We start from the raw sequence: 236,533 nt of genomic DNA on the forward strand, positions 1-236,533 counted from the left end.
ATGACCTCAATTATTATAAAAAGTACATACTGAATACTGTCTTGTAAACTACCTTCTAATATAAATAAAATAAAGAGTTTGTTTGTTTGTGTGTTTGTCTGTCTGTCTGTCTGTGTGCGGCCTGGGGACCAGACGAGTGCACCGAGAGTTAACAAATTTTGGTCAAGTGTACCTTGGCCCAGGCCCAGATCAAGACGAAGCGTTTTTTTTTTAAATTTCGAAACAGTGAGGTCTCAGGGGGGCGTTTACCGGAACCGGCTTGGGAACCAGACAAATTGACCGAGAGTTACCAAATTTTAGTCATGAATACCTTGGTCCAGGCTCCAGACCAGAGTTAAACGTTTTTGTCGAAATCCAAACCAGGGGGATCTCACGGGGGCGTTTACCTGGACGTGTAAAAGTAGTAGAAAATGACCGATGTTTATTTATTTATTTATTTAACACTCACCAGATACAGCTCAGAGTCCATTTTACATTGAATATCCAACAACATTAACAATGGAAAGGATTTGGGAAGGTATCGCCCACGGCCTGTTTAGTAGGTGCTATCCCGGCATTTGCCTGGTAGGACTGAGGAAAACCCTGGAAAACCCCAGTCAGGATGATAGGCAGCGGGATTCGAAGCCACGACCTCCCGAATGCGAAGCCAACGCTCTACCACTTTAGCTATTAGTGTCGAATTCATATTTTCGCGGTCGCTGAAATCAATGGTGAAACTCATGTCGCATTAACTTCCAAATTCACGCTATTCGACTCCGGGCCGGGGGTCACCGGAAGGGGTGAGATACTAGGTCATATAAAAGTAATCCAAAATGACCTATATTAGTGTCAAATCCATAGTTTTTTCGCGATTGCTGAGATCAGTGGTGATACTCCCACAGGCGTTGACTTCCAAATACAGCCCCTGTGCGAAGCATGTGTATATTCAACTAGTTTTACAATATATGCGTTCCTTTCTCTGTTGAATCAAATGCTAAAAGAACTTTCTTTCAACATGATTTCTGTTTTTATTATTCCGTCAACTACTGTCGGTTCCAAATGACAGGTTAAAGGAGCAAAAGAAAATTGTCCTTGAAATAACATGTTTGATACTACGAGGATGCGATGACGAAAAGTTATGATTAAAAATGTCCACGCTGTTATACAACGGCACTTATGCTTTCGAAAGCTTGAAATCTTCCTGACTAGTAGCAGGAATTCTGAGAATTTCATAACCTTCTTTGAAATTTCAAATTCCCTGACTCTTCCAGAATACCTCGCATACCTCGCCACCATATTGCAAGTAATACAAATCTCCTCATAAGAAAGAGTAAACAAAAGCTTCCTGTAAACAAAAGTTTTCTTTTTAATTTTTAACGCTGATCCTTCTTTTTGTCATTTCATTTTGTTTTATCCTTCCTTAATTTTTTCATTTCTGGTCTCGAAGGGGGGAGGGGGTCCGGACACTCGCGGACCCCCCTTGGCTACGTGCCTCAGTGTTGATTACAGAATTTTCTCGTGGAAGAATTTCATTACACCAGAGGGGAAAAGCAGTACTGCAAAAATACATGTAATTCATATTGAGCACGATAGGAGACAATGTTCATTTCAGATTTTCCAGTGCGGGGGGATTGAATAAACGATGGGTGAATATAGTATTGTGAAAATTCTGGTAACTCAGATTGAGCACGCTCGGGAAATGCTCTAGAGGGAATTTCGAAGCTCTAGGCCCAAGAACCACCTCTATAATCATCACTGACTGACATTTCAATAATGTATTTTATAGTCTTATGTCCGTGTTCCTATCCTTTCCTCCCCCTCCAACTGTATATTTGATACTTTTCCTATTCCAAATTTTTGTGCTAGTTTTCTGCCGAAATCTTGAATTTTGTACTCTCATCGGTTTCGAGTTAATTAATTATTTAAGTTTAGGATTCCCTTTCTGCATCCAGGTTATATGAGACGTAGACTCAAAGATTATAATGACATTCAAACACAGTAATCGTCCAAATTTTGTAAGAGACTCCCACTGGGAATCGAACGTGTGACTACGTGCACAAAAGGCGCGCGTGCTAGCTACTAGAACAACGGAAATGGCGTCACCATTTTCGAGTCTATTCAAAATTAAGTTGTATTTACATCTTACAAGTTGTGTGTACTTGCAATATAAGAAACAAACATAAATTAAAAATATAAGAAAATCTTAACAAAATCTTTATAAACGTTTAAGAATATGTTGAAAAGGCCAGAAATCTCTCACTCTCTCTCCCTCCCATGTCGTGGTGCTATCTAAAAAGTATACTTTAAAAATAACAATAATAATAAAATCTCCACAGTCGCACCTACAACTTTGGATGGCAAATAGTCTAGTTTTTCTTAATGCATAATTTTACATTAATTAAATTCAAAAGTTGCATTCTAACTTCTTTTTAAATTGTATCAAAAGTGCCACTATTCGTCTTAGCACTAATGAGAACTATGGATTCGCCTTTAATATCCGTCATTTTCGGTTACTTTTAAAATATCACTCTTCCCCATTCTTCATAGATGAACTTGAACGGTCATTATCCATATCAGCGGCTGACCCGAAAACAATGGATTCAACACGAATATCGAACATTACAATTATTTTTAAAATGTCAGCTCTCCCACCCCACTCCTTGGGATGCTAGGGGTTCCTTAAGCCTGTCTCAGACGGGACTGAAGTAAGGCTGCGATTCACGATCTAAAATTCACGACCTTGCTTAACGATCGTGTGAGAGGTAACTTGCCCTTAGATCAGGTTGAAATTTTTTGCTGTCTTTATTTGGATCCTGACTTGGAAGAAATAGAAGCAGTTTCTATTTTCTTCTGGACTTCCATACAAAAACCAATCAGAAAAGAGTAGCGCCTGACGACATTCAACTTTCTCGCTGTAATTTCAAAACAATGCTGCCTGGACAAGAGAAATATTAATATTAATAGAATCATATGAAAAATATGAAATTTTAGATAATGTGAAGCACGATTTATATTATTTTTAAAAAGCTGCAAGAATAAAGACCTTAGACAAGGTATGCAGTGAAATAAGTAGTGTCCGCCCGAGCACAGCAGGTGTGAACAAATGTAATTACATCTTTTAAAAGAATAAAAATATGTTATTTAAGTATGTTGTGAGTAGTGGTTGACGTACTTCTACACAGCAGAGGACTTGCCGCCGCTGTGTATATTTTTATTACGTGTCTCTGTGATCTTTTGCGCTGGCGCCATTACTGTCTGACCGTAGTGCGAGTTCTCTTTATACTTTTACCGCCTGCTTTATATATTTTATTACGTATGTGATTTTTTGCTGTAGCCATTATTGTTGGAATTAATTGCGACTTCCTTTTATACTTTTACAGCTTGTTTTGTATAGCTTATTACGTATGTGTGATTTTTCCGCTGGCGCCATTACTGTCTGACCGTAGTGCGAGTTTCCTTTATACTTTTACCGCTCGCTTTGTATATTTTATTACGTATGTGTGATTTTTCCGCTGGCGCCCTTACTGTTTGGTTTTGCTTTGACTTCCCTTTATACTTTTACCGCTTGCTTTTTATATTTTATTACGTATGTGTAACCTTTGCGCTGGCGCCATTACTGTTGCGAGTTTTGCACACCCGATTTGTATATTTGCTGCTTGGTAGCCGTGGACGCTAATGGTGTTTTCATTTATAGATACCGGCACACTTTGTATATATATTTATTATTGTGACTTAAGTAAGAAGAGAAAGTTTACGCACCTTTGATGACACGGCCGCTATTTTGTTGGCTATTTCCTGGTTGTTTGTTGTTGCAGTTGTATATAATTTATGTCCATATGGCAGTGTTGTCTGTAATGAGAATAATTACACTGATTTTTCCATAAATAGGTAAATTTTTCTTTTAGGGATGTTTTGTAGTGTTGCAGCGAAAACTAATTAGATTGTTGTTGACTTTAGTTTAGCGTTTCTTTTAGCAGTGAGGTTATATGAGACGTGGACATACTGATTAACGTGGAATCCGAACCACATGAGCTTCCGCCGGGAATAGAACCCGGGTTGACCACGCCAAAGTTGCGTACGTTAACCGATTAGCCAGGGAGGAGCTCTACAGTGATTAGACTACGTATAGTTACCTATAATATAATTTTTACGTAATGAGACCAAGCCCTAATTATGAATTATACTTTAATTTTTACTAGATTAATTATGAATTTACCTTGAACATTCTTTTATTTATATAATTGGAAATGATCAATATTAATTAACCTATAATACTTATTATATGTATATACTTACGTATGAAGAATTGAGCGTTGCCGATTGTGGTTTTGATGGACGGATTTGTTTTTCCAATATGGCGGCGTTGCGTGATTGTTGAACAGAGGTTCCTCCATAGTAGGACTCTGAAATGCGAATGCGCGCGTTTTGCTTGCATTGTCGTATAGATTGATGGTAATTAAAATTGTGAAGAATTTGGCTGGGCGAAGTTGCATAGTTTAACATATTATTGCATTATGTGATTAATTTATATTATTTTTTGTTTTAGCATGTACTTAATTATTATAAAATTGAAATAATAATAATAGATAACGAGGTGCAACTGTGCTACCATCTATTGGCAATAATTACAACTTTATTTAACAGCCACGTTATATGGGAGACTGATACAGAATGAAGGGGGAGACTTAAGGTGAATTACATGAGATTTAGATGTACAAGAAAGAGAAGAGAATAAAATAAATAGAGAAAGCTATTATTGTTTATTGAATTGAAGCACCATTTAAGCGTAATATATTAGTTTGTAATGAGGTTATTAAATTGGGTTTAACTGGATACGTATGCACTTTGTAGGGTTGTTTATTATTTATTTAGGATTTTTATTTAATAATATGGTTTGTAGAAGTATATTGAATTGCTATAAAATAGAACAAACTTATATTTTATTTGTATAGATGTATTTAAGATTATATTCGGGTGCAGTTTTAGTATTGGTTTGCGTTAACGTAGTGAATGTGCGGAACGGCACACGATGGATTTGGAATGGGTGGAGTATTACAATTTACACGTTGCTTGGGAATTGTTTAGTATTGGTTTGCATTGATGAATGTTGCACATATTGAGGAAATGCTGAAGATTGTATTTATGCTAATTGGCACTACGATTTCCATTTGAAAGAATTAAATAAATAATAGCTTGAAAATATTTTAAATTGGATTACGGTATGGAGCATAATATTTAAGTATATTGTATTTACTGCGAACTAGAGTATTTATGTAACTGCTATTATAGAATTAACAAGTACCAGAGATAATTATATTGTTTTTATTTACCATGTATTGAATTATAAGAATATATATTCCTTATAATATTTGATAACAGTTGGGAAGCTTTATATGGTGATTGATTTTTTACGTGTGGAACTGATTTAATTTGAAGCAACAGCAAATACATTTGACAGATAATTGACGTATTTGCAACTATTGAAATGGGTATAAAATGCTTTATGTATGTAAAAATATTTAATATTTTTGTTTGTAAAGTATGAGGCAATTTTAACTGCTAATGTATAACATTACAGATAGGGTTTTAAGCTATTTTAGAATGAGCTTAGGAGATAACAAAATTATTATGGAATGAGACTAGCATGATGCATAGGGAAGATGACATGTGGAATGTTTGGGAAAGTTTTATTATTTTAGGAAATAATATATTAATGAATACAACGGGTAATATTTTTAAGAGAAACCCATATTTTAGTATTGGTGTACTATTGAAAGCATGAATCAACAATTTTGAAGGCATAAGACATAGGCAAAGACTTGTATTTACTGGTGTTATTGTTTTACGTTTACCGGAGAGGATGTTGCTCCCATTATGTTAAAACAGTTTTGAATAGATTTGAATTATTGGAATATAGTATTTTTTATACTTAGGACTTATTTATAAATACAACTTACGAAATTAGAATATTATCGATTGAATTATTTACAATGTATATAATTATTTATATTTTAATGTTATTGACTAGTTATTTAAAATTTAGACGAATTGTACTTTTAGTGCTGGAATGGTATATTTATATTGGTATAGATCATGTACTAATACGGAACACATTGATTAGCATACAACTCTGCAGATTATATATTTGCGTAGACGAAATTATGAAAACTGTTGATTTTTAGTATTCAACGCACTTACACGAAAATAATTGTACAATTAGAAATTGTTGAAAGTTTTGAATGGGCAATTATGTATATGCGTGGTGTAGTACAAGTATTTGGAATATACGTATTGTATTGTGTTATCAACTATTGATACAAATAGGCTGAAGGATTTACGTAGTATTTGCGTTTGCGACAATATAAAATGTTATGAGAATGACATGATACCACGTGATTGTCAGACTTGCATTATATAGTAATTAGATTTATGTTTTATTAAGATATAGAGGTACATATTACGCATTAATATAGACACAGATTGATTTATTTTATTTTAGGCATGAAAGAGAAACTCCATATATTGGCGTTGACTGTGGAAAAACAGAGACGTGTGTACATTACAATTTTCCATTAGTATCTGAAAAGTTACACAGAATATAAACCTTCATCCAGCCTATGAGGTGGGTGCTCTTTGACTTGGCTATGGAGGCGATGCAATTTATGCTTAGAGCAGTTAAAATATGGGATTATATATGGGAACTTATATGCGAAAATTTGGTAGACAGAACATTTTTTGTCATTTATTTAAAAAACTATTGTATAGTTACAAGAGAATTTTGAATCGATTTTAATTTATTTAGGAACTACCATATACAATATTATAATTATTTACGGTGAATGCGGTAGCAACACATGATTGCATGAAAATATGTGGAGCCATCTATTGTATAAATTGGAAAACACAATTATGACTGTACTCGATAGAGGCACACGATGATGAATTACACACTTGTAACATTTCTGATAACTACATAAAATGTTATGAGAACGAGATGATACCACACGAATGTCAGACCTGCATTATATACTAACTAGATTTGTTTTATTAAGATATAGGTGTACATATTATGCGTTAATACAGACACACAATGAATTATTTTATTTGTGCATGAAAGAGAGATACCACGTATATGCGTTGACTGTGGAAATGCAGAAGCATGTGAACATTGCAACCTAGCATTGTTATGTGAACTAATACACAAAATATAAACTTTAATGTAGTTTATTGTAATATTTATCAAGAGTTTCATTCCCATCCAATGGATGGTAGGACCGTAGAAGGCAATACCTTTTTTTTTTTTTGTGGCCAGAATTCTAGTTTATATTTATGACACTTAAAATATGAGAGTATATATATGAGAACGTATATGCGAAAAAATTTGTAGACAGAACTTTTTTACTTATTTAAGAATGCTGTGTAGTTACAATAGAGAATTTTGAACCCGATTTTTAATTTATTTAGGAACTACCATATACAATATTATAATTATTTACGGTGAATGCGGTAGCAATAACAGATTGCGTGAAAATATGTGGAGCCATCTATTGCATAATATGGAAAACACGATTATGGGTGTATTTGATAGAACTACCCGGTGATGAATTACACACTTGTAATATGTGTGATAACTACATAAAATGTTATGAGAACGAGATGATACCACACGAATGTCAGATTTGCATTATATACTAACTAGATTTGTTTATTAAGATATAGGTGTACATATTATGCGTTAATACAGACACACAACGAATTATTTATTTTGGCATGAAAGAGAGATACCACATATATGCGGTGGTTGTGGAAATGCAGAAGGATGTGAACATTGCAACCTAGCATTGTTATGTGAACAAATACACAAAATATAAACTTTTATTGGAACTTATACGTTTGTTGTTCGTTTGTTTGTTTATAGCTAGTTATATTGACTTGTACCATTTTAGAGGGTTATGCAGTTTTTAGGGAAGAGTGATGTATAATTGGAGGATTTAAGGATTGTGTGATGTTTCATAGAAGTTTTTATTACATTATAATAATTGCTAAGGTTTTAAGGATCTTTCCAATCCTTAACATTTGCTAGGAAATTAACGAGGAAATTGCAGTTAGTGTAGTATTGTATAGAACTGGAAGAGTAGAAATATGGAAAGAATAATGAATATGTACTGATAAAGTATATTATACCTGTATATTGTGAATGATGAGCATGAGGGATGAGGCGAGGTGTGCTAGTATATCACAGCACAGAAGTGTTAGGCAGATGAAGTTTTTTTTTTTTTTTTTTTTTTTTGGCCTAGGGGCTGCTTAAGCTTTAATGTAAATAATGGGAACCCTGGTAGTGGTAGATGGATTTAGTGTACAAATAATGGAAATATGAGTGGCAGATGATCATGAACTTGATAATTTGGGAGACCCTACTGGTCAAAGGGCTCAGGAGGTAGATTGTAGCAATAGAGAGAATAGACCAATGATAGCGTTGGAGGATAATATTAACATGGAGAAGGATGGAGAGCTAAAAGGCACATAGTATTTTAAAGTAAGGGGTCGTGGGTTATAACGAGAGCATATGTATGCGAGACGCAAAGTTTTAAGATGAAAATGGAGTGTAGGAAACTGAATTTGGTTGCACAACTTTGCTGTAGGACTAATTAGTTTGACTCGATATGCAATGTGGAAAGCACATTGTTCCATCATTAATAAGTTTTTGTAAACTGTGTGGATGGTTTTAACTCATGCAGCATTTTCGTAAGTTAGCACAGGCCGTAAAAGACGCCTTGTATGTATTTAGAATTGTGTTTGCTTTCAGTATTCAGGACGTTTGCCGACACTTTTTTTTTTTTTTTTAATAAGTTAACTTTATTGTATGCTTTTTTTTTTTGCGATTGTTTGAAGATGTTTTTAACTGAGATGTTTAGTGAATGTGACCATTAACTAAGTTACACTTGAATGTGCTTGGATGAGAGCTTGATTTAGTTTTAGGGAAAGGTAGTTAGGATTTTTTTTTTATGGATTTTTGATGTTTTACGGAGGAATGATGATGATAATTTGTGTTTTTTGTGGTGTTGATTGCTAGTTTTTTATTTGCTGCACCACTGAAGAAAACTGTTAATTATTATCTGTAGAGCAATGTTGATGGATTGGATACTAGATTTTAACGCAAGAAAAGATAGTGTTGGTGGCATATTGAAAGACCTGAAGTTATCAGGAAGTGGATACATATTGGGAACATAGAGATCTGGTGACAGAGCAGATTTTTTGAGGTACTCAACAGTGAAGGAAAATAGGATGGGAGAAGCAGTTATATATTGAAATATATGACAGGCGGTTGATTTAAAAACTTGTATATCAGTTTTATATACAAGATAGGAAATTGAAGATGAATTATTGTGTATGCAATTGTGTGGTGTTTACTTTGTTAAATATTTTTGAGTTAAATAATACAAGACATGTTGGTTTGATCTAATTATAATGTTGTGTAACCATGGTAGTTAAGACCGGTAGTTGATTGTTGATCGAATATCATGGGTGAAATTTTGCTTGATGTATGGGATGTATTTTGTGTTGTTATGTATGCATACAGACGTCTTACTATAATACGTTATAGGGTTTTACTAAAAGCAAACGTTAATTGAATTGTACGGTAGGATGATAAGATGGTATGAGTTTTTCTTGGTCTGGAAACATTAACGTCTTAGAGGGTTTCCAGGTGACAGGAAAATATCCAGTGTGCAGAATGATAGTAAAAATTGTGGGTAACAAAGTAAGTAATATAAGAGGGCATAGTTTAATATGACGATAGTTTATTGAATTAAAGACAGGGGCACTATTCCTTTGTTACGAATAACTGTACGGATATTTGAACTATGAATGGTTTTGTTTGAGATTTATTTTTGCGGAAGAGTATGAAGGATATGAGGTTGTAATGAAACAGAAGATGAAATGAATGTGTTGGATGGATGTCTATATGAATATGTGGGACGGAGTGGTGTGAAGAAGTCTTGAAGGAAATTAGCAAAAGCAGCAGCTTTAAAAGAGTCTGTCTATATAGATAACGCATTATTTAATAATGGATATGGTGTTTTACTGCTTTTGCAAAGAGCATTGAAATGTTTTCAATACTTGTTAGGATGAGTGACCTCAGAGAGAGTATTACAGATTTTATACCAATACCATAGCTTGTAAGCACAGATATAATTTGATTAACCTTTGAACTTTTGGTGATGATGAAGTGTTTTTTTTTTTTTATTATTTTTTATACGCTGATATTTATGATAAAACTGTTGAGAGCGAGTGATAAATGTGAGATATTTTGCTGACAATGCTGGTCGATAAGTGGATAATGTAGTTACCGGTATGTAAAGTGAACTAGTTTTTGATTGAAGTTGTGATGATATGATTGTTATGATACAGTTTTTTTTTTTTTTTTTTGATGTAGGAGCTTGCAAAGGGTTTATTGCTCCCGATAGATATGTTTTGTATTGTTTTCAGGTGAATTTATTAAAATGGTCTTTAGTTCTTTGAAATTTGTAGACTGAGACATATCTTGAGTACTATAATGTAATTTGATTGGAACATGATCACATCAATTTTTAATGGATTGAGAACATTAATATAGATTTGTGAAATGTGATTAGCAGAAGTAATGACAATATTTGGTATGTTTTGTGATATAAACCTATTGGGTTTTTGGAAGATTATGAATGATATCAGTTATGTGACTTGTGACAAAGGTTTGAAAACTAGACCCCCACCCCTATTAGTTTTAAATACTATTCTTTTATTCAAATTAGCTTGAATATTTCATCTTTACATCAGTTTACAACCGACAAAGTCACCCAGACCGTTTACTGCCCGTGCTTGAATTTCTATATATTCACATTGAAAGCAATAATTAGAAATCACTATACCTGAACCCCAATAGCTCCTTTTGTATTTACTTGTCTTTTAATTAGCCTGTTGGATTTCAACGTATCAATAAATAATGCTTTTAAATCCATTTTTTAAAAAGTATACTTTTGGTTATTGTACATTTAAGACATGGTGGATTACTTCCTTTTGTGACAACTTTTAGTAATGAGTGGTGCTATCTTATCTACAGAATACTCCACACTTGAAAAATTTATTACAGTTGTTATCATAAGACAATAGTTATTGAACTTTCGCTAAATATGTTTACAGATAAAGTATTGCGTACAATAAGGAGCAACAAATGCTATCGAAAACTCGTCAAATGTTAAGGATTCTTGTAGACAATCCATGTAGTAAGTTGTGAATATATGTTAAAACTGAAGCCTACATTATGTATTTGATCAGTGCTAAAAAAAATACCTGTGAATTTTCATTAGGTAGGCTATATGTTAAAAGCATAGGAAAGAAAAAACTAACACCAACTTTGCAATGGGAAAGGAGAATAAACTCTTTCACAAACTTCTTCTTCTTATGTCTGAAGTTTCATGAAAGTAAAATTTATTTATTTGTACAAGTAATCACCGATTTATTTCCTATTTATTTGTATTCTTTTTTCATGTCTATATGACATATATTCAAAGATCATTTACTTATTTAAACAGGTTTTTATGTCGATGCGCTAGGTTATATATTTCTATTGTATTGAATTAGATTCAATCTCCCAACATGACCCTCCTCCTCTTTGCTAACCGGATAGCGTCCCTGCTTTCGGGGTTGGCAGACTACAATCATAATTCGTTATGGTTCCTTATCGATTTTGACCGTGCAATTTGACCTTGTATGTCCATATCAGATAACTCGCGGCCGAATGTGATTGTCGACATAGGTTGTGAGAGGTGCTGTTTCAGTTTTTTCCGTCACTTGCACCACAGATGCACGTTGGTTCTGATTGATAATCCTCTTTAATGCTAGGCGGAACCTGGGAAGATTCGAAAATCCAATCTTTGAAAGAAATAACGATAAGGCAATGTCCCATTTTGCATTTTTTACTTTTTCCCTCCCCAATGATGAGATTTATGTCAACCAAATTGGACAGTTAATTAATAAACTATCCTTCACAAATGAATATCGCCATGTACACATATACAGCATTACAAGAATGGAAGTTCACGCACAGTGTCAAAGGTATGGCTAGAACACATCTACAGGTACAAACATCTCACTTATAATTGGTATGCTTTTTCCATCCTTCCCCCTTAGTCTTCGTCGAGGCAAGATAGAAACAAATATGAAATGATCCAAAGCCATTTTGCCAATACTATCACTCACTGTTGTCACACGCCAAGCACCTAAACATTCTTCTAATTATCTAATACGTTAACAAATACAAAACATCATATTACTTTCCTCCAAAGCACAAACGTAAACCCATCATCTAACCCATATGACAAACTTTCTGTAGAGCGAAGTGATCAATAACAAATGATCTCAATACCACGGACGTGTCATTATTCGTTTCTCTACCAGGAAATGTATACTACCAGATTTCTGCCATATGGGTACAATCGCTTGTAACGATCAGTCATTTTAAATGTATACATGTATGACAGTTACACACGACCGTCCATTCTTCTTACTTTATTTTTTCTCTCATTCGTACACTCTATCAAACAGGACTTCCGAAACTTAGAAATTATATGCATCTACACATGGAATCCGAATCACAATAATGGGTTTAAAAATATTTTATGGCTTTCCCACCAGAAATCGAACCCGGAACCCTGTACGCCAAAGGTGCACGCTACTTCGTATATGGTAAATCACACTTTTTTCCGTAATATGTTAGGATCAGTAGAACGCCAGTGTGCAGCAAACTGAGCAAACTGATACTGTAAAATGTGCGTACGATTTTTTCTGATTTCCCAAAATGGTTAAGTTGATGCTTATTTATGTGGTGTGAGCGTGACGAAGTGGTGTGTTATTGGATATGTAGTTGATGACAGTCTACAAAATTCACAACAAAACCACATGGATGAAGAAGAACAACTGGTCTGAAGGAAATCCTCAGTGACAGGTTCCGCCTAGCATTAAAGAGGATTATCAATCAGAACCAACGTGCATCTGTGGTGCAAGTGACGGAAAAAACTGAAACAGCACCTCTCACAACCTATGTCGACAATCACATTCGGCCGCGAGTTATCTGATATGGACATACAAGGTCAAATTGCACGGTCAAAATCGATAAGGAACCATAACGAATTATGATTGTAGTCTGCCAACCCCGAAAGCAGGGACGCTATCCGGTTAGCAAAGAGGAGGAGGGTCATGTTGGGAGATTGAATCTAATTCAATACAATAGAAATATATAACCTAGCGCATCGACATAAAAACCTGTTTAAATAAGTAAATGATCTTTGAATATATGTCATATAGACATGAAAAAAGAATACAAATAAATAGGAAATAAATCGGTGATTACTTGTACAAATAAATAAATTTTACTTTCATGAAACTTCAGACATAAGAAGAAGAAGTTTGTGAAAGAGTTTATTCTCCTTTCCCATTGCAAAGTTGGTGTTAGTTTTTTCTTTCCTATGCTTTTAACATATAGCCTACCTAATGAAAATTCACAGGTATTTTTTTTAGCACTGATCAAATACATAATGTAGGCTTCAGTTTTAACATATATTCACAACTTACTACATGGATTGTCTACAAGAATCCTTAACATTTGACGAGTTTTCGATAGCATTTGTTGCTCCTTATTGTACGCAATACTTTATCTGTAAACATATTTAGCGAAAGTTCAATAACTATTGTCTTATGATAACAACTGTAATAAATTTTTCAAGTGTGGAGTATTCTGTAGATAAGATAGCACCACTCATTACTAAAAGTTGTCACAAAAGGAAGTAATCCACCATGTCTTAAATGTACAATAACCAAAAGTATACTTTTTAAAAAATGGATTTAAAAGCATTATTTATTGATACGTTGAAATCCAACAGGCTAATTAAAAGACAAGTAAATACAAAAGGAGCTATTGGGGTTCAGGTATAGTGATTTCTAATTATTGCTTTCAATGTGAATATATAGAAATTCAAGCACGGGCAGTAAACGGTCTGGGTGACTTTGTCGGTTGTAAACTGATGTAAAGATGAAATATTCAAGCTAATTTGAATAAAAGAATAGTATTTAAAACTAATAGGGGTGGGGGTCTAGTTTTCAAACCTTTGTCACAAGTCACATAACTGATATCATTCATAATCTTCCAAAAACCCAATAGGTTTATATCACAAAACATACCAAATATTGTCATTACTTCTGCTAATCACATTTCACAAATCTATATTAATGTTCTCAATCCATTAAAAATTGATGTGATCATGTTCCAATCAAATTACATTATAGTACTCAAGATATGTCTCAGTCTACAAATTTCAAAGAACTAAAGACCATTTTAATAAATTCACCTGAAAACAATACAAAACATATCTATCGGGAGCAATAAACCCTTTGCAAGCTCCTACATCAAAAAAAAAAAAAAAAAAAAAAACTGTATCATAACAATCATATCATCACAACTTCAATCAAAAACTAGTTCACTTTACATACCGGTAACTACATTATCCACTTATCGACCAGCATTGTCAGCAAAATATCTCACATTTATCACTCGCTCTCAACAGTTTTATCATAAATATCAGCGTATAAAAAATAAAAAAAAAAAAAAACACTTCATCATCACCAAAAGTTCAAAGGTTAATCAAATTATATCTGTGCTTACAAGCTATGGTATTGGTATAAAATCTGTAATACTCTCTCTGAGGTCACTCATCCTAACAAGTATTGAAAACATTTCAATGCTCTTTGCAAAAGCAGTAAAACACCATATCCATTATTAAATAATGCGTTATCTATATAGACAGACTCTTTTAAAGCTGCTGCTTTTGCTAATTTCCTTCAAGACTTCTTCACACCACTCCGTCCCACATATTCATATAGACATCCATCCAACACATTCATTTCATCTTCTGTTTCATTACAACCTCATATCCTTCATACTCTTCCGCAAAAATAAATCTCAAACAAAACCATTCATAGTTCAAATATCCGTACAGTTATTCGTAACAAAGGAATAGTGCCCCTGTCTTTAATTCAATAAACTATCGTCATATTAAACTATGCCCTCTTATATTACTTACTTTGTTACCCACAATTTTTACTATCATTCTGCACACTGGATATTTTCCTGTCACCTGGAAACCCTCTAAGACGTTAATGTTTCCAGACCAAGAAAAACTCATACCATCTTATCATCCTACCGTACAATTCAATTAACGTTTGCTTTTAGTAAAACCCTATAACGTATTATAGTAAGACGTCTGTATGCATACATAACAACACAAAATACATCCCATACATCAAGCAAAATTTCACCCATGATATTCGATCAACAATCAACTACCGGTCTTAACTACCATGGTTACACAACATTATAATTAGATCAAACCAACATGTCTTGTATTATTTAACTCAAAAATATTTAACAAAGTAAACACCACACAATTGCATACACAATAATTCATCTTCAATTTCCTATCTTGTATATAAAACTGATATACAAGTTTTTAAATCAACCGCCTGTCATATATTTCAATATATAACTGCTTCTCCCATCCTATTTTCCTTCACTGTTGAGTACCTCAAAAAATCTGCTCTGTCACCAGATCTCTATGTTCCCAATATGTATCCACTTCCTGATAACTTCAGGTCTTTCAATATGCCACCAACACTATCTTTTCTTGCGTTAAAATCTAGTATCCAATCCATCAACATTGCTCTACAGATAATAATTAACAGTTTTCTTCAGTGGTGCAGCAAATAAAAAACTAGCAATCAACACCACAAAAAACACAAATTATCATCATCATTCCTCCGTAAAACATCAAAAATCCATAAAAAAAAAAATCCTAACTACCTTTCCCTAAAACTAAATCAAGCTCTCATCCAAGCACATTCAAGTGTAACTTAGTTAATGGTCACATTCACTAAACATCTCAGTTAAAAACATCTTCAAACAATCGCAAAAAAAAAAGCATACAATAAAGTTAACTTATTAAAAAAAAAAAAAAAGTGTCGGCAAACGTCCTGAATACTGAAAGCAAACACAATTCTAAATACATACAAGGCGTCTTTTACGGCCTGTGCTAACTTACGAAAATGCTGCATGAGTTAAAACCATCCACACAGTTTACAAAAACTTATTAATGATGGAACAATGTGCTTTCCACATTGCATATCGAGTCAAACTAATTAGTCCTACAGCAAAGTTGTGCAACCAAATTCAGTTTCCTACACTCCATTTTCATCTTAAAACTTTGCGTCTCGCATACATATGCTCTCGTTATAACCCACGACCCCTTACTTTAAAATACTATGTGCCTTTTAGCTCTCCATCCTTCTCCATGTTAATATTATCCTCCAACGCTATCATTGGTCTATACTCTCTATTGCTACAATCTACCTCCTGAGCCCTTTGACCAGTAGGGTCTCCCAAATTATCAAGTTCATGATCATCTGCCACTCATATTTCCATTATTTGTACACTAAATCCATCTACCACTACCAGGGTTCCCATTATTTACATTAAAGCTTAAGCAGCCCCTAGGCCAAAAAAAAAAAAAAAAAAAAACTTCATCTGCCTAACACTTCTGTGCTGTGATATACTAGCACACCTCGCCTCATCCCTCATGCTCATCATTCACAATATACAGGTATAATATACTTTATCAGTACATATTCATTATTCTTTCCATATTTCTACTCTTCCAGTTCTATACAATACTACACTAACTGCAATTTCCTCGTTAATTTCCTAGCAAATGTTAAGGATTGGAAAGATCCTTAAAACCTTAGCAATTATTATAATGTAATAAAAACTTCTATGAAACATCACACAATCCTTAAATCCTCCAATTATACATCACTCTTCCCTAAAAACTGCATAACCCTCTAAAATGGTACAAGTCAATATAACTAGCTATAAACAAACAAACGAACAACAAACGTATAAGTTCCAATAAAAGTTTATATTTTGTGTATTTGTTCACATAACAATGCTAGGTTGCAATGTTCACATCCTTCTGCATTTCCACAACCACCGCATATATGTGGTATCTCTCTTTCATGCCAAAATAAATAATTCGTTGTGTGTCTGTATTAACGCATAATATGTACACCTATATCTTAATAAACAAATCTAGTTAGTATATAATGCAAATCTGACATTCGTGTGGTATCATCTCGTTCTCATAACATTTTATGTAGTTATCACACATATTACAAGTGTGTAATTCATCACCGGGTAGTTCTATCAAATACACCCATAATCGTGTTTTCCATATTATGCAATAGATGGCTCCACATATTTTCACGCAATCTGTTATTGCTACCGCATTCACCGTAAATAATTATAATATTGTATATGGTAGTTCCTAAATAAATTAAAAATCGGGTTCAAAATTCTCTATTGTAACTACACAGCATTCTTAAATAAGTAAAAAAGTTCTGTCTACAAATTTTTTCGCATATACGTTCTCATATATATACTCTCATATTTTAAGTGTCATAAATATAAACTAGAATTCTGGCCACAAAAAAAAAAAAAAAGGTATTGCCTTCTACGGTCCTACCATCCATTGGATGGGAATGAAACTCTTGATAAATATTACAATAAACTACATTAAAGTTTATATTTTGTGTATTAGTTCACATAACAATGCTAGGTTGCAATGTTCACATGCTTCTGCATTTCCACAGTCAACGCATATATGTGGTATCTCTCTTTCATGCACAAATAAAATAATTCATTGTGTGTCTGTATTAACGCATAATATGTACACCTATATCTTAATAAAACAAATCTAGTTAGTATATAATGCAGGTCTGACATTCGTGTGGTATCATCTCGTTCTCATAACATTTTATGTAGTTATCAGAAATGTTACAAGTGTGTAATTCATCATCGTGTGCCTCTATCGAGTACAGTCATAATTGTGTTTTCCAATTTATACAATAGATGGCTCCACATATTTTCATGCAATCATGTGTTGCTACCGCATTCACCGTAAATAATTATAATATTGTATATGGTAGTTCCTAAATAAATTAAAATCGATTCAAAATTCTCTTGTAACTATACAATAGTTTTTTAAATAAATGACAAAAAATGTTCTGTCTACCAAATTTTCGCATATAAGTTCCCATATATAATCCCATATTTTAACTGCTCTAAGCATAAATTGCATCGCCTCCATAGCCAAGTCAAAGAGCACCCACCTCATAGGCTGGATGAAGGTTTATATTCTGTGTAACTTTTCAGATACTAATGGAAAATTGTAATGTACACACGTCTCTGTTTTTCCACAGTCAACGCCAATATATGGAGTTTCTCTTTCATGCCTAAAATAAAATAAATCAATCTGTGTCTATATTAATGCGTAATATGTACCTCTATATCTTAATAAAACATAAATCTAATTACTATATAATGCAAGTCTGACAATCACGTGGTATCATGTCATTCTCATAACATTTTATATTGTCGCAAACGCAAATACTACGTAAATCCTTCAGCCTATTTGTATCAATAGTTGATAACACAATACAATACGTATATTCCAAATACTTGTACTACACCACGCATATACATAATTGCCCATTCAAAACTTTCAACAATTTCTAATTGTACAATTATTTTCGTGTAAGTGCGTTGAATACTAAAAATCAACAGTTTTCATAATTTCGTCTACGCAAATATATAATCTGCAGAGTTGTATGCTAATCAATGTGTTCCGTATTAGTACATGATCTATACCAATATAAATATACCATTCCAGCACTAAAAGTACAATTCGTCTAAATTTTAAATAACTAGTCAATAACATTAAAATATAAATAATTATATACATTGTAAATAATTCAATCGATAATATTCTAATTTCGTAAGTTGTATTTATAAATAAGTCCTAAGTATAAAAAATACTATATTCCAATAATTCAAATCTATTCAAAACTGTTTTAACATAATGGGAGCAACATCCTCTCCGGTAAACGTAAAACAATAACACCAGTAAATACAAGTCTTTGCCTATGTCTTATGCCTTCAAAATTGTTGATTCATGCTTTCAATAGTACACCAATACTAAAATATGGGTTTCTCTTAAAAATATTACCCGTTGTATTCATTAATATATTATTTCCTAAAATAATAAAACTTTCCCAAACATTCCACATGTCATCTTCCCTATGCATCATGCTAGTCTCATTCCATAATAATTTTGTTATCTCCTAAGCTCATTCTAAAATAGCTTAAAACCCTATCTGTAATGTTATACATTAGCAGTTAAAATTGCCTCATACTTTACAAACAAAAATATTAAATATTTTTACATACATAAAGCATTTTATACCCATTTCAATAGTTGCAAATACGTCAATTATCTGTCAAATGTATTTGCTGTTGCTTCAAATTAAATCAGTTCCACACGTAAAAAATCAATCACCATATAAAGCTTCCCAACTGTTATCAAATATTATAAGGAATATATATTCTTATAATTCAATACATGGTAAATAAAAACAATATAATTATCTCTGGTACTTGTTAATTCTATAATAGCAGTTACATAAATACTCTAGTTCGCAGTAAATACAATATACTTAAATATTATGCTCCATACCGTAATCCAATTTAAAATATTTTCAAGCTATTATTTATTTAATTCTTTCAAATGGAAATCGTAGTGCCAATTAGCATAAATACAATCTTCAGCATTTCCTCAATATGTGCAACATTCATCAATGCAAACCAATACTAAACAATTCCCAAGCAACGTGTAAATTGTAATACTCCACCCATTCCAAATCCATCGTGTGCCGTTCCGCACATTCACTACGTTAACGCAAACCAATACTAAAACTGCACCCGAATATAATCTTAAATACATCTATACAAATAAAATATAAGTTTGTTCTATTTTATAGCAATTCAATATACTTCTACAAACCATATTATTAAATAAAAATCCTAAATAAATAATAAACAACCCTACAAAGTGCATACGTATCCAGTTAAACCCAATTTAATAACCTCATTACAAACTAATATATTACGCTTAAATGGTGCTTCAATTCAATAAACAATAATAGCTTTCTCTATTTATTTTATTCTCTTCTCTTTCTTGTACATCTAAATCTCATGTAATTCACCTTAAGTCTCCCCCTTCATTCTGTATCAGTCTCCCATATAACGTGGCTGTTAAATAAAGTTGTAATTATTGCCAATAGATGGTAGCACAGTTGCACCTCGTTATCTATTATTATTATTTCAATTTTATAATAATTAAGTACATGCTAAAACAAAAAATAATATAAATTAATCACATAATGCAATAATATGTTAAACTATGCAACTTCGCCCAGCCAAATTCTTCACAATTTTAATTACCATCAATCTATACGACAATGCAAGCAAAACGCGCGCATTCGCATTTCAGAGTCCTACTATGGAGGAACCTCTGTTCAACAATCACGCAACGCCGCCATATTGGAAAAACAAATCCGTCCATCAAAACCACAATCGGCAACGCTCAATTCTTCATACGTAAGTATATACATATAATAAGTATTATAGGTTAATTAATATTGATCATTTCCAATTATATAAATAAAAGAATGTTCAAGGTAAATTCATAATTAATCTAGTAAAAATTAAAGTATAATTCATAATTAGGGCTTGGTCTCATTACGTAAAAATTATATTATAGGTAACTATACGTAGTCTAATCACTGTAGAGCTCCTCCCTGGCTAATCGGTTAACGTACGCAACTTTGGCGTGGTCAACCCGGGTTCTATTCCCGGCGGAAGCTCATGTGGTTCGGATTCCACGTTAATCAGTATGTCCACGTCTCATATAACCTCACTGCTAAAAGAAACGCTAAACTAAAGTCAACAACAATCTAATTAGTTTTCGCTGCAACACTACAAAACATCCCTAAAAGAAAAATTTACCTATTTATGGAAAAATCAGTGTAATTATTCTCATTACAGACAACACTGCCATATGGACATAAATTATATACAACTGCAACAACAAACAACCAGGAAATAGCCAACAAAATAGCGGCCGTGTCATCAAAGGTGCGTAAACTTTCTCTTCTTACTTAAGTCACAATAATAAATATATATACAAAGTGTGCCGGTATCTATAAATGAAAACACCATTAGCGTCCACGGCTACCAAGCAGCAAATATACAAATCGGGTGTGCAAAACTCGCAACAGTAATGGCGCCAGCGCAAAGGTTACACATACGTAATAAAATATAAAAAGCAAGCGGTAAAAGTATAAAGGGAAGTCAAAGCAAAACCAAACAGTAAGGGCGCCAGCGGAAAAATCACACATACGTAATAAAATATACAAAGCGAGCGGTAAAAGTATAAAGGAAACTCGCACTACGGTCAGACAGTAATGGCGCCAGCGGAAAAATCACACATACGTAATAAGCTATACAAAACAAGCTGTAAAAGTATAAAAGGAAGTCGCAATTAATTCCAACAATAATGGCTACAGCAAAAAATCACATACGTAATAAAATATATAAAGCAGGCGGTAAAAGTATAAAGAGAACTCGCACTACGGTCAGACAGTAATGGCGCCAGCGCAAAAGATCACAGAGACACGTAATAAAAATATACACAGCGGCGGCAAGTCCTCTGCTGTGTAGAAGTACGTCAACCACTACTGTTGTGCAACTTGTCTCCCAAAAACTGTAACATGTTTTTAAAAAGCGTGAAGGTTTACTTTTGGCGCACCACTCGAAATAGTTATTCAAAAATTAGAATTAATTTACTAATTTCCTTCTTATTGTTTTCTAAATGATTTGTGCTGGGTGACATAAAATATCCACAATGTATAGTTAAATTCAAGGGGGTATCATAAGCAATTGTTGAAAAATTATAATTCTTTTACTATTTGCCTATAAATACAGCATCCGTATGCATGCATAAAAACTACAGCCCAAAAAACACAAAACAACCTGCGCTAGGTCGCCACTAAAAAGCACGAATGCTATCTAACCGAAGCTGGAGAGCCCGAGTGTTAGCGAAGGGTCCGTCAGTGAATGTGGGTATCCGCAAAGCGAGGGTAGTGAAAAAGAATGGGTTTTGGCAATGATACGAGTTTCAATAGCATTTGTGATGGTTTCATACTAGTAGAGTTTCACTTGTAAACAAAATACAACTTCTGTACACTTGTGCAGAAATTCACCGCCGATGGAAAATAGTTTCTATACAGACATCTTTCATATGAACTCACTTATTTTATCCGTCGTAAAGCATTTGTAATAATTTTACACTAGTAGTTCTACACATATAAACATAAAATTCAGGTGTGGTACGCGAAAAGTAAACCAGTACTAGAAACAGAAACAACGAAAGTTAATTGTCATCAATGTTGTGTGGCCTTCGTGCAATTTTAGGGAACAGTTCTACAATGCTGAAACAATACAGAAAGTCCGGGTGTAGTGCATGAGAGGAGCTCCCGGCGCGGTATAAGTTTACTTTATGGGTCATGTGGACATTTTTGTGGGTAGTGAGCTGAGCGGATACACTCAGTACCTATGGAATTCTGAATAGTCCACTCTGCCGATTTTTTTTTTTTTTTTTTTTTTTTTTTTTGTAGGAGCGAGGATCATCTGTATGTAGTTCATTATTCACCATTGAAAATAAGGTGCTTTACTGTGCATTATTAGGGCGAATAATTTACTCCCTGACCAGCAGCTCCTCTTTACTCTTTCTCTCTCGTTTTTTGGAGGGAGGGAAGGGCGGATTTTGTGTCAACAACGGAGCAGTATCACTGCTACGGCTATTTCATCTTCGGATGAACACATATTCTGAAATAGATAAACAATAATATTTACAATTACGACAGTTGATTGCCCTGTGCGTAACACATTCTTCAAGTGTTTTTGTCTGTTTAATTCACCAACCACGAGAGGCTCTACTGGTAAAACCTACCTAGTTTTAAGGATCGTCTGAGACCCCTACATCACCTCACGATAAAAGAAATTGTATGGAAGTTTGAGTTTAGCTACACTTTTAAGTTGTAGCCTGGATTGAGGCCTTAGTTCAGATCCGTGTGAAATGGGCTTTACCCTCCCGAGTATTTCTTTCCAGATTCTAAGACATATATGTGTCGAGTTTAGTTGGAATTAAACCAAGTGTTACATAATTATGTACGAAAAAATGTTTTAAAATTAATGGATGTGACTCTTGAACTGGAAGTGGCAGAAATCAACGACTTCCGGTTTAATATTGAAGATCACTGTAGAGTTAAAGACGTTAGTAGAAAGCTAGAAGCTGTTTCCGAAAATTGGTTAAGCGTCCTAAGAATGCATATTATTTCTGTTCTTAACCTACAACTAAAACAGGAAGTGGTAGCGATTAACTACTTCCTGTTTTTAACTTTGATTGCTATGGAAGAAAAACTGTAATAGATAACAAAACGCTGTCTTCCATAATCGATTAACCTCCCGTTCTCAACTCCATCCTTAACCCTATACTAAAACTGGAAGGGGTAGACATCAACCCTTTTAGGTTTTAACGTTAATCACTGCAGAGTAGAAACCGTAACCCGGTTTTCTACAATCGACTAAGAATACACTTCATCTTCATCCTTTACCCACTACTAAAACTGGAACTAGTAGATATCAACCTCTATACGGAAGTAGATAGCAAGACGCAGTTTTCTGCAATCAATTAAGCATCCCAAGAATATAATTATGTCACCAATTCAATCTTTCTACTAACACCGGAAGTGGTATAAATCTACTATCACTTCCTATTTCATTATTAATAAAGAAAATATTGTGTGAGCCTCCTTAGTGTCTTCACCAGAGTTTATTCAATACAAGCCTTCGTCTCGCTGAAGGCCTTGCCCTCAGACCCGCAAATTTGTTCGGTATAACGCTTTGCATCTCAAACTTGCAATCCTCAGTGTTTGCTCGTTTTACACCCTCGCATCTCACATACCTGCAAGTATACTGAATTTCAGTTGAAATACCTGGGGGCTTTGCTCCCAGACCTCAGTGTTTGTTCGGACTATGGCCTTGCACTTTATATATCTGGAAGCATACCAATTTCAGTTCAAATACAACGTTTCATGTCTTCAACTTTACGGGATCCCGAGATATAAACATCTTAGTATAATAATAATTGTAGTATACACCTTTATTCTCTTCCAAACCCTTTTCTTTTCTTCTAGATCACAATCAAAAACGCTGAAATATGTATCTAATTATTGGGATTACAGAGTAAGATTTATAATAATATTGTACAGTTAGAACTTTGGTTATAGGCGTGTGCACCTAGTGATGGGTAAATTCCCGGGAAGATATTTTTCGGGAATATTCCCGGGAAGATTCCCAAAATGGGAATTTATCCGGGAATTTACGTATAATCAGAAAGAAAATTGCATTCTATTACTATATTATGATTTCAAAGTGGAATTATTTTTTATATCGCAGCATATTATTACTGTTGTCCACAGAGGATTCTTTAAAATGTATATTCTAAACCGTACTATGTTACTTTATTAACACTTGATTATATTTAGAGAGTACGCATACATTTATTTACAATATGTTCTATCAATTAAATATGTGTGAAAAACTTATATAGTAAGTCCTAATACTTTTAAACCGCTAAACAGTTTAAATTTATATGTAAGTGGATTTGCTAAACTTGACTCTGCTACTGATATTATAAACACATTAAATTTATAAATGTTATAAGCCAATTAGATTGGTTAAATACTAGAAGATACATGTCTCACCAATTTAGCAACATTTGCGCATACATATTTATACTCACAGAATTTGCAAGATACTTACTTATCTTTATATTTTAGCACGTAATACTTACATACACGACCTTTCATTTCACCTATTTCTCGAAATTCACGTGTAGTACGTTAATTCACATGTAAGAGAAGTCCAAGCACCTCTTCAGAAATTAGAGTCAGAGATAGGCCTAGTGATTGGTATATTCCCGGGAAGATATTTTTCGGGAATTTATGTACAATCACAAAGAAAATTGCATTCTATTACTATATTAGGATTTCAAAGATAAATTCGTTTTTATATCACAGTATGTTATTAATGTTGTCCCCAGAGGAGTTTTTAAAATGTATATTTTCAACGATGTTATGCTCTTTTATTAATATTCTATTATATTTAGAGTGTACGCATAAATGGATATTTATTTACAATAGGGTCCTATGAAAGTTCATGTCTTCAACTTCACGGGATCCCGAGATTTAAACATCTTAGTATAATAGTAATTGTAGTATACACCTTTATTCTCTTCCAAACCCTTTTCTTTTCTTCTAGATCACAATCAAAAACGCTGAAATATGTATCTAATTATTGGATTTACAGAGTAAGATTTATAATAATATTGTACAGTGAACTTTGGTTATAGGCGTGCTCACCTAAAATTTTCTGGAGGGGACAGTACCCTTCACTCAGCATTGTGGACCAAATTTAAATAAAGGCGGATGTCATTGCACCCCCCCTTAATTTTCAAAATGTCACATAACATGAATTAAAGTGCCAAAATTTAGGGTAGATAAATCATATCAATGGTGCTAACAGATTCTATTACAGCGACACAAAAAATCCTATTTAGAGTATGGTACTGATTACAATATTTATTATATCAAATAATTAATGATATTTCCAGGGCGATGATATTAATTTGTAGGTTTCATGGCAGTAAATTGAACTTATGATTAGTGACTAAGCATATTATTCAAGTTGATGTTTTCATTTATGATTTGTATTGTTTCCCATTTTGACACTGAAATTGGGTCTTTAAGTGTCCTGTTAAAAATCTCCAACCTCTGATAATATTTCTAGCCATATGAGCCCAAGAAACGTAGATCCTTCTTCAAAAAGCCGCAAAACCCCAGCTGCAGATCCTGAAGATGTGTTGACAATTCCGTCAATCTTCATCTTTTGCAACGTACAGAGAATTTCTTCATAATGTTAAACAACTCCCGTTATTAGACTAAGTCTACAAATTCACCTAGTGGGACATAAGGATTTAATGTTTACAATGTTTAAGACGAGACCACAAGCATGAGCCTCGATTAGAGCAGAAAGTCGTGACCTCACTAAAAGTTACTGCGAAAACAGTCTTATAGTTCGTGCACCCACTGCAAAGAGTTTCTCACTACTTCTGATGCACTACAGACACCCTTAATCACAAGATTCGTGCTATGAGCTCCACAATGTACGTACAAAGCAAGAAGTTGCTGTTTACATGTAATAGATGGGATACTAATTCCAGAGCCGTCACTCGTATTTTTAGACCCATCATAAAATTGTCCACTGAGTTGAGCTATTGAAAGCTGGAGTCTCAGCATCTCATCCAGAATAACTGAAGCTATAAACTCACCAGTAGTTTTTTGATATACTGCAGAACACAAGAAAACTTTCATGAGAACAGAAATCTTCATCAACTTACCTGGCACAAATACTTAATTGTTCTTCACCATTTACATCACGGTAACCATCAGACACGATAGAGAACAGAGGAGGGTTTTGAGATTTGATTTTGTTACATATATGAAAAGCAATTTCTTGGCTTATGGTTTCGAGATTTCGTTCTGGCTTTTAACATCCATGAAATTACATCTCTTCATGTTTCCCTTTATCCGGCTCTTCAATTGTGGAAAATCTTCAGAGCAAATGCTCATCAACTGAAATAAATTCCTGAACCGGGAGTCATGTTCTCTAAATGCGAGTCCTTGTATTGCAAGATAACGTATACTTGAAATTACATTTTTTCCCCAGGAATTTCCTGGCTTTCAGTTGTTCATCTAAAATTTGTCTGTTTAATTGGTTTTCTATTGGATTTTTTTCTCTGCGTGTAGCTCAGTACAGCCAGTGTATGGCATTCTAAAGTTTCGTGTATACAAAATTTCTCTTTAGCCTTCTTCCAGTTACAAAATCCTACAGTACAGAAATCGTCTTCCATGGTTTTAGTAAGAACATTAAAAAAAAAAAAAAAAATTTCAAGATGTCCATACAGTAAAAACAGAAAATTACGTTAATTTTGTTTGGATAGACGTGCAGCCACGGAAGGAACCAAGTTGGCATAAATTTTAATGTTCGACCTTTCAGGGACTGTTGTGGAAAATTTGTAGGTAACATTAAAGTCTAATTGGGCTTTGAAAGGTTCGAAGGGTGGGGAAATCTGAACCACTTGCTAGTCGTGGAGATTGAGAGGTCTTTTTCTATAGACACTAATGGCGATGGTGACCAATACAAGATTTGAATTTCCATTATCAGTTTCAGGTTGTTATCCATTAGCTGGACTGTCATTTGAATTAATTTTTCTCTTCTTTTCTTCAACAATGGCACTGCTTTGGCCCACGTGCTGTCTTCTTTGCTTTTTCTTATGCCAAATTGATCCATTTCAAACAATAAAACAACACTAAACAGGAACAAGAAATGGAAAACTTCATATCAACATTCTGACACTCGCTCGGCAATGCTGTGTAAATTTAATGTTCGTAAAATAATTTATCGTATGAGACCATAAAACAACCGGAAATCGGAATAATATATCGCAAAAAAGTAGGTGCAAAAACAGGACCCCCGAAGCTAAACAATAGCCAAAAGTAGCAAAGTACTAATTTACATATAATGAAAAGGAACTATTTTGTAAAGTAATGTAGAATTATGTAGAAATAGAGGTGGAGTAGCATCAATACACCCTGAAATACCGTTAGCAATAGACGAGGGTCTATCTCCTCTCTCAGAATTGAATTTCTGAAGAGTTACTCGGATTTCTCTTACATATGAATTAACGCATGAAATTTAGAGAAATGGGCAGTAATAAAGGCACTGTTACATGCAAAATTATAAAGATTATAAAGTATCTTGCAAATATTGTGAACATACATATTTTTGCGCAAATGTTTACAAAATGGTGGCACATGCGTCTTCTTACCTAACCTAATTTGTTTAAACCTTTTAAAAAAATTTAATACGTTTATATCAGTAGTAGGGTCAAGATTAGAAAATCCACTTACTTGAAAATTTAAACTGTTTTTATCGGTTTAAAAGTATGTCGATTTAGTACATCATTTTTGAAACATATTTACTCTCATAGGGCATACTGTAAATTAATATCCATTTTTGCATACTCCCTAAAAATAATAAAAAAATAATAAAATAACACAACATCGTACAGAATATACATTTTAAAGACAGCTCTGGGGACAGCAGTAATTATATACAGTGAGATAAAATAGAATTTGACTTTGAAATCATAATATGGTAACAGATTGCTATTTTCTTTGTGATTGTACACTTCTCCAAAATATAATTGCTTGTCGGAATTCTTCTAAGTCTCTTAAAATTGTAGGTTTGGCAACATCGCAGCCGGTGTAGTGACAGGGAATCTGAAAAGAAAAAATAACGAGACTTCCCAACACAACTCGTAAAACACTCAGTTTTCTTTTTATAACTTAATGTAATGATTCATTTAGAACACCAGAGTACTTGATAAATGCAGAAAGTTTGGTTGTAAGTAAAGTACAAACGCCTTTCGACCACAATATTCGTTAAAAAAAAGGAGGGCGAGTTGTTAAAAAATTTTTTCTCTATTTATGAAATAGGAATGGAACTTCATTGTTGTTTCGATAGCAATGTTCTTGCTTTCTGTGTGCATTTAGTATTTTTATACCTGGTTCGAGTCCCACTCAATGCTCTTAGTTTTTTTCATTTTGTAAATTTTCATTTATTTTTGAAGTATACTTTTATGGTATATATATATAACAAGGAGGTGATGGACAACTTTCTTATTTATCCAAAAATAATTAGGTGCACAGGTGCAAAACCTTTTCTATATATCTCATTGTGATTTCTTCTTAGTGCAAATTACTTCTTACATCGACCCGTAGGATTTTTGTAAACCTGAAAATAAATTCGGAGTTCTAGTGGCCAGAAGATCACTATCAGGCTTAGTACCTCCTTCATCACTACCAGAACGCAGTTCATATTATTATTATTATACGCTTCCTTAGCGTGGGAGACCCCGTATCGACTCCCGGTGAGAGCTCTTGTGATTCCGGGCTTAAGTTAAGCTTTAGGTTCAGGTCTCATATAGCGTCGCTGCTGAAAGATGCGTTAAACTCCAAATCAAATATATTATTATTATACGTATCATTATTGTGGGAGACCCGGGTTCGATTCCCTGGGGGAGTTCATGCGGTTTGGGGCCTCCGTTGAGCAGTAGCTTTTCGTTCTCGTACGTTCTCATTGTCTCGCTGCTGAAAGGGACCCTAAACTCATAATCAAATATATTATTATTAGGCCTATTATTATTGTAAGTAGGAAATAGAGAAAAAAATTAGGTTACTAAATTTAGTGAGATATTTTATTTCCTCCCAGTTTGTTATTACACCCAGAATCCTTCTTGTGGCTGCATCGGGCAACTGCCCCTTGCAGAAAATCTTCCCGCCGTTCGATGGGGTCTTATGTTAGGACAATTTTTTTTTACTCCATATACGATATGAAGATAAAATTATAAATGAAGCGTCAAACAGATTCACTGCATTATATAATCAAAACAGTACACAAAAGGTTGTCCAAACAAATACGAGTCTGGGACCAATTTCAATAAAAAAAAATGTCTACTAGTAGGTGCTTTAGAAATAATATGTATTTGTATGGCTTTGAGATTCGCCAATATTGTCCCCTTAATTAATTTGTCATGTATGAAACGGGCTCAGGGGTGCAACTAATGAAACCGAGAACCTCGCTCTGCGGGAGGGCCCACACTCTCCGGGGGTCTACAAAGAGTAAGAAAAATATGGAAAGAGTTGACCAAAGAATTAGAAAAACAAGTTTTCTATGGGATCCTAATACACGTCTTAATGCTTGCCCCTCCCCGAAAAAATCTAATTTACATCGCTGGTTACACCTATGGATGGCATGTTATCTTCGTGTATCAGAACGATTTTAAATAGGTTATCACGACGATCTCACATTTTTTACTTAAACGTCTTAATAACTCTCAATAGTATCACATTTAATACATTCTATCTCACAGGAATGCCCTTAGTGTCATGAAGCATTTGTCATTATCTTACCTCGAACAATCTCTCATGAGTATTTTGCGAGTGGAGATGAAGGGCTTTCTTTACGGCTTTCAAATCGGTACTTTTCAGGTTCACAGTAGTAGTCTTGTCAACGGCTAGAGCAACGGCTCCCGGCTGTGCCACCACCTAACTGAACTGAGAAGTGAGCCGAACGAACAGCTCATCGAACCGTGCCGGCTCGAACCGATGGTTCATTCCGACAGAGCCGACTCGAGCCAATAGCTTACCTGAGCTGAGCCGAGCCGAGCTGATGGCTCACCACAGCCGAGCAGGCTTGAGCCGATGGGTCACTTTAGCCGAGCTTAACCATGCAGGTACCTCGTCTTAACCGACACGGTTCTAGCCAATAGCTCATCTTAGCCAAGCCAATGGCTCATTCCAATCATTCCAACACGACGTAGTTGTACAGAGTCGGAGTTCAAGCTGAGTCGATGGCTTAGGGCTCGAAGCAAGCCGATTGACATCAATATTTCCATATCGATAAACTTTTGCATAGCTATCGTAAAGAATTGATCGATTTAAGCAGTGATCAGGAGTTTTCATCGGTTCAGGTGAGTGGGGCCACGGTTTTCATGCCCCTTCTTTGGTTGTGACCCGAGTACTCCAACTCATATCCTTAACTTAACAGTTTTCTGGGCATACAGAAAACCAACTGAAAAAGGTGCCAAATTTCCTTCTATCGTTTGTTGAGATCGAAAAAAGCAAGCTCGCCTAGAGTAGACCCGAGAGCCACACGTAGAAAGAAAGTATATAGTATATTCACCATTTCTCAACATTATTTTAGTATGAGCAAGAATCGGAAAGGTACCTTTTGAAAGTAGCTGTACTACGACTACATGGTAAAAATTGTACCTTGCTACAACTATTAACTAGTTTTTTTTTTTTTTTTTTAGAAACGTATTCTCTACTTAAAATCTTGTCACAGATACAGCTTACTTGGCATCATATATTAAAAAATATGTCATGTCATCTACATGCGTAACTGAATTTAAGTTTGGTTAAAATATCACATAAAACCTTTGTCTGTCAATTTGCATTTCAAAGTAAAGTGTGCATTTTGTCTGCTCTTTTTTAAGTATATATTTTATATATATATATATATATATATATATATATATATATATATATATATATATTACCCCTCCGTCCAAAAGGTATATGATTTCTCTGCTAGAATGGCATGTAGGTCTATTTTAAGTCATTACTATCCTTTTGACCGAGCGTCAGTACTGAATTTATTTCAAACAATTTTCTTGTAACATTTTTGCAAAATTATTGGGGATGGAAATCAGAAAACAATCATATTTTCTCCCTATCATCATATAAAAGTTTATTAAAAATATTGAGGAAATGGAGTTACAAAGTATTTTTGCGCCCTCGAAAAGTTTTATTTTAAGCTTTAGTACAAAATTCGCTAAAAGTATAGTTATGTAATTCAGCTACAGCTACAAAATACAGGGTTTGACTTGTAGCGCCGCTACATCTAGAGCTACGGAACTTGTAGCTAGCTATCGTAACTTCGCTAGAAATTGCGCGCTAGTTCCGAACCGACTATGAGTTCCATAAGTAACAACTATCACCTAGTATAACTTTTATCATATACTGTATATAAGAAAAGTTGATGACAAAGTAACTCAATACATTTTAAAAATAACTTAACCATCATATTAAACTCTAGACAAGATGCTTCACGTTTCTGTCAAATTATATTTATATACCATGATTTTGCTTTTAATGTGCCTATATTAGGCCCATTGAAAACTACCCTATATATATTCAAAAATTTGGATTACCTTTTTGAAAAATCATGAAACATCACGCTTACGCTGTGACGCATGAGAGAACATCAGCGTGTCGTTGTTGCCCAAATTGATATTCATTAAACTCTTTTACTGATATTTTTGACAGAACAGAAAAGTGCATAAACAGTAAAGAAAATTGTGAGGTAATTCTCACTTGAATATCTTTTGTCCAATGAAAATCCTACGGTGCAGTATGGATGCGAAACATGGTGTTATAAAGAAAACGTGTAAAGTTTTATTTTCAATACTAAAAACATCGTTTTTATAGTGTTTGTTTTTCAAATGTCTAATAAAAAACATGTCCCTACTCACGTGGATTGATAAAAGCTACTGAACACTTCGTAAATCCATTAAGTCTTAAAGATAGCTATTCAAAAAATTTATCGAGTAAGAAATTTACACCTGACTTTACAAGTGCTTCGTTTTGTAGCAATCCTCTTCACAGCCGAACCAAGTATATCTTTAAGGAGAGACCAGATACAGGAAGACTCACTAAGCCGGACAAGTCATTTCCATAAAGGCAACAACCGATCTAACCTCTAGCGACAAATCTCGTTCCATTTGAATGCGCTGAATGAAGCGTGCCGACTTTAATTGTGCAATTGTTTTGAATTGCTAATCGTCTACCGAGATGTGGCGGACCTTAACTGAGCGGTATCGAGAGGATGGTTCATCTGAGTCGAGTTGAATAGAGCGGATAGCTCATCACAACCTAACCGGCTTTGTGGTGCGCATTACCGTGCTTTTACCGTGTACCTCTACCAGAAGGACACCACCCCAAAAATCCACTAGATATTTGTCAATTGTTGATGAATCGTGCAACTTCTAATGCTACTGTGAGAATTTGAGTTGCACATTTCTAAACGGTGAAAGATATTTTTTAATTAACTTCGCTGCTCTGCACCTTCAATATTGCTGACCAAGAAAACATTGATGTTTCCCATGACAGTATTGCAAAATCAAAACTTTTGTTGTACTATAGAAATTATAAGCTCTTTGTATCAGAAGTTACAACATCCTCCCATGAAGTCTTGAAGATTCAAAAGTGGCAGAGCACGAGGGAGATATTGACGAGGCAGGTTCCAAAATCTGAATGCTGAACACAGTTGGCAGCGAGTTCAGTGTTTTTTCTAGGTGTACGTTTCCCTCTGGAAGTTGAAACATCGCCCTGCGCAGGATCTAAGATATACTAAATAGTGTCCACCTATGGCCTCAACTCTCTTTCGTTTCTCTTCAGACCAGCTTTTCTATACGAAAATGTAAAAGAGATCTCATTTCTGAGCACATCATTTATGTTTAAAAAGAGGATACAACCAGGTTTTTAAATAATATAATTCAATGTATGGCTTACATCCACTTTTTTGAACCTGAAACAAAACAGACTTGAAAATAGAGAACACACCTCATCTCCTTTCGTAAAATACTAGGTGAGAATGTTCGGAGTGAAGTGATGGCCAAGCTGTTATGTAACTAAGTGCATTCTTGTGCGATGCAATTGACTCAAGCAAGCGGTGATACTATTTAGAACTATTAAGACTTTTAAGTGAAAAAAAAAGTGGCATATTCGTGAATACCTATCTAAAATGGTTCTGATACACCAAGACAACAATAAAGTCCATACTGGGAAGAAATAAAAGATCTAATCTAATTTAGTACCCTAAAACGTTTTTTTTCTATTTCTTACTTATAATAATAATAATATAAGATTTTGAGTTTAACGCAATTTCCAGCAGTGAGGCTATATGAGAAGCAAAGCTACAACCTAACGTAGGCCCCGGACGATATCAACTCCCGCCGGGAATGGAACCCTGGTCTCCCACAACAAAGATACATATAATAATAATAATAGAATTTGAGTTTAGCACACTTTGCATCCGTGAGTCTATATAAGAAGTAAAGCTAGAGCTTAATGTAGGCCACGAGCTACATGAGCTCCGCCGGGAATCGAACCCGGGTTTTTCAGACGAAAGGCGCGTATAATATATATATATATATATATATATATATATATATATATATATATATATATATATATATATATATATATATATATATATATATATATATATCGGGTGTTGCAAAATAAGTGTTACAACTCTTGGGAGGTGACTCCTGCCAATGAGACAAGAAAAAAAGTTCTCTTCAACTTTTTGCTATCGGACATAGTTTCAGATCTACAAGGTGCCGAAAGCGTGGGAAAATGACTTTCGGACGCCAATAGTTCGGAAACTATCCAAAATAAAGAGGGCGGGTAAAAAATTCACTGAAGAAGTCATACTTGCTCTATTGAATTTTGCATGTTTCACAATCCTACCTTGCACGCGCAAGGGATTCCCCAAAGGAACGTAGGGAGTCCCGGATAATCTGCCAAATGAAACTTGGTCTAAATTGATATGAATTTAGAGGCTTTCTACCAGGTAACAATAATTCGTTTGTATTAAGTCGATATCTGGAACAAATACAAAATGGCGGACACCTTCATGCCCGTTGTGTGTGGTTGCATAATCGCCAGGTACGGATGCTGGCCAACAGTGACGTTCTGAGTATTAATTGTAGCGAATTTGTACTCAAATGCTCTAGAAAGACATCTGGAGTGTCGGTAGAGCATAACAGATGAAGCAGGGTGATTCACATGTGTGGAAACACTTAACGAAAAATGCCCAGAAATGCACTCATACTCAGTAAACGTGAGTTCAAAGCGTCGGAAATGTAAGGATTAGCGTCAAGAACATGAAAGCCATTGCCAATTCACCAATAATATTCCTTCAAACCGATGCAATATAATGTGCACTGTTGCATACCAATAAGGATGCAACAACTGAGGCCAAGTTCAAATTGTGCAATTGGACTCACAAAGAAACTTAGTAAACTAAAGGAATGTAACTAGTGGGATCGCATGATCGATATTGAAATGTGGCCAATGTGTGTGTTGATATCAACATGTAGCTGATGGACAAATGTCAACATGTCCCACTACTGCTGGGACACCGTCTCACGTGCGAAAACTAGGAAAATAACGTACTTTCTGCTATTATATCTGGTGCACCTTTTGGTAGAACGTAACTAGAACACGATTGTGTCAATGTCCCCCTTTGTTTGGGACATTGTCCCACAGTCGACACATATGAAAAGAAATCTCTTAATGCATGGTTCAAATTCTGATTGAGCGTGAAAATAACAAACTTATATCATGTCTCACGTCTTCTGAGACATATGACGTACTCGAAATATAGGAAAATACCTCCAGAAATTCGTATCTTACACACAGTGCACATGCCAAGACAAAGACGAAAATGAACCGATTTGGCACATTTAACATTACAGCTGAAACACCATACATATGGAAAATAAAAGGACATGAGAAATAGTAAGAAACGTCTTAAAGCTCTGATTGTTTACAACTGTGCAGTAGGAGTAAGAAAAGAAAACACACAAGTATGCCGGGAGGCTGTACAAGAGGGCTTGCCAAACAAAGTGGGTACTCCTCAAAGTAATGAATACAGAGAAAGTGAGGCTCCTTAGAATCTCAGGGCTAGAGCGTTCGCTTTTGCTCGCGTAGTCGCAGTTTCCAATCCTACTGGGAGCCCAAGGCCTCAGATTCAAGACCCGAGTAGTTATTTTCCTATTTTTCGCACGTAGGACGATGTCCCGGCAGTAGTGGGACATGTTGACATTTGGTCATTAGCTACATGTTGATAACAACACACACATTGGCCACATTTCAATATCGATCATGCGATCCCACTAGTTACATTCTCTTAGTTTACCCAGTTTCTTTCTGAGTCCAATTGCACAATTTGAACTTGACCTCAGTTGTTGCATTCTTATTGGTATGCAACCGTGCACATCATATTGCATCGGTTTGAAGGAATATTATTGGTGAATTGGCAATGGCTTTCATGTTCTTGACGCTAATCCTTACATTTCCGACGCTTTGAACTCACGTTTACTGAGTATGAGTGCATTTCTGGGCATTTTTCGTTAAGTGTTTCTACGTTCCTTTGGGGAATCCCTTGCGCGTGCAAGGTAGGATTGTGAAACATGCAAAATTCAATAGAGCAGGTATGACTTCTTCAGTGAATTTTTACCCGCCCTCTTTATTTTGGATAGTTTCCGAACTATTGGCGTCCGAAAGTCATTTTCCCACGCTTTCGGCACCTTGTAGATCTGAAACTATGTCCGATAGCAAAAAGTTGAAGAGAACTTTTTTTCTTGTCTCATTGGCAGGAGTCACCTCCCAAGAGTTGTAACACTTATTTTGCAACACCCGATATATATATATATATATATATATATATATATATATATATATATATATATATATATATAATGTTGAGTTTAGTGTCCCTTTGAGACTTTATTAGGAGTGATCCTACAACTTAACATAGGCCCCATACTACATTGTCTCCCGTCGCGAACAGTAGAGGGATCTCCCACGCATAAGAAGCGTATAGTAATAATAATAATAAAAGCTCAGTTCTGGTAGTGATGAAGGAGGTATTAGATCTGATTGTGATATTCTGGACACTAGAACTACATATTTATTTAAAGGTTTACGAAAATCTTATGCATCGATGCAAAAAGTGATTTGTACTAAGGAGAAATCGTATTTGAGGTATACAGAAAAGATTTTACGGCTGTACGCCTTCTTATTTTTGGATAGGATAGAAAGCTGTACCTAATGTAATATATATACTATAAAAGTGTGCGGGTGGAATAACTGAAAATTAAAAAAAAATATTAAAGGCATCGAGTGGGATTCGATCCAAGTTCCACATTTTGCACCAACACAAAAAATAGACTACTTGACACGCATGGCTATCGAGACTACTACAGAATGCTCCTTCAGTTGCATTGATAGTAAATTAACACCTTATTTCCCCTTGTTTTTATGAAGATCTTTGGTTTTCTTCGACAAATATGTGTTTTCTTTTTAAGAAAGATATAATTTTGTTGCATTAATGCAAGGTACTGTTCAAACTAGAAGTTTCGTTATTTGAAGTAACAAAGGAGAAACTGAGAATTTCAAACAGCAAATTCTTTTCAGAAGTCGTTTCTTTTTTTCGTTCCTTTCTTTCATCTAGCACACAACGCGTTGTTCCCAAACTTACAATTTTATTGGAGTTCAAAAAAATCCGGTGTGCTATTATATTTTGGAGAAGTGTATAAAAGTTCCAGGAAAATTCCAATTTTTAAGAATCTTCCCGAAAAAATCTTCCTTTGAATTTACCCATCAATGTTAACATGTGTTTTGTAAGGTGTGAACATTTAATAAATCCTATTGCGCATTCTTGGTACCTGTGAGACTTTTCTCTTGTATGGATTGACATATGTTTAACGAAACATGAAAGTAAACTAATTCCATTTCTACACTCATCGTATGCGTGAGCTTTTGCTCAGCGTGGACTAACTTGTCTGCAACCAAACTTGACAATACACTAGACCTCACACTGTTGACATGGGTGAGAATTTTATCCAGTGTAGATTAACAATTGTGTGTAAAGTTAGAGAGTACACAAAACTGCTTAAAACATTCTTAGAATTTGTGAGCAATTTTCGCTGTGTGGAATAGCATGTGTGTGTTCAAGTTTGAATTTACACTACACAGTTTTACACACTCACCACAGACGTTGAATTTCTCAGCTTTGTTAGTCAACATTTCCGTTTTTCTGGCTGAACGTTTAATAAATAGCTTTTCACACTCTTGTCATACATACGATTTCTCGCCTTTGTGGACTAACATCTGCGTAGCTAATTTTCAAGGTTTACAAATCCCTTTTCAACACTCTCTGCAGATGTGTGGTTTTCAACTTTATGTGTTAACGTGCTTTTTGAAACGTCATGACAATGACTAAATCCTCTTCCACATTCTTGGCACGTATATTATTATCTTGCATGTTTTGCCATATCTGTAACGAAAGTTGAACTTTGATAAAATGCTTTACCACTCTTAACATGTATGAGATATATCTTCTGTGTGGATCAGGACGTGTTTAACTAAGTTTGAACGTTGACTAAATGCCTTTCCACACTCCTGGCATAAGTTTGGTTTTGCTCCTGTGGGGATTGAATTATATGCAGCCAAAATTGAGCGCACACTAACTCCTCCTCCGCATATGTGAGCCTTTTCTCCTGTGTGGATTGACATATGTTTAGTCAAATATGAACATACCATAAACACTTTTCCACACTCTCGGCAAGTGTGTTTTTAAATGCATGTATTAACTTGCATTTTCGAAGGACAGAACGATGACTAATCTTCATTCTACTTTCTTGATAGACACAAGGCATTTTTCTTGTATAGATTAACATTGTGCAGCCAAATTTACCGTTGACTAAATCTCTTTCAACACTCTTCGCGTGTCTGAAGTTCTTCTTTTGTATGGTTTAACATGTGTATAAGCAAAGTTGAACGTCTACTAAATCTTTTCCCACAGTCATCGCACGTGTGAGGTTTATCTCCTGTATGGACTAACATGTGTCTAGCCAAATGAGTACGTTGATTAAATCCTTTTCCACACTCTTGACATGTGTGAGGTTTTTCTCCTGTATGGAGTAACTTGTGTCTAGCCAAATGAGAACCTTGATTAAATCCCTTTCCACACTCTTGACAAGTGTGAGGTTTATCTCCTGTATGAACTAACGTGTGTGTAACCAAATTTGAACGTCGATTAAATCCTTTTCCACAGTTTTCGCATGTGTAAGGTTTTTTTCCTGTGTGACGGTTTACTACTGTGTGAATTAACATGTGTGCACTCAATTTTGAACGTTGACTAAATCCCCTTCCACACTCGTTGCATGTATGAAATTTTTCTCCTGTATGGATTAACATGTGTACACGCAAAGTTGAACGTCGACTAAATCCTTTCCGACAGTGTCCGCATGTGTGAGGTTTAGCACCTGTATGGACTAACATATGATTAGCTAAATGTGAACGTTGAATAAATCCCTTCCCACACTCTTCGCATGCGTGTGCTTTTTCACCTGTATGGATAAATATGTGTCTAGCCAAATGAGAACGTCGACTAAATCTCTTTCCACACTCTTGGCATGTGTGAGGTTTTTCTCCTGTATGGATTAACATATGTCTAGCCAAATTTGAACGTTGATGAAATGCCCGACCACACTCTTCACATGTAAGAGTTTTTGCTTTTGTGTGGGTTAACATGTGCCTAACCAAACTTGAACGTACACTAAATAACTTCCCACACTCTTCGCAGATGTAGGTTTCCTCACCTGTATGTATTAACTTTTTGCTTGACAATGTTGATCTTTGACTATAGCGTATAACACTCTTTCGGTATGTGAGATGATTTTCACTTTTATGTGTTAGCATATGTCTTGACAAAGGAGATCGATTAAATCCATTGCCAGACTGTTTTGCAGATTTCTCATCGGAATAAGAAAAGGTTTCTCTTAACGCAATAAAGGTATTCGCTTCTCTGCGAAGAGCAAATTCGTTATAGCGCCTGTAACAAATCCAATGAAAATTGAAGTTTAAAAGGTAATTAATAAGTAACAAAAAAGAAAGGAAATCATTCTTTGAATTTCATATTTCTCTTCCATTAACATGAAATTTTGTAGGAATATGTAACCGACAACTCTCGAGGTAATTCCATATATGTCAATTCCAAGTATAAGAGCATATAGTTTGCTTTTAATATGTCAATTTGTACAATTATTTATGTATACGATTTCAGAGTTAACTCAGGTAACTAGAAACGTACCTATTTTGTGCTATGTTGAATAAACATTTTATTATTATAAGTAAAAATAGAGATCCGTTGTTACTAAAAATATTTACAAGTCCTAAATTTTTGTGTCAGAAAATTTAACAATCGCAAGAACTTGTCGCAATTGCAGCTACAAAAAACTATTGCTATGACGCCAAAGAAACAAACGAAGAATAAAACAACTTTTAAATTTTTCGAAAAAAAAAGTAATCTCAATCAGTTTAAAATCTCTAGCTGTGTTTCTATTATAGTGTGATATTTGACAAAGAAAATTTTAATAGGTATTAAAATCTTTCCGTCTATTAATATATAGCTAAGCTATATAGTTACATCTGGTACATATTTAAGCCCAATTGTGAAATGAATATATTTGAGGAGCAGAGAGTTTTCAACTTCTTGTATTCTTTATCTATTTTTTTTTTTTTTAAATACATATCATGACTCCTGAATTTGACGTTAAGGGTTTTTGGACAAGCATTTGCACCTTCGTCACCCTTAGATTATTACTAATGCCTGTGCGTTTGTGCTCAAAAAATAGAATTTAAATTTCTTATAACCTGGTGTAATGCCATTCGGAGAAATCAAAATTCTCTATTGGGTTTGTAAGCTAGCTGTTACAGGACTTTTTCTAAACAATGTTCCTGGAATATTATTAGGAATGTGAAACACTTTCGTCATTTTCGTTAAAAGTAAAAAGGGGCGTGTGAAGATAAATGCTAAAATTTGAATACCAAAAAATGGAAGAATAATGTTATCCATCACACTATAAGAGACAGGAAGCTGAAGTGTTTGAAATACTTTTTTTTTTTTTTTTTAATATGTTGAGTGTCTACAATTAAGCGGCATTTTAACATGTTAAGTTCATTGAAATGGGTATCATAAGAGCGGAAAAAGGATTAAATTTGTACGTCAAAAATTATAATCTGGCGAGTCTTTCTCGTTAGAGAGAGGGCAGTTGCACACTAGCGTTTTACTTTGGAAAAGGTGTTGCGTGCATCAGTGCTTTGGGAAATACAATATTCAAGAGGAAAAATATGAACTATATTATATCTGAGTACACAAACTTGACATCCAGCTAATCTGGTATTAGCTAATGAAGTGGGTGAACTGTGTGAAATTAAATTTTACAGTGAAGCTAGCACCTGTATCTCAGCGAGAAAACTTCTTTCCTTCCTTTTTACGTTACTGTCATTACAATGAGGATCCTACGAGTAAGAGAAGAGATTTAAATTTTACGGGAAAATCAGAGTATATGACGAGTGGATTATGTTAGGGAGGTAAAATTTGTCCTATAAAATTTTTACTCAATACCAGCGAGCAAGTGACCTACGCCCTATGAGATCAAAACGGGCCATTTCCGCACATTTCTTAATATATAAATTTACCATGATATAATGTTAATATATAATATATAGATCTCCATCACGCATTGCCTGATGCAGTTAAGTGATCATATTTGTGCTAGCATACTTTAAGAAAACTACGTCTCAAGCGGATGTTGTGAAATAAGCTGTAAACCCGTATAACTTCAAATCCACTTATAGACTTTTTTTTAGATGTTTTAACACGTGCAACGTGAAAAACAGTAAATAATCTTGTAGTGTACGACGTGAGAATTATTTACTGGGATACAAAGTAAATTCATTATTTCTCTTTCAAATAACGCCTGTATTCCTTCCGAACGTGCTTCCTTACTGTTGGCAGGAAGAGTCACGAAAGAATATACATGTCGATGTAGTCTTAAGTTAATAGTAGTCTGTGGTTGCTAAGAAAAACAAGATGTACAAAATATTATGGATATATGTGGAGAGGACAAAGATTAGGATGTATGTCATAAGGACAAAGAGAAGAAAGATTATATAAGTATATGAATTGAGAAAGATTCAAAGGAGCTTATTGCTAAAAGATTAAAGAACAAAGTTACGAATTAAAGTAAGAATAAAGATTCCATATTTACATAACAGTGAACATAAGTGTTTTGATTACTGGATTAAAAATTCTATGCTCTCAAGTTGGTGGGAACAGATACAGAATATGGTTGACACAACGTTCTATTTTCAGTAGTCACAGCGCACTCTAAACAAAAATCTACTAATGTGTGTGGCGTGTTGTCATCAGCAAATTTGAGAAGTGATCAAATCGAAGAAGCGGAAAAGAAGATGCAGGAAAAGTACAGGAAGTGAAGCAGAAGTGCGATAAGGTTAAAGCGAAGATTCCTAGGAGGAAGTTTAAATCAAACGAGACAATTTGGGATAATAACTCTAACTGCAAAGGCGGGCAGGAGAAAGATGATGATGAATGCATAGTTTCAAGTATTTCCAGGGATACACCTATCAGGGTTGCCAGTGGTATACCTTCAAAGAACAAAACCGTATTAATGTCTACATTTATGAAGTGTTTTGGAAAGTGGCACTCAGAAGATAGAGCTAAAAGAAAGTATTAGAAATAGACAAAAGTTTCATTTATGAATTGTTGTTGAAGGTTTGGAAAAGAAGACAAAAAATATAAAGGGGGGAGAGTGTTGGCAGGAAGAGTCACGAAAAATATACATGCCGATGTAGTCTTAAGTTAATAGTAGTCTGTGGTTGCTAAGAAAAACAAGATGTATGAAATATTATGGATATATGTCGAGAGGACAAAGATTAGGATATATGTCGTAAGGACGAAGAGAAGAAAGATTAGCTATATAAGTATATGAATTGAGAAAGCTTCAAAGGAGATTATTGCTAAAAGATTAAAGAACAAAGTTACGAATTAAAGTAAGAATAAAGATTCCATATTTACATAACAGTGAACATATGTGTTTTGATTCCTGGTGCATTACGATTTAGGTTAGTTTAAGGTAAAATATAATCAAGCCAAATATCCTCTTAGAAATAATATTTCATTTTAAAGTTAACACTTACTGATATGGAGCATTATACATCTTGGAAAAAAACATCGAAGAATCGTTATTTCTTCCTCAATAATTTATATTTATATTACCTGTTTCATTTAGGTGTTACTACAATATAATACTCACGGGACAAAACTTATGGACACTCTTCACTAAATAAGTCTACGTAGCTTGAGGGCGTTATATAATATGACTTTGTTAAACACGGAACAAATATTACGTAAGACTATATGCCTAAGAACACTGGACATTCATAAACCCTTACAACGTAAAAAATACAAAAAAGATAATTCACAATAAGTTTTCTTTTTTAAAAATTCCCGATTTCAAAAACACATTCCGAAGAAAGTATACATTTTATTTACATTGTCATTGTCAAAGTGCAATTTCATATGCAGAAATGCGTCTTGAAACCGAACCACATCTCATTAAAGTAAGAATTAAAATCACGATCCTGCACAAATTTGGAACCAGGGAGAATAAGCATAAGTTTACTCAGGGTTTTATTTACTGAGCGATCTGCGAAATTTCAAAATTGAAGTTAAGCATTGGTTTTCTGCACATTCTCTTGTAGAGGTCAGGCGTGTGTTTCGTTGGTTACGAGCCGGTACAACATACTCTGCACACGTTCGCGAAATTAGGAATGACGGCCGAATGAATTAATTATTTGGAGTCTCACACCTCATAAATTTAAAATCTCAACTGGACGTCATCCTGCATTAAACCATGTTAACTTGGATTATCATCATCTATTCTTAGAGTATCTTACTCTAAAATATTACCTTATTGTTTTTGACATAAGAACGTTTCACAAGAATTTTACAGTTTCCATGCTAATTACTAACGCAATCGACGTGACCTGCCTATCGTAGAAATATCGGTTTCATTCTCTAAAAATATATGATGTCTTACTATTGTAAATGTTAACTATACATATAACGACATAAACTATCTTTTCCTTCATCTCTCTATAAGTAAGTTATTAAGTCTTTTTTGTGTGTGTTAGTAACACTCTTTAACCCTTTCAGCCCTCACCTACACAATTGTGCAGGTAGATAGAATCACTAATATATATAATATCGGCCGAACATGCGCAAGTGTACAGGTTAATTTTTCCGAAAGCTACTATTTAAATAAGAACTTAGATCATACTTATGAGGACTAGTGGATCATCATAGATTAGAAAAACACGTTCCTTTGTTTCCTTTTGAATATTTTTAAAGAAATAGTCCGGGTGGAAAGGGATATAAATCGACACCCTGGACTTGTGACAAATAAGTTTAATTGTAGGTGAGATAGGCAAGAAAATCATCCTTTTGTCAATTTGTTCTTTTTTGAGAATTATTTACATTTTAGGTGACATTTTTAAATCTGTTCAACTGATATTTTCTCCCTCCTGATCGTTTGCAAGTAAAACTGTAGCTTCGTGATAAGTCTATTCTAACAACAAAATTTATTCTATTGATTACAGCAACAACTAATAATTACATAATTACTATACATCCAAACAAATTTAAACTACAACGTGGTATTACTAGTATTGACCTTTAGAATTTTACAAACTAGTAAACTTCGAAGACACACATATCAATTAAAGTTAAATCAACGAGACGAAACTTTATTGACATAATTATTCATACAATTAGAAATGTATCATTATATACCAAAAAATTGACACAAAAGGGAATAAAACTCATGAACTTACGCTTTTGTTGTAAGTGCTGGGCTTTACCAGAGAGCTAATATCTTCAGCTTTCCTTTGTAAGCTAGTTAGTACAGGGAAAGAAGCGGGCGAAGTATTGCACACAAATGGAAATAAGGAAATAAGGAAGTGTTCAAAAATTTCACAGAAACATTTTGCTTACACTAAGAAAACTATCATCATCAAATTCAAAATGTTACAAAATTTCTAAAATATTTGCGTTTATGAACAAGTGTTACGGTCTTAGCGGAATGTGTGAAATAAACAACGTAAATGTTTGAATGGTACAAGATTGTAGTGGTTAAAACATACATCATTGGTTGAAAGACGAACCAAATAACAGCATCCCTGTATACTAGGATAATATTTCAAATCAGGATAAAGGCATAAATTGATGGCAGTGAAGGACAAGGTCTGAAAACTAAATATTTTCTTTAACCATTCACATAACTTCTGGCAAATATCTGATTCATAGCTGCTACTCTCTTATGTATGACTAACAGTATGAACCTGATGGGGTGTATTGAACGTGTTATACAATACGAAATTTAAAAAAGTTTATATCGTTTCACAGTGTGAAACTAAGACTTCCAAAATATACGAATTCAGTGCCCAAACTTGAAATAGTACATCTGTAACAACGGGTTTCAATAGAGTAACAAAATCGAAGATAGAATGTGTTCCTTGTACACTGGACACATCTCAAAAAGCTATTACTAGCTATCCATTTCTCTTTTAAGTCTATAGAGATAAATGTTGAGAAAGTAGTTAATTTGCAGCACTTCCAATTTGAAAAGAATGTTAAGGTAGGAGATAGCACGTATTGTTGGGACGCTGATCGCGAAAAAGCTTATAGATATTTTATACAGTTTTTCTTTATGAAAATTAGATAACAGATGGACTAATCATTTCCAAAACAACATCTCCTCGATACTACGGTTTCGCGCATCTTGGACAAACCAGTTTCTTCATTCAGTAACTCCCACAGGCCCTCGCCGAGGTTAACACAGCCTTGCCCTGTATTACCTACAGGATTTGAACATACAATACCTCTCGGATTGCCACTCAATGAATCTGCCGATTGCACTCAACCGTATACCATCCAGTATCGGGGGGTAGCATCTGTTAGACGATCTAAAATGTAAAATTGAAAACAGGCGAAATTAACATCTAGTCCCGCATATTGGTCACGATGAATGTTACGCACTTATATCACATTATCGTGATTTTCTGAAAATGGAAAATGCACTAATGGTTTGCACTAACACATAGACAACTTTCGTGAACATTCCACATTCTTCAGTTTCCCTTTTCTTTCTTTTCTTCTACCAATGTTTTCATTGGTAGCAATAGGTGGTAGCATAATCGAAGGACGGCATACAGAAGGCAAACTAAATGAATTTGGAATATCGCCACTATTGAGCACCAAGCGCAAAATATGCGTTTGAGTGAAAAATGAAATTAGGCGTAAATTTGGATCAGTTACATTGGCGGTCGAAAGGAATGTACGTGCACCATTAAAGAATTGTAGAGGTTCAAGATCCCTATACCGTTATTTCTCTTCAATTGAAAGCACCATTTCAAAGCCAATTCAGCAGTTCACTGGGAATTTTGTAAGTACTTTTGTTGGGCGATCACTTCGTCAGATGAAAGTGTCTTATTTCAAGGAACAAAAATAACGAAATTACGGGATCCTTAAATAAATATAAAATGAACTCCTGGGGCATATGGATGTAAAGTCTTTCTTCTTTCGCAGTTCATCCTTTTGGCACTGTTACTAGGATAAACAATATCATTTGCATGACTTATATTTTGATACATAAATGAATATCATGATATGTTTTTAATGATATGCGCTTTTACTACCAACAATAATACATGTACATTATGGAAAGCTTTATATTAGATGCAAAACATATTAACATTACATATATTATATTATTATAATGTTTATAATTTCTTTTTTTTTCGCATTCATAGAAAATTTTTCAGTTATATTCATTGAATCATCATAAATATATGTTAACTTTACAAAAGAGCTAAAACATGCATCTATAACTTTGCATCAAAACATAGTTTACGGAAATAAAATATAGATATAATCACTTTTCCTAAAAATAAATGCAACTTCTGGAAAATACAGATATAAAATTCACATGATATTACGAATCGTTGGTTTTATCACGCAAATAGGTGAAACATAGATGAATTAAAACAATGGTACTTTAATATTCCACAAAAGAAAATAAGTGAATTTACTATATATATATATATATATATATATATATATATATATATATATATATATATATATATACTACACTTAAAATTGTATATACATAAGAAAACATTTTCAAACTACTCATACCGTTCTAACGCAATAACATACAAATAAAATAATTATAAATGAGAGCTATAGGTTACACATTATTATCATTCAATACTCATATGAAATAAATTACTTACCATTCTTTCGTATTGTTACGATAAGAATGAGGCCGGATAGAAGAAAGTCTGCCACACTTTTACCCTATTCAGCGTATATTCACTTAAATTTACAAGTGTACCTTCTCCCACCATACATTTAAATTATCTTCTCAACTCTTCGGAATGGCAACAAGAAGAGTTGGTTTAGGATGGTACTGAGTTGGTTGTACTGAGGGTGGTTTAAGATCTTATTACCAGTTAGAATAACTTGTCACATAAACATTGAGGAAATATGGCCACTCAGGTAAATGAGAGTTTTCAACTCATATCTCTTATATGTAATATAATATTGCTAGACAATTATTTGACATAGAATGTTCCTTAACGTATAATCTACGTTCGTAACTTTTTTTTTACATGTCACGTCTATTCAACTTTGTATTTAACAAATGATTTAAACTCAATATGAAAGTGAGTCTTTGACACTCGAACATCCAACTATTGTAAATACAAGTCACATTTCAATAGCTCTTTGAGCAATAGCTGGACATTAAACTTGTTACTTTCGCTTGCGTTAAATACAAACTAACGTTAGTCAGATTCGAAAAATTTATATTTACCAGAGTTTCAGGCTCACAAGAATCACTTTTTTGCTGTTTTGTTTAAGAGAATCAATTTTTTTTTCCGCGAAGGTGCTTCTTAGCTAATTTTAAAAATATGTTTTTAGAATTTTGAGTGCGTCTTTACACTTTCATGCGATCAACAGAATGTACGCTACAATATTCTCCAGTCAAAAAATCTATAAGTTAAAAAACTTTATCTGGGATCCTAATTTTCCATAGCAAAGGACCTTTATAGAGCACGAAGAATTTACTAATCTTTTTATCTACAGCTGAGCTCAAACGTCATTGCAACAAAAACACTAAATCATTTTCTTTTATTTTCTATTTTCCTTCCTCGGTTGCGCTGTATTTTTGATTTCTTTTTCTCACATTCTCATTCCTGCTGTAGTCAGCCATTATGAGTTTATTCTCCCAATATACAGGTTTCCGTCAACTTTCATTTGTTACAATGGTAAAATGTTTGAATAGAGAATAATAAGGTTTTGCGTTCAAGTGAAGACTTGCAGGGCTGACACCTTAACTGAGGCCCTCTATTATTACATACAGAATAATTCAGCAAAACTACAATTTGGGGTATGTACTTTTCCCAAGTATGGTCTTAATTACACAACAGTTTAAACAACCTTTTTGATTGTCTGTGAATTCGTTCCACACTAGAGCTCTTCGGATGGTAAGGTGTTTTGAATTGTAATACAATATTCTTCGATTTTAGACTTAAATTTAGCTGATATAAAATATCCGCCATTGTCTACCAATATAGATTTCGGATTTTTCATGGTTACAAAGTAGTAATATTCTAAGCATCTTAAAAGAGAAATGGTGGTGGCCTTTCTAATGGGAAACATCGTGCAATATCTACCAAATACATCTAAAGTTGACAATGCAAACTTATTTCCATTATGCGAAGATGGGTAAGGGCCTAATAAATCAATTTAACCATTCAATTTTATTCTATACGGCAACAGTTTGCAGATGTCTGGCTGGTGGTGAAGTTTCAAACTTTGTAGATTTACAAATAGTAGAATCACGTAAATAGTTGCTAATATCTGTGCGCATAGATTTCAATTACAGGAGTCGCGTATGAAACCCAAAATCTTTTCAAAACCAATATGCCTTTGTTCTAGATAATTTCGAATTATATCATTCACAAGTGATGGAGGGATACAAGTTTTCCAGTGGTCAGGAAAATGGTAACTACGATTTAAAAAAAATAACATTTTCAATTTTGTAAAATTCAGCAATGCTGCGATTTTTAACTTTAACATAAGGATCATTGGGGTTATCCAAATATTTCATGCCATTTCCGTACTGTGGATGTTTTTAAATTAACTTGGTATCATTCAGTTTCTGGAGACAAAATTATACGTTGCAATGCATCGCAAGCTTGATTATCATGGCCGTTAAAAATCTTCATCCCGGCAAAATTAAAATACCGCTAATTTTTCAGTAATTATGTGATATTTTCAAATAGATAAAAGATAATTGAAATATGGAACAAGAGCCCCCTAGAAAATATTATTTTGCGTGACATACCGTTATCACAAGTCACCTAGTGGCTCTGCGTTTTCAGCTGTTTAGAAACGCGAAAATAAATGCCGATTTTCAAAATGGCACGAAATCGAAAGCAGATAAGTGAGTCATGATAACGGTTTCTCATGTAAAATAATATTGTGTAGGGCGCTCTTGTTCCACATTTCGATTATCTTTTATATATTTAAAGATATCGCATAATTACTGTAAAATTAGCGATGTTTTAATTTCGGCGGGATGAAGACTCTTAATATACAGAACTTGTATGTCAAATTTCTCAATTTGTATACTCCCACGAAAAATTCTAAAAATGAACTGTCGTTTTATGCAAATATACGAAAAAGCTACGATTTGTATTAACTTTTACATGTCTTCCATACAACAATTGTGTCCAACGTTTAAGAGCAACTACAATTAAAAGACATTCACGTTCTATAACGGTGTAATTTGAGCACCAAGCGCAAACTATGTGTTTTAATGAAAAAATGAAATTAGGCGTAAATTTGAAGCATTTACAATATATATTATTATTTTCGTTTTATAGCGATAAATGTTGAAGCCGGAGACGGATAATTTTAACCACTTCCGACTTGAACACAGCTTTAACGAGAAAGATAGATCGTTTCCTAAGCAAGCTGACTCGATGGCACAAAAACAGATTTCAATATCTCTTACCATTTTCGCTTTACGGAAATCAGTACTGAAATCAGAAGTAATAGTAAGTTTGAAGCACTTGCGGTTTTGACATAGTGCTGTGAACAGTAGTGATATGTTAGAACGTTTAAGATGCTAGAACGTTTGCACAAAATGCTACTCACTATCTATGACCGTTTTGTTTTGTGGCGATAAACATTGAAATTTGTAATAGTTCATTCTAACAACCAGTAACGTTCATGGTTCATCATGAAATTGAATTTAAATGCAGAATCGATTACAAGAAACTGCATCCTTATCATTTTTCATTTTATCATTTTATCATTTTCTTCTAAGAAAATAAGTGTTGAAATTGGTTGTAGTAGAAAATTTGAACTACTTCCGTCTTTGACACTGTCACGAATAGTCATTATATATTGTATTGAGACGCTCACTCGATTGCAGAAAACTGATTCCGGTTATATGGTATCTTTCTTATTCTATGGCAACAAAAGTTGAAAAATATATTGAAACCGGATTAATAGTAAATTTAAACCATGTTCGTTTTTGGTAGAGTTCTGTGGGTAATCACGATATGAACAATTTAAACATTGAATTGGTTACAGAAATCCGCCTTTAGATATCTGTCACCTTTACCGTTCTGTATGAATAGTTGCTGAAACCGGAAGTGGCTAATTAGAAATGCTTAAGGTTTCAATTGAGGGTGACGGAGGAGATGGACGTATCCTTGAGAAGCTGAATCGATTGTACGAAACCGTAACTCGATATCTCTTACTGTCCTTACTCTACAGAAATCAGTATTGAAATTAAATGTTTAGAAAATTTCAACAACTTCCGATTTTGGTAAAGTGTTGTGGCTTGTGATATATTCACTCCGGACCCTCAGTCGGTTGTACAAACTGTTTGTTAATGTCTGTTACGATTTCCGTCCTATGATAAAAAATGTTAACACCAGAAATGTTTAATTTTAATCGCTCTGCTTTGAATACGGGTTAGCGGAAAACCTTATCTTAAATTGCTCAGTTGATTGCAAAAACATATCTCCATAACTCTTACCACGATTGCCATATAGAAATAAGTACTGAAATCTAAATTTATAATAAATTTAAGCCACTTTCAGATTCGGTAGAGCGTTGCCAAGAGTCATCTTATGTTTGACTCTCAATTGTTTGTTGAAAGAAGTCTTCTCCATGTTTTCCTTCTCTGGTGATAAAAGTTCAAACCGAAGGGGCTAGTATTAACCAGGTAAGGTTTGAACAAGATTCTGATAGAGAAGATGGAGCCTATGCTTGGGATGCTTCAACCAATGCTAAAAGTCGCTCCATGATACCTTTTACAGTGTTCATTTTTCAGAAATAAATTTTGAAACCAGAAGTACTAGTAATATGCAGCATAGTAACGGTATGTTGTTTTGAGACGCTCAATTCTTGGCAGCAAACCGCTTCTCCTTCTATGTCTCCGTTATCGTTCTATGGCAATAAACGTCGAAACTTGTATTGAAACTGGAAATAGTAGAGAATTTCAAAAACTGCCAATTTTGGCAGAGCGTTTAGACAGTGTTTATGTCTTGTGTATAGACAGAGGATCATTCTCAAATAAACACTTCTCGTTATCCGTTAACGTTTCGTTCTCTGGTTTTGTTAGTTAAATCTGAAACTAATTGCTAGTATGAAGAAATTTCCGTTTGAGTATAGGGTTAAAGGGCGAAATTGAATCTATTCGAGGAACACTGAAATATTTATAACAAGGAACAACATTAAAGCGTTTACTGTTTATTCAATATGCAAATCACTTTCAAAGATGGATGGATTAGTAAATTTGAACTATCTTCGTTGTTGGTTAAGTACATTGGATAATTGTGAAAGCTGTGTCAAGAGGCTAAGAAGTATTGGAAATATCTACTTCTCGCTATATTACAATATTCATTCTATAGCAATAAACGTTGAAGCTGGAAATGGTTAATTTAAATCAATTCAGGTGTGAATAGAGAGTTATGTAAGAAGTTGGAACTTATTCTTTGTAGGCTGAATCAATTGCAATAAAACGTTTCTCACTATTTATTAACCATTTTACTCTGATACCTGTTCACAGACGGACGGTGGAGCAAATCTCTTCTAGAGAACTGCCGTCACTTACACACAGCATAGTTCTAGTCTAAAAACCTGCCTTTGTACTTACGTACGTTATGAACAATAGCATACCATAGATATTTACATATATAGTTCAAAAAATTAGTCGTCATATTACGCAAGATTCGAAACCAGATTTGATATGCCTGTTCTAAAATGAAGTGTAAAAGTGTGTGTGTACAAATAAAACACAGATAATTTTAACACAGATAATTTCATTTATATCAGGATAAAAATCCATAGTCATTTTTAAACAGGTGCTGACACATAATGAGTGGCCAAATGAGTGATTTGACAGAGCGAGTGTTTTCAGAAAACTGATGCTTCAGCACCAACATTGAGTAAAAGGTATAGCTGCATAGCACACACTGGCAGTAACTTCCTGAGTAACGGAAAAACAAAGCATTGATGTAAAAAAAAAAATGTGCTATGGCATCGCTCTATATTTTCTGCGAACTATCCTTACCTAATTACTGCTAATCCACGACCATTAAATTTGAAATAAATAATAAATATGAACACATAGAAATCCATTTTGAAGAAAAGATACGAAAGTGTTATCATATATAACGAAATCTGATTTAACCTACGCTAATCCATGAACACATAATCTAAGATAACATACGAGAAATGCAGGAAAAGAAATAATAATATACATATAGCGACATGTTTAGAAACAAAAATGTTTCACCTGATGTGACTTGAACCCGCGACCATTTATTCCAGACATCAACACTTTAGCCATCTGACCACCGAGTCAACCTTGCAAGTATTGGTTCGCCCATTTTAGTTGCTGCGCAAAAAGGCAAAATTAAATCAAGATGCCATAAATTAGTACGTAAAAAATATCCATAGTATACACGGCATAACCTCGCAAAGACCACATTCCGGGCACAGAAATAATCCACGCAGTCAAAAGAAACAAAGCGAAGTGTGAAGATATTTGACCCCAACCTAGCATCCACTAACCACTGGTCAATAAAATTTAAGATAATCCACAAGAAATGCAAATATATAAATATATACATATAGTAAGAGAAGAATGTAGTTTGAGAGTAAAAAATAACTTGTACCAGCCGATAATTGAACGCGGGTTTTTTCATAGTATCACACGACACCGTATCTTTGTATTTATGTGAAAACTTGCAATTAGCATTTTCGAAGTTTTATTTTCACTGCTCGTATATAACCTAACAAAGCTACGGGATGTCATTAACGCACGGATTACTGGTAAGAACACCTCCTTCAAGAGCTGGGGCTGGCCTCATAGATTTATGAAATCACATTTCTAATTCTCCTGAAAGAACTAGTGCTCATATCGCAAATTTAAAAAACAAAACTTTAAATCCTCGATTTCTTTCTGCTCACCCCAACCATAGGTTGGTGGCCAACGAGGAAATTTTGAAACTTTTCACTCTCTGATTTATACCTTAATAAAATGTGTTCTTCGTAACTGTCTATATGTTGAATCCTTGGTCTTCCTCTTTATGCTATTCCTATTACTTTTCCCTATCCAAAAATGAAATGAAATGTTGAGTTTTACGTCCCACGCTTATGCCAGTTAGGCTAAAGGAGACGGTGATGATGAGTAATGAATGAAATGGTGGAATGAATAAAGTGGGAAGAAACAGGACATCCCCGAGAAAACTCATGTACAGTGTTTGTCCACCGCAAAGTTCACTTCGCGGGACTGGGATCGAACCCAGGACCCCTAGCACCAGAGTGAACGCTCGACCACTGAGCCATCGTGGCCCACCTTTCCATATCTAATCGGAGTGCCGAATAAGATAGTCAAGCACGCTGAATGTTCTTTGTCCTATTATTGTCATGATCTATCGTCCTTCATTAGCTTAATTTAGTCCCTATTCATTCCTTTTTTCGGTTCAGTATTGTGGGCCAATACCACAATTCAAATGTTTCAGCTCGGATACTTTAGCTTTTCTCGATACAAATCCTCGATTAGTTCCACATATATGTAGCTGCAACAGTAATTTGTGAAGATTTTGGATTAACTTTTACCTGATCCTGATCTACAGATCAAATGCTTTTCTCTGAAGCCAAATGTCAACCTATAGACGCCTAAAGACCGTACATAAAATTCAAATTTCAGATGGAGCCGTGGCAACTTTATGGAGTGTGGAGTTTCATGGCTTATATAAACACACACACCTTAGATCGTGCACCTACGGGGACAGCGTGTGAGACTCATTCGAAATGTTCTGCGTTCGATTCAAAGTCTGGTATTAGAGTTTGCTTTCAGGGAATTAAGCATTGTAAATTATGTTCGCTATTGCTACTAAAAGAGATTTATTCCATAAGGGTAGAGAAAACCCAAGACATAAACATGGGGCAGAAGGAAACGCAGATTGTTTATGCTTATGACTTTAAATTTCGTTGTTCTGTCCATGATTTCTCTGTCTCTGCATGATGAATATTATTATATTTATTTTGTCTGCATTTATTTTCATCTCTTACACTTCAACTGAATGCAATTTATCCTTTCTATCTAGTGGTTCTCCACTGAAACAATTCAACTGGAGGACGGAAGTACTATTTCTTAGGACAACCTGCATAAACTTTAGTGGTTGGCAGACTACAACAAGTGATAAAAAATTGGGTTAATAAGTAATTAGCGAATATTTCTGAAATATGTGAGAAAATTCCGATCAGTAATGTAGCTAAACGAAATCTTCGAAAGAAAACGCATAACATGATAAAAGTTAAGCAAAAAGCACAAATTCGAATAATACACTCGGAAAATTAAAATTAGGAAAGGGAAAAGAGAATTAAACAAATAAAGCATGGAAATTGTTAAAAACCATGCTTCCTTTAATTATTATACTAAAAGATTAAATATCGAATATGATTAACCATGTTACTGCATGGTACATCAAACGCCGGAAGAAATCATCGTTGGACCAACCTAACGGCCCACGGTTTACGATCCCTACAAGCAACAGGTTTTGGGTCAAATATAGTGAAGTGTCACATGATCGTGTTTCTAAAGTTTGAATCGACAGAGATAAATAATCTATGTATGTGTCTACTCTATTTTTGTGAAGCATGGGACGTAAAACTGAAAGATTTCATTTTACTATTTTTGTGATTGTAATATATTCAATATTTAATTTGGATATCAGGCCCAAATTTCTACATGTTTAGATATTTGGCTTTATACCGATATTCTGCACATTTGTAGTTAGTAGCACTGTTATCCCGAATGTGTAGGCTTTATAGAGAAATATTCGATTAAACAAGTATTTTCAAACGTAAAATTTACAAAATGGCCTTTTGTGAATTTTAATGAATCAGTACGGTACCTCTTTCCACAAATTTCCAAACCTGGTAGATTATTGTGGAATAGCTAATAATTTGCTGCGTTTTGTTTTGGATGAAGATAAGAAGAATACTTTAGAAGTTGTATCGTTTAAGAGCTGGAAAGAGTAGTTACCAACTTTAGCTTGCTTTAAAGCTTTCTGTGTTTATAAGATTCCTGACAGGAATGGTTTCAAGGTGAAATTCACGGTCAAATCGTAATAGTGTCTGAAGAAAGGTAAAATCATTAGGTCGTTTCATTAAGTTTGTGGTTTCAAGTTACTTAAAGTTGGACTCTGCGCTTAAATACAGTTCTATTGATGCTAATACAGTTATCATTTCTCCAGACGTTCCTGACTGGGTATATACTATTGACTTCATTTCGTTTGCTTGTTTTGAAATACTTTCGCTAGTGTCAGTTCGTTCGTTAATGATTACACTAGGGAAGTAGTATACGAATCATATGATGCCATGTCATGATAGTTGTTATTGCCACCTCGTGTACAGTTTTGATATTTCGTGACTTCTTACATCACACTGAGTTAAAATACACAGGAATTCTTTAGCCAATTCTTCATTGCAATAACGACGAAATAAGAATCCCATTTAAACTATTTGACGATTCCTACAGTACTTGGACACATGAAAAAGCTATGTTGCATCCGTTAGTGCGCTCCAGTTCCGAAACTGCGTTGTTCATCGCTGAGAAATTCCCTTTGCGTCATTTCACAACATGCGCTGACAATAAGGTAACAGTGGTTTAGCAAAAGAAATACCGTTGTAAGCCACGAGGTGCGTAAGAAATTGGGTTTCACGCGGAGCGGTAATTGTAGGGGTAGTGGGGAGTGGAAGTGCTGAAGACACCAGGAGGACGTATGCGTTTCGCTGTGATACACCATATAAACTGTGCCCACCTTACGATAGTGCAAAAATCTTCTTTCAATAGATTGTAACCGTATGATTTGAATTGCCATCTCATGAAATCATAGGGAAAAGAGAAGAGGAAAATTTTAGATTCTGTGTTCTCAATGGTGTCCTTCACAAATGCATCAGAATAAGACTAACTGGTTTTCGAAACAAGAAAATCTTTATCACGAGTTCGTGTGTTTAGATCCAAGGCTGAATTTGGATTTAAAAGACGAACTACCCACAAATGAAATGAACAAAATCTGTCAGCCCCAGTATAGATAAAGGGAAACATACCGAAAAATAGTGATCGAGCGTTTTCAAAAACTCAAGATTATTAAATCTAGATTAAGGGCGAATCTCGGTCAAGATAATCTTGAATCGTTTCTGTTAATGCAGTATGAAACGGATATACTAAATAAAGTGAATAATTGTGTCATAATTAACAAACTCTGTCATGATAGTGCACAAAAAGAAAGATTTCTGATAGGTAAGAATGTCCTTAATTCTTATCGTGCAAACAGTTCGAAGTGATAAAAGTTAAAAGCTGAATATATATAATGTGGCATTGTATCTATAGTTATTAAACTGTCTGAAACGAAATGAACTCTTATAACTGCATTTTCGACCTGTCAACAGGTACGAACAAAACTCAGATTATCAGTTACAACAAAAATTTAATTGCAACATTTTTACATAACATTTTCATGTGAGTTTATCTACCACTGTCTGCAAAAGTACAAGTTTATAACAAATCATGAAAAAACATATAGTTCATTCTCCTTATTGATAGTTCGAAAGTGCATTTAGTACACTGTTATCAGACCGTGCAATTGAGACCCCATAATAAAAGGGATCCAAGTTCTACATGACTTTTCCATTCAGGTTTATTTATATTCTGAGAAGTATTCTCCGCAGCACAATATGCAAACTTGGAGAACTACATCGCAGTCCACTCGAGGGCCTACTAGTGAATTAGTTGCGTCGTGGTTTTTAATTTTGCCTTTACTCATAAACTTCAAGCTGCCCTCAAATAAAAAATTAGGAATTTTTAGAAAAAACTGAGCATTAATATGAAAAGCCTCTCCCAAAATACTTTTCCAAATCCGCCACTGATAATGAGTAAAAAATGATCTTCAAGGTTGTATCTGGATGATTGTAGCTGAATAAAAAAACGAAACGAAATAATTGTTATGCCTGTACTCATAAATTAAAGCTCCTCTTAAATAAAAGTTAGTAATTTTTAGAAACAACAAACATTATTCAGAAGAACCTCTCCCAAATAATTTTCTAAATCCTATATAGATTATTTCTATCAAATGGTATTCAATTTGTGTCCGGGAAGATTATTGTTAAATCATTGCACAGCTACAGTATAAAGGAAATGTGGAAGTACGCTCTGAAACATTTATTGAAAAACATAAGCTTAGTTATGTGCTAGAAGCTAGAGTACTAAGCCCTAAGAAGTGAAACACGGATGACAAAAAAGAAAGCGTCTAGAGAAGAAAAAAAAAATATCGATAATTCAGAAGTTAAAATAGTTAAATAGCTTCTAAGATATCCCTCAAATACTTTATGTTTACTTTAATTCATAAACCATGTGCTCCATCCACCATGATGGTGAATTCCAGAGCAAAATATGGTATTTCGATCATGAAATCTTATTTAACTTTAGAGTATACTATACGAAAGCTATTTAAAGAGAAAAATCATGAAAATGAAAAAAAAGCCAACATTTCCAAAATTCTAGTTTTTTTCCCCAAAACCATCGATTCAAAAAAGCCGGCTTTTTTGCATCTCTAATAACATCATATGGTAAAATATAAAATTAAATCAGTTTCAGAACTTAGCTAAACATGTAAACTTAGCTTTCAGAATATGTCGCGAGAGAAAAGCACAATGAAACCAAGAGAACAGAATACTACGGTAACATTCTATGATGGAAGGGGTCACATGAGCATAAAGCGAAATCCAAACCGCTTCTCGGGTTACATCCGAGAGAAATTGTCTTTCACTAGAACTCGGAACTGGGACTAATTGGTCAAAAGGTGATACGCCTGCCGACTTCTCAGAAAGGAGGCCTGATAAAAATACTTTGTTCTGATCTTTACATACTTGTTAATATAATTGTCAAGTGTCATTTCAGAAGGACAAAAAGGTAACAACACCACACGTGAAACATTATACAGAGTTGCACATGGACCATTTCAAAGTACTGCAGAGTACAAAAGAAATAATTTAGTCCAAGTTAGTTCACTACGACTTATATTAGTCCAAGTTAAAGAAATACAACGACTTAATTTACAAACCACTGATAAAAGTGAATTGAGCCCACTTTGGCTCTGACACATTTATACCTAAGTAGAAACCAAACATACTTATGAATTCAAGAAATTCCTCTCAAGGGGTTGGTATTCCTCCTCCAAAACAAAGGTCGGCATTTCGATGTACTTTATCAATAGCAAACATTATTGCGATACAATATTTACCAAATTGTTCCTTTTCATGATATATAAATTAGTAGTTTGCTACTTTTCGCTATTGTTTAGCATCGGGGAGCCACCTTTTGCACCTACTTTTTTGCGATATTCTATTCCGATGCGGTTATTTTATGGTTTAATACGTTAAATTACGTTACCAGCAGTAAATTCAGACAGCATTGCAGAGCGAACGTTAGCGAGTGAAGGCGGGTTAGAGCCCCGCATGGAGGTTGTTTTCTATCTTCGTTACCACCATTTCACTTTCTTTTCTCACATCACTTCCACTTACCTTTACGGTTTGTACAAATCCCCTACTGCCCTAAAAAAATTGTGTTCGATTCTTTCTTGACTACTGAATACCAATATCAACTCATTTCTTCCGTACATCATCCTACTTTTTCTACTTTGGCCCCGCAATACTACACTATTACCTAAAACTTTTGTGCAAATGGAAGTTGAACCTAAAAATTCGTGTTATTAGCTATGTAATGTACACTGAAGAATTTTAAATTTTTTAATTTTCAAATTCTTGAAAACCTAGTAGTAAACCCTAATATATTCGTTTGGCCTCGGTGTATGAAAGTCCGCCTCGGTCTCGTCTTGGTATATAAAAATTCGTCTCGGTACCATCCCTAGCTGAAAAAAACTGGTTTAAATCAAAACACCAAATCATAATATAATAATAGAATGCAATATTCCTTGTGATTGTACATGTTCCCCAAAAATTCCGTTTTGGAAATCTTCCCGGGAATATTCATGAAAAATATCTTCCCGGGAATTTACTCATCACTAGTTCGTGAAATGTTCATGAAGATACATTTGGAGGTATTACGTTTCACTCTCGTATATGGTTCGTAGTATAATCAGAAGTAATGGTTCGTAGTATAATCATTAGTTAAAGAGATTGATCTACAGAAGTAACTTATTTATATATATATATATATATATATATATATATATATATATATATATATATATATATATATATATATATATAAGTTTATGAATGTCTCTTTTGTGATTTTTTAATAATTTGTTATTATTGTTATGCATAAGCGTAAAAAAATTCTAAGTATTGTATCGTTTTAGTAATGTTTACTAGTGATAAAGTACATCGAAATGCCGACCTTTCTTTTGGGGGACGAATGCAGACCCTTCGAGAGGAATTTTTTGAATCATAAGTAACTTTGGTATCTATTTATGTATAAATATGTCAGAGCCAAAGTGGACTCAATTCACTTTTATCACCGATATGCAAATTTAGTCGTTCTATTTCTTTAACTTGCACTAATATAAGTCGTAGTGAACTAATTTGGACTAAATTAGTACTTCTGTACTCTAAATACTTTGAAATTGTATATATGTAACTCTGTATAATGTTTCACGAGTGCTATTATTTATCTTTTTGTCCTTCTGAAATGACACTTGACAATTATATTAACAAGTATGTAAAGATCAGAACAAAATATTTTTAACAGGCGTCCTTTGTGAGAAGTCGGCAGGCGTACCACATTTTGACCAATTAGTCCCAGTTCCAAATTCAACTGGTAGACAATTTCTCTCGGATATAACCCGATAAGCGGTTTGGATTCCGCTTTAAGCTCATATGACCCCTTCCAGCATAAACCGGTTGTTGCATAATAACATTAATGCGAAACAAACTCATTTCCACTATTCATATGTGATGGAGCAAATTATTGAAACAAAAAACTCTGCTTTTAACAAAGAAACAAACAAACAAACAAAAAAAGGATTTAAACCAAACAAAGTAGTTTTTTTTTTTCAATAAAGCAATGCAACAATGAAAGCATTTCAGGAAGTTACCTATAAAATATTTAGGATAGTACAAATATATATTCAACACGTAAGATATGCAAGTCTACGCTACTACAGTGTTAGCGCTATCATCGTTTACCTGCAGGACTATATTTATCTTCGATGACCCGCTTTTTATCCTATCGGACGAATCCCTTTGCTTCCAGTCGGACCATCATCTTGCACCCTTCTGTAAGTTACAAAGCAATATTTTTCTTTTACCGGTCATCTAGCACATTTCGTTTGTACAATAATCCTTATATCGTGTACGTGCTCTAAGCACCTAAAGTGAACCATTATGGAGAAATGGAAGTCCATATCCTAGATATGATTGCTGAAAATACAACACGAATACTTCCTTAAAAAGAAATGATATTAAATGAATTTATGTATGGACCTCTACAATTACTGAACACCCATTGTTGGCTAGAATTCTTTTTTATCTTGTATTTTGTTAATGTCTTTCGAGTCCCTCCGTAATAAATGAGGCTACACCCACGCGAGCTACATCCTGAGTAAAACCACAAACGTCCATAGTTTTTGTTCCAGTAAAACAGATTTCACGTTTAAATTTTCAAAATTTTGAGATAAATTTCATTCTCCCGATTTTTTCTTTGCAAAAGCCTCGAATAAATAAAACAACATCGTGAAGCACCCCCATTGTAAATATATACAAAAATTGGCGACAAATGTGTAATCCAAAATAAAGTAATCACTATTTCATCAAAATACGAACTACTGAAGATTTGTATGAATGTTATCGATATTATTATTATTTGGTATACGCCACAGCTGGTTTATATGTGCTATTCCGTTTCCAAATTGAAGATTATTAATTTACATCTCCCATACCTAAATATTTATCATGAAGTATTGCTTAAACTATAAACTTTCTGAGCCATATTGTCAATCGGAGCCAATTAGTATGAAAAATTGAACATTACCTTTGTTGCCGAACTGAATTAGAACTTTTTGCTGTTAACTGTTGGGAGTCCTTAGAGTACGATGCGCAAGTCTCTTGAACCACTACTTTTCTTAGCGTTTCTATATTACTTTCAAATGTAGGATGATCTTGTACTGCAGATTCTGATTTCACCATACCAACGTTTAGTTTCGCATCCAAAGAAAACATAGCTGCATCCTTCTCCATTGTTTGCTCTCCTTCCGTTGTAGATAATATTAATTCTTTGTTGTCAGTCATCAGTTCGTATGTCCATCCTTTCCCCTCGAGTGGATCTTCCTGAGGTAAGTCATAATCAATTTCTTCTTTGCACATCAATTCCAACTTAACAGACGCCACGCCAGCCATTATGACTTTAAATTTAATAAGAATTTGACCCTGTCCTTATACTTCCCTTATATTTTATGCTGCCAGTGTTAATGAAATGATGTACAAGAACGATCTCAGAAGCAACTTTATACTTCCAATCAAACAAAATATCAGGTTTTAATAACTTACTGTATATAATTGATTTTTTTTTTTTTAAAAAAAAGGACACTATCTTTCTCACCAGTTTAATGCTTCAGGTAACAAAGACAATTGGGTAGTTATTAAAAGTATTAATCGTATAATAAATTAATAAAAACGTATTACATAACAGAGGGTTTTTACGAATAGAGTAGATAAGTGTAAGATGAGAGTTTTTATCAACTCCCACGCAGTGACACAAATCAGAATACGCTTCCACACTTGGTTGGTTGCATCTATGAGCAGGAAAGATGTGTTATATGCAGGGTTGGAAACATAGTTGGCGTTTAGAACTATTTTTCTAAATCTAGTATATATATATATATATATATATATATATATATATATATATATATATATATATATATATATATATATATATATATATATTTGCCATTTTTGGAATAGATGTTGCCAAAGATTGTAGCTAGGTAGATAGATAAATAATATTTACAGATGATATCCGAATATAGATAACGTATTGTTTATATACTAATATCCTGTATTTAACAAATTTCGGTACAGTATTTCTATACGCATCCGTAGCAGGGATGAATTCAGGTTGTTATTCCGGGGGGAATATCCCCTCGCAGAAAATTCATTTCCACCTGAGAAACAAAATTTCAATCGCAATATGTAGAAATTGCTTTACCTAATTATTTGACTTCCTATCAGCACGTGCTGACAAAATTCAATCTCTCAATAAAACGCAGACTAATCTTATATAAATATTAAATATGCAACACCTAAGATAAAATACTAACTAGACAATAAAACGTATGTTTCTTAACACTATGAGCGAGTTTGGCAGAACATGAAATTGTCAAGTGGTGATGAAATATGTGTATATTAATAGATACTATAATCTCGCCCTATATTATATTGTACAGATTGAGATAGGAAAGGAAAGATAGGGAAGATCTTTCGATGATTCCTTATGATTTATGACATCAACAGACTTCAGTTCTTGAAAATGAAGAGTTCTTGCATTATTTGAAACAGAGCGACTTAAATCCCACTTTTTGCATCGGAAGAAACAGACGATAGTATGTTTTAGAATTATTATTAAAATAAGCACAACTTTCTTTAACAAAATTGAAGTCAGTTAAAGAGTGAGATTCAGAGTGTGTCACTTAGAGGTATCAGGAGAAACAGTTGTCCCTCCTGTGTTTGAGATTTATATAGATTTTATCAATGGAATAGTAGTATATTAATGGAAGATTGCTATTAAGGTGACCAATATCTTACTGAGCATTCTTTGAACAATGTTATTGATTTGTACGCAGCGAAGAAGCCAAGGTAAATATGCTCTATTTAGAATCAGAAGTGAGGGGAAGAATCTGAATCTTTTATTAAAATTTTTCTATGCATGTTTGTTTTAGGACAATTAAAATATTTCAGTTATTTTAAACATTTTACCAAACTTCCACATTAATATCAAACAGTAGCTACTGTAAAAACGATACAATAACACTAATAAGTACAGTAAATAGTAACTAAAATTTAGTCTAAAATAATTTTGCCAGTCTTTATAATTATTAAATGTTTTAAATAAAAAATAGCAATTACTTTTTTATTGCAATTTTACTTTAGATATTTACCCGCAATTAGTCTCAGAATTAGGTAAATTATGCATGTGAATTGGATTATTAGATGTGCTGCTTTCCTGTAAAAGTACAGGAAAATGCACCCCACTCTCCCGAAGAATTCACGTTCCCCCCGTGTGAAAATGTCTGAATTCAATACTGATCCATAGCATAAGTAGTAGTAATTATAGTAGAAATAGTAGTTGAAACCAGTTAGCAGTACCCGAGGAGTTTTTTGGGTGCTGTTCTCGACACAAAATATGCAAATTAAAAGCTTTCTTAAATTTTCCGTACATTTTACAATCAATGCATCCGTATAGTAAAACTGTACAAAGATCTCTTTATATTTCGAAATGCACTATATTGAATACCTTATGCAAAAGAATGTAATACTTTTTCTTTTAAATTATCGAGTGATTCTGTACGCAAAAGTTTTGGTAGTAAACAATTTCATGCTCGTATACATTGCAAGATACCAAGAAATATTTTCTTAATCAAAAGAAAATACTTTCCTTGGTTTCCAAAAGTTTTCCTTCTCAGGAGATTTTCATGCTGGTTCTCCCAATATATTCCGAATATTTCCCGAAAATATTTTTCAAGAAATGTTTGGAAACATTTTAGAAAATAAAGATCACGGAAAGCAAATCCAGGAAAATATTCACAAAATGTTTTAAAAAATTGTATTGGATGCAATGTAATGTTTTTGCTGTTGAAGAGGGAAAATTTTCAAAGTGGTACCAAAAATGTTTTCCATATATGATACTGAAAACAATAAAACGAAATATATTCCATATCTTTAAAAAATGTTTCCCATTACGATATTTAAAATATTTTCTATTTCTACGAGAAAGCATATTGCATATATATATATATATATATATATATATATATATATATATATATATATATATATATATATATATATATATTAAACGTATAGAATATTTTAAAAATAAATTATTTTATAAGAAATAGTTTTCAGAAAAATTTTTGAAAAGGTTACTTAATTTTTACAAAATTACTTTAGTAATCTTCTCTTATACCTTAAATGAAATATTTTCGTGCAATATTGCAGTATTATTTCCATAATATTTTATCCAATTTTGAATATAGCACTTTATACAGGGAAAAGAAAACATATTAAAGTGTACAGAAAAGGTTTTCTGTTGTGTTTTGGAAAATATTTTGTATTTTTAATGAACAGCATTTTCTGTTATATTATTGAAACATTTTACATTGTTTTCAGAATATACTCTTCCGCTACTTGCGAAAACATTTTCCTTGTTATATCTGAGAATTACCCCAAATATTTACCGGAAATACATAAAAATATTTTTGGAAAATCTTTTATGAAGTACACGAAGTGCATTTTTTAGAACGATAGGAATAAAAGAATGTTAGCAAAATTTTCACAAATTGTACTAGAAATATTGTGCTGAATGTAATGTAATATGTTTTCAACGTTGAAAGAGAAAATGTTTTCGAAGTAATACCAAAAATATTTTATGTATACTTATGTACAAAATTGTTGTCGCATGTCTCAAGAAATTACATAAATAAAATAACTCTCTTTCTTGTGATAGAAAATGTCACATTTTTCTTGGAAATAAGCAGAAAAACGAAACACATATTTCCAAAAAATATTTCAATAAAAAATTAAGAAATGAGCAAGTTATAATTAAAAAAACAAATCTCCGAAATTATCATCGAAAAATTCTGTTTTATTTTCGTAAACGTAGCAAACGCACAGCGAAATTTACTATGAGGGAGGGAATTTTATGCTTTGTTAGAAATGCAACGTAAATCTGTTATAAGATTAGTTACTATACACATGGCAAAGCTCTAACAGTCATTGCTATTAAGCATTTTACATTTATACAAAGGACTAAATAGAAATAAGCTACAAGATGTGCGAAGCGATCGGGCATTTTGTGTTAGTGATTTCGTTATATGCGTCTGCCAATGTGCAGTCCTTACCGTGCCTTTGTAGAGTAGCCGATTAGAGCTTGCTCTTTACATACTTTATTTCTCCACGATCAGCACTTCGAATGGTAACTTTTTTTTTTGTTGTTAGAAAAGCTTGATTCTGTGAATTCCTTAAGAAACAATGTTTTGTTCTAATAATGATCCTTATTATTATGCTTTTCATTCTAGTTTATTTGAATATTTCCAAATAATTTAGAATTATATCTTTTAAAACATTAAAATTGTCAAAAAGCACAATCTTCATTTATAATCATATTCATAACCGAAATGAGAAACTTACAAGTAGTAGAATTTTAATTAACATATGACCAAACTTTCGTAAAACAGTTATTAAATAAAACATTTACTCTTCATAGTTTCTGCAAGTAATATGTAGGAAATAAGCAGAAATAATGAACGTAAACTATTACATGCAGATTAAAAATTAGTAGCGATAGTTCTAAAGCCAAGTAGAAAATTCTCTCTGCTTCATGAAAATAATAAACATTTTTAAAAAATAATGCTATTTTTGCTGTATCGGAAATTTGTTTAGCAAATAAATAAATAAAATCCAATTATATAATTCAATCACTCTGACTCGATACCCTGAAGAGAAACTGTGTCGGCCGCGATCCTTCGGCTTTCTTTGTAGCACACGAAGGAGCACGAAGTTGATCCGAACCAAGGGAAAGGATGTAGAAAGAAGTAATGGCACTCAGGGCCGGATAGGTATTTATTTTCACATACGGAAATGCATGTTCTCCGCAGGATTGTATCTGTTGCTTCTTGACGCAATGGAAGATACGAGAAAATCGTGTCAGTTAATGTAATTGACCATAAACACTTTTAAAAGCTCTGGATGCTGGTGAATCAACAAAATATATTACTTTTGCAGATGCAATTTACACAACAAATAACACGAATAGTGTGACAAGCAGGGGAAGCAGAGAAACTGTTATATGGTAAGACGACAGAAAGAAAAATCACAAACTGGATGTTTAAAGTGTGTAGCCAAAAAAAATCAAGCACCTGAATATGTGGCGTAGTAGATAACGTTCTAATTTACCAATCAGTTGATCCATGTTCGAGTCTTCATCAAGTGTATTTTGTTTTTTCTCGCCGAAGTAACAGCCATTACTTGTAATATTTACTTTTTTATCTTTTCGTCAAAGGAACAGCCATTACTTGTAGTATTAGAGTTTTATACAGGGTATTAATGAACTATACCGACAAACTCTAAGAGGTGATTCCTTACATCAAAATAAGAGAAAAAGTTCACATGGACCTGTGGGAAAAAGTGCATAGTTTCAGAGCTAGGGCTGTCCAAAATCGCGAAAAAGCAAAAATTCAATATCTTCTATTTCGAATTCCAGAAATTGTGGACGGTGATCCCTATCAGGTAAAGGAAGTCACGCATACGCAATCTAGAAATGCATATTTCATTAATTTTCAGTGGGTGTATACTCTGTCAAGAAAGTTTATGAATGTTTCCTGCGGGATAGTATCTTGCCCCTTGCTGCTATGAAAATAAAATACTACACAGTATCCCATATCATTTCGCTAGTAGCTTCCTGATTGCTGATCAGTTAAAACAGTATTCCTGGGCATCGTGGCGAAAAATGTATTTGCCTTTTCGTATATTCTACGAAACAAAAAGAGTAAACGGAATAAAAACAAGGGAAAAATACAATGTATATAATGTGCTTGAACTCTTTCGACAAATCACTCCATGTAGTGCTTCTCATGAGAGCAGGTCTTGATGGTGTAATCGGTAACACCGGGGGCTCAAGGTAACGGGGTCGTCAGACCGATACCCCGTGAAGACATACTTCTTATTTTCTTTACAACAATAGATTTCTTTAAACTACCCAATCATCCAAGAAAAGGAAAGTGTATAGAAACACAACATTTCACTTTTATTTTCACATTATCGCGAAGAAGTATGATCATTTCTTGCAGTTCAAACCGTAGACAATAAGTTAGTGAATATTTTTTTTCGGTCCTTTTACAAACAATGTACAATGTGTTTTCATCGGCAGAGCTCTACAGTCTACCTTAAAGTCGCAAGTTTCTGAAGAAACCAATGTAAGTTTATTATTATTATTATTATTATTATTATTATTATTATTATTATTATTATTATTATTATTATTATTATTAATATTATTACTGGAATGACAAAAGAAGGAAAGAAAAAGACATAGTCGAAGCTATTGATAGGAATAGAAGAGGTATATTTTATATCAGACTCTTATTAGGTTTACACATGAACGTAATAGAATTATTACATTGATGGATCGACACATACAATTACTATTTTATGAGAACAAGAAATGGAGTATAAATGCAGTATTTGTTAGCTGGTAGCAGTAATGAGTTTTGTTTTGCCCTTGTTCTAGATAGGTTTAGTTGATTTTGAGTTTAACGTCCCTTTCAGCAGAAGGCCTATTTGAGATATAACCAACTCATTAACGTGAAATCCGAAGCACATGAGCTCCTGCCGGGAATCGAACCTGGTTCGTTTTCTAGATAGGAAGGTGAGATGACACCTTGAATAGAATCGTTCTTGTGACTAGAGTTGTAAGTTCGATCACTATTTGTAATTTGTTTTATTACTTTAATGCTTTATCAACGTTGCATGTAGCGATAAAGCTAATAATCACTTGTTGGCGAAATCACGTGTAAAATTTGAAGACCGAGTTAGTTGTGTGAATTCGCACAAAGAGCGAGGTAACGAAGCCAGAATTTTAAGTTCCGTTTTCGTAAGTGTTCCAAACGCGTTGCGAAATTTACAGAGAGAGAGAGAGAGAGAGAGAGATTACGCTATGCTTTATTAGAAATACGACGTAATGTTAATTACTATATATATTGCACAGCTCTAATAATAATATATATTATACATTTTATAGGTAAACAAACAAATAAAAGGAAATAAGCCATAAAAGATGCGAAGCGATCACGCAATTTGTGGCAGTAATTTTCTAATATGCGTTTACTAAGAGAATGAACCTTAACATACCTTCGCAGAGTGGACGGTTAGCGCACGTTCCCGCAGTATTTTGTTTCTATTCACGATCGTCAGTTCGAATCCCCTACGCTCCCTTTTTACTTTTTAGAAGAGATTGATTATGTCAATTTCTTAAACAGCATTGCTTTGTTCAAATAACGTTGCTTAGTATTATCGTCTTCATTCTAGTTTATTTGAATATTTCCAAATAATCCAGAATTACGTCCTTTAAATAAAGTATTAAAATTATAAACAATTTTATAAAAAAGGAAACTTCATTTCTAATCATTATCCTAACCTTGAATAAATATTTGAAATGGTTATTAACATATGACTAAATTTAATGAAACATTACCTAAGTAAAACATTTACTCCGAATAGTTTCTGCAAGTAATTTGAAGAAAATGGACAGAAATAATGAACATAAACTATTAGTTGTCAATTAAAAGTGTAGTAAGCGATAGTTCTAAACAGAAGTAGAACATTCACTCTGCTTCATGAAAAAATAAACATTTTACAAAAATAATGATCTTTTCGCTGTATCAAAAAAAAATTTTAGTAAATAAATAAAAAATACATATTATGTATAACTTAATCACCGCAACACGATAGCTGATTGCGAGGGTGAAGATAATGATTATTACTACGAACTGTTACAAAGGTATTGGTCGCAGTAGCCAGTGGAAGCCGGTGGTTGTAGCTGAGCAGCCTAAGGTGTTAGACTGTAGTGTTGTCAACGGCTCGAGCGGCTTGGCTCACGGCTGAGTCACTACCGAGCCGAACCGAGAATTGAGTCGAGCGCACACCTGAACCTACCGAGCCGGCTCGAGATTCGTAAAAGTGATTAGATGCTAATACCATATGAAGTATATGTTCTATAAGCCTTTTCAACATTTCTACTGCTTGGGGCTGAAATCAGTAAATAACGGGGAAGTTAATTATCCCTCCCTGATTTGAAAACTGTTCCGCGACGACATCTTTAAACAAAACCCATTATTATGAAACATACTGCAATTGATCAAAAACAAATGAAAAAAAAAACTTCGCTCATTTCTACAATGCACAACATTACTGAAACTTGAAACTAGCGCAACAATTCGACTCAACTAACATTTGTGAGTATTGGCGGCCATTTGTCTGTACCACAACTATCTTTTATTGTTTTTGTTTCATTTTAATGAAAATTGGCTTATGGTTTCAACTAATAATCCTATTGCTTGGGTTTTAACTCTACCAAGAATAAGCAGTGAAAGCTAAAACACTCACCCTTTACACATATACATACATAACAATTTTGTGGTATAGGCAAAACAACGTGAAGTACATTTGACTAGACAAAACATAGCCTTTTTTACTTTAGGCCATCCGCATCATTCGAATTGGTTGTGGGTGAAATTAGCAAATTATAAGCGCGTAAAAGGGACCAAGTTCCTCTGAACTTCGAAACTTCATTATTTAAATATTATAATAAAATATTTTTAAAAATAACTTTAACCATATTGAGTCAATTTCGATTCAATATGGCGTATATTTTCTTTGCGGCTTCTCGATCATCCCTATTAAACGAAGTTAATTGGAATCAAGAGAAAATGAAATTAGGTCTTTCAGTTTTTCGTCCAACGAAAGAAATGAAATGACATTTTTAAGTTTTGCGTCCCAGGGTTATGCCGGTTAGGCTAAAGAAGACGCTGATGATGAGAAATGAGTGAAATTTTGGAATGAAGAAAGTGGGAGGAAACGCGAGAACCCCGATAATACCCACGAGCACGGCGATTGTCCACAACAAAGTCCACACGGAGCGAGCTGGGATCGAACAAACGGATCCCAAGCACCGAATGTGAACGCTCTCCCACTGAGTCACAACGCCCCTCACTACGTCCAACGATTATGCCCTGTAGACTGAGGGAGGCGATGATTAATGGAAGTGAATTATGATGGTAGACTTGGTGGAATGATAATGTGGGAGGACACGGAAGTACGTCGGCTGGAAAGAATAAATCCCGGGAATGTCTCACTAAACCAACTCTTGTTTGGCGATATTTTTTTATATAAATCGACGTATCTAAAGCCGGATATTTGAATAAGATATTTCCTCCTTTGCATAAATTTCAGGGAGAACATGTAACGTCAACATTTCATTAGCAAATGTAGCAACTGATCAAATTGAATAATGCTAAAAATAACCTAATTTGCGTGGTAGAACCTATTTTTGGTAGAAGTTAATACATCAATTTGTTTTGTTTTGTTTTGTTAGGTTTCTGAATAATTCGGAAGATTTTAACAGAATGGTTGTTATTATACGTTTATGTTTGTTCTGTTTGTTACGCCAAAAAATTTATTATGAAGAAAATGCTCTGTAGAGCTCTTTCTAGAATGTCTGTTCTCAGTTGTTGTAGTTGATTTAATTTTAGCGTCCCGTTTTGTAGGGTGGCTATCTAAGACATGGACATTGCAGATAGTAAGGCCTTGGATACGTTGCGCAATGCTGTGTAGGAAGGGACATATGGAAATTATAAAAAGAGTCATGCTTAATTGACATCCTTGCCTAACGCTGCGTTTGAGTTTAAGAGGTGTAGTCACAAACCCATTGATTTTTAATTTCGATTGAGCGTCACCATACAGGACGCGAATCCAAGGGACAAATAAGTCTCCAACACCCATATGGTGCAATACTGACCACAAATAATTGTGATCTACACGATCAAAGGTTTGGTTAAAATCTAAGGATAGCAAAGCATGACTAGTAGTATGAGTCTGAAAATTTGCAACAACATCTCGAACAGTTTGAAGTACGTGATATATTTTTTTCACTCCGACTCGTGCATATTGAAATGGTCCAGCGAGAATATCAATATAGTGAGAGAGTCTGTTGTTCAAACAACGAGCAAGCAACTTGTAATCACAATTCAGGAGAGTGATGGGTCGATAATGAGTAACACTTGTAGGGTGTGCTTGCTTAGGTATAAATACTGTGACACCAGGACTTCTATACAGTCTCTGTGGGTTATTACTGAAATAATCACTAACGAGACAGGTCAGTGTTTCACTAATTAAAGGGAAAAACTTAACATACCTTTCTGCAGATATGCCATCTAGTCCTGGAGATTTACCTCTCGGAGCTGCGGGAACAGCGTGATGTACATCTTCAATACTAAAAGCTCGAACAAGAGATTGCTGTGCTGCATCATCAAGAATACCAGAAAGTGAAGCAGATAATTCCCCAAACGCTGTAGTAGTGTCTGCAATACTATAGAAGTCTGAGTACTGCATCGAAAACACATGTTTAATGGAAGCAACATCCTTATGAAGATGTCCGTCGTCATCTATGATTTGATGGATCCATTTTCCTTGGCCTCGTTTGATCTCCTTGAGGACATGATGTAATGATGGCTCTTCATCAGTATCTATTATGGGAACCTTGCTTCCAACCTTGATGCCAGCTACACGGCGGCGATGCAAAATTGAGAAGCAAAGCTTGATAGCGCTTAACCTGAGAGAACATAGATAAGTCAGAAACAGCAGCACAGCGAGATTCCCGCAAACACCTGGTATAAAAGTAAAGCAGATGACGAAGATCTCTGGATTTTTCAGATGAGTACCACCGACAGAAACTTGCAAACCGTGGTTTGAAATAAGTATTCCACCAGTCGCCTACGGTGGGAAAGTATTGACGTTGCCTAAACCAGTAACGCCATTTGGACTGAAACTCAGCACAAAATTGATCGTCTTCCAATAACGATGTATTGAATTGCCAATAACCCCTACCTCGTTCAACTCGTAGATCAGGAAAGGTGAAAGATACGATATAGGCTGAGTGATCAGAAAAGGAGGTGGGGGCAATTTCAACGTGCTTAATGCATGGTACCAACACAGGAGATACATATATGCGATCAAGGCGAGAGGCACTCTGGTATGATAAATAAGTGTAATCCAGTGCTTGTGGCTTCAGACAGATTCATGTGTCTCGTAAATGAAGTCCATCGACTAACTCGTGGAGGGTATGGCAGTAGTTAAATCCCGGCGTTTGATCTTAAGGCCTTAAAACGCAATTATAATCTCCAGCCAAAATTAACCTGTCAACATTGGGTACAAGCGACAGAGCAACGTCCTGGGAAAAGAAAGCATTTCGCCTGGTACGAGCTTGTGAACCACTCGGAGAATAAATATTGACAAGATTGATGTCTCCTATATTACCCCGTATTATTCGAGCAGAAGGATGGAACACAGGTGAAGAAAAATTTGTTGAATATAAGTAAGCAATAGCTATACCTTTGCCACTATTGTCAAAGTTATTTTCTACAGCACAGGATGGACTAAGATTTAATTCAGAAGTACCAACCTCTTGTAAAAGGGCGACGTCAATGCCCTCTATGCGCAAAAAGTCTCAAAGAGCAAACCGCTTGGCGGAACTTTGCAAATTATTAATGTTAATCGTAGCAATTTTAAGCATCGTCACACTGGTAAGCACAGAAAACCACCCACACAAAAAAATGAGCAGTGAAAGTAAATATAACGGCATAATTTCTGACAAGAGAAACAATAAAAGAAAGCTTAAAACATCGAAATGACATCCATATCAATCTAACGTATTATAGAAGAAGAGACTAACGTATTGTAAGATACTTAACCTGAATTCATTAAAACATAGCACATATACTGTATTAAGAACCATATTACGACATAATGTCAGTATTTGGAGACAGAATAGACGCATACCATTGAGCCACCGTACCCCCTGCCACCTATAGAAATTACAATGTTACCAGAATAACATTTCACCTTAAATCTAAGTTAAGGCAGGGACTGACAAACGAACAAAACTGCATTCGATTACTTGTCATCTTGTCTTGGAATTATGCGTTCTACTTTCTAAAATAATACTTGCATTTACTTTGTAATAAACGAACTAGTTTTAACATATAGTTATTAAAATTAAATAATAATGCTTTTTAAAAATAATTAACAGGATACCATAGCAAGATGACAGATAATCAAATGCCGTTAAGTTCATTTCTTTAGTCGCTGCCTTAACTTAGATTTTGGGGGAAATGTTATTCTGGCAACACTGTAATTTCTAAAGGTAGCAACACGGAAAATTCTTCAGGTTAATATTTTTTGTTGTAGACAGTAGTCGAAGTGAGACGGTATGCGGTGGTATGCCATACCGCCTCTGTTTTTTTCCGTGGTGAAGGCATACCACCTCTGGTTTTTCAGTGATCAAGACATACCGTCACTGGAGAGTGGATGCTAAATACCTTTACCATCTCCATCTTTATACACAGTAATTGACAAATAGCTTTGCACGCAGAAAGATATTATTTCTTATCTATGAATCATTTCTAAGTTGACAACACCGACTTTTTTTATTGTCTTTTTCCTGTTTTTCTAAGTCTCTTCAAAGAAGTTCATCTAATTTATATTTGGTATGCCATATTGAATTGTTTCTTTATTATACATGCATGTGTCTTCTTGCCTCATTGCATATAAATGTCGTGTTTTGAGCATGGGCGGAGTTTTCTGTTGTAGGGGACGGAACTTCCGGGTGTTTGGAATACCCCTGAGTCAAGTGGGGGGTTCGGCAGTTTTCTCGCACGAAATTCTTAACATAAAAACTCGGTTTTTGAGCATTTTCTTCTATAATTCTCGATAATACAACATAAGGGGATTTTTTTTAAAAAAAATTGACATAGTTGTTGGCAGAGAATCAAAGTATCTCGATACCCCTTCAGCCGTAACAACATAGAAACTTTCGAATGGTTTCTACGTCGTGTGGACTTTGTGGTGAACAAACACTGTGCTCGTGGGTTTTCTCAGGGTTATCCCGTTTCCTCCCACTATTTTCTGCTGTCAAAGAAATCGAAGAGCAACTAGAAAGGCTGTACCCGAATTTTCATTGTGCAAAGCAGAAGAAAAAATATTCTTAATAATTTCGAAAGCGGAAATGCTATATACACCAATTCACTATGCCGCAGTATTGCTAGATCCATCATCACAGGGGTTTGACTTGACGCCAGAACAACATGTCGATGAATTAGAGTTTGTACACAAGGTTGCAGAGAACATGGAAGCAGATCTTGTAAATACGATGATGGATTTTGCACATTACAAGGCAAAGGAAGGTTTGTGGACTAGAAGTTCATTTGAACAAGTTCTATGTAATTAACCCAGTGATTTGAAGGCAAGGTTTGTATGGAAGTACCGACTTATCTGAAGTCGCACAGTAGATATCAACAGCACCGTTATCATCATCCACCACAGGAAGATCAATCAGTACCTTCTCAAAAATTAACACTAAGTCAAGGAATAAGTTGAATATTTCTAGAACAGGAAAAATTACAGCTTATAACTGGAAGTTGCTTCACTGAGAACAGAAGTCAAAAGTATCAACACAGCATAAAGAGACGGAGAAGATTGTTAAGTAAGAGCAGCAGAAAGACTTAGAAAATGGATGTAAGTTCATCACACTTGAAATGCACTATGTACCAAGAAAAAGTAGAACCTTGAAAAAGACAGTGACACTTCTTCCGTACCAGATAGCAAAAATGACTTGCAACAAACTTGCAGCAGATTTGCAATTCAAGTCTGGCAAACTTGCAGCAGATTTGCAATTCAAGTCTGGCAAACTTGCAGCAGACTTGTGATGCAAGTCTGCAAGTTTGATGCAAGTTTAATGCAAACTTCCTAGTTGACGCTCTTCGAACTTGCAGCACGCCTTCAGTGCAAATGTATGGTAAGTTTGCAAAGCAAGTTTCTACTTGCACTGCAAGTGCACAGCAAGTTGGCAGCAAGCTAGTCCAGGTTTGACGCAAGTCTCAGCAAGTATATCACGTGCACTGCAAGTGCACAACAAGTTGACAGCAAGTTTGTGTAGGTTGAAAGCAAGTCTCTGCAAGGATACGACTTGCACTGCAAGTCCCTAACAAGTCTACAGCAAGTTTGTAGTAAGTCTTCTGCAAGTATATACTTGCATTGCAAGGCTACAGCAGGTTTTCATCAAGTGAGTGTAGTAAGTCTTCTGCAGGTATATACTTGTATTGCAAGTCTACTGCAAGTGTATGGAACTTAGCATAGCAAGCCTGCAGCAAGCACTTTACTTCCTCTGCAAGTCTTCTGCTAGTGATAGCACATTGAAGGATGCATTAGCGAGTACAGCTTGCACTTTCATTGCAGAAGAAAAGTGCATTATTTTGCTATAATACAAATATACCACTTGGCGAGACCAAGTGATGTACTTGTAAAAGAAATAGTAAAACATGCATTTTTCTTTGACTATGGAAAGTCTAGGCCGCAAGCTCATCTCGCCACTGCCTGCTGACTTACACATGACTTACGGAAGTGAAACGCTTTGCAGAAGACACTGCATGCAAACTTCCACTCATACAAAAATCCAATTGATATCAAAGAAAATGACAATATGACCTAAAATTCTGCAACAGCAAAATGCGACAAAATAATCTAAAAATTCTTTTGCTGTAACCGTGAAAAATCAAGTTATTATTTGTATCTGCATTATGGTTCGTTAAAACAGTTTCAACATGTGTGTAAGCTTCAAGATTATAGCAGTTATAATCCAACCACATGGAATTCCTCGACAAAACTATAACTAAACGCTAGTGCATAAACCTTGATCTTGTGAGAATGGATGCATCGATAAGACTCTAGAATACCCCCCCTTTTTTTTATACCTTTGATGTTGAAAAAGCTCACATTAGACTTACGTTACAGCAAGAAATACTTTTTAACTTAACAGCGCACGTCGGAGGGTGAAAACTGGAATGCTTTCCGGTGATTTTAGCACTTTTCATGTCTATTTAAAAATATTTCGACTTTTATAGGCTCGTGTTCATATTCTAAAGGAAATTAAATAAAAACATAAAAGAAATTAATACTTCAATATTATAAGGAAAGTATTCTAAATAATATAAATGAACAACACTTAATTTAGTTTCATTAATTATATTTCGCCCTTGTTAGTTAACATTTTTTTCGTCCATGGGCTAAATACGTAATACAAAATTTGCTTTTCAAAGTACTACGTTAATTCTTCCACTTGTTTCCCACCAACTGCAGCTGCTTCCTCTTTTTGCTGCTTCTCCTTACTGAAATATAAAAGGAAATGCAAACCGTCAATTTCTTATGTTATAAATTCATTACATATTTCATTAAATTAATTTTAAAGTAGTTTTCGCTTTATTAATTCCACAATGCCTGTAATCAAGGTGTCTACTGGAGTTTACTTTTATATTTCGAGTGTTCTACTAGAAATACTGCCTACTACGATATATTGTCCACCCACGCAGCTTGTGCAATATCTTCATCACTATCTCAGCGTTTTACCTTATATCTTAAATCTTATATAAGTAGTATCTATCAACGCTATCCCGAATCTAATATATTATATACAAACTAACCTTTTTTCTTTCTCTGGCTAGATATTTTTTCTCTAAATTGTGGTGATTTGTTTGAGAAGTGAGTGATTAAAATCTGTGATTGTTTCTAATAACTGAGACTTAGAACGTGTAATTGTTTAAAGGAATGAGACATTCAGTACACCGTTTAGGTTTCTTGAGGGTTAATAAACACTGGCATCTTTTGTATCTTCTACGTCTGCTGTATCATTGCATCGGCGGTAAAGACGTTGAATCCGCTCCTTGAGGTACTCGGTTCAATAGAGTTGTTTACTGTACTGGTTATAAATGGATATGGAGAAACTGTAGTTTGGTGTAGAGACTGAGATCTTAAGAATCCGAATCCGACTGAGGGAAATAAGCGCGAATGAACATAATGAGTCAGAGTGAGCAAAATAAACCAGAATGAGCCCCTGTGTGTCCTTTTCACGGATTTTAATAATTTCTTTGTGGTGGACAACACTGTCGCGTGTTATCTTCGTCACCTATTGTTTCTTCTCCGAGTCTTGTATTCTTGAAATGTTCAGTTTAAGAAACCTAAACGTGACTTCATGAATGTCCAGTCAGCTTACTATATTCTTTGTCTTCAAACAATCACCTATTCTCAAGTGTGTTTCCGTTTCATTCTTACAAATTGATAAAAGAGGTCCTGTTTGTTACTTTTGTTTCTAAATTCAATTCTAAATAAGACACCTGTATGACCATCTTGTACTTCAGTACTACACTCTGACTTCATCATCCTTCTGAATCTAGCTGGTACACTCGAGGACAAAACTTGGGTCCTCGACAATATTTTAAACAGATTTATTATCTGGAATTATTTATTCATATTGTACAAAGCAGCTTGGACATGGAGATAATTCCATCTCTTTATTTTTCTCATTTTAAATGAAAAATACAAGGTAAGCACCACAGACATTGCTGCAGAGTTTACAAACTGTAAACTATAGCGCGAAAAAAAATTATAAAATTTATTCATACAATATGTAATTCTATTGGCTGTGAGAATTAAAATCTAAATTCTTATAAACAACTATGCAAAACAAGTTTAAAAATAAAATAAAAAAATAAAAAAAAACTTTCGAAGGGAAAAGCGTGGAGAGCACTATCATTAGTATATAAAGATTTATTATTTGATTTATATGAGAGCGCTTCCCATGAATCTATCTTTCAAAGAAAGATCAAATTTGAAATTCTAAAAGCGAGAAAAACTCGCAAGTTTTTTCTCCATTTTCGATAATCGTTTTTTTTTATATAGATTTTTCTCTCAAATTCGTATTTTCGAGTTAGAAGCGGATGTGTTTACGTCTTCGTTAGTGACAATATTGACGCGCCTCTAAAGGCAAACAAAGCCTCGAATCAAGGTAAGTTACCGGATCATTGTTGTACACGGGAGAAAGCACTTCCCAACCCTAACGTCACCGCAGGCGACAAGCGAATATTTCAACAGTAAATTAGCCCCGAAAACTTATTTAAACGGCAACAGACAACTTCTAAGAGCCAAAGGTCGTCCTACGTATAAAGCAACAAAAAAGGATAGGAAAAATTTAAACTTCCAACGACACATTTTGTTGAAAGAAACTCGGACTCGTCTTACAGGTTTGTCATATGTTAAAAATTACGACTAAAAAATCAGGCCCGATATTGATAGCTACACAAATTTGCAGAGATTTCCACATTTCTGGTAAACAGACAATAATATATAGGTAAAACTGAAAAATGTCTTCCTTCTGGTGAGTAAAGCGCAATCCTATATAAATATTTTAAAACTACATTTAATATTTTTATGGAACCTTTTTTTTTATATACGAGGGTTAAGTCATAAGTCATGACAACTATTTCAATATTTATTTAAAATAAAATCACGCTAAATAGCTGCTTAATTCAATAATTCGAATGTAGCGTCAAGAATCACCGATGTTCCAAAGTTAATTTACACCCAGCAATTATTTCAGTTTCTTTCAGCAACACCTACCTGACATCTTAATGAAGAATTGCCATGTTGGTGTCTTGGTGCAATATACGATGTGGGTGATAGCATAACAAAGTTGCAAAATCTTTCAAAAATTTTAAAATACATATTATTTATAGCTTACTGCCCTCACCTTTTAAAATCTTAGACATATTCACAAACTAACTTGAAAGAATGTATTTATACCTCTTGGGCATCTAAGGGTCAGGCCGGGATAAGGGAAGGGAAGGATGTGGACAGGCAGAGTCCCAGAATGTACCATCCCATCATTCGTCTGCTGGAACTAAAGACATAAGGGGAAACCTCATCAGGTAGTCCGATCGGAGCAGTGAGATTTTTAGGTATCAGTATAAAGAAAATTTTATATAAAGTACTTACGTAATACAATATTCCCAATTTGTGTCCCAATGAACGCTTTCTTATCCAATTTCTTCGTCGATCTCCCACTTAACGTGAACATCTGGGCCAATTCATCATGTAAGAGGCGTCGGAGCATATTATTGACGAGCGTCTTCTCATCACGACCACCAGTACTGATTAACATTTGAACCTGAAAAAATGCAGATATTTAATGATTCTATTTTTCACAATAAGCAACTACAAGCTTACATATTACATGTAAGAGACTAAAGTTGTCTTATTAAGAACTATCTTTTTCCTCTAAAACATGTTTTTCCCACTCACATTAAACAAAAGTGGCTATTACAAATTAAAACATAGAGAGTATAAGCTTGCAAAGAAGGCTGTTCCTATTCACATAAAGGATTTAATGCGTGGCGTATTGTGATTTTCTATTTTGTTCATTCCTGCAACAATTTCACTGTTGAATTATTTGCTAATCACGAATCAGTCAACTGATTTTCACAATGTAGAACATGGAAAATAAATAGAACCCTTTACATGGTTATGAGCTTCCTTTTCTGAAATTTTGAACCAAGTTAAAAAATACAGAGAGGTTTCTGCCATTTGGTATATAAGCTCTCTCTTTTTCGGTGCACAAATAAAATCATTACGAGTGAAGGCCATCAGCAGAAACTGAAAATCGGAGATAGTTCCTTGCCCTTTTCAAGCAACAGTAAAGGAACTGGAGCTCGGTAATGTAATAAAAATTTTCAATAGAGAAATTATTTCCGAATAAGCTTCTGCAGGTTTTGCAAGCATGCAACAGAAGAAGCTACATCATTAACCTGTTTAAGAAAGACTATACAGAGGTTTCAACTATTAGTTATCTTTTCACTTTTCTAGTAAACTAAAAATATCTACAGAAATAAAATATCGTATTTGCCTAAAAATAAGCATGATCCAATTCTATTCGTAAAAATCTAGTACGCAGCTTACATGACATGAGCAAACTTTCAAACAGTCATCATCATCATAATAATAATATACAATACTTATGTCAACAATATGGTGCTTGTTGCTCATGTTATCACTAGCATCTACAAAAGAAAGATAGAAGTATTCCATAATTTATTAGGCACTAATAAATTTGATTTGACAATTCCCACATGCCAATCTTTGCCCTTCTGTTTTTCAAGCTATAGTGGAAACTGTCGAAATCAAAAAAATCTTGGATTTACTAAGCCCCCGTCTCTCCTCAGTGATGCACTTCGGATATTTCTACGTGGAACTATAACAAACTTTAAAAAAAAAATCAGGATGACTATAAACGTAATTAGAACCCACAACCTAGCGAATGATTATACAATGCTCCACGCCTTTTAAAATTAACTTTCAATCGATTCCGTCGACTGTTTAAGGCTAACATTGCTTCAAAAAGAAATTAAGCGAAATGAAACTAAATATTTAGTTTAGCTCCCCATGGTTGTGCCAGCTTAGGGTGAAGGAGACGACAAAGGATGGATGAAATGGTGGAATGAGAAAGTGAAAGGAAATGGGAAAGCCCCGATAAATCCCACGTGCACGATGTTGGCAGGGCTGCGATCGAACACGGATCCTTGAAACTAGAAGTGAGCACTCTACTTCTGAGTCACCATGGGCCCCTGGTTCGAACAGGCCCACGTAAACAGTACTTTGAGGAATACGGTTTACCATACAGCATTAGATGGGAAGCACATAATGTATGTGCCAAGTAGTTTCAGACTGTATGAGAGAACGAAATATCGGGGAGGTTCCCCATGACTTCTGTCAGTGAATAGAAAAACATAGATCTAAGAAAGTAGCATTCACTACAAGCTAGAAAGGTATAACCTATAAATATAAAATAAAAAGCAACGCCTGACATATCGATGAATAGATGAATGCCTGTAGAATTAGGATCTCAGAATAAACTCCAACTACAATATAATATACACACAGCTACATTCAAAGAAAAATGTTGCTTACCAATTTCAATCTGAGTTTAGAGTTGTCCTTCAACTGTTGTTCAAACTTATGGAAGTCTTCCAATGTTTTTAACGGTAACACGCCCAAAGAAGCAAAATGGTCGTCATTCTCGTCTTCTTCTGATACAGCCTTACTGCCTAGAATATTATTCACCTTTTTATCCAGATTGTTTACACTGTTTGATAAATCTATCATCCACTGTTGTAGAATACTCCAATGTCGATTCGAAAACGATTCATGTCCTGCAACAGGTAATTTCATTTACGTCAGTGTACAGTTGAATAAATTGTAACGTTTACAAAGCGTATACATTCCGTGAAATTATATGAGCTACCACTACCCTGTTCCTTTTTAGATTTCTAAGGTATATATATAGAATAATCTTAGTTTACAATAAAAGTTACACCAGCAACAAAAAGCTTGGTGAATGTAATTACGTAGAGAAAAAAGAGAACTAATAATAAAGAGAATGTATACAACTTTTTATAGAGTGGAAGTTATGTGGTTGAGAAGTGGATCGATTGGCTGCGCAGCTGGTAGGACATTGGACGTAAGCTCGAAGGTCCCAGGTTTGATTCCCGGTTCATCACGTAACTTACACTCCTTAAAAAAATAATTTGCACCTACAGGGATTTGGCATATCAAAATCGGGTAACCATCCGAGTGACAACAGCTAATAAAGATACTGTAGCCAGGCAAACACAATAGGGCCCTTCAGAAATATGTCAGCCAAACTTGCCCGTTAGAGATTACCAAGCGTCGAATTCGACCAACTGAAGTCCAGCAGAATTCCCCAACACAATGTAACAGTTCAATTTTTACACTATACGAAAAACGCTTGGCGGAGTAAAAATTGTTGCATGTTTTAGAGTTTGAGTGGAGGAGTTATTGTATAAAATAAATAAATAAAATAAAATAAAAAAGTAGGAGTTATGTAACCCGGATTATCTAATTATCAGAGCGCCATTAGTGGCAGGTTTTTGAAACTAATCGGTCATAGAACGCTTCAATGACTTTTGCGTCGTTCGAACCGTGAAATGACAACAGGACATAACGTTCGAATGAGTGGAACTAGAATTGCATGGCCGATTACGTTCTGATGATTACTCCAGGTTGCATAACTTTTTTAAGGGGGGCCGCGGTGGCTCAGTGGTAGATCGTTCACCTCTGGTGCCTGGGGTTCCGGGTTCGATCCCAGCCCCAGTCAAGTGAACTTTGTGGTGGACAAACACCGTGTGCGTGGGTTTTCTCGGGGTACTCCCGTTTCCTCCCACTTTCTTCATTCCACCAATTCATTCATTACTCATCATCACCGTCTCCTTTACCCTAACCGACATAACCGTGGGACGTAAATCTTAAAGATTTCATTTCAACTTTTTTTAAAAGTAACATCTTTACTCCAAACTCTGAAACATGCATGAAAATGAAAGTGGCTGGTCAGGGAGACGGTGATGATAAGAATGAAATGGTGAAATGAAGAAAGTTGGAGGAAACGGAAGAACCAAGAGAAAACCCTTACACATGGTGTTTGTTCACCACAAAGCCCACTTAACGCAAGCTGGAGTAGAACCAAACCCCACGCACAAGAGGTGAACACTATCACTGAGCCACCGCGGCCCCGTACTCACAAAAGAATATGGCAGTATTATATCCCATGGGCCTGTAAAGGTCTGATGAGACAGTCCACAAAATTAACTTTAAAAAAGATGGGTTTATGCGGAGGCGGCTGCCATTCGTCCCGTAAAAAACGGGACAGTCTCGTTTTGGGGCCGAGTGTCCCGCGTCCCCGTAAATTTAGTCGTGACAGGGAAATGTCCCGTATTTTAATTCCGTTCCATTTCTGCTATCAATATCAGCTTATTCGAAAAGTGAAAAAAAAAATCTGACTGGCTGGAATTCCTGTATTTAGTGAATGAACAGTGCGCTGTTGCAGGTAACAGTTTCGAAGAAGTTATTACACCACCCTGTTCGACTTGATAGCGAGCGAAATTTGCAATGCTACTTTTTCCATTGCACTTTATGGAAACTCTGATACTTTCCGGATTAAAAAAAAAAATGGCTTAGAGTGTTTCTACATTTACAAACACAGGGAAGATGACTAACCTTTTCTCCAGCAACACATAAGATAAGTTAACAAGAATCATAATCTATTTCAGAGGCTAGGGCACAGAATTGTGCTTTGGTCCAGGTCTTAGAAAAATGTAAATCTGGTCCTGACAATTACACACGACACAAGGAGAAAAATCAGCTTTTCATCAGATTAAACTGACGAACGTAATTTTGGCAAATACAGCCATATAAATAAATATTGCTAAACGCGCGAAGAATATTGAAGGTAGATTGTACCACTGATTTAAATAATTTGCATATTGTTTTCCTGTAAAGCATTTTTATAGCACATCTTAAGTTTTTAGGCATCTTCAGTCCGTACAATTAATTGCAGGGTACGAAGAGAGAAAAGCAGCAGGTGCTTAGTGAACTTTCGCTTATTATATTCTTGAAAAAAAAATTAAATCTTTTAGTTTTAGTCTCACGGTTATGGCTGCTATGCTCAAGGTGACGGTGATGATGAGAAATGAATGAAATGAAGAAAGTGGGAAGAAACGTAAGATTCCCAGAAAACCCACGCACAAGGTGTTTGGCGTAAGCTGGGATCGAACTAGGGACCCCATGCACCAGAGGTGAACGCTCTACCACTGAACAAGGCGGCCTATTATACTTTTGTTCATAACCAGACTACTGTTCATTGCATTGTGTTGGAAAGTTGATAGGGGGACCTGAGGTGTCCGTATTCTCATGGAGAAAATATGGGAAGTTCATTTACGCTGGAAGATATTAATTTCATATAAAACATTTTCAAACATTTATTTATTTCATATAACATGAATTGTATGTTTGTTGTAAATTAATAGACCCGTTTTTGTATTCATATTTGGCAAACGTCAGTCAGGCTTCTGGATGACTTGATCTATATTTGTTCGTTTGTCTGCCGAGCTCCTTCATGACTAAGCGGTTAGTGTACGTGTCTTCGGCGTGGGAGACCCAGATATGGTTCCCGGAGGGAGCTCATGAGGTTCGGATTCCATGTTAATCAGTAGGTCCCGTCTAATATAGCCTCGCTGCTGAAAGGGACGTTAAACACAAAACCAACTCAACTCGTTTGTCTGCCTCTTCCACACACACTACAGGGTACAACTCCCGGCCTTTTAATTTAAAATTTTCAGAGTACAAGTACGAGACACACTAAATTTCCTGTATAGAGTTTGGCGGTATACCAACGTAAAATATCAAAATGGCGGCCATTTTTTCAAAACAGCGAGTATCAATGGTACGAAGCGCAATTTTCAGTCTTTTAAGTTAAAATTTCGACGGTAAAAAAAAGCACGAGTTACGCTAAATTTGCTGTACAGATTTTCTCGGCAATCGAATGTAAAATTTCAAAATGGCGGCAATTTTTTCAAAAGAGCAGTAAGTAGAAAATTGTTGCAAGTTATGACAATGACAATCTTGAAATATAAATCACATTTTAACACTTTTAGCCCAAAATACAAATAGTTCACCTTTTGCTGGACCTCGTTCAATATCTGTTAGATTTAACAACCGCGGTGTCGTTCTTAAATATTAGCACGTACCGCTCGGAAACTTCCCACAATCCAACGATGCTGTAACATTCCGCTAAGTAGTTCCATCATCACTTATGAAACAAATACAACTTCACGTATTATTAAGCATACAAACGACAAATTCTCCATTTCGCACGGTAATTTTCTTAAAACTTTGACTAAAATTAACACATGCCCCTTTTCCCGGTTTCCTATGGTGACTCGATCATCTTGTGCCTTTGTTTGCCCTCGGGTAATTTGGAAGCGGATCCATGGTTCCCAAACAAATTACGAGCTTCAGTTAGCTTAGTTCGGGGAAGGTTTTAGAACATTGGTCCTCTCACGTGAGTCAGATTGGCTGCTTTCTGTACAACAAATCAATACTTAATCCACACGCACTATTGCCCAGCGAGTGAAAGCGCGTTTGAAGCCCCGCAGAGCACGTTGCTTCTACGTTTGTTACAACTCAATGGAGAGGGAGTGTGTTCTAGAACCTTGCTCCTCGTCCCAGAGCAAGCAGGATGGGCGAGGGGGGCTTCGGCACTTTTCTGGCAATATATGTCGGTGTTCCGGGCAGGCGGTTAATACACTTATGTAGTTTGGGGGATAAGGAGTGTCATATTATAAAGTTTTTGGAGCATCATGGTGTGTTAAAACGTAAAATCAACTATGTGACGTGTGGAAAAGAAGAAAAAATTCAAAACAAACGAATTTCTCCTCTCAGCGGGCCATTTGTACCCGGGAAACCAGGGAAGCCATTTTGAAAGTAAGAGTTATTACAATTATTTAAGTGTTTTTGAAGGTGAAAATTATTGCGGATGCCTTATATATTTTTCCACTATCCTTGTTAATGCGTATGCCCCCCGTCGCTGACGCACCTGCTCCCTACGGACACACACCTCGCTCCACTCGGGCAACCTGCTGCTCTCCTGCCCTGACTCGGTTAGATAGCATTCGTGCTTTTAGTGGCCACCTAGCACAAATTAGTTCGTGGTTTATGCATTAGCTCCTCGTTTAGTGCATGCTCTGCAAGAAGAAATCGGAAAACGCAATAAATATGTGTAAATTTGGTAGAGCCGTCTGCTCGAGTAATTCCGTATTTTTGCACAGTGAAACTGGAGGGGCGTTCCTAGATTTCTCCATTATTTTGGATTAACTTTACTTACTCCCCTCCGTTTTGACAAGACATCTGCAAAATTTGTAGGAGAAATGAGGTAAGGAATGGTAATTTCGAGTTCTTACTACTGCTACTACTACTACCATGGTAATGAATTTCAAGAACACAACGAGCGTTGCGGGGCTACTAACCCACCTTTGTTCGCTCGGCAATACTCTGTGAATTAAGTAGGCTATTGAACTTTTTCGTAGGTTTGATAGAGCAGGGATACATCTAAAAGGTAATAGTACTCTGTGAATTAAGTATTTCGATTTTTTCTAGGTTTGATACTGGAGGGGAGTAATTAAAGTTAAGCCATTATTTGCAATTACCGTCGTTATCCCTCCCCCGTTCTCGATTTTAATGGAGTGGAAATCAGGATCAAAAAGCTACAATTACATAAGTATTCAATTAACTATCAATGTACACAAGGGCAAGGTTCTAGATTACTGGTCCCCCTTCTCATTGAGCAGTAATAAAGACAGAAAACAACGTGCCCTGCGGGACTCTAACCCGCCTTCACTCGCTAACGCTCGCACGGCAATAGCCTACTGTATAAGTTAAATGTATAAACTTTAGTACAGAAAGAACCTACCCAGCAACTAATCTACATGGGGGACCAGTAATCTAGAACCTTCCCGTACACAAGTAAACTTCACATCAAATCTTCACTTGCAGTAGCACATACTCTGTGAATTACGTATTTCGATTTTTTTTCAAGGTTTGATAGTGGAGGGGAATAATTAAAGTTGAGTCATTATTTGCAATTACCATCGGTATCTCTCCCCCGTTCTCGATTATAATGGAGTGGAAATCAGGATCAAAAAGCTACAATTACATAAGTATTCAATTAACTATCAATGTAAACAAGGGTATTATGCAAGTAAACTTCACAGCAAATCTTGACTGCAGTAGCACGAAATTGCAGTAGCACAGTATTTAAACATGAGTTCGAGTACATATTAAATACACAAGTCACATTGTGGCCAATGTTACAAAACATATTTTTACATTGGTTTTGTTAACCAATATAGCCTATAGTAACATCGAATGATAGAGATGGACCAGTGATAAGTTATTTTGAATTTTTATTTGTCCTGATTGTCCATTTCATAGTAACAACTGAAAATAGACAGTAGGAATTATGGTTCATATCAGATAATTAAGATATGTGTGTGTGTTTTTACGCATATAAAGACATATTCTGCTGTGGAAACTGATTAATTTTGTATGCCATTTACAAACCCAACATTCACTGTATACGAACATACACTCAGTATATTTTTCTCAACAACTTAGTCAAACAATACACGTTTAAAATATAAATTATCTCTACATCTGGATACTTACGTAATTATCTTAATTATCCACTTCTACCTTCACTTAGCACCTGTACAAATGGCGACCTGGTGGGCAGATTTCTAAGATTAGATTTTGTGCCACCTGTTGGTAGAAACTAGAACTGATACACTTGCTACAAAGTTCCAGCAAACCTCCGAGGCTAGTAAAATCTAACAAGTGAAAATCAAATTACGACATTTGCGGGTAACTCTTTCAAAAAGCGTGCAGCAGGTGTACAGTGCACGGAAAGTCTAGCAAGTTAAAATCAAATATAATGAAAGACTTGTTGCAAACCAACATGCTATTAGGGTAAATGAGATAGATGGAAACATTACCAGCGATGATTCGATATATTCATTCCATGTATCCGATGAATTTGATGAGTAATCTTGGTATAAATGCCATCTCATAATGAGATAACGTTTTGCCCTTATGTGTGTAGCCTATTTCGAGAACCTTGCTAAGTTTTAAATGTTCTGTAATTCTTCTGTACTTTTATTAGCTTGATGTTGCCAGTTGAGGTATTTGAAAACAGAGGAAACTAACTGCATTTTGGCCACTTCTAAATTAAAGCATGAAATCATTTGAATGAGGCATATGAATCTGATGACACACAATCAAAAACGAATTGAAGAAACTGACGTAACCGTCATGTGAAACCCATTTTCCAATGGCATTTTATATATTTTTTTTTCAAGAATGCTAATTTCTCGCAAAACATGAGAACGCAGTTACTTTATTCTGGGTTCAAACAACACATAGTTTTTATTACAGCTCATCTTTTGATGCCCAGCTAGCAAGTGCAGTGTACGTGCGATAGTCCCCGCATTTACACCTACCCCTACTGTGTTTTATTTGTAGTTATTAAATCATGTGTGATATAGAGAAAATATATTACAAGTCATGACAGTTGTAATAACTTGCGCCCATAGTCACTTACAGAATGTAAATAAAAAGAAAAGCACTTATCCGCGTTCCATTTACTTTTTCAGCTTCTTTACTTGTAGCAAAATAAATGTAGTCTTTTTCAGTCATCAGTCCTTAAAAATATGTTCCTGGAGAAACATGCTTCTTTTATGTTACTATTATCAAAACAGGAACGATCACAGAACTCATTTCTATTAATGAAAATAATAAATTTATTGCCTTTTGATATTTGTTGTATCTCCTACTGGATCTACTGTTACTTTTTCATTATTTTATGCACTATTAAAGAACGTCTCTATCACTATAGGGTTGAAAAGGAAAAAAAACCTTATATTTACCCAATTTGGGTAAATACCCAAAAAATATTTACCGGTAAAAATCCCATTACTGCCCTTGCACTGATGGGAGCAAGGGGGAAAGCAAAAAGTCGAAAAATAGTGTCTTCACATGGAGGTGTAATGTGATAGTTTTCCACACTGTTTTTTAAAGAAAGTTTTCTGTGTTTTGTACTTTTCATGTATTCCGGTGGGACTAAGGGAATTGTTTGGAAAAAGAAAAATTAGTTAGAATGGCCTTGCAGGACCAAATCTGGAAGCGTTTTTTTTCAAGTACTCCTTAAATTTTTATTGCCTCACTTGAACAAAAGTCTGAATTCAACACTGGTGGAGAGCCCTGTCCACCTAAAGGCCCGGGGCTATAGCCCCCCAAGCGAACCCCTTAGTCCGGCCCTGCAAATTTCCATAGGAAAACCGCAAAGAAACTATGTTAAATTTATTTATATTCTTTCAAAAACAAAATCTTCATATCTCAGTATTTGAGTCACGGGTACGTTCGTTAATTAACGAGTGCAATTTTTATATTCTATATTTGTTTTTTCTCACTGCAACACCCATCATAGCATCTCTGGCAGGCACTTTCTCCTGGTAGTTATATTCTGGTTACTAGATGGTAGCATTATTTGTATTTGTATTTTCCGTGAGATACTTCCGAGTAAAGCAAAGTTTATAAAATTCATTTAACAAAAACTGAAGGAAAATACTTTTATTTATGCCAGAGGAAATATATATTAAATATATTAAAACTTTGTAAGTAATTTTGTTCCTTACTGGAACGCTCCCAATAGTTCTAAGGATAAAATCTTATTTAATTTTCTAAAGGATATGATGAGGTTGGTCCTACATATATGGTACGCATTCTATCACAGCGGCAAGACACCATTGACCATCTTCTTAGATTTGGGGCACCCATCTATAGGAAAATTCATCGCGTCGAACCATCTAAAACGCAGGGTTCGCTTCCAATTCGTTGCGAAAACTGCCAGTTATACAACGACCACACTACGGCCAATTGTCGTAATCAACCTAAATGTGGTTACTGCTCCGGACTCCATGACACCAAAACATGCCCCAACTTGAAAGGACCACCTAAATGCAATACATGTGGTAGTGGGCTTCACCCTACATATAGCTATCGTTGTAAGGCAAAACCAGCACCCACTCCTGAGCATCCGGAACTAACTGTTCCATTAAAAACAGCAGACAAAACTACACCGCCTACACAATCGCTATTGCCTCCGTTAACAGTCGAAGATCTCATGCGCTATGTTAGTCTGGTGTTACAAAACATTATCCCTTTTCAACGACCTCACATCATTCAACATATCATTTCTGCCGCCAAATCTATTTTTAATATTAATCTTCATGCAACTTATTCTAATAATTATGTACATTTTCACATTGGAATCCTGGAAACCGCTGTTTAAAACAATCTACACAGTCTTCTTCATCATGGGGATTAACTTTCTTTTTGTCAATATTCGATCCTTTTCTCAACATAGACTGTTACTTGAATCTTTATTAATGGAAGAACATATTAGTGTTTTCGCTTTAAATGAAACCGCCTTAAAGCCGAGTATGCTTGCTCGTATTCCTGGATACCAACTGCAACGCTGCGACTTCCAAGATCAAGCTCAACGGGCCCAAGGGGGAGTAGCAATATGATATTTCCCAAAGTACCCAGTTCGAGCCTATACTCCACAAGCTTTAGGTAATCTCCCGGAATACCTATTATTCACTATATACTTTCCATCGATCATTATCAACTTCAGTACAATCTATATTAGACCACGTCAACGTATCCCATTCGAATATTTCCGATATATAGCCACCAACTTTCGAAATATTATCATGGCAGACATTAATATCCACAGTCGTACTGATCGCGAAAAAGCAGACTTTGAGGACTACTTAAGTAACAATCTTCAGCTCCATCTTCATGTTCTTCCTGCACACACCAGGCCTATCAGTCAAACTACACCGGATGTTGTCATCACCTCTATGAATTTCCTTAATGACTGTCAGCTTACAGTTCTGGACTCTATTGGCAGCGATCATCATCCAATAAAATTAACGTTCACTCGGAGACAACCCCAACGCCCTGTACTAGCACCTCGTCGAGTTCCGAGGTTTGATAAGGCAAATTGGCCTCATTACCGGGAAGACCTAGAGCACTCTCTTTCTACCACAACTCCTCCAACTACTGAAACTGAACTTGCTTCCTGTCTTACTGCTATTACTGCGGCAATTCAAACCAGTGCTCAACAGCACATTCCGATGCAGCAAGTACATCCACACAAACCGGCCCTACCACGAAACATATCTTCCGCTCATACAGAAAGCCCGACATCATCTTCGGGAATATTATCGGACCGGGAATGACGCATGTCTTCGTCAGCATCGCCAATGGCAACGAGCTGTTCATAGCTATCTTGTTGCCTATAAACGCCGCAATTGGATTAAAACTTGCAACACCTTATCCGAGGAAGCGCATCCATCTCGCTACTGGAAGCGTTTTAATCAACTTACGGGCAAGAGCACCACAATAACCTACCCGTTAGTTGCAGATGGCATTCCTCTGTTCTCCAACGAAGAAAAAGCAAACGCCTTTGCTACACAGCTCCAGACCGTTTTTACACCAACAGCGGCTTCTACACGCTCTGAACGGAAAGACCTATCTAGCATTCCTGCTTTACAACCTTCAACAAATCATGTAATTGATCCAGAGCATCCACTTACCACACCCATTACTACTAATGAAATCCATTCTACACTAAAACGGAAGAAGAATACATCACCTGGGATTGGCAACATCTCTTATCGACACATAAAAGAAGCTCCACACTCATTCCTGCTAACCCTGGCAACAATATATACTTTCATACTTCAAACTGGTTTCTATCCTCCTGATTGGAAAATCTCAAAAATTTGTATGTTTCATAAACCTAATAAACCTGTCCATTCAGTTTGTTCATACAGACCAATCCAACTCACATCTATTCTCAGCAAGATCCTGGAAAAAATCCTTGTCTGCCGCCTTCATAAATACCTTGAAAATACTGGTCTATTACCTATTTACCAAGCAGGTTTTCGACCTAGATTCTCCATCCATGACCAACTGCTTCGTCTCAGTACCATAGTTACAAATCAATTTAACAAAGGCTTGCCATCCTGTCTCATTCTAATGGATTTAGAAAAGGCATTTGATAAAGTGTAGCGCTAGGGGCTAATTCAAAAATTGCAGTCATTCAAACTTCCCGTCTGCTATTTAAGGGTAATTTACTCTTTCATTACAAATCGCATTGCGTATGTCGCAGTTGGTAACACACTCTCTTGGCGTATATTTCCGTTTACTGGAGTACCCCAGGGGTCTGCACTCAGCCCATTATTATATATTCTTTACGCTTCAGACATTCCTTCAGTGCCACGAAATGTTTTCACCTTCCAATATGCTGACGATACAGCTTTTCTTGCACTTGGCAACACTGTCCAGCAAATTAGACTTGCTCTACAAACAACTCTCGACAATTTCATCAAGTGGTGCCAAAGATGGCATCTGACTATTAACAATGACAAAACGCAAGCGCTGGTTTTCCTACCACCTAACAGGCGTTCTAGGATTCACCGAAACCCCACACTCTTACGAGTAACTGTTGATGGGTACATTGTACGCCCTACCAACACTGCTACCTACTTGGGCGTCGTCTTCGATTCCAAACTGACTTGGAATGCACATTTGCAAAAATTAAGAGCTAAGGCTACTATTCGCTTTAATCTTTTATGTCGTCTCACAGGCACCACTTGGGGCCTCAAAGCAGATGTTTTACTCCACACCTATAAGATGTTTCTCCGACCTATACTCACTTTTGAACATACTGCTTCTTCTTCCTTCTATGAAAAACTTTGCATATTGGAGCGTCATGCTATTCGACTAGCTCACCGACTTAAGCTTCCATATTCCACGTGGCTGACGTATGAGTACATCAACTTTCCTAAGCTCACAGAACATGTTGCACAACTCCGTATTCGGTACATCACTTCTCGCATTGAAACGGGCCATCCGCTCTTCCTGGACATACTTCAATCTCATGCTGTCACTGATGCCGCATACCGCTACAAGCATTCTCCATTAAATGTACTCATTTCCTTATATGTCCAACATGCAAACCTAACAGAGGACGAACGTGACATCTATGCCATTTATATCATTCATGATCATATTCCTCATGTTTTTCCATCTTAGCACCGACATCCTCACAACTAACAAGGGCTTCCCCTTGTGATCATTAGTTCCGAGTCGCCCCGGGACAGAAGATTTAACCTGCATCCATCTAACTAATTTCTATTTGTTTGTGATGTGCTGGCACTTCATCCCATCTTTCATTTACATTATCTTACATTTTCAATCAGTTAAAATAGTATCTCGCATTATACCTATATATATACTCTATATATATATATTCTTGCACATTTGCACCTTTGTATTCTTCACTTTATTTTCGCTAATTCACATACTTTTTATCACTTTCTTGCCTTATTTACGTTATGTATTTTGTTATATATTTACATTTGGCACCTTGATTGCACTGTTTTGTTTTGTGTACCATATAATAAAGATGAAAAATGAAATAAAGAATAATAAAATGATTATATAACTCCCTTCCTAAACTGATGCACAAATACCACTGTTAATAATCAAGCTTCCCTTAGACCACCGCATTCTTTTTAATAATATATATTTCTGTAGAAAATCACTTGCCAAAGAGAGGGCGTAACCCTCTGAGAGGCTGGAGAAGTATATAATTTTTCAAGAAACGCATGATTTGTATAACTAGTAAATTATCTTTTCTCCTTTCCGTAAAAAAAAATGATGAGGTGCATTTTAGGTCGCTAGCGATTTTGTTAGCGATAACCGCAATAGCCTGGCTATAGCGATTTTTTGATATCCTTCCTGTTCCTCATCCCGGCTTCTGTGTCATTCCTTTGAGCACTACTCTCCAGACTAATCAAGCCAAGGGTGTGTAGTGCTACGGGTTTGTCCGGAGAACTGTCCCAACCTTGGTGACTATCCAAACGGGTCACCTCATCTGCATCACATTTCATCTCATTACGTCAAATCTCATTGGTTTCGGCGAATTCTGTTTTGGTCGCAGGCTGTCAGATAGATGGCCATCATGAAGGTCTAACACCAGTCTTTCTTGTCCCTCCTGTTCATCCATGAAAGTGGAAAAGCGGAAGGGTGGCCATAGACACCGCCGAGCTTTGGAGCGCTCTACAGCCTTCACTATCTCTAATGCCTCCCGCAGTTCTAGATCACCACACCATCCAGAAAGCTATCCTGAGCGAGTTATGAACTCACCGCCAGCAAAGAAGCAACATTTGAGCCAAACCGATATTTCCGTTGGCATGGATGCCGCTATTTTTCATCCATCATCATCACATCAATCTTATCCGCAATCAGGCATCTCATCCATTTAAGCTCCACAGATTCATTCATTTCTGCTCCAAAACTTCGATCCTAAGTACGATAACATTAAGTACGTGGTTCTTCAACTGCGCGAGTACTTACCGAGAATCGCTCTTTCTTAAGTTGAGTTGATTTTGAGTTTAACGTCCCGTTCAGCAGCGAGGCTATATGAGACGTGGACCTACTGATTAACGTGGAATCCGAACCACATAAGCTCCCGCCGGGAATCGAACCCGGGTCTCCCACGCCAAAGGCGCGTACGCTAACCGCTTAGCCACGGAGGAGCTCCGCTCTTTCTTAAGTAGTGAAGTCCCGCAATGGAATAATCTTGAAATCGCCAGATCTCAATTTTGCTATCACCATCCGGAATAAAGCTTCCTTCGAGATCTTTGGGAAAACTGCCAAAATCGAAACAATCAGTTCATCAAGACGTAAGCAACCACCACCTTCTCGGAAACCTCCACTTCTCTCTGTTGTTGTTAGAGGAAATGAAATCTTTGAGTTTTACGTCCCACGGATATGCCGGTTAGGCTAAAGGAGACGGTGATGATGAGTAATGGATGAAATGGTGGAATGAAGAAAGTGGGAGGAAACGAGAGAACCCCGAGAAAACCCACGCTCACGGTGTTTGTCCGCCACAAAGTTCACTTGGCGGGGGCTGGGATCGAACTCGGGACCCCAAACATTTTGAAAACTTTACTACCAGCGGCAGAGACGCGATGTAACGACAACGAACCAACTCTCCCAAAATATGTTAAAATGCCTATATGTGTGATTTGTTTATATTTAGGTGAGTCAAAAAAAAAAAAACAAATACCCCGGGGTGGACACGAACTATCAATATTACGATTACTAGGCACGTGTTCTTCTGACTTCCCCACGGAAACGATCATAAAAAGCTTGCTTGTTGATGGATAAATCATTGACGTCTTAATTTAGCCACTCTGACAAACCCCTACATCTCGAGTTCTATAAGGTGATACCGTGAACCGTTTCAGATTTAGTGATGGGCAGTGGGAATATTCCCGGTGGGAAGGAATTAAAAATGGGAATATTCCCGGGTTTTTTCCCTGGCCTATACACTCCCGGCAAGGAATTTATTTCTATTTCTTTACTTTATCTTCCAAATTATAAGAACCATATGACTAATTACTTTATTTTAATATATTATGATTTACTTCTAGGTTTTAAAGAATTTGCAGGTTAAAAAATTAAAATTATTTAACGGTACTTTATGTAACTAATAATATGATTTTTTAAGTTCCATTTCCATTTGCACTAAAAGGTATGGTAATTGTTTAGAATTGGGGGGCCAAAACTAGCAAAAAGTAGGATGATTTACGGAAGCAATGAGTTGATAGTGTTCAAAAGTAGTCAAGAAAGTATCAAACACATTTTTTCAGGGCAGTAGGGGATTTATACAAAACGGAAAGGTAAGTGGAAGTGATTTATGTGAGAAAAGAAAGTGAATTGTTGTTAACGAAGAAAGAAAACAACATGCCATGCGGGGCTCTAACCCGCCTTCATTCGCTAACGCTCGCTCTGCAACGCTGTCTGAATTTAATGTTGGTAACGTAAGTTAACGTATGAAACCATAAAACAACCACATCGGAATAAAATATCGGAAAATAGTAGGTGCAAAATTGGCTCCCAGTCCTAAAGAACAGCCAAAATTACCAAAGTACTAATTTACAAATGATGAAAAGGAACAATTTTGTAAAGTAATTTAGAATTATGTAGAAATAGAGATGAACTACTATTAATAAACCCTGAACCACATTAGTAATAGACGTCGGTCTGACTCCTCTCTCTGACTCGAATTTCTGAAGAACTACTCGGACTACTTTTACATGTGAATTAACGTATTGAATTCCGTGAAATAGGTAGAATGAAAGGTCGTGTGTGGCAATGTTGCGTGCTAAAATATAAAGATAAGTATGTATCTTGCAAATTTTGTGAACATAAATACGTATGCGCAAATGTTGATAAATTGTTGAGACATGTATCTTCTAGCATTTACCCAATCTAAATGGTTTATAACATTTACAAATTTAATGTGTTTATAATATCAGTAATAGAATCAAGTTGAGCAAATGCGCTTATATCTAAATTTAAACTGTTACTATACAATTTACTATATAATTTTTTCACACATATTTAATCGATAGAACATATTGTAAATAAATATACAATTATGCGTACTCTCTAAATATAATAAAGTATTAATAAAGTAACATAGTACCCTTCAGAATATATAGATTTTAGAGAATCCTCTGTGAACAACAGTAAAAATATGATGTGATGTAAATATCAATTCAACTTTGAAATCATAATATAGTAATAGAATGCAATTTTCTTTCTGATTGAACATAAATTCCTATTTTGAAATCTTCCCGGGAATATTCCCGAAAAATATCTTCCCGGGAATTTACCCATCACTATTCAGATTTATTGCTTTCTGGTGGGGTACTATCTATGTGCAAAATTTGAGCATAATAGCCGACATGCATCTTCGTTGTCTCTTATCTTGTGAGTGTGTAGCCCCCCTCACTCCCATTCCATTTTAAATTTTCCCGTTTTTCTTGGCTGAATTGGAATAAGGCTTCATGTACCGTACGTCGACGTAAACCTTGTTCTAATTTTATCTTTTTCTATGAGTTGGCAGTCCTGTGAATGGTGACTTGTGCTTCCGGTTCACCGAACAAAAAAAGGTGCAATATGGTCATGATAATATAAAATATAGTCCCTTAAACTCGAATGCCATCGTGTAATGTTTTTGCTGTTTTTAACATTTTAATTATTTCGTCTTAATGGTAAACTTATTTAACGCCCTCTGATATGTGTATTTCTCATGAGGGATATTTATTATGAATATTTATAAAATCTTTTCTGGCGTGCTCAGCGTAAACTTACTGACGCTGAGGCAAAAAGCCGCGAAAAGTACTCTAAGTGGTGATGGCGGTTTGAATGTTTCCACTAGAGTGACGCCCGAGAAGAATATCGAAGTTTTCCCTCGCAATCGTTTAAGATCTCATAAATTTGATAACGAGAAGAATAAGTTAAATCTGCGCAGATATATAAATATAAAATTAACACAAAATCTGTGCTCGTATGCCAAGACAGCGTATAATATGTGAAATGATGTAAGCAACGAGGCGTGAGTAAGGAATTAATACAAGAAAAAGGGTGAATCGCACTTGGAATCGAAAAGTAATAACTTCGACGGAGGCTAAATAATGACTATCCGACGAACAACAAGAAGCATGGAGAAATTTTGTTCCTAAGAATAACTACATGATTCCCCCCCCCCCCAAAATCCATCAATTCATAGTGCAGTTAAGTGTAATACAGAAATGGCGTGTGTTTAATACTAGTGCATTGTGTAATATAAATCTTAGCCGGCATTCGTAGTGCGTCATCTTCTTTAAAAAAAAATAAATAAATAAATAAAAATAAAAAAATATATATAATAATTTCTTCGCACAAATTCCACATTAATAAAGTTTTGGGCTCATGGTGTGTTGGTACATGTTAAATAAATCACTAACAAAATGTTGTAATGTTGTAAACGTAAGTATTATAAACCTGTGTTAAGCGAATAAAATTTACATACTATCTATTTCTTTATATGCAATTACCTTTACAGTATTTCTGCACAATCACTACTGAAATGCTGGTATGTCTAACGACTTGCACTTATTCTACTGATACCAGCAGGCGTGGCAAGGATGGTGGGCATTCGCTGTCGCAACCTCAATGAAATAGTATTTTGGTTCGAGATCCAACTTGGAGGTTTGCGCACTCGCTTTTACAGTTTTGTCATTTGTATTGTGAATGTCCTTTACACGCCAACTACTAAAATCAACCACAGGTAAGGCGAACCGAACAGGAGTTGTATCGAGCGGAGTTATAAGAATTGGTTATCCCGAATGGGATCAGGTAAGGATCAGATTCTGCAGGTCGCAAAAATGGTTAGCTCGAACAGGAACCAGACCCTTCCGGTCATAAAAATGGCGCTCCGAAACAGGAACAGAACTCCTGCACTGTAACGTAAAAGTAGTGATTTATGCGCAGAAATATTGAAGTACAAGGTAAGTTTCTGACTCGTGTTTGAATTTTTTTGTAATAGTACAAAATGGACGAAAGTAACGTCAAGTTATTGCTAGAGGCAATTAATGCAAATAAAACTGAAATGCAAAATTAACGCGAATCTTTAGAAAATAAAATTGAAAAAGGTCAGTGAGCAAACTCATAACGTACGCGAGTCTTTAGAAAGTAAAATAATTGAGATTAATGAATCTTTGGAAAATAAAATTGTGGAAGTCAGTGAAATAACAAAAAAGCAGATTGATGATAAGCTTGAGGTGCAATTAGAAATTATTAGAAAGGAATGTGTAGGTAGATATGAACAAATATCTAAAGAAATAGACGAGAAATGTTAGAGGGTAATTGATAAATGTGAGAAAATATGGGGGAAAACAGTTCAAAATTATCAAGAACTTGAGGACATTAAGGTCGATTTGGGTAAATGTGAAGAAAAGGCGGACCGTGCCTTTGAGAAAATTGAAGTAATCGAAGAGTCAGTAAATAAAATTGAAGGTAATTTAGAAAATAAAGAAAAAATGCTAGTGGGATTAAATGATACGACTCATAAGTTAGAAAGAAATGTTGCAATATTGCACAGTAGGGTCGACACTTTGTCACAGAAAACTATTCCTCCCGGTATTGACGTCAATATGAGTCAAAATATTGCTTTGATAGGTGACAGGCTGTTAGGTTTAGAAATTAAGGTAGATGAAACCCAAACGAAGTTAACCTCATTGACTGAACATGCTAGCAGAGAGGGGAGTGAACGTAACTGGCGTAGATTAAGTACATCCGGTGATGATAGGAGTAGCCATAAGTCAAAATACAGCAGTAAGGAAGAAATTAGTAGCGACAAACAAACAGATTGTAGTTCCTCGACAGCTAGTGAGACAACAAAATTAAAGAAGCGTATTAAAGTAAGAAAATCAGAGAGGGGTGACGTAAAAAGGGCTAAACGGCGAATATTGCGTCATGGTGACATTGAAATGTTCCCAAAGTTTTCTGGTTTAGAAGATGATGAGTCACCAACTTCGTTTTTAGAGCAGTTTAAGATTGCAGCGCACGCTGTAGATGTACCTGAATCCCAATATTTAGATGTGCTAGGGTTTATTTTTACCGGTAATGCTCCTGAGTGGTACAAGTCAAAATTAGGTACTTTTCGCTCATTTAAAGATTTCACTAAATAATTCAAAGCTCAATTTGGTTCTGAACAAGTCATCGCAAGTAAACTTTCAGTGTTGCAATCGCAAGCATTCAACCCAAAAACTGACGGTACTGTTACTGATTTTGTTCACAAAAGGTTCAATAAGATACGTGGTTTGTCACCTAATATACCGGATACTTTCATTGTGAATACGATTAAACAGTTGATCCCTATTTCTTACCGACGACAATTAGCATTGTTCCCAAATTTAGATTTCAGTTCGTTTTTAACCGCTATACAAAACCTCGAAACACTGTATTATGACAGCAGAAGTGTTAACAATAGGAACAACTTTCATGGTAGAACTGTACATGTCAATCAGGTAAATGAAGTGCAAGGGAATTATGAGAATTTTAATAAAAGGGGAAATTATGGTAATGAAAACCGCAAAAATTCAGGAAAAGGTAAGTTTGACGGACCCAAAAGGAAGGGAAATCCGAATAAGAGAAAGTTCCATTGGAACAAAGGTAAGAATAATTATAGAAGAGATAATGATCGCAATGAAAGTCAAGGTAGTAATCGTAGTAATTACGAAGATGATCACGAGTATGAGAATTCAAACCAAAGCGAAAGGGTGAACTTTGTAAATAGTAACCATGATGAAGGTATGAACCGAACACAGCCAACGCCCACATATACTCAATCTGCACCACAAATTCCGTATTATAGTCCAAGAGTTATGTTCCCTCAAAACAAAGACCAACATTTAAACTAAAGTTGCTCTCCAACGCGAGTGCGGTTGGCAGAGTTGGTAATGTAAATGGTAATGTAAATGGTTTGGTACTAAAAGTCAAAATGCACTCAATGATTCGCAATGCGAGCTTGTTGTAATTGGAAAAAATGTAGTGAATGTAGTAAGCTGGGACACTGATTCATCTGAAAGTAGTGATGAAGATCAGAAATTTAATAGTCAAGCTAGGTCAGCTGAAATAAAAGTACAGATCTTAAATCAACCAGTAGTAGCCTTGTGTGACTCTGGAGCTTCAGTTAGTATTTTGTCTTTAGAGACATGGAAACGTATAGCGTCAATCATATCACACTCTCACTTGCGACCAGCTCCACATATTCTGTTGGTGGATTTTTCAGGTAAGAAAAAGAAACAGGTGCAAGGTGAAACAATATTATGTATTGAAATAGGGAAAGTTAGTTTTGACGTACGTGTGCTAGTTGTCTCTGATTTGAATACTGAATGCTTATTGGGTAGAAATTTTCTCACACAATCCAAGGCAAAGATAGATTTTGGTGATAATTCTATTACGGTTGAAAAAGAAGGAGAAATCGTTAACGTACCTATGCTAGGTGGTCAAGCTGAAAATATGAAAGTTACAAAAATTCTGACTAAAGGTGATGTACAGGAAAAGGTAAATTTTGTATCTCAAGTTGGTATTGAAACTAAAATGAATGATACTAGCGACAGTGATGATGAATCAGAAATTTTATTTGAGATTGGAAAAGTAAATGTAGAGTGACCCATAGTAAATAATTTGGTAAGTGAAAAGCAAAAATTAGAAAAAGAATAGGTTAATCATGTTGTTCTTTCCGATCACGCTTATAGTAAAATTCGTAATTCTTGTAGTAATGAAAAGGAAATAAAAGTGTTAAATTTAGAAGTTGCTAATGAAGATAAATTTTTGTTTGATTACTATTCACAGCAAATATCAGAAATAGACTGTGAGATCGAGAAATCGCATTGTAAATTGTTAGATAGAGTTGCAGTCTGTAACACATTTGATAGTAAAACAGAAAGTGAATTTGTGTCAATTACAGAAATACGGGAAAAGGTTAAGGAAGCTTAATTGTCTGATTTTGAGAAAGAGAAATTGTTCAAATTGTTGCTGAAACATAGGAAAATTTTTAAAAATATTCCCGGACGTTGTACCAAATTTGAATATGAAATTGAGGTAGACACTGATCAACCTGTGGTTAAAAGGCAATATACATTACCATATAAATTTAAAGAACATATTGATTCGCAAATCGATGAGTGGTTACAATGTGGTGTAATAGAATCTTGTGTATCAATCCATTCACACCCAATCTTCTGCGTACCAAAAAAAAATACTAGTAAAATGCGAGTAGTAGTCGATTTAACTGTTTTGAACAAGCATGTAAAAATAAAACAATTAAAGGTGAATAAAATTGATGATCTGTTGTTAAAGTTTCAGGGTGCTAAATACGTATCAAATATTGATTTAGTAGGAAGTTATACACAAGTTCCAATTTCTGAAAATTGTAGAGATTACACAGCATTCTCATGGAATGGGAAAATGTATAGATTTACATCTATTCCTTTTGGATACGCTAACGGAGGCGTAGGATTAATGGCTTGTCTTTTGGTTGTGTTAGGTCATGCATTATTTGATAAATTAGTTACGTACATCGATGACATTTCTGTACCAACTTTTTCTTTTGATGAACAGTTAGAAATTTTGAATTTGTTGTTTACAAAATTGGAAGAAGCTAATATGACTGTAAATTTAAAGAAATCTTCATTTTGCAATACGAGTTTTCAATTTCTTGGTTTCGTAGTCACACCTGAAGGCGTGAAAAAGGATCCGTCGTATGTAGAAACAATTCGAACATTGCCTCGTCCCAAAAATGTAAAGGAACTTAAGCGAGTGTTAGGTTTGTGTGAGTGGCGTTCTAAATTCGTATATCATTTCGCTCATTTAGCCAATCCATTGTTTGAACTTTTAAAAAAGAATAAAAAATGGGTTTGGACTGACGAATGCGAGCAAAGTTTTGTTAAGTTAAAAGCAACATTAGCTGAAGAAGTGTTGTTAAATCATCCGCTGTTAGATCATGATTTTTGTTTAGTGACAGATAGCTCGCTCGTAGCAGTGGGAAGTATATTATTCCAAGAAGTTAACGGTGAAAAACACATACTTGGTTTTTACAGTAAAACTTTGAATAGTGCACAGCGAAATTTCACTATCACGGAACTAGAGGCGTACGCAATCGTTACAGCCGTGCGTAAATGGGGACATTTATTATATGGCCATCATGTGAAAGTTTACACGGACCATAACTCGTTAGTGTTTTTGAATAAAATTCGCCATTGGAACTCTCGTTTGGCTCGGTGGAGTCTCGAACTACAGGGATTTAATCTAGAAATAATGCACATTTCAGGGAGTGAGAACGTTGCCAGTGATGCATTGTCCAGGATAGTTTTAGCCCCTCCTAGTGAAATTTTGGACATAAATAATTTAGAAGTACTTCCATCGTTCTTCAGAAACCTCACACCAGGAGAGTTAACCGAAAAACAAAAGAAACATCCTGAGTACAGTAAAATTATCAAATTTTTAGAGAAACCAAACGATCCCTACAGTAAGATCCAAAATAGAAATGTAGAGAAGTTCTATAAACTAGAAAATGGTATATTGTTATATAAGAACTTTCACTTTCCCAATAGTTGGAGAATTTGCATCCCACCATCCTTAGTGAATCTGGTAATTGAAGAAATGCATAATAACCGTGGATATTTCGGGTGTGAAAGAACAGTAAGCTTCATCAGCGAGATCTGTTATTGGAAATCTATGTGGCGAGACGTAGTGAACTATATTAACGACTGCCTTGAATGTAAACGAACTAAAGTTGATACTCGACCCCCAGCTAGACCTCTTGAAACCATACAGGTGAAAGGCCCTAGGAGATTAATTTCGATTGACATCATCGGACCTCTTGTGCCATCTCCCTCAAAGTGTAAATTTATACTCTCAGTTTTGGATGTTTTTACTCGTTACCTTGTTCTTTATCTCATCCGGAACGCTACTACGAAGTGCGTAGTTAAATGTTTGGAATCATTGTACTTTGTGCACTTAGGAATACCTTCAGCTATATTGGCGGACAATGGTAGTTGCTTTATCTCTAAAAATTTCAAACAGAAAATGGAAGAATATGGTGTTAAGATATTTTATTCAACGCCCTACCATCCGGCGTCGAACGCGGTGGAGAGAATCCATCGGGAGACGAACAGGTTGTTCAGACTGTTTTGTAAAGATGATCATGGTTCTTGGGAGAAATTTATACCACAAGTCGTCGTGTTGTTGAACTATTCCATATCTAGCAGTCTTGGCGCGAGTCCAGCTAGCTTACATTTGAACATTTAGGCTGAAAAACCTATTTTCGAACATTTTGGCATTTTTACGAAAGATGCAAATGAAAACGATAATGAGAGTTGGGACAATAAATTGGTAATGGCAGATTTTAAAAGAAAAGAAGTGATCCGAAAGCGAAATGAAAGGTATAACTCACAACAGGAGAGTAAACACAAAATACAGGTGAACGATCTGGTTTTCTTGAAACAGACAAACTTAAGTTCCGCAACAGACAAGAAAATCTCAAAATTTTTCAATGTGTTCAAAGGACCCTATCTTTGTGTTAATAAACCATCAAATTCAGAAAAGGTGTTCGAATTGTTAGATCCTTTAACTGGTAAATCTATTGGTTCACATTCTGTGGATAGACTTAAGGTGTGGAAGCCTACGAAACAAACTCGTAAGATCTGGTTGGACCTCGCAGTGAAACATAGTTCTGAGAAATACCATGATGTAATTTCAAGCGAATTTAAAAATTCAGATTTAGAAAGTAGTGTTGAAACTGTTCTTTGCAATGCATTAACTACAACACCAGTATGTTTGTCTCAAAGTGTTCAATCAAGAAGTAATAACCAGCGAATACATAAAATTTTAGAGAAATTGCTAGATGTTGACAAGTATTTGAATTTTCTGTACTGTAAAAATCTGTGTTCATCTGATGTGTTGGAATTTGCGTTAATAAACTTACAAAATCCTTATGTATTATTGAATGAGAGAGTATAGGGAATGTAAAAAAAAAGAGGGTTGTTTCCCTTGATATATGGAGGCATCTGTGACCAGCTATGCGACTTCCAGATGGCCGTTGATATTTTCTTTTCCAAAGTAATGGAAAACCAGCAAAGATATACGCCAAGTTATGGAGATGAGGTCCCCCCCCCCCTTACGTGTTTTGGGTAACATTATATTTATGTAATGCTCGAAGTAAGCTATTTTGGTAAATCCCATTCTTTGTTATTTTAAGTTTTTAACCTTGTATTCTTTAATTCGGCATCATCTCGGGGTGGTAAAATAAATAATTCATTGTGGGTAGGTTTCTTCAAAATTTAGCCAGGCAGATCCTGTCGAGTGATCAGAGAGAGTCATAACTGAATTAATACGTTGTAAAAATTTAGCTGTGAATCTTAAAGGCGCCGATAAATTTTATTAAATCTCGACAAAAATAAATACTATTCAATATTGTGTGAAATAAAGTTTCTAATATTTAATATGTTTTAAAATTTTGTTTACTAATAAAAAATTTCATTTCATATATTCGTGTTACTGTATTATTGCATTGTGTTTGGAATTAATTAATTAATTAATAGTGCTGTTTGAATGTTGTATTTTAAATGCTCGAATAATGAAAGTGTTGCATTATCAAAGGTTATTTGAAAATTAGTTATAAGGAAGTATATGTTCATGAAAAGATTATTTTTGCATTTCATATGCTATTTCTTTTTCGAAATATTGAAAATTTCATATGTTTAGTACAATAAGAATATTTAGTGTAAGATGTAAAAACATGAGTCAGATACAAAAAAAAGGATTGAAATTTTATGATTTATATAATGGTGTAAGAAATATATTAGTTAAAGGAACGTAAAACATATATAATATAAAATGAAGACATAAATAATCAATATATTATTCAACTTATATTGAAATATTGTATTATGAAAACAAATGTAATCTTATATTTACACATACAAAAGGAGAGCCCATTTAAAGTATATAGCCCATAAAATAAAATAGCCCATCTACGTTTGTGGAAAGCGTTAGTGAACTATAATGAATCAAATATTACTAGTGGAAGAAAGAAGAGGAATAATAACCGGAGAAATAGATTTTTGGGGAAGAGGAATTTCAAGGCTCCAGGATTCTGATAATCTTCAAAGAAGATCATCGTCCCACTCGCGCGCCATCTGTGAGTGTGTAGCCCCCCTCACTCCCATTCTATTTTAAATTTTCCCGTTTTTCTTGGCTGAATTGGAATAAGGCTTCATGTACCGTACGTCGACGTAAACTGTGTTCTAATTTTATCTTTTTCTATGAGTTGGCAGTCCTGTGAATGGTGACTTGTGCTTCCGGTTCACCGAACAAAAAAAGGTGCAATATGGTCATGATAATATAAAATATAGTCCCTTAAACTCGAATGCCATCGTGTAATGTTTTTGCTGTTTTTAACATTTTAATTATTTCGTCTTAATGGTAAACTTATTTAACGCCCTCTGATATGTGTATTTCTCATGAGGGATATTTATTATGAATATTTATAAAATCTTTTCTGGCGTGCTCAGCGTAAACTTACTGACGCTGAGGCAAAAAGCCGCGAAAAGTACTCTAAGTGGTGATGGCGGTTTGAATTTTTCCACTAGAGTGACGCCCGAGAAGAATATCGAAGTTTTCCCTCGCAATCGTTTAAGATTTCATAAATTTGATAACGAGAAGAATAAATTAAATCTGCGCAGATATATAAATATAAAATTAACACAAAATCTGTGCTCGTATGCCAAGACAGCGTATAATATGTGAAGTGATGTAAGCAACGAGGCGTGAGTAAGGAATTAATACAAGAAAAAGGGTGAATCGCACTTGGAATCGAAAAGTAATAACTTCGACGGAGGCTAAATAATGACTATCCGACGAACAACAAGAAGCATGGAGAAATTTTGTTCCTAAGAATAACTACATGATTCCCCCCCCCAAAATCCATCAATTCATAGTGCAGTTAAGTGTAATACAGAAATGGCGTGTGTTTAATACTAGTGCATTGTGTAATATAAATCTTAGCCGGCATTCGTAGTGCGTCATCTTCTTTAAAAATAAATAAATAAATAAATAAAAATAAAAAAATATATATAATAATTTCTTCGCACAAATTCCACATTAATAAAGTTTTGGGCTCATGGTGTGTTGGTACATGTTAAATAAATCACTAACAAAATGTTGTAATGTTGTAAACGTAAGTATTATAAACCTGTGTTAAGCGAATAAAATTTACATACTATCTATTTCTTTATATGCAATTACCTTTACAGTATTTCTGCACAATCACTACTGAAATGCTGGTATGTCTAACGACTTGCACTTATTCTGCTGATACCAGCAGGCGTGGCAAGGATGGTGAGCATTCGCAGTCGCAACCTCAATGAAATAGTACTTTGGTTCGAGATCCAACTTGGAGGTTTGCGCACTCGCTTTTACAGTTTTGTCATTTGTATTGTGAATGTCCTTTACACGCCAACTACTAAAATCAACCACAGGTAAGGCGAACCGAACAGGAGTTGTATCGAGCGGAGTTATAAGAATTGGTTATCCCGAATGGGATCAGGTAAGGATCAGATTCTGCAGGTCGCAAAAATGGTTAGCTCGAACAGGAACCAGACCCTTCCGGTCATAATCTTTAGTACAATTTTAACCAGAGATAGTGTGGGTCAATAAAAATTTGATCCATGATCCACTAGGACCCACTATCACCCACCACCGAAATGGCAATTGGCCCTTTCTGACCCATCATCCATCGTGATCCACTCTGACCCACCACCAACTATGAACCACTCTGAACCATTGAGTCCAACTCCGACCCATCAATACCAACTCTGATCCATGTCCTCTTCTCCGTTGACTAGAGGTTACACTTGTAATAAAACAAGGCTGTGAAATTATCACTTATCAGAGTTTGATATTCTACCGTCAATGGCTCAAGCACCTCTCTGTTATAATACTGGTGGATCTGACCTTTACGATATTTAATGGCAAAGTGTTTCTCATCTTTCGAATTAAAATGAATTTAAATTTATCATATATAATTATATTTTTTTTATAATTTTGATGTCAGCTCCTTTCATTTCTCCTAGGAGAGCAAACGGATACTGCCACCGTTAGGATTAAATTTGGTCTTAAATGACATTAAAATTTCTACCAATTAATTTAACGACCAGTGTTGCATTTAAAAGCTCGGCGCCTCTACCCACTTTTGCTCTCGGCGCCCCCAATAACTACATATTTCTCCGCCCCTTCATCCCTAACTTAAAAATAAAACTTAATTCGAATATTCTTAAATGGTGAATTTATTACAGTTAAATACCACTCACTACGTGCTACAGCTAGAACTACGTAACAAAAAATAACAAATATGAAACATGTTCTTAATTATTTTTAGATTTCTTACGCTATTATTAAACATATTAGAATTTTAAAAGAGGATTGTTCATGAAATAGTATATTTGCTCTTGATTTTTAACTTTTTCATACGGAAAAAAATTAAAATATTCGTTTTAAACTTTGCACTCTGCAAATATGTTGCACTCTAGGCAACAGGACTAATGTGAAATGTGGACTAATGGGAAATGCGGCACTGTTAGCGGCGCAGAAAACTTTCGATTCGATTCTAATATTGGTTGATTTCGATATTTTTATGTCGCTACGTAACCACCCTGGGTGCTAATGGAAGCTTAATTGGACTTGAATTGAAAGTAGAACTCTTCACCTAAGCGACATCGAAACTATGGATTCGATAGTCATATCGATCCGTTTTTAGCATTTTTGATATGTATCCCGACAGTACTCTTTTCCAGACTGTTAGAAATATAGTTAAAATTGCGCTAGATATATCAGAATTATGTTGAAACACACACATACATCCACTTTTATATTCTGTATAAATAGAGAGTGAGCGAGAGAGCGTCTCAAGGCATAACCACTTCCACATTGCAAAAGCATATATCAGGAATTGAATTGGAAATCTATGTAAAGACTTTCTGCTGTGGCATGCTTCATAAGGACAATTCCAGTCTGCTCACGTGACCTTTGGCGTTCATGAATTTCTTGCGAGCGTTGCGACTTCGGATTTTCTGTTTAAACTCTCTGCTTATGCATTGAATAATTTTTCAAGAACATAAATGACATGCTGTATTATGAATGTTGAGAACTACCCTCTATATGACAAATAGCTGCAAATAAATACACCACATTATTTATTGCTATTGAAAAGTTTTCTTAACTTGTATTTAACATTCTCATATATATAATACCGACCTACTGTGAACACCTACCTATTTCAGATGTTATATTTTAAACATAATAATTACTATATTCTGCAATGATTATGTTATATATATACAACTGATGTCTTTGATGTAATTATTTTATATAATTTTTCATGCATTGCGGAAGATATAACTTTTAAAAGAGCATTGACCCAGATGGGAATCGTACTCACAACCTTATGATTTTAAATTTGACAGCTTACCAGTGAGCTAACACAAGGACTTCTGGAAACATACTTCTAGCGATGTATAACGGTTCTCAAGAAACTTATGACATTCATATCCACTACAAACGCTGTTTTTGTTCTACTTTGACTATTTTTTTAGTACTCAGGCGATAATTATGTTCTATGTTTTAACTTTGAGCATTCTTTTACATATGGAAAAATTCGTTTACATATCTAAATGTTCCATTACGTATGGAGAGCTATATGACAAACAAGCATTTGCTGACATTAATACAAGGTTTCGAAATATTGAATCATTAAGTATTTCAATCAATGTTGCTTTTTTTCAACACTTGATAACAAGTCTTATTATATTTAAAAGAAGAAAAACACATCTGCAAACTTTTTCTCGATTGCAAAGGCTGGCTTGGAGGTTCGAGCCTGGTTTACTATTTTCCGAAGATACACGAAGTTGGATTTAGAAAAGTTTTGCCTCAAAACACCAATAAAGAATGCGCTCAACCTTTTTGAGACAAGGTGTACGTATCTCGTTATATACGATGATATTCTTTAGCTGTACGTAGAATACTATAAATTGATTTTCTGGGAGATTTAAATAATCTTTGAAAAAAATTTTGTATTTAAGTTTAAAAAGAAGAAAGTGTGTGTGATATATAGTGTATTGTCTTAAAACAAGAATACTAAATAATTTTGAAAAATAATTTTGTGTACTTTTATACCACAAAATAATAATCTAAAGATATAAATTACAATTATTTATTCTTCTGCATTCTATATTTTGTAAAAAAGGATTTATTGCCAGAAAGTTTCAAGAAAAAATGATGTATCTGTAAACCAATGTTCTCCAGAATCTACAGGTAACATTAGCTGTACGAAAATACATTGGATGTAAGGTTCATTCACGTCTGAATATCCAAGTTTGCTTTCATTGGTATTTAGATTAGCGTAACTGTCTACGATATCTATCAAATTCGTTTGCTACATGCAATTTAGACACTTTCTTATGAGGGCACACCGTCGTGTTTCCGAACCTGTAGCCTTGAAGGAGTAAGACAAAGACGACCATGACAGGACTTTCAGGTTTATTTGGCAACAACTTTATGATTAAGAAACTAAGACGGGAGTTGTATTGTCGTCGAAGAAGTGTTTAAGTTGTAACTAATTGAATACTACACTAGTGTTTACTTAGGATTCCGGGGTATTGTATGAAAACAGAAATGGCATTGAGAAGTGATAAACTTTCTAGTGCTAATAGGCAGGATAGTGAGTACGCGTGTTGTGCGTCGAGTTCTAGTTTATCGTCAAGTGACGAAACTGTAAATTCCATAATGTGTAGTCACTGTGAGTCTTGGTGCCATTTCGACTGCATGAACATACCAAATGAAGAATTTGATTCTTTAAGTCAAAGTGAAGTGAAATGGCTGTGTACTAAGTCTAGGACTGAAAATAGTGCACCCGAAGAAGGCCTGCATCGGGAAGACAATGTGGCAATACTGTGTTTGTCCGGAAGAAACGCATCAGCCAATTTGCATGAAAACTCTGATACAACCCGAGAAAGAAAACCTACTCGAAACGTGGTCCCAAAAAACAATTATACTACTGATATTGCGTCACCAGGGCAAACACAGGTCATTACATTAGAAATGATTTTGAATAAGCTATGTCAAGTAGTCGAAAAGGCAGAAGAGTATCATGTTGGACTTTGAACTCTGCGCCTGGAAGTTCAGGCTATGAGAGATGATATAAGGAAACAACAGATAGAACCAACAAAACATATGGATCATGAACCGTCAAATGATAGTGACCCATGAATGCTGCTCCTATAACATTAACGTTTAGTGAAAATATTTTTGAAAGGAATCAAGTAGATGAAATGACTCTCAGGAACGACAATTGTAGGAGTAGTAGGGGTCCCGTTATGGCCGAATGACTCATCCTCACTCTCTTTCATGACCAGGGTGAAAGGTCAATGACCTTGGCCCCGGGTCAATGACCTAGGGGTACTTAGGACCACCCCCTCTAAATTTTGGCAAGGGTACCTTGGCCCACCCCCTAAATTTTGGCAGGGGTACATAGGACCACCCCCCTTAAATTTTGGAAATTGCCAAATCTAAAAATTGGGTATGGTAGCCTAGGACCATAGTATGTACCTCTATCAGTATTGGGGGTCTATGTCGTGCCCTTTTATGGGTAAAAAATTGCCAAAAATTGAATTTTCGGAGGTTTTTGACCTAATTTATCCCCTTCGATGAGGTGTTTTTTACCATATATGGTTATATGGGCGTATACAGGGGTCCATTAGCTTTCATAACATATGGGTATATTAATGCACCCCTTGAAAAATTTGGGAGGGGTACCTTAGCCCACCCCTTAAATTTTGGAAATTGCCCAATTTAAACATTGGGTATTATATTACAGGACCCTAATATGTATCATGATAAATTTGGGTGGTCCACCTCGTCCCCTTTTAGGGGTACAAAATTGCCAAAAATATAAACGTAAGCAATACGTTATACCACGTGTTTGGTTTTCGGCCTAATTTATCTCCTTGGATGAGGTCCTATTACCTTATATAGTTATATGGGCGTATACAGGGGTCCATTCCCTTTCATAAGACATAGGTATATTAATGCACCCCTTGAAAAATTTGGGAGGGGTACCTTGGCCCACCCCTTAAATTTTGGAAATTGCCAAATCTAAAAATTGGGTGTGGTAGCCTAGGACCATAGTATGTACCTCTATCAGTATTGGGGGTCTATGTCGTTCCCTTTCATGTGTAAAAAAATTGCCAAAAATTCAAATTTCGGGGGTTTTTGACCTAATTTATCCCCTTTGATGAGATGTTATTACCTTATATGGTTATATGGGCGTATACAGGGGTCCATTCCCTTTCATAACATATGGGTATATTAATGCACCCCTTGAAAAATTTGGGAGGGGTACCTTGGCCCACCCCTTAAATTTTGGAAATTGCCCATTTTCAACATTGGGTATTATAGTACAGGACTCTAATATGTATCATGATAAATTTGGGTGGTCCACCTCGTTCCCTTTTAGGGGTACAAAATTGTCAAAATATAAACGTAAGCAATACGTTGTACCACGTGTTTGGTTTTCGACCTAATTTATCTCCTTGGATGAGGTTCTATTACCTTATATGGTTATATGGTCATGTATAGTGGTCCATTATCTATCATAAGACATGGGTACATTTGTGCACTCCTTTAAAAATTTGGGAAGGGTACTTTGGCCCACCCCTTAAATTTTAGAAATTGCTCATTTTATATATTTGGTATCATAGTACTGGACCCTAACATGTATTATTATGATAAATTTGAGTGGTTCACCTCGTTCCCTTTTAGGGGTACGAAATTGCCAAATTTTACTACAACCACGTGTTTGGTATTTTGGTTCAATTTATCCCCTTGGATGAGGTCCTATTACCTTATATGATTATATGGTTATGTATATTGGTCCATTCCCTATTATAAGACATGGGTATATTGATGCACCCCGGGAGGGGTACCTTGGCCCACCTCTTTATTTTGGAAATTGCCCAATTTAAACATTTGGTATAATAGTATAAGACCCTAATATATATTACTATAAATTTGGGTGGTCCATCTTGTTCCCTTTCATGGGTACGAAATTGCCAAATTTTAGTACAACCACATGTTTCGTTTTTGACCTAATTTATTCCCTTGGATGATGTCCTATTACCTAATATGATTATATGGTCTTGTATAGGGTCCATTTTCTATCATAAGACATAGGTACATTGATGCACCCCGGGAGGTGTACCACAGCCAATCCCTTAAATTTTGGAAATTTTTCAATTTAAGCATTCGCTATCATAGTGCATGACCTTAATATGTATCATGATAAATTTGGGTGGTCCACCTTGTTCCCTTTCATGAGTAAAAAAAAATTGCCAAAATATAAAGATAAGCAATATGTTGTATCACGTGTTTGGTTTTTTGGCCCAATTTATCCCGTTTGATGCGGTCTTATTACCGTATATGTTTATATGGTCATGTATATAGGTTCATTTCATAAGACATGAGTACATTGATGCACCCTTTAAAAATTTGGGAGGGGTATCTTGACTCATCCACTCAGTTTTAGAAATTGTTTAATATAAGCATTTGGTATCTTCGTACAGGTCTTCAATATGTACCACTATAAATTTGGATGGTCCACATCGTTCCCTTTCATGGGTAAAGAACTACCAAAAATCAAATTTCGGAGGTTATTGACCCCTATTTAATACGTTATATGGTTTATTACCTCTATATGTTTATGTTCTCTTTTAAATTTGGGAATTATCAAATAACAAAATTCGGTAAACGTTTTCTAGGATCCATTGGTATTCCTCTTATGACCAAATATTCAAAATTTAAAGGTTATTGACCGGCTTTATTATTGAATAAGTACAGGATTTATTACTTTTTCATAAGACACAGGTGTATTTGTGTACCAATCTTAAATTTTGGGAGGGGTACATTTCTTATTGTCATATCAATAATTGGTAATTGTTCTTTGGGTAAATCATTGTGAAATATGAGTATGATCACGTGATCAGTTATTGACCTATGATGGGATTAGGAGTCCAGGACATTGGTACATTTAAACTTTGTAGGATAATTTGAGAATGCGTCATTGGTATTGATTATTACAGCCAAATATAAACTTAAGCAATACGATGTACCACGTGATTGACCTTGATGAGGTAGTGTACAGGGATACATAGCTAACCTTATTGAATCTTATGACTCATAGTCTTAAGGGAATATATGCTACAACACTGGCAAAGTTATTGTTGATGCAATTTGATTGGTTGATCACTATCTTTCGTGCAATCTGATTGGCTGATCACAATCTTTCGTGCAATTTGATTGGTTGCTGATTTTCAAATCTTTGCTGCATTCAGTTTTAAGTTTTGTTTAACACTTAAAAAGGTTTTTGAAATTTTTGTTTGAAAATTTTTTTGTTTGAAACTTTGGTTTGAAATTTTTTTTCATTTGATATTTTAGTTTAAAAATTTTTGTTTCGAAATTTTTTGTTTGAAACTTTGGTTTGAAATTTTTTCGTTTGAAATTTTTAGTTTGAAAATTTTGTTTCGAAATTTTTGTTTGAAATTTTTGTTTCAAAATTTTTCTTTAAAAAATTTTTTGTTTTGAAATTTTTTGTTTCAAAATTTTGTTTGAAATTTTTTCGTTTGAAATTTTTAATTTTTTTCGTTTCAAAACTAAAAAAAATATTTGTTTGAAATTTTAGTTTAAAAAAATGTTCGATTTTTTTCTGTTTAAAATTTTTGTTTGAACATTTTTGTTTCGAAATTTTTGTTTGGAAAATTTTGGTTTCAAATTTTTAAGTTTATGCACTCATTAGTGAAGAACTGGAACTGCTTAGAAGAAGATTTGGTTTGAATTTTTTTCTTTGAAAATTTGTTTCGAAATTTTTGTTTTGAAATTTTTCGTTTCCAAATTTTTTTGTTTAAATTTTTTTTGTTTCGAAAGTTTTGTTTGAAATTTTTTGTTTCAAAGTTTGGTTTGACATTTTTAAAAGTTTGTGCACTCATTAGTAAAGAACCGGAACTGTTTAGAACTAAAACCTCTGGCAACATTGTGGTGCAATAGTACACGTCAGAACACGATAATGCAACGTCATCAGTTTTACATCATATATAAGTATCGTTCGAGTTAGTATTCATGATAACATCATCATGGCTACTTGTCTGCAGTTTCTAAACACACGTGATGTGATGAAATCATTTACCAAGATTACTGATTTACAACAGAATGTACCTTATAGAATCTTAGCTAGCCAAATGTTCCCTACAAAGTTTGGTTTAAGAATCGTAGTGAAGCTTGAAAATGATAAGAATATAATTTTACCAGCAAGATATTTACCCATGGAAGCATCAAAACAAGAAGAACTGCTGCGTTTCTTAAATACTGGATCTGTATCTTTATGTTACAAAGGATTCTTGGGTCGAAGTCATCAATTTGAATTTAGTACACAGCCAGATTCGTCAGCAATTGTGATGAAATCATGAATCAGCACATTCCTTTGACGTCAGACATAGTTGTATGAATTTGGTTGGTCAGCATGACGTCAGCAACTGTGATGAAATCATGAATTCAAACGTCAGCACATTCCTTACCAATGACGTCAGCCATAACTATAAACCAGCAAATACAGTGTCATCCCACGAAATCATTTGAGCAAAGTGCTTTTCAGGTGGAAAGATGTGTACTTCTAACGATAAAGAGTTCATCTTCACAAGCTATTATCCAATAAATATATTTCAAACAAAACATGTGATGATTGGTATCAGTGCTAGAACATTTGAACCTGTGATTCGATTGGGCAAAGCAGAACAATTTGGTGTACAACTGACCTGTGAAGAATGGCAAATATTATGTTCACGAATCGACCAAATGAATGATGAGCTAAATGTGACCATAGTCAAATCATTAGGCTCAAACCATGAAGTGGTGCTGCGTACAGTCCTCGAAGAGAAGATGGTGCTGTTACGTAAAAAGAGTACATTCCATGTCCCTCGCAATATGGTGTATCTAACACAAACGGAATGGAACAAATTCATCAGTGTATTTCAGTGTGTGAAACATGCAGTGGAAGTGTGCAACAAAACAAGTATATTCCTGAAAAAGTACTATTTTGAAAAATGTGTTATGCATATTGTACAACATGTATCTAGATATTGTGATGGTTGTCAACATCGTTCGTGGGTGCATAACTGTATTGATAAACAGTTTATTTGTGATCAAATGGACATTGAGTTTCCACCAATTGATATTGCATTAGACCTTAAAAGACTTCAATTGGAATTAAAATTATACGCTAAAGACAAATTAGTGAAAGAAGTTCAAAATACATTGTATCGACAATATCCAGAACCACTCTCTGGTATGGATGTATGTGGAGTGTAATAAAATGATCCATTTCAATGAATTGTGTTTTTTCATTTCAAGTACAACCCCAGGTTCTGACGTGTACTATTGCACCACAATGTTGCCAGAGGTTTTAGTTCTAAACAGTTCCGGTTCTTTACTAATGAGTGCACAAACTTTTAAAAATGTCAAACCAAACTTTGAAACAAAAAATTTCAAACAAAACTTTCGAAACAAAAAAAATTTAAACAAAAAAATTTGGAAACGAAAAATTTCAAAACAAAAATTTCGAAACAAATTTTCAAAGAAAAAAATTCAAACCAAATCTTCTTCTAAGCAGTTCCAGTTCTTCACTAATGAGTGCATAAACTTAAAAATTTGAAACCAAAATTTTCCAAACAAAAATTTCGAAACAAAAATGTTCAAACAAAAATTTTAAACAGAAAAAAATCGAACATTTTTTTAAACTAAAATTTCAAACAAATATTTTTTTTAGTTTTGAAACGAAAAAAATTAAAAATTTCAAACGAAAAAATTTCAAACAAAATTTTGAAAAAAAATTTCAAACAAAATTTGGAAACGAAAAATTTTAAACAAAAAATTTTAAACAAAATTTTGGAACAAAATTTGCAAACAAAAAATTTCAAACGAAAAAAATTTCAAACAAAAATTTCAAACGAAAAAATCTCAAACAAAATTTTGAAACGAAAAAAATTTCAAAAAAAAATTTAAACAAAAAATTTTGAAACAAAATTTGTCAAAAAAAATTTCAAACAAAATTCTCAAACAAAAAATTCAAGCAAAAAATTTGAAAGCAAGAATTTTCAAACAAAATGTTTCAAGCAAAAAAAAAATTCCAAACTAAAAAATTTTTACGTTTCACGGTTAACCGTCAAACTTTATCCGGTTTTTAACTATTCGATTAACAAATAAACGGTTTTGATCATATTTATCATTGAATGCAAAATGTTGAACGAAAACAAGATTTTTAAATGTAAAACAAAACAAAAACTGAATACAGCAAAGATTTAAAACTCATCAACCAATCAGATTACCCGAAAGATAGTGATCAACCAATCAGATTGCAGGAAAGATAGTGATCATCCAATCAAATTGCATCAACAATAACTTTGCCAGTGTTGTAGCATGTATTCCCTTAAGACTATGAGTCATAAGATTCCATAAGGTTAGCTATCAGATTTCAAATCAATCACCACCAATGATCTTAGACTATGAGCTGTGACTAAAGTTCAATGTATTGTTTCAAATTTCGCACCTTATGTTAAAATTCTGTTTATCACCATTCCCAAATTTAAAGAATACTTCTCTTGATATACCTAAGTCTTAGAGTTAATCATATCATTATATGTTCAATAAGGTCAATAATGTCCGTCAATTGTTTACCTGAGTAGAACCAACTGTTTTCTAGAAGTGTGTGTGTACTCAAACTTAAGAAGTACCACAACAAAGGAAATGAATCCCTGTACACTACCTCATCAAGGTCAATCACGTGGTACAACGTCTTGCTTACGTTTATATTTGGCGGGAATAATCAAAACCAATGACACAATTCTCAAATTATCCTACAAAGTTTCAATGTACCAATGTCCTGGACTCCTAATCCCATCATAGGTTAATAACCGATCACGTGATCATAATGATTTACCCAATGAATGAGATACTATCCAATTACCAATTATTGATACGACAATAAGAAATGTACCCCTTCCAAATTTTAAGATTGGTACACAAATACACCTGTGTCTTATCAAAAAAAGGAATAAATCCTGTACTTATTCAATAATAAAGCAGGTCAATAACCTTTAAATTTTGAATATTTGGCCATAAGAGGAACACCAATGGGTCCTAGAAAACGTTTACCAAATTTTGTTATTTGATAATTCCCAAATTTAAAAGGGAACATAAACATATAAAGGTAATAAACCATATAACGTATTAAATAGGGGTCAATAACCTCCGAAATTTGATTTTTGGTAGTTCTTTACCTATGAAAAGGGAACGATGTGGACCATCCAAAATTATAGTGGTACATATTGGAGACCTGTACTATGATACCAAATGCTTATATTAAACAATTTCTAAAACCGAGTGGATGAGCCAAGATACCCCACCCAAATTTTTAAAGGGTGCGTCAATGTACCCATATCTTATGATAGGAAATGAACCTATATACATGACCATATAACCATATAAGGTAATAAAACCACATCAAAGGGGAGAAATTGGGCCAAAAACCAAACACATGGTACAACATATTGTTTATGTTTATATTTTAGCAATTTTGTACCCCTAAAAGAGAACAATGTGGACCACCCAAATTTATCATGATACATATTGAGGCATGTACTATGATACCGAATGCTCAAATTGGAAAATTTCCAAAATTTAAGGGGGTTGGCCATGGTACCCCTTTCCAAAAATTTAAAGGGTGCATCAATGTACCCATGTCTTATAATAGGAAATGGACCAATATATACATGACCATATAACCATATAAGGTAATAGGACCTCATCCAAGGGGATAAATTGAGCCAAAACCAAACACGTGGTTGTACTAAAATTTGGTAATTGTGTACCCATGAAAGGGAACGAGGTGGACCACCCAAATTTATAGTAATTTATATTAGGGTCCTATACTATAATACCAAACATATAAAAGGGACAATTTCCAAAATTAAAGGGGTGGGTCAAAGTACCCCTCCCGGGTGCACAAATGTACCTATGTCTTATGATAGGAAATGAATCCCCATACGTGACCATATAATCATATAAGGTAATAGGACCTCGTCCAATGGAATAGATTAGGTAAAAAACGAAACACGTGGTACAACGTATTGCTTACATTTATATTTTGGCAATTTTGTACCCCTAAAAGGGAACGAAATTACATTAATATATATTAGGATCCTATACTATTATACCGAATGTTTAAATTGGGCAATTTCCAAAATTAAAGGGTGGTCCAAGGTACCCCTCCTGGGGGTGCATTAATATACCCATATCTTATAAAAGGTAATGAACCCCTGTATACGCCCATATAACGATATAGGATAATAACACCTCATCAAAGGTGATAAATTAGGTCAAAAGACCAAACACGTGGTTGTACTAAAATTTGGCAATTGTGTACCCATGAAAGGAAATGAGGTAGACCACCCAAATTTATCATGATACATATTAGGGTCCTGTACTATGATACCGCATGTTGAAATTGGGCAATTTCCAAAATTTAAGGGGTGGGCCAAGGTACCCCTCCCAAATTTTTAAAGGGGTGCATTAATATTCCCATGTCTTATGAAAGGTAATGGACTCCTGTATACGCCCATATAACCATATAGGGTAATAACACCTCATCAAAGGGATATCTTAGGTCGAAACCAAACACGTGGTACAACGTATTGCTTACGTTTATATTTTGGCAATTGTGTACCCCTAGAAGGGAACGAGGTAAACCACCCAAATTTATCATGATACATATTAGGGTCCGGTACTATAATACCAAATGTTTAAATTGGGCAATTTCCAAAATTTAAGGGGTGGGCCAACGTACCCCCTCCCAAATTTTTCAAGGGGTGCATTAATATACCCATGTCTTATGAAAGGTAATGGACCCCTGTATACGCCCATATAACCATATAGGGTAAAAACACCTCATCAAAGGGGATAAATTGAGCCAAAAACCAAACACGTGGTATAACGTATTGCTTACGTTTATATTTTTTGGCAATTTTGTACCCCTAGAAGGAAATGAGGTGGACCACCCAAATTTCTCATAATAGATATTAGGGTCCTGTACTATAATACCAAATGTTGAAATTGGGCAATTTCCAAAATTTAAGGGGTGGGCCAAGGTACCCCTCCCAAATTTTTCAAGGGGTGCATTAATATACCCATATGTTATGAAAGGGAATGGACCCCTGTATACGCCCATATAACTATATAGGGTAATAATACCTCATCAAAGGGGATAAATTAGGTCAAAAACTCCCGAAATTTGAATTTTTGGCAATTTTTTACCCATGAAAGGGAACGACATAGACACCCAATACTGATAGAGGTACATACTGTGGTCCTAGGCTACCACACCAAATTTTTAGATTTGACAATTTCCAAAATTTAAGGGGGGTGGTCCTATGTACCCCTGCCAAAATTTAGGGGGTGGGCCATGGTACCCCTGCCAAAATTTAGAGGGGGTGGTCCTAGGTACCCCTAGGTCATTGACCCCGGGCCAAGGTCATTGACCTTTGACCTATGACGTCACAAAAATTTTTGCTGACTCGGCGAGATATACGCGGGGGCCTACTACTGTAGGTATGTAGTAAGTAACAGTAACAGTAATGACAGTGATAATCAAAGAATACTTCGAAGTGACCGTAGTGTTTTACCTGCTAGAAACGCAGTACGCAAAGAGTACAAGGATGAAATAATAGCTCCAACAGACAAGGAAAACCCCAAGATCACCGGCTTAGAAACAAGTGACCACGCTGAAAATCTCCCAAGGGTGTCACTATTTATGGTATGGTCTCGAGGGTTGAAACGAGTGCTGTGGAAAATTTAAAAAAAAACGACAAATGTTTTGTATGAAATTAAAAAAAGATTGTGATAATGATGAATTAAATTTAAAAACTAGAAAATCGTCTAGGTGTAAGAAGCCAAATATCTTTAACGATGACTTTTATGATAAGCAAATAAACGGGTGAGTTCGTGATATACCACGAGAATGTTCAAGGGCTCACAATTGATAAAAGAAATATGTTAGAAGTGTTAATAAATGATGCAGATGATAATATAAATTCAATTTGTTTAACTGAGGACTGGTTGAACGCAGGTGAGCTGAGTGTCATTAACCTTCCCAGTTTTAACCTAATTGCTAGTTATAGCAGATCTGTTAAGAATAGAGGAGGGTCATGTATTTATGCCAAAACAGATTTAGAGAGTAACGTTGTATCTAAATTTAACAATCTAAATATCGATAATCATTTTGAGTCATGTGTAGTAGAAGTACCAGCTATGAAGCTAATTATTTTGTGTGTATATAAGACCCCAGACAGTAACATTAATATTTTCGTGAAGAATGTGGAAATTATCATTGACTTTTATATAAAAACGGGTAAGCAGGTTGTAATAGTAGGTGATATAAATGTCGACTTTTTAGAACCCAAAATAAATAACCAACCTAAGATTTTGATGCAAGCATATAATTTAACTGCAGCAGTCAGAGAGCCAACTAGGTTCTCAACAAATAAAAACAGTGCATTATATCAAATTTTGCTTAATTTCGATCGTCTTACTTGTAATGGTAAACTACTCAACAGTGGATTCTCAGATCATGAGGCGCAGATTTTTAGAGTAATGTTAAAAGTAACGAGATTGCAAACGGTAAAGTACATAAACCAGGTACTAGATTAGTAGCGAAGAGGTATTTTGCTCAACGAAGTTTGGGAGCAGATATATACGGCTAAGAACTTGAACAATGCCTGGGATGGGTTTCACAATGTATTTATTAATTATTTCAACGAAGCATTTCCAAAAAAAAAAAAAAAGTACACCGTTCCCACTTTTACGTGTAATAACAAAACATTGGTAACAACCGGTATTAAACCATTAAGAAAGACACTAAGGTCTCTAAATATGGCATATAAAAAGTGAAGTTATCTCAAGAAATGCAAGAATATAATCAACACTAAAAAATCATTTATAGAAAGATATCAAATTTGCCAAGAAATCCCATTACTCAAATTTTATAGACAATAGTGTGAAGAAACTCTCAGCTATGTGGAAGGTAATAGAGTTAAAACATAACACCAAAATGAAAAATGAAATTACTGAATTAGATGTACCCAGACCATATTGTAAACGCCTTCAATAACTATTACACAGGTTCACATAACATGCATTTTCCTAATGATATATCACATTCAAACATTTGCAAGTTTAATACAACTATCAGTATCATGTTTTTACGACCCACTTCGGCGAGAGAGGTATATAACATAATAATGGCTCAGAAACCAAAATGGTCTTCTGGTCTGGATGAAATACTAATGGCCATTACCAAAAAATGCAGCATCCATATCTCAGAACCTTTGTCTTACCTCATTAATATGTCCTTTCAGACATGCACATTTTTCCCTGACAAGTTAAAATACGCCAGTCAGACCGTTATATGAAAAAGGGGCCAAAACAAAAATCGACAAATACAGACATATTTCCTTGTTGTCCTCCTTTTCAAAAATCATAGAGAAAGCTAGTCTCATTCAAATTATACCATTCTTATCTAAGCACAACGTAATTTCGCCTATACAGTTTGGTTTTCCAAAACAAAATTCAAATGAAATTGCTTTATATAATTACATCAATGAGGTCACCGAAGCTCTGGACAAAAGCCAAAAGTGCGTGGGAATGTTTTTAGATTTATCTAAAGCGTTTGACTCTGTCCCTCATAACATTCTTATCCATACGGTTTAAGAGCAGTTGTTAACTCGTGGATTAAATCTTATTTGCAAAATCGTGCTCAAGCTGTTGAACTATCATTTGTGTTCAATACAGCTGAAACAGCAACTACTAATCTTAATTTAAAACCATTTCTACCGGTGTCCCTCAGGGATCGATATTAGGACCCATATTATTTCTACTATATATAAATGATTTGCCAAATGGCGTGACATTAGCAAATACAACTATGTACCCTGATGACACGAGTCTAACTATAACAGGTACAAGTCATTATATTTCCGTGATAAAATTGACAAGACAACCCGTAGTTTAAAAAACTGGTTTGCCCAAAACAAACTAAAACACAGGCAAATCTATAGCATTAAATTATCATCATATTCAAAATAAGCATTGCCTAGAAACTGATATGATGTTAAATAATCAAAAAATAACGTATTCAAACTTACTAAATTTCTTGGCCTTTGGCCAAACCACAATCTTTACTGGGAAGCAGGCATACTTTCACTAGCACAAAAGCTCAATAAAATGCTCTATGCATTAAAATTAATCAAACATGTATTAAAACTGGATACGATTCGTAACTTGTATTTCGGACTCTTTCAGTCTTTATTTTTATATGGTATAATCTTCTGGGGAAACTTCCAATAAAGTAATATGTTGTTCGTTATTAAAAAAAAAAAGGTTTTAAGAACAGTCCGGGACCGAACTAAACGACTCATGTAGACGAATATTTAAGGAACTAAATATTGCCCTTACCCTCGCTATACGTATTTCGTATGTTACTGTTTGACAAAAAACAACATTGAGGTATTTACCGCACCAGCAAACCATAAATACAATACCAGGCGTAAGGATAAAATCCCCAGCAAACAGCACAGCGCTAAATTATACGAAATAATTCCAATGTATATGGGTACCATACTATATAATAAACTGCCTCTATATCTTCGAAAGACAGAACAAAGAGGAGAATTTAAGCGATTATTGAAAACCTTCCTATTACAGCCCATCTTTTATTCCGTGAATGCATTCCTACGTGTGTAAATGAATTTGATTGTTTGTAGTATTTAAAATATCTATTTTTTGTATTTCTTTTATATAGTAGACGTAGCGTAGTATTTTAATTAATTCGTATGTATATGTTAGAACTATGTATATGTATTTTTGTACCTTGACGAGTCTTATTCATACGCACTAATTCGTGCAATATGTATGATCGTAAAGACGAAATAAAACGAATATGAATATAGTGCAGTTCTGACTTAACCTAGAAGGGTACCAGCATATTTTACTACAGAACGTCAATGAGACGGTCCATTAGTGTTCACATATTAGTTTTGTGAAATTTCTCCTCCTTCTAGCAGAAACCAAAAAGTCATATACATAATCTGTATATTTTAGACGCCATCAAAAATATAACTCCTTATAGCTCAGTTGTGTTTTTAGATATTCACATGTCGTTTTCAGCATTCGACACAGCTGATTATGTTGTCTAAGCTGCTTGAATGAAATTGAGAAAGTAGGTAACTTTTTTAAAGAAACTATAGCGGAGTTCTTACTTAACCTTGAAGAAGAGGTACAATCATATTTTACTACAGAACGTCCATTAGACTGTCTATTAAGGTACATATATTAGTTTTATGAAATTTCTCCTCCTTCTAGCAGAAACCCAAAAGTCCATATCCATAACAATCTCTATACTTACAACGTCATCAAAAATATAATTTCTTATAGGTCGATTACATTTCTAGATGTTAACATCCAGATTTGAGCGTTCGACACAGCTAAGTGTATTGTTTAAGGTGCCTGAATGAAATTGAAAAAGTAAGTAATATTTTTTTAGAAACTATAGTGGGGTTCTCCTTTAACCAGAAGGGTTCCATCATATTTTACTACGGAACGTCGATCAGTTTCTCTTTTAATGTACATATATATTAGTTTTGTGAAATTTCTCCTTCTTCTAGCAAAACGCAAGTCAAATCTATGAGAATCTCTAGATTTAAGACGTCATCAAAAGTATAATTCCTTATAGTTCGGCTACGTATTGAGATCTAGTTTTCTTCCCTGTGAACTTCCATTAATAAGACAGTCACGAAAGAGATAGAGAATTTACGTTCTGACTTTGAGGAAAAATTGCAAATTGAATTAGGTATGGCGAAACGTTTAAGCGAAGAGAATTTTGCAAAGTACACAGAAGAAGTAGAATTTGAAATCAATAGATGTAATGTAGAATTAAAGTCTGTTGACGAAAATGTAAATGTTACGGAAAAACAAGATGAAGAGTTTTCAAAATGTATGAATACTTTTGAGGACACTTTGATTCATTCTTATCATCGCCTTGGTGATTAATCGTGGGGCGTTAAACAAACAAACAGAAGAAATTCTTTTGATATTTCTTGATTATGCTAGCAGTACATTACTTTTTGAAGTACAGTATTTCATAGAAAAAAACAAAAATGGTAGTTAAAGGAAATGAGCACATATCTTGTTAACAAATTACTTGTTTTGATAATTGTTAAGAAAATCTCACTATAACTTTTGTTTCAAAACTTGTGCTTTACGCTGTTGTGAAAAATAGCATTAATACATCAGTATCAAATGTCGCTGTTTTAACTTATCTTCTTAGGTTGTACATGCTTGTGTATATTAAATCTTGTCTTGCCAAGCTTGAACGCGAATCAAATACCTTTCCACATTTTTTGTAAGTAAAATATTTTTTCACCTATGTGTAGTAACATTACTCACGAAACATGAATGTAAATTAAATCCTCTACCACACTTTCCGCATGTGTTTGGTATTTCCGCTGGGTTAACACGTGGCATGCCAAATGGGAACTTTCAGTAATATCTTTCTACACTTTTCGCACGTGTGAGATTTTTGTCTTGTGTGGTTTAAATATGATTTCCCATATATAAACTTTGAGTATATGACATTCCACGTTCTTCGCAGGTATGATTTTTTCCTGTGTGGATTAACATGCGTGCAACTAAACTTGAAGGTACACCAAATATCTTTCCACACTCTTGCCATGTGTGAGCTTTTTCTCTCGTGTTAAATAAGATGTGTATATCCAATCTTGAACGTACACAAAATAAGTTTCCACTTTTGCACATATGAGAATTTTCTCCTCTGTGTCACAGCATGTGTTTTGCAAAGTGTGAACGTTCACAAAATCATTTTCCCCATTCTTGTCTTGTGTTAGACTTTCCTTTTATCTGGATCAACATGTACCGACCCAAACTTGACGTTGACAAAACCCTCCCCACATTTTTTGTATGAGTGACATTTTCTACTCCGTGGATTAATAGTATGTTGTCAAGTTTGAACGTACACTAAAAGACATTCTACAGTCTTGGCATTTGTGAGATTTTTCTTCTGTGTGGAGTAACATGTGTGTAGTCGAAGCTCAGGGTACACTAAATCAATTTCTACATCTCTGCAGATCTGGGGCTTTGCATTTTGTGTGCGAACTAGTGATGGGCAGTGGGAATATTCCCGTTGGGAAGGAATTTAAAAAAATGGGAATACTCCTGGGTTCTTTCGTTGCACTATAAATTCCCGTGAAGGAATTTATTTCCATTTCTTTACTTTATCTTCCAAATAATATGAACCATATGACTAACTACTTTATTTTAATATATTATGATTTACTGCTACGATTTAATTTGGATGCTAAAAAACTTAAACTCTGTAGTTTATATAACTAATAATATGATTTTCGACATTTCATTTCCATTTACACTAAAAAGTAGGGTAATTGTTTAGTATTTAGGGACAAAAACTAGCAGAAAGTAGGATGATCTACGGAAGAAATGACGGGAAGAAGGGGATTTGTACATACCATAAAAGTAAGTGGAAGTGGTTTATATGGGAAAAGAAAGTGAATTATCAGTAACGAAGATACAAAACAGAGTGCCCTGCGTGGCTCTAACCCACATTCACTCGCTGACGCTCGCTCGGCAATGCTGACTAAATTTAAAGTTCGTAATTTAATTTAACGTATAAAACCATAAAACAACCACATCGGAATAGAATATCGCAAAAAAGTAGGTGCAAAAACAGGCCCCCAAAGCTAAACGATTGCCATAAGTAGCAAAGTACTAATTTACATATAATGAAAAGTTACTATTTTGTAAAATAATGTAGAATTTTGTAGAAATAGAGGTGAAGTACCATCCATACACCCTGAAATACCGTTAGCAATAGACGGAGGTCTGTCTCCTCTCTCAGACTTGAATTTCTGAAGAATTACTCGGACTTCTCTTACATATGAATTAACGCATGAAATCTCGAGAAATGGGCAGGGAGAAGACATTGTTACATGCAAAATTATAAAGATTAGAAAGTATCTTGTAAATATTGCGAACATACATATTTATGCGCAAATGTTGACAAAATGGTGGTGCATGTGTCTTCTTACCTAACCTAATTTTTTTAGACCATTTAACAATTTAATACGTTTATAATATCAGTAGTAGAGCCAAGTTTAGAAAATCCACTTACTTGTAAATTTAAACTGTTTACCGGGTTAAAAGTATGTGGATTTACTCTCATAGGACATTTTGTAAATAAATATCCATTTTCGCATACTCTCTAAATATAATAAAATATTAATAAAATAACTTAAAATCGTACAGAATATACATTTTAGACTGCTCTTTGAGACAGCAATAATAATATACAGTGATATAGAAACGAATTTAACTTTGAAATCATAATATGGTAATAGAATGCTATTTTCTTTTTGATTGTACACTTGTCCAAAATATAATTGCATGCCGGAATTTTTCTAAGTCTCTTAGAATTGTAGGTTTGGCAATATCGCAGCCGGTGTAGTGTAAGCGAATGTGAAAAGAAAAAACAACGAGACTTCCCAACACAGCTCGTGAAATATTCTGCTTTATTTTAATAACTTAATGTAATGATTCATTTAGAACATCATAGTACTTGGTAAATGTAGAAAACTTGGTTGTAAGTAGAATACAAACGCTTTTCGACCACAATATTCGTTAAAAAAGGGAGGGCGAGTTGCTAAAGAATTCGTTCTCTATTTATGAATTGGAATGGAACTTCATTGTTCTTTCGATAGCCATGTTCTTGCTTTCTGTGCAGATTTAGTACTTTTAAACCTGGTTCGAGTCCCACTCGATGCTCTTACTTTTTCATTTTGTAATTTCTCATTTATTTTCGAAGTATACTTTTATAGTATATGTGTAACAAGGAGTTGATGGACAACTTACTTATTTATCCAAAAAAAAAAAAGGTACACAGGTGCAAATCCTTTTCTACATACCTCATTGTGATTCCTGCTTAGTACAAATTACTTCTTATATCGATCCGTAAGATTTTGATACACCTCAGAATAAATCCGGAGTTCTAGTGTCCAGAAGATCACTATCAGTCCTAATACCTGCTTCATCACTACCAGAACGCAGTTCATATTATTATTATTAGTATTACTATACGCTTCCTTAGCGTGCGAGACCCCGTATCGACTCCCGGTGAGAGCTCTTGTGATTCCGGGCTTACGTTAAGCTATAGTTTCAGTTCTCATATAGCCTCGCTGCTGAAAGTGGCGTTAAACTCAAAATCAAATATATTATTATTATACGCGCCGTTGGTGTGGGAGACCCGGGTTCGATTCATGGCAGGAGTTCATGTGGTTCGGGGTCTACGTTAAGCAGTAGGTTTTCGTTCTCGTACATTCTCATAGTCTCGCTGCTAAAAGGGACCCTAAACTCAAAGTCAAATATTTTATTATTATTAGGCCTATTATTATTGTAAGTAGGAAATAGGGAAAAAAAGTAGGGTACTAAATTTGGTGAGACATTTTATATCCTCCCAGTTTGTTGTTACACCCAGGGTCCATCTTGTGGGGGCATCGGGCAACTGATCCTTCCAGAAATGCTCCCCGCCATTCGGTGGGGGGCCCATGTTAGGACAATTTTTTTTTACTCCATATGCGATATGAAGATGAAGTTATAAACGAAGCGTCAAGCAGATTCACTACATTATATAAGCAAAACGGTACACAAAATTTTATTCAAAGAAAAACGAGTCTGGGACCCATTTCAATAAAAAAATGTCTACTGTTAAATGCTCTAGAAATAATATGTATTATTATGGCTTTGAGATTCGTCAATATTGTCCCTTTAATTAATTTTGTCATGTATGAAACGGGCTCAGGGGTGCAACTAATAGAACCGCAGACCTTGCTCTGCGCTTGCCTTCCCCCGAAAAAATCTAATTTACATCGCTGGTGATACCTATGGACTGCATGTTATCTTGTTGTACCAGAACGATTTTAGATAGGTTTTCACGACGATCTCACATTTTTACTTATACTTCTTAATTACTCTCAATAGTATCACATTTGCTACATTCTATCTCACAGGAATGCCCTTAGTGTCATGAAGCATTGTGCATCATCTCACCCCGAAGAATCTCTCATGAGTATTTTGCGAGTGGAGATTAGGTGCTTTCTCTACGGCTTTGAAATCGCTACTTTTCAGGTTCAAAGTAGTAGTATCGTCAACGGCTAGAGCAACTCGGCTTCCGGCTCTGCCACCAAATAACTGTACTGAAAAGTGATCCGAGCCAACAGCTCATCGAACCGTGCCGGCTCGAGGAGATGGCTGACCACAGCCGAGCAGGCTCGAGCCGAAAGGTTACCTTACCCGAGCCGAACGAAACAGATACTTCATCTCAACCGACACGGTTCTAGCCAATAGCTCAGCTGAGCCGAGCCAGTGGCTCATTCCAATCATCCCGACTCGAGCTGTTGGCTCAGTTGTGCAGAGTCGAAGTTCAAGCTGCGCCGATGGTTCAGGGCTCGAGCCGAGCCGATTGACACCACTATTTGCAACTCGATAACCTATTGCATAGCTATCGTAAAGAATTGATCGATTTTAGCAGGGTTTAGAAGTTTTCATCGGTTCAAGTGAGTAGGGCCATGGTTTTCATGCCCCTTCTTTGGTTGTGACCAGAGTGCTCCAAAGCATATCCTTAACTTCAACAGTTTGACATACAGTAAACCAACTGAAGAAGGTGACAAATTTCCTTCTATCGCTTGTTGAAATCGAAATAAGCAAGCTTGCCTAAAGTAGACCCATGATGCACACGTAGAAAGCAAGTATATAATATATTCACCATTATTTATCATTATTTTCGTATGTTCAGTAATTGGAAAGGTACCTTTTAAAAGTAGCTATACTGCAACTACATGATAAAAATTGTACCTCGCTACAACTATTAGCTATTTTTTTTTTTCAGAAACGCATTCGCTACTTAAACTCTTGTCACAGATACAGTTTACTTGGCATCAATATATGTCATGTCATCTACATGCGTAACTGAGCTTAAAAGTTTGGTTAAAATATTACATAAAAGCTTTGTCAATTTCCATTTCAAAGTAAAGTATGCATTTTTTCTGCTCTTTTATAAGTATAGACATATATATATATAACCCTTCCGTCCAAAAGGTATATGCTTTCGCTGCTAGAATGGCATGTTGGTCTATTTTAAGAGCTTTACTATCCTTTTAACCGATCGTCAGTACGCAATTTATTTCAGAAACTTTTCTTGTAATATTGTTGCAAAATTATTGGAGATAGAAATTAGAAAACAATCATATTTTTTCCCTATCATCATATAAAATTTTACTAAAAATTGTGAGGAAATGTTGGAGTTACAAAGTATTTTTGCGCCTTCGAAAAGGTTTACTTTTAGCTTTAGTACAAAATTCGCTAAAAAATATTGTTATGTAATTCAGCTACAGCTAGAAAACAAAGGTTTTGTCTTGTAGCTCCGCTACATCTAGAGCTACAGAATTTGTATCTAGCTATTGTAGCTTCGCTACAAATAGGGCGCTAGTTCGGAACCGACTATGAGTTCTATAAATAATAACTATCACCTAGTATAACGTGTATCATATACTGCATATAAGAAAAAGTTGATGACAAAGAAACTCAATACATTTTAAAAATAACTTTACGAACAAATTGAACTCTAGACAAGATGTTTCACGGTTCTGTCAAATTATATTTATATACCATCATTTTGCTTTTAATGTGCCTATATTAGGCCCATTCAAAATCACCCTATATATATTCAAAAGTTTGGACTACCTTTTAGAAAATTCATGAATATGCACGCTTACGCTGTGACGCATGAGAGAACATCAGCGTGTCGTTGTAGCCCAAATTGATATTCATTAAACTCTTTTACTCATATTTCCAACAGAACAGAAAAACGAATAAAGAAAATGTGAGCTAATTGTCACTTGAATATCTTTTCTCCAATGAAAATCCTATAGTGCTGTATGGATGAGAAACATTGTGTTGTAAAGAAAACCAGTAAAGTTTTATTTTCAATAACGAAGAACATCGTTTTATTAGTGTTTTTTTTCAAACAGCCATTAAAAAACATGGCCCTACTCACTTGAATTGATAAAAGCTACTGAACACTTCGTAACCCCATTAATTCTTAAATATAGATTTTCAAGAAATTTATCGAGTAGGAAATTTACACCTGACTTTACAAGTACTTTGTTTAGTAGCAATCCTTTTCACAACCGAACCAAGGATGTCTTTAAGAAGAGATCAGATACAGGAAGAATCAGTAAGCCGGACAACAGTCATTTCTATAAAAGCAACAACCGATCTAACCTCTAGCGATGAATCTCGGTCCATTTGAATGCGCTGTATGAAACGTTCCGACTCTAATTGTGCAATTGATTTAAATTGGTCGTCGGCTCGCGACTTGTTCACTATAGAGCCGAGTTCAAAAAGACCGCTCATATATCATGTCTACCGAGATTTGGCGGACTTCAACCGAGCCGAATCGAGAGGATGGTTCACCTGAGTCGAGTCGAATAGAGCGGATAGCTCATCGCAACCTAACCGCATCTGTGGTGCGCGTTACTGAGATTTACTGGGTACCTCTACTAGAAGGATACCAACCCAATAATCCACTAGATATGTGTCAATTGTTGATGAAACGTGCAACTTCTAACGCTACTTTGAAAATTTGAGTTGCACATTTCTAAAAGGTTAAAGATATTTTTTAATTAACTTCGCTGCACTGCACCTTCAATAATGCTGACCAAGAAAACATTGATGTTACCCATGACAGTATTGCAAAATCAAAACTTTTGGTGTACTACAGAAATTATAACCATTTTGTATCAGAAGTTACAACATCCTCTAATGAAATTTTGAAGATACAAATGTGGCAGAGCACTAGGAAAGTATTGACGAGGCAGGTTCCAAAATCTGAATGCTGAACACAGTTGGCAGCTAGTTCAGTGTTTTCTCTACCTGTACGTTTCCCTCTCGAAGTTGAAACATCGCCCTGCGCAGGATCTAAGATATTCTAAATAGTGTCCACCTGTGTCCTCAACTCACTTTCATTTCTCTTGAGACCAGCTTTTCTATACGAAAATGTATAAGAGATCTCATTTTTGAGCACATCATTTATCTTTAAAAAGAGGATACAACCAGGTTTTAAAAAATACAATTCAATGTATGGCTTACATCCACAATTTTGAACCTGAAAGAAAATCGATTTGAAAATAGAGAACACACCTCATCTCCTTTCGTAAAATACTAAATGAGAATGTTCGGACTAAGGTGATGCCCAAGCTGTTATGTGTGTAAGGGTATTCTTGAGCGATGCAATTGACTCAAGCAAGCGGTGATACTATTGAGAGGTATTAAGACTTTAAAGTGAAAAAAATTTGGGATATTCGTGAATTCCTATCTAAAATGGTTCCGATACACTAAGACAACAATAAAGTCCATACTGGGAAGAAGTAAAAGATCTCATTAAATTTAGTAACTAGAACGTTTTTTTTTCTATTTTATGCTTATAATAATAATAATAATAATAATAATAATAGATTTTGAGTTTAGCGATATTTCCAGCAGTGAGACTATATGAGAAGCAAAGCTACAACCTAACGTAGACCCCGATCGATATCAACTCCCGCCGGGAATGGAACCCTGGTCTCCCACAACAAAGATACATATATTAATTATAATAATAGATTTTGAGTTTAGCACCCTTTTCATTAGTGAGGCTACATAAGAAGGAAAGCTACAGCTTATGTAGGCCCGAACCACATGAGCTCCGCCGGGAACCGAACCCGGGTTTCTCACACGAAAGGCGCGTATAATAATATACATATATATATATACATATATATATTTGATTTTGAGTTTAGCGTCTCTTTGAGCAGCGAGGCTATATGAGGAGTGATCCTATAGCTTAGCATAGGCCCCAAACCACATTAGCTCCCATCGCAAACCGAAAACGGGTCTTCCACGCCTAAGAAGCGTACAGTAATAATAATAATAATAATAATAATAACAAAAACTGCGTTCTGGTAGTGATGAAGGAGGTATTAGATCTGATAGTGATATTCTGGACACCAGAACTCCATATTTATTTACAGGTTTACGAAAATCTTATGGATCGATGCAAGAAGTGATTTGCACTAAGGAGAAATCTTATTTGAGGTATACAGAAAATATTTTACGGCTGTACACCTTCTTATTTTTTGATAGAATAGAAAGCTGTACCTCACTGTAATATATATACTATAAAAGTGTGAGGATAGAATAGCTGAAAATTAAAAGAAAAATATTAAAGGCCTCGAGTTGCATTCGAACCAGGTTCCACATTTTGCACCAACACAAAAAATAGACTACTTGACACGCATGGCTATCGGAACAACTAGTGAATACCCCTTCAGTTGATTGATAGTAAACCAACTCCTTATCTCTCCTTGTTTTTATGAAGACCTTTGTTTTTCTTGGAGAAGTATGTTTTCTTTTTAAAAAAGAAAAGATTTTGCTGCATTAATCTTAAAGTACTGTTCAAACTAGAAGTATCTTTATTTCAAGTAAAGTAGAAACAGAGAATTTGAAACAGCAAATCCTTTTCAGAAGTCGTTTCTTTTTTCGTTCCTTTCTTTCACCTAGCACAGAACGCGTTGTCCCCAATCTTACAATATTAAGGGATAAAAAATCGGGCGTGCGATTAACTTGGGAGGTGTAGATAAATTCCCGGAAAACTCCAATTTTTGGAATCTTCCCGAAAAATATTTTCCTGGGAATTTACCCATTAATGTTAACATGCGTTTTATAAGGTGTGAACTTTGAGTAAATCCTAATCCGCATTCTCGGTACGTGTGAGACTTTTCTCTCGTGTAGCGAAACATGAAAGTAAAGTAAATCCCTTTCTAGACTCAAGGTATACGTGAGGTTTTTGCTCAGTGTGGACTAAAGAGTCTGCAACAAAACTTGACAATACACTAAATTCCTTTCCACACTGTTGGCATGGGTAAGAATTTTATCCAGTGTAGTTTAACAATTGTGAGTAAAGTTTAAGGTTACGCAAAACTGCTTAAGACATTCTTAGAATTTGTGAGCAATTTCCGTTGTGTGTCATAGCATGTGTATGTTCAAGTATGAATTTACACTAAACAATTTTCCACACTCAATACAGACGTTGAATTTCTCAGCTTTGTTAGTCAACATTTGCGTTTTTCTGGCTGAACGTCTACTAAATACCTTTCTACACTTCGGGATACGTGAAATTTCTCGCCTGTTTGGAGTAACATGTGCGAAGGTAATTTTCAACGTTTACTAACCCCTTTTCCACACTCTTTGCAGATGTGGGTTTTTGCATGTATTACCTGTAATTTTATGTATAACATATGTGTAGCCAAAGTTGAACCTCGACTACATACCTTCCCGCACTTATCGCGTGTGTGAGGTTTATTTTCTGTATTTATTTATATATGTCTAGCCAAATGAGAACGTTGATTAAATCCTTTTCCACACTGTTGGCATGTGTTAAGTTTCTACGCTGTGAGGACTAACATATGTGTAGCCAAAGTTGAACGTTCACTAAATCCCAACCATTGTCTTTACATGTACGAGGTTAATTTGCTCTATAGATTAACACGTGTCTAGCGAAACTTGAACGTTGAAGAAATGCGTTAACTCTCTTCACATTTGTGATGTTTTTCTTCTGTGTAGATTAGCACTTGTTTAACTAAATTTGAACGTTGATTAGATTCTTTTCCACACTCGTGGCATATGTTTCGTTTTGATCCTGTGGGAACTGACTTATGTGCAGCCAAATTTGAGCGCACACTAAATCCTTCGCCACACTGTTGGCATGTGTGACTTTTTCTCCTGTGTGGATTGCCTTATGTCTACTCAAATATGAACATACTCTAAATCCTTTTTTACAATCGTAGCAAATGTGTTTTTTTAAATGTATGTATTAGCTCTCTTTTGGAAGGATAGAGCGATGGCTAATCCTCCTTCCAGTTTGTTGGTACGTACAAGATACATGGTATGGATTAACATGTGTCTATGTACAAGGAATTTTTCTTCTATGGATTAACATTGCGGAACCAAATTTAACGTTGTCTAAATCTATTTCCACACTCTTTGCGTGTTTGAGATTTCTCCAGTTTATGGATTAACATGTGTGTAGCCAAAGTTGAACGTCGACTAAATCCCTTCCCACAGTCTTCACATATATGAGGTTTTTCTCCTGTATGGATTAACATGTGTCTAGCCAAAATAGAACGTTGATTAAATCCCTTTCCACACACTTGACAAGTGTGAGGTTTAGCTCCTGTATGAATTAACATGTGTCTAACCAAATGAGAACATTGATTAAATCCCTTTCCACACACTTGACAAGTGTGAGGTTTAGCACCTGTATGGACTAACATGTGTCTAACCAAATGAGAACGTTGATTATATCCCTTTCCACAATCTTGACAAGTGTGAGATTTTTGTCCTAAATGGATTGACATGTGTGTAGCCAAAGTTGAACGTCGACTAAATCCCTTCCTACAGTCTTCGCATGTGTGAGGTTTAGCTCCTGTATGGATTAACATGTGTCTAACCAAATGAGAACGTTGATTATATCCCTTTCCACAATCTTGACAGGTGTAAGATTTTTGTCCTAAATGGATTGACATGTGTGTAGCCAAAGTTGAACGTCGACTAAATCCCTTTCCACAATCTTGACAGGTATGAGATTTTTGTCCTAAATGGTTTGACATGTGTGTAGCCAAAGTTGAACGTCGACTAAATCCCTTCCCACACTGTTCGCATGTGTGAGGTTTTTCTCCTGTATGGATTAACATGTGTGTAGCCAAACTTGAACGTTGATTAAATTCCTTTCAACACACTTCACAGACGTATGTCTTTTCTCCTGTATGCATTAACATGTGTGTAGACAAAACAGAACGTCGACTAAATCTCTTCCCACATTCATCGCATGTGTGAGGCTTTTCTCCTGTATGGATTAACATGTGTCTATTCAAACTTGAACTTTGTGTAAATTCCTTTCCACACTCACCGCATGTGTGAGGATTATCTCCTGTATGGACTAACATGTGACTTGCCAAACTTGAACGTTGATAAAATGCCCGACCACATTCTTCAGATTTGAGAGGTTTTGCTTTTGTGTGGGTTAACATGTGCGTAACAAAACTTGAACGTACGCTAAATAACTTTCCACACTCTTCGCAGATTTGGGGTTCCTCACCTGTATGTAGTAACTTTTCGATTGTCAATGATCTTTGACTATAGCGTTTAACACTCTTTCGGTATGTGACATGATTTTCACTTTTATGTGCTAGCATATGTCTTGACAAAGGTGATCGATGAAATCCATTGCCAGACTGCTTTGGAGATTCCTCATTGGAATAAGAAAAGGTTTCTGTTAACGCAATAAAATTATTCGCTTCTCTTTGAAGAGGGAATACGTTATAGCGCCTGTAACAAATTTAATAAACAAGGAAGTGTAAATGAAGGTAATTGAAAAGTAATAACAAAGAAATGAAATTCTTTGAATTTCATATTTGTGGTCCTTTAGCATGAAATTTCGTAGGAATAGGTAACCGACAACTATCGAGGTGATTCCATATGTCTCTATTCTAACAATAAGAGTACGTAGTTTGGTTTTAATATGTCAATTTGTACAATTATTTGCATATACGATATCAGAGTTAACTCAAGTAAATAGAAACATACCTATTTTTGTTATGTTGAATAAACATTTTATTATCAAAAATAAAAATCCGCTTTTAGTAAAAATATTTACATGTCCTCAATTTTTGTGTCAGAAAAGTTAACAATTGCGAGAACTGGTCGAAATTGCAGCTACAAAAAACTATTGGTATAACGACAAAGAAACAAAGGAAGAGTATAACAACTTTAAAATATTAAAAAGAAAAGTCATTTCAATCAGCTTAAAATCTGTAGTTATGTTTGTATTATAGTCTGATACTTTGTCAAAGTAAATTTTAATAGGTACTTAATTTTTGCATCTATTGATATATAGCTACGTGGTTACATCTGATACATATTTAAACCCAATTACGAAATGAATATATTTGAGAAGCAGAGAGTTTTCAATTTCTTGTAATCTTTATCTATTATTTTGAAATACATATTATGACTCCTGAATTTCAAGTAAAGGGTTTGTGGACAAGCATTTGCACCTTCGTCACCCTTAGATTATTACTAATCCCTGTACGTTTGTGCTCAAAACATAGAATTGAAATTTTTTATAACCTGGTGTAATGCCATTCGGAGAAATCAAAATTCTCTATTGGGTTTGTAATCTACCTGTTAGAGGAATTTTTCTAAACAATGTTCCTGGAGTATTATTAGAAATGTGAAACTCTTTCGTCGTTATCGTTAAAAGTAAAAAGGGGCGTGTGAATATAAATGATAAAATCTGAACACCGAAAAATGGAAGAAATATGTTATCCATCAGATTATACGAGATAGGAAGCTGAAGTGTTTGAAATATTTTTTTTAATATGTTGGGTGTCTACAATTAAGTGCCATTTTAACATGCTAAATTCATTGAAATGGGTATCATAAAGGCTGAAATAGAATAAAATTTGTATGTCAAAAATTATAATCTGACGAGACTTTCTCGTTAGAAAGAGGTCAGTTGCACACTAGCGTTTTACTTTGAAGAGGCTGTTGCGTGCATCAGTGTTTTGGGAAATACAACATTCAAGAGGGAAAATATGAACAATCTGCATATTATAACTGAGTACACAAACATGACATCCAGCTAATCTAGTATTAGCTAAGGAAATGGGTGAACTGAGTGAAATTAAATTTTACAGTGAAGCTAGCACCTGTATCTCAGCCAGAAAACTTCTTTCCTTATTGTTTACGTGATTGTCATTACAATGAAAATAATACGAGTAAGAGAGGAGATTTAAATTTTACGGGAAAATTAGAGTATCTGACGAGTGGATTATGTTAGGGAGGTAAAATTTGTCGTATAAAATCTTTACTCAATACCAGCGAGCAAGTGGCCTACGCCCAATGAGATCAGAACGGGAATTTTTTTAATATATAAATTTACCATGATATAAAGTTAATATATAATATATAGATCTCCATCACGAATTGCCTGATGCAGTTAAGTGATCACATTTTTGCTAGCATATTTAAAGAAAACTACGTTTCATACGGGTGTTGTGAAATAAGCTGTAAACCCATATAACTTCGAATCCACTTATAGACTTAATTAGAAGTTTTAACACGTGCAACGTGAAAAACAGTAAAAAACAGCTAGTAGTGTACGACGTGAGAAATATTTACTTTGAAACAAAGTATTTTCATCATTTCTCTTTTAAATAACACCTTTATCCTTTCCAAACGTGCTTCCTTACTGATATGGTACATTATACATCTCGGAAAAAAAACATCGAAGAGTCATTATTTCTTCCTCAATAATTCATATTTATATTACCTGTTTCATTTAGTCGTTACTACAATACAACACTCACGAGACAAAACTTATGGACACACTTCACTACGTGTCTACGTAGCTTGAGAGCGTTATACATAATAAGACTCTTTTAAACACAAATTTGACGGAATAAATATTACTTAAGACTATATGCCTAAGAACACTTGACATTCATATACCCTTCAACGTAAAGACTAGAAAAAGATAATTCACAATTAAAATAAAGATTAAAAAAAAAACCTTTCCCGACTTCAAAAACACATTCCGAAGAAAGTATACATTTTATTTACATTTTCTTTGTCAAATTGCAAATTTATATGCAGAAAGGCGTCTTGAAACCAGTCCACATTTCATTAAAGTAAGAATTAAAATCACGATCCTGCACGAATTTTGAACCAGGGAGAATAAGCGTAAGTTTGCTCAGGGTTTTATTTACTGAACGATCTGCGAAATTTCAAAATTGAAGTTAAGCATTGGTTTTCTGCCCATTCTGTTTAGAGGTCAGATGTGATCAGGTTTGTGTTTCGCTGGTTACAAGCCGGTAAAACATACTGTGCACACGTTCGCGAAATTAGGAATGACGGCCGAATGAGTTAATTGTTTGGAGCCCCACATCTCATAAATTTATATTCTCAACTGGACATCATCCTGCATTAAACCGTTTAACTTGGATTACCATCACCTATTGTTAGAGCATCTTACTCTAAAAATTTATCTTATCGTTTTTAACATAACAACGTTTCACAAGAATTTTAGTTCCCATACGTATTACTAACGCAAGCGACGTGACAAACCTATCGTAGAAATATCGACTTCATTCTCTAAAAATATATGGTGTCTTACCATTGTAGATGTTACGACGTAGACTTTCTTTTCCTTCATCTCTCGATAAGTAAGTTATTAAAAATTTAGCAGTCCTTTTTCCGCGTGTTAGTAACTATCTTTAACCCTTTCAGCCCTCATCTACACAATTGTGCAGGTAGATAGAATCACTATTATATACAATATCGGCCAAACATGCACAAGTGACAGGTTAATTTTTCCGAAAGCTACTATTAAAAAAATAGACCATATTTATGAGGACTAGTAGATCATAATAGATTAGAAAAACACGTTTCTATGTTTGTTTCCTTTTGAATATATTTAAAGAAATAGTCTGGGTAGAAAGGGATATAAATCGATACCCTGCACTTGTAACAATTAAGTTTAATTGAAGGTGAGATAGACAAGAAAATCATCCTTTTCTCAATTTGTTTTTTCTTGAGAATTATTGACATTTGAGATGACATTTTTAAATCTGTTCAACTGATATTTTCTCCCTCCTGATCGTTTCAAGTAAAACTGTAGCTACGTGGTAGGTCTATTCTAACAACAAAATTTATTCTATTGATTACAGCAACAACTAATAATTACATAATTATTATACATCCAAACAATTTTTTCCTACAACGTGATATTACTAGTATTGACCTTTAGAATTTTACAAACTAGTATACTCCGAAGACACACATATCAATTAAAGTTAAATCAACGGGACGAAACTTTATTGACATAATTATTGATGCACTAAGAAATATATCATTATATACCAAAAGGTTGACACAAAGAGGAATAAAACTCATGAACTTACGCTTTTCTTGTAAGTCGTGGGCTTTACCAGAGAGCTAATATCTTCAGCTTTCCTTTATAAGGTAGTTAGTACAGGGAAAGAAGCGGGCAAAATATTGCAAACAAATAGAAATAAGCAAATAAGAAAGTGTTCAAAAATCTCACAAAAACGTTTTGCTTACACTAAGACAACTGTAAGACAACTATACCCATCAAATTCTAAATGTTACAAAATTTCTAAAATATTTGCGTTTATGAACAAGTGTTACAGTCTTAGCGCAATGTGCGAAATAACCAACGTAAATGTCGGAATGGTAAAAACTGTCGTGGTTAAAACATACATCATTGTCTGAAAGAGGAACAAAATAACAGCATCCCTGTATACTAGGATAATATTTCAATTCAGGATAAAGGTATAAATTGATGGCAGTGAAGGACAAAGTCTGAAGACTGGATATTTTCTTTAACCATTCACGTAACTTCTGCGAAATATCTGTTTCATAGCTACTACTCTTTTATGTATGACTAACAGTATGAACCTGATGGGGTGTATTAAACGTGTTATACAATACCCAAGTTAAAAAAAAAAGTTTATATCGTTTCACAGACTTCCAAAATATGCGAATTCAGACTTTGAAACATGGATGGATTAATAGATTTGAACTATCTTCGTTGTTGGTTAAGTACATTCGATAATTGTGTAAGTTGTGTTAAGATGCTGAGAAGTACTGGAAATAAATACTTCTCGCTATATTACAATATGCACTCTATAGCAATAAACGTTGTAGCTGAAAATGCTTAATTTAAATCAATTCAAGTTTGAATAGAGAGTTAAGTAAGAGTTTGGAACGTATTCTTTAGAAGGCTGAATCAATTGCAACAAAACGTTTCTCAATATTTTTTTAACGTTTAATAGTTGTCATATTACGCTAGATTCGAAACCAGATTTGGTATGCCTGTTCTAAAATGTAGTGTGAAAGTGTCTGTGTGTGTGTGTGTACAAACAAAACGAATACAATTTTAACACAGATAATTTTTTTATATCAGGATAAAAATCCATAGGTCATTTTTAAACAGGTGCTGACACATAATGAGTTTCCAAATACGTGATTTGACAGAGCGAGTATTATCAGAAAACTGAGGCTTTAGCACCAACACTGAGTAAAAGGTTTAGCTGCATAGCACACAGTGACAGTAACTTTCTGAGTAAAGGAAAAAAAAGCATTGTTGTAAAAAAAATGTGATATGGCATCGTTTTATATTTTCTGCGAACACATCCTTAACTAATCACTGCTAATCCACGACAATTAAGTTTGAAATAAATAAGTAATTATTAATAAATATGAACACATAGAAACCCATTTTGAAGAAAAAATACGAAAGTGTAATCATATATGACGAAATTTCATTTAACCTACCCTACTCCATGAACACACAATCTAAGATAACATACGAGAAATGCAGGAAAAGAAATAATAATATACATATAGAGACATGTTTACAAAGAAAATTGTTTCACCTGATGTGACTAGAACCCGCGACCATTTATTCCAGATGTCAACACTTTAGCCATCTGACCACCATGTCAACCTTGCAAGCATTGGTTCGTCCATTTTATTTGCTGTACAAAAAGGCAAAATTAAATCAAGATGTCATAAATTAGTACGTAAAAAATATCCGTAGTATACACGGCATAACCCCTCAAACAGCACATTCCGGGCACAGAAATAATCCACGCAGTCAAAAGAAAGAAAGCGTAGTGTGAAGATATTTGACCAAACCTAGCACCCACTAACCACTGGTCAATAAAATTTAAGATAATCCACAAGAAATGCATATATATATATATATTAAGAGAAGAATATAGTTTGAGAGTAACAGATAACTTGTACCAGACGATATTTGAACACGGTTTTTTTTATAGAATAACACGACACAGTATGGTCGTATTTATGTGAAACCTTGCAATTAGCATTTTCGAAGTTTTATTTATTTATTTATTTTTTTTTTGCTCGTATATTACCTAACAAAGCTACGAGATGTCATTCACGCACGGTTTACTGGTAAGAACACCTCCTTCAAGAGCTAGAGCTGGCCTTATATATGTATGAAATAACTTTTTTAATCCTCCTTAAAGAACTAGTGCTCATATCGCAAATTTAGAAAAAAAAAACTTTAAATCCTCGATTTCTTCCTGTTCACCCCAACCATAGGTTGGTGGGCAACATGGAAATTTTGAAACTTTTCACTCTATTGGGAGATCAGATTTATACCTTGATAAGGTTTCTTCTTCGTAACTGTCTATATGTTGAATCCTTGGTCTTCCTCTTTATGCTATTCCTATTACCTCTCCCTATCCAAAAATGAAATGAAATGTTTGAGTTTTACGTCCCACGCTTATGCCGGTTAGGCTAAAGAGACGGTGATGATGAGTAATGAATGAAATTGTGGAATGAATAAAGTGGGAGGAAACGGGAGATCCCCGAGAAAACCCAGGCACATGGTGTGTGTCCACCACAAAGTTCACTTGGCGGGGACTGGGATCGAACCCAGGACCCCTAGCACCAGAGGTGAAGACTCTACCAATGAGCCACCGCGGCGCACTTTTCCCTATCCAATCGGAGTGCCGAGTAAGATAGCCAAGCACGCTATTCTTCTTTTCCCTATTATTTTCATTACATTTGACATTTTTGAGTTTTACGTCCCACGATTATGCCGGTTAGGTTAAAGGAGACGACGATGAGAGATGAATGAAATGGTGGAATGAAGAAAGTGAGAGGAAACAGGATAACCCCGACAAAACCCACTCACACGGTATTATTTTCATGAAGTAGTACTGGCCCCACCCTATCGCGTTTTGGATTTTGACTCCGACCTTTATATGACGTCAAAGGTCAATGACCTTAGCCCGGGGTCAATGACCTATGGGTACAAAGGACCACACCCTCTAAATTTTGTAAATAGCCAAATCTAAAAATTTGGTATGGTAGCCTAGGACCAAATTATGTACCTTTATCAGAATTGAGGGTCTACGTCGTTCCCTTTCATGAGTAAAAAATTGCCAAAAATTCAAATTTCTGAGGTTTTTGACCTGATTTCTCCCCTTTTATAAGCTGTTATTATCCCATATGGTTATATGGGCGTATACAGGGGCCCATTACCTTTCATAAGACATGGGTATATTAATGCACACCTTGAAAAATTTGGTAGGGGTACCTTCGCACACCCCTCAAATTTTGGAAATTGCCCATTTTATACATTGGTATAATAGTACACGACAACAATATATATTACTATAACCTCGTTCCCTTTTAGGGGTACAAAATTGCCAAAATATAAACGCAAGCAATACGTTGTACCACGTGTTTCGTTTTTTACCTAATTTATTCCATTGGATGAGGTCCTATTACCTTATATGGTTATATGGTCACGTATCGGGATTCATTTCCTATCATAAGACATAGGTACATGTGTGCACCAGTTTAAATTTTGGGGAGGGGTACTCTGGCCCACCCCTTTAATTTTGGAAATTGCCCCTTTTATATGTTTGGTATTATAGTATAAGACCCTAATATACATTAATATAAATTTTGGTGCTTCACGTCGTTTCCTTTCGTGGGTACGAAATTGCCAATTTTAGTACAACCACGTGTTTGGTTTTGGCTCAATTTATCCCCTTGGATGAGGTCCTATTACCTTATATGGTTATATGGTCATGTATATATTGGCCCATTTCCTATTATAAGACATGGGTACATTGATGCACCCTTTAAAAACTAGGAGGGGGTATTTGGGCTCATCCACTCGGTTTTAGAAATTGTTTAATATAAGCATTTGGTATCATAGTACAGGACTTCAATATGTATCACTATAAATTTGGATGGTCCACATCGTTCCCTTTCATGGGTAAAGAACTACCAAAAATCAAATTTCGGAGGTTATTGACCCCGTTTGATAAGGATTTAACACGTTATATGGGTATGTACAGAGGTTTATTACCTTCATATGGTTATGTTCCCTTTTAAATTTGGGAATTATCAAATAACAAAATTCGGTAAACGTTTTCTAGGACCCATTGTAGATGTTGGTGTTCCTCTTATGGCCAAATATTCAAAATTTAAAGGTTATTGACCTATTTTTTGAAACGGCTTTATTATTGAATAAGTACAGGATTTATTACTTTTCCATAAGACACAGGTGTATTTGTGTACCAATCTTAAATTTTGGGAGGGGCACATTTCTTATTGTCATATCAATAATTGGTAATTGTTCTTAAAATTGGATGGTATCTCATTCATTGGGTAAATCATTGTGAAATATTAGTATGATCACGTGATCAGTTATTGACCTATGATGGAATTAAAAGTCCAGAACATTGGTACATTGAAACTTTGTAGGATAATTTGAGAATTGTCAAATGAAATTGCGTCATTGTTTTTGATTATTCCAGCCTATGGACCAAATATAAACGTAAGCAATATGATGTACCACGTGATTGACCTTAATGGGGTAGTGTACAGGGATTCATTTCCTTTGTTGTGGTACTTCTTAAGTTTGAGTACACACTTGCAGAAAACAGTTGGTTCTACTCAGGTAAACAACTGACGGACTTTATTGCCCTTATTGACCATATAATGATATGATTAATTCTAAGACTTAGGTATATCGAGAGAAGTATTCTTTAAATTTGGGAATTGTGATAAACAGAACTTTAACATAAGGTGCAAAATTTGAAACAATACTTTGAACTTTAGCCACAGCTCATAGTCTAAGATCATTGGTGGTGGTTGATTTGACCTTGAGCTTTAGAAATCTGATAGCTAACCTTATTGAATCTTATGACTCATAGACGAAAGGCAATACATGCTACAACACTTTGAAATTTAATCACAAATTAACGTAATCTGACACTAGGAAAGTTATTGTTGATGCAATTTGATTGGCTGATCACTATCTTTCATGCAATCTGATTGGTTGATCACTATCTTTCGCGCAATCTGCTTGGCTGATGATTTTCAAATCTTTGCTGCATTCAGTTTTAAGTTTTATTTGACATTTAAAAATATTGGTTTCGTTCAACATTTTGCACTCTGATAAATATGATTAAAACCGTTTATTTGTTAATCGAATAGTTAAAAACCGGATAAAGTTTGACGGTTAACCGTCAAACTTAGAATTTTTAGTTTGAAAATTTTTTTTGAAAATTCTTGTTTCAAATTTTTTTCAGAATGTTGTTTAAAATTTTCTGACGTTTTTCAATTTTTTTGAAATTTCTTTGAAAATTTTTCGTTTGAAATTTTTAAAATTTTTTTCTTTCAAAATTTTGTTTGAAAATTTTTTGTTTAAAATTTTTTCTTCGAATTTTTTTGGGAAATTTTTCGTTTCCAAATTTTGTTTAGTTTTTTTATTTTTTTTTCAAAATTTTGTGTGAAAAATTTTTTCGTTTCAAAATTTTGTTTGAATTTTTTCGTTTCCAAATTTTTCGTTTCAAAATTTTTTCAATTTTTTTTGTAAACTTTTTTGTTTGAAATTTTTGTTTCAAAGTTTGGTTTTACATTTTTAAAAGTTTGTGCACTCATTAGTAAAGAACCGGAACTGTTTAGAACAAAAACCTCTGGCAACAATGTTTATCATGGTGCAATAGTTCACTTCAGACATGATAATGCAACGTCATCAGTTTTTGCATCATATATAAGTATCGTTCGAGTTAGTATTCATAAAACCGTCATCATGGCTACTTGTCTGCAGTTTCTGAACACACGTGATGTGATGAAATCATTTACCAAGATTACTGATTTACAACAGAATGTACCTTATAGAATCTTAGCTAGCCAAAAAATCCCTACAAAGTTTGGATTAATAATCGTAGTAAAGCTTTAACATGATAAGAATATAATTTTACCAGCAAGATCATGGAAGCATCAAAACAAGAAGAACTGCTGCTTTTCTTAAATACTGGATCTGTATCTTTATGTTACAAAGGGTTCTTGGGTCGAAGTCATCAATTTGAATTTAGTACACAGCCGGGTCAATGAATTTGGTTTCGTCAGCAATTGTGATAAAATCATGAATTCAAACGTCAGCACATCCTTTGACGTCAGACATAGCTGTATGCAGAATGCGATCTATGAACTTGATTTGTCAGCATGACGTCAGCAACTGTGATGAAATCATGAATTCAAACGTCAGCACATTCCTTTTCTATGATGTCAGCAATAACTCTATGAAATCAGCAAATACAGTGTCAGCCCATGAGATCATTTGAGCAAGTGCTTTTCAGGAGGAAAGATGTGTACTTCTAACGAAATAGAATTCCCCTTCGCAAGCTATTATCCAATAAATATATTTCAAACAAAACATGTGATGATTGGTATCAGTGCTAGAACATTTGAACCTGTGATTCGATTGGGCAAAGCAGAACAATTTGGTGTAAAATTGAACTTTGAAGAATGGCAAATATTATATTCACGAATCGACCAAATGAATGATTATTTTCAGGATGAGCTAAATGTGACCATAGTCAAATCATTAGACTCAAATCACGAAGTGGTGCTGCGTACAGTCCTCGAAGAGAAGATGGTGCTGTTACGTAAAAAGCATACCCTAGCATGTCCCTCGCAACATGGTGTATGTCCCTCGCAACATGGTGTATGTCCCTCGCAACATGGTGTATGTCCCTCGCAACATGGTGTATCTAACGCAAACGGAATGGAACAAACTCATCAACGTATTCCAGTGTGTTAAACATGCAGTGGAAGTGTGCAACAAACAAGTATATTCCTGAAAAAGTACTATTTTGAAAAATGTGTCATGCATATTGTACAACATGTATCTAGATGTTGTGATGGTTGTCACCACCGTTCGTGGGTGCATACCTGTATTGATAAACAGTTTATTTGTGATCAAATGGACATTGAGTTTAGTAGGGGATAAATGTATGTTCTAGCGCACTTTCACCCCACCCCTCAATAACATAGCGCACCCCTGCTTCCAAATATCTTATAATCTACCCCCTAATAATTTTTAACACTTCCTATCCCTCAAATAACTTCTATCACATCTCAAATAACTTCTATCTTACTCATAATAACTTCTAATGCATTCTAGCACTAAATCTAGTCACAAAAAATCATTAAATCTGGTTATAGCCGGTTTTGACTTCAAAAATCAGTAAATCTGGTTATAACCGGTTTTGACATCAAAAATTACTAAATCTAGTTACAAAAACAAAAAATCACTAAATCTAGTTACAAAAATCTGATTATAAATGGTTTTGACTTCAAAAATCATTAAATCTGGTTACAAAAACAAAAAATCACTAAATTTAGTTATAAAAATCACTAAATTTAGTAAAATAAAATTACAAAAACACTTTTATGATTTTACCATAAAAGTTAACTAAATTCTACATAATTACATAATAGTTACAAATTAGTATATTGATAGTTACAAGTTCGGATATTGATAATGGAATCTTCTGTTAACCTCATTCTCTATAGGAAACAATGACTTCTTAAACTCTGTCCACTGATCATAATTCAAGCTGAATAGACAGCCGTTAATATCAAAAACAACTTGAACTTCGGTCTGCACATTTTTCACAATTAAATTGAAATTATTAGTAAGTATAAATTTCTTTCGAGGATCCATTCTATCCAGTCCATTTTTTACTTCTGACAACATATTTTTGTTCATTTTTATTATTTTTGGATTTACATACAGAACTCAACAGTTGGATAATTATCTTTTAAACCAGTGTATTTGAATTTTATTCCATCTTTAACGATCTCATCAATCATTTTACCTGTTAAGTGTTTTGTAAATCTAGGTGGAAGAAATACCTTAAACTCCTCACACTCAACTAAAATACTCTTTCCAAACTTAGTTTTAATCTTTTTCATTTTCACAATCTTATATTCTGTATTTAATTCTAATTCTCTTAATCCAATAACCTGTTTTTGTTCAAGACTTCCAAGTTTATTTAAAAAATCAACATGTTTTGCCATATTTATTATATAGAATTTTTTCTAATAGCCTTGAATTTCGTTAAGTATATCATTGATTCTGTTACAATATCTCTTACATTTTCATCTGTTGATTCGCCATTCATGAGCTTAATTACATTAAGCTCATCTTTAAACAGTCCAATTCGATTCACCATATTTTTATAATATTCTTTCTTTGAAGCTATATTAAACCGTGTAGATAAACCAGTGATTACAGCAGAAGCCGAAGCGAATGCAGTTGTAATAATTGAATACACTGTAACAGGAATAAATACATTGATGAACCCTGTAGAAGCTGATAATAGAATTGATAACGTTATAAGAGTAGTATAAACACATTTTATTCTCTTGAACTTCCTTTTGTTTTTCATTAATAACTTCTCAAGATTTAATATAGTATCTTCAATTAACACAATTACATTCTCACGTGGAATGTTATCTGAAATAGTCATTTTATTAAATAAGTTTTTATGATATTGTCATAAAAACACTTACAAACTAAAGAAATCCAATAAACATATAATTGATTTATATCTTCTCAATTATTTTTTCTTTCTCAACATCATACTCTAAATTTTTCTTACCAATCATAACAACATAGCAAATTGTTTTATCTGGTACATCGCTTTCAAAATTTACAGTCAGTTTCAAATTAGTTCTATCACTTACAGTTACTGATTTATGCTTGCTTGTGTTAATTACGAACATCGGCCTATTGTCTAAAAATTCTTTAGGATAATAAAACATTTCAGTATTTCCAATTGTAGCTCGCTTATATACCATATACATTTCATACACTTTCAAACACTTATGTTTTGCAAAATCTAAGTTTAAAGATTCTAATGGGAAAGATTCATTTCTAGAATTACGAAAATGGATATTCTGAACTTTACAATGATCAAAATAGCTTGAATCTCTTTCTTGATTATCATTTCTATCAGTTTGAAAAAAGGCAATCACGAAATTAGGCATATCAAATTCACTTGAGTTAAATTGTGTGGTTAAATCAAATTCTAAATATTTGCCACTAACTGATTTCTGTAAACATTGATATGTGTTGAATGAAATAGGAATCTTACCTTCTTTTAACATATTAGATCTTAACAAGGTGGCATAGTTAGGTTCATAATTAACAATAGGCATTCTTAACTCCATATTTGTAATCTTAAGTTTACCTGGATGTGGTTGATCATTCTCAAATGTTCCATCCTGCTTTTTTGTTTTCCAAATAGCAAATGCATTATCATCAGAACCACTTCTTTTAAATGTATATTTCAAACCTTCTTTCCACATAATATCTTTAAAATCTGAACAAAATCCTGGCAAAAGTCTTAGCAAAAACACTATTTCTTCATCTGTTCTTGCCCACGTAATTCCTTCCCATCCACATTCATCATAGTGATTTGCCTCTGGTTTTGAAATCGTACATGTGTTTACAGCTGTTGAAATTAAACCAGGATAATCTATAATATCTAATATATGTCCATGCTTAGTAACTTGAATTTGAGAAAACAAATGTGGGAAGAAATTATTAATAAGTCTAATATTTTGACCAGTAGTATATTCTCCATCAGCGTCTCTACCTCTATTTTCAAAAGTTACATAAATATCAGCATAATAAGGATGTATGAAGCCATCACCTACGTCAATATCAAATTCAATAGACCTGTTTGGCTTATTTAAATTCTCGATTTTTTTGATTAGGTTTAAAGGATTGTAATTCATATGACTCTATCTTATCCATATTTATTATAAAAAATATTTGTAATCGTTTTATGAATTAAACCCATAAAATAAACCTATAAAAACTTAAATATAACTTCTCCAAATATCCTTATTTCTATCCACCTGACTAATAATTTCTGAAAAACTATACCCATCTGTAAACATTTTTAATACTATAATGCATAAATGTCCACAAATTACCTCGTTAAAATGTTGTATACGGCTGCTATTGTACTCTATATTATGTCCAAAATATTTTACGAGTGTTTTTGGCGGATTACCTCCAAATGAATCAAACATATACTTTCTATTTCCTTTTTTCCAATAACAAATCCAATGCGTTCCTATATTATTAGACGTATCAAAATTAACAATACCACACTCATTCTTCCTTGGTTGTTTAGGCAATTCATCACTCATAAATACACCTCTAAAGTTTCTTATCTTAAGTTTTTTAACAAGTTGTATTAGATCTAAATTACTTAAAGGTTTAATTTCTTCTTTTTCTTTACTGTTTTGGAGTTTACGTTTTTTGAAAGCTTACCACCTTGTTTTTCTTCCATTGCTAAGTTATGTCGCTTTTGTTCTTCTAATTCCATTTTATTCTTTTTTGCATCATCTACAGTCTTAGCAATAGCAGCCGCACCTCCAGCAACAGAACCTAGAGCACCTATTAAAGCTATAAAATCGTTGGAATAGTAAATATAAAACCGTCATAATGAACTTTATTATCATTTGTCTTCATTTCTTTGTTTATTTTCTTAAGTTGTGGTATAGAAAGAGATAGAGACATACATTGCCCTTTACTTACTTTTGCTTCTTTTTGTTTGAGTTGTTTGTTAGTTAAAATGTGATCTATATTTAATTGGTTAAGTTCCTCATTAATAATCGTAAATGTAAAACCTTTTAACTGCATATTTATTATATAGTTAAAAGCTTTTATGAAAAATTTCCATAAAAAGTACATATAAACCTAAATCTAAAAAGTACATATAAACCTAAACCTAAACTAAATCTTACTTTTGTTACTTATAAACCTAAACCAAATCTTACTTTTGTATTCATCACTAAAGCAGTTCCAAGAGCAGGTAGTTTTTCAGTTATTAAATTAGCATCTTTAGCAAAAACTCTTTCCCAAGCTTTATTTTCTAATTCCTTATCTGCAATATGTCTTGATTCTGTATCTTTATTATCCCTATAGTATATATCATGTTCTTTACAAGCCTCATCTAATGCATTTATACCTTTATCACCTCTTTCTAATCTTTCTTGTAACTTAGTAAAAGGTCCGCAAAATTCATAACCTGGTATATGTAACTCTGGAATTCCTTTCATGTTTAAAATCCTATTCATTAATCCTTTTCCATACTTCTCACTATTCCAAAATTTTGGTGGTAGCGTATTCAATATCTTTATCAAATAACCTATACCTTTTGGATCATTAGGAATAAATTGTATGAGTTTAGAATTAATCATATCCATAATACCTACTTTCTCATTATAAAAATTCTTATTTCCAGCTTTTTCTTCTCCATCGATTACAATTAAACGATCAATTAACTTCCTCACATCATCCATCCATATATATTCTTTTGATAATTCATTGTAAACCTTTATTCCTTCTCCAGATTTTGGTGTCTTTTTTGAAGGTGTTGTTGGTTTTATATATTCATCCCAAATAGGTTTGATAATTTCTTTATATTTTTTACCTTTACTAGATTTTTGTTTTCTTGTACTTGGATCATTATTATGAAATGCAACACTAGAATCAATTACTATTTGTTTATATTTTTCTAGATCATCATCATTATAATTTGTTGGATTATGTTTTGTCAATAATTCCCATAAACCTGTTCCTGTATAATGTCGATTATTAATAACTAAATCATCACCATGAATTTTAACTTCTGCATTTCCTATCATATGTATAATTTTCCCATCTTCATCATATGGTTGTATTCCAAAACTTATATCATCTCTAGTTGCATAATATCTTGAGGCAATCTTACCAAAATGGGTTGTTGCTAAAGATTCTATTCCTTCTACTTTATATTTAATTTGTTTTCTCATCTGTTTTATTTCTCCTGTTATAGGCGTATCACTTTCATTTATAGGACTGTCATACAAAGGTGGTGTTTCTAATAAGCTTGAATCCACTCTCGCACTTTTATACACAAATGGAACTAACTCTTGAATTACATTTTTATTTTCTTCTGCTACTTTTGATATATCTTGCCCTAAATCTTTAATTGCATCAATAACAGGCTGATCTTGTTCTTTAAATTTCTCATACTTATTTCGATTACTTTGTTTAATTTCCTTAAATCTTTTAATAAGTTCTTCTTTTAACTTAATATACTTCTTAGCTTTATTAACATCCATTTATTATATAAAGAAAAAATAAAAACGTAACATAACATAACATAATATATACGTTCACCTACATTCATATACGTTTTGTTTACACTTTAAGAAATTCTTTAATTTTATTTCTATATTTACCATTATTCACCTTCCTAGTCATATCTATTGTTAAGAAACCATGTTCTTCACTCCAACACTTGCTACATAATGATTGTAATTTTTCAAACGACATATCAGATGCAACAAATTCATCATATATATGTTTTAAATTTACATTGTCCTGTCTAAATATACAAAGAAAGTTTAGGTTATCTCTAATTAATTGTTTTGGTACTTTAGAATAGTTTTGTCCAAGATAGAAACAGTTCAAACCCTTATGACGACCTCGAGTAAAATATTCTCTAGCGTGATTTTGTTCTTCTAATATGAAATCATCAAATACTACCACAGAATAGTCCTCACATTCATCTAATGGAATAATCTCTTCATTGTTTCCTTTTATTATTGCTATTGTCTCCTTAATATTACGTTTTATATCTCGAAAAAGTTGTATTAAGTGTTGGTATTTAGGTTGAATTAAACTTTTAGAATAGATATAAACATTTGCATATTTTAACCATTTAGGTGCCAACAAAAAATTATCAATCATTAGCGTTGTCTTACCACACTAGGTCCAACTATTAACATCTTATATCATCAGGTAACAACTCACCATTCCTCTTTCTCTTCGCCGTTTCTTCTGTTAACCTTACTTTAATATCCCAATTATCCATTTTAATTATTTATTATATAATAAATGAAAGTATTTAATTTAAATGGTTATTCATCTGTATTAAACATGTCTTTGCACTACCCATTTGAAAACGATTTAGAAGTAGCTGTTGCAGGATTTTACACAACATACTTAACTCCAAACATTACAGAAAAGAACAACAAATTAACATTTTGTAATAGTAACACAAAATTTACAAAACAACTCATTATTCAGCCTGGTCAATATAGTTTACAAGAATTAGAAGAATATATTAAATCAAACCTTCCATATACCAACGACCCTTTTAAAAATATTCAATTTACTGAGGATAGAAGGAAAAATAGAGTTAAAATATTTAGCCAGCAATGTGATATAACCTTAGACACCATTAACACTGTATTAGGTTTTAGTGATAAAAACTTGGTTAGAAACACAGAACATGTTGGAGATAAGCCACCAAGGTTTCATCCGTTTGATACTATAAATATTCATTGTGATTTAGCAGAAGGTATGATTTTAAAACATGATACAGCACACAACGAAACAGACTTAATTGCAACATTTAGAACAAATGCAGAGTTTAGAGAACCAATTATATATGAATCTAAAGAAAAGATATTTTTCCCAATACATCACAATAAATTTAATTATTTCAAAGTTTCAATTAAAGATGAGAATGGTGATTTGATTGATTTTGGTGGAGCTCGTATAACTGTTTTACTTGCTGTTAATAATTCAAATTATTATATAATAAATATGGATATTTTTGGTAATGTTAAAAGTAAGGTAAGTGATATTAGTGAGTAGCAGCTGAAACAGTTAAGGAATTTAGATAATGTTGTTAAGAATGAAGAATTTGAAAAATATAAAAGAGAAAATTATTACATACATCAAAATTTAATGAGTCGTACAAATTTTAAATCTAAACTAAAAAAAATTTTCACAACAAATTATAGATCGTGGATTGATTTTACACAAAAAAGAATAGTTAATATAACTAATGGTATTGATCAACAAGATGCCATTACGTTAAACCAGCTCGAGTCAGTGAAAAGCGATATTAACAACCAGTTAGAAAGTGATAGAAACAAATTTGAAGATGTATTAAAATCATTACAAGACACACATATAAAGAAAGATGATATTGAGGTTTTAAAAGGCGAATATATGGAAGAATTTAAAAAGACCAATAATAATGTTACTCTTCTATTTAAAGCAAAAGTTCCTGTTTCAGAATTTAATCAATATAAGTCAGAAATATCATCCCTGTTATATACACTTACAACAAAAAAGATTTCCAAATGATGAAGAAGGAAACTTTTAAACTAATTGTGCAAAAAGAAACTATAAATTTATTATGTCGATTGAGAACTAGAAATGTTCCAAATCCAATCTTCAGAATATTTAATTTATCTAATGATTATGAGTTTCTCTACAATGGAAAAATAATTCATATGGAATCAACATTGGATAGATACTTTTTAGATATATTTTTGAACAATACTTTAGTGGTAAATCTTCCTTTAAACATTAAAAAGGGTGATAAAATTATGTTTCAAGCACAAAAAAAGTCAGCTATGGAAGAAGGTAAGTTATTATTTGTTATTATGTATATAGAAAGAGAACCTTAATAATTTTCTTTTAATAAATAATGATGTATTGTGTTAAGTGTAAGAAATCAACAGGTGCAATGAAAGGTACCATTAGAGTAGAATAGACAAAGAATGGAAGATATGTTAAGAAAGATATGTGTTGTATGTTTTACTAATAAATCCGAATTCAATAAAAAGCCCGATTGACTATATGAAGGTGAAGGTATTAGAGAAGACATTATAGAAGAAATTCATAAACCATCTAGAAAGAATTATCCTAGGTTGAGTGTTATTGTTAAAGGTATAGATGATTTATGGCAAACTGATCTTGTAGAAATGGATAGTGGTGTGTTAAAAGGTGTTTCAAAATCAAATAAAGGGTCTAAGTATTTGCTAACGATTATAGATATGTTTTCAAAATATGCATTTGCTGTTCCTGTTAAAGATAAGAGTGGTAAGAATGTTACAGAAGCATTCGAATCAGTGTTAAAAGTAAGAAAACCTAGTAACTTACAAACTGATCAAGGTAAAGAGTTTTACAATAAAGAATTTGAAGATTTGATGAGAAAAAACAATATCAGTCATTACTCAACATATAGTGGTAAAAAAGCTTCTGTTGTTGAAAGATTTAATAGAACACTTAAACAAAATATGTGGAAGAAATTTACTGTTCAAGGTAATTATAAGTGGTTAAAAATATTGCAAGGTTTGGTTGATGAATATAATAACAAAGAACATAGAATAATTGGTGTGAAACCTGTAGAAGTGAATAAGAATAATGAGCATGTGATATTGAAGAAAGTGTATAAGAAAGAATATGAGCCTGTTAAGCTAAAGTACAAGATTGGTGATTATGTTCGTATAAGTAAAATTAAAGGTTTATTTGCGAAAGGATATACACCTAATTGGTCAACAGAAATATTTGTTATTAATGAGGTTATACCATCTAATCCACCTACCTATAGAATTAAAGATTTAAACAATGAAGGAGTTAGACGAAGATTTTATGAACCAGAATTATTGAAAACTAAATATAAGGATGAGTATTTGGTTGAAAAAATATTGAGAAAGAAAGGTAATAAAGTGTTTGTTAAATGGTTAGGGTTTGATGATTCACATAATAGTTTGATAGATAAGAGTAATGTAATATTATAAATGTTATATTTTATGGTTTAATAATTCACATAATAATTAAATAAATAAAAGTAATATAATATTATAAATGTTATATTTTATGGTTTAATAATTCACATAATAGTTTGATAAGATAAGGAAAATGTTATAGTGTAAATTTAATGTGTTTAACTTTTATGAATATTTTCATAAAAGGTAATAAAGTATCTATTAAATGGTTAGGGTTTAATAATTGCATAATAATTAATAAATAAAAGTAATATAATATTATAAATGTTATTTCATAAAAGGTAGTAAAGTGTTTGTTAAATAATTACGGTTTATTAAATGGTTACAGTTTAATAATTCCATAATAATTAAATAAATAAAAGTAATATAATACTATAAATATTATTTTATAAAAGGTAATAAAGTGTTCGTTAAATAATTAGGGTTTATTAAATGGTTAGGGTTTAATAATTGCATAATAATTAAATAAATAAAAGTAATATAATATTATAAATGTTATTTCATAAAAGGTAATAAAGTGTTTGTTAAATAATTAGTGTTTTTTTAAATGGTTAGGGTTTAATAATTGCATAATAATTAAATAAATAAAAGTAATATAATATTATAAATGTTCTTTTATAGTTATTTCATTAAAGGTAAATAGGATAAGAAGGTGAATGATAATTATGATGAGTGCGTTTATGAAAATGATTCAGTTTTTATCATATTAATAATGACTTTGATGGGGTATTCCCATGAAAGTCCTATACTAACACAACACACTAATATATGTAGACAATGGCAGGAGTGTACAAGTATTAGCAGTTGTGTTAGGAAAAATAAGTATGCTAATGTTGGTATATATAACATGAAAAAAAATATTATGAAAATGAACTAAAAAAATTGGTAAATATAAAAAAAGATACAGTATTTTTTCATATAAGATGAGTATAAATAATGTTAATTTTACTGGTGAGGAGATGAAGGAGATGTCGATTACAAAACTAAAATTAATATGTAAAGTTAAGAAAATCCGTAACTATAGTTCTTTAAATAAGAGTGAATTAATCAAAAAAATCGAACAATATCAAAATGAGCCAGATTAATTGAAAGTTATATACACAATGAAAGTTGATGAACTAAAAAAACATTGTAAAAGGAAAGGAATAAAAGGTTATTCTAAATTAAGAAAGGCTGAACTTATTGACCGTATTAAAAAAATATGAAGATGAACAAAACAGATCACAAATTAGTAACATATTTCCATTGAAACAAGATGTTTTTGAAGAATCGAAACCACAACGAATACCAATTAAAGTAGAAACAAAGGAAACAGCAATACAGAAACGATTACAAACTATCATAATTGAAAACATAGGAGGATATAAGGATCCGGTGAAGTTTTTAAATATAAGTCGGAAAGTAGTTATTAACAAAATCAAGAATTAAAGCACCACCCATTAAAAGACAACCTTGTATTCATTTGTGATTATATTAAAAATAAAAAAGAAGTACAAGAACATAATTTTAAAACTATGAATGAAAGAATATTACAATCAACTGACCTAGATGAATATATAACTCACGCAAATCAAAAACTTTGTAGAGAGGTTGAGGAATTTCAAGGTAGAGGATCAGGGTGGACATTACATCAAATTAAAGATTAAGAAATCAGACTAAATAAATATGTACCATTACGAGCTTCTTCCTATATTGACCTTCCTAAACCAATTAAAGATAAGAAAGCAGTAATTAATGTTCAAAATAAAGATAATAAATGTTTCTTATATTCTATTGCAAGTTATTTAAAACCAGCAGAAAAAGATCCTCAACGATCTTCACACTATACAGAAATTGTGGATGAATTACAAAATAAATATTGTAATGGTATTGAATTTCCCGTACAATTAAAAGATATAGTAAAGTTTGAAAAGAGAAGTAACATATCTATTAACGTGTATAGCTATGATGATGAATATAATATATACCCACTTCAAATCACAAAAGATAAGCAGGATAAACACGTTAATTTATTATATGTAAAGGATGAAAATAACGGTCATTTTTGTTGGATAAAGGATTTATCGAGATTAATAAGAAGTCAAGTAACAAAACATACTGAAAAATTATACTTCTGTGATAGGTGTTTAACAAGACGTTTTAGAAATGAGATGCAATTACAAGAACATGAGCTATATTGTAAGGAGCATGAATCTGTTAGAACAGAACTTCCAAAACCATATGACAATCAAATACAATTCCAAAATTATAATAGATCATTAAGAGTACCATTTACGATATATGCCGATTTTGAATGTTTGTTATGTAAAATGGAAGTAGACCATAATTGTTCTAAAACTGTGAAGTATCAAAAGCATTTACCCATGAGTTTCTGTTATTACATCAAATATTCAAATGGTATGTATAAAAGTCCTGTTAGTCATATTGGTTTAGATGCTGCAAAGGTGTTTGTGGAGAAGTTAAAACAAGAAGCAATAGAAATAAAGAAAATATATAACAAAAAAGTTGAAATGAATGCCCTAACTAAAGATGAGAATGCGATATATAGTAATTCCAATAATTGTCATATATGTGAGAGAAACTTGAATGATTTACCACCAGCAATTGAAAAACAAATAAATATGTTAAATAAGAAAATACAATTCGCTAAAGATAATGATAGCATGATTGAAAAGTTAGAAGAATGGAAACAGGAATTAGGAAAATGTTTAAAGGATATAAATAAAAATAAAGCAAAAGGAAGAGATCATTGCAGCTCACAGTTATTGTAACTTAAGCTATCGAAATCCTAATTTTATTCCAGTATTTATTCACAACTTAAGTGGTTATGATACTCACCTGTTTGTTAAAGAACTTGCTTATGATAAGAATGAAATAAAACTAATTGCAAATAATGAGGAAAAATATATAACATAGTCAAAATATGTGAAGGTTGATAAAAAGAATGGAATTAATTTACGATTTCTAGATTCATTTAGGTTTATGTCAAGGAGTTTAGCAGAACTAGCAAATAACCTTACAAAAGAACAATATAGAAAAACGTCAAAGTACTTCCCTAATGATTTGTTAGATTTAGTAATTAAAAAAGGTGTGTACCCATATGATTATATTGACTCAATTGAAAGATTAGAAGAAACAAAACTACCTTCAAAAGAAATGTTCTTTAATAAACTTACTAAAACCCACATCAGTGATGAAGATTATGAGCATGCGGAAAATGTTTGGAAGTCATTCAATATTAAAAATTTAGGTGAATATACAGAACTTTATAACAAGACAGATGTATTAATATTAGCTGATGTATTTGAAAGTTTTAAAGATGTGTGTTTAAAAGCATATGGTTTAGATCCTGCTTGGTATTTCACTGCTCCTGGTTTATCGTGGGATTCAATGTTAAAGATAACTAAGATCAAACTAGAAATCTTAACTGACTATGACAAAATATTAATGATAGAGAAAGGTATAAGAGGTGGAATTTCACAATGTAGTAAGAGATATGTAAAAGCAAATAATAAGTATATGAAAAGTTATAACAAAGACGAACCTTCAAAGTATTTAGCTTATCTAGATGCAAATAATTTATATGGTTGGGCTATGAGTCAGTACATGCCTTACAAAGACTTTAAATGGGTTCAACCTTACATAAATATAATGAATATTCCAGATGATTCGGAAACTGGCTACATGTTAGAAGTTGATTTAGAATATCCAGAACACTTACATGATAAACATTCAGATCTACCATTATCTCCAGAAAATATGTGTCCACCAGGATCAAAACATTCAAAATTATTAACAACGCTTTATAATAAAGAAATATATGTAATTCACTACAGAAACTTAAAACTATATATGTCACTTGGGATGATATTAAAGAAAATTTACAGAGTATTAGAGCTCAAGCAATCAAACTGGTTAAAGGAATATATTGATCTAAATACAAATATGAGAACAAGAGCTAAGAATAAATTTGAGGAAGATTTTTACAAGTTAATGAATAATAGCGTATTTGGTAAAACGATGGAAAACATTAGAAAGAGACAATCTATTATCTTAGAATGTGATCCAATGAGGGTGGAAAAGTTAATAGCGAAACCGAACTTTGATTACAGAACAATATTTACTGAAGATTTGTGTGCGATACATATGAAAAAACAAAAATTGACCTTCAACAAACCAATATATGTTGGTATGAGTGTGCTAGATTTGTCAAAACTATTAATGTATGACTTCCATTACAACATTATGAAACCTAAATATGATATTAATATAGGCTTATGTTATATGGATACTGATAGTTTTATATATGAAATTGAGATAGATGACTTCTACAAAGACTTAAAAGAAATGGTTGATTTATTTGATACAAGTAAATATGGAAAGGATAATCAATATGGAATACCACTAGTAAACGAAAAAGTATTAGGGAAGATGAAGGATGAAAACAATGGTAAAATAATGACAGAATTTATTGGGTTAAGATCAAAGATGTATGCCTTTAAAGTTGAAAATAAAGAGGAGAAAAAAGCAAAAGGAATAACAAAATGTGTAGTAGCAAAAGAGTTACAATTTGATGATTATAAACAAACCCTATTCAATGATGTGAATACATACAAAAATATAAATATGATTCGAAGTTGTAAGCATGATGTGTGTACCATAGCTGTAAATAAGTTAGCATTAAATTCAAATGATGATAAAAGATATATACTAGAGGGTGGTGTAAGTACATTAGCTTGGGGGCATTATAAGATATAGTTAAAATGTATTTATGTGTAGTTTAGTTTTACGTCATATTTAATTAACTTTTATGTATAGTTTAGTTTTAGGTAAAATTTAATTAACTTTTATGTGTGGTGTAATTGATAGGTGTTAGTGAGTAATTATGTATAGTTTAGTTTTAGGTAGAATTTAATTAACTTTTATGTGTGGTGTAGTTGATAGGTGTTAGTGAGTAATTATGTATAGTTTAGTTTTAAGTAAAATTTATATTTTTAAGTCATAAAAGTTGGTTTTGTAATTTTATCCTTAGACATAGGCAACCAGTAACGCGTTAGAAAAAAAATTATAAGAAAATAGAAACCATTTACCGTTTCAATTTTTAAAATCGGTTAATATTTTATGAAGTTCTAGCAAATTCGAAATTTCGGGAATTTTTTTACGGGTTTATTTTTAAGTTTTCGGGAAAACGTTATTCTTTAAAAAAGTCTTAGAATTTTATTGTGATTATGGTAGTATTTTTTATTTTTTGATTTGATGAAAATTAGTAGAGATATTGAAAAAGGAAAACATATCCTCTAAATTATGCAACTATTTAAGCATTTTATAAAATTGGCTATGTTATTAGTATTCATTTGCCGTTTGAATTTTTGAAATCGGTTAATTAGGAACCGAACTATGGAATTTTAACGTTATTTGGGGGTGTGACTATCAGTGTTGCCAACTCATTTTTAACAATTATCATATTTATTAGTAATGAGGTGAATTCATCCCTATATGTTTTAAAGCGATATCTTGAAAAATTAAAATCCTGGAACGTTCCGAAAAAAATATTAGAGTTGGCAACACTGACTTTTTTCTTTTTTGAACATTGATGTTTTAGCTAAATTTGCTAGCTGGGTGAGCATATTCAAACAGTTACTCACTTATTCAGTAGATGGTGTTGCATGCGGAATGTTTCAGTTATAAAAGCTAGAGATTTGCGGACAGATTTTGCATCAAGGATTTTCTTCAAAGTGATGACCTTGAATCGAAAAAAGGGGGACAGTCAACAAGCCGTGACAGTCAGGACAGACAGCCTGGATGGACAGTTTTGGTGTTGTTATTATTACAGACGGTCCTTTGCTGGTACTGGAATCGTTCAAAATGAATCAGTGACAGATCACCTGTTCCGAAGTTCTATGTATTCCTTCTCATTGAGTTTTTAAAGCTAATTATTAACGGATTTTCATGATTCAAGTGTCAAATGAAAGCTTATAAACTGGAGATTAAGATGCAATAAATATTTTGTGTAGGATTCCATTGTAAGTTTTTAGATGTAAGTTTTATATGTAAATTGTTTATTGTTAAGTGCTATAAAGTTCTATTTGATTCTTATGTAAATCCTTTTGTAACTAGATTTAATGATTGTTTGTAATTTTTGTATCTAGATTTAGTGATTTTTAATTTTTGTAACTAAATTTAGTGATTTTTTGTAATTTTTATAACTAAATTACTGATTTTTTAACCAAATCTAGTGATTTTTTGAAGTCAAAACCGGTGATAACCAGATTAATTGATTTTTTTGTTTTTGTAACTAGATTTAATGATTTTCTGTAACCAGATTTAATGATTTTTGAAGTCAAAACCGGTTATAACCAAATTTTTGTAACCAGATTTAGTGATTTTTTTGTAACTAGATTTACTGATTTTTTTGTAACCAGATTTAGTGATTTTTTGAAATCAAAACCGGTTATAACCAGATTTCATGATTTTTGAAGTCAAAACCGGTTATAACCAGATTTAATGATTTTTTGTAACTAGATTTAGTGATAGAATATATTAGAAGTTATTATGAGTAAGATAGAAGTTATTTGAAATGTGATAGAAGTTATTTGGGGGATAGGAAGTGTTAAAAATTATTAGGGGGTAGATTATAAGATATTTGGAAGCAGGGGTGCGCTATGTTATTGAGGGGTGGGGTGAAAGTGCGCTAGAACATACATTTATCCCTTACTGAGTTTCCACCAATTGATATTGCAATAGACCTTAAAAGACTTCAACTGGAATTAAAATTATACGCTAAAGACAAACTAGTGCAAGAAGTTCAAAATACATTGTATCGACAATATCCAGATCCTTTATCTGGTATGGGTGTATCTGATTAACCAGTGCAGAATAATAAAATGATTCAATTCAATGATTTGTTTTTTCATTTCAAGTACAATCCCATGTTCTGACGTATACTATTGCATCATGATAAACAGTGTTGCTAGATGTTTTTGTTCTAAACAGTTCTGATTCTTTACAAATGAGTGCACAAACTTAAAAAAATGTCAAATCAAAATTTTTCCAAACAAAAGTTTCAAACAGAAAAGTTTAGAAAAAAATTCGAACAGAAAAACTGAAACAAAATTTTGAAAAAAAAATTGAAAAGAAAAAAATTTGGAAACGAAACATTTCAAGGGAAAAAATTCAAACAAAATTTTGAAACGAAAAAATTTCTCAAACAAAATTTAGAAAAAATTCAAACAAAAAATTTTAAACAAAATATTTGGAAACGTAAAATTTCAAACAAAAATTTCGAACAAAAAAATTTAAACAAAAAGTTTTCGAACAAAATTTTGAAACAAAAAAATTAAAAATTTCAAACGAAAAATTTTCAAACAAAAATTTTTAAAAAAATTTGAAAAAAAAGTCAAGAAATTTCAAACAAAATTCTCAAACAAAAATTTGAAAATAATTTTCAAACAAAAAGTTTCAAACAAAAAATTTTCAAACTAAAAAATTACGTTTCACGGTTAACCGTTAAACTTTATCCGGTTTTTAACTATTCGATTAACAAATAAACGGTTTTGAACATATTTATCAGTGAGTGCCAAATGTTGAACGAAACCAAGACTTTTAAATGTTAACAAAACTAAAAACTGAATGCAGCAGATTTGAAAATCATCAGCCAAACAGATTGCGCGAAAGATAGTGATCAACCAATCAGATTGCATGAAAGATAGTGATCAGCCAATCAAATTGCATCAACAATAACTTTCCTAGTGTCAGATTACGTTAATTTGTGATTAAATTTCAAAGTGTTGTAGCATGTATTGCCTTTCGTCTATGAGTCATAAGATTCAATAAGGTTAGCTATCAGATTTCTAAAGCTCAAGGTCAAATCAACCACCACCAATGATCTTAGACTATGAGCTGTGGCTAAAGTTCAAAGTATTGTTTCAAATTTCGCACCTTATGTTAAAGTTCTGTTTATCACAATTCCCAAATTTAAAGAATACTTCTCTCGGTATACCTAAGTCTTAGAATTAATCATATCATTATATGTTCAATAAGGGAAATAAAGTCAGTCAGTTGTTTACCTGAGTAGAACCAACTGTTTTCTGCAAGTGTGTACTCAAACTTAAGAAGTACCACAACAAAGGAAATGAATCCCTGTACACTACCTCATCAAAGTCAATCACGTGGTACATCGTATTGCTTACGTTTATATTTGGTCCATAGGCTGGAATAATCAAAACCAATGACGCAATTTCATTTGACAATTCTCAAATTATCCTACAAAGTTTCAATGTACCAATGTCCTGGACTTTTAATTCCATCATAGGTCAATAACTGATCACGTGATCATACTAATATTTCACAATGATTTACCCAATGAATGAGATACCATCCAATTTTAAGAACAATTACCAATTATTGATATGACAATAAGAAATGTGCCCCTCCCAAAATTTAAGATTGGTACACAAATACACCTGTGTCTTATGGAAAAGTAATAAATCCTGTACTTATTCAATAATAAAGCCGTATCAAAAAATAGGTCAACAACCTTTAAATTTTGAATATTTGGCCATAAGAGGAACACCAACATCTACAATGGGTCCTAGAAAACGTTTACCGAATTTTGTTATTTGATAATTCCCAAATTTAAAAGGGAACATAACCATATGAAGGTAATAAACCTCTGTACATACCCATATAACGTGTTAAATCCATATCAAACGGGGTCAATAACCTCCGAAATTTGATTTTTGGTAGTTCTTTACCTATGAAAGGGAACGAGGTGGACCATCCAAATTTATAGTGATACATATTGAAGTCCTGTACTATGATACCAAATGCTTATATTAAACAATTTCGAAAAGCGAGTGGATGAGCCCAATATTTAAAGGGTGCATCAATGTACCCACGTCTTGTGATAGGAAATGAACCTATATGCATGACCATATAACCATATACGGTAATAAGACCGCGTCAAAAGGTAATAAATTAAACCAAAAACCAAACAGGTTGTACAACATATTGCTGATGTTTATATTTTGGCAATTTTTACCCATGAAAAGGAACAAGGTGGACCACCCAATTTTATCATGATACACATCGAGGTCATGTACTATGATAGCGAATGCTTAAATTGGAAAATTACCAAAATTTAAGGGGATGGATATGGTACCCCATCCAAAAATTTAAAGGGGTTCATCAATGTACCCATGTGTTATAATAGGAAATGGACCAATATATACATGACCATATAAGCATATAAGGTAATATTACCTCATCCAATGGAATAAATTAGGTAAAAATCGAAAAATGTGGTAGAACGTATTGCTTGCGTTTATATTTTGGCAATTTTGTACCCCTGAAAGGGAACGAGGTTATAGTAATATATAATGTTGTCCTATACTATTATACCAATGTATAAAATGGGCAATTTCTAAAATTTAAGGGGTGTGCCAAGGTACCGCTCCGAATTTTTTAAAGGGGTGCACAAATGTAAATATGTCTTATGATAGGGAATAGACCCCTATACATAACCATATAATAATATAAGGTAATAGGACCTGATCCAAGAGGATAAATTGGGCCAAAAGACCAAACACGTGGTTGTACTAAAATTTGGCAATTCTGTACCCATGAAAGGGAACGAGGTGGACCACACAAATTTATAGTGGTACATACTAGGGTTCTATACTATTACACCAAATGTTTAAATTGTGCAATTTCTAAAACTGAAGGGGTGGACCAAAGTACCCCTCCCAAATTTTTAAAGAGGTGCACCAGTATACCCATGTCTTATGAAAGGTAATGTACCCCTGTATACGCCCATATAACCATATGGGATAATAAAACCTCATAAAAGGGGAGAAATTAGGTCAAAAACCTCCGAAATTTGAATTTTTGGCAATTTTTTACCCATGAAAGGGAACGACATAGACCCCAATACTGATAGGGGTACATACTGTGGTCCTAGGCTACCATACCAAATTTTTAGATTTGGCAATTTCCAAAATTTAAGGGGGGTGGTCCTATGTACCCCTGCCAAATTTTGGGGGTGGGCCATGGTACCCTTGATAAAATTTAGAGGGGGTGGTCGTATATACCCCTAGGTGATTGACCCTGGGCCAAGGTCATTGACCTTTGACCTATGACGTCATAAAGGACGGAGTCAAAGTCCAAAACGCGATAGGGTGGTTCCAATACTACTCATGATTTATCGTCCTTCATTAGCTTAATTTAGTCCTTATGTATTTCTTTTCCTTTCGGTTCAGGATTGTGGGCCAATACCACACTTTAAATGCTTCCAGCTCGGATATTTTAGCTTTTCTCAATACAAATCTTCGATTAGTTCCGCATATATGTAGCTGCAACAGTAATTTGTGAAGATTGTGGATGAACTTTTTCCTGATCTTGATCTACAGATCAAATGCTTTTCTCTGAAGCCAAATGTCAACCTATAGAAGCCTAATGACCGTAAATAAAATTAAAACTTCAGATGGATCCGGGGAAATTTATGGCATGTGTAGTTTTATGGCTTATTTAAACACACACCTTAGATTGAGCACCTACGGGGACAGCGTGTGAGACTCATTCCAAATATTCTCCGTTCGATTCAAAGTCTGGTATTACAGTTTGTTTTTGAGGAAATTAAGAATTGTAAATTATGTTCGCTATTGCTACTAAAAAAGATTTTTTCCATAAGGGTAGAGAAAACCCAGGACAGAAACATGGAGCAGGAGGGAAACGCAGATTGTTTATGCTTATGACGTTAAATTTCATTGTTCTGTCTATGCTTTCTCTGTCTCTGCATGATAAAAATTATTATATTCATTTCCTCTACATTTATTTTCATCTCTTAGAACTCAACTGAATGCAATTTATCCTTTCTATCTCGTGGTTCTCCAAGCGATGCCGAAATATGCATTCTTTCTTGCTCCAATTGGAGAAATAACCTGGCATGTCATATCTTGCGGCATGTAAGTATCGTCATGTTCGGTGTCCAGCTATCAGACATACACTGAAACAATTCAACTGGAGGACGGAAGTGCTATTTCTTAGAAGGCCAACCTCCATAAACTTTAGTGGTTGTCTGACTACAGCAAATGATAAAAAATTGGGTTAAAAAATAATTAGCGAATATTTCTGAAATATGTGGGAAAATTGCGATCAGTAATGTAGCTAAACGGAACCTTCGAAAGAAAACGCATAACATGATAAAAGTTAAGCAAAAAGCAAAAAATTGGAATAACAACCTCGGATAATTAAAATTAGGAAAGGGAAAAACGAATTAAAGAAAGAAAGCATGGAAATTGTTAAAAAACATGGTTCCTTTAATTATTATACTGAAAGATTAAATATCGATTATGATTAACTATGTTACTGCATGGTACATTAAACGTCGGAAGAAATCAGCGTTGGACCAACCTAACGGCCTACGGTTTACGCTCCCTACAAGCAAAAGCTTTTGGGTCAAATATAGTGAAATGTCACATGATCGTTTTTCTGAAGTTTGAAACGACAGAGATAAATAATCTATATATGTGTCTACTCTATTTTTGTGAAGCGCTGGACGTAAAACTCAAAGACTTCATTTCATTTTTTTCTATTCTTGTGATTGTAATATATGCAATATTTAAATTGTATTTCAAGCCCAAATTCCTACATGTTTAGATGTTTTCTAGCGATATTCTGAACATTTGATGTTAGTAGCACTGTTATCCCGAATATATAGGTTTTAATCAGAAATATTCGATTAAACAATTATTTTCAAACGTAAAATTTATAAAATGGCCTTCTGTCAATTTTGATGAATCAGTACGGTACCTCTTTCCAAAAATTTCCAAACCTGGTAGATTATTGTGGAATAGATAATAATTCGCTGCGTTTTGTTTTGGAAGAAGGTAAGTAGAATACTTTAGAAGTTGTATCGTTTAAGAGTTGTAAAGAGTAGTTACCAACCTTACCTTGCTTTCAAGTTTTGTGTGTTTATAAGATTCCTGACAGGAATGGTTGCATGGTGAAATTCAAGGTCAAAACGTAATAGTGTCTGAAGAAAGGTAAAATCATTAGGTGGTTTATTAAGTTTGTGGTTTCAAGTTAAAGTTGGATCCTGCGCTTAAATACAGTTCTATTGATGCTAATTCAGTTACCATTTCTCCAGACATTCCTGACAGGGTATATACTATTCACTTCATTTCGTTTGCTTGTTTTGAAATAGTTTCGCTGGTGTTAGTTCGTTCGTTAATGATTACATTAAGGAAGTAGTATACGAATCATATGATGCCATGTCATGATTGTTGTTATTGCCACCTCGCGTACAGTTTTTATATTTCGTGACTTCTTACATCACACTGACTTAAAATATACAAAAATTCTTTAACAAATTCTTCATTGCAATAACCACGAAACAAGAATCCCATTTAAATTATTTGACGATTCCCACAGTACTTGGATACAAAAATTAGAAAGCAATGATGCATCCGTTAGTTTGCTCCAGTTCCGAAACTGCGTTGTTCATCACGGAGAAATTCCCTTTGGGTAATTTCACACCAGGTGCTGACAATAAGGTAACAGTGGTTTAGCAAAAGGAATATCGTTGTAAGCCACGAGATGCGTAACAGATTGGTTTCGCGCGGAGCGATAGTTGTAGGGGTAGTGGGGAGTGGAAGTGCCGAAGACACCAGGAGGACGTATGCGTTTCGCTGTGATCACCCATATAAACTGTGCCCATCTTGCGATAGTGGAAAAATCTTCTTTGAATAGAATGTAACTGTGTGATTTGAATTGACATGTCATGAAATCATAGGGAATAGAGAAGTGGAAAATTTCAGATTGTTTGCTCTCAATGGTGTCCTTCACAAATGAAACCAGAATAAGCCTAACTGGTTTTCGAAAGAAGAAAATCTTTATCACGAGTTGGTGCGTTTAGATCCAAGGCTGATTTTGGATTTAAAAGACGAACTACCCACAAATGCAATGAACAAAACCTGTCAGCCCCAGTATAGATAAATGAAACTTACCGAAAAATGGTGAACAAGCGTTTTCAAAAACTCAAGATTATTAAATCTAGATTAAGGGCGAATCTCGGTCAAGATAATCTTGAATCGTTTCTGTTAATGCAGTATGAAAGGGATATACTAAATAAAGTGAATAAATGTGTCATAATTAACAAACTCTGTCATGATAGTGCACAAATGAAAAGATTTCTGATAGTGAGAATGTCCTTGTTTCTTGTCATGCAAACAGTTCAAAGTGATAAAAGTTAAAGGCTGAATATATATATATATATTGTGGTATTGTATCAATAGTAATTAAGCTGTCTGAAACAAAAGTGAACTTTTATAACAGCATTTTCGAGCTGTCAACAGGTACGAGCAAAACTCAGAATGTCAGTTAACACAAAATTTTCATGTGAGTTTATCTACCACTGTTCCCAAAAGTACTAGTTTATTACAAATCATGAAAAACCACATAGTTCATTCTCCTTACTGATAGTTCGAAAGTGCATTTAGTGCACTGTTTTCAGACAGTTCAATTGAGGCCCCCATAATAAAAGGGATCTAAGTTATACATGACTTTCCCAATAAGGTATATTTATATTCTGAGAAGTATTCTCCGCAGCACTATATGGAAAGTAGAACTACATCACAGTCCACTAGAGTACCATTGAATGAGTTGCGTCGTGGTTCGACTTTCAGTTTATATTTTCACTATGGAGAATCCATTTCCTGGACATAAATAAATTTACTCCAAAAGTCAGTTATTGCCCTTGACTTCTAAAGTCCTCAGTTTATGATTGATGTAGCTGGTTTATTGAGTGCAACAGAATAATATTATGTGGTTTTGAAACTTTCATTTTGAGCGCTTAAACGGTACGCAACGACATTTTTGTAATAGGACTTTATATACTACAGTCGATCAGTCAGCTAAACATAAAATGCGAATGGGCAATAATGCTAGAGATAGTGTGCCCTCCTAATGGTTTCAGGTCTGCGCCCACCACAGCTTCTCATTTTGATCCTTGTAAAAATGAGAACACAATTGGTATTAGAAAAAAACTAATCAAGAGGCATGGGATAACATTAGATATGCAAGGGCTCGGAAAAAACGGCTTTTTTCGAAAAATTGGTTTTTTCTGCTTCGCTTTTTTGCTTGGGAAATGTTGGGCTTTTTTAAAAAATTTTGCTTTAAACTGATAATGCAGACTTTTTTTCGGTTTTTGGTTGACGCAAAAATAATATGAAACATGGAAAATAAACCATGAATTTCAAAGAGATTTTTTTTTAAAATCTTAACATATTTACATTATGAATTCCAACGGATTAACCAATATATGTAATAATATTTTAATCTCTTATACATAATAAGTAGTTTAAAAAATTAAACACAAATAACTAGCAAAATTGTATGTAGCATTTTTGCTCAAAATATCACACCCTCCTTTTGAAGCAAAATAAAGAAAAACATGAGAGAAATTAGCACGTCAAGAGCTTCGTTTCGGGTGGCTCTGTACGTTCTTGAAATTATTCAGTTAAGTTTTAACTTTCGTATACATTGTATGAATATTTCGAACAAACTTTTCACTGATTGATCACATACGTAATAATTTGTTAGCACCTATCAGGTGCTTCGGATCTGCAAAATCGGTAAAGCTCCAAATTCTGTAATGCACTGACTGTTTCTTAAGCTTGTTCAGAATCGGGAAAGTATCGAATCTTCTGTTCATGGATCATACACGTAATAGACGGTTCATCTGAGCTTATGGTCTCCTAGGCTGTAGAACATATACCACCATCACGGTTTACCCAGTCGTGAAATTTTCTGAATTTTTATCAAGAAAATTCAACATATCATTAGGAAACTTTTTTTCTCCAAAAAATTATGGAATACATTTAAAAAGATCAATCAATCACTGTTCCAATTCACAAGATAACTAAATTGATTGTAATAATTATCGAGGCATTTCTCTTAAGCTTCTGTTATTAAGATTGACCCCATACGCAGATGAAATTATTAGAGGTTATCAGTGTGGATTTAGTCGAAATCGCCCAGATATTTACCATTCGACAAATACTCGAAAATAAATGGGAATATATTACCCAGTACATCAACTGTTTATTGATTTTAGAAAGGCTTAGAACTCGGTTAGGAGGGAAACATTGTACAACATTCTTACAGAATTTGGAATACCGAAAAAGCTAAATTTATTAAGTGTTTAAATGAATCCCAGAGTAAAGTTCGAGTAGAAAAATACGAGCTTCCACGTCGAGATTGGCCTCAAATAAGGATATGAGTTATTGCCGTTATTATTCAGCTTTGTTCCGGAGTACGCTATAAGAAAAATCAAAGATAGGAACCAGGGCCTAGAGTTGAATGGTATTCACCAAGTTATGGCATATGCTGATGATGTAATCTGATAAAAGAACAATCAAAAGAAATTTAGAGGCCTTATTAAACGCTTGTAAAGACATGAGTAAATACAGAGAAATCTAAATACAAGTTCACAAGGATCGTAATACGGCAAATTATGAATGCGTTAAAATATTAATTAATACTTTCGACACAGTGGATACTTTCACACATCTTGGATCAGTATTACCAGAATAAAATCATACCCACAAAGAAATTAAATGTCGACTGAAATCAGAAAATTTTTGTTATTATTGAGTTCAAAATATTTTGTCGTCGCGAATTCTGTCAAAGAATTTAATGCTTAAAATATATAAAATGATAATCATGCCTGTTATACTTTATGATTAAGAAATATGGTCGCTTACGTTGAGGGAACAATGCAGACTCAAATTATTTGAGAATAAAATTCTGAGACGAATATTTGGATCCAAGAGGAACGGGAATGGGGAATGGCGGAGACTTCAAAAGTAGGAACTACATAATTCATACGGTTTACTAAACATCGTTAGAGTCATTAAGTGTAGGAAGCTCAGGTGGGCAGACATGAAGCCAGAATGGAAGAGAGAAGGAACGCTTTCAAAGTTTTAAATGGAAATCCAATCGGGAAAGGTCCATTAGGAAATCCTAGACCCAGATGGGAGGACAATATTAAGATGAATCTAGCAGAAATAGGAATACAGAGTAGAAACTGGATTGAATTGGATGAGGACAGAAGACAATAAAGAACTTTTGTGGCCATAGAGAAAGAGAGAGAGTACATTTACATTAAGCACAACTGCACAGCAAACATGAGTGAGTGGTTAGCTTTCGCGGTTTTATCGTGAAGTCCGAGATTCAACCCCGCAATCGACCATTTTGACAGAAGTTTTTCTTAATTTCATCTGTGAATGTAGAGATATTGCGTGTACTGTGAGTCCTGGCCGACTTCCTTTCTAATCGTTTTTAAATCTCTGTTATTACTAATTACCAGCAGTGATGGATTTGCGAGGAGGTTTAGGGTAGGGATTTCTTTCGGATTGAAGCCTCTACCCCGAAATTACGGAATTTCTAAAACGAACTAAATATTAATTTTGCCTTTACTCATAAACTTCAAGCTGTCCTCAAATAAAAAATTAGGAATTTTTAGAAAAAAAATGAGCATTAATAAGAAAAGCCCCTCCCAAAATACTTTTCTAAATCCGCCACTGATTATCAGTATAGGATGGTCTTCAAGGTTGTGTCTGGAAGATTATAGGTGAATAAAAAAATGAAACGAAATAATTGTTATGCCTGTACTCAGAAACTTACGCTCCTCTTAAATAAAAGTTACTAATTTTTAGAAAGAACAAACATTATTCAGAAGAACCCCTCCCAATTTTATTCCAAACCTGATACTTATTATTTCTATCAAATTGTATTCAACGTTGTGTCCGGGAAGATTATTGTTAAATCATTGCACAGCTACAGTATAAAGGAAATCTGGAAATACGCTCTGAGAGAAATATTGAAAAACATAAGCTTAATTATGCGCTAGGAGCTAGAGTACTAAGCCCTAAGAAGTGAAACACGAATGACTAAAAAGAAATGATCTACAGAAGAAAAAAATATCGATAATTCAGCAGTTAAAATAGTGAAATAGCTTCTAAAATTGTCCTCAAATACTACGTATTTTATGTTTACTTTAAATTCATAAACCATGTGCTCCACCCATCATGATGATGAATTCTAGAGAAAAATATGGTATTTCGGTCATGGAACAGGGGCGTCATTTCAGACTTCGCTTGAGGGGGGCAAGAGCACCATCGACATTAGACTTTCACGTTTTGTACTAGTATATTAGTAGACATCGATTAAAGTATATGTACTCTTCAAACCCTTGGGGGGGCAATTGCCCCCTTCAGACCTCCCTAAATGACGCTTCTGTCATGGAATATTATTAAAATTTAGAGTATACTATACGAAAGCTATTTAAATGGAAAAATGATGAAAATGAAAAAATCCAAAATTTCCAAAATTCTCTTTTTTTTCAAAAAAGCCGCCTTTTATGTGGAAAAAACCATCGATTCAAAAAAGCCGGCTTCTTGCATCTCTAGATAACATCATATGGTAAAATATAAAATTAAATCAGTTTCAGAACTTAGCTAAACATGTAGCCAAGAATATGTCGAGAAAGAAAAACAATGAAAACAAGAGAAAAGAACACTAGGGTCACATTCTATGCTGGAAGGGGTAACATGAGCATAAAACGGAATCCAAACCGATTCTCGAGTTACATCCGAGAGAAATTTTCTTCCACTAGAACTCGGAACTGGGACTAATTGGTCAAAATGTGATATGCCTGCCGACTTCTCACAAAGGAAGCATGATAAAAATACTTTGCTCTGATCTTTACATACTTGTTAATATAATTGTCAAGTGTAATGTCAGAAGGACAAAAAGATAAACAATAGCACACGTGAAACATTATACAGAGTTGCACATGGACAATTTCAAAGTACTGCAGAGTAAAAAAGAACTAATTTAGTTCAAGTTAGTTGAATACAAATTATATGAGTCCAAGTTAAAGAAATACGACGACTTAATTTCCATATCAGTGATAAAAGTGAATTGAATTCACTTTGGCTCTGAAACATTTATACATAAATAGATACCAAAAGATACTTATGATTTCAAGAAATTCCTCTCGAGGGGTTTGCCTTTCTTCCCCCAAAAGAAAGGTCGGCATTTCGATGTACTTTATCAACAGTAAACATTATTACAACGATACAATATTTACCAAATGGTTCTTTCATCGTCATATAAATTAGTACTTTGCTACTTTTGGCTATTGTTTAGCATTGGGGGGCCAGCTTTTCCACTTACTTTTTAGCGATATTCTATTCCGACGCGGTTATTTTATCGTTTAATACGTTAAATTACGTTACCAGCATTAAATTCAGACAGCATTGCAGAGTGAACGTTAGCGAGTGAAAGCGGGTCAGAGTCCAGCATGGAAGGTTGTTTTCTATCCTCGTTACCAACAATTCACTTTCTTCTCTCACATCACTTCCACTTTTACGGTTTGTACAAATCCCCTACTACCCTAAAAAAAAATGTTCGATACTTTCTTCACTACTTGAATACCAGTATCAACTCATTTCTTAAGTAAATCAATCTACTTTTTGCTAGTTTTGGCCCCCAATACTAAACTATTACCTCACTTTCTAGTGCAAATGGAAATTGAATCTAAAAAATCGTGTTATTAGCTATGTAATGTACAGTCAAAGAATTTTAATTTTTTTAACCTTCAAATTCTTGTAAACCTAGAAGTAAATCCTAATATATTCGTTTCGTCTCGGTGCATAAAAGTTCGCCTCGGTCTCTTCTCGGTATGTAAAATCCGACTCCGTCTCGGTACCATCCCTAGCTTAAATAAGCTGGTATAAACCAAAAAACGAAAAATGTTCGTAAAAGTGTGTGTTTGTAATAGTGATGGGTAGTGGGAATATCCCCGGTGGGAGGGAATTTAAAAAATAAGAATATTCCCGGGTTTTTTCCCTGGCCTATAAATTTCCTCGAAGGAATTTATTTCCATTTGTTTGCTTTATCTTCAAAATTATAAGAACCATATGACTAATTACTTTATTTGTATTTAAATTTAAAATTCTTTGACTGTACATTATATATAGGTAATAACACGATTTTTTAGGTTCAATTTCCATTTCCACTAAAAGTAAAGTAATTGTTTAGTATTGGGGGGCCAAAACTAGAAAAAAGTAGAATGATTTACGGAAGAAATGAGCTGATAGTGGTATTCAAGTAGTCAAGAAAGTATCAAACTCAAATTTTTTAGAGCAGTAGGGGATTTGTACAATCCGTAAAGGTAAGTGGAAGTGATGTGAAAAAGGAAAGTGAATTGTTAGTAACGAAGATAGAAAACAACGTTCCATGCGGGGCTCCTACCGGCCATCACTCGCTAACGCACGCTCTGCAATGCTGCCTGAATTCAATGCTGGTAACGTAATTTCACGTATTAAACCATAACATAACCGCATCTTAATAGAATATCGCGAAAAAGTAGGTGCAAAAGCTGGCCCCCAATGCTAAGCAATAGCCAAAAGTAGCAAAGTACTAATTTACAAATGATGAAATGGAACCATGTGGTAATATAGAATTATGTAGAAATAGAGATGAAGTACTATTAATAAACTCTGAACAACCATTTGTAATATACGTCGGTCTGTCTCCTCTCTCTGACTTGAATTCCTGAAGAGGTACTCGGACATGTCTTACATGTTAATTAACGCATGAAATTCCAAAAAAATGGGAAGAAACAAAGGTAGTGTTTGGCAATGTTACATGCAAAATTGTAGAGATAAGAAAGTATCTTGCAAATATTGTGAATATACATATTTGCGTAAATGCTGACAAAATTGTTTATAACATTTCAAAATTTAATATGATTATAATATCAGTAGTAGAGTCAAGTTTAGAAAAGTCACTTACATGTAAATTTAAACTTTTTAGTGGTTTAAAAGTATATGTATTTACTATACCACTGTTGAAACATATTTACTTTCATAGAACATATTTAAATAAATATCCATTTAAGCGCACTCTCTAAAAATAATAGATTATTAATAAAAAAAACATAACATCTTTCAGAATGTACATTTTAAAGATACCTCTGGGGACAACAGTAATAACATACTATGATATAAAAACGAATTTTTCATTGAAATCATAATATAGTAATAGAATGCAATATTCCTTGTGATTGTACATCAGTTCTCGAAAAATGCCCATTTTTGGAAATCTTCCCGGGAATTTACCGATCACTAGTTCATGAAATATTCAAAAAGACACATTTGGAGTTATCGCGTTTTACTTTCATATATGGTTTGTAGTATAATCAGAGGTTAATTCCCCATTCATTATTCAAAGAGATTAATCTACAGAAGTAACTTCGTTTTTTATATAAGTTTATAAATGTCTCTTTTGATTTTTTTTAATAATTTGTTATTATTGTTATGCAATAACAATAAAAAAATTCTAAGTATTGTATGGTTTTAGTAATGTTTACTATTGATAAAGTACATTGAAATGCCGACCTTTCTTTTGGGGGAGGAATGCAAACCCCTCGAGAGGAATATCTTGAATCATAAGTACCTTTGGTATCTATTTATGTATAAATGTGTCAGAGCCAAAGTGGACTCAATTCATTTTTATCACTGATGTGCAAATTTAGTCGTTGCATTTTTTTTAACTTAGACTGATGTAACTGGTAGTGAACTAACTTGGACTAAATTAGTTCTTCTGTACTCTGCAGTACTTTGAAATTGTATATATGTAACTCTGTATAATGTTTCACGAGTGCCATTGTTTATCTTTTTTGTCCTTCTGAAATGACAATTATATTAACAAGCATGTAAAGATTAGAACAAAGTATTTTTATCAGGCGTCCTTTGTGAGAAGTCGGCAGGCGTACCACATTTTGACTAATTAGTCCCAGTTCCGAGTTCTAGTGGAAGACAATTTCTCTCGGGTATAACCCGAGAAGCGGTTTGGATTCCGCTTTAAGCTCATGTGACCCCTTCCAGCATAACCAGGTCGTTGCATAATAACACCAAAGCGAAACAAACTGATTTCTGTCCATATGTGATATAAATATCTAGAGCAAATTATTTAAACCAAAAACCCTGGTTTAAACAAACAAAAAAGGATTTAAACCAAAAAATTAGTTTTTTTTTTTGTTGTTTTTCAATAAAGCAATGCAAGAAATTAAAGCATTTCAGGAAGTTACCTATAAAATATTTAGGAACGTACAAATACATGTTCAACATGTAAGATATGTAAGTCTACGCTATACACAGTGTTTTGTGCTATCATCGTTTACCTATAGGCCTATATTTACCTTCGGTGACCCTCTTTATCCTATCCGACGCATCCCTTTTCTTCCAATTGGACCTTCATCCTGCATCCTTCTCTAAGATACATAGCACTACTTTTACTTTACCGGCCATTTATTTTGTACAATAATTCTTGTATCGTGTACGTGCTCTAAGCATCTAAAGTGAACCTGTATGGAGAAATGGAAGTTCATACCCTAGAAATGATTGCTGAAAATACAAAACGACTACTTCCTTAAAAGGAAATGAGTATGAAATGAATTTATGTGTGGACATGTACAACATTTGAACACCCATTGTTGGTTAGAATTATTTTTTATCTTGTATTTCGTTAATTTTCTTTCGAAGCTCCCCGGAAAAGTGAGGCTAGACTCATTCGAGCTACATCCTGAGTAAAAATACAAACGTCTATAGTTTTTGTCCGGTATAACAGATTTCACGTTTAAATTTTCAAAACTTTGAGATAAATTTGATTCTTCCGATTTTTTCTTTGCAAAAGCCTCTATAAAAATAAAACATTATCGTGGAGCACCCATATTTTAAATATATACAAAATAGTGAGAAATGAGTAATTAATAATAAAGTAATCATTATTTCATCAAGATATGAACTACTTAGGATTTGTATGGATGTTATCAATTTTATTATTATTATTATTTGCTATACGCCATTGCTGGTCTATACGTCCCATTCCGTTTCCAAATTGAAGATTATTAATTTACATCTCCCATACCTAAATATTTATCATGAAGTATTGCTTTTAATCTATAAACTTTCCGAACCATATTATCAATCTGAGCCAATTACTTTATGAAAAATTGAACATTACCTTTCTTCCCGAACTGAATTTGAACTTTTTGCTGTTAATTGTTGGGAATCCTTAGAGTACGACGCGCAAGTCTCTTGAACCACTACTTTTCTTAGAGTTTCTATATTACTTTCAAATGCAGGATTATCATGTACTGCATGTTCCGATTTCACCATACCAACGTTTACTTTCGCATCCAAAGAAAACATAGCTGCATCCTTCTTCATTGTTTGCTCTCCTTCCGTTGTAGATAATGTTAATTCTTTGTTGTCAGTCATCAGTTCGTATGTCCACTCTTTCCCCTCGAGTGGATCTTCTTGAGGTAAGTCGTAATCAATCTCTTCTTTGCACATCAATTCCAATTTAACAGACGCCAGGCCAGCCATTATGACTTTAAATTTAATAAGAATTTGACCCTGTTCTTATACTTCCCTTATATTTTATTCTGCCAGTGTTAATGAAATGATTTACAAGACTGTTCACAGAAGCAACTTTATACTTCCAATCAAACAAACGATCAGTTTTTAATAACGTACTGTATATAATTGATTTTTGAAAACAATAGGTATTCTTCTTCCTCTCCAGTTTAATGCTTCAGGTAACAGAGACAATTGAGTAGTTATAAAAGTATTAATCGCATAATAAATTAGTAAAAGCCTATTACTTAACAGAGGGTTTTTACGAATAAAGTAGATAAGTGTAGGAAGAGAGGTTTTTACGAACTCCCACGCAGTAACACGAAACAGAAAACGTCAGAGTTGCCAACGAACATTTAACATTTAGTACTAGATTAGAGAGTAGAAAATCACTAAAAATCACTAAATGTTAACACTCCATATTATATATATATATATAATGTAATGGAGAGAGAAAATCTGAATTAACTTTATCAAACTATAATGGCTAGATACTATTCCTTCTTCCTAGTATGCCCCGTATCCGGAACAGGACAGTAGGGGAACGAAAAGATTTCGGATGAATAACTCAGTGGCGGCTCTAGAAGGAAGTCATATTGGTAAAAATTAAATTACAATTTCACTGCTACAAGCTAAGAAAAGAAAGCTTTTTCCATGCGCTAATTCCTTATAATGTATACAAGAATAAATACATTAGGTATTTGTTTCCTTAGCTTAGCGATAAAATTTAACTATTTACCATATGACCTCCTCAAGAGCCAACTCTGGATTACTTGAGTTAACTTTACATCTGTAGGTTTTAGTACATAAACGCTATTATTATGTACTACGTAGAAGCAAATCATTTGAAATACACTGAATGATTAGCACAAAATGTGATTTTAGTAACTTCCCAAAATTAAGAATTCATTTGGAACTGAACCTGAAAGACTTGAAATAAATATATGTGTGTGAAACACAGTTGAATAGGGATCTACAATAATAATAATAATAATAATAATAATAATAATAATAATAATAATAATAATAATAATAATAATAATAAACTTACTATGCAGTATAGACGTCTTCAAATAAGGCACTAATTCCTACGTTGCAATTCACACTATATAATTATCAAATTTCGGTAATTGTTCTAGATAGAAATTATGTATAATTTTCATATTTACATATTTACATTGATGCAGTTTGTCTTTCAATTTTGGGGCCTTGGTGAAGATAAACACGATTTAGCGCGTTTTTTGAGTTTCCCTCAAACAACCATACTTGCACTGTTTTCTCCCTTCAAAGCTTGTTTTGTTATAAGAATACTATTTAACATTGGAACCGAAAGTTTGTTCCTAATTTTAGTTTTGTTTAAGGTGACCGCTGAGAATATTCGTTCTGCAGCGGCCGATGAATGCGGCAATGCCAGCATCCCCTTTACAAATTTTGACAATGTTGGGAAAGCAATTTCTCCTGCTCCGTTCTTCAATTTACAAACTTGCCACCAAAATTCCTCCATATCTTTATCCTTGAAATCGATTTTATAGTTCTGTAATCGACGCCACTCGGAAACAATAATTTCAAATTCGTTCTCTTCCACTATATTAGGAAAACGCACAGCCAAAGGGATCACAGAATTATACTTTTGTACATTTGAAGGGTTAAGCATCAGAAGGGATTGCAACGTGTGATTCCTAAATTCAACACGTTTCAACAATTGTCTGCAGAATTCAATATAAAATCGCTGACATCTATGTCTGAACTCCATGAATTCTTTCGAGAGATTTTCATTCCTAATAAAAATCGCCTGCACTCGAGCACCCAAATACATATCTTCTATTTTCAAGAATTCTTTGGAATTTGCAGGGTTAATTTGATTTAGAGGAGTGTTGTCTACGTAACTCCTATCCATGTAATATTTTAAAATTGTTTTAAGTGTTGCTCCTACATTTTCTAATAGAGTGTGCAGCCTATACTTTTCGCTTTGGAATTCTAAGTTCAATTCCGTCACATGAGGGAGGAAAAATGACAGAAAATAGAAATAGGCCTTCATTATTACATTTTCCAGGCCTCGTAGATCTTGGGGGCGGCTGTCACGCTTTTCCTCTAGTGATAGTGATCGGAAGTATGCCTGCAACACATCCCATTGCTCAATAATTCGGGAAATAACTTGCTGGAGTGAGAGCCATCGTGTCTGGCTTAAACTTAATAATTTATGGGGTTTCATCTTGAAAAAATCTTGAATTTCTTTCAGTTCTGAGACTCGTTTAGAACTTGCATTGAAAAAAGAGGTTATATCTCTACAAAAGTTCTCAAGTGATTGAGGAAGTTCTTTACAAGCCTCAGATGCACATATATGAAAGCTATGGCAAATACAGCGCGCAACAAAAAGATGTCTATTCAATTCCATTAATATTGCGCTTACACCTGCGTTAACTCCCATCATAGTACTAGCGTTGTCAGCAGCAAATCCAATTAAATTTGAAATTGGGATATTTCTCTCTTGGAAAAGCGTAATTATTGCTTCAAAAATTGTATTGCTTTTCCCACTATGAATTTCCAATAAACCTAAAAGACTATCCAATACTTGACCCTTTGCGGAGCTAAAATAACGAACTACAACAGCTAGAGTTTTGGAATTACTTATATCTGTAGATTCGTCAATGATAATTGAAAAATAATTGTTTCGCAGATCTTCGGCGATCACTTCAATGTTTTCTTCCGCTAAAACACTTTTAATAATAGCAGCGGATTTTGTACGACCACATCGAATTTGTTTCGCACTTTGGGAATCCGGAAAACACACTTTTAAGAGTTCAGGTAAAGTGTCCATGACCGAAATAGGTAGATTTTGCTCTGCTAAATATGCAGATAATCTAACCTCGGCTTCTGTCACTTGATCCCCTAAGCTATTTTTAACAAATATTCGAAACGCACTGTCCAAAGTAACAGTGTTTTTCCTTTCTTCGACGCGTTTCAAATGCTTTGAGGTATGTAAATGGCGTTCCATTGCTGATACACTTCCTAAAAGCCCTATATCGCAATATGTACAATATGCTTTCCCAGGGGTTTTAGGGCTACACGAAAGCCAGTCTTTAAATTCCGGTTTGTCTTCCCAACTTTTCTTATATTTCTGCTGGCAATACTTGATTTTTCTAGTTGAGTGTTCGACATCATTTATATCGCTTGGTGTCACACTTTCGTTAGCTTTTCTTTTTTTACGAATGTTGTCGAAATTACTATCATCATTAGAAACGCGTTCATTCTGAATCTCGGTATTGTTACAATTACTGGAAGTACCAACATAGTTACGCGCACTTTCTTTCACTTCAGGGTTATTAGTAATCACACACGCAGTAGTACTATTAGATATTTCATCCCCAACTTGAGAACAATTTGAAGACACCTCATGCACACACGCCTTCTTAAAGTACTTTAATAGAGTTGACTTTTGATTATCACCCATGTCCTCAACTCATCAGCACCACTGATGGGACACACTATGGGTCAGTGACTTGCAACACAAGCCCGAACTTAAGCAAAAGAAAAAATATCCGCGAGAAATTAATTAACACCTCAAACTGAAAGTTCTTGTGGAAATCACTACGGATATTATGAACAACGAGAACAACCTACGTAGCGACTCGCACTGCACGAAATTACTAACTAAACTAATATAAGACTCCAACGAGCTGATTTGAAAATGTACCAAACAGCGGCGGTTAGTATTATTGACCTTCCTGTTTATTGATGTCTTTCTTAGAAACCTAAATTAGTTTATTCATTAGCGCAAGAAGAAAGTACAGTGTCCAAATTTCAAATCCCATATGCCAAATATTTTCTCGTGAGAAATTAGTGAGGTTAAAAATTGTACAGATAATACGAAAGGGTAAGACAAGTTTAGAGTGCTTGTACATGACAATATCAATAGATTTATGCTCAACAAGTGAGTCACAGATGGAACTTTCGTCGGTACTGTGCTTATTTTCTGGTACATTTTATTAATACGTATATTAGTATGGTTTCCTCCTTCTTTAGACTCATTGAGAAAAAAGAAAAGGGAATGATACTGCCAGTGTCTCTGTGCGTGACAAAACGTTGAAGCAGAGAATTATTATTTCTCCACTTGCTTCAGAAACCAACCTGCTCACGATAAGTAACTCACAATCTCATCCCATGTCGGCGAACATAAAGAGGTGGAGGCCAAAAGTACTGTCTGTTTACCCATGGTCATTTCACAGCAGGGGTTGCTCTCAGAGAGGAACAAAAAGATTAACTCTTTAAGTTGGAACATTCTTTCCGCACCGAAACACAGTTTTCCTTGTTATTTGAAAAATCATTTCCTTGTCATTTAACTCCATGAGAAATGAAATGACAAAATTCACTAGATTGTGCATATTTACGCGAAGTACGTACTAGATCACTAATTCAATGATAAAATCACTAAATCTAGTACGAAATCACTAAAAGTGGCATCCCTGGAATACGTTCAAGTTCAGGTTCAGGTTCAAGGTATTTTCCTTCCTTCCCTTCGGAAGTTTGCATCCTGAAAGAAAAAAGAAAAATAAGTATAAGTAAGTACTGCTCTTTTTTTTATTATTATTATTTAACGTTTTCCATTTTCTTTTTCACCAAAATTCAAGAAGTTCTTTGGTTTTTTCTATTTCTTTCTCACTTAGTTCCCTTCCATTTTCATTAAAACCTAGCCTCCAAGCTAATTTAACCAAATTTCCTTCCTCTTTCATTTCATCGATCCATTTCCATTTTTCCCTGATTTTTAGGGTTTCTTCACATTTTAACAATAAGTGTTCTAAAGTTTCATCTTCTTTAAAACACAATTGATATTTTTCGTTCACTTCTTTAAATTTTTTCAATCTTACCCCTGTTTCAAGGCTCCCTGACCTGGCTTTGAAAAGTAAAATGCTTCGTAAATCATTGTTCATATAATTTATTTTCTTATAACGCTTTTTATGTGTGTATATTCCTTTCAAACTGCTCTTCTTAACAACTTCTTCATACCACTTTTCCTGCGCTTTCTCTTTAAAGGTTTTTTCTGTGATTTTTTCCCAATTTTTATAATTTTCTTCTTTATGCCAGCGGGTAGTTTGATCATACTTTCTTTCTAATTTCCTAACTCTCCTAAACCATTTCGTGTTCTCCCCTTTTCTCATATGTTTAGTGGCCTCATGCACTACTTTTACTAAACTTGTTTCTTCCATAAATTTTAATCTTCCAAGATATTTTGCTTTACTTATACCTTCTCTTCTTTCAAAATCGCTCCATCCCATCTCTCCTGTTATTGTTACATTTGCACTTAAAATATTTGCTCCTAGGGCAAACCTTCCTATTTGATTTTGTGCTTGTTGTAAAATACACCTGTTTTTTTTTCATTAAAGTTATTAAGAGCGCCGGTACTGCTACTTGTTTCCATAGTATTCTTGATACCTCATATCTATTGTATGACCACATTGCTTTATTTTTTATAATGGCTGTATACTTTTGTAGTTTATTTTTCAGTTTTTTCTCATGTTCCAGTAAGTATTGTTCTCCTTCTTCAAGTGCGATTCCTAAAAGTTCTATTCTTTCAGTCCTGCTTCCTGCTTGTATATTTTTATCCTCTATGTCTCCACTAAAAACCATGAACTTGCTTTTTTCTTCATTTATTTTTAGACCAATTTCTTCTCTTTTCCTAACTACTGTTTCTAACATTTCCTTAATATCTTCAATATTAGTACTCATCAGCGCTACATCGTCTGCAAAGAGAGTGCCAGGGATTTTTCTTACTTTTTCTTTTCCTTGCAATCTTAATTCTAACCCTCTGTTTGTTTTGATCAAATGCTTCTTCCACTTCATATATGTATATCAGGAATAAAACTGGTGATAGAGGACATCCTTGTTTCAAACCTTTATTGCTGTCTATCCATTTTGATTTTATGTTTCCAATTTCATATCTGTATTTGTTGTCCTTATATAGTTCCTTAAGAAGCATAATAAATTTCTTTGATATTCCTATGTTTTCCATTACTTCCCATAATATCTTTCTCTTGACTGTATCACACGCCTTTTCAATATCAATAAATGCTACTATGAAATTTCTATTTCTTTCTCTGCATATTTCTATCAGTTGTGTTATAATGTAGATATTATCTGTTGTTCTTCTATCTGTTCTGAATCCATTTTGTAACTCACTTAATATTTTGTTTTTCTCTAGCCAGTTCATTAATCTGTCTCTTAGAATAATTGCAAAAAACTTATATACAAAGCTGGTAATAGCTATTGGTCTATAATTTTTTATGTCATGTTTATCTCTACCTTTTCGTTTATGTATTAACTTAATCTTCGTTTGCTTCCAACTTGGATGAATGGTTCTTGACTCAAGTATATTATTCATAATATTCTTTAAACTTATCAAATATTTATTATCTAAGTTTATTAACATCTCATTTGACACCTCATCTGTTCCTGTAGCTTTTCCTCTTCTTAGCTTTTTCCTAGCCTTCTCTATTTCCATATTTTCAATATCATTTGTTAATTCCTGACTTTCTTCTTCTGCACTCTTATTACTTATTTTTGCTAATTCATTTGTTTCATTTTTCCGTTCTTCATAATTTTGCTTCATCGCCCAATCTGTTAAGTACGCCTCAATTTCCGTCCTGTCCTTCATTATTTGTCCCTTTTCATTTCTAAGAATGATTTCTTTTTCTGTTTCGTTTTGCTTTTGTCTAACATATCTCCAAAATCTTTTCCCTGCTTCTCTCCCTCCCATTTAAAGAGAAACAAGAATCCCATTTAAATTATTTGACGATTCCCACAGTACTTGGATACAAAAATTAGAAAGCAATGCTGCATCCGTTAGTGCGCTCCAGTTCCGAAACTGCGTTGTGCATCACGGAGAAATTCCCTTTGGGTAATTTCACACCAGGTGCTGACAATAAGGTAAAAGTGGTTTAGCAAAAGGAATATCGTTGTAAGCCACGAGGTGCGTAAGAGATTGGGTTTCGCGCGGAGCGATAGTTGTAGGGGTAGTGGGGAGTGGAAGTGCCGAAGACACCAGGAGGACGTATGCGTTTCGCTGTGATCACTCATATAAACTGCGCCCATCTTGCGATAGTGGAAAAATCTTCTTTGAATAGAATGTAACCGTGTGATTAGAATTGACATGTCATGAAATCATAGGGAATAGAGAAGTGGAAAATTTCAGATTCTTTGCTCTCAATGGTGTCCTTCACAAATGAAACCAGAATAAGCCTAACTGGTTTTCGAAAGAAGAAAATCTTTATCAAGAGTTGGTGCGTTTAGATCCAAGGCTGATTTTGGATTTAAAAGACGAACTTCCCACAAATGCAATGAACAAACCCTGTCAGCCCCAGTATAGATAAATGAAACTTACCGAAAAATAGTGAACAAGAGTTTTCAAAAACTCAAGATTATTAAATCTAGATTAAGGGCGAATCTCGGTCAAGATAATCTTGAATCGTTTCTGTTAATGCAGTATGAAAGGGATATACTAAATAAAGTGAATAAATGTGTCATAATTAACAAACTCTGTCATGATAGTGCACAAATGAAAAGATTTCTGATAGTGAGAATGTCCTTGTTTCTTGTCATGCAAACAGTTCAAAGTGATTAAAGTTAAAGGCTGAATATATATATATATATATTGTGGTATTGTATCAATAGTAATTAAGCTGTCTGAAACAAAAGTGAACTCTCATAACAGCGTTTTCGAGCTGTCAACAGGTACGAGCAAAACTCAGAATGTCAGTTAACACAAAATTTTCATGTGAGTTTATCTACCACTGTTTCCAAAAGTACTAGTTTATTACAAATCATGAAAAACCACATAGTTCATTCTCCTTACTGATAGTTCGAAAGTGCATTTAGTGCACTGTTTTAAGACAGTTCAATTGAGGCCCCCATAATAAAAGGGATCTAAGTTATACATGACTTTCCCAATAAGGTTTATTTATATTCTGAGAAGTATTCTCCGCAGCACAATATGGAAAGTAGAACTACATCGCAGTCCACTAGAGTTCCAATGAATAAGTTGCGTCGTGGTTCTACTTTCAGTTTATATATTTCACTATGGAGAATCCATTTCCTGGACATAAATAAATTTACTCCAAAAGTCAGTTATTGCCCTTGACTTCTGAAGTCCTCAGTTTATGATTGATGTAGCTGGTTTATTGAGTGTAACAGAATAATATTATGTGGTTTTGAAACTTTCATTTTGAGCGCTTAAAGGTACGCAACACATTTTTGTAATAGGACTTTATATACTACAGTCGATCAGCCAGTTAAACATAAAATTCGAATGGGCAATAATGCTAGAGATAGTGTGCCCTCCTAATGGTTTCAGGTCTGCGCCCACCACAACTTCTCATTTTGATCCTTGTAAAAATGAGAACACAATTGATATTAGAAAAAAACTAATCAAGAGGAATGGGATAAGATTAGATATGCAAGGGCTCGGAAAAAACGGCTTTTTTGGAAAAATTGTTTTTTTCTGCTTCGCTTTTTTGCTTGGGAAATGTTGGGCTTTTTTAAAAAAATTTTGCTTTAAACTGATAATGCAGACTTTGTTTCGGTTTTCTACAACAAAAAACTCATTTAATTAGTGGTTGATGCAAATAATAATATGAAACATCGAAAATAAACCATGAATTTCAAAGAGATTTTTTTAAAATTCTTAACATATTTACATTATGAATTCCAAAGGATTAACCAATATATGTAATAATATTTTAACCTCTTATAAATAATAAGTAGTTTGAAAAATGATACACAAATAACTAGTAGCAAAATTGTATGTAGTATTTTTGTTCAAAATATCACACACCCTCCTTTTGAAGCAAAATAAAGAAAAACATGAGAGAAATTAGCACGTCAAGAGCTTCGTTTCGGGTGGCTCTGTACGTTCTTGAAATTATTCAGTTAAGTTTTAACTTTCGTATACATTGTATGAATATTTCGAACAAACTTTTCACTGATTGATCACATACGTAATAATCTGTTAGCACCTATCAGGTGCTTCGGATCTGCAAAATCGGTAAAGCTCAAAATTCTGTAATGCACTGACTGTTTTTTAAGCTTGTTCAGAATCGGGAAAGTATCGAATTTTCTGTTCATGGATCATACACGTAATAGACGGTTCATCAGAGCTTATGGTCTCCTAGGCTGTAGAACATATACCACCATCACGGTTTACCCAGTCCTGAAATTTTCTGAATTTTTAACAAGAAAATTCAACATATCATTAGTAAACTTTTTTTTTCTCCAAAAAATTATGGAATACATTTGAAAAGATCAATCAATCACTGTTCCAATTCACAAGATGACTAAATTGATTGTAATAATTATCGAGGCATTTCTCTTAAGCTTCTGTTATTAAGATTGATCCCATACGCAGATGAAATTATTAGAGGTTATCAGTGTGGATTTAGTCGAAATCGCCCAGATATTTACCATTCGACAAATACTCGAAAATAAATAGGAATATATTATCCAGTACATCAACTGTTTATTGATTTTAGAAAGGCTTAGAACTCGGTTAGGAGGGAAACATTGTACAACATTCTTACAGAATTTGGAATACCGAAAAAGCTAAATTTATTAAGTGTTTAAATGAATCCCAGAGTAAAGTTCGAGTAGAAAAATGCGAGCTTCCACGTCGAGATAGGCCTCAAATAAGGATATGAGTTATTGCCGTTATTATTCAGCTTTGTTCCGGAGTACGCTATAAGAAAAATCAAAGATAGGAACCAGGACCTAGAGTTGAATGGTATTCACAAGGTTATGGTATATGCTGATGATGTAATCTGATAAAAGAACAATCAAAAGAAATGCAGAGGCCTTATTAAACGCTTGTAGAGACATGAGTAAATACAGAGAAATCTAAATACAAGTTCACAAGGATCGTAATACGGCAAATTATGAATGCGTTAAAATATTACTTTCGACACAGTGGATACTTTCACATATCTTCGATCAGTATTACCAGAATAAAATCATCCCCACAAAGAAATTAAATGTCGACTGAAAGCAGAAAGTTTTTGTTATTATTGAGTTCAAAATATTTTGTCGTCGCGAATTCTGTCAAAGAATTTAATGCTTAAAATATATAAAATGATAATCATGCCTGTTATACTTTATGATTAAGAAATATGGTCGCTTACGTTGAGGGAAGAATGCAGACTCAAATTATTTGAGAATAAAATTCTGAGAGGAATATTTGGATCCAAGAGGAACGGGAATGGGGAATGGCGGAAACTTCAAAAGTACGCACTACATAATCCATACGGTTTACTAAACATCGTTAGAGTCATTAAGTGTAGGAAGCTCAGGTGGGCAGACATGAAGCCAGAATGGAAGAGAGAAGGAACGCTTTCAAAGTTTTAAATGGAAATCCAATCGGGAAAGGTCCATTAGGAAATCCTAGACCCAGATGGGAGGACAATATTAAGATGAATCTAGCAGAAATAGGAATACAGAGTAGAAACTGGATTGAATTGGATGAGGACAGAAGACAATAAAGAACTTTTGTGGCCATAGAGAAAGAGAGAGAGTACATTTACATTAAGCACAACTGCACAACAAACATGAGTGAGTGGTTAGCTTTCGCGGTTTTATCGTGAAGTCCAAGATTCAACCCCGCAATCGACCATTTTGACAGAAGTTTTTCTTAATTTCATCTGTGAATGCAGAGATATTGCGTGTACTGTGAGTCTTGGCCGACTTCCTTTCTAATCGTTTTTAAATCTCTGTTATTACTAATTACCAGCAGTGATGGATTTGCGAGGAGGTTTAGGGTAGGGATTTCTTTCGGATTAAAGCCTCTACCCCGAAATTACGGAATTTCTAAAACAAACTAAATTTTAATTTTGCCTTTACTCATAAACTTCAAGCTGTCCTCAAAAAAAAAAAAAATTAGGAATTTTTAGAAAAAAATGAGCATTAATATGAAAAGCCCCTCCCAAAATACTTTTCTAAATCCGCCACTGATTATCAGTATAAGATGGTCTTCAAGGTTTTATCCGCAAGATTATAGGTGAATAAAAAAATGAAACGAAATAATTGTTATGCCTGTACTCAGAAACTTACGCTCCTCTTAAATAAAAGTTACTAATTTTTAGAAAGAACAAACATTATTCAGAAGAACCCCTCCCAATTTTATTCCAAACCTCCTACTGATTATTTCTATCAAATTGTATTCAACGTTGTGTCCGGGAAGATTATTGTTAAATCATTGCACAGCTACAGTATAAAGGAAATGTGGAAGTACGCTCTGAGAGATATATTGAAAAACATAAGCTTAATTATGCGCTAGGAGCTAGAGTACTAAGCCCTAAGAAGTGAAACACGAATGACTAAAAAGAAATGATCTACAGAAGAAAAAATATCGATAATTCAGAAGTTAAAATAGTGAAATAGCTTCTAAAATTGTCCTCAAATACTACGTATTTTATGTTTACTTTAATTCATAAACCATGTGCTCCACCCATGATGATGATGAATTCTAGAGAAAAATATGGTATTTCGGTCATGGAACAGGGGCGTTATTTCAGACTTCGCTTGAGGGGGCAAGAGCACCATCGACATTACACTTTCACGTTTTGTACTTGTATATTAGTAGACATCGATTAAAGTATATGTATTCTTCAAACCCTTGGGGGGGGCAATTGCCCCCTCCTGCCCTCCCTAAATGACGCCCCTGTCATGGAATATTATTAAAATTTAGAATATACTATACGAAAGCTATTTAAACGGAAAAATGATGAAAATGAAAAAATCCAAAATTTCCAAAATTCTAATTTTTTTTAAAAAAAAGCCGCCTTTTTATGTGGAAAAAACCATCGATTCAAAAAAGCCGGCTTCTTGCATCTCTAGATAATATCATATGGTAAAATATAAAATTAAATCAGTTTCAGAACTTAGCTAAACATGTAGCCAAGAATATGTCGAAAAAGAAAAACAATGAAAACAAGAGAAAAGAACACTAGGGTCACATTCTATGCTGGAAGGGGTAACATGAGCATAAAACGGAATCCAAACCGATTCTCGGGTTACATCCGAGAGAAATTTTCTTCCACTAGAACTCGGAACTGGGACTAATTGGTCAAAATTTGATATGCCTGCCGTCTTCTCACAAAGGACGCATGATGAAAATACTTTGCTCTGATCTTTACATACTTGTTAATATAATTGTCAAGTGTCATTTCAAAAGGACAAAAAGATAACAACACCACACGTGAAACATTATACATAGTTGCACATGGACCATTTCAAAGTACTGCAGAGTAAAAAAGAACTAATTTAGTTCAACTTAGTTGAATACAACTTATATGAGTCCAAGTTAAAGAAATACGACGACTTAATTTCCATATCAGTGATAAAAGTGAATTGAATCCACTTTGGCTCTGAAACATTTATACATAAATAGATACCAAAGATACTTATGATTTCAAGAAATTCTTCTCGAGGGGTTTGCATTCCTTTCCCCAAAAGAAAGGTCTGCATTTCGATGTACTTTATCAACAGTAAAAATTATTACAACGATACAATATTTACCAAGTGGTTCTTTCATCGTCATATAAATTAGTACTTTGCTACTTTTGGCTATTGTTTAGCATTGGGGGGCCAGCTTTTGCACTTACTTTTTAGCGATATTCTATTCCGACGCGGTTATTTTATCGTTTAATACGTTAAATTACGTTACCAGCATTAAATTCATATAGCTCTGCAGAGTGAACGTTAGCGAGTGAAGGCGAGTTAGAGCCCCGCATGGAACGTTGTTTTCTATCCTCGTTACCAACAATTCACTTTCTTTTCTCACATAAATCACTTCCACTTACCTTTACGGTTTGTACAAATCCCCTACTACCCTTAAAAAATTGTGTTCGATACTTTCTTCACTACTTGAATACCACTATCAACTCATTTCTTCCGTAAATCATCCTACTTTTTGCTAGTTTTGGCCACCCAATACTAAACTATTACCTCACTTTTTAGTGCAAATGGAAATTGAACCTAAAAAAACGTGCTATGTAATGTACAGTAAAAGAATTTTAATTTTTTTAACCTTCAATTTCTTGTAAACCTAGAAGTAAATCCTAATATATTCGTTTCGTCTCGGTGCATAAAAGTCCGCCTCGGTCTCTTCTCGGTATGTAAAATCCGACTCCATCTCGGTACCATCCCTAGCTTAAATAAGCTGGTTTAAACCAAAAAACGAAAAATGTTCGTAAAAGTGTGTGTTCGTAATAGTGATGGGTACTGGGAATATCCCCGGTGGGAGGGAATTTAAAAAATGAGAATATTCCCGGGTTTTTTCTCTGGTATATAAATTTCCTGGAAGGAATTTATTTCCATTTGTTTCTTTTATCTTCAAAATTATAAGAACCATATGACTAATTACTTTATTTGTATTTAAATTAAAATTCTTTGACTGTACATTATATATAGGTAATGACACGATTTTTTAGGTTCAATTTCCATTTCCAATAAAAAGTAAGGTAATTGTTTAGTATTGGGGGGCCAAAACTAGCAAAAAGTAGAATGATTTACGGAAGAAATGAGTTGATAGTGGTATTCAAGTAGTCAAGAAAGTATCGAACTCAATTTTTTTAGAGCAGTAGGGGATTTGTACAATCCGTAAAGGTAAGTGGAAGTGATGTGAAAAAGGAAAGTGAATTGTTAGTAACGAAGATAGAAAACAACGTTCCATGCGGGGCTCCTACCGGCCATCACTCGCTAACGCACGCTCTGCAATGCTGCCTGAATTCAATGCTAGTAACGTAATTTCACGTATTAAACCATAACATAACCGCATCTTAATAGAATATCGCGAAAAAGTAGGTGCAAAAGCTGGCCCCCAATGCTAAGCAATAGCCAAAAGTAGCAAAGTACTAATTTACAAATGATGAAATGGAACCATGTCGTAATATAGAATTATGTAGAAATAGAGATGAAGTACTATTAATAAACTCTGAACAACCATTTGTAATATACGTCGGTCTGTCTCCTCTCTCTGACTTGTATTCCTGAAGAGGTACTCGGACATGTCTTACATGTTAATTAACGCATGAAATTCCAAGAAATGGGAAGAAACAAAGGTCGTGTTTGGCAATGTTACATGCAAAATTGTAGAGATAAGAAAGTATCTTGCAAATATTGTGAATATGCATATTTGCGTAAATGTTGACAAAATTGTTTATAACATTTAAAAATTTAATATGATTATAATATCAGTAGTAGAGTCAAGTTTAGAAAAGTCACTTACATGTAAATTTAAACTTTTTAGTGGTTTAAAAGTATGTGTATTTACTATACCATAGTTGAAACATATTTACTTTCATAGGACATATATTTAAATAAATATCCATTTAAGCGCACTCTCTAAATATAATAGAATATTAATAAATAAAAAAAATAACATCTTTCAGAATGTACATTTTAAAGATACCTCTGGAAACAACAGTAATAACATACTGTGATATAAAAACGAATTTTTCTTTGAAATCATAATATAGTAATAGAATGCAATATTCCTTGTGATTGTACATAAGTTCTCGAAAAATACCCATTTTTGGAAATCTTCCCGGCAATATTCATTAAAAATATCTTCCCGAGAATTTACCGATCACTAGTTCGTGAAATCTTCATAAAGACACATTTGGAGTTATCGCGTTTCACTTTTATATATGGTTTGTAATACAATCAGAGGTTAATTCCCCATTCATTATTCAAAGAGATTAATCTACAGAAGTAACTTCGTTTTTTATATAAGTTTATGAATGTCTCTTTTGTGATTTTTTTAATAATTTGTTATTATTGTTATGCAATAACAATAAAAAAAATTCTAAGTATTGTATGGTTTTAGTAATGTTTACTATTGATAAAGTACATTGAAATGCCGACCTTTCTTTTGGGGGAGAAATGCAAACCCGTCGAGAGGAATTTCTTGAATCATAAGTACCTTTGGTATCTATTTATGTATAAATGTGTCAGAGCCAAAGTGGACTCAATTCATTTTTATCACTGATATGCAAATTTAGTCGTCGTATTTTTTTTAACTTAGACTGATGTAAGTGGTAGTGAACTAACTTGGACTAAATTAGTTCTTCTGTACTCTGTTTTTTTTTTTGGTAAGTAACTAGCCGTTTCGGCTAGAACCCTGTTAGAGGGTTATGCCCTCTCTTAGGGAACTGAAGTATGACAACAGTAGATGTGCATGACTTTGAGAGGGTCTCAGAGTTCTTTATTAAAGCTTGTTACAGCGATCAAAGACTTAGGACCTGTGCGGGCCTTAACATCAGGCAGTGAAAGGATGGCAGAGCAATTACATGATGTACAAGATGCAACTTAGTTGTCATTATATAGGTTATATGGAGTTTTGGATGGAGTTATTGTGCAACATAGGATGGAAAGATGAGCGGAAAATAGTCAGGAATTTGATAGTCAGCAAGTAACTCCAGGTCTACTGCATCAGGTGGTAGTGTGTAGCAGTACAGAGTATACAGGAGTGATAGCTGTGGATGGAAATATCGAAATGCTGATGGGTGGAGTGCCATATGATGCATAGTAGTCAGAAGTATAGGATGGTGTGTTTCATAACGATTGTGTATGTAGGTGAGACGTAACTTTTCAAGATGAAACTGTAGAGATGAAAACTCAATGCGGTTGTATAATTCTGCTGTTGGGCTAGGTAACTTAATGCGAAATGCAATACGTAGTGCATGTCTTTCTAAGATTAAGAGCTTTTCTTAATTAGTTCTTCTGTACTCTGCAGTACTTTGAAATTGTATATATGTAACTCTGTATAATGTTTCACGAGTGCTTTGTTTGTCTTTTTGTCCTTCTGAAATGACAATTATATTAACAAGCATGTAAAGATTAGAACAAAGTATTTTTATCAGGATTCCTGATACCACTATTTTTACCACATTTTGACTAATTAGTCACAGTTCCGAGTTCTAGTGGAAGACAATTTCTCTCGGGTATAACCCGAGAAGCGGTTTGGATTCCGCTTTAAGCTCATGTGACCCCTTCCAGCATAACCAGGTCGCTGCATAATAAAACCAAAGCGAAACCAACTGATTTCTGTCCATATGTGATATAAATATCTAGAGCAAATTATTTAACACCCTGGTTTAAACAAACAAAAAAGGATTTAAACCAAAAAATTAGTTTATTTTGTTGTTTTTCAATAAAGCAATGCAAGAAATTAAAGCATTTCAGGAAGTTACCTGTAAAATATTTAGGAACGTACAAATACATGTTCAACATGTAACGTACATATATGTAAGTCTACGCTATACACAGTGTTTTGTGCTATCATCGTTTACCTATAGGCCTATATTTACCTTCGGTGACCCTCTTTATCCTATCCGACGCATCCCTTTACTTCCAATTGGACCATCATCCTGCATCCTTCTCTAAGTTACATTGCAATACTTTTACTTTACCGGCCATCTAGCACATTTATTTTGTACAATAATTCTTGTATCGTGTACGTGCTCTAAGCACCTAAAGTGAACCTGTATGGAGAAATGGAAGTCCATACCCTAGAAATGATTGCTGAAAATACAAAACGACTACTTCCTTAAAAGGAAATTAGTATGAAATGAATTTATGTGTGGACGTGTACAACATTTGAACACCCATTGTTGGTTAGAATTATTTTTTATCTTGTATTTTGTTAATTTTCTTTCGAAGCTCTCCGGAAAAGTGAGGCTAGACCCATTCGAGCTACATCCTGAGTAAAAATACAAACGTCCATAGTTTTTGTCCAGTATAACAGATTTCACGTTTAAATTTTCAAAACTTTGAGATAAATTTGATTCTCCCGATTTTTTCTTTGCAAAAGCCTCTATATAAATAAAACACTATCGTGGAGCACCCATATTGTAAATATACACAAAATAGTGAGAAATGTGTAATCAGTAATAAAGTAATCATTATTTCATCAAGATATGAACTACTTAGGATTTGTATGGATGCTATCGATATTATTATTATTATTTGCTATACGCCATAGCTGGTCTATACGTCCCATTCCGTTTCCAAATTGAAGATTATTAATTTACATCTCCCATACCTAAATATTTATCATGAAGTATTGCTTTTAATCTATAAACTTTCCGAACCATATTTTCAATCTGAGCCAATTACTTTATGAAAAATTGAACATTACCTTTCTTCCCGAACTGAATTTGAACTTTTTGCTGTTAATTGTTGGGAATCCTTAGAGTACGATGCGCAAGTCTCTTGAACCACTACTTTTCTTAGAGTTTCTATATTACTTTCAAATGCAGGATGATCGTGTACTGCATGTTCCGATTTCACCATACCAACGTTTACTTTCGCATCCAAAGAAAACATAGCTGCATCTTTCTTCATTGTTTGCTCTCCTTCCGTTGTAGATAATGTTAATTCTTTGTTGTCAGTCATCAGTTCGTATGTCCACTCTTTCCCCTCGAGTGGATCTTCTTGAGGTAAGTCGTAATCAATCTCTTCTTTGCACATCAATTCCAATTTAACAGACGCCAGGCCAGCCATTATGACTTTAAATTTAATAAGAATTTGACCCTGTTTTTATACTTCCCTTATATTTTATTCTGCCAATGTTAATGAAATGATTTACAAGACTGTTCACAGAAGCAACTTTATACTTCCAATCAAACAAACGATCAGTTTTTAATAACGTACTGTATATAATTGATTTTTGAAAACAATAGGTATTCTTCTTCCTCTCCAGTTTAATGGTTCAGGTAACAGAGACAATTGAGTAGTTATTAAAAGTATTAATCGCATAATAAATTAGTAAAAGCCTATTACATAACAGAGGGTTTTTACGAATGGAGTAGATAAGTGTAGGAAGAGAGGTTTATACGAACTCCCACGCGGTAACACGAATCAGAATACGTTCAAGTTCAGGTTCAGGTTCAAGGTATTTTCCTTCCTTCCCTTCGGAAGTTTGCATCTTGAAAAAAAAGAAAAAAGAAAAATAAGTATAAGTAAGTACTGCTCTTTTTTTATTATTATTATTTAACGTTTTCCATTTTCTTTTTCCACCAAAATTCAAGAAGTTCTTTGTTTTTTTCTATTTCTTTCTCACTTAGTTCCCTTCCATTTTCATTAAAACCTAGCCTCCAAGCTAATTTAACCAAATTTCCTTCCTCTTTCATTTCATCGATCCATTTCCATTTTTCCCTGATTTTTAGGGTTTCTTCACATTTTAACAATAAGTGTTCTAAAGTTTCATCTTCTTTAAAACACAATTGATATTTTTCGTTCACTTCTTTAAATTTTTTCAATCTTACCCCTGTTTCAAGGCTCCCTGACCTGGCTTTGAAAAGTAAAATGCTTCGTAAATCATTGTTCATATAATTTATTTTCTTATAACGCTTTTTATGTGTGTATATTCCTTTCAAACTGCTCTTCTTAACAACTTCATCATACCACTTTTCCTGCGCTTTCTCTCTAAAGGTTTTTTTCTGTGATTTTTTCCCAGTTTTTATAATTTTCTTCTTTATTCCAGCGGGTAGTTTGATCATACTTTCTTTCTAATTTCCTAACTCTCCTAAACCATTTTGTGTTCTCCCCTTTTCTCATGTGTTTAGTTGCCTCATGCACTACTTTTACTAAACTTGTTTCTTCCATAAATTTTAATCTTCCAAGATATTTTACTTTACTTATACCTTCTCTTCTTTCAAAATCACTCCATCCCATCTCTCCTGTTATTGTTACATTTGCACTTAATTTATTTTCTCCTAGGGCAAACCTTCCTATTTGATTTTGTGCTTGTTGTAAAATATTTCTGTTTTTTTCCGTTAAAGATATTACTTCATTTGCATGTGTTAGCGCCGGTACTGCTACTTCTTTCCATAGTATTCTTGATACCTCATATCTATTGTATGACCACATTGCTTTATTTTTTAAAATTGCTGTATACTTTTGTAGTTTATTTATCAGTTTTTTCTCATGTTACAGTAAGTATTGTTCTCCTTCTTCAAGTGCGATTCCTAAAAGTTCTATTCTTTCAGTCCTGCTTCCTGCTTGTATATTTTTATCCTCTATGTCTCCACTAAAAACCATGAACTTGCTTTTTTCTTCATTTATTTTTAGACCAATTTCTTCTCTTTTCCTAACTACTGTTTCTAACATTTCCTTAATATCTTCAATATTAGTACTCATCAGCGCTACATCGTCTGCAAAGAGAGTGCCAGGGATTTTTCTTACTTTTTCTTTTCCTTGCAATCTTAATTCTAACCCTCTGTTTGTTTTGATCAAATGCTTCTTCCACTTCATATATGTATATCAGGAATAAAACTGGTGATAGAGGACATCCTTGTTTCAAACCTTTATTGCTGTCTATCCATTTTGATTTTATGTTTCCAATTTCATATCTGTATTTGTTGTCCTTATATAGTTCCTTAAGAAGCATAATAAATTTCTTTGATATTCCTATGTTTTCCATTACATCCCATAATATCTTTCTCTTGACTGTATCACACGCCTTTTCAATATCAATAAATGCTACTATGAAATTTCTATTTCTTTCTCTGCATATTTCTATCAGTTGTGTTATAATGTAGATATTATCTGTTGTTCTTCTATCTGTTCTGAATCCATTTTGTAACTCACTTAATATTTTGTTTTTCTCTAGCCAGTTCATTAATCTGTCTCTTAGAATAATTGCAAAAAACTTATATACGCAGCTGGTAATAGCTATTGGTCTATATTTTTTTATGTCATGTTTATCTCTACCTTTTCGTTTATGTATTAACTTAATCTTCGTTTGCTTCCAACTTGGATGAATGGTTCTTGACTCAAGTATATTATTCATAATATTCTTTAAACTTATCAAATATTTATTATCTAAGTTTATTAACATCTCATTTGACACCTCATCTGTTCCTGTAGCTTTTCCTCTTCTTAGCTTTTTCCTAGCCTTCTCTATTTCCATATTTTCAATATCATTTGTTAATTCCTGACTTTCTTCTTCTGCACTCTTATTACTTATTTTTGCTAATTCATTTGTTTCATTTTTCCGTTCTTCATAATTTTGCTTCATCGCCCAATCTGTTAAGTACGCCTCAATTTCCGTCCTGTCCTTCATTATTTGTCCCTTTTCATTTCTAAGAATGATTTCTTTTTCTGTTTCGTTTTGCTTTTGTCTAACATATCTCCAAAATCTTTTCCCTGCTTCTCTCCCTCCTGACTGAATTTCCTCTGCTATTTCTTCATTGAAATTTCTAATTTCTTTCATTTTAGCTATGTGTGCATCTTTCTTGCTGTTTATATATTCATTCCATGCTTGAATTACTTCTTCTTTCCCAATTTCTCCTTTCCTGAATTTCTTTAGTATTAATCTATGGGTTCGGCTTTTTTCTTTTCTTATATTAATTTTTGTTTCAGCTTCTTTGGTCCAATTGAACTTTCTACTTTCTCTATAACCTTTCTTGCCTTCTTTCGCATTTGAAAACTTCAGCTGCAGCACTTTTAATTTTTGTTACTAAAGATTCATAGCTTTGTTCATTTATGCATTCATTTTCTAATTTCTCTATATATATTTTTATATCTTCTTCTTTTTCCAATCTTCCAATAATAGGTTTGTTTTGATCTCTTTTATTTATTCTTTTGGGGTAATTTATCTTGCCCTCTTGATCAAATAGCTTCATTTTTATTAATCTATGATCACTTCCTACACTGTAAATTCCCTCTTCATCAACATCAAATTCTTTAACCATTTTCCTGCTTTTTTCAATAACAAGAAAGTAATCAATAGTAGTAGCCATCTCTCTTTTGAAGTATGTCTTCTTAAATGGTGTTTGTCTTATTTTCACAATTTCTAAATTAAAATCCTCTACTAGTGAGTATAAAAGTTGCCCATTTTTGTTTACTTCTCCTTCCGTTTCTATCAAATGCGCATTTAAATCTCCTCATATTATATAATCTACATTTTCTTTTCTTATTTCATTTAAATCTTCATTTACACAATTATATATTTCCGTTTTCCACTCTAGATTTTTTTCAGGTCTCCAATATATTACACCTACATATAATTCCTTTTCCCCCAGCTTTACCTTTATCCATAAGTGATCCTTTACATCTTTGTTTTTGCATCTTAATTTGTTTTCTATGATACTTATATTTTTATTTATTAGAACTCCAACTCCTCCTCCTTTAATTTCTCCAGTTTTTCTATTTCTTCCTTCCCACGTGTACTTAGTATCTTCCAAAGGTGGGGCAATTTCATCCCTCATGTTTGTTGCTCTAATTAGCATTATGTTTATATTTAATTTCTCCATATTATCAATAATTTCCTTCCATTTTTCTAATTGATTTCCCCCTTCCTGAATATTTAAACAACCTATTTTTATATTTACAGAATTATTTTTATTTACTTTTTCATTTGTGGCAACCTTACTCCATCTTGCTTTTCCTTCCAGTCAATAATTCCGTTCCATAATTCTTATTTCAAGGATTTTTTCACATTCTTCCAAGATTTGTTGTCAGATTCAGTATAACAGACTTCCCGCTCAAAGCCCTGAAATTTCCCGATCGGTTGCAAAATTTCCCGCCAAGAAAGAATATCAAACCTTAATTAATTAATCATTAACGATTTATTAATTAATCATTACATTAATAAATTAAAATTAAAATCAAATAACTCTGAGCAATCAATCAGATCTTTGCGAGAGGAGAAATCTATTATAGAGCTATCTTTCTATTTTTTTATCTGTATTTATTTGGTATAAATATACATAACTGTTTGTGTGTGTGTGTGTGTGTGTGTGTGTGTGTGTATGTATGTGTGTGCTACTTCCAAGTATTATATCCTTCCATCTTTAACCTCATTTCAACCTAACACTCCGTGAATGACTGGCCATAACAAATATAGTAAGCAAAGTGCCACAAACCCTCCCTCCCTTTTATCTTCTCGCAGAAAATGGATATTGGCGCGATTAACAATCAGCACAATTCGGTTCCTTTTATAAATTTCTCTTGTTGTTCTGGTTCTTTTGACCTCTAAAGAGGCTTTCAATACATGTATTATTCCACAAAAAGAGATGAAGACAAGGAGTGAGAAAGGGACATGAAAAGGAAGAAAAGTTGACAGAATTTCCCACATTCCTACCTATGCAAAGAATTTCCCGTAGTGTTGGAAATTTCCCGCCATCTGACAACAGTGCCCTTGGTTGGTTGCTTCTATGAGCAGGAAAGATATGTGTTACTTGGTCTACAGATTTTCGTGTTCTCCTGTTATACAAACAGGTTTACTTACCTATTTTAACGTATGGTGTTTTTTTTTCTATCTCCATCTCCTTCTAGATTCTTTCGAAAATTCAAATCCCTTCAATATACTACTCTCTGCCGTACTCTTAGCCTCCCTTCCACCACTGCTGCCACTGCGCTTTATTCTGAGACCCGAGTTCCACCTTTAGCAATTCACCTGAAACACTTCTCAGACAAATTCCGTCTTCAACGTTTCCAATTTACACGATCCTCTCTCCTCCCTAACCTCACTCTGTTTCGACACCTTCATACAGGCCGCAAACGTTCTCCATAGCTCACATCTCTCCCTTTCATATACTCCAGCTACCTAGATCTTGCACCACATCTATTACACATCCAGAGCACGTATACTCTCCCTTGCTACTTGCATGACTATCCAGTTTTTTTCCCCAATGTTTTTCTACCATTTTTCCCCAATACTCTTCCACCCACCTTTTCCCTCCCGTATCTTACCAACATTGCTTTTCCTCATCCATTATTCCTCTCCCGCAGGACACTGTCCATTTGTACTGCGATGGTTCTGGCCAGGGCGTGCATTTGGGATCAGCCTTCTACGATTCCTCTCTTCAACAATGTATCAGCTTTCAACTGCCCCATTATGTCTCTACCTTTCTCACTGAAGCTTATGCCTTGTTTGCGACTCTTCTTCATTCTCTTCAGCATCAGTATACATCTATCTGTATCGCCACTGATTCTAAATCTCTCCTCCAATCCTTACAATCTTCCCCCTGAACTTCAAAATCCTCCTGGATTCTTTATGAAATCCGTTTTCTTCTACACCGTCGGACTTCCCTCAACTATACTACTTGCTTAATTTGGTCCAAAGGCCATGTAAACATCCTCGGGAATTCTCTTGCCGATGCCGCAGCCCGTTTCGGAGCCCTGCACGGCACTCCCATAGATCTTTCAGTCTCGCCTATTGACCTTTTTCCACGTCTTATTACACTTCATTATCAACGTTGGACTGCTTATAATGCCTCCTATACACAGGCGCGTTGGTACTGGTACCATCCTTGCTCTCTCCGCTCTCCATCTTGGTTCATTCAACATCCTTTCTCTCCTTCCTACCTCCATTTTCTGCTCCGTAACAGACTTCACATTCTGTATACTCCCCAACGCTTATATCTTCTCCGAAAACGCACTACTCCACTTTGTAACTGTGGTTTCGAATCAGGCTCCATCGATCATCTCATTTTCTCTTACCCTCTCTATCAACAATATCGCCCGCCATTTCTCTCTATTCTTCATAAATTTCACGGTTCTGGCCCTTTTAGTGTCGATTCTTTCATTTTCACCTTATCCCCATCTGTTCTTACTGCCTATTATCTTTATTTACAAAGATCTACGTTATTTAGCATCTTATAAGCATATCTAAAGATTCATCTCAATTCCTGATCTGGTTATTTTGATCCCACCGTCTATATTTGCCGGGAGAGCGATCTTCGCTAAGGCAAGTTGCAACCGTAGAAGAAGAAGAAGAAAGACATGTGTTATAAGCAGCTTTAAAAACATTGCGTTTAGAACTATTTTTTAAAATCTAATTTAAGATATTTTTGTTTGCCATTTCATGAACATTTGTTGGAATAGATGTTGTCAAAGATTGTAGCTAGGTAAATAGATAAATAATATTTACAGATGTTATCCGGCTATAGATAACGTATTATATACTATATGTTATATACTAATATCCTGTATTTAACAAATTTCGGTTCAGTTTTACTATACGCATCCGCAGCAGGGATGAATTCAGGTTGTTGTTCCGGGGGGAATATCCCCTCGGAAAAAATTCATTTTCACCTGAGAAAAAAAATTTCAATCGCAATGTGTAGAAATTGCTTTACCTAATTATTTGACTTCCTATCTGCACGTGCTGACGAAATTCAATCGCTCAATAAAACGCAGCCTAAGCTTATATAAATATTAAACATGTAACACCTAAGATAAAATACCAACTAGTCAATAACACCTATGTTTGTTAGCACTATGAGCGAGTTTCGCAGAACATGAGATTGTTAAGTGCTGATGAAATATGGTATTTTAAAAGGTACTATAATCTCGCCCTATATTGTACAGATTGAGATAGGAATATATTATTTAGTACAGATTGAGATAGAGAAAGATAGGGAAGACTGGGACAGAAAGGAAACATAGGGAAGATCCTTCGACCATTCCATATGATTTATGACATTAACAGTCTTCAGTTCTTGAAAATGAACAGTTCTTGCATTATTTGAAATAGAGCTGCTTAAATCCCACTTTTTGCATCGGAAGAAACAGACGATAGTGTGTTTTAGTATTAATGTTAAAGTAAGCACAACTTTTTAAAAAAATGAAATTGAAGTCAATTAGAGTGTGAGATTCAGAGGGGGGCACTTAGAAGTATCAGGCAGAAACAATTGTGCCTCGTGGGTTTGAGATTTGTATATATTGTATCAAGAGAATAGTAGTATATTAATGAAAGATTGCTATTGAAGGTGACCAAAATGTTACTGAGCATTTTTTGAACAAAGTTATTGATGTGTACGCAATGAAGAAGCCAAGGTGAATATGCTTTATTTAGAATCAGAAGTGAGAGAAAGAATCTGAATCTTCTATTAAAATTTTTCTATGCATGTTTTTTAGGACAATTAAAATATTTGAGTTATTTTAAACCTTTTACCAAACTTCCACATTAATATCAAACAGTAAATACTGTAAAAAGGAAATAATAACACTAAAAAGTACAGTAAATTGTAACTAAAGTTTAGTCTAAAATATTTTTTTCCAGACTTCATAATTAATAAATGTTTTAGATAAAAAAGTAATTACAATTTTGTTGTAATTTTACTTTAGATATTTATCCGCAATTAGTCTCAGAATTAGGTAAATTGTGCATGTGAATTGGCTTATTAGATATGCTGCTTTCCTGTAAAAATACAGAAAAAAGCACCTCACTCTCCCGAAGAGTTCACGTTCCCCCCGTGTGAAAATGTCTGAATTCAACACCGATCCATAGCATAAGTAGTAGTAGTAGTAGTAGTAGTTGTTGTTGTTGTTGTTGTTGTTGGAGTAGTAGTAGAAACCAGTTAGCAGTACCGGAGGATTTCGTTGGGTTGTGTTCTCGACATAAAATATGCAAATTAAAAGCTTCCTCAAAGCTTTTCTCAAAATTTTCCGCACATTTTACAATCAGTGCATCCGTATAATAAAACTGTATAAAGATCTCTTTATATTTCGAAATGCACTATGTTGAATACCTTATGCAAAGAAAAAGAAATTGTAATATTTTTTCTTTTAAATTATCGAGTGATTCTCTACGCAAAATTTTTGGTAGTAAACAATTTCATGCTCGTATACATTCCAACACACCAAGGAATATTTTCTGAATCAAAAGGAAGTATTTTCCTTGGTTTCCAAAAGGTTTTCCTTCTCTGGAGATTTCCATGTTGGTTTTCCCAATATATTCCAAATATTTGAAGAAAATATTTTTCAAGAAATGTTTGAAAACATTTTAGAAAATAAAGATAGTACACTTTGAGAATGGTCGCCGAAAGTAATTCCAGGAAAATACTCACAAAATGTATTAAAAATATTGTATTGGATGCAACGTAATATGTTTTTGCTGTTGAGAAGGGAAATATTTTCTAAATGGTACTAAAGATGTTTTCCATATATGATATTGAAAAGAACAAATCGAAATATATTCCATATATTTTAAAGATGTTTCCCAATACGATATTTAAAATATTTTCTATTTTTACGAGAAAACATATTGTATATATATATATTTAAACGTATAGAATATTTCTTAAAAAATATTTTATAAGAAATATTTTTCAGAAATATTTTTAAAAACATTACTTAATTTTTACAAAATTATTTTTGTAATCTTCTCTTAAAACTTAAGTGAAATATTTCCGTGCAATATTTCAGTATTATTTCCAAAATATTTTATCCAATTTTGATTATACAACTTTAAACAGGGAAAGAACACTTATTAAAAATGAACAGGAAAGGTTTTCTGTTGTGTTTTGGGAAAAAATTGTATTTTTACTGAATAACATTTTCTGACATAATACAGAAACATTTTTACATTTCTTTCAGAATACTCTTCCGTTGCTGGAGAAAACATTTGCCTTGTTATATCTGAGAATTATCCCAAATATTTACCGAAAATATTTTTAAAAATATATTTGAAAAACCTTTTATGGAGTACAGGAAGTGCATTTTTTTAGAACGTTAGGAGGAAAAGAACGTAAGGAAAATTTTCGATAATTGTACTCGAAATATTGTGCTGAATGTAATGTAATATGTTTTCAACGTTGGGAGAGAAAATGTTTTCGAAGTAATACTTAAAATGTTTTATGTACACTTATGTACAAAATTGTTGTCGCGTGTCTGAAGAAATTACATAAATAAAATAACTCTCTTTCTTGTGATAGAAAATGTCACATTTTTCTTGGAAATAAGCAGAAAAACGAAACACATATTTCAAAAATCTATTTCAATAAAAATTAAGAAATAAGCAAGTTAGAATTTTTCGATGGGAATTTCGGAGATTTCTTTTTTTAATTATAAGTTCCATTTTCGTAAACGTGGCAAACGCGCAGCGAAATTTACAATGAGGGAGGGAATTTTATGCTTTGTTAGAAATACAACGTAAATCTGTTATAAGGTTAGTTACTATACATGTGGCACAGCTCTAGCAATCATCGCTATTAAGCATTTTTTTTTTTATATACAAAGGACTAAATAGAAATAAGCTACAAAATGTGCAAAGCGATCAGGCATTTTGTGTTAGTGATTTCGTTATATGCGTCTGCCAAGGTGCAGTACTTTCCGTGCCTTTGTAGAATGGACGGATAAAGATCTCCTTTACATACTTTATTTCTCTACCATCAGCACTTCGAATCCCATGACCTATAGTAACGTTTTTTTTAGAAAAGCTTGATTCTGTGGATTCCCTAAGGAACAATGTTTTTTTTTTTCTAATAATGCTCCATAGTATTATGCTCTTTATTCTTGTTTATTTGAATATTTCCAAATAATTTAGAATTATATCTTTAAAAACATTAAAATTGTCAAAAAGCACAAGCTTCATTTATAATCATTTTCATAACCGAAATGAGAAACTTACAACTAGTGGAATTTTAATTAACATATGACTAAACTTTCATAAAACAGTAATTAAATAAACCATTTCCTCCGCATAGTTTCTGCAAGTAATATGTAGGAAATAGACAGAAATAATGGTCGAAAACTATTAGATGTCGATTAAAAATCAGTATTGATAGTTTTAAACGTAAGTAGAAAATTCTCTGTTCTTTATGAAAATAATAAACATTTTACAAAAATAATGGTATTTTTGCTGTATCGGAAATTTGTTTAGTAAATAAATAAATAAAATACAATTATATAATTCAATCACTCTGACTCGATAGCCTGAAGAGGAACTGTGTCGGCCGCAATCGTTCGGCTTTCTTCGTAGCACACGAAGGGGCACGAGTTGATCCGAACCAAGGTAAAGGGTGTAGAAAGAAGTAATGGGACTCAGGGCCGGATAGGTATAGTTTGTCACATAAGAAAGTGATTGTTCTCTGCAGGATTGTATCTGTTGCTTCTTGACTCGATGGAAGATACGAGAAAATCGGGTCAGTTAATGTAATTGACCATAAACACTTTTAAAAGCTCTGGATGCTGGAAAATCAACAAAATATATTATGTTTGCAGATGCAATTTACACAACAAATAACACGAATAGTGTGACAAGCAGGGAAAGCAAGAAACTGTTATATGGTAAGACAACAGAAAGAAAACTCACAAACTGGACGTTTAAAGTGCGTAGCAAAAAAAAAAAAAAATAACAAGCATCTGAGTATGTGGCGTAGTAGATAACGTTCTAATTTACCAATCAGGTGATCCATGTTCGAGTTTTCGTCAAGTGTATTTTGCTTTATGTCGCCGAAGGAACAGCCATTACTTGTAAAATTTACTTTTTATCTTTTCGTCAAAGGAACAGCTATTACTTGTAGTATTAGAGTTTTATACAGGGTGTTAATGAACTATTCTTATTTTGAGGTGATTCCTTACATCAAAATAAGAGAAAAAGTTCACATGGACCTGCGGGGAAAGGTGCATAGTTTCAGAGGCAGGGCTGTCCAAAATCGCGAAGAAGCAAAACTTTACTATGTAATATTTCGAATTCCAGAAATTGTGGATGGTGATCCTTATCAGGTAAAGAAGTCACGCATACGCAATCCAGAAATGCATATTTCATTAATTTTCAGTGGGTGTATACTCTGTCAAGAAAGTTTATGCATGTTTCCCGCGGGATACTATCTTGCCCCTTGCTGCTATGAAAATAAAATACTCCACAGTACCCGATATCATTTCGCCAGTAGCTTCCTATTTGCTGAACAGTTAAAACAGTATTCCTGGGCATCGTGGTGAAAAATGTATTTGCCTTTTCGTGCATTCTACGAAACACACAAAAAGTAAACGCAATAAAAACAAGGAAACAATGGAAAAATACAATGCTATGTAAAGTGATTCAACTCTTTCGACAAATCACTCCATATAGGACCAACTCATTAACGTGGAATCCGAACCACATGAACTGCCGCGAATCGAACCTGGGTCGCTTCCTAGATAGGAAGGTGAGATGACACCTTGAATGGAATCGTTCTTGTGACTAGAGTTGTAAGTTCGATCACTATTTGTAATTTCTTTATTTCTTTAATGATTTATCAACGTTGCATGTAGCAATAAAAATAATAATCACTCCTTGGCGAAATCACGTGTAAAACATGAAGACCAAGTTAGTTGTGTGAATTCGCACACATGTCGAGATAACAAAGCCAGAATTTTAAGTTCCGTTTTCGTAAATGTTGCTAACGAGCTGCGTAATTTACAGAGAGAGAGAGAGAGAGAGAGAACTCTATGCTTTATTAGAAATACTACGTAAATCTTTCATAATGTTAGTTACTATACATATTGCACAGCTCTAATAATAATATATATTATACATTTTATACGTAAACAAACAAATAAAAGGAAATAAACCATAAAAGATGCGAAGCGATCAGGCAGTTTGTGGCAGTGATTTTCTAATATGCGTTTACTAAGAGTGTAACCGGCTGGAGTTCGGGTCACTGTTCGGACGCCATTGATTTATAGCCATTCCTATTTTTATCGCCTTTCGGGCTTCCATTTATTTGTAACCATTTCAATTCGAGGTCTCCGTTTCGGCGGACATTTATTTGTAACCACTCCGTGTAGTTTGTTCGCTGTTCTTGGTTCGTGATCCCACCAATAAGTATTTTCCTGATACCTGAACTTACCTGGATAGGACGATGAAGAACCTCTGTTACAATTGTTTCCAAATAGTTCGTCGGTCTCAATAGAATATTCACTCTGCTTCATGAAAATAATAAACATTTTACATGATTTAATGATCTTTTGGCTGTATCAAAAAATATTTTAGTAAATAAATAAATAAAATACATATTATGTATAATTAAATCTTCGCGACTCGATAGCTGATTGCGAGGGTGAAGATAATGATTAGTACTACGCAGTGACCCAGTGGAAGCCGGTGGGTGTAGCTGAGCAGCTTAAGTTGGTAGACTGTAGTGTTGTCAACGGCTCGAGTGGCTCGGCTCACGGCTCAGGCACTACCGAGCCAAGCCGAGAAGTGAGCCAATCGCACACCTCAACCTACCGAGCCGGCTCGAGATTCGTAAAAGTGATTAGATGCTAATACAATATGAAGTATATGTTCTATAAGCCTTTCCAACAATTCTATTCCTTGGGGCTGAAATCAGTCAATAACGGGGAAGTATCCGTCCCTAATTTGAAAACCCTTCTCCGAAGACAACTTTAAACAAATCCCACATTTATGAAACAAAGTGAAATTGATCAAAGAAAAATGAAAAAAAAAACTTCGCTCAACAATGCACAACATTACTTAAACTTGAAACTAGCGCTACAATTCGACTCAACTAACATTTAAGAGTATTTGCAGCCGTTTGTCTTTTCCACAACTATATTTTATTGTTTTTGTTTCATTTTAATGAAAATTGGCTTTTCGTTTCAACTAATAATCCTATTGTTTGGGATTTAACTCTATCACGAATAAGGGGTGAAAGCTGAAACACTCACCCTTTGCACATACACATACAAAACAATTTTGTGGTATAGGCAAAACAACGTGAAGATCATTTGATTAGACAAAACATAGCCTATTTTAACTTAGGTCATCCGCATCATTCGAATTGGTTGTGGATGTAATTGGCAAAGGATAAGTGCGTAAAAGGGACCAAGTTCCTCTAAACTTCGAAACTTCATTATTTAAGTATTGTAATAAAATATTTTTTAAAATAACTTTAACCATATTGTGTCAATTTCGATTCAACATGCCTTATACCTTCTTTGCGGTTTCTCGATCATCCCTATTAAACGAAGTTAATTGGAGTCAAGAGGAAATGAATTTAACTCTTTCAGTTGTTCGTCCAACGAAAAAAATGAAATGAAATTTTTAAGTTTTACGTCCACGGTTATGCCGGTTAGACTAAAGAAGACGGTGATGACGAGAAATGAGTGAAATTTTGGAAGGAATATAGTGGGAACAAACAGGAAAACCCCGCGAAATCCCACGAGCACGGCGTTTGTCCGCCACAAAGTCAAAACGGAGCGAGCTGGGATCGAACCAGGGATCCCAAGCACCGGATGTGAACGCTATACCACTGAGTCACCGCGCCCCTCACTACATCCAACGATTATGCGATATAGGCTAATGGAGACGATGATTAGGGAAAGTGAATTATGATGGTAGACTTGGTGGAATGATAATGTGGGAGGAAACGGAAGTACGCCGGCTGGCATGAATAAATCCCGGGAGTGTCTAACTAAACCAACTCCTGTTTGACGATATTTGTAGATAAATCGACGTACCTAAAGCCGGATATGTGATCAAGATATTTTCTCCTTTGCATAAATTTCAGTGAGAACATGTGACGTCAACATTTCATTAACAACTGTTGCAACTCATCAAATTGAATAATGCTAAAAATAGCCTAATCTACGTGGTAGAACCTATTTTTGGAAGATGTTGCTACATCAATTTGATTTTTTTTTGTATTTTTATTTTTCTGAATACGGTAAATTTTAACAGAATGCTTGTTATTATACGTTAATGTTTGTTCTCTTTGATACGACAAAAAGTTTATTATGAACAAAATGCTCTGTAGAGCTCTTTCTAGAATGTCTGATATTTGTTGTTGTAGTTGATTTGATTTTAGCGTCCCGTTCAGCAGGAAGGCTATATTAGACATGGACCTACAGCTTAACGTGGGATCCAAACCACATGAGCTCTGGCGGGAAATTGAACTCCGCTTTCAGAACAAAGTATCTTACCACAGTTAGTTCTTACGCGTTTGGATTGTAACAAACCTTGTGATATATTTGTTATTGGGAAACAGAGATAAAACTGGATAAGAATTTCATTACCTGGAATCAGTCAAGCCCTTGATTCCGTATGACCGAACAAACCTGGAGACAAAGGAAATGAAAATGTCTACGGCACAGATAAATGAGCGCTAACCGTTCCTGTTGTGCTAGTGCCTAGCGTGTGCGCCTGAGTTTGTGTAGCAGCAGATTCGATTTTCGTTAGGAGATCATTAAAACTTTACTTTAACTAGCATTTATTTTCGTTGATGATCCGTCTCCTTTAGCCTAAAGGACTTAATCGTGGAACGTGAAAGTAATTTTTCATTAATGTTCATTTCATTCTTAAATGGAATTGTAACAACACGATTCTGCTCTCTCTTCTCACTAAATTTATATTTGCCTTTCTTGTTTGATGTGTGCTTCTCTGTGTGTCAAAACATTGCATTTAAAGATAACTGCAAGGTCTGTAAGAGTAAAAGCGCTTGAGAATAACAGAAAAGATAAGTTATTTGATTTTAAGGGATTGTCAAAATTCAATCAAGCCAGTGAAATTGGTCGTGTAGAATGTACGGGGTTGGGGAACGGGGGTAATTGCAACAAGATCCTAATTAAATGGTCAAAGCAAGGAAGTAATTTAACTGCTTACGATAAATTTTGAACATACGTAGTTAACACGTGGATTGACTGGGATAGCTTTCATCATTCATTTTGGGGGGGGGGAGGAAAGGGGCTTAAATATTTCCCAAATAACATTTTCATAAACTTATTATTCTCGAGTGGAGTATGGAAATTGTAATTAGTTGGTTGATAGTTTTTAAATTGATGTGAACAGTGAAAACGTGGTTTGAAAATCCAGACGAATGCAACTATGTGTATAATTATTTTTACATATTTCTTTTTAAACCCTGGGTTTACAGTTATACTGTCAATAAATTTAAATTAATTGTTGATTCTATTTCGTGAGTTTTAAAATATATTTAACTACTTTGCCAAGCTTATATTGGGGACCTATAGGCCCAATTTTTGGAAGCTAGACGTCTGAAATTTAATTATAAGTCACGATGCTTCAGCGAGAGATCAACTTTTATATCGAGCTTGCGTTTCTCATTGTGACATTTTTTATTAATTGCAACCCATCATGGATCATATACCAATCACTTTCTCATAATCCTATGAGCTCTAAGATTAATGGGTTGGATGGTTAGAAGTGTAAAGTAACTTGAGGCACCGAGACTATATGGGACATGGGCCTACAGCCTAACGTGTTATCCCAAACCAGATAAACTCACACTGGATATCGAACCCAGGTCTTCCGCACCTAACATTAAGGCAGAGTGTACTTCCATTTTTTTCATTTATCGTTCCAACAATAATTTTTAAGTTCAAGATCAATTTGGCATTGTCTACTTTGGCCTAAATGTCATAATCATAAAATGCTAAATTTCTCCTGGATCTGACACGAACTTTCCCAGGTAAAATACAAGCTTCCGTTACACATACGGCCTTTCCACGCGATAATAACGCTAGTTTATTAACCATGCTTTGATTAAATACAGGACATGGTTTATTTTTCCAACATGCTTAAAGATCGAATAGATTGACGCGGATATCTCATATTTTTTCTTTCCTCTCTTTGTTTTCACACACAGAGCAATATTTCATTGACATAATGTGTCAGAATCTAGTTTGGGAAGCAAAGTGCCTTCACTTCACAGGTAAAACAGAGACAAGACAAGCATTTTAAACAACCTTCAACCGATGATGCTTTGCCTTTCGTTGCCTATAGTGTTTAGTAATGACTCACTGAATAAGTAGTTGCTTACTACTGAAGGAAATTGCATTGGGTCAACAGTCTCACACCCAAAAACAAATAAAAAGATCCACATTCGTCATATTATTTTGTCAAAAATAGAAAAAGAATATAGTTAGAATTATATTTATATTTGCGGGTAGTAGCTTGCTTCTTTACAAAAATAAAATTAATAATACCCACAATGAACATGCGTCAATAAATAAATCAACACATAATATCACTCTGATCCTTAATACACGCCTTCACATTCATTCATCCTGAGGAGTATTTCGTGTGTGATTCTAAAGTCAGCAAAAATGCCTAGAACTAAGGGCGCTTTGGAATTAACTGCCGCTCAAAAAGGCGAGATTATTGGCCGTGCTGCTAATGGTGAGAAATTGTCTCTCATTGCTAAAGATTTCGAGTGTGATCCTAGAACCGTGAGGAAGTGTCTTGATCGTCATGGGGAGCAGGGAAACAGAGAATGGACTAAGTCAAAACCCAGAAGTGAAAAACCGCGGGGAACATAGACGACCCAAGATGAAGCTCTCGTTGAAGAAGTACGGAACCATCCTTTGCGTCATAGGTCTGTCTTCAGAGACAAAGCTGTTTAACTAGGATGTTCACACGAGACACTAAAGCAACGGCTTACTCCGGCTGGACTTCATCAAGCACGACCATCTATGAGAACTGTTTTGGCAGATTACCACAACGAAAGGCGTTTAGAATGGGTTAAGAAGACGTGAGTCTTCAAGAAGCCTATTGGAATCTCGTCATCTGGTCTGATGAGAAGGTGTTCCTCTGTGATCAGCAAGGGAGAATGCTATTATACAGGCCACGCGGGACATGATCTCTTCCACAACATGTCATTCGCACCGAACATTCAGGACGAGTTTCAGCTCATTTTTGGGCTATATGACAGCTGAAGGTCCGGGCGAGATCGTTCTTGTTCCTGGACGAATGAAGAGTGCGACTTATATCCAAGTACTGGAGAATACACTGCTTCCGTCTCTACACGAAAAGTTTCCAGAACAAGAAGAATTCTTGTTTATGGAAAGCAACAGTGGTGTTGGTACCTCGAGGCAAACTCAAGCATGGTTGGAAGATCATCCAGAGCTAACATGTATAGAATGAACGTCTCTATCGTCAGACCTTAACCCCATAGAACATCTTTGGGCGTTAATGGTTCAAGAATTGGAAGAACGTCGACAAGACCGTAACAAAGAAGTTCTTGAGGCACATGTAATAGAACTCTGGAATCAGTTTCAACAACATCCAACTATATGCTCGAGTCTTGTAGCTAGTATACCTAATCGTTTGGGAGACGTTATAGAAGCAGAAGGTGACTATACAAAATACTAGAATTCTTTCATTTAAAAATACTTGCCTTTTATTGATCTTTTCTTCTTTTGCTCAATGGTAAAGAACTACATTTCATTTTTGTTCTCAATTAACCTGAAATTGTTAACCTAAAGCTGGATTAAATGTTTTAGGTTTTCTTCATCAAATTCAACTTTGATTTTATTTTCGTCCCAATTAATGCCCAAGAGACCTTTGGAGCTAAAGCTAAATACTTTATTTCGTTTTTAGAAAAATCAGTTTTAATATTTTTCCTAATTAATGCCCAAATGACATTTGTTTCTAGAATTATGTATTTTAGTTGTTCTTTACAAAATAACGTTTTATCACCACTACTGGTGATGTGTGTTAAAGAAGCGAGCGGATTTTTTTCAACTTTTACATTTACATTATCTTTCTCTTCAACAGTTTCAGTCCCTACCAACAACAGTAGTTCTTACATTTAAAAAAATTGCTTCATGAAATCAGTTTTAACAAAAGCATAGAAGTTGCCTTAATTTCCCTAAACTCTCATGCGTAACAGCATAAACAAAAGGCCTAACTACAGCCTAAAAGAAAACATACCTACTATTTAATAAAAATGGGAACTTTGGAGAAAAATATTGTTAACAGTTTCACGAAATGAAATTAATTCACCTTTTTTCCTCCAACTTCAACTCCAAACAATAGCTTTAAGCTGTAATTTCAAAACAAAAAAAAAAAAAACATTATGTTTCACGAAACTCTAATATGCACAAAATATTTCTTGTTACATGACAACAGAGATAAAATTTACTCCTTTATTATTGACCAATTATAATTCCAAACATCTGAGATAACTAGGAAACTACAAAATAATATTTGGCATTTCGCAAAGGAACATGATCAGGAGGGGGCGACTGGTCATTCTTGACTAATTTAACCCCTAAAGCTGAGGGTTGTTAATAAACTGGAAATTACATTCACACCATATTCTTTAAAAATTAAATACTTTTTACAGAAGTTATACTGGATCTTTTTTAAAATGGCAGGGTAAAGTAATTCAACCACTAATACTTGCCAATCTCTAGCCCGGCGTACTTCCGTTTCCTCCCACATTATCAATCCACCAAGTCCCTTCATCATAATTCACTTCCCTTAATCATCGTCTCCTTCAGTCTACAGTGCATAATCGTTGGACGTAAAATCGAAAGAGTTAATTTAATTTTTCTCTTGATTCCAATTAACTTCGTTTAATAGGTATGATCGAGAAACCGCAAAGAAAGTATACGCCATGTTGAATCGAAATTGACTCAATATGGTTAAAGTTATATTTAAAAATATTTTATTACAATACTTAAATAATGTAGTTTCGAAGTTCAGAGGAACTTGGTCCCTTTTCGCGCTTATCCATTGCCAATTTCACCCACAACCAATTCGAATGATGCGGATGACCTAAGGTAAAAATAGGCTATGTTTTGTGTAATCAAATGATCTTCACGTCGTTTTGCCTATACCACAAAATTGTTTTGTATGTGTATGTGCTAAGGGTGAGTATTTTAGCTTTCACCCCTTATTCCTGGTAGAGTTAAATCCCAAACAATAGGATTATTAGTTGAAACCAAGAGTCAATTTTCATTGGAATGAAGCAAAAACAGTAAAACATAGTTGTGGAACAGACAAACGGCCGCAAATACTCATAAATGTTAGTTGAGTCGAATTGTAGCGCTAGTTTCAAGTTTAAGTAATGTTGTGCATTATAGAAGTGAGCGAAGTTTTTTTTCATTTGTCTTTGATCAATTTCACTATGTTTCATAAAAATGGGATTTGTGTAAAGATGTCTTGGCGGAACATTTTTCAAATCAGGGAGGGATAATTAACTTCCTCGTTATTGACTGATTTCAGCCCCAAGCAGTAGAATTGCAGGAAAGGCTTATAGAACATATACTACGTATTGTATAAGCATCTAATCACTTTTACAAATCTCGAGCTGGCTCGGTAGGTTCAGGTGTGCGCTCGGCTCACTTCTCGGTTCGGTTCGGTAGTGACTGAGCCGTGAGTCGAGTCGCTCGAGCCGTTGACAACACTACAGTCTAACAACTTAGGCTGCTCAGCTACACCTACCGGCTTCCACTGGGCCACTGCGTAGTACTAATCATTATCGTAACAGTTCGTAACAGTTCGTAGTACTAATCATTATTTTCACCCTCGCAATCAGCTATCGAGTGGCGGTGATTAAATTATACATATGTGTTTTGTTTATTTATTTGTTTTGTGTTTTGTTTATTTTGTTTTGTTTATATATAAAGATCATTAAATCATGTAAAATGTTTATTATTTTCATGAAGCAGAGTGAATATTCTTGTTGGGTTTAGAACTATCGCTTACTACACTTTTATTTGACAACTAATAGTTTATGCTCATTATTTCTGTCCATTTTCTACAAATTACTCGCAGAGACTATTCAGAGTAAATGTTTTGCGTAGTTAATGTTTCACTAAAGTTTATCATATGTTAACAAACACTTAAAATATTTATTTCCGTTTAGGATAATGATTAAAAATGAAGTTTCCTTTTTTCTAAAATTCTTTTATAATTGTAATACTTTATTTAAAGGACGTAATTCTGGATTATTTGGAAATATTCAAATAAACTAGAATGAAGAACATAATACTAAGCAACATTATTACAACAAAACATTGCTGTTTAAGAAATTGACATAATTAATCTCTTCTAAAAAGTAAAAAGAGATCGTAAGGGATTCGAACTGATGATCGTGAATAAAAACAATATACTGCGGGAACGTACGCTAACCGTAAACTCTACGAAGGGGTGTTATGGTTCATTTTCTTATAAACGCTACCATCTTATAGAAGTATATTTGGGGACGCTCTTTATATTTCGTAAAGACAGTGATTATTATTTTCGATTTATACTTTATTCTGCAACACATATAAGTTCTTTCTTTGGTGGGAATTCGTTCTTTCCCACACAATTGGAGAAAGAAGTCTTTCATCGTTTTCTCATATATATATTTAAAACGTTGCTTTTGGTGGGAACATTTCAGTTAGTGACGAACCATTTCACTGTTTCTCCCTGACTTATTATATGCACAGTATATATTCTGCAGTATTTGTAACTAAATTAAGTGCTTTCTTTAATCGCTTATGGAAATATTGCAGTAGTTTAGAAAAATACTGGCTGAACAGATGTTCAAGTGACCAAAGTGGCACTAACTGCGTTGCTTTTGCAGCTCGTTATTTGTACTTTCTCACACCAGAGTTATCGCAGTGTCTCGTGCATTGTAGGCAGTTGACTAAAATTAACATAAATTATTTTCCGTATTCTGTTTGCATGTGCATACAGGTGAGTTAACTGGGTAATTTTTGGAATGAACTGCCAACACTCTTCAGTCGACCATTGCAGCCCGTTATTTAGAGCTTTTGGTGCATGCAGCCACCTAGCACGTCGCGTTGGGAATCAAATATGATTTTGTGTTAAGGGGCATAAGCTATTAGCCGGTGAAGGACGTTTTCTTACGGCTAGCCCCCACCCAACTAGCGAAGTCACAGGTCCTCAGACCTTGTGCGTACATGTCAGTTATATACGCGCCCTCCATCATCATTCTACTTTCTATTTTTAATTTGCTGAAAACTCATCTTTACGCTTCAGGATTGTTTGGCGCAGCAACTGGATTCCTCGTAGGATGGTCCAGACAACTTTTCCCCCAGTGCTAATCCCCAAAGTGCGTCGATGGTGTGAGTAGGGATGGGACTTGGGTATTTACCCACTGGGTAGGTAAATAAAAACTGGGTAAATACCCGATAAATACCTAAATTTTATTTACCTACCCAAAAAATGGGTATTTATTACAAACTGCAAGATTGCATAATAGGGCGTGTCATTTTTGAGGGTGAAATATACTTTTCGCAATTTTGCATGATGAGGGGTCTCAAAAGTATGTTTTCAGGTATGAGAAATTCAAATCTGTAATTAGTTTTGCGATTAAATAAATTCTAGCTAGGTAAATCAAGATTTGAATATGGCACCAGAGCAGTTTTCGGAAATTTATACTGAAATACTTTCGAAAATGCCATGCAATGCTATAAAATAAATTATTTTTCCCTATGAAACATTTTATTAATCATCAAACATATTGATAAAGCTAGAGGTACAATAAGAAAGAGTATATAACCAATACTTTGAGAAAACACTCAATAAAATTTCTGCATACATAGACGTACGTACTGAAATACTGTATTTAGATTTTATATTATTACATTGCAGTTACTACGAACAGAAAGAAAGCATTATTTTGATTACGTAGAATTATACTTTACAATTGTTTTAGTAAAAGCATGTAACATTCTCCATGTTTGAAGTGTGTAACTTCTGTTACGAATCTTGAGAAACTCATTTTTCATTGATTTTAAAAATACCTCACTCAACAACATTGACAAACTACTAATTTTCAGTTATAATGAATTATTTTGTAAGTGTAAGTATGAATTATATATATATATATATATATATATATATATATATATATATATATATATATATATATATATATATATACTACATTTGTGTTACATTTTGTGATAAAGCTGTCCTTGTTTTACTTAATACAAATGTATTTAAGAAACAGCAACAAGTAAGCAATACTATTAACGCACAAGTTATTCACAAAACAAGTTTCATTATGTCCTGTTTTGATTCATTTTCGGACATCATCTGTGGACTTACTTCTTGAACTCTCATGCACCCCTCACGTTTCTCATGCGTATAGACTTTTGCTGCTGCCTCTGAGACTTGTTTCATACACCTTTCTATAGATTAAGCATGATATGGCGAATGTGGTACTTTGATCGGAACGTCTACAAATTTCTTTACTACTACTGTTGAAAGTTTGCATGTCAAGGGAGGTTCATAAACACCTTTAGACCAGTATGTCATCTCTAACACGAACGAGGCATTGGGGTCGATGCCTCCGAGGCATTGGGGTGGTTTTCCTCGGACGTACAGAGAGATTTCCTTGTGCTGCCTCACCTCTCAAGTTAAGTATCTTTTGAAGTACAGCATCCACAACAATCTTCTACATTTTAAGTCACTGCAGTTGAAACAAGATGTGGCGTGTCCCTTTCTCACATCAATCCTTGACTTTGATGTTGAACCAGCAGGGTAATAGACAACAATGTATTCCACTATCCCCCTAAGATTTGTGAGATATTTTCCGTTAAGTCCATGTTTAGAAACCCACAAACGACGCAGTCTATTTGCTGTGGTTAACCATCTTGAATAACTGACTGGACCAATTTCAAGAAGCTCCAGACCCCATGGAGGTTTTCCAGTGAGAATGGTCTGTGTAATCTGATATCCGTATGTTTGATCTGTACATAAATATTTTACGATATTTTCACTCAGCGCAATAAGAGGCTCTCCATATGGGAGTTTTTTGGTATGAAGGATCGATTTCAAGTTCAGTAACTGCCTCTAGCATATCTGCAATAGTACCTTGCCACTGATTACTAGACAAAATTATGCCATCCAGTGTTGTGATTAAGTATCGAAAGGTAACTCGTTATTGTAAAGACCACGCATTAACCAATTTAGCTTACAACCGAGTTTGACTTCTACCCAATGCATAGTACCACCTTCTCAACCAGTGTTGAAGTTAGTAGAATCACCTCCAACTACTTGTAAGATTTTATCAATGCCCTTCATAAAATGAACAAGATTATCAGCAAAAATTTCAGCTAGCTATTTATTGTCACAATCTTTCTGAGGAGTGAAATAAAGGTAGCGTCAACCTGGCTCGCTATAAACAGAATAGTGTTGTTCTCTTATAATCCCAGGGAACTGGTGACTTGAATTTTCTGCTACCAACATAACGTTCGTAATACCTTCACGGCTGTCAAAGAAGATGCAACCGATTTAACGTTCCTGACAAAACTTATCAAATTCTTGGTCCACGGATTATTTTTTCTTCTGCTCTCTTCACTTTATTGTGATCAATCACAAGCCTTTAGTCTTTGTCGGTGATCAAGCCAACATCCATAAGGGCAGCAGTAGATATGGCAGCTGTGGCACGCAAGACGACACCATACTAAATGCTCTGCATGGCAACATAGCTTAATGACGGGAAGTTTAGAAGGAACAATTCTCTGCCGGCTGCAATCAAATTACTCATATGTGTAAATGTATTAAGTATTGTTTTTGTCTTAGAAGTCATTGTAAAGAAACATCAAGAAACCACGATGTTAATATAAGGACTAGTTGAAAAAGTTTACATACTCAAATTTGAAGGTCTCAACCCTTGCAGTTATTATAACGGGTGTTCTGAAAGTAACTATGCAGTGCCATGTTGTGGTGTGTTAAGTGATGACTGATATGATTGTCAATTAGTTATACAACATTTTCCATTGTTTAACATATTTGAACCATATTTGAACCCAATTTGACCAGGTATTTGTATTTGTTCAAGGTCCGGTTTGATTCAAGACCAACGTCTTGTGTGACATTATTGTGATCCAGGTCATGAACTGCGTAGTTACTGTCTGAACACCCAATATAATAAATGTGAAAACTTTAGCACCCGTTTAAAATTGAAAAGTATCTAATTTAGTGATTGTAGAATATAAATTTGACATAATATTAAAACTGTAATTCAGCAAGGTGCAAATAGATAAAACAAATCTTAACAAACATATATTTCTGCTCAATAAATTAAATCCAACGCTGGCGCCATCTGTGAACAACAAAAGTACATTTGCGAAAAAAGAACGAAAATGACAAAACTTTGGACTGATATTTACCTAGCAAAACAACATTATATCGAATTTATAAATATATGCTTCGAAATACAATGTCAAGTCTCAACTTTTTAGCACCCCTCATTTTAGGATTTTGAAAATTGAAAAAATCGACACGCCCTATTGCATAACAAGAAAGCATAATGGGTTTTGAAATAGCAGAATAAGATCTTGTGAATACAAATGTGGTTAAATAGATGCAAATTTGCTACACTGGAAACTCATAACTTTTATCTGGTAACATTGCTTTAATCAATTCCTTTTCTAATTTAGTTCAGTACTGGTATTGAGTTGAGATTTGTTGAGAGTAGACGTGCCTCTTACCTTAGTTGAACAGAGGAAACTAACTGCATTTTGCCCACTTCTAAATTAAGCATGAAATCGTTTGAATTAGGCGTATGAATCTGATGACACACAATCAGAAACGAATTAAAGAAACTGACGTAACCGTCATGTGAAACCCATTTTCTAATGGCATTTTATCTATTTTGTTTCCAAGAATGCTAATTTCCTGCAAAACGTAAAAATGCAGTTACTTCATTCTGGATTCAAACAGCTGATTTTTTTTTATTACAGCTCATCCTTTGATGCCTAGCTAGCAAGTGCAGTGTACGTGTGAACGTTCCCCCATTTACTCCTACCCCTACTGCGTTTTATTTGTAGTTATTAAAACATGTATGATGTAAAGAAAATATATTTCAAGTCACGTCAGTTGTAATAACTTGCCCATAGTCATTTACAGAATGTAAATAAAAAGAAAACAACTTATCCGTGTTCCATTTACTTTTTCAGTTTCTTTATTTGTAGCAAAATAAATGTAGTCTTTTTCAGAGTCATCAGTTCTTAAAAATATGTTCTGGAGAAACACGTTTTTTTAATGTTACTATTATCAAAACAGGAACGACCGCATAACTCATTTTTCTATTAATGAAAATAATAAATTTATTGCCTTTTGATATTTGTTGTATCTTCTACTGGACCTAGTGTTACTTTTTCATTATTTTATGCACTGCTAAAGAACGTCTGCATCACATATAGAGTTGAAAAGGAAAAAAAAAACTTATATTTACCCAATTTGGGTAAATACCTGGGTATTTACCCAAGGTAAATACCCAAAAAATATTTACCGGTAAAAATCCCATCACTAGGTGTGAGAGAAGCATTTGCAGTGAAATCTGAATTATAATTTTATATATATAAAGGGCTACATTGCATTAGAAAGGCAAAGCGTGATTTTAGTGATGAAAATTATTATACATGTTCTGTGTTCAGTGTTGTGTTCCTTCCTCTTCGTTATTTTTTTATATATAATAGTGTTCTAATAAATAAGTATAGTGTTATTTAATCCAGTGTGTTTTCGTTGTTTGTATGGGTTATGTTTGTGTACGTTGTGGCCTGGATGACCGTCTGATCGTCCGTGAGATTTTCGAGACGAGACACCCGAACCTCTCGGCGCCTAATGCTCGTCTCATCATTGAGACCGACGAGCAATTTGGAAACAATTGTAACCCTTCATGGAGAGGTTCTTCATCGTCCTATCCAGGTAAGTTCAGGTATCAGGAAAATACTTATTGGTGGGATCACGAACTAAGAACAGCGAAGCGACCAAACTGCACGGAGTGGTTACAAATAAATGTCCGCCCAAACGGAGACCTCGAATTGAAATGGTTACAAATAAATGGAAGCCCGAAAGGCGACACAAATTGAAATGGCTATAAATCAATGGCGTCCGAACAGTGACCCGAACTCCAGCCGGTTACACTCTTAGTAAACGCATATTAGAAAATCACTGCCACAAACTGCCTGATCACTTTGCATCTTTTATGGTTTATTTCCTTTTATTTGTTCGTTTACGTAAAAAATGTATAATATATATTATTATTAGAGCTGTGCAATATGTATAGTAACTAACATTATGAAAGATTTACGTTGTATTTCTAATAAAGCATAGAGTTCCCTCTCTGTGTGGGTGTGTAAATTTCGCCGCGCGTTTGCAACGCTTACGAAAACGGAACTTAAAATTTGGGGATGAGTTTCGGAGATTTCTTTTATTAATTATATATCCTTTATTTCTTATTTTTTCCAGATTTTCTTTGAAAATATTGGTTTTCTTTTTTCTTTTCTTTTTTTTTGCATGTTTCTAAGAAGACATTTAACATTTTCTATCATAAGAAAGAGAGTAATTTCTATTTATGTTTTTTTAGAAAAACATGATACGACAGAAGTTCAGGTCAGAAGTGTTTTTCTGTTTTCTATTTATACTCTGTTCCTCGACACAGACAAACAACTTTCCTCCATTTTATTGTTTCTTTAAACAAATCACGAAATTACCCATACCTTTCGGTCGGTCTTACTTGTTAGCTGTAAACTTCATGTATCCTAATTCGTCTTTTTCTTGTTTGCTTTAATACTTGTGGCCAAGAAATAAAAATGGTTCTGCGTGCACGGTAATCGATTCGTGGACTACAAGATCTTCAGACTACTTTGCTATTGAATACTCTACGAGGGAGGATGGCCAGAGCAGAGACATACGCACATTACTCGGACTCACTTATCTCGATCTGTGTGCAAATTTACGCAACTAACTCGGTCTTAAAAACTTTACCCGTGATTTCGGCAGTAATTTATTATTATTAGCTTTAACGCTACATGCAAAATTGATAAAACATTAAAGGAATGACACAAATTACAAATAATGATCGAACTTACAACCCTAGTCACAACAACGATTCCATTGAAGGTATGACTTCACCATCCTACCTAGAAAATCCCGGGTTCGATTCCCGGCAGGAGCTCATGTGGTTTGGATTCCATGTTGATCAGAAGTTACCGTCTCATATAGCCTTGCTGTTGAAAGGGACGTTAAACTCAAAATCAACTCAACCTATCTAGAAGAAGGGCGAAACAAAATTCCTTACTGCTACCAGCTAACAACTATTTATACTCCATTTCTTGTTCTCGTAAAATAATAATTCTATCTGTCAATCCATAAATGTAATAATATTATTAAATTCATGTGTAAACCTAATAAGAGTCTGATATAAGGTATATCTCTAATGTTCCTATCAATAGCTTCGACTATGTATTTTTCTTTCCTTCTTTTGTCATTCTAGTAATAATAATAATAATAATAATAATAATAATAATAATAATAATAATAATAATAATAATAATAATAATAAATGGACACTGTCTTCCTCAGAAACTTGCAACTTTAAAGCCTACAGTGTAGAGCTCTGCCGACAACAACACACTGGAGACTGTTTCTAAAAAGACCGTAAAACATTATTCACTAACTTATTGTCTACGATTTGAACTGAAAGAAATGATCATATTTCTTCGTGATGATGTGAATACAAAAGTGAAATGTTGTGTTTCTACACATTTTCCTTTTCTCGGATGACTGGGTAGGTTTTAAAACATCTTCTATTTTTGTCGATCTGAGGACCCCTTGAACTTAAGCCCACGGTGTTACCAATTACACCATCAAGACCTACTTGCAAGGAAAGATCTACATAGAGTGATTTGTCGAAAGAATGCGAGCGCTTTACATCATCGCATCGTATTTTTTCCTTGTTTTCTTGTTTTTATTGCGTTTACTCTTTGTGTGTTTCGTAAAATGCACGAAAAAGCAAATACATTTTTCGCCACGATGGCCAGGAGTACTGTTTTAACTGATCAGCAAATAGGAAGCTACTAGCGAAATGACATGGGGTAATGTGTAGTATTTTATTTTCATAGCAGCAAGGGGCAAGATACTTTCACGCAGAAAACATGCATTTTTTTTTTGTTTGACAGACAATACACAGAATGCCATACAGGGTGAACTTTCCAGACATACCATCAACCGAATTTTGAGATATGCCCTGATTTCGTCATCGGTTTAAAGTAGGCAAATGATAAGCCTTGATGGCAGTGAACACAAAATCCTTTAGCGCGATTTCGGAAGTGTTAAAGATCGTCAGCAGCACGGTTTCTCTTATCGTGAAAATGCATGCTGCAATGTTTTCCTTCACGCTTATAAGTGAAGAGAACGTAAAATACATCGTACCGTGCGAACAAACCGTGATTTAAATACATCGCATCACACATTATTTCGAACACAAAAGACATGGAGCTTCCGGTTCCTAACACTTCCGACTTTCCTCCGAAGCATTTTATGTCCATTAGTTTTAAGGCTTACCTTCTGCCTACTTTGGACCCTCCTTGAAATCAGCGTATATCTGAAAACTATTGAGAGCATGTCTGAGAATTACACCCTTGTATATCTATTAAAAATTGACAAAATATGCACTTTTGGATTGTGTAAGCGTGGCTTTCATTACGCTAATGACCTCCATCCACAGTTTCTGGAATGAGATAGGACCTGTTTACATTTTTTTCCCGATTTTGGTCGGCCCTAGCTTTGAAACTATGCACTTTTCGCCATAAGTGCATATTAACTTTTTCTCCTATTTTGATGTGAGGAATCACCTGTTACAATTTGTCGGTATAGTTCATTAATTCTATGTATATGGTTTCATTTTGTTAGATTTTTTTCTTGTTCTTGTCTAAGGTAAGAATATAGGGAGGAAAGTATGTTTATACTTAGGTAGATCAAAAGTAACGGTGTTCTAGATTTCTTTCCATTAATACTCATACAATATCAAGATAAGCTTACATCTAATTCAAAATATGCAGGTAATATAAATGAAAGTAGAAAGTTTGGTGAGTCACCATTGAGCAGAAGAGCAAAGCAAATAACCTGAGGCGCTTTAGAGTGCCTCTCGTATCTATGTGTTAAGTGTGAACTGAACACACTTTAAAAAAATGTTATCAATGAAATACTTCTCTGTGTGGAAAAATAAAGAGAAGAAAAAGAAACAATATTAGTATATTTGTTTATTATATGTCCCAGTATGTGAAATCATGAAGAAAAAAAGAAATCGTGTTCACTATTTAAGGAGAATATGGTTTAAAAACTAGTGTTCATACCGAGTGGTATGACAATATGTATTCTGGAAGGTCATTTTCTATTTTGGAATACTCTCGTGAGAATGATAAGAATGCAACATTTATGCAATCAACCCTATCAAGAGATTGATCCTGATGGGAGTTCATTTAGTTTTGGATCCCAAGTTAAGTTTAGAACCATGTCTCATATAGTCTCGGTGCTGAAAGGGATGTTACACTCCCAGTGAACCAACTGATCAGTATTATAACTATCAGTTTGAGGGAAGATGATTGGTTTGTGAACTGTGGAAAGTCTATATTAATCTACAAGCCATGCACGGAGGAATTTACACGTAACCCAAAATAGATTAGTCACAAATCTGTGTAGAGAAGTTGATCACTCGCTGAGCTATTGTAACACACAATTAAACTTGATTCTTAGCTTCCTAAAATTGTGCTCCTAGGTTCCTAATACGGGCTCAAAAGATCAGTAAATCTATATTATAAAATTGAAAATCATTATATGACTCTTAATCTCTTGCACCAACCGACCTATCTCAATCAAATTTTTGACGTATATGCGGTTCTGGACTGGGGCTGTTTAATAATTCATTTTGATGGCAGAACTTACTTGAGAGGGAGGAGGGGGAGATAGAAAAAATAAATAAAACAATAACTCTTGAACCAGCAGACCGATCTAGATCAAATTTTCAACATAGATGAGGTTCTGGACTGGGGTGAATTTTATAATTTCACTTTGAAGGAACAACGTAGAAGGAGAGGCAGGAGGGGGATATATATATATATAAACACCAATATAAATAAAAATAAAAGTGACTAGGTTTGTGACTTAAAAACTCTTCAACCACCCGACTGATTTCAATCATATTTTCAACATAGACGAGGTTTGGAACTGGGAAGTTTTTTTTCATTTTGCTTTGACGGCAGATTTTAGGGAAGGGGAGGGCAGGAGGGGAAATATATGGAAATGAATAAAACTTAGTAACTGTTGAACTTCCCCGAGCGATCTTGATCAAACTGTCAACATAGATTAGGTTCGGGCCTGGGATGTTATTGCCATTTCACTTTTACGATACAACGTAAGAGAGGGGTAGGGGTAGATATATGTTAAAAAATTAAAATAAAGTGACTGTCTTTGTGACTTGATCACGATGAAACACCCTACCGATCTTAATCAAATTTTCAACATAGATGAGGTTCACACCTGGGGTAGTTTTATATCAATTTGATGGTAGAACAAAGAGTTAGGGGAAGGGGAGGGGAGAGATGTATGAAAATGAACAAAACTTAATAACTCCTGAACCACGCAACTGATCTCGATCAAATTTTCAGGACAGATGACGTTCGAGCCTTGGATAATTTTTATAATTTAACTTTAACGGTGCAAGCTGGGAAGGTGGAGATATGTAAAAAGATAAAAATGAAACTGGCTGTCTTTGTGACTTCGTCACTTTTGAATCACCCAACCAATATCGATCAAATTTTCAACATATATGCGGTTTGGGCCTGGGATGGTATTTACCGGTATCTATTTACTTTGACGATAAAAATTAGGGAAGGGGGAGGAAGGAGTTAAAAAGTAAGTAAAACTTAACTCTTGAACCAAACGATCAATCTCGATCAAATTTTAAACATTGATGAAGTTAGGGTCTGAGACTTTATCATTTTACTTTGGCAGTAGAACTTAAGGAAAGGGAGGGGATAGCAAAAGTAAATAAAACTTAATGACACTTGAACCACCGGACCGACCTCGATCAAGTTTCCAACCTAGATGAAGTTCGAACCTGAGATGGTTTTTGACATATTATTTTGACGGTGTAACTTTAGGGAGGAGGAGGAGAGACATTTAAAAATGATCGAAAATGACCGATATTAGTCATCTATAGCTTTTGGGCTATCTGAGATTAACAGTGACACTTCCGATGCTGTTTAAATCCAAACTCAGCACCACAGTTTGAGAGAGGGAAGAGGAGGAGGAATATAAATACGATAGAAAATGACCGATATTAGTGTCGAATCTATAGATTTCCAGATTGTTGAGATGAACAGTGACACTTTCGATCCCGTGCCCCGCAACATGGGGAGGGAATGGGGATATATAAAAACCATCGAAAACGATCAACATAAAAGTGCGCTTTAGTAATGGTAAAATGTGACTGACTAGCGGAACTATGTTTTCTTAATTTATCCCAGCGAAGCGTATAATTAATGCTAGTATATTCTAAAAATCAAAAATAGAATTCACAATTCGTTTAAAAATATAGGCTGGAGCAATCTTTAATGGTCAGTTACGAACTAGTGAAATAGCCATTCATGGAACGAAAAGAATATGTTTATGGAAATATTATTTGCGAAATATTCAACCTGTTCCCCAATAGAATAGCATATCAATCGAAGTGAAATGAAAAAGATCCAAGTTAATCCAAATGCTAACTATCTTCTAGAATTAATTTAAACAGCTAAAATTTTACTCACTTCGGCCAGTTTACGAACACAAAATGGGATATTAAGATATTGTAGCAGTTGCTCTACTTCCTTTGCTAGAGTTGGAATTTCCAAAAAACGATGGATCACGTGGTCACAGATTTGTAAGGCGGAGTTTAAATGTTGGGTTTCATCTCCCTATGACGAGTAATTCATCAGAAAGTATTTTTTGGAGTATATTTTTAATACTTGCTTTCCTTCCTTAGAACATGCTTTGTATGAAAGTAACATGAGAAAAGCCCGGCCAGAGTTAACTAACATGGGGAAAGCAGAGTTTGGTAAATGAACGTCGGGGCCATCCTTCGCGAGGCAGTAGTGCATATTTAAAATGTTAATTGGAGGAGCACAATAGTCAGAAATAATGGGGAAAAGACTTCCTAAAGATTCTAACTCAGCGCATGTATGACGCGACGTATAAAGTTCTCAAGTGAGGGCGTGGTAGAGTTAGGATGATCCACGACTCACGTGCAAAGGATCCTGGGTTCGATTCCTGCTAGAGTGATTTCTTTTTGTCTTTTGCGTTAACCAATAAAGTAGCCATTTTTAACTACAAGTAAAATATTAATTCATCATATGTTTTAATACATAGAACAATAGAATTGTTCAAATCAGTTGTAAAAACCTCCGAATATTACATTTTAACTAGTACTAGAATGTAACCTATTCCTCGTAGTATATTGATACCACGGATCATATTATGAAATAAAATGAAATTTTTGAGTTTTACTTCCCACGATTATGCAGGCTAGGCTAAAGGAGATGGTGAAGATGAGAAATTAATGAAATGGCGGAATGAAGAAAGTGGGAGGAAACGGGAGAACTCCGACGAAACCCACGCACACGGTGTTTGTCCACCACAAATTTCACTTGGCGGGAAAAGGGTTTGAACCCGCAACCCCATGCACCAGAGGTGAACGCTCTACCACTGAGCCACCGCAGCCCGAAGTTATATTATGGTTAGCAGAATCGTTGAGTAAAAAATGTTCTTGACGCTTCGTGTCTATATCCTTCAACAGTGTGCGAATTGACCAAACATTTGCAAGGGAGGATGGATTTTACTTCAGACGACAATAGCATGGCAAAGTATGACATTTGTAGCAAGTGGCGTCATTTAGGGAGAGCAGGAGGGGGAATTACCCATCAAGAGATTGAGGAATAGATATCCTTTAATCGATTGTTTACTAATATACTAGTACGAAACGTGAAAGCCTTATGTCGGGTGCTCTTGCCCCCTCAATTGAAGTCTGCAATAACGCCGCTGATTACAGCATACATTCAGTATTACCAAAGGGAATTTCTCCCTCATCCCTCTTGTAATTCGCACACTGTCTACAAATATAGACACGAAGCGACAAAACATTGTTTGGACAACGACTGTGCTAACTATAATATAACGCTTGATATCAATATACAACGCGGAATAGGTTACATTTGGTTGCTAGTTAACACCGAACATTGAAAGATTTTACAACTGATTTGAGTATTTCTATTGTTTTATGCGTTTTAAGCATATGGTGAATTAATATTTTATGGCTACTTTTTTGGTTAAAGCAAAAAAAAAAAGTTGAATCGAGCCAGAATCCAATCCGGAACCATTTGCACGGGGTCTTAGATGCTCCTAACTCTGCCACGTCGTCACTTCATAACGTTACGCGTCGCATCACATACGCGAGAGTCGGAATCTTTAAGACGCGTTTTGTCTACTATTTCTGGCTAGTGCGCTCTCCCAGTTTGTAATATATACACTTAAATGTGCACTGCTACCTCGCGAAGGATGAACCCCAAGTTTATTTACCAAAGTCTGCTTTTCCCTTATTAGTCTCGTGAGATAATGTTTTTAAGCATAAATTTTACACCTAATTTCTATATGGACTTTAGACGAAAGTAACATAATAAAGGCGTTGTTCGAAAATGGTGATAATTATGTTTAAAAACGATTTAGAAACGGTTGAAAGTTTTTTTGTGATGATAAAATAGATAAAATAATATGAGTAAAACAATTGAAGAAATCCCCTCTACTACGTCTTAAAGGTGGAATTTTCGAAAATGTTGGGATATATGTCTACTTATTTATAATAAGACATTTGTATCGAGTTTCACGCTCGTAACTTGAGAGGATCTCAGGTATTTTATTATTGGCATATTTTTTTAACCATTTAACACCTTTAATATACGCGCGTTAATTAAAGAAAAAAGGACAGAACATTGTTAAAAATTACCTATCTTAATATTTTTGTTATATTATATCAAAAGATTCAATATATTTCAGGCAAAATTTTCTTGTAGACCTTATACCTGGAGAACTACATATAGTGTAGCCAAACTCACACTATCCTTTGACTCAGCGTCATTTGCTTATTTCGCAAAAAAAGAAAAAAACGAAAACTCGATTTAGGGGCCGCTCATAAATGTTGTGACCCTTGATAAAAGAAATCTAATATATTTCATTCAATCAAAATTTTTCTTCTACACCTTATATCTTGAGTTCTACATATAGTATAGCCAAACCCAACTATCACGTAACTCAGTGTAATATGTTTATTCCGTCCAAAATACGAACACTTGATTTAGAGACCATTCAAGTATTTTGTGCCCCTGATTCAGAAACTAATTATTGGCCAAGATCGCAATCTTTTGATGATTTTTTAATCATTAATAACATTCTTGGCCAAGATCGCAATCTTTTGATTCATTTTTTGGATCATTCCTAAAATTCTTCTTTTATTTTTTCGTTTCGACGATATAGTCAAAGTTGATCTTTATTTACGCAGTATACTAGTTGAAATGCCGGTTCTTGTCACGGGAAGATTAGATGTATGGAGCATATTTGAAAAGTATATTTGGGCACTCTTCCCCCTTTAGGATGCCCATATGAGTTAAAGTGAGAAGATAAAAACTCAGGTAGACGCAAGTCACAAATTCATTTTAAAAGATGTAACCATTTTCACATTTTGGTTATTTTATGAACAGACTATGGGAAACTATAATAATATGGAAATTGATATCCTCATACCCATAAATCAAAATGTTCGAAAGCGCTGGGACTCATACCACCTTATATTTAATAAGTAACTTATATACTAAGTTTCATCTGTTAAACTTGAGTGATTTCCAAGATATATTTTTGGGATACATTTTGAATATCTCTAATCTTTAAGCAAACATATTTTAATGAAGGTAACATGATAATAGCTAGGCATAGTTAGGACTGTCTTCCACCTCAATGTTTTATTCATTTATTTATTTATTTTACTTTAATAAGGACGGGCACATATACTAAGGAGCTAAACATGATTCAAAGTATACATAATAATAGAGTATCTTACGAGATCTTTAAGTTAAGAATATGAAAGTCACCATATATATATATTCCTAATTTAAAATATATAGGCATTCATTCTAGTATATTGAACAATTCCGTTTTCACGTAGGGAAGGAGCAATTTCTACCATGACTTTTTTGCATTCGAATTGAATACAGTCTCATCATGATAGGAAAATTTCTTAAGTGTTTAAATTGAAGTTATGAACAGTTAACTCGACATTCCTTTTGTCATGTCAATTTCAGTAAAATGCTCTAGGGGGATAGTCGGTTTAAAGTTATCCAAATATATATATATATATATATATATATATATATATATATATATATATACAAATATATATATATATATATATATATATATATATATATATATAGTATCTCACGAACCCCAAATGATTGGAATATGGAATGTGGTATATAAACTCCTTGTTACAACTCGATGGACACAAGATCCAAAGTTTCCGAGAATTTCACTTTTAGAAGGAAGCGCAACTGTTCCTCTGTTTTCTCAATAAACAGTATAAAATTGCATCGATATTTTCTGTTTCACCACGAGAAAGCACTCAACCATTTGAAATGAATTTATGAACATAGTAGGCACTTGAGTCAATTATGCATTCTGAGAGGAGGAAGAAGGTCCAAACCAACCTTCAAAATATTTTTTAAATAAAACTACTCTTCCCGTAAAATTAACGGACAACTTTGCTATTAAAGAAATGAATGTAGAAATTTTACGTTTTTCTCTGAAGCAATCAAATGCAGGTCAACACACAACAGCCTACTATTTCCTAGCGATGGCCAAAATTTTTCGCGATCCGGAATCCCGAAAATTTATTTTCCGGAATCGGTAAATTTACTTTCCGGATTTCGGAAAACTTTCGATGTCGGAAGAATTCTGGAATTTAGAAATATTCCGGACTTCGGAAAATATACAAAGTTTTTCCAACATTGGAATTTTACTGAAATCCGGAATTTTTCATCCGCATATAAGATACCAATTTGTATGATGTGTTAAATGAACCACTGGACGAGGATGTAAATGTTAAGAATTTTATATGTAATTTGCGAGAATTGCCTCTAGCCTATGGTGATATTAGAAATTATCAAAAAACTGAATTTGACACGAAAGATTTATATCAACAAGTGGCAAGTAATGAAAATAAATTGGTTCACTATAGAATAGAAAATGGTATTCTTTACCAGCGAACTAAGGCTCGTAATGTTCAGTATGAAATATTGTTACCCTTGTGTTTGAGAAATATGATCATGAGTTACCATCATGAATTTCGGCTACCGGGCAATCATATTGGCTATTTTAAAACTTTGTGTAAGGTTCGTAGGCTCTTTTCTTGGCCGAATATGATGGCGGATGTTAAGTCTTTTATAACCACTTGCCACACTTGTCAAATTTCAAAACCTAGACTAGCCAAATCTCAAGGGGAATTAATATCGAAATATAATAAGATTCCTCATGGACATCTTTTTGCCGATTTGATTGATCCTCTTCCAACAAGTTCTGGCTATTCTTATGTGTTATTGGTACTTGGCAACTGTACACGTTTTCTGCATTTAATTCCATTGCGGAAGGCCAATAGCATTACTATTACACGCGAATTATATAACACTTTTGTAAATTTGGTTTCGCGTTTTCACTCACTACAGAGAGGGCCTCTTTATTTTACAAGTTATACCTTCATGTCTTTCCTGTATGGCTTAGGTATTAAGCATATACGTAGTACACCCTATTTTCCTGGTGAAAACGCCATGGAACGCTGCGTGCAGGTTTTGAAAACGGCTATCAGAAGTTATTTTCATGACAAACAAGACAAGTGGTCGAGTTATTTGAAAGAATTACATTTTGGCATTAATGCAGCAGTTCATTCAGAACTTAAATAACCCGTTTCGTTTATATATGGGAAGATAACCCATTGATCCCGTAATGGCAAGGTGGGATATTTCTGATAACGATGTTGTAGCTCAAGAGGCCAAAGATATTTGGCCTAAAATATTTCACAATATGGAAAAAGTATGGAACGAACGAAGATGTATTTACAATAAACGAGTAACTTCAGTTATCTTCTCAGAAGGAGATAGAGTGCTGTATCGCTCTTATATTCTCTCGTCTAAGGAAGATGTTATCAATAACCCCTTGTCGCCCTTATGGTTTGGGCCCGTGGTTATTGATTCGTTTCTGAGTAAAAATACAGCCTTGCTGTTCAACGAATGTCAAAATAGGAAGTTTCCCTATAATGTGTCGTTATTAAAACGCTACTTACCTCGGATGCATGTTAATGACCCCTAAGGCTTTAAGAAAGTCTGGTATGTCTACTAGATATATACATTTATATATATATATATATATATATATATATATATATATATATATATATATATATATATATATATATATATATATATATATATATATATATATGTTACTCTGGTTTTGTTGTGTTAATTTCAGTTTATAATTTACCTGTTTTTGTGGCCACAAAAACGTCAAAACCACCAGTATGTAGTACTTTATTCATATGGTTATATTTGTAAGTAGTTTCATATACTATATATATATATATATATATATATATATATATATATATATATATATATATATATATATATATATATATATGGTTTGTATATTTATTGTACGTTAGAAAAATTTAATAGTTTATTTTCTGAATAATGTTGGTATCATTCTAAGCCTGAAGAAGTTCAGCCTGATCACCTGAACCTTTCTCAGACGGAGGAGGCTGATATGTAATGTATTCAGAAAACAGCTATTTATAAAATATTATTATTAGTGTTTGTTATCATGGTTATTATTTTTATTTTACGACAGTGTATTTTTGGCTTACTAATTTAATTTCTTATTTGTCATCAACTGAAGCATGCTGGGAATTTGCTGGTCCGCCATGCAAAAATTGCCAGATACTTCAGTTAACGTAATTGCCTGGAGAGTGAACTTCCATGTTTTCAGTATGGTAAAGCTTTTCTATTTTTGTGAAAGCATAATTGAGTCCTAATAGCAATATATTGTAGATAAGTTACTATATATAAAAGAGAATCTTACGAGTGTTGCATTTCATACATTTGGGAGATAATAATTAGAATTATGTTTTATTTATTTATTTTATTTTAGGCTGACGCCATTTTTGATAAAGGACTATGGTGTCCTCATGGTATGTCAAGGTAATAATGGACTCAAAAATATTGCATATACAAGTAAGGGTTGACAAATGTTGGACAAAATTGAAATAATTTCGTAGCTACGTTTATTTTCTTGTTAGTTAGTTATTTTTGTTAATTTTATATATATATATATATATATATACACAATTGTTAATTACCGACTTTTGACATTTTCCAAAGCCAGCAGCATAACCCGCAAAAGCATTTATAGAATATGTATTTGTATTTCGTTTACTGCCAGAAACCAAATTCGACAACTAGGGAAGGTTTTCTACTCATCCAGCTGTGTGGCTGTTTTATCTCTTCGTCCTTACAATGTGCTATCTAACACATTTTGGATTTATTCAATTTGGCTTGGGTGGGTTGTGAGGAAGTGCAGAGAAAATGGTTACACAGTATATATGTCTGTACCTCAGTTTCATTCAATGACATCTAGAATACTTCTTACAGCACCGAGGTTATATAAGTCGTAGACTTACAGACTAGCGTTTAGTTTGAACAAATGCACATTCACCGATAATCTAATCAGGCCCGTATGCAGGGAGTCTAGGGGGCGGCCCCCTAACATTTTCATGGTAGGCTTGTAAATGAACTATAATATGGTTCGATTGGGCCTTCCCTAACTTCAAGAGGGCCCCCTTTCCATTTTTGGGTCGGCTACCGGCCTGAATCGAATCCAAAATGCCCCCATTCCTTTCACAAGGATGCCCCTTAGCCGCAAATGAAGGCAACATTCCTTTAAATTATATATACTTGAACCACTTTAAATCACATATAGACCTTATTTGATTCATTTTTAATTTACTTCGTACCAATAAATTCTATTTAATGTATGTATACAATTTACCGGTAAAATAAGTACAACTGAAATAGGCAATAGCGATGGCCAATTCCAGAATTTTTACTTCCCGGAATCCGGAAAGTAAAATCGGAAACATTCTAGATTACGGAAAATTCCGATTTTTGAAAAAATCGGAATTCGGAAAAATTCCGGATTTCAGTAAAATTCCAATGTCGGAAAAACTTTGTATTTTTTTCCGAAGTCCGGAATATTTCTAAATTCCAGAATTCTTCCGACATCGAAATTTTTCCGAAATCCGGAAAGTAAATTTACCGATTCCGGAAAATAAATTTTCGGGATTCCGGATCGCGAAAAATTTTGGCCATCGCTAGGAAATAGTAGGCTGTTGTGTGTTGACCTGCATTTGATTGCTTCAGAGAAAAACGTAAAATTTCTACATTCATTTCTTTAATAGCAAAGTTGTCCGTTAATTTTACGGGAAGAGTAGTTTTATTTAAAAAATATTTTGAAGGTTGGTTTGGACCTTCTTCCTCCTCTCAGAATGCATAATTGACTCAATGCCTACTATGTTCATAAATTCATTTCAAATGGTTGAGTGCTTTCTCGTGGTGAAACAGAAAATATCGATGCAATTTTATACTGTTTATTGAGAAAACAGAGGAACAGTTGCGCTTCCTTCTAAAAGTGAAATTCTCGGAAACTTTGGATCTTGTGTCCATCGAGTTGTAACAAGGAGTTTATGTGGGGCCATTGTGGAGAGTAAATCTTTTGATAATGTTACGTAGATGCGCTTAGACCTTTCCTACCTGTCCTTATCACTTTTCAGCAGAAGAATATGTAGGATGTCTCAAATGATCTGATATCAATAAACAAGAAAGAAAACAATACTTTACACTGCTCTCATTTATTGTGGGCCTACATCTTTATGAAGTTGTTTTCGATAGAAGCATAACTCTATTTTCGAAATAGCTCCTTCGTGTCACAGAAGTGTCTAATTTAATCTTGTTTCGTACTAGGATGAAAGAGAGAAATGCGACATTTGTTTCGCGGTATTGCTTTTAATTTCTATTTAAAGATGAGCGAGAGTAAGAAGCGAGATAAAATTAAGAGATCTAACAGGGAGTGGCTTACGGATCGACAATTTAATAGGGGTTACACTCCGTGTCAGGAATCGATACGAAAGCTAGGTATAAAATTTGTAACGTCGAGCTCTTTTGTAGTAAAAGTTAACTTCAGTATCACCCAAAAAACTTCAAGCATCTAGTTAATGTAATTCAATAGGAAAATAACTTGCCTATTGCTACAGCTTTTTTTTGGCATGGAAAATGTAATGTGCAGCAACACAAGACCAGAAAATTGTACTGTGTATCTTTACCGATAAAGAAAAGACGGTGTTCGTTTTTAAAAAAAGGTTCACAGTGTTTTTGAAATCGTATTTTTAATATTGTGCCAGCATCTTTGTGATATTATCATGCATAACTGTAATAGCTTTTATATTACGAAAATGAGTTCAACTGTATGTTATAGGCCCACTAAAGTGATATTTTTCAAAATTATGTATCACTAGGTATTGTAAATTGTATCTGTTTTAGTTGGCGGGAAATTTTTCGTCTAATCGGGAAATTTCATGCCTTCGGACGGGAATTTCGTTGTTACAAAACTGGCATCCTGTGCAAAACCCACCATAGCTCTCGTGTCAGCTGGTAAATAATGCAAATGAAAGAGAGAAACGATTTGGGATAGTCATCCGTATTTTTCGAACATATTTGTGAATTACAGCTACAAATAATAGCCGAACCCCTTCAAAACGCAACGGAGGTTGAAAGGTTAGAGTTTCCAAATATCAAGACTGTGAAGCTTGATACGGGCTATCAGGCAGCAGTTACGAAGGATTTTATGCGAAGAACTAGTCTTAATGAAATTCAATTAGGGGTTTGCTATTTGTTTTCCCTTCAGTCTTTTACGGTAGTGATTTTGATGATAAAAAAGTGACTTAGTTGCGTTACGAAATATAGCTGAGCGAGCGAAAGGGGTGGGAAACCCCGCAGTTTTTTTTTCTTTCTTTCATTAGCACAATGGTTCACTGAGCTACAGTACCAGCTCCGGAGTCATGGATCGAGTTGGGGGAAATACTAAATGCCATCCAAATTGGGCAACTGCACTCTTCACCCACTTCATTGTATTCTATTCGCAAAATACGCAAACCTAATTTAATGCTAATATATATTAAAATATACTAGTATAGATTTTTTTATGACAACGATTTGTAATATAAGAAAAGAAGAAAATATTGCAGTAACTCAAGTTGTTAATGCTGAGCGAGGGTTGTATCCTAAAAAGAGGAAGAAAAGAGAAAAACAATATCTGTGAAGGGTAATATTGGATGAAAGAGGTTACCTTATTCTTAATCTGCACGGTGTGATTTACGTGAAAGTGGTAATTCGCAAATATAATCGAAAAATATGGATGACTATCCCAGTTATGTGTTTCTTTTATTTATGTTTAGACAGATTAGACAAAAGGTCTAGTGGGCTTTTGTCCTACACCCGCCAGTGAGTGATGGAAGGCAGTGTTAGATGTTACAGTAATGGAAAGCAACAACGTATTGTGCTTCCTGTTCGTAAATCCTTGTTAGTGCCAGGGTTGGCAGAAACCATGTTTTGTCGAAATAAAAGAATTTGATTAAATCACATTGCTTTCACACTGTTACTTCTTGTTCAAATTGATTTCTTTATTTCTTAGGTTACATATAACTAAGTTTGTGCAGCCTTAACATCCTTATACAACAGGAGATTGATGAGCCCTTTCAAAACATAAAAGGCTGTTCCGAAAGTAGACACCGATAAAAATGACGTAATAAAGATAAGTCATGCGCCTAAAATACAAGTTTTCGTAAAAAGCACGTTGTTCGATTTGATGTAATCAGTACATTAGCATAATTAC

At 34.2% G+C, this 236,533-nt stretch overlaps 3 protein-coding genes across 7 annotated transcripts; all 3 read right to left on the reverse strand.

Annotated features, from left to right (window-relative positions):
- Nucleotides 1-36,262: 36,262 nt before the first annotated feature.
- On the reverse strand, nucleotides 36,263-61,861 carry LOC145690809 (uncharacterized). Of its 3 annotated transcripts, none has more exons than XM_081766104.1 (2): nucleotides 61,080-61,861; nucleotides 36,263-39,394 (listed from the first exon to the last, which is right to left on the reverse strand). In XM_081766104.1, the coding sequence occupies exons 1-2, from the start codon at nucleotides 61,442-61,444 to the stop codon at nucleotides 38,272-38,274; spliced, it is 1,488 nt and encodes a 495-aa protein (XP_081622230.1). In that variant the 5' UTR covers nucleotides 61,445-61,861; the 3' UTR covers nucleotides 36,263-38,271. The 3 variants fall into 3 exon arrangements, with proteins under 3 accessions (XP_081622230.1, XP_081622231.1, XP_081622232.1); XM_081766105.1 differs by lacking the exon at nucleotides 36,263-39,394 and adding an exon at nucleotides 44,849-45,390 and having other exon boundaries at nucleotides 61,080-61,853; XM_081766106.1 differs by lacking the exon at nucleotides 36,263-39,394 and adding an exon at nucleotides 56,566-57,002 and having other exon boundaries at nucleotides 61,080-61,852.
- Nucleotides 61,862-76,101: 14,240 nt separating this feature from the next.
- Nucleotides 76,102-178,241, reverse strand: LOC145690811 (uncharacterized). 3 transcript variants are annotated; one of them, XM_081766109.1, is made up of 4 exons: nucleotides 176,810-178,241; nucleotides 80,888-81,129; nucleotides 78,920-79,091; nucleotides 76,102-76,260 (listed from the first exon to the last, which is right to left on the reverse strand). In XM_081766109.1, the coding sequence occupies exons 2-4, from the start codon at nucleotides 81,080-81,082 to the stop codon at nucleotides 76,199-76,201; spliced, it is 429 nt and encodes a 142-aa protein (XP_081622235.1). In that variant the 5' UTR covers nucleotides 81,083-81,129; nucleotides 176,810-178,241; the 3' UTR covers nucleotides 76,102-76,198. The 3 variants fall into 3 exon arrangements, with proteins under 3 accessions (XP_081622235.1, XP_081622236.1, XP_081622234.1); XM_081766110.1 differs by having other exon boundaries at nucleotides 176,810-178,239; XM_081766108.1 differs by lacking the exon at nucleotides 176,810-178,241 and adding an exon at nucleotides 86,996-87,216.
- Nucleotides 129,164-195,122, reverse strand: LOC145690810 (uncharacterized). The gene is made up of 3 exons (XM_081766107.1): nucleotides 194,381-195,122; nucleotides 178,256-181,735; nucleotides 129,164-135,520 (listed from the first exon to the last, which is right to left on the reverse strand). Exons 1-2 carry the CDS (start codon nucleotides 194,743-194,745, stop codon nucleotides 181,639-181,641), a joined length of 462 nt encoding a protein of 153 aa, XP_081622233.1. The 5' UTR covers nucleotides 194,746-195,122; the 3' UTR covers nucleotides 129,164-135,520; nucleotides 178,256-181,638.
- Between the last annotated feature and the right edge of the window lie 41,411 nt (nucleotides 195,123-236,533).

The sequence above is a fragment of the Thermobia domestica genome, chromosome 7, assembly GCF_964235325.1.
Source record: "Thermobia domestica chromosome 7, izTheDome1.hap1.1, whole genome shotgun sequence".
NCBI lineage: Eukaryota > Metazoa > Arthropoda > Insecta > Zygentoma > Lepismatidae > Thermobia > Thermobia domestica.

Excerpts from the sequence above, each read along its gene's own strand:
- LOC145690811 (XM_081766109.1), bottom strand. The coding sequence starts at position 81,082 with ATGATAGATTTATCAAACAGTGTAAACAATCTGGATAAAAAGGTGAAT. Across the intron at positions 79,092-80,887 it reads CTAAACTCAGATTGAAATTG|GTTCAAATGTTAATCAGTAC; the intron begins GTAAGCAACATT and ends GCATTTTTTCAG. Across the intron at positions 76,261-78,919 it reads AATTGGGAATATTGTATTAC|TAAGGAGAAGCAGCAAAAAG; the intron begins GTAAGTACTTTA and ends TTTATATTTCAG.
- LOC145690810 (XM_081766107.1), bottom strand. The coding sequence starts at position 194,745 with ATGGCTGGCCTGGCGTCTGTTAAATTGGAATTGATGTGCAAAGAAGAG. Across the intron at positions 181,736-194,380 it reads AATTCAGTTCGGGAAGAAAG|GATGCAAACTTCCGAAGGGA; the intron begins GTAATGTTCAAT and ends TTTTTCTTTCAG.
- LOC145690809 (XM_081766104.1), bottom strand. The coding sequence starts at position 61,444 with ATGGCTGGCGTGGCGTCTGTTAAGTTGGAATTGATGTGCAAAGAAGAA. Across the intron at positions 39,395-61,079 it reads AATTCAGTTCGGCAACAAAG|GCGCTATAACGAATTTGCTC; the intron begins GTAATGTTCAAT and ends GATTTGTTACAG.